General features: G+C 46.2%; 27 protein-coding genes and 1 long non-coding RNA gene across 85 annotated transcripts; 15 read left to right on the forward strand and 13 right to left on the reverse strand.

The window, feature by feature from the left end:
- Positions 1-13,071: 13,071 nt before the first annotated feature.
- Positions 13,072-16,424, forward strand: LOC108152964. The gene is made up of 2 exons (XM_017282668.2): positions 13,072-13,166; positions 15,519-16,424. The coding sequence occupies exon 2, from the start codon at positions 15,523-15,525 to the stop codon at positions 16,399-16,401; it is 879 nt and encodes a 292-aa protein (XP_017138157.1). The 5' UTR covers positions 13,072-13,166; positions 15,519-15,522; the 3' UTR covers positions 16,402-16,424.
- Positions 16,425-16,492: 68 nt separating this feature from the next.
- On the reverse strand, positions 16,493-17,707 carry LOC108152965. 2 transcript variants are annotated; one of them, XM_033387141.1, is made up of 3 exons: positions 17,312-17,707; positions 17,207-17,242; positions 16,493-17,128 (listed from the first exon to the last, which is right to left on the reverse strand). In XM_033387141.1, exons 1-3 carry the CDS (start codon positions 17,522-17,524, stop codon positions 16,592-16,594), a joined length of 786 nt encoding a protein of 261 aa, XP_033243032.1. In that variant the 5' UTR covers positions 17,525-17,707; the 3' UTR covers positions 16,493-16,591. The 2 variants fall into 2 exon arrangements, with proteins under 2 accessions (XP_033243032.1, XP_033243033.1); XM_033387142.1 differs by having other exon boundaries at positions 16,495-17,128; positions 17,308-17,398.
- An 8,177-nt stretch (positions 17,708-25,884) lies between these two features.
- On the reverse strand, positions 25,885-27,103 carry LOC117185886. Its single transcript, XM_033387536.1, has 3 exons — positions 26,706-27,103; positions 26,601-26,636; positions 25,885-26,522 (listed from the first exon to the last, which is right to left on the reverse strand). The coding sequence occupies exons 1-3, from the start codon at positions 26,916-26,918 to the stop codon at positions 25,986-25,988; spliced, it is 786 nt and encodes a 261-aa protein (XP_033243427.1). The 5' UTR covers positions 26,919-27,103; the 3' UTR covers positions 25,885-25,985.
- Positions 27,104-36,213: 9,110 nt separating this feature from the next.
- LOC108152963 lies at positions 36,214-38,082 on the forward strand. The gene is made up of 4 exons (XM_017282666.2): positions 36,214-36,386; positions 36,446-37,004; positions 37,071-37,420; positions 37,478-38,082. The coding sequence occupies exons 1-4, from the start codon at positions 36,320-36,322 to the stop codon at positions 37,858-37,860; spliced, it is 1,359 nt and encodes a 452-aa protein (XP_017138155.1). The 5' UTR covers positions 36,214-36,319; the 3' UTR covers positions 37,861-38,082.
- A 1,487-nt stretch (positions 38,083-39,569) lies between these two features.
- Positions 39,570-56,623, reverse strand: LOC108152426 (death-associated inhibitor of apoptosis 1). Of its 5 annotated transcripts, none has more exons than XM_017281748.2 (2): positions 56,540-56,623; positions 39,570-40,686 (listed from the first exon to the last, which is right to left on the reverse strand). In XM_017281748.2, the coding sequence occupies exons 1-2, from the start codon at positions 56,606-56,608 to the stop codon at positions 39,661-39,663; spliced, it is 1,095 nt and encodes a 364-aa protein (XP_017137237.1). In that variant the 5' UTR covers positions 56,609-56,623; the 3' UTR covers positions 39,570-39,660. The 5 variants fall into 5 exon arrangements, with proteins under 5 accessions (XP_017137237.1, XP_017137234.1, XP_017137232.1 ...); XM_017281745.2 differs by lacking the exon at positions 56,540-56,623 and adding an exon at positions 54,792-55,005 and having other exon boundaries at positions 39,570-41,102; XM_017281743.2 differs by lacking the exon at positions 56,540-56,623 and adding an exon at positions 47,293-47,679 and having other exon boundaries at positions 39,570-41,102.
- On the forward strand, positions 48,961-51,933 carry LOC117186221. Its single transcript, XR_004471355.1, has 2 exons — positions 48,961-51,567; positions 51,683-51,933. It is a non-coding gene; the product is annotated as an uncharacterized LOC117186221 (long non-coding RNA).
- Positions 56,624-57,754: 1,131 nt separating the features above from the next.
- On the forward strand, positions 57,755-90,330 carry LOC108151245 (protein phosphatase 1 regulatory subunit 12A). 19 transcript variants are annotated; one of them, XM_017279747.2, is made up of 21 exons: positions 57,755-57,949; positions 58,486-59,278; positions 66,373-66,485; positions 66,563-67,117; positions 67,194-67,279; positions 68,069-68,185; positions 68,475-68,565; positions 69,611-70,027; positions 70,711-70,818; positions 70,898-71,032; positions 71,348-71,549; positions 73,577-74,377; positions 75,504-75,648; positions 75,711-75,980; positions 76,849-76,946; positions 77,184-77,231; positions 84,043-84,191; positions 84,266-84,356; positions 85,074-85,160; positions 86,546-87,486; positions 88,930-89,009. In XM_017279747.2, the coding sequence occupies exons 2-20, from the start codon at positions 59,030-59,032 to the stop codon at positions 86,660-86,662; spliced, it is 3,879 nt and encodes a 1,292-aa protein (XP_017135236.1). In that variant the 5' UTR covers positions 57,755-57,949; positions 58,486-59,029; the 3' UTR covers positions 86,663-87,486; positions 88,930-89,009. The 19 variants fall into 19 exon arrangements, with proteins under 19 accessions (XP_017135236.1, XP_017135237.1, XP_033242919.1 ...); XM_017279748.2 differs by lacking the exon at positions 86,546-87,486 and having other exon boundaries at positions 88,930-90,330; XM_033387028.1 differs by lacking the exon at positions 85,074-85,160.
- A 949-nt stretch (positions 90,331-91,279) lies between these two features.
- On the forward strand, positions 91,280-92,456 carry LOC108151252. The gene is made up of 3 exons (XM_017279768.2): positions 91,280-91,483; positions 91,546-91,886; positions 91,947-92,456. The coding sequence occupies exons 1-3, from the start codon at positions 91,351-91,353 to the stop codon at positions 92,235-92,237; spliced, it is 765 nt and encodes a 254-aa protein (XP_017135257.1). The 5' UTR covers positions 91,280-91,350; the 3' UTR covers positions 92,238-92,456.
- On the reverse strand, positions 92,446-95,555 carry LOC108151251 (threonine aspartase 1). Its single transcript, XM_017279766.2, has 4 exons — positions 94,872-95,555; positions 94,399-94,794; positions 93,689-94,281; positions 92,446-93,579 (listed from the first exon to the last, which is right to left on the reverse strand). Exons 1-4 carry the CDS (start codon positions 94,897-94,899, stop codon positions 93,496-93,498), a joined length of 1,101 nt encoding a protein of 366 aa, XP_017135255.1. The 5' UTR covers positions 94,900-95,555; the 3' UTR covers positions 92,446-93,495.
- A 31-nt stretch (positions 95,556-95,586) lies between these two features.
- Positions 95,587-100,494, forward strand: LOC108151249 (H(+)/Cl(-) exchange transporter 3). The gene is made up of 10 exons (XM_017279764.1): positions 95,587-95,673; positions 96,036-96,372; positions 96,946-97,112; positions 97,170-97,373; positions 97,430-98,062; positions 98,120-98,337; positions 98,412-98,972; positions 99,034-99,197; positions 99,272-99,485; positions 99,550-100,494. The coding sequence occupies exons 1-10, from the start codon at positions 95,587-95,589 to the stop codon at positions 99,638-99,640; spliced, it is 2,676 nt and encodes an 891-aa protein (XP_017135253.1). The 3' UTR covers positions 99,641-100,494.
- Positions 100,036-102,345, reverse strand: LOC108151250. The gene is made up of 4 exons (XM_017279765.2): positions 101,217-102,345; positions 100,882-101,161; positions 100,628-100,821; positions 100,036-100,565 (listed from the first exon to the last, which is right to left on the reverse strand). The coding sequence occupies exons 1-4, from the start codon at positions 102,044-102,046 to the stop codon at positions 100,505-100,507; spliced, it is 1,365 nt and encodes a 454-aa protein (XP_017135254.1). The 5' UTR covers positions 102,047-102,345; the 3' UTR covers positions 100,036-100,504.
- A 113-nt stretch (positions 102,346-102,458) lies between these two features.
- LOC108153649 (ATP synthase subunit beta, mitochondrial) lies at positions 102,459-104,781 on the forward strand. Its single transcript, XM_017283755.2, has 3 exons — positions 102,459-102,582; positions 102,651-103,135; positions 103,197-104,781. The coding sequence occupies exons 1-3, from the start codon at positions 102,552-102,554 to the stop codon at positions 104,709-104,711; spliced, it is 2,031 nt and encodes a 676-aa protein (XP_017139244.1). The 5' UTR covers positions 102,459-102,551; the 3' UTR covers positions 104,712-104,781.
- Positions 104,782-104,852: 71 nt separating this feature from the next.
- On the forward strand, positions 104,853-108,094 carry LOC108152619 (isoleucine--tRNA ligase, mitochondrial). The gene is made up of 6 exons (XM_017282090.2): positions 104,853-105,065; positions 105,128-105,407; positions 105,466-105,670; positions 105,723-106,922; positions 106,981-107,326; positions 107,385-108,094. Exons 1-6 carry the CDS (start codon positions 104,898-104,900, stop codon positions 108,033-108,035), a joined length of 2,850 nt encoding a protein of 949 aa, XP_017137579.1. The 5' UTR covers positions 104,853-104,897; the 3' UTR covers positions 108,036-108,094.
- LOC108152621 (integrator complex subunit 9) lies at positions 108,046-110,282 on the reverse strand. Its single transcript, XM_017282091.2, has 3 exons — positions 110,173-110,282; positions 108,954-110,111; positions 108,046-108,894 (listed from the first exon to the last, which is right to left on the reverse strand). Exons 1-3 carry the CDS (start codon positions 110,179-110,181, stop codon positions 108,088-108,090), a joined length of 1,974 nt encoding a protein of 657 aa, XP_017137580.1. The 5' UTR covers positions 110,182-110,282; the 3' UTR covers positions 108,046-108,087.
- Positions 110,283-111,207: 925 nt separating this feature from the next.
- On the reverse strand, positions 111,208-117,083 carry LOC108151813 (zinc finger RNA-binding protein). Of its 3 annotated transcripts, XM_017280666.2 has the most exons (6): positions 116,988-117,082; positions 116,700-116,776; positions 115,085-116,583; positions 114,517-115,020; positions 112,261-112,466; positions 111,208-112,201 (listed from the first exon to the last, which is right to left on the reverse strand). In XM_017280666.2, exons 3-6 carry the CDS (start codon positions 116,547-116,549, stop codon positions 111,629-111,631), a joined length of 2,748 nt encoding a protein of 915 aa, XP_017136155.1. In that variant the 5' UTR covers positions 116,550-116,583; positions 116,700-116,776; positions 116,988-117,082; the 3' UTR covers positions 111,208-111,628. The 3 variants fall into 3 exon arrangements, with proteins under 3 accessions (XP_017136155.1, XP_033242233.1, XP_017136156.1); XM_033386342.1 differs by lacking the exon at positions 116,988-117,082 and having other exon boundaries at positions 116,700-116,790; XM_017280667.2 differs by lacking the exons at positions 111,208-112,201; positions 112,261-112,466 and adding an exon at positions 113,680-113,916 and having other exon boundaries at positions 116,988-117,083.
- A 50-nt stretch (positions 117,084-117,133) lies between these two features.
- LOC108151812 (tonsoku-like protein) lies at positions 117,134-121,808 on the forward strand. The gene is made up of 5 exons (XM_017280665.1): positions 117,134-117,508; positions 117,563-117,734; positions 117,797-120,307; positions 120,366-120,541; positions 120,614-121,808. Exons 1-5 carry the CDS (start codon positions 117,238-117,240, stop codon positions 121,696-121,698), a joined length of 4,215 nt encoding a protein of 1,404 aa, XP_017136154.1. The 5' UTR covers positions 117,134-117,237; the 3' UTR covers positions 121,699-121,808.
- A 257-nt stretch (positions 121,809-122,065) lies between these two features.
- LOC108151814 (probable medium-chain specific acyl-CoA dehydrogenase, mitochondrial) lies at positions 122,066-123,883 on the reverse strand. The gene is made up of 3 exons (XM_017280668.2): positions 123,747-123,883; positions 123,122-123,478; positions 122,066-123,061 (listed from the first exon to the last, which is right to left on the reverse strand). The coding sequence occupies exons 1-3, from the start codon at positions 123,762-123,764 to the stop codon at positions 122,177-122,179; spliced, it is 1,260 nt and encodes a 419-aa protein (XP_017136157.1). The 5' UTR covers positions 123,765-123,883; the 3' UTR covers positions 122,066-122,176.
- A 1,474-nt stretch (positions 123,884-125,357) lies between these two features.
- On the forward strand, positions 125,358-193,515 carry LOC108151974 (ankyrin-3). 30 transcript variants are annotated; one of them, XM_033387923.1, is made up of 26 exons: positions 125,358-125,738; positions 132,681-132,782; positions 132,846-133,298; positions 133,372-134,136; positions 134,639-134,842; positions 135,260-136,187; positions 136,337-136,468; positions 137,561-137,843; positions 137,899-138,305; positions 138,377-138,588; positions 140,484-140,688; positions 141,899-141,925; positions 144,226-144,385; positions 144,461-145,299; positions 145,370-147,952; positions 148,013-148,111; positions 148,184-148,264; positions 151,371-163,499; positions 165,264-166,631; positions 166,830-182,387; positions 185,309-185,374; positions 185,763-186,224; positions 186,415-186,738; positions 187,270-192,412; positions 192,496-192,523; positions 192,592-193,515. In XM_033387923.1, exons 1-24 carry the CDS (start codon positions 125,658-125,660, stop codon positions 192,315-192,317), a joined length of 42,516 nt encoding a protein of 14,171 aa, XP_033243814.1. In that variant the 5' UTR covers positions 125,358-125,657; the 3' UTR covers positions 192,318-192,412; positions 192,496-192,523; positions 192,592-193,515. The 30 variants fall into 30 exon arrangements, with proteins under 30 accessions (XP_033243814.1, XP_033243836.1, XP_033243807.1 ...); XM_033387916.1 differs by lacking the exon at positions 125,358-125,738 and adding an exon at positions 125,746-126,257; XM_033387920.1 differs by lacking the exon at positions 125,358-125,738 and adding an exon at positions 125,746-126,257 and having other exon boundaries at positions 151,503-163,499.
- Positions 149,445-185,379, forward strand: LOC108151976. Its single transcript, XM_017280941.2, has 3 exons — positions 149,445-149,753; positions 182,579-184,932; positions 185,309-185,379. The coding sequence occupies exon 2, from the start codon at positions 182,720-182,722 to the stop codon at positions 184,793-184,795; it is 2,076 nt and encodes a 691-aa protein (XP_017136430.1). The 5' UTR covers positions 149,445-149,753; positions 182,579-182,719; the 3' UTR covers positions 184,796-184,932; positions 185,309-185,379.
- Positions 193,516-198,519: 5,004 nt separating the features above from the next.
- LOC108153209 lies at positions 198,520-201,643 on the forward strand. Its single transcript, XM_017283031.2, has 3 exons — positions 198,520-199,074; positions 199,355-200,002; positions 200,080-201,643. Exons 2-3 carry the CDS (start codon positions 199,375-199,377, stop codon positions 201,132-201,134), a joined length of 1,683 nt encoding a protein of 560 aa, XP_017138520.1. The 5' UTR covers positions 198,520-199,074; positions 199,355-199,374; the 3' UTR covers positions 201,135-201,643.
- On the reverse strand, positions 201,537-205,059 carry LOC108165281 (peptidoglycan-recognition protein SD). The gene is made up of 2 exons (XM_017301316.2): positions 204,925-205,059; positions 201,537-202,353 (listed from the first exon to the last, which is right to left on the reverse strand). Exons 1-2 carry the CDS (start codon positions 205,057-205,059, stop codon positions 201,685-201,687), a joined length of 804 nt encoding a protein of 267 aa, XP_017156805.1. The 3' UTR covers positions 201,537-201,684.
- A 6,912-nt stretch (positions 205,060-211,971) lies between these two features.
- Positions 211,972-212,898, forward strand: LOC108153195 (transmembrane protein 70 homolog, mitochondrial). Its single transcript, XM_017283012.2, has 2 exons — positions 211,972-212,600; positions 212,667-212,898. The coding sequence occupies exons 1-2, from the start codon at positions 212,094-212,096 to the stop codon at positions 212,874-212,876; spliced, it is 717 nt and encodes a 238-aa protein (XP_017138501.1). The 5' UTR covers positions 211,972-212,093; the 3' UTR covers positions 212,877-212,898.
- Positions 212,886-214,315, reverse strand: LOC108153193. Its single transcript, XM_017283011.2, has 2 exons — positions 213,313-214,315; positions 212,886-213,250 (listed from the first exon to the last, which is right to left on the reverse strand). The coding sequence occupies exons 1-2, from the start codon at positions 214,198-214,200 to the stop codon at positions 213,038-213,040; spliced, it is 1,101 nt and encodes a 366-aa protein (XP_017138500.1). The 5' UTR covers positions 214,201-214,315; the 3' UTR covers positions 212,886-213,037.
- Positions 214,316-214,557: 242 nt separating this feature from the next.
- Positions 214,558-215,256, forward strand: LOC108152456 (ubiquitin-related modifier 1 homolog). Its single transcript, XM_017281820.2, has 5 exons — positions 214,558-214,653; positions 214,713-214,780; positions 214,843-214,924; positions 214,989-215,037; positions 215,092-215,256. The coding sequence occupies exons 1-5, from the start codon at positions 214,622-214,624 to the stop codon at positions 215,158-215,160; spliced, it is 300 nt and encodes a 99-aa protein (XP_017137309.1). The 5' UTR covers positions 214,558-214,621; the 3' UTR covers positions 215,161-215,256.
- Positions 215,257-215,449: 193 nt separating this feature from the next.
- Positions 215,450-267,990, reverse strand: LOC108152453 (pleckstrin homology domain-containing family G member 3). 3 transcript variants are annotated; one of them, XM_033386377.1, is made up of 17 exons: positions 267,558-267,990; positions 254,393-255,187; positions 254,048-254,323; positions 241,191-241,314; positions 239,281-240,153; positions 236,060-236,143; positions 235,646-235,769; positions 230,633-231,008; positions 229,684-230,325; positions 219,224-219,349; positions 218,576-219,165; positions 218,356-218,517; positions 217,538-218,270; positions 217,258-217,471; positions 217,079-217,195; positions 216,592-217,020; positions 215,450-216,288 (listed from the first exon to the last, which is right to left on the reverse strand). In XM_033386377.1, the coding sequence occupies exons 1-17, from the start codon at positions 267,723-267,725 to the stop codon at positions 216,083-216,085; spliced, it is 6,039 nt and encodes a 2,012-aa protein (XP_033242268.1). In that variant the 5' UTR covers positions 267,726-267,990; the 3' UTR covers positions 215,450-216,082. The 3 variants fall into 3 exon arrangements, with proteins under 3 accessions (XP_033242268.1, XP_017137304.1, XP_017137305.1); XM_017281815.2 differs by lacking the exon at positions 267,558-267,990 and adding an exon at positions 263,699-264,135; XM_017281816.2 differs by lacking the exons at positions 229,684-230,325; positions 230,633-231,008; positions 235,646-235,769; ... (4 more) ...; positions 254,393-255,187; positions 267,558-267,990 and adding an exon at positions 221,740-221,910.
- LOC108152454 (protein late bloomer-like) lies at positions 237,466-238,719 on the reverse strand. Of its 2 annotated transcripts, XM_017281817.2 has the most exons (3): positions 238,553-238,719; positions 238,266-238,439; positions 237,473-238,205 (listed from the first exon to the last, which is right to left on the reverse strand). In XM_017281817.2, the coding sequence occupies exons 1-3, from the start codon at positions 238,628-238,630 to the stop codon at positions 237,783-237,785; spliced, it is 675 nt and encodes a 224-aa protein (XP_017137306.1). In that variant the 5' UTR covers positions 238,631-238,719; the 3' UTR covers positions 237,473-237,782. The 2 variants fall into 2 exon arrangements, with proteins under 2 accessions (XP_017137307.1, XP_017137306.1); XM_017281818.2 differs by lacking the exon at positions 238,553-238,719 and having other exon boundaries at positions 237,466-238,174; positions 238,266-238,351.
- A 2,813-nt stretch (positions 267,991-270,803) lies between the features above and the next one.
- On the forward strand, positions 270,804-273,363 carry LOC108153697 (gamma-tubulin complex component 2 homolog). Its single transcript, XM_017283822.2, has 2 exons — positions 270,804-270,853; positions 270,909-273,363. The coding sequence occupies exon 2, from the start codon at positions 270,930-270,932 to the stop codon at positions 273,012-273,014; it is 2,085 nt and encodes a 694-aa protein (XP_017139311.1). The 5' UTR covers positions 270,804-270,853; positions 270,909-270,929; the 3' UTR covers positions 273,015-273,363.
- A 1,460-nt stretch (positions 273,364-274,823) lies between these two features.
- LOC108153530 (WD repeat-containing protein 63) lies at positions 274,824-278,743 on the reverse strand. The gene is made up of 6 exons (XM_017283592.2): positions 278,374-278,743; positions 277,646-278,310; positions 277,418-277,583; positions 276,069-277,354; positions 275,625-276,003; positions 274,824-275,566 (listed from the first exon to the last, which is right to left on the reverse strand). Exons 1-6 carry the CDS (start codon positions 278,619-278,621, stop codon positions 274,894-274,896), a joined length of 3,417 nt encoding a protein of 1,138 aa, XP_017139081.1. The 5' UTR covers positions 278,622-278,743; the 3' UTR covers positions 274,824-274,893.
- Between the last annotated feature and the right edge of the window lie 805 nt (positions 278,744-279,548).

The raw sequence follows: 279,548 nt of genomic DNA on the forward strand, positions 1-279,548 counted from the left end.
ATTTTGGTGAAAATTTCCTTTTGGTCCCCTTCACGCAGACGGCTCATTTTCGTGACGGTATCATCCACGTGTTTCACATCCCACAGTTCTTTGGAACTGACAAGCTTTTCGCCTTCCGCAGGAATGCTTGCCCCGACGAATGTAGATAACGAAGTCATCACGTCTTTAATCTCCCCAACATCAGAGTCTACTACTTTATCGGCTTCGGCATATCCAGAGTCCCCCGGCGTTCCGGCATCGTGTAACCCATTTACGGTAACATAGGCCTCGATCATTTTGAACCGTTCGACCTCTGGCAAACAGTCATTGGCGCAAATTAGATACTGCTCGAAGACGTTGGATGTGAACTTAACAGCATCGAAGAATTTCATGAATTGACCAAATCTTTGCTTGAGGTTCTGAAATTTAATAGCTCTTAAATCCAATCTAAAATTTATGTAGTTATAGAATGGCTTACCCTCTTGACCAAATGGCTCAGGCACTCATTACTTATATTGAGCTCGCCTAAAATCATCTCATATATATATGTACCAGGATCACCTTTAAACTAGTTCTTGCTGATACATCTCAAGTTCAATTGTGAACTGCTTTCTGTGCCTTCTATTTCAGATTAAGTTGGACACTTACTGGTAAAATATATTATAACAATGTTACACTTAAGCACTTGCACATTAAAGCAGAGTCAACCCTATCAATACCAAGATATTCGGATTGAGTTATTTCAGCTTCGTAAGGGTATTCGCAGATTAAACCGTAAAGAGGGACTTCTGCCGGCATCGAAAATGCTGACTCTTAAAACGGATGTGGCGAAGAAAAGAGAGAGAATACACTAAAAGGAGAACTGTATACAAGAATGTACGCTATGGTCGATTAATTCAACTAGTAGATACGATACCATTCCGTTGAAGTCAAATGTAAGTAACTAGAATTTTTTGATACTATGCACGGATTTATTTATGTAAATTTATCTGGCGTATGTATGTACATATGTATATACTTCAAAATCAAGTCAACATACTCCATTGAGTCCATCCAATACCTATTACGCTGAAAGAAGAGCGGCAACAATAATAAACCGAATTGAAGTGGCGAACATAAATATTTACATATGTATGTATGTACATATCCAGAGATTTGAGCTTCAAAAAGCTGCAGCGACAGCAATAGGAACACCAAATAGTTGTGCACACATAACATATGTACATATGCATGTATGGGTACATATGTACCCATATGTGTGCATGTATTTATAGATTTGTAATCGAGTCGATCCGAAAAATGATTGAAATCATAATATGTACACAACGAAAATTCATCTTATTTGTTCTCATTGCACAGACTAACCATTTCCAAGCAGATAAACCAATGTGTTTCTCATAAGGCTAATTGATAATTCCGTACTCAAACCATACTCAGTGACAAGTGTGCAATATATGACGATGGTAAATTATTACGAAATTATTAAGGACGAGTTGTCTAATAATTAACTTCTATTTGTCTTGCAAACAGAATCCATCCAGTCCCAAGTGGTCCCCCAAGTGTTGGGTGGGAGGCGAGGCTCGTCTGTGTGCATAATGTGGCAGCCAGGGCCGACGGCAGTCCTCATTTCAGAAAATGTTGGAAATTTCCTAATTGCTTTCGGCTTGGTGCGCCTTACTTTGCATATCTCTTAGTATGCATGTACGAGTATGCAAAGTGTGTCTTTGGGAATCGGTTTTACGCCCAATGTTTCTTTGCCGGGCCAAGACCACAAAATTTACTTTGTCTTTCCCATGCATTTCGAATTGATGGTTCTGACACACAATGAGTGTTGGACATCGAATGGTCCACAGAAGTAAACAGATTTGTGTTAATTTATATTTGTGCTGGCCAAACATTCAGCACTCGCTATGCATTTTCAGATGCCATACTTAGCATATGAGGACACTGCAAAATGTTTGTTTTTAGAGCATAAATTCCCATTATTGTAATGCGTTCAAATCCACAATAGTTCTACCTATTGTCTTAAAACGTTGATATGCAATGATACAAATAAGGGACAATTTATTATATCACAAAAAAAAAGGAAAGAATCATGCTCATGTGCGCGCTACGTGGTTCCTCGATTCTAAGCTCAGAACAGAAGTAGCATAAAATTGGTAAAGTTTAGTGTTACTAACTTTTCAAGTATATTTAAATTATTTCCGAATCGGGTGAAACAACGATGGTTGGGTGGGTACGAGTACGCGTAGTTGTTGAGTCCGGTCTCAAGGCGTCTGTATATGCCACAAGCGATGCTGGGGCATGCGTGTGCCTAGTATTCGTACTACTTGCAATTGATTTACTTTCGCTGTGAGGCAATTTGGCACGCTCATTTGGGCACACGATGCCTTCCAGGGCTTGGACAGTACACTCGTAATTAAGCGCCGGTGCGTCCCCGGAGTGTAGTTAATGCTGTTGGGGTAATAAATTTCGCTTTTGTCCGTGTTCCGATGTGTTTGCTCGGTTATTTACGACTGGATGCTGAATTTGTCAGGTGAGGAAAAGGGCCCAAACAGCAGCGATGTGTGCGGATTGGGAATTGAATTTGGCAAACACTTTGCTTTCGAAGCTAAAACACGAATTGGCTGCTACATGTCCTCGACTGGAGAACATACTCCTCGAACATAAATCTTCCCTTAACAGAAGATGATTCTTCAAAGTGATGTAGTTTGAACAGAGATACGGTTCGTGTGAGCAACACTTTGTCAGGCCTTCCCCTGCATCACATTCATAATTGAAATATGTACCCACCAGCTGGTGGATACGATGGCAGAGACCAATTCCCTTAGCGGGGCTAATTTACATTCTGGAGCCTGTTTCGACGGTCCTTTCTCGGTGCTTATTGTCGCGGTAATTTGGCAGCCTTAAAGCGACAATACGACAACTTGCACTTAGCACTCTTTCATTACGGAAGCGGCAGGGGGAGCGTCAGGGGGAGCGGTAGAGGACGACCATCAACAAGTTCCTCTTGTTTTCCGCTCCAAAGTGCATTTGCTATGTTGAACGGCGCACGGAGGAGCATGAGAACGCCAAAGCAGAGTGTGCCTCAATGGAGACGTTGCGCAACGGAAGATGCGACAAGAGCAAAACAGCCAGTGGCACCAGGCAGAAGGCAGGCATCGACATGTGGGGAAAAGGATATGCATGTACTCGTATACAGGAGCTGTCTAGCTGTCGACTTGTCCATCTTCTTGGTCGTTATCTCGTGAAATATGACAATCTACGCCGAAGCCGACATGGATGTGGAAATGGAAATGGAAGTGGAAGGAAGTCGAGCCGGAGCAATCCCTACTCAGGTACGCTCGCTTATGGACAGCATAATGGCAGATTCGAGTTGAGCGAAGTAAAGTCCTGAAGGGGAGGAGAGACAAGCTCATGCAAATATTCATGAAGAAAATATTAAAAATAAGTTACTAACTCTTACGCCCGGAACAAACGTTGGGTACAGAGAAGCAGAGGGTTCAGGTCTGGCTATCCCAGCCAGAGGTTGCCCACAAATGTTTGTTTTTGTGCAGCACCCACAAACACAGCTCCTCTGAGCACCACCACTAATGTCTGCAGGTAATTTTTGGAATTCGTCTAATGCCTCTGCTGTCCCCTGCATGACTGAAAGGAGTACGAATGCCAATCCAAGCACTGCTTAGATACACTCCGGGTCAGGGGCTTCTAATGACATGTTTCTTAATTGGCTGGGATTTCGCTGCAATTTATTCAATTACTGGAATGTCATTTAAGGCCAATTACGAGTTCTAGTGGCAGACAACATAGCATGAAAAACATTAGTCAAGTTCATTAATTTCAAAGAACCTTATCGAATCTCTTTACATTTATTGAGCCTTCATTTCAGCTATGGATTAGATCTGGATTCTCTCCTAGAAAATAGCTGTGCAGACTGCATAGAATCATTCACCGATCAATGAAACCATCAGCGTTACATAGTCGTCGTTCGATTTACATCTAAATTGTTTCCATTCATTATTTAGACATACATATTATTTGCATTGTACGTGACAGAAATCCCAAAAGCTCTTAATAGATCTCAATTTTTACAGGTTTCTTTGACTTCTGCGGACGTACATATACGCTTCTTCAATGTTTAATGTATAAACTATGTCGATTATCACTTTGCTGTAACTGTAACTCTGTAGTTTGCATGAAATATTGACGGAACAATATATTATATTCGCGGTTAGGGATCGATAACTTCCCTGTTTGATGTTGAGTATAAAAGGAGGCGGAGCGGAGCCGTTAAGAGCTGGCGGTTGAACGGGAGAAAATTCTATGAATGCAAAGTATTTTTATGGCTGCCATTGAAACGAAATGGCTTCTTATTTATCGGCTAAATGCCTTGAATTTCAATTAGGCGAACATCAATGATTCCTCAAAAGACAATAACTCGGTGGGAGCCTCTGGAGGCGGACGGCCGGAGGACATTCTGGGGCGTCGAGACCGGGACTGGCACAAATTCAAAAACTCATTCGCTCGAATTCGGTTAATTTGCCCATCTCCAAAGCGTGTCCGTGCACTCGCAGCGCATCCGGCGGAAACGCACACACAAACAGTCCCGACTTGAGACTAGGCCGGTGCCCGTGCCCGTGCCCGAGCCCGTGCCAGCCGCTTCGTAGCCGTTGCTTCATGCATGAGCACGCCAATGGTTTCGCTCCTCATTCGCTTTCGCTTACATTTCCGCTTCCTTCTTATGCGACGAGTCGATGTCGCCCAAGGGGAGTCCTTGGAGTCGGAAAAAGAAACATTTTCGATTCGATTTTTTGCCAATTGCCCGGGACCCTGTCCTGTCGGCGTATGACGAATATGCCGGGTACGTGCCACAGCCGCTGCTCATATGCACCATTGGAGCAGCGTCCCCTAGTCCGTCAGATGAATATTTGTTTTTGAACCGCATGCAGAGGAGGCTCCCTGTGCGATATTTGTTTTTCGCTTTTGCATATTTTGCGGGTAATTTGGGTAAAAGGATTTCTTCGCTCCGCTGTGGCGCCTCTCGCTTTGTGGCTTCGCTCCTCTCGTCTCGTCTCCTCTCCTCTCCAATGCTCTCCTTGCCACTCTACTATTCTCCTGCCACGAATACCCTGCGCCGGCAAATCGCTCACGTAAAATATTCATGCGTTTCCTTGGCGGTTTTGGCTCCCAAGTGCTTGCAATTCAATTACATTTCGATTGATTTTCGTGTTTTGGCCAGGACCCTGAAACCGGAATATCCAAGCCGTGGATCTTGGGTTCGATATGCAAGCAGCGTGTTTGAACAAGCATTTGGCCCAAGGGAGTTTTATTTGGTGGCCACATTCTGTCTGGGTCGTATTAGTGTGTTTGATTGCAATATGATATGCAGTATTTACTGCCATAGCATTTACCAAAAGACTTTCATAAGCGGACGACAGATCAGTGCAGGAAATTACCCTCCATGAATCATCATTCGTTTTGAAATAGTCAACATTTACTTAAGACAGCGATATAGAGGGGATACACTGATGTATTTCTATTAAAATACAGGGATCCCTTTCCATTAATCGGAAAACTGATTTTACTATTGCTTATGTTAAAGAATCAACTTAGTTAGTTTATTTCCACACTCTGCTCTTTTGTATACGCCTGGTATCCATCGCACAGCAAAGTCATTACGTTCAATCAGCAGTTTTATTGCCAGTGCGGAGACAGTGGAAACCGAACTCTGAAATCAGAGATACACAAAGGCAGTTAAACGGCAAGACACAGAGATACAGAGATACACAAATATATCCATGTCCATGAACAATATATGCGTAGTGACTCGTACTTACAATGGCCTTTCCTTTTGCCGACTGCTCCGTAGGAATAAAAAACGGGCAGCACGCCGAAAACAAATAAAATTATATGGAGAAACAACGAAATGAAAAACCAAGATGCCCCAAAGTATGGCCAAAGGCGAATCAAGGCTAAATCAATACAAGTCAAATGGAAAAAAGTGAATTTGCAGATCCGCCATCTCTAAAGGGAACGTCGTTATGCTGGTCGGATATGAAAAGGTTGCTCCTAGTCATCCTTCAGATCTTCAAGCATTTGTATGCTCCAAACTCGATACACCAATAGTATAGATTTATTTACCGAAACACCTCTTTCAATGGTTATTGATGTTTTTAATCAGTTTTCCTTTTCCTGCGAACGCAGTAAATTCCAATTGGAGAGATTTATTCGAGTGAATGATGACTCAATTATCCAAATGACATCGGCACACGTTTAATGGTTCTTTGGCAATAAATATGCGAATGCGAGGAGCAGTTCAAGGCCTTCATCGGCTTCCTCGCCTCTGGCATGGCAGGGTCTTTCGTGGGCCATTATCGACTAGACAAAGTGTGAAACAAAGTACACGGAATCAATTAAAATCTCCGAATCGCATCGCAAACACGCCCAAGGCACTGGGGCAAGAGCTGTCGGCACACAAAATACTCCCACGAGACTCATTCGCCTTCAGAGTGGCCTAATATCAAACTCAAACATACTCTGGAGCCGCAGTGAATCGGAGAGTTGAGTGGTTTTCCCATATATATGTAGATGTACGTGGGTGTCTTGTGTTACGTTACGAGTATGTGCAGGTGGAGATGGGTGCCGGAGGAGGAAGTTTACATCTAAGGTAACCTCAAAAACAGCTAGTATTGGTATGTGTTGGGATCAATACGCTTTAAACTGTGTGGAGGATATTTAAAAACGCTGCGATTCATTTGAAATTTCTCGTTATAACGTGTACAACAATGTATACGTAAGATGGCAAGACTTTTATGTAAAAGAACAACCATCCAATTTACAGACAGGTTCTGCGTAAACAATTGAAAAGTATGACTCTACTTTAAGTGGACTCGAATACTTCTCTCTAAACTTAATTTCAATTGGATTTTTAAGTAAATATTCGAGTACCAGTGCAATAGTAGTTAAAGCAAGTGCTTTTTCATTGCTGTTGCTTTGGCGTAACTCCGAAATGGGTATATAAATATTAAATTTAATTTTAGCTTAAAAATCTGCCATCTTTTCAGAATGCACAAACACAAGAACCCAGTACTCAAAGATTTTGTGTGTGTGTGGTGTATAGTGTGTGTGTGGGTACAAGTAAAAGTACTGTAGGACGCTCAAAACTCTTGTGATGGTGGAAACTGTCGCTGAAAGTGAGCTGCGGATGGCAGGCACAAAAAGGCTTCAAGGGGCAGATAAGCGGCTATAAGATTATTTTTACTGGCGACCCGTTGACCGTAAAAAAGAAGGCTAGACCCGTGGTAGCTCCTCTGCGGTCACTAACATTTACTCATGCGGACATCCTGGTCCCGGAGCTGCAGCTGCCCCTCCCGTCCTGCCACCAATTTGCTTTGTTGTCGCAGCCCGTCTGTCGCCTCGTGAACTCCGAACTCATCTTCCGTGCTCTGCCCTTTATGCTTTTCCCTTTTATTTTTTCAGAGTCTGGTGGCCGGAGCTTCTACAGCGGAGTTCGGCCCACCCGGCGATGATAAGAATGAGGCACTGCCCATAAAGTTTTACGCGCTCCTGAGGTTGCCGTCGGTATCGGTATCTTCTACAAGTCAAATATTTTATTGATCACTGGATATTAACGACTGATTGACACTTTCGAAGCACACCAAAGAAACAGCGGAAATGACTAAAATTTAACAGCTTATGGGCCCTTAAATGATACTCCTTCATGTGTGTACAAAAAGTCTCATCTTTTACATATGTTCTTACTTACATACATATACATAGTCGCAACAGAAGGGATTCAATCATAACTTTCGAACTTTGACACCAGTGCAGAGGCACTTCCGAAAGAATATCTGTTTGCATGTGGCCTGTTCTCCCCCCTTAAAACACATTTCTTACACATTTCTCTGCTGGCAGAGATGGCTCTTTCGTTACCTGTCCTTTCTAAAGTAACTCAATTATTCATAGATTGAGCAGAACCAGCAACTAAGACTCGTATATTCTACGAGTCTGTGGTAGCAGAGATTTATTATAATCTTATAAGTTATAGTTCAAGATATTTAAAATGTGCAAAGTTCTACTTAGCCATTATTTGATCAATGTGATTCCTTGTCAGCGGATAGCAACTTGGATCTCATTCGCTCCAGGCTTATGCCTTCTAGACGGACATCCATGGAAGCTGGCATGCTCGTCACATCCGCTGCCTTCTCCTTCGGGAGAGCGACGAATTTCATGTCTATGGTGTCGCCACTCAACGGATCATCTGAGGACTCGGCAATGCTGCACAATACAACGGCCAAGTCCCGCTTGCGTGTGGGTTTGGGTATATCTGGGCTCGGAGTTGTGATCAGTATCGGAATGGAGATAGGTGATTCAACCGCAAGTTGACCCGCCATCCTCGAGTGGTTTGCGTAAATCTTGTACTCATCCGACAGAAAGGCCTTACCCCGCTGTGTGTATTGCTTCAGCGTCTTTGCACGCATTCTTTTGCGCTCCTCGGGATCTTTGGTGGTCGCCCCAATGGCCACCATAGCTATGTGTCATTGGCTGTGCTGCAAATGGAAGCCGTCGCTCTGGCAACTGCTGACTACAGCCCAACTACATCTCCGATGTCCACCACGACCCGCCTGAGAGCACTCAAAGCCGCCGCAATCTTTGGAATACTCGGCGGCTCGAAGACGACGCGCGAGAGCGGAGTCAGCAGAATCTTGTACCGCGGATTGTGCTGCGCCGGCATCAGGGCACACAGCTGGGTGGCAGCAAGAAGACCGGCCTGCTTCAGGGTCAGATAAAGCTTTCCTTCCTTGAGGCGAGGCTGGCTATTGATCGGCCGCTGAAACGTGTAAGTGTAGACGTAAACGCTGCTGCCGCCACTGAAAACCAGGCGCCACATCTGATCCTCGCCGCTCTGCCTCACATGTCGCATCTTGGGGCCCAGCTCGAAGAGCACCTTGTTGGCAAAGTCAAGACTCTGGAGCTTCTCCAAGGACTGACCATTTCGAAAGTCGGGACAAATCACACTGAAGGTGTCACATAGCTTCCCAAAATCTAAACCGTTGACCCGTTCTTGGTGTCCCTTAGCCATGATGCACTGGAAGAAGCCGAAGAATTGTGCAAGTTATGAAATATGGAAATTTCCATCGACAAATACAAATATACACACAGATACACAGATGGCGATTAAACAACACGAAATTCGATTCCCCGCAGGGTGAGTTCTCTCGTCTATGCTGCCGATTCGCTGTCTGAGCAATTTCGATCCACACGAACTGTTTAGAGTATCAGTTGCATTGAAATATCGATACATCTAACGAGCTTTTATTGGAAACAATGATTTGACTCACAAAATTCAGTTTTTGCAGCTTCAGAAAAACGTGTGTGAAGTAGATGCCGCATTTTTAGACTTTATATTTCTAAGATCGGCCCGAAGGAAGGCCAGGCAAAAAAAGGGATCCAAAGAAAAACACTCAGGCGAGATTCCATCAAGTAAGTCTCAGATACAAAAAAAAAATACAATACACGTACATAGATATTTTTGTCAATATATGTAGTATATATCGTACATATACCTATGTATGTACATGCATTAACTTGGTGACAGGCAGTGTATTTAATGAGCTTTCTACGGCACGTGATTATTGGGCAAAGATGTACGTGTACAGTTCAGTAGCAAACTGTGACGACATCCTCCCTTGGTTGCGGACAGGTGCGGTGCATCAACCATACCGCATCCGCATGGGTGTACCAGCCTGTGTGACTTCCATCCACATATTCAAACTTGTTGTTTTTTGCTGCTTTTAGAGCACTTTACCCACAAGTTTCTGGCTGTTTTCGTATACAAGTATAAGTAGTCGTATGTCGCGCATGGTTACACGGGTATGTACTTCCATGTATTTATGTAAATTCATGCAGTCAGCTACTCGTACCTTTTTAAATTTTTAAATATATTTATGTGTACGCAGAACATTTGCTGGCAAGACCAGGCAAGACCGAACAGAGAGTGCTTCCTAGAGCAAACACACTGATTAACTCTGATTCAATTCTGTATACTGTTATTTTATTTTAGAGATCAATATATCGATTTAGGGATCACTTTTTATGGCTGGAGATTCTCTGGGCTCGCTGCTGGCCACAGATGGCTACCTCAAGGTCAATTTGATTGCGCAGACAATTGAGCAGGTCCATGACTCCATCGACGATGTCGTCCACAGTGAGGGGACGACACTCGGCTATCATCACTGCCAGGACGATGGGTATATAGACGTCCCTGCGGTTCGACTCCATTGAAAGTTATCTTTTTTAACTGAGCTGAGAATTTCTGGAAAATAAAACGGAGTGTTGTTTTCGGTTCGGAAAATACGATAAACTGAAAAGCTACGCCTGGATTCAACGCTTAGTTGACAAGCGGCGCCCAGGACACTTCCTTTTAACTTTCTCCGCCCGGAAAATGTACCCACGTGTTACTAGTTCTTCTGGTGAATGTAAGAACACCTGCATATACATACATATGTACGTATGTTTGTTGGGGAACAGAAACTGGTGTGTGGTAGTCTTAGGGTTTATGGAAAACTTAGAAAAAATATGTACATGTGTACATATGTATGTATGAATATTCCTGTATATTTTATTCTAAATATATACTCTTATTCTTATTGAATATTGAATTTTGATCAAGAAATTGATTGCTTTAAGGATCACTTTCTAATCCCAGAGTTACTCCGGGCTCGACGACAGTCACCAGAGGCCCCCTCAAAGTGCATTTTATCGCGCAAAGAGCTGAGCAGCTCCATAATTCCATCGACGATCTCGTCCAAAGAGATGGGACGACTGTGTGCGACCATCACGGCCAGGACGAGGGGTATGAAGACGTCTTTGCGGCTCGACTCCATTGAAATTTCTGCGTCTGATTTTAACTAAAAATTTCCAAGAAAAGAAAACCGAACGTTACTTTTGATTTGGATGATGCGAGAAACTGAAATGCTTCTATGCTCTGTGCTCATGCCAGGAATTTATGACATATTCCGTTGACAAGCGCCGGCAGGACCACTTCAATTGTAGTTTGTGTATACATTTTCGATGGAATGAGGCTTCCCCCAGCGAGCTATGGAAAAATTCAATTTGAAAAACTGTCAGTGTCACTTGTCAGTTGGTGGTCACACTCCCGACTCGCCTTCTACTATTGTGCTCTGCCTTTGGTTAAGAGTACATAACAAAATTCAAGTCACTTCTGCTCCTGTGTGGTGCATTTTTGGTATATCGATACGACGCGTCGTCAGTGGCAGTGGCAGTGGGAGTGGCAATATGGATGTGGAGATACATTTCATATGCAAATTGCTCGCAACTCAGAGACGGGCAAGACAATAACAAAGACATACCACACATATGCAAATAAGCAGTGGCAGTGGAAGTGGCCGTAGTGCCAGTAATGGCAGTGGAGCTGCCCCTCCAGGCAGAAAGAAAATGGAATCGTATCCATAAATCAGACAACATCAGAGTGCAGAGAGTTTTCGGTTTATTTCATTTCATCAGAATATTGTATAAACTGAATTGAACTGCAGAACCTTCCAGCAGGCTACTGCGTTCTAAGACTTGGTTTATTGTTATTTTTACAGTACGATATGCGTAGAAACCGATTACAAAAGTGGTCCGTAGAAAACGATTAAAAAGTGGTCCGTTTCTGATCCAATAGTTCAAGGGGGGGATCTTCTTTGCCATTCAACTCCTCATATTGCACAATGCCTCATATATTTGAGTGCAGCAGCTTTTCAGCAAACATTAAAGTGTCGGCTTTCATCGCTGTGTAAACATTAGAGGTCTGGTTAAAAACGCGCAAAATCAATTGAGTGAATTTGAATGCCACTCCGATAGAGTTTGAGTGCGATGACGTATATCTCAATACGTTATTGTTAGCATTTTGCGACTTTAGGGCTCGCGCACACTATAGCTGAAAGCGGAGCTGAAATCGGCGCTGAAATCGGAGCTGAAAGCTCAGCTGATCTGAGAGCTTTTTTCAGGCAGAATCAGCTTGCAGGTGCGTACATTGTCGGCTGATCTGATTGCTGAAAGCTAAAAGCCACTGCGAATTAATATTACATTTTTCAATTATTATTTATTTTGTATAATAATAAACATTGTGATGTCTTTCGAGCGTTTACTGTACTTGGGGACATAGTATATTATATTTATTATTAACATATGAAAATGGTAATAATACAACTTTTTTGCCCAATTTATCGCCTTCCAGAAATTATAAAAATAAAACTATTATTCAAATATTTTTAATAATCCCGCTTATTCCCCAGCGCTGGGTTAACCGTAATTTCGCTTAACAATGTTTTGCAGCCCATTTTCGATCACTAATGAACCAATACACTTGAACAAAATCAGCAATCAGCTTGCTGAAAAAACAAACATGCTTGATCGATCAAACTAAGCTGAGCTGATTTCAGCGAGCTTTTTCAGCTTTCAGCTCAGCTCAGTCTGCAATGTGCGCACTTGCACCAGTGCAGTGTGTTTGTTTTTTCAGAGCTTATAAATCAGCTATCAGCTCCGCTTTCAGCTATAGTGTGCGCGAGCCCTTAGGGAATGATTTCTAGAATACAACACGCAAATGCCTTGGATGTGTGTGTACATTCGAAATATACCCATATGCAATACAAATGTATTGTTGTCAGCATACATATACTTATGTATGCAGATATGTACCTATTTATCTCCTATAGCAATAATCGTTCTTCAACGCAGGGCATCTCATGTTGTGGGCGTCCAAGCCTTCAGCAATTCTTTCTTCTTAATATTTTTCCATTCGAACCTCAATATAATCATTTTCCCGCGCAAGAAACATAATTACACACTAATTATGTGCATGTTTGAGGTAAATCCTAGTTCTAGATAAAAGACTTACGAATTTGGAAAACTACTTATGACCGGTGGAGTCGGATAGATCGGCCAGAGCGTATGTAACATTCAAACAACTTCTCACGAATTGAATGAGTTAAATAAGGGACTGAGAGAACGCATTCGTTTGGACTTATGTATGTGTTGAATGGAGTGGATTTCGGGTGAGATCGCCTTCGGGTCTGGACTACTCGACATTCAGTCCATATTTCAGTTCTCTTGAAGTCGACGGATCGGAAGCATTAAAAGTCTCGGCTGTTATCGGTCACAGTGATTCATATAAATAGTTACAAGTATGTACATATCTACCTAGATATGTAAGTATGTAAATAAATACATAGAGAATATATCGGACATGAACAGTCCGACTCCACCGGCCACTGTTTCGAAATTCTTTGTTATTTTGTCTAGTACTAGGATTTATCTCAAATATGTACATATGTATGTATATGTGTGTGTAGACATGTTTCTTATGCGGGAAAATTATTATGTTAAGATATTGACGTAATACGGTTCTAATGGAAAAATATTGAGAAGAAAGAATAACTAAAGTCTTGGACGCCCACAACATGAGATTCCCTGCCTTGCAGAATGATTTTTCCTATGGGAGATGCATAGGTACATATGTACATATTTGGTGTTTAATCCCTTAGCCTTAATGACGGCCGATAAGCGTGCTGGCATCGAGTCTACTAATTTTTTAGTAGTTTCCTCCCCTATATTTTGCCATTCTTCCATTAAGGCTTGTTTTAGGTCGGCTTTTGTCCTTATAGCCCGCTTTCTAATGCGCCTATCCAATTCCTCCCACAAATGTTCAATTGGATTGAGGTCCGGGGACTGTGGTGGGTGTGGCAGAACATGGGCGGTATTGTAAGTAAGCCACATTTTGACTATATGGGCCGAATGCTTGGGGTCGTTGTCTTGCTGAAATGTGAAGGAATTTGGTAAATTTAGATTTTCGACACTTTTTTTTAGGTTATCCTTCAAAATATTCAGATAGATATTTTTGTCCATTATGCCGTCTATAAATACCAATTCACCCACACCAGCAGCAGACATGCAACCCCACACCATGACACTTCCACCACCATGCTTAACAGTTGGAGTTATGTTTTGATTGTCGAACTCGGTATTTGGCTTTCTCCACACTGTTTGGAATCTATTCGATCGGAAAATATTGAATTTACTTTCATTGGAAAATAGCACCTGTTGCCAGAAATCTTTGGGCTTAGTTATAAACTCCTTGGCGTAGTTCAGACGTTTTTTTTTATTAGTCTCCGAGATCAAAGGTTTTCGTCGAGCCACACGCGCATGGTAGTTGGCCTCGTGTAGTACTCGGCGTACCGTAATCGGGTGAACATCCGTCCCAATGTCTTTTTTTAGATCAGCAGCGATCTGTGTGGAGGATATGGTGGGGTTCAATTTCACTTTGCGAATGATTTGGCTGCATTCGCGGTTGCTTAAAACTTTTGGGCGACCTGTGTGTTTAGAGCTCTCCAAGTTTGAGGCTCCCTTAAAGCGTTGAACGATGCTCCTTATTGTGAAGCGGCTTCTTTCCATAATTTTGCCTATTTCCGCATACGATTTGCCTTGATTATGCAAGTGCAGGATTATTTTCCTCTGCGCTACGGTGGTTTCCTTTTGTTTCGGTGGCATATTGACAGCAAAAATCAAAACAAGCCCAATTTAAGCGCAACTTTAAATTTCCAAATGCTAATTTGCAAAATTTTAAATAACGGGATAACAAGGCTGCCATATTTCCAAAAAAATTAGTTTCCCAATCGGACATAATACTGAAAAATTAATGTATAAAGCCTAGTGTGCCAATAATTTTGTTCAACGAAATATACACTTTTTAAAGTTTTTTATTTAATACTAATGCTTAGTTTGAATTTTTGTAAACAAATTTAATATATATATATACTAAATACTATGATCTGGTTGGCTAAATTTATTTTTACCATATATCGTTATCGAAAGGGTCACACGGTGGCCAGAAAGTTTAAAAAGCTTACTGTGCCAAAAATTTAGTTCGTCACTGTACATATCTTCATAGATATGTACATATACATATGTATCAAATTAGCTGCTTTTTCGCAAAATGCTGACAACAACGTTTGTATGTATATGTACATACATTTTAGTGTTGGGTAAACATTGCTCATTTTGGTGAACATGTTCACTTGTTCCTTTTTAGTAAGTGAGTCAACTCACTCATATTGCTCACTTGCTCTCTTAGATTGCTCAGTTACTCACTTGCTCAGTTGCTCACTTGCTCAGTTGCTCAGTTGCTCACTTGCTCACTCAGTTGTTCACTATTCATGCACAGATGGTTCCAAATTTCAATATACTTTCGAATTAGCGACATACTGAATTTTTGAAAGAGTAAACAGCTTTGCCGGTAATACAAAAAGTGTGAAGTAAACGTAAATATGAGCAAAAGCTGCCAGATCGCAATATGCCCTTTGAGGAGCAAAATTGCGCCAAAAGTGAGTAGAGAACAAGTGAAAAGTCACTCATGAGCAACACAACACTAATACATTTGTATTGCACATGGGTATATTTCGATTGCACACACACACATCCAAAGCATTTACGTGTTTTATTCTGGAACTCATTCCCTAAAACAAGCCATTAAATTCCAGAACTATGTCGGCAGTTATTGGACCGAAATTCATCTTGGATTTTGAAAAGCTGAAGGAGGCATTCGCTGAGATTTGCCCGGACTTTCGTGAGGAGCCCAGCTATGAAGTGGCTAGTGCGGCTCGCCGCTTTGCCGAGCAAGTGATCTTTTCCTACAGCAAGCAGGCCAGTACAGCGAAGGCCGAGAAGAAGGACAAGACATGGATGATACTGTTGGACATGAAGAACGAAGAGGGAATTGAAATGAAAAATGAGGTGCACATACTGACGCACTTCCTTCGGGAGCCGCTGATGACCCAGCCAGTTCTGATGCGCAACCAGCTGCGGATCACATTCAAGCAAGCTAGTCTGCTGGCGGTGCACAAATACTGTCAGCTAGTGCCGCATCTGGTCAAGCGCGGGGAGACAGTGCTCACTCCACTGGCTGGAGCAGTGTTTGCCCAGGACGACATGCCGAAGCTGGCAGAGGCGCTCGGGGAGCCTCTCGCCGAAGTGGTCATGGCTGTCATCAGCAGCTGCCAGACGGACGGCTACTACTTGGAGCACAGTCGCTGTCATATCGCTATGGTGGCACTGGTAAAGACTGTCGCCGATTTCAAAATGCGTGCCTCGATTGTCAAGAAGACCATCAAAATGTACAAGCGTCACGGCAAGGAGTTCGACATGGAAAAATTCAAGGTCTGGAGTACATTTCAGCGCCGCTCTACTCCGGCCTCCAGTAGCAGCTCCACTGTCACAGACGGAGACGAGTACGATAAGTTGGCCGAGCAGGTTCTGACCTTCCAACTGAGCAGCAAGAACGAGGGGGAGCCAAACCAGACGAAAGTAAGACCCAAGCCTCCTATGAAATGTGCAGCCAACTTTAAGTTCCCCAAAACAAACTAAATGTGAAATTGCCATCATCTCTTAACTGGATTCAAGCAAATAAAGGAAATGGTTTCTTAACAAACCAATAAAAATAATAAAAAAAAAAATACCTTCCAGAGTATTTTCGTCATTTAAAATTAAAACGTAATTCTATACAGCGATTTGTTTTGGAAACAAGCATTCGAATAGAGAACATAATTGGTGTTTCTCATTGCTGTTTTGGCGGCAATAAGGGGCGTTTCGATTTCTTAACTACTTGCAACAGTCTGATGCGTTGACTCTCCACGTGGGTGATGAGTCCGACGGACAGCATAAACTCTTCCTTTGGACCCTCTTGTTTGACGGCGCTCTTCTCTATCTGGGGAATGCGCGTGCGGGCCAACGCTGCCTGTAGGTTGAGGCGGCTCTCCTTAACCACTGCGGTCGTGTAGGCATGCAGCGGCAATTTTGGGGTAGACATTGTAGTGTCGATGAAGTACTTCTGCATCAGGGCCTCCTCTGTCGGTCGCTTCCCGACATATTGCGGCGTGATCGCCACCTTTTCAGCCACCACGAGCGGCACGATAGCCCCACTGATAATATCGTTTACCACTTGATCGTTGGGTTTCAGATCATGCTCGGCAAATGCCAAACAGAAGCGATTTATGTCGTCCTGAAGGCGCATCAGCATATACTGGCACTCGGCATTAATCTCGCACAGTATGTCCTCAATTTCGTGCAAGTAGGTGTTCTTGATGACGGGATCCTGAAAGAACAAAAGCATAAGTTTGGTGTCCTTTGGTTTTGTAGAGCGGCAACAGGGGGCAGCTGTGTATGTACTTACGGCATCCATTTGCTCGTCGAAAACGCGTGAAATTGTCTGCAAAAGATCAGAAAATGGCGATTAGGAAACTGTGTACCTTCGTTTTGTCAAAATTCCCATACACACATGGTGCATCACCAGATGCGTCTTCATGGCCCGCTGGCAGTAGGCAATATCGCTGACCACTATATCGGGAAGCTTGTAGAATTTCCGAAGGTAATGTTCGAAGAAGCGCTGCGCGCTTGGTATCGAGTTGGCTTTGCGCATTTTGATTAGGAATGCTCTTATTATCTCATAGCGCTCTTTCGGCGAGAAGTCGTTGAAGTTAATTGACTCCATTTTTATTGTATAATTTCGTTTTCTTGATTAAATGCTACTTGTTTGTTTTCAGTGGGATGTGGATCACTTTGCCAGCTATAATTTTAGCGAACTTCAGCCGAACTGTCAATTATACCTCTTATAACAATTAACTAACAATATAGCGGTGAAAACGTAAACAAAAAATAGTTCACAAAGGAAGGAAAAAGAGGGTATGGACAATGGGCAAAACAGCCCAGAACACGCAAGGCATGCAAGGTAAAATCCACCCCATTTGCCTAATATGCCTTTCGGCTTTTTGTCTTCAAGGTATATTGAGAGGGTTCGCCGAGGTGCGGTTCCTGTGAACCTTAAAATATGCCTTGGATGTTTTTGCCTCTCTTCCATACCCCTGTGAACAGACCATTCGATATTACGCTCTCCCGAGCTCTCCCCCGCTCTCATTTTTTCGTCGCAAGAGAGGAGCAGCGGTACTATCGATATTTTTCACAGCGATCGATATTACTTAATTCAAAACTGATCGTTAGGTTTAAATTCAAATATTTAAATAAAATGCGTTAATTTTGTTGTTGCTATCAATGACACGAGCGCACCGGACCATACCGCCCCGTAATTAATGCAAGCCATTTACTACCAGAAGCACGCACAGCTGTCGACCCAGGTCCCAGTGTCATGATTGATAATATTGGTTGTGGCGCTGAGCTCTGCTTCACAGCAGCAGCGGTTTGGACCTGCCCAGCCATGTGTATAAATAAATTAATTACTATTTAATTATTCACATTTCGATCAATTACTGAATGGACATTCTGTGTCGATTTCAATTATGTTCTCCCACAAACACAGTTGCAAAAATAGAACGACAGTTAATTATTATGACTGATTTACCATTGAAACTGTTCCAAGAACATGTACATATACGCAAAATACTGCAGAAATAACAAACATTTCGAAAATTGTACATTTAGGTATGCACATCTGTACATATGTACAGACATTGATTCGTAGCATCACAATCCTGTCTTCACAACGCTTTGGTAAGAATCTGTCCGTCTCTCCCGTATTAGTTAACATGAATCGGTGCTCAGATTCTGAGGTAACTGCCAGACGTATCTGTGACGACTCTCAACTCTTGTGTTATCCTCCGGTTTTTCTTTTTCTTTTTCTTTGAATATCCTCGGGCAACTTTAAGTCCTTGTGGTCCCAGCCAGAAAACTTTTGACCGCAAATGGATCTGGGCCTGGCGCTGGAGCAGCATAATCCACAAACGCCTTTTGCGTTGAAAAGGCAACAGAATACGCACGAATCTCGAGCAGGAAAGGAAAGGAAAGGCAAAATGAAATGCAATCTGAAATCTCATCATAAGCCCTGCCTCGGCCAAATCCAGACTTCGTTTTCGTTTCGGTCAGTTGGAGACTAAAGAACAAACAACCACTAGGACCTGGATTACAGTGAGCGTTCTTTATATCGTACGGCCAGTGGGTGCCTGCCTCCAACGAGTATTTAGTTGATTTCTGGCATGAAAATTAGTTCAGTACAGGAGCCAGGCGCACATTCAGAACAGAACATTCTTTCGGTTCAACTTTGGTGTTGAACTTGCCGCACCTGTAAGGCTCTTCCGGATTCCGGATAAAATGTCTTGTTCTAAAGAAAATAAATTCACCCTCAATACCTTAATAAGTGTAAGATCTAATACTTGTTACTAGTACATTCATAAATTATCTTCATAATGGTTTTTTTTGTGTTCAAATGAATAATGGAAAAGGTCGCATGCAAGGTAATAATACAAGTACATACTAGTGTATAAAACAACAGTCAACATACTCCGACTTCAACGTAGCGGAGTGATACAACATATAGTAGAGAGGGTAACTGATGGTTTCGGGATGCCGAGCAATATTCATGTTGTTGGAGCTTCAAAGAAAGAATGAGGGAACAATAGAAAGTGCAGGACGAGCAATCCCTAGCAACGGTTAAGGAGGCACTTTCCTGGTACAGCAAAAAAGAACGAGAGAGAGACAGAGAGCAGAGCAGACCAAAAAGGACAATGGCACCTAATGGTCCGTTAGTGGTGCTGGAGTTGCTGGTGTTGCGTTGGTTCCGGCCGGTTGGCCGGCCTGGCCTGATCTGGTTGGCTAAATTTATTTTTACCATATATCGTTATCGAAAGGGTCACACGGTGGCCAGAAAGTTTAAAAAGCTTACTGTGCCAAAAATTTAGTTCGTCACTGTACATATCTTCATAGATATGTACATATACATATGTATCAAATTAGCTGCTTTTTCGCAAAATGCTGACAACAACGTTTGTATGTATATGTACATACATTTTAGTGTTGGGTAAACATTGCTCATTTTGGTGAACATGTTCACTTGTTCCTTTTTAGTAAGTGAGTCAACTCACTCATATTGCTCACTTGCTCTCTTAGATTGCTCAGTTACTCACTTGCTCACTTGCTCAGTTGCTCAGTTGCTCACTTGCTCACTCAGTTGTTCACTATTCATGCACAGATGGTTCCAAATTTCAATATACTTTCGAATTAGCGACATACTGAATTTTTGAAAGAGTAAACAGCTTTGCCGGTAATACAAAAAGTGTGAAGTAAACGTAAATATGAGCAAAAGCTGCCAGATCGCAATATGCCCTTTGAGGAGCAAAATTGCGCCAAAAGTGAGTAGAGAACAAGTGAAAAGTCACTCATGAGCAACACAACACTAATACATTTGTATTGCACATGGGTATATTTCGATTGCACACACACACATCCAAAGCATTTACGTGTTTTATTCTGGAACTCATTCCCTAAAACAAGCCATTAAATTCCAGAACTATGTCGGCAGTTATTGGACCGAAATTCATCTTGGATTTTGAAAAGCTGAAGGAGGCATTCGCTGAGATTTGCCCGGACTTTCGTGAGGAGCCCAGCTATGAAGTGGCTAGTGCGGCTCGCCGCTTTGCCGAGCAAGTGATCTTTTCCTACAGCAAGCAGGCCAGTACAGCGAAGGCCGAGAAGAAGGACAAGACATGGATGATACTGTTGGACATGAAGAACGAAGAGGGAATTGAAATGAAAAATGAGGTGCACATACTGACGCACTTCCTTCGGGAGCCGCTGATGACCCAGCCAGTTCTGATGCGCAACCAGCTGCGGATCACATTCAAGCAAGCTAGTCTGCTGGCGGTGCACAAATACTGTCAGCTAGTGCCGCATCTGGTCAAGCGCGGGGAGACAGTGCTCACTCCACTGGCTGGAGCAGTGTTTGCCCAGGACGACATGCCGAAGCTGGCAGAGGCGCTCGGGGAGCCTCTCGCCGAAGTGGTCATGGCTGTCATCAGCAGCTGCCAGACGGACGGCTACTACTTGGAGCACAGTCGCTGTCATATCGCTATGGTGGCACTGGTAAAGACTGTCGCCGATTTCAAAATGCGTGCCTCGATTGTCAAGAAGACCATCAAAATGTACAAGCGTCACGGCAAGGAGTTCGACATGGAAAAATTCAAGGTCTGGAGTACATTTCAGCGCCGCTCTACTCCGGCCTCCAGTAGCAGCTCCACTGTCACAGACGGAGACGAGTACGATAAGTTGGCCGAGCAGGTTCTGACCTTCCAACTGAGCAGCAAGAACGAGGGGGAGCCAAACCAGACGAAAGTAAGACCCAAGCCTCCTATGAAATGTGCAGCCAACTTTAAGTTCCCCAAAACAAACTAAATGTGAAATTGCCATCATCTCTTAACTGGATTCAAGCAAATAAAGGAAATGGTTTCTTAACAAACCCAAAATTCTAAATTTACTTCCTAACCAGACAACAATCTGGAAACCTATTCTATTACGCGAGTGCATGCCTTTTGATTTGTGTTAAAACATTATTTAACTTTTTATTTTTCGGCGTCGGCTTGTGCTTGTGCTTGTGTTTGTGTTGTTGCAGTGAGTGAGTACGCATTACATTGCATTGCAGTCCGCTCTCGTCTGGTAGCTTTTGTTGTTTTATCACTCTCTCGCTATCACCTCAACTTCAATAACTGTTCTTTCTCTCTCGCTCTTTAAACTTTCTGAGCAATAGCGCTCTCTGCTTAGTAGCTCTCGCTATAACCGCTCTCCACTCTGCTCTCTTTTTTTTTACCAATTCCGCTTTGAGCGTTGTCTGGCACATTGGTCTGATACCAATTTGTTTTGCAAATAGTAGTATATATATAAATAAATAATAAAATAAAATGGAATACGCTGTGGTCTGTGCCAAAAAAAGCTGTAAGAAGCAGATCACCCACGATCAGCCGAATGTCCCCTGCTGGCTCTGCGACAGCGTAGTGCACGCAAAATGCGCTGGATTTTCTGGCCTCGTGAGTGATGCTATAGCCAAACGTAATGGCTTGCATTACAGTTGCGAGGCATGCCGTGCGGTGGAGAAAGACATGGTGGCTTTCATGAGGCAGACGCGGAGTGGCTTTAAGGAGCTGACCGTTGGTTTTAAAAACCAATACGATCGGCTCCTAGCCATGGAGGCTCAGTTTAGCGGTTTAAAACTGCTGAATGAGTCTCCGAGGCGCAAAAAGGTCACTCCGCGGGATCTGCAATTGCCAACCGTCACTCAGCCGTGCGCCGCCGAAAAACTGACTCCGACCACTCCAAGTGTGCAGCAGTTGATCTCGTTTGCCACTCCAAGGGCAACGACAGCTGCTGGCGACGCAGATTCGGTAGCCGAATTCATCGCCTCGGAGAATGTGCAGCCAAGTACGTCTGCAGCGTCCGTGTCCGTGGTGTCCGCAAGTTCGCTAGTTGTCCCGTCTATACCGATCCCACCAGTAAATAGACGTTCCGGACCTCCGGATATTGCCACCACAGGTACTAGGCCTGTGGTGACTAAACCACTGGTGGGAGTCCCACCAAAACGACAAGTTTTTGTTTCACGGCTGGCCCCTGACCTCACATCTAATGATGTAATTGCTTTTATTCAAAGCAAAATAAAAGCCGTGGGTTTAAAGGTGGAGAAATTTAACTTCTCTTATGCCAGGGAGATAGCCTCGTTTAAGATAAGCATCTCCCCAACTCAATTTGACACCATTTGCTCCGCCAAATTTTGGCCGGAGCATTTGGTGATGAAGGAGTTTAAGGCTAAGAAGAAGAATAGGCCCCCCATATCCCTTCCAAACCTTTCCAGTGTGCCACCCTCAACCTCAACCTCAACTTCCTCTTCCTCAACTTCCCGTCTTGCTTCCACCTTTCCAAAAAACTAACTTCTCTTTTAGTAACCTATCAGAATGTAAGAGGCTTGCGTAGTAAGCTCAGCATTCTTTTCCGGGATAGTGTTGCATTTGCTTCCCACGTTATTGTGTTTACTGAAACCTGGTTAAAGCCGGACATTCTTAGTTCCGAGGTTTTGGCAGGTCGGTACACAACTTTTAGAAAGGACCGTTCGTCTCGACGGGCAGGGGGGGTTCTAATTGCAGTGGACTCTTACTTCACGTCGGAACACTTCACAGTCCAAGTTCAACAGGAACTGGAATTCCTGTGTGTAAAACTGATTCTTCCCGCTTTCGCTATATTCATTACTTGCTCGTATATCCCACCTTCTTCGGATATTTCAATTTATGAGCAGCACTTGTCCGCTTTAACCGCTGTTTCTTCCTCGCTATCTGATAAAGATCGTATGATAGTTCTTGGTGACTTCAACTTGCCAGGAACTGTTTGGTCTTCGGTAAACGAGTCTAGTATCCTAGTGCCCATGTCACGACATGACTTTGTTGACGGCTTGCTTGACCTATCCCTGTCTCAAGTCAACCATGTGAATAATTCCTTGGGTCGATTGCTTGATCTGTGCTTTGTATCGGATCCGACCATAGTGTTGTTAACCCGAGCCCTTCCGCTCACTATACCTGAAGACGCCTACCACCCTACTTTCGAGGTGTCGCTAGATATAGGACCAACTGTATTGGATCGGTCGAGTAGGCTGCCCGAACGTGTCCGCTGCTTTCGTAAAGCCGAGTTTGCGAAGCTTAATAACCTCATTAGGGATTTTGATTGGTCCGCATTGTACTTGTGCACTGATATCATAAAAGGCACAAACATTTTTTACAATGCTCTTGGCACATTTTTCGATTCTTGTGTCCCGCTTTCTTGTCCGATTAGATCTGGAAAACCCCCTTGGTTTACCAAAGAGTTATCCAGTCTAAAAAACTTAAAATCAAGACTTTATAAAAAATTTCAAGAAGTGGGTTCTCCTACTTCTCACTCTCGCTATGTATTAGCTCGGTCAAACTTTTCAGTTCTTAATGCTCAATGCTATAAGAACTACCTATCTCGATGCAGGATACGTTTTTCTCAGGACCCTAAACAGTTTTACAGCTTCGTAAACAGTAAGCGTAGAACGTCCGCACACCCATCCTCGCTATCATTTTGTAATACGTCGGCAAATAATGATCAGGCAATTGCCGATCTTTTTGCCCAATTCTTCCAAACCACCTATTCTGAGGAAAGCTACTCTGGTCATCCGTACCCATACGGTTTACCGAGGTCGAACGGCATTTTCAGTCCCTTGTTAAATGAATGTTCCCTACTTCATGATCTTCGACTAGTTAAGCCGGTGTTTTCACCGGGTCCAGACGGGGTTCCAGGTTGTGTACTCAGGTACTGCGCCGAGGCTCTGTGTGGACCTTTGCTTAAACTATTCACCCTATCCATTGATTCTTCTTGCTTCCCCCCGATCTGGAAGGAATCGTTTATAATTCCTCTCCATAAAAAAGGTAGCAAGTCTGATGCAAAAAATTATAGAGGTATAGCAAAGTTATCCGCTATTCCTAAAATGTTTGAGAGGGTTTTAACTCCGCACTTGCAACATCTCTGCAAGTCACTTATATCTCCAACTCAGCATGGATTTATAAGGCGGCGATCAACCACCACGAACTTGTTAGAGTTTACCTCTTTCATTATTAAAGGCTTTCAAGGTAACTTACAGACGGATGTTATTTACACCGACTTTAGTAAAGCATTCGACTCTGTAAACCATTCCCTTTTAGCGCATAAACTTGACCTTTTAGGGTTTCCGCCCAACCTCCTGAGATGGATTTCTAGCTATCTTTGTTCTAGGTCTCAAAGAGTCCTCTTCAAAAACTCCCTCTCTTTCCCAGTAAAGGTTTCTTCGGGAGTACCACAAGGCAGCCATCTAGGCCCCTTACTCTTCACACTCTTTATTAATGACTTACCTTCAGTATTAACATACTCTCGAGTACTTATGTATGCGGATGATGTTAAACTCTGTGTCCAGTACAAGGACATTTCATTTCATTCTCGCTTGCAATCCGATCTCAATAACTTTCAGTCATGGTGTTGTGCAAACTTGTTACACCTTAATGCCTCGAAATGCAAAGTTATGACATTTCATCGTTCTAGCCCTTTGTTGGCTCCTTACACCCTATTTGGTGGTTCTCTTGAGAGAATTACCCTGGTGGATGATCTGGGTGTTATGTTAGACCCCAAGTTAAAGTTTTCCGAACACATTTCTACCATGGTAAATAAGGCCATGAGCGTGCTTGGGTTTATAAAGAGGTGGTCAAAGGAATTTGACGACCCCTATGTAACAAAGACTCTCTATACCTCGCTTGTTCGTCCGATCTTAGAATACGGCTCCTGTGTATGGTGCCCTCAGTACAAAGTACACCAGGACCGTATAGAATCAGTACAGAAAAACTTTTTACTCTTTGCTCTGCGGGGCCTTAACTGGGATGCGGGTGTAAGACTCCCATCTTACTCTAGTAGACTACTATTAGTAAACCTCCCATCCTTAGTTAACCGTAGAAAAATGCTTGGTGTGATATTTATGCACAACTTGATCAGGGGTGACATAGACAGCCCTGATCTGTTGAGCCGCATAAACTTCACGATTCCTATTAGACTGACTAGAAATTTTATACCGTTGTTCCTTCCACTTTGTAGATCGAATTATTCCTTGCATGAACCGTTTAGGGTCTTATGCTCGGATTATAATTCCCTCTACCATATTATATCCACCACTAATTCTCTTCCTCTTATTAAATTATTAATCCTTACACACCTTTCTATTAATTAGTAACTGTAGTGGTATTTGTACTTTGATTGCATGCTTAGTTTCTTAGTAAATTTAGTACTAATTTTCCTCGAATGTTAGTCTAATAGCTATCTTTCTTGCATGTTCGCGTTTGGTTCGGCTACGCACCGCGCGTCATGCGGCAGCGCCCCTCGGTCGGTTGGGCGGGAGGAGGGCTGCGTTTTGCCTGGGATCCGCGCGTAACAGCCTTCTGCTGGTGTCACACGGGCCACTTGACGGTGCTGTAACTGCATCGCCTCTTGAAAGATGCAGTCATTGCATGTCAACGTCCACAAAAACCAATAAAAATAATAAAAAAAAAAAAATACCTTCCAGAGTATTTTCGTCATTTAAAATTAAAACGTAATTCTATACAGCGATTTGTTTTGGAAACAAGCATTCGAATAGAGAACATAATTGGTGTTTCTCATTGCTGTTTTGGCGGCAATAAGGGGCGTTTCGATTTCTTAACTACTTGCAACAGTCTGATGCGTTGACTCTCCACGTGGGTGATGAGTCCGACGGACAGCATAAACTCTTCCTTTGGACCCTCTTGTTTGACGGCGCTCTTCTCTATCTGGGGAATGCGCGTGCGGGCCAACGCTGCCTGTAGGTTGAGGCGGCTCTCCTTAACCACTGCGGTCGTGTAGGCATGCAGCGGCAATTTTGGGGTAGACATTGTAGTGTCGATGAAGTACTTCTGCATCAGGGCCTCCTCTGTCGGTCGCTTCCCGACATATTGCGGCGTGATCGCCACCTTTTCAGCCACCACGAGCGGCACGATAGCCCCACTGATAATATCGTTTACCACTTGATCGTTGGGTTTCAGATCATGCTCGGCAAATGCCAAACAGAAGCGATTTATGTCGTCCTGAAGGCGCATCAGCATATACTGGCACTCGGCATTAATCTCGCACAGTATGTCCTCAATTTCGTGCAAGTAGGTGTTCTTGATGACGGGATCCTGAAAGAACAAAAGCATAAGTTTGGTGTCCTTTGGTTTTGTAGAGCGGCAACAGGGGGCAGCTGTGTATGTACTTACGGCATCCATTTGCTCGTCGAAAACGCGTGAAATTGTCTGCAAAAGATCAGAAAATGGCGATTAGGAAACTGTGTACCTTCGTTTTGTCAAAATTCCCATACACACCTGGTGCATCACCAGATGCGTCTTCATGGCCCGCTGGCAGTAGGCAATATCGCTGACCACTATATCGGGAAGCTTGTAGAATTTCCGAAGGTAATGTTCGAAGAAGCGCTGCGCGCTTGGTATCGAGTTGGCTTTGCGCATTTTGATTAGGAATGCTCTTATTATCTCATAGCGCTCTTTCGGCGAGAAGTCGTTGAAGTTAATTGACTCCATTTTTATTGTATAATTTCGTTTTCTTGATTAAATGCTACTTGTTTGTTTTCAGTGGGATGTGGATCACTTTGCCAGCTATAATTTTAGCGAACTTCAGCCGAACTGTCAATTATAGCTCTTATAACAATTAACTAACAATATAGCGGTGAAAACGTAAACAAAAAATAGTTCACAAAGGAAGGAAAAAGAGGGTATGGACAATGGGCAAAACAGCCCAGAACACGCAAGGCATGCAAGGTAAAATCCACCCCATTTGCCTAATATGCCTTTCGGCTTTTTGTCTTCAAGGTATATTGAGAGGGTTCGCCGAGGTGCGGTTCCTGTGAACCTTAAAATATGCCTTGGATGTTTTTGCCTCTCTTCCATACCCCTGTGAACAGACCATTCGATATTACGCTCTCCCGAGCTCTCCCCCGCTCTCATTTTTTCGTCGCAAGAGAGGAGCAGCGGTACTATCGATATTTTTCACAGCGATCGATATTACTTAATTCAAAACTGATCGTTAGGTTTAAATTCAAATATTTAAATAAAATGCGTTAATTTTGTTGTTGCTATCAATGACACGAGCGCACCGGACCATACCGCCCCGTAATTAATGCAAGCCATTTACTACCAGAAGCACGCACAGCTGTCGACCCAGGTCCCAGTGTCATGATTGATAATATTGGTTGTGGCGCTGAGCTCTGCTTCACAGCAGCAGCGGTTTGGACCTGCCCAGCCATGTGTATAAATAAATTAATTACTATTTAATTATTCACATTTCGATCAATTACTGAATGGACATTCTGTGTCGATTTCAATTATGTTCTCCCACAAACACAGTTGCAAAAATAGAACGACAGTTAATTATTATGACTGATTTACCATTGAAACTGTTCCAAGAACATGTACATATACGCAAAATACTGCAGAAATAACAAACATTTCGAAAATTGTACATTTAGGTATGCACATCTGTACATATGTACAGACATTGATTCGTAGCATCACAATCCTGTCTTCACAACGCTTTGGTAAGAATCTGTCCGTCTCTCCCGTATTAGTTAACATGAATCGGTGCTCAGATTCTGAGGTAACTGCCAGACGTATCTGTGACGACTCTCAACTCTTGTGTTATCCTCCGGTTTTTCTTTTTCTTTTTCTTTGAATATCCTCGGGCAACTTTAAGTCTTTGTGGTCCCAGCCAGAAAACTTTTGACCGCAAATGGATCTGGGCCTGGCGCTGGAGCAGCATAATCCACAAACGCCTTTTGCGTTGAAAAGGCAACAGAATACGCACGAATCCAGACTTCGTTTTCGTTTCGGTCAGTTGGAGACTAAAGAACAAACAACCACTAGGACCTGGATTACAGTGAGCGTTCTTTATATCGTACGGCCAGTGGGTGCCTGCCTCCAACGAGTATTTAGTTGATTTCTGGCATGAAAATTAGTTCAGTACAGGAGCCAGGCGCACATTCAGAACAGAACATTCTTTCGGTTCAACTTTGGTGTTGAACTTGCCGCACCTGTAAGGCTCTTCCGGATTCCGGATAAAATGTCTTGTTCTAAAGAAAATAAATTCACCCTCAATACCTTAATAAGTGTAAGATCTAATACTTGTTACTAGTACATTCATAAATTATCTTCATAATGGTTTTTTTTGTGTTCAAATGAATAATGGAAAAGGTCGCATGCAAGGTAATAATACAAGTACATACTAGTGTATAAAACAACAGTCAACATACTCCGACTTCAACGTAGCGGAGTGATACAACATATAGTAGAGAGGGTAACTGATGGTTTCGGGATGCCGAGCAATATTCATGTTGTTGGAGCTTCAAAGAAAGAATGAGGGAACAATAGAAAGTGCAGGACGAGCAATCCCTAGCAACGGTTAAGGAGGCACTTTCCTGGTACAGCAAAAAAGAACGAGAGAGAGACAGAGAGCAGAGCAGACCAAAAAGGACAATGGCACCTAATGGTCCGTTAGTGGTGCTGGAGTTGCTGGTGTTGCGTTGGTTCCGGCCGGAACGGAACGGAACAGAACGGAACAGTCGCACGTGGGGCGACGAGAGTGTCCCTCATTTATCATTTACACACCAACGCACGTGAAAACAGTCCCAACACGGCAAGATGACGGCTCGGTCGTCGCTAAGGCTTCCATTTCATACCCCCCCCCCCCCGGCAGAAATTCCATTAGCGCCTCCTGCTGTAGGCCCTAGCCAGGCTTTCGGTCTCGGTTTCGGTTTCGGCTTCGGTTTTGGGTCCGTCCCCATCATTTGCATTGATTAAATCACTCTGCGGTCGGGCCGGCAAATGGCTTAAAAATGCGAACCAACTTTCCGCTCAATTGTTCGTGCGTCCGTTTTTATGCACTCCGACGATCCCGTCCTTTTTTTTCGCCCTGGGTATACAGAGTATTCATGTTGCCGTACAAATTGCCATTGTTTTTTTATTTCACATTTCCCCATTTCCAAAAACCCTAGGTAACCTTTGGCTGTTTCTGTGCGGCAGCCTGTGCTCCGCTCCAATATTTCCAATAAATTTCACTCTACAGCCTCGGGCTGTCAGCGTTGGGTTTCGGTTTTTGAATTGCCACTGATGAGGCGCTGAGGGGAGCGGAGGGGAGCGGAGCGAGAGCTGTGCGAGTACACGATTCCCACGAGAGCAGAGAAAATTTGTAATGTTTGTGCAATCAATGTTGTTGCCGCAACAGCCACGCTGCACACGCCCCCTTACTTGCCCCCATATCGATTTTCGGTGAAATTTGCTTTTCTTGTTTGAAATCGTTTCTATTCCAAAGTATAGCATTTTCATAGACGACACTTAAAGGGTACCACCAAAAGCAGGCCTTGTTTCCTGCGAAGGTTCCAACTTCGATACGATAGATCCTCTTTTGGCCAGAAAATTCGGAAATACTACTTCTTGTTTTACTTTAATCCAAGCTTAACGAACATTCTTTATTATGTGTGTGTGTGTGCTCTGAATATCATTAAATTCATCAATCAGTTCAGATACGCAATCGAATGCGAAAAACGTCTGGAAATTGAATACGATACGGACAGACCTAGAATGCATTCATTCCACTCCATTACCATATTGACTGCACAAGATTTCTTTTTTTTTTTTGAGAGAGGACAACACAGTAAAAAATGGTAAAACACAGCCAAATGAATCGTTTATGGTTTCATCACGCAATAAAAGTGGTGGCAGCAGGCAAAGGTGTGCATCCATAGCAGCTGTTAAATGGAAACAAGCAGATGAGATTAAAATATTCGGAATTTATAGAATTTTATGAGGTATACGATATTTAATAATTCTAAGTATGGTTTAAATATAAGAATATAGGGCTGTAGATCGAAGGCGGATACGAATTTCAAACACAACTGCCATCTTAGGATAACTGATAAAAACGTACCACATATCTAGCCGAAAGGTGGCAACGCCACGCCTGAAAATCAGAAATTAAATTTGTTATTAATGATAATTCTGGCAATCGCCAGCAGCGCAGATCTTCTACTATCTATCCAAAAGATCTCTACCTACTATACGGTATTTTATTAATTTTTAAATTTCTTGTTTCTAGAACTTATATGTATGTATATTCAGTATATTGGGTACAAATATCATATTTTACATATCATCATTTATCATCCCCAGCTTAAATTTTATTTGAAATTCGATTGGTTCGTGTTGTGGAAACCGTAAACCGTATCAGTATGTTTCGGATGTATTTCGAAAGAACTAGGTTCATAGCACAAAAACTTTAATTAAACAAGATTAAAGATCAAATTCCACTAATCAGGAGAGTAACGATTGTAAATGCAATAAAGTTTGATTTCAAAAGTTAAAGGCGTCTCTCACAGGTAAACAAAAGCACAAAGGGGCTGGCTGGCGAAACTTTCAATTTGTTTTCCTTGAGTTTTCCCCCAATAGTCCCAGGGACTATCCTTAAGCTAGGCATTGCCGTACGCCGTACGTGCACACAGGATGCTTACTTTTCTGCCTGATTTTTAAATGGCTAGAGAGAGAGAGAGCGCGGGGGGAAAGAGTTAGCCTGGAAAATGCCAGCATCTTTGATTAAAAGTTAAGAGCTTTAACAGCAACAGAACACCGTTTGCTCATCGCCTGACGCCTTTTCCTGATTTGTTTGCTTATTAGGGGTTTTCTTCCGGCTTGTTTGCACTGGCGATTGAGAGCCTCCTTGCCGGCCAAGTCGCTGCGTAAATATAAATTGGCTGGCGGTATTTTTAGCGCCACGGAATCACCGATAACAAAACATGACGATTTGCAAATGATGTCATAAATTTACAAACAACACGGCCAAGTGGTTGGTGGGTCCAGGATGCTGGATGCTGGGTTGTGGGGTGTGGTGGGGTGGGGTGAGTGTGAGGGGTGCCTTGTTTATGATAAATGTCGCCGTACGACGGATATCACATTCCCATCAACTGTCCTGCATTGTTGCCGTGCTACCCATAAGACCCACGAGGCTGGGCCTTGGCTGGCTGCCTTGGCTGGCTGCCTTGTCTGGCTGTGTGTGGCAAAAGCTCGCTGTAGATTTCTCTTTTGCTGTTAGAACGACATCCACACTACTGTTAGCCGAAGAATGTCTGGGGGGCCTCTGTTACGAGCAGGAGTTCGCCAAGGCAATCGTTTTGCTCCATCAACATCAACATCAACATCGTTAGCATTTTACCTGATTTCGGAGATTTGGGGTGACAGTACAAGTCAATTTTGATTTGAATTAATTAACAATCGTGACAATTAACGGACTAGCACATCATTATACCAAACGGTAGTTGTGGGGAATATCTGTATTTAGAACAGCGGTCGGGAAGGCCCCATCTGATGTGCATCGGATAGTGCGGTGTTGCTCTCACCTACACGTGGTTAACGGTGGTTGGCACCAATGCAATGTTCCGTTCTGCCTGCTGTTTACGCACACAGATGCAATGCAAGGCGTGCGAATGTGTGCCTGCCGATCACTGATTTAGAAGGTAGGAGACAGCGTTTCAGAGCTCAGAAATTCTCTCGATAGTTCTCTTTTGTGGCACATCTTTTCAGAATAGCATTCTTTGCACCCAATCCATTTATCAGCGGGTATGGAATTCATCCGCACATCCGTATTTATCTTTAAAAAGTGGTTCCAACTGAGGGTACCATCGTCTTCCTCTTCAGGTCTCCAGTCCATCATCATCGGTTTTAGTTTAACTTTTAAGCATTGTTCAGAATTCAAGTGGAGAAATGTCTAAGTCGTACGCAGCAGACGCAGCAGAACGCAGAAGGAGAGGGCTCGAGGAGCTCGAGGAGCTCGAAGGAAAGAAATACACCTGAGCAGTGCGGCAACTGCTGCAGGCGACTCGATAAAAAAGCCATCAACGTTCTGTTTGCCCCAGAAACAGCACCGAAATCTGCTCTGAAAACAGCAAAAGTAGCTGTAGTTCCATCCAATCCAATCCAATCCCCTCCACTCCACTCGCCCTCCCCCAACAATGGGCCCCAACACAGTGCAGAGTCCAACGAAATGGCAGCTCGAAACTTTGGACAAATTATCAACTGAATGTAGCAGAAACAACAATAATCTCGGCGACAATTTCAAGAGGCAGCCCGCAAAAAACGGGACTGGACGGGACGGGACGGGACGGGACGGGACGGCAAGCACTAACCAACTTTTATTCGGAGCTCCTTTATTCTGGTTATTGCTATTATTATTATTATTTGCATGGCATGGGGTAGGAGTCGGGATAGTACCCCCATTACAATTTCACCCTTTGCGGGGGAGAGAGAGAGAGTCCCTGAAAGTTGAGACCAACTTTGGGTTTTTCGTTTCGGTGAAACAGTCCTCGAACTCCACTCGGCCGGATTTCGACCCCGTTCAGAGTTGGACACTGGATAAATAGGGCTTTCCTTTGCTTCTGTTTTCCTTGCGGGAAACGCTTTGGCCTCGACTTTAAAAAATCCAAAAGCTTCAAATAATCCGTTCGTTTGGCTTTAAGAAATTTCCAGGACAACATCAAAGAAAGCGAAATGCCCCTTCTCCCCACTCCCTCCAAAACGGAGGACACACGGGACACGGATAACGCGCTCCAGGCGCACCGTCGGACCTCTTTCCGTCGAAGCCCTCGCTGCCACTTTGCCACCCAAGAAGAGACATTTTACGAATTTTCGCGGACTTTTCGTTGCCAAATATTTTCTTTGAGCAGGACAACGGATGCTCCAGATCCTTCTGATCTGTCCCTCCTTAGCAGGGTAGCAGGGTACACAAATTCCAATTAAATGGAACCCTTTTTCTGTTGTTCCTGTCACTTTCCGATTTACTTCTTTATGCTACCGACCAGCGCGACAAGAAAACCCATCGACTCCTGCCAATGCCTTAATCCAGAGACGGCGTTCGGTACAGTGGTAATGAGAGGTAAGACTGCTACGTATTGGATAGAATGGTTCTTAGAGGAGTTCTTAGGCAGTCCATAAAGACGGAAGTGGAAGCTTGTAAACTCCCATCAAATATGTAGATGATGTATATCTGTAATCGTACTAGCGAATGGCCAGAAAGGAGCAATATTGAAGCATCCTAGATCATAGCACATTGCGGGGAAATTTCGTAAACTAAGTAGTAATATTTAAGGAAAATCGATTCAAGTGTGCGGCTGTGATGATACTATTTTCGGAATGTGGCCCACTGGCTTAGTCGAGTGTAGTGCTTATTATCATTGGCGGACCACCCCCACGACAATATCGATTGGGTCGGTTCGTCCCTGCCCTGCTCTGCCTTGCCCGGCCCCAACACTCCGCTCCACTGAGATTAATTGAGCATAAATTTTCGATGCGCTTCGTTTCCGTGGCACTGCGTGAACTGCGAAAAAATCTCAGGGTGAACGGGTGGGCTGCGCAGGAAGCGTCCTTGAGCAATGTTTAATAGACTTTTAAGTCGATTTTTCGTGGCCCACAGAACGAAGGCCATGCTCGGACTGCGGCCGCAGCCACTGCCTCCATCAAGGACCCACGTCGCGAACGGCTGTCACCTGCCGGCAGTCGTAACCATTAATCATGATTACTTCGCACTGAAGTCGACAAACGGCCTACAGCCTGTTCACAATGGCCCGTAAATTCCGGTGCTATTACTCACATTAATAAGTAATTATTTGATTCGATGCCACACACACAACACACACACACACACACACACCACCTCATCGAAGGCGACTCTCGGGGTTGGTGGGGGGTGTGCGGAAGGCAGGTGGATGGATGGATGGACTGTGCTAAGTTCTGGCTCTGATGTGCGATGTGATTTGTGTCTTCTGATGGTTGCATTTCACACATCGACACGCATCGGGTCCGGCTCATTGATTCCTGGCTGGGTTACGTTACCATGACACGCCCGCAAATTAATTTACAATCCATTGAATGCAGGGAGGATGCTGCGATGATAGTGAACTGAATTCAATGATTGCACTTCTTTGTACTTCTTGAGTTTATGGAAAATCAGGGACTCCGAGGTCTTTGAGTTCCTGTTTCTTTAAGTATATAGAATACCAAGGGAAAGGCCATCCCCGGCTATAATATAGATATATAATAGAGAGATATTCTTTGTGTACACCACAAACTGTCCATTATGATGCGATCCCCATATTCCTATCCAAGGGAAATGGTCGGCCCATGTTTAAGGGAATTGATTTGCTTGATAAACAGAAACAACTTAATCCCCATTAGATGGTCCAAGAGGAACGAACCCCAGGAGGCAAAGGCAAAGGAACGAAAGCGCCAGCACAACGATTAAAACTTTTTGCGGTGGCTCTTCCATTCCTGCCCCGTGCCCCATGCCAAAGCCTTCTCCCACAGAGACCACGCACACCCACACACACACACATACACAGTTGGCCCAGGACGAGTCGAAACTTTCTGCTTTGCGGTTAATTCGTTTTTATTTTCAGTTGCGGCGATTGTTTAACCGAAAGCCTCAAAACCAACTGGCGCCAGACCCTGACCCCCGACTCACTCTCCTTTTCGGAGCTGCCACAACAAGTGACATGTCAATCAATGGTCCAGACAGAGGCCAGGACAACGCAGCGTGCTCTGTGTCGGATTGAGTGTGGTGTGCGTCCGCCGGCGCCGCCGCCGCCCGCCCGCAATCTGCCACCAGATGTGTCTACTTGCCGCCGAACAGACCCGGTTGAATTGGCCCCGTAGCCGGACAGCTGACAACCGCCCGAAGCTCTCGGTTGAAAGTTGTTGCTGGCCACCGGCTTTTCAGCTGGGATTCGATTGTATACCACACAAAGCGGGGTTGCTGGCTCCTTATTTAAGGTGCCACACAACAAAGCCACAGAAAAGAAAGTAAAAATGTAATAGAGTTGTACGCGTAGATAAAGTGGAGATATTTATTATCAACGGAAGCCATTGGGGAAATAGTTTTCACTCAAAAGTGCTCCTTGGCTCGCGGGAAGATGGTCAGCCATTGCTGCACCGGAAACCATCTCTGCCAGCCAGCTAAAAATATTCAGCTGCTGAAGGCTGCGGCGGAAGTGCGTAGACAAAGGCGTCTAGGGATAAACGTTTTGTGTGTGAGTGGAAAAATCCCTAAAGCGAGGCGAAACAACACACGTATCCGGCGAGGCCAGGCATTATCCTGGCCAGCATTCCGTGCGATTTGCTCAACCGTTTCTTGACGTGAGTCAACATAAGTGCGAAGCGACCTCTAGGGTCCAGGTAGGGGACAATGGACTCGCAGACTCATACATACAAATTGCACTTTGAGCGCACACAGGACGCATGCAACTGGGTCAACGTACGCAGGGCCGTGTCCCATGCCCCCGTGGGGCGAGATAGTGTCAGACACAGAAGTCCTGAGGCGCTTTGTTCTGAGCACTGGCGATAAGCATCTGCCGCGCTCCACTGTCCGAGCGTCCCTCTGAAGCGCTGCCATCCAGAAAAGGCGCTTAAAAGGCATGACTCCTCGGACACGGAACACCTAATGGCCCTCAGTACGAGTGGGTGTGAGAACGGGCTCTTAATTGCCAGGACTAGCACCAAAATACCACTTTCTTTAGTCATTAATGAAAGGTGCGAAAGTTTTGAGTGTCTCACCTTTTGATATTCCATAGGTATCCCATACCCTGTGAATACCCTCTCAGAGATGTCTTTTTGGAACTTTGAACAGACCTTAGACCCGCGACGGTTGCTCTGCCACACAGAACTCAATTGAAACGCGCTCAAAGCCTAGCTCAGCGGGAATGAGAATCGCTCAATTGGGGTCTAGATGATGGGGCATGGAGCGTGGGCGGGTGCTCCTCAATTGCCACGAAACGAGATACATTTTTGTACAGAATGCCGTATCGCTTTAATTCGGCGATGACTGCCGAGCAAACAGCACGGAAAATCTCTTCAAAGTCCAAACGTTTTCTAATTGAGTGTCAAGTTTAAAGATGATTAAAATAAGACTATTGCTGTTGCCGTTGCTGCCCTGCCTGCTCTTCATAGGTCCCCTCAGAGGTGAGTAGAAGCCACTCCACGACACATAAGAGCTGTACTACCCAAATATCATCCCACAGCCAGCTGTCCCATCTATCTGACCATCTCGCTGTCCGGCAAGGCCTTGCATGACTCTTGCCTGGAGGTCAACTGGGGTCCCGACTGTGCTGGGCCGCCCGAATGGATTGGCATCTATGGCCAGGATCCGACCATTTCCAACTTCCAGCCGGATCTGCGCATCAACGGCATTACCAATCGGACAGGCAAACTGTCGACACCCATAAAGTTGGGCAAGCTGCTGTTTCCTGGAGGATGGAATCGTCAGGATAGCAACGAGCTGCCGGCCACACGGTACCCCAGGGGCAAGTGCCTGCCGCATTATGTAGCCAGCTACAATGGCACGGAGCTGCTTACCGTCGAGTGTCTGAAGATACAGCCCAATTGGATGGCACAGATCAAGGATGGGGACCAGATGCCGCTCAAGAGCCTCTTCCTGCCGGGCAGCCATGCCTCGGGCGCCTTCATTGCCAGCTACAGCAAGACCAAGTCGCTGCTCGTCAAGGACTATCTGGTGGCGCAGCATTTCGATGTCTGGTCGCAGTTGGTCTTTGGCATACGTTATCTGGACTTTAGTGTGGGGTGAGTATTGGCTCGGAATTGAATTGAATTGAATTGATGAAAAGATCATTCTCTCCGTCTCCACAGCTACAAGTACATGGACAGCGACAACGATGCCGACAATTTCTGGATAGCCAACGAGAACATGTTCATCATTCCCTTGGCGGGTGTACTGCGCGACGTTCGTCACTTTGTGGAGCGTTCTGGAGAGCTGGTCATCCTGGACTTTAGCTCCTTCCCCATAGGATTCTACAAGCATCCGGAGATCTATAGCTCGCTCTTTCACCTGCTGCGGCAGGAGCTGGGCGAAGTGGCCTATCAGCGAAATATGACCCTGGATCAGCACTGCGCTAACCGTAACTTTAGGCAGCTCCTGTCGCTGGGCATACATGTGGTGATTTTGTTTCCCACCCAAGAACTACCCTATCCGGAGAATGGTAAGCTTTGGTAAAAATACCTTTGATGACTGACCTGTCGCTCTGCTCTCCACGCAGAATCGGGCCTCCTCTGCTCGCCATGGCAGCGCTTTAGCACCAGCTACATGAACATCTCCCAGACACTGGACTATATGCGACTGCTGTTCAGCAAGAAGCCTGATGGACCAGTCCAGGATGATGGCTGGATATTCACCGCCGTCAAGAGCATGGAGCAGACACTCAACACACACAAGCTGCAGACGGCCAAGGAGAGGGCGGCAGTCATCAATCCCAAGGTGAATCAGTGGCTGAAGGGCCCATGGGGCATGAATGCCAACGTCGTGGCCATGGATTACTTCAGCAACACGAATATCGTCGATTTGGCCATAGAAGTGAATGCCCACAAGGCCTTCCTGCTGGCCACCAAGAACAAGTTTATTAACTTGGAAATATTGCGTTAAAAACGCCGAAAGAACTAAAAACGAATTACAAATATCGTTAATATATCCTATATCGTATATTAAATTAACAGAAGTTGGCAGCCCCAAAAGTTCTGACCTATCGCCTAGCTAAGACACAATCCTCTTAGTGTGCATAAACTAATCGAAAAGCTTCTCTAATGCAAGAACCTTATTAGCAGAGCTTTAGCGAATACACGAACCGTCGTCTTTACCCGTTTCTTATTTGAATTCGAGTTTGAAATTGTACGGTCAACTGCCAATAGCCATTTGGCTATTAGTTTTCTCACGATATTCGTCTCTAGTCCCGACCTTCATGCGCTGCCTTTACTCCGTAATTAAAAACTGCACGCAATCTAAGGTCAGCGCTTGACTTTTGAGTCATTGAAAATTGAATGTAGATCACCAATTTACATAAACAACATATCGGCTGACAATAGCCATTTACGTCAGGATTTCAGTATGATGACTAGTGCAATGTCGATTCCAGCCAATTGACAAATGCCAAGTGTCGAAACATTTAACATTCTTAGCAGTTCCAGGAACGATGACTCAGACAAATGTCATGCAATTCATTCATTAACTTACTTAACAGCAATGCTATCGCTATCTGGCACGTGTGCAATCGGAATGATTGCATTTCCAATATCCACTATCCATTATGCATATGCATACGCTCGTACTCGTATCGAGGTGATGTAAACGTCAAGATGCAAGAAGCCATGTGACAACCGGACCCTCTCATTCGCACTTAACCTCCCCCCACCTGCTAGGCTAGTGCAAATGTCTCACCTTGGCTCATACGAAACCGGATCTGTCAGATCAGAACGTTCCATGCCGCAAGCAAACTAATTGAAGTTAACTGCAAATTTAACCAATGATGTGGAGATTGTGTGTGTGTGCTTTGCTCTCAACTCTCTCACTACGCGCCTCTTGGTTTGCACTTCTCACTCACTCTTTTGCAATTGCAGTTGAATGCACTTTGTGTGGGCGCGTGAGCGTTGATTAATGCCAGACGATATAATCCAATGACTGATAAGACAAGCTTTATTTTTCCACTGATCCAACAAAGCGTCCCTTATGCCCTTTGTTGTGGTCCGTAATTATTGCAACACCGAAATATTATTGTCGGACCGTACGCATTATATAAAATAAAAATTACTTGCTAACATGATTATAATCATGATAATTATCATTAAAGAATAAATAATAAATCATTATTTACGGTCTCTGCTCGAAACTAGAACTGAGCTCTCCTCGAAAATTATAAAGAATGCAGATCTCATAGGTGTTGTATCTCGACAATAAAATTACATCCAATTACTTCAATGAGTACTCCTTCTCTCGTGATCAAAGTTCTCCCCAAACGGTGTGCTCACCCGTGAGCCACTGGCTGCGTCATAGCCGATGATTCGTTCATGGGCGTGCCGTCCCACCAGCGGTGCCTTTGTAGTTTGGTTGCTTTGCCAATCACTCAATCACCCATCCACCCAACCATCCATCCACCTGTAGTGTGTGGGTAAGCAAGTACAAGCAACAGGTTGTTTTTTCATATGTTAGTTTTATTATAAATACGTAGTAGTGCATACGTAGATATATTGGCTGCACTCTTATCTATTATTATGTCCATATGCAGTGGATTTAGAGGAGCATTTCGAGTCCTAATCAAAATTGTATCTTTATCTGTAGCGATGGCAACGGCCAGCTGAAGGGAAGCCCCTGCAGCTGGCCGTTGCAACCGTTTATTGGGCCTTAATTTGCTACAATTTTGATTAATACTTGAGATCCGCCTAATGGTAGTTCTTAAGAAAAATATACACGCATCACATCGGAGAAGGGCTTCCGGCATAACGGGCACTTGGTCACGGACGAGGCGCACTTGGCGCAGGCCACCACATGGCCGCAGGGTAAAAACGCCGTGTTGTATTCTGCGGCATAACAGATCTTGCAGAGCTTCTCCTCGGGAATGACCGGCGAGCCGTTGGGCGCCGGTGCGGGACCTCCAGCCGTGCCGGGAATGGCCCCTGTTGCCGTGGTGGTACTGGCGCTCGACACGATCTTCTCGTATATGCGAGTGGCCGCCGATGGGCCCACATCGCCAAAAGGGGCCTCGACTGTCGCCGTCGCGGCTGGTGTCGTTGTAGTGGAGGAAGCTGCAGCTGGCGTCTCGGCTGCGCTTGTGCTGCTCTCTTCTTTCTCTGCGACTGGATCCGGCTTGGCAGCCACCGTGTCGATGTATCGCTGCCCCTTCATCAGTTTGACGAAGCGGCACTGGCTCAGCCAGAGAGCGTGCTGCTCCCAGGGCTCGTCGTTGTCGTCCCAGTCCTTGAGACCACCGCCGCAGCTGAAGCAGCGGACGCGGTCGCCGACGCCCGTGTAGAAGAAACCCGCCTCGGCGAGCTGCATTGGCTTCTGCTTCAGGATGCGCGGCCACTCCTCGAAGGTGCGCAGGCGCGTCGACTCCACGGCGTACTCGGGGTACTCGGGAAAATAATTTCCGCTGGCTACCTGCCGACACGACTCCGGATGGACATCCCCGTTGGCCTGGGTGGCCGCCGTCGAGGTGGCAATGGAGCTCATCAGCGGGGATACGGCGGTATTCGTGGCGATGGACTGGGCAATGTGCGACATGGGTATGCGGCCCTCGGCATAGGCGCTCTCGCGAAGCTCGACCGTCGATTCGTTGGCGCCACAAATGTCGTAGCTGATGGGGGGCAGGATGCGTTCGAGGGCCTCGCTGTTCAGCGGCACATTGTTGGTGGTGCGACGGCGCAGGAGCGGACAGTTGGGCGACCAGCGCAGGTGCTCAGGTACAGGTTGATCATCGAGATCCCAGCGCCCGATCTCCACCTCGCAGAAATAGCACTTGACCTTATCGTTATCGTTCGTATAGAACATGCCCGTTCGGGCCAACTGATGCTTGTCGAGCCACGCCAGAGGCCAATTGGCGAAGGTTTTCAGGCGCGCCTCCTCCCGATTGTACTCGTTCATGATGTTGTAGATGTTGTTCTTGAACAGCTGCGTAGCATTCGAATTGTTGTCCACCTGGTCGAGAACCGCTGTCAACTCGAGTGCAGCAGTCGGTCCATACATGTACCTCGGATTGGTTAATACATTTGCCATGTTGCTCTGTGTTTGCTGTTGCTTTTATCTACTCTGGATTGTTGTTGTTGTTGTTGTTGTTGTTGTGGGTGGAACAGATCCTTTGTTTCTCCTTCAATTACTTCCCTCTGCTGTGCTCGAAACTGTAATGAAAGAGCATACAAGAATGACGGTTAATATATATATTTTTTGCTATCAACTAAATAAAGACACCTTTCCTCTCCACCTGAGCCCCCCGTGGTCTGTAGTCCGCGCTGCTTGTGCGCCCAATCGGCGCCCCTACCAAGATACTACACACATTTGCAATCAACCAAAAAAATTCCTTTTTTTAAGTGCCACAAAAACAATTTTCATATCGCGTAAATTTTATCATTTTATACAGCTCAAAAACCGTTTTATCAACCTTATCACTTGATTTATTTATACCTTTTCGGAATGAATTGTCTGTATGTATATAGTTTTGAACACACTCGACAGACAGACAGACAGACAGACAGACAGAAGACACTGGAGTCCGCGAGCCTTGTGTGTATATGGAAAACTGAAAAACTGAAAGCTGAAACGCAGTTCAAGAAACTGGAGATGGATGCAGCATCAACGAACCTTAAGAGCCCTTAAGGGCAGGCCACCGGACGACACAGTAGTCGTCTCGCTCGCACGCACGCACGCACGCCACTGTTAAGCGCCGTCCGAAGGGTGGTTTTCCCTTTTGGGTAGGAAAAATCGCGACAAAAAATACGTCGAGGCATGGAGTACGCAACGTTACAACCGCCCGTGACAGCACTGCGCCGAAGCGATCACAGTCGGACGGACTGAATGGGTGGGCGGTTTAAAAGGGTGGCAGTGGCGCCTAGAAGCTGCGCGATAGCACGCTCAGTGGCTGACTCACTCGAACGTACTTCAGTTAATACTGGTATATACTGGTTGATTTCGACAACAAGTTGTTTACAAAGGCGGCACGGCACACGGCACCGCAGCTTAGGCGGATATGGTAATCGAGAGATAGCAGCCCACACAGATATGTATCGTAACCACAGTAAGAATCGTGGCAATTATAGTAATAGCAGGAAGACTATACTATCTCAGATCTGCCAGCAAATACAGTGATGGCTCCCTTAAGGGGAATTGAGTAAGAGAATGAAATCTATCGGAGTACTACTATATGGACATACATATGTACATATGCATAATCTTACATCAATAAGTAAAAAACATTCCACTGCGAATGGGAAAGGGGTAACCCCATACCATGGATCGACCATTAGCTGCTGCCGGAGGAAGGCCTGCTGCAAACTTCTTTAAGCTGCAATGTTTGGTGGTCTTTAAAGAGATTGTAAAGCCGTTTTTCGACATTTACACTCGGTACGAGTGCTTCGGCTTGGGGCATGGCACGAATGCGCTCCGTTCAAAGTCCAAATTTCAGCCACAAACCAGCCAAACCCGCCAAACAATTGTGCATCGTGGGGCACCCAGGGGGTGGTGGTGGTCGTGGTGGTCGTGGTGGTGCCATGCACTGCAGGCCTCTCTGACTGTGAGAAAGTTTTAATGGAATGCAGTCAAACCACTGTGGAGACGGCGCACTCTGCGGTAGAGAGGCGTGAAGTGGAGTGGGGTTTTGGGGGGGCTGGCATGGGGCTTGCCAGCATAAAGCGCAGCATAAGCCATGCAGCGGCCAGGCCAGAGAGTGCAAGCGAGACAGCACTGTGGTGTGCAGACGAAACCATCAATGGGAAAAACAACTAACAACGAGAACACACACACACACACTCACATGAACTAAAAGAGAGAGGAAGAGAGAGAGAGAGAGAGAGAAAGAGAGAGAGAGAGAGAGAGAAAGAGAGATGGAGAGCAGAGGGCGAAAAACAAATGCAATTGTAAATGTACAAATGCTGGTGACTTCTTGGGACCTCAGTTGAGGGGGAAATGGTGGAGTGGTGGAGTGGTGGACAGAGAGAGAGCTGGGAAGCTGGAGGCTACTGGTGGGCTGCTCTGTAGAGGCTCCAGAGATTGCACACTGCATTGTTCAAGTGGAGCAACAAAAGATGGAGAGCTTGAGATGCAGTTGCTGCTGTCGCTGTCTCTGTCTCTGTGTCTGTTCAATTACAAACCGTACATATTTGCCAGACGAGGCAAAGTGCGGTACAAAGTACAGGCCGTATTGCAATTACAGCTGCCTCTCTCTCGCCTTTCTCGCCGTTCGATGTTATTTGTTATTGTGGAATGCCAGACCCAGACCCAGACCCCAACCCCCCTCCCCCTTATTAACAATTGTAATTTAAACGCTCTTTGGAATTTCTCGCTTCTCTTTTTGCTTTTTTTATTTTTCCAGGAAATTCAGGCAAAAGTTGAAATCAGTGTTGCCGTAGCCCGGGAATTTGCATTCATTTAATACATCTGTATGTATGGGCACACACTTACCAGGGCGGGCGTGAAAATACAGGGCTGGAGCAGCGAACTTTTGCAACTACGAGTGTTTTGGATTTGAAACTGTTTTTGAAACCAATCCAAACCGAACGAACACGAACCAGCTACAAGTCAAGATCGAGACACATGGACCCGTGGAGCGCCTTCTCCCAGCACCAACCGAATGCACACTGACACAAGGCCTCCCTGGGCGCATGAATGGCATGGGAACAGAAAATCTCAGCCAAGAAATACCAAAGTGGAAAGACACAAGACAACAACATAGGAAAATCATAATCTAAGGCCAGGCCAGCCCAGGAGGCAAGGCAACAAACAGAGGAATAAAAGAGCTCAAAAGACAAGATCTACGAGGAGGAGGGAGGAGGGAGGGGGAGGAGGTGGAAGGAGGAGGAGAGACCCAAACCTAAAACGAGGCGGCAGCCCCGCAATGGAATGGAATGCAGTCGTGCAACTTTTCTACAAACTCCGCCGCATAAAAACGCTAAAGTTGGAGCTGCTTTTCGAGTTTTCTGATTGGAATAAACCAAAGCCAGTCTCTGTCTCTACCTCCGTCTCAGTCCAAGCTCTGGGCCTGGCTGGGCCTGGGTGATTGGAGTTTTTACTTGTTCTCGTTCTCCCTGTTGTTGTAAGTGAAGGTAACCGCAGAGGCTCAACCATGGAAAAGGTTGTGTGTTGTGTTGTGTTGTGTCTCTCTCTGTGTATGTACCATGGGAGCCCCTGAGCCAAAGCCGATACTGTGGGAAACTATTATAAACACTTTACCATTCTTTTTGTTGTTGTCTTCGAGATTGGAATGCGGTGATACCAGATACGACAACAACAACATGAGACGGAACAGAGCAGGACAGATATACATATATATATATGTATGTATGGCCAGAGAGACAGAAAGAAGATACCAGAGACCCATGCATGAATCGTCATCGTGCTCGAATCTCATGAAGAGAGAGAGGGAAGAGACCCTCAACAAAAAAAATAAAGCAGGAGGAGGGAGGCTACCTTCTTGGGTCGAATCTTTAGATACCCTTCCAGATCCATCCCTTTCTATAAAGCCGATCGTCCTACTATGTCAGCTGTAGGACTTGCCTATATCGACTAGGGTGTTCATGTTGATCAAGAATATTAATACTTTAAGAGACCAGAATCAGACATATTTCCTTCCCTGAGTGGCAAGCATCTTGTCAGTATAATAATACTATCTCGCAGAGCATCACGAGGCATCAACAAACATACACGACACACAAAGAACATTCTTGCATGATCTCCCTCTCTCTCTCTCTCTCTCTATCTCCACCTTCTTCTTATGCGAGTGCGAGTGCGTGTTTGTGTGTGTGTTTGTGTGTATGCTGTGGCCTTCCAAGAAATGCAGAACCACACAAAACGACCGCCGACGTCGCCAACGCTGTCGATAAAATATGGGATGCTGGGCTCTGGAGCTCATGATTCGCTTCTCTTTCCAACAAAGGGCAATATTGTAATCATAATAAATGCGCCTGAGCCGCTGCTGCAGAATGCATTAAGAGCGGCCTCATGCCGTCCCTGTCTGTCTGACGGTCTACCCTATTGAACATTGATCGATTGTCCAAAAACTAACGGCGGCTCAGTTCAAAGACCTCCCCGCCCGCCCGCCACCGCCAACCGTGCCAGCGTTGAAATAGGGAATGGGAATTGGAAAAGCCAGCCAAAGAAAGAAAACCCAAAGTCAAGTCGTGCTCGCCTTTATCATGGCAGCATCGCATCGCATCGCATCTCTTCCCTTACATCCAATCTATGAGACTTGGTATGTGGGTACGCTCTCATGGAAATTCCCGAGAGCGCATTAAATGCGCCTCGTTAGTGGAAATAATGGTTGAAAGGTCGTTTTTCACGCCGGACGAGACGAGACGAGACGAGAGGGGGCGAGACAAGGCAAGGCGAGGCTCAAAGGTCGGCAAGAGATGATTCAGCTGGAGAGCTCAGAAAATTCCGGGAATTCCAGAATGTAATTTTCTTCATCTTATGCTGCCCCCCTCCTTTCGCCTGTGTCCCTTTCAAGGGCCGCCCTGGTCCATTCCCATTCATGCTGATTGCCGTCGCGTCTGCTGGCGATAACAAATGAAAATAGGATGAAAGACAATACTTGTATCCCATTGTGTTCTGTTCTATTTCGGGAAAATTCAACTCCCACCATTTCCCCTACACGTGAGAGCTGTTGATTAAGCACGTCGCGTCGTTTTATTGGTGAAAAGCGTGGAAAATCCACTCCATATTCGTTCTTTCTTCAGTGCAGTGTGGGAGTAAGAATTACAGGGACCACCACCAGCGTTGTGTAGGTGTATTGCGGGATTAGGTGTGGGTGTGGGCACGGGTGCGGCGACAGACTGCAATGGAGACTGGCAATAATGGAAAAAGTTGCATCTCGACGAATCGCGACGTTGGCAGCGCAAAATATTGAGCTCGGCTCGGGCAAAGCTCAAGCTGAGGCGACTGACTTTCTCTTTGTTGTGTGTTGTTGCCTTCTCAGAAATGAACGCAAAAGTTCAAAGCAATGAAGCATAAAAGGCACAGCAAAAAGCATAGTGAACATTGGCAACAATGCACAACAATTTTGAGCTGGGCTGGAAGGACAGAAAGCAAACGGAACGGCAGAGGCACGGCACGGCACGGTCTTTGACCATGGTTTATGGATGGACTAGGGCTGCTCTTCTGCTTCTGTTTCTGCAGAGCGAAGCACGCATGAGTGCACCACTTCCGTTCAGAGCGGATGTGCCAGACAAAGAAGCTAATGCTTTGCTGGTGAGTGACAGAGAGGAGAAGAGCGGATAAGAGTGGAGTGGCGCAGGGCTGGGCTCGGATTATGTGACATGAGCGTGTGTGTGTGTGCGTAAAAGGAAGTGCATTACACATAGTGTATCGTGTATCGTAAAAAGTAAAGTGTGTACCCAGCAAGCTACGAGTCATACAACATCTGCTCCAGGGTGTACGATGATGCCATGATGATACTATTAGAAACAAACAATTCCAATTAACTTGGAACGGAAACGGGAGAGAAGTTCTCTGCGGACTCGTGTGTCATAGCCTGACCTTCTAGTCTGTTAAATTTGGGAGCAAACTGGTATATTATTTTGCATGGCTGTAGTCATCGTTTAATTATATAGACGAAACCGCCTATTGCGTATTCCAAAATTCGGATGAATACAAAATTGGTGCCATTGTGCCCGACAACAGCCATCAGACAATTGAGAATGTTGTTTTTAAACGAGCACTGAGGGGGGTTGCGAGGTTGTATAAAAAAATAGGGTTACCATATGGTTACCAGCCTAAAAATGCCGTGCAAACAGTCGTGTGTCACATTTTGTTGTGATGTTTACATTTTCACAATCAGAAAAATTGGCAACGCCCTGACGGTAAACAGAAATGGGTAATTTTGTAAATAATTTGCAGTGAAACAATATTGCAAGCATTTAGCAACTCTACGGTCGCCATCTTTTTATGAAACAGTCGCCTGCTGGTTGTGTTGAGTACGAGCGAACGGACACACAAAAACATATACACAAAAACATATGCACAAAAACCACCCGACAAAAATGAAGCAAACGTTTTTGCCACATATGACTAAAGATTTGAGCTGATATTTTTGTTTATTAATTTACACTGCTTTTTAGGTATATTTACTCATCACTAAATTCATTTACATATTCGACCTTTTCTTAACCACACCAAATCACATTCGACAATTTTGTCAAATGTACAACAGTTGTACGATAGCCGTGTGCTGGTGTGCGAGTTGTGGTTTTTTTTCTCGGGCGTGTTAGTGAACGTACAAGCAAATACTCGAAAATGTGTTTCAGCTTTTGGTCGTCTGATGTCAGAGCATTTTTGGGGTTAAATTCGGTTAAAATACACTAAATATACACAACTGCAGCTCACCTTGACAATTTTTCTCTTATATTGAAAAACTCAAGTTCCCCTAGTGATTTCCCTTTTGCTGTGAGATTCGGTGTCACAGAAAAAAGCATATACAGTGCTGTTTTCACAGTTATATTGATTTTCTCGTGAGCTAAATGATCGGAAAATAAAACGAACACTTTGACACGTACACGCTCTTTTCTTTTACAAGTTCCGTTTTTGTCAACAATTTCAATGCCAACTATCACAATGGAGTCCGAGAAATACTTTAGTTTTTGTACTTATTATTTGTTATTCTATGATTAAATGCAGAAGTTTATATCAACATCGAAGTGCCGCGGTCAGAATATCCATGTTTATCATTCGAGTAATTTTTGCCGAATGACAGCACCGAGTCGAGTCGAGTGGAGCCGAGTTGAGCCGAGCCGAGACGAGCGTGTTTTTGCGTTTCGCCGTCGAGTAAAAGCGAGACGACACAACTAACCGCACAGGGTAGATTTCTAAGAAGGTATGGTATGCATCAGAGTGAGCATAAGAGAGTATTAAACCATACCTTGATGTTGGTGTTTATTTTCCCATTCTGCGCTTCAGAACAGCTGCAAATTGGGAAAACCTTTATAAAATAAACCCCAACTTAATGCAAGAATACAATTAATTTATTTATGGTCTGCATTTGGACATTCTCTTCGCATTCGGCATATTCGTCAAAACAACATATGGAAACTTCCACTCCACCCTCGAATGACTGGCCATGACGATGAACTGCATCCATAATCGTGTTGGCGCAGGCTCGTACAACCCTCTACTACGGCTAGTATTAGTACGCAAGATGTACCGTACAACCGCCAGGACCAGCACTACGGTTATCCTTTTCCCACTAGCCAGAGCCCATTGGAACCGCCAGGATCATTGATTTTTTCGAGCTCCTGCCAGGGCATGCGCCGGGAACGGCTGTTGGCCGCGGCGCGTGTCAATGCACCATCGCTGCTGCAGTCACCCGGCCCTGCCCACAAACAATTCCTCCGGCACCTTCCAGAGGCAGACGCCTGCTCCTCTGCCTGGGCGGGACGGGATCGGGATGGAGAGGCGAGTGCGTCGACAGCAGCTGCGGTTTTTTGTGTATGCGCCTTTTTCACTCCGACCCTCACCTTTCCTCTGGCACTCTGTCTCTTTCTCTGCCTCGCTATCTCGCTTTAGCCTGTCTGGTCTTTTGTTGTTTCATTCGACAGCTGAAAATTCAGGGCAGTCTCTTATCACAACAGTATCTTTAAGCCAGGATGGGCCTAAAACTCCAAATGGAAAATTCTACAGAATTCTAGAAATTGTTACCAGCTACAAGACTCGAGAACCTTCCTCGGGGTAGCTTAAAAATCTATTAATTAGCTCTATATTTGCTCTATTTCTTACCCCATTAAGTCTTTCTGGGTAAATATTCAAAAAATCTGATCCCAAAACTGATACAGACCACCGCTTATCACCACGAACATTCTGGGGTTAATGAAGTGGGACATAAAAAGTTATAGAAGATCGATTTGACTACCCCCTGAACCATAAGCAGAATCACTCTTTTTATTTTTTATTTACTATTTACTATTAGAAATCAGTTTTACTTAAACTATGTTCTAATATCTATGATATTATATATATTTACAATGGATTAATACTTTTTTTAAGAGTTTAATAGTTAGATTTATATATATATTTTGATGAGATGATATCAAGAAAATTTGGAGACGTTCAAGTCTACGTGGAATTTAAGGGTAATTCAGCTGCTCCAGCTGCTTCGTTGGTATGCTTAAAATGCCTATCACTGTGCCAATATCAGTCAATGGTTTTTATTTTATCCCCAGTTTTGGGGATGTAAAGATCTCTTTCAAGCATTGTGGTCCGAACAAACCCCAGGGCACCTTCTAATTTTTTTAAGATGCGTCTCGCTGCACATCCTCAGACTTGAATGGAGTATGTCCATGTAGGAATTATCATTGCCTTGTACAACAAGACTTTGCTACGTAGGAGATGTTTACTTTTTGAGTTTTTAAGTTTATTTTGGCATTTGTAACTGGCATAACTGTAGTTCTGATGTGTGGTCCCTAGTGAAGTGAACACAGAGGTAGCAGTGGAATAATATTGCCATTGAAGGTTAAGTTTGGTAGGTGTTTACTTCTTAAATTGAAATATACGTTTACTGATTCGGTTTCGTTTATCGTAATGCCCATGTTTCCACGGATTCGAGGTCAAGTTTGAGTTGCTCAGCAACGACTTTTTAGCAGGATGATGAGAGCATGGCAGTATTATCAACAAAAGTAGCAACCAGGAAGTTACCTGGGTTGTCATTTAAATAGTGTATGCAAAATTGGACCAAGAGCGCTGTCTTTTGCGTTTTTATACCAGAAATCGGGTGTAATCATTATAACAATAAAAGTTCTTTCACTCAGGAATGATTTTATGACCGAATACCGGGGGACTGGTAAGAGGATCTTTGGTTTGTATAAAAGGTCCTTGTGCCAGACTTTGTCGAAAGTTTGTTTCACATCGAGAAACACCCCTGAACAATATTACTTGGTTTCATATGCGTTGGGAATGAGATGAACAGCTCTGTGATCTTGCTCCGGAGTCCCATGCTGTCTCCTTAACCAAAATTGATGCTGTGCAGCTTTCCGCCACCATTCTGCTCAAGAATATTCTTTCAAATGTCTTTGAGAGAACTGGCAGGGCTGCCGCTGGCTTGCCTGGCTTTAAAATCATCACAATCAGGCCATTGAGTGGGTAAGTGACCGATGCAAAGAATGGCCTAAAAGTTGCCTACTGAAACGAGAAACATAATTCCCTTGCCTGCAAGCAGTCTAGCAATGCGATTATCAATTAAGTGGTGCCCAGGAGATATTTTTTTGACAAGGACGTTAACTTCCGCTTGGACTTCAGCGGGAGAAACTGGCTTGGCTGGTAGCGACATCTCTAAGGGCGCTTCTAATTACCAGGAGACTGCTAGCGTGTGATCTTTAGGTGCGACATCGGCCTGCAAACTCTTCTGCTTTTTCAGAGTCTGATTCGACCCACGATCCGTTGTCACTCGTTAATGGAGAGCTGCACAGTGGGTGCCTCTTGATGAATTTCCAGAGATTAACTTGTCCACTTTCGGATGAATCGGCTCTTTTTAGCGTTTCTTAGCCTTCTCTTGATACGCAAAGATTTTCGATGGGAGGGTTAGGTGATGCAACAGGTCGGGTCGAGTGCACCTCGGATGCGCGTGTGTCTGCGAATAGAGCTGTTTTCCAGATAAGACTGTTAAGCTTGCGTATAGCTGAATCAATGTCTTCTGGCGACTTGATTTTCGCGGTAAGGCGAATGTGCAGGAGCTTCTATTTGATGGTGGACATAATCGACAGAGGATGAGTGTATTTCCATGAGAAGTAGTCGGCGAAAGATCAAAGTTCGTTTGAATGTCCAGAAATCTATGGGGAAATCCTCTACAAATAGCGAAGTCCAAGGCACTAGACAATCTAAAGCAATCGTGGCCAGGATGTTGGCCACACTTGAAACTATAAAATCTTGTATTTTGCGACCTCTGGGGCAGGTGAGAAGATTTCCGCACCATTGCTGGCTTGGCACACCAGTCCACCGCCGCAATTTATTTTGGGCTTTTGGACAGTAGATCGTAGACAGTAGAATAGAGTTTTTGTTTGTTGTTGTCACTGCAGTGGACAGTACTCAGCACTCAGAGCAGATCTCAAAACTACAAGTATTTTCCTTTAGCTGATACGCTTGTGTCTACTTTCCAGCTGCCCCTTAGTACATATTGAAAGATTAGAACAAATAATATTATTCAAATGGGAATAGGTTCCGCTGATATTGTAGGGTCTCTCCCACCATTGATCTTTGTTCCTATACTTCAATACTGATAAAGGTATCGTCTGTATGTGGGTACGGCAAACCATAAAACAACATTCGTTCCTATCGCATATACCCTGTAAAATTATGGGTGGAATTCAAAAAATCTATAAAATATAATTGAAAGAAATATTTCGAAGTATTTCGAAACCCGCAACTTCGACAATTCACTTTTAAAAGGGGATCTGTTATCGACTTGAAGAGTTCAGTCTTGTTGATAATTCTTGAGATACTGCATTGAAGTTTTACGTTCTCATATATGAGATGGTAATCAAACCGCAACAAATAATAGTATTAAATACTTGACGTTTCTCAAGAGAGCTGGAAATATCGCTTAGAGGTTTTGCACGGAGTAAATAGATTGATCGATTTATATACATAATACATTTTCTTTGTTTCATTATCAAGGTGAGAAGGAATATCAAGGAATTTGAACCGCCCATACACATATACAGACTATAAAAAAGACTCTACTAAATATTGTGTTTAATCAAAGGTTTTGCTATTTGCTATTTTTAATTAGAAACCCATGAAATGTCACAGTGGCCATATCTGGCGCGCTGACGGCATTGCAGTAATCAATTTCAAAGGAAATACCAGCACGTTCATCGGTGGGACTTGGGCGGATACAATAAGATTGCCCGGTTGAATCATGTATGGAAATCGGACTGGTGACAGCATGCGAAATTCGCATAGTGCACCTAGCAACGCAACCGAACCGCAGACGCGATGAACTTTTATGATTTTATAAATAAATGATGCTAAATTTACCAAGAAGATGTCGCGACGCATTTCAAAAATCTGCCCGTCTAGACGACTTTGACAGGTCTCCTCTGGAGGAGAGAGACCAAGTTGAATACGGAGTCCACAGTTCAACCGAAATCCGGCGGAGATGCAAATTTTATTTGTGGATGGAAAAATGCAGTGTTTCTTCGGCTGTTTTTCAGTTGCAAAAGATCATTTTGCTGACCACACACACACACACACACACACACACACACACACAGACAGGCGTGAGTCTTGAGCTACTCAACCAAACCACCAACCCCACCCCCACCATCACCCCCACCCGAGAACGCAGTTGTTGGACAAGTTTCAGTTGTAAATCCCTGGCTCAAGCCAAACGGCCTTGCAAGGCCTTTTAAAGTTGTTGCACTCGCCTTGTTCTTGTTGTTGCTGTTGCTGCAAGTGTTTATTGTAAGAATACACACCCATACATATGTATTTGAGTACTGCATTACAGATGCAGAGAGTACTAAAACTATGATAAAACGTTGTTACGACGCAGAGAAAACCGCCACGAGATTAAGGAAGATTATGCTTTTTTCAATAAATGTTTAATATTCCCATGGATCTAATCGATACACATACTATTCCTCATTGTATCAGTCTATGGAATCTATGGCCTGTGGATCTATTGCACAGGCAGTACAGGTACAAGAGTGTACAAACTTCGACATTAAAGATTGCTCACCAGGGCAGTGTTTGTATATATAATTTTCTCGATTGTTTGTTGCTAAGTTTGTGGTTTTTAATTGACAGCCGAATGCAGAGAGCCATAACCGGTTTGCTTTTGCTATATTTTTGCATTCTACTCTTGTGTACAGTGATCGGCAATTGGCAAAAAGGTGTCATAACAACAAGTTGGGCACGACTCCGATTCTCGATTAGATTGCCTATTACGACATCTGCGCTGCCCCTGCTCCCGCTTCTGCACCGCTGAGTGCGCATACCTGCCTTAATCAGGGCTATGAAGTGAATAGCATAGGAAATTGCCGTCGTGTGCCGGCAGCTGCAAGCCAATCCAAACCGATCTGATACCCGAAAAACAGGGCCAACATCTGCCGAGGCCGGCAGCCCCTTGTCTGTGTCCTTATTGTGTCCGCTTTCAGTGAAAGGATCTCGCGGCACATGACGTTGCCAGCTGGCAGCTGCCACTGCCACTGCCACTGCTTGGGACAGAAGATCCTTTGTCGTAGACTTGAGGCCACCGACAGGCGACGAGGGATGCACAAAACACGTCCCAATACAGGCACGAAAGATCCACGAAGGTGTGGATCCTGTGGATCTGCCTGGAGCACTCATCTAGTGATCTGTTCTGCCAACAGATTAAAAACAACATCTGTTGAGTGATATTTTGAGTGAGCATAGCAGCCTGATTGGAGAATATCTGACTCGCTCTCTCCCAGTGTGGCTTAGCAGATAAGTATATAAGTATATATTCTTGTAGATTGCAATCCTGTTAACCCTTGAAATGGCACTAACATCTTGAGAGTCCGTATGAATTGAAGTGACAAGATAGAAGACTCAAGTAATCAGGTATTTGATTAGAAAACAGCTGTCAATGAAACTCAGAATGAAATTTATTTGGGTTAATAAAATAGAACACCCCACATTTTCAAGCGATTACGACTGAAACAAGTAATTAAAAAATGAGGTCTTATGCTTCAAAAAAAAAACGATCATCTTTACTTCTTTCTGTGGGGTGGTCCACCCTAGAGAGGTTTTATTGTATTGTATAGCGTGGGCGTATGTTCCTGGTACATAAAGGTAGTATTCTAGACTAAGTCGACCACTCATTGATAAAACGAATGAAAGCTTGTGTCGGAAATGCCTTTGTATTTGTGCATGACAAATTCGTAGTAAAACATAATGACACATTTTATTATTTACTAACAGCAACACAAGTGTTTTCGGTTCTTTCTAGTGTTCTGTAAATAGTTCTTATCTTTTTTATTGTTTTTGAGCCGGCGCCAACTGGCAACACAGTCGAAACGAAATGTGTTTTTGTATATTTTTGCAACTCATGAAGAAATGACATGTTTTAAAACACTTGATGTATTGCAGATAAGACAATTAAACTGGGTAGCCCACGTATTTATATTTGCATTACAGTTTGAGAGCTACACCCTCTCTATGAAATATACCCTGCATTGCAGTTCCATTCCACAAAAGTGGGTTTACTTTTCGAAACTAAAATAGGAGTGAGGTAAGCAGCTGATTATATAGTCGAAAAGCAATCAATCTTTGAAACCTACGCATCAGGCTGTAAATGGAAATGGCATTGAGCGGTAATTAAAAATAGGAAAATTCTAGTGAAGCAAGTTCTGGGCGTGGGTGTATGGGGAATGGGTGGAGTGGGTGGCCGGGTAGTGTTTTCTGGTTGGTTTCGTCATGAATGAAATGCGCTGCAACGTCAGCATCATGGGGAAATATAAAAGCACGGAAAAACAATCTGAAATGTGTGGTAATCTCCTAGGAGTACATGAGTTAGAGCAGGATGGCTATATATACAGATATAGTGTATCCATAGGGGAGGGAGCATTCGAGATTGCACACGATTTCGAAATGCCTGGAAAATTCTAGAGGGAAAATAAGTGGAGTGGAGTGGAGTGGAGTGGAGTCGAGTGGAGTATGCATGCCATGAATGAAGAGAGTCGTTCAAAGTGGAGCCGGGTGTGGGGGAGGGAGACAGACAGAGGACTTTGGAACACCCTAACCCCGGGAGCATCGGAAAAGGTCCTGTGTGTGTGAATGACCCGTTCCCCAGGAAGTGCAACAGTCTATAGTCCCTATACATCATAATTTCTTATACATATGTACATATGTATTTATTCGATTTTTAGACTCACCAAAGACATTTTCAATAATTAATCCTAATAAAAAATATCATTGAAAATAATTATTTGAGTTTCTCGCACTCGTAATTTTTGGTTGTGATAGAGGCGGTTCCACAATGCTCTACTTTAGCAAAAAAAAAATTAATAAAATAGATAAGATAGTTTGCACTGCACTTTAAAAAATGTTTGTTTTTGTAGAGGAACGGAACGTTTCCTACTACCGACCGGTAAGTTGGGTTGTCACGCTGCGACTACGGCAGCAAAACTATATTCTATAGCCCCCGTCTAACCCACATTCCCATAGGTATGTACATATGCACATATTTGTTATTTTTTCATTTGTTTTTTGTTTTGCTTTGCTTTCTAGCGTTCCGTACACAGGCATTGGTGCGGGACGAATAGTCTTGCGCGCCAAAGCACTGCGCAATTTTTTCGGGGGGGTGGGTTCTAATAGAGAGCACTCGCAACACACGACTCTCTCTTTCTCTTTCTCTCTCATATTATCTATCTCTTTCAACTCTGGGAGGGGTGGTCTCACAAAACGAATTTTTGGCAGTTATATAAAACTGCATTTGCGGAGAATCTCAAGAAAAAATCGGTTACAAAACTTTCAAATTGTATTCCTGCATCCCTGGCAACAGAGCTGCCAGATGTCATAAATATACACTGTGTGTACACACTATTGGTGGCAACTTTCGTATTAATTTAATTTTTTTTATATTTATTTTTGACTTTATTATTATCTTCAAAATAAAAATAATGCACAAGATTTGTTTCTTTTAGCTAAAAGAATGCAATGTAATTTTCACGATTTTAAAAAACAAGCATCTCGTAACGTTTCCGTTACAAAAACCGATCGATACTTTTGTACGATATTTTCAAATATATTTTCAGATAAAGTGGTAATAGGCTAGGGACGCTGGAAGGACTACAAGAATAAATAGGTCAAGTAGTATATATGTATATATATATATATGTATAAATTTATGCATATGTAATATATACCTCTATATCTATACATCTACAAATATGGTATGAATAAAAATATAAAATTTAGTCCTTTTCTAAATTCTTTTTTTTTACATTTTTCCGCCTTTTGTACTTTTATCGACCAATTTAAAAACTCCATTTCTATTTTAAGAAAGTTCCGGAAAATTTAAATTGGAACAGGATATGCGGGTGTGACCACCCGGCTTGTAATTTGTGCCGATACTATCGATCGATTAAGCCAAACAGTTGCACACTCAAAATATAAGAATAACACTCAAATCCACATGCCACTCGCTAGATTGTTATTATAGTACCAATAGTACTAACGAACATAACTATTTCTTAGACTTGGATAATTCAAAATTATTCCGCCTATCGCACAAAAGTATCGATTTTGATATCACCCTAGACAGTGCTGCCGATTACCTTTTTTCCCGTCAGATCTGGCTCTTTTTGAAGACCAAATGCGGGAATAATTTGTGAATTGCGGGAGGCGGGAATTTTTGATTTTTTATAAATGTTTTGGCTTTTTTCAGCTTTCTTGATGTTGCCACCGGTTACATAAAAAGTGAGAAAATGTGGCCGGTTCTTAATTATTTGTTAACGATATTTGCCAATACCACGACTATTTTACCAGATAATTTATAAATTCTAAAACAGGTTGACTTTTCTCCGTCAACAAAATCTTGTGCGCTAAGAAAAATGGAATTACAAAATTGTGGATTACCTTAAAGTTGAAAATATTCAGAAATTGAATGCAAGTCATCGAGATCCCAGCGCCCGATCTCCACCTCGCAGAAATAGCACGTGACCTTATCGTTATCGTTCGTATAGAACATGCCGTTCGGGCCAACTGATTTTGGCGAAGGTTTTCAGGCGCGCTTCCTCCCGATTGTACTCGTTCATGATGTTGTAGATGTTGTTCTTGAACAGCTGCGTAGCATTCGTATTGTTGTCCACCTGGTCGAGAACCGCTGTCAACTCGAGTGCAGCAGTCGGTCCAGACAAGTACCTCGGATTGGTAAATACATTTGCCATGTTGCTCTCTGTTTGCTGTTGCTCTTATCTACTCCGGATTGTTGTTGTTGTTGTTGTTGTTGTGGGTGGAGCAGATCCTTTATTTCTCCTTCAATTACTCCTGTCTGCTGTGCTCGAAACTGTAATGAAAGAGCGTACAAGAATCACGAAAAATATATGTGTATATTTTTTGTACGTGTGTTAATATAAAAAGCTATCAACTAGTACGTTAATATTAAATTAACGAAATATGGTATACACGTGTTTTAGTCAAAGTACAATAAATGGGAGTACTTAAAAGTAGTTAGTCTTGAACAAAATTTATTCATCAATCGTATAAAACTATGTGGGCAGAGCTGAGAGCTCTACTATCAAAAACGACGAATATTTATAATAGATCTTGAATTCGTCAGTATATTTATGGTATATTTTTAAAATGTGACGGTATATTTTGGTATATTTCAGCGGAGAAAATCAGCTGATTTTTTTACATTTCATCGATTTCAGCTGAGAAAATCAGAAATATACCAAAATACCACTATCGATAAGTCCGATATCAACTGGTCACCTGCTTGCGTGTAAAAAAATTCATTACAATCATGGTATTTTTAATACTCTTCGAAATTTTTTAGGTCAAAATTTAACCGACGGTATATTTACGGAATATCGATATATATTGGTATATTTGATCGATTTCATCAATCTATTAAATTTAATTTTCAACGTTATATAGAAATCCAATAAAAGCGAGTGTTTAAATTAAGCCAGCCAATTAGAAAATAGATTCATTAATCGGATAAAACTATGTGGGCTTGGCTAAATGTTCTATATAGCTGAGAATTTTCCACGGAAGATTAAAAACGAGGAATATGTAAAATATAACTTGAATTCGTCAGTATATTTACGGTATATTTTTTAAATGAGAATATTTCTGAGGGTCGGACGGTATATTTTATCGATAGGTCCGCGGTCACACTGATTACAATTTTTTCTGCCGTGCCGTATTTTTCGTGCGGACAAGTTTGTCGAGCGAAAATATGCAAAATAAAGTGAAATACTTGTGCAGCGCACGAATGAAGCGCGCAAGCATAGCGCCCGCTAGCCAATAAGCCCGACCGACCATATAAGCCACCTCAAAGGGACCCGCCGCAAACAGGGGAAAGGTGCGTGCCCTGCGTTTCTCGTTTTTTTTTTTGGTGTGTGAAAAGTTTCTACTGCAATCCATTTTTCTCTACGTGCGTACGTGTTTGTGTGTGTGTGTGTGTGTCAGTGCTGAGTGAGTGAGTGCTGTTGTGCGGTGGAATGGGGAGCTGTAAAAATGCCTTTACATAATTACACACAAAACGAAGAGTTTTTTTCCGTGCTGTGCAACTAAAAATTATATACATTTTAAAGACAAATTTGCGTGCGTGAAAAAAAGAGCGGCTTCCATCTTTCGTTCTATTTACCCGCGACGTCAGCGTCGCGGCTGTTGAATTTATGTCAAATTGGTAACACACTCACACAGCCATGCTGAAAATACGGCAGTGTTGCATGCAGGCCCTATCCATGTGCACGTGTGTGTGTGTGTGTGTAGTTAAGCGAGTGTGAGAGCGGGAGAGAGCGCCCTGCGAATGATAAACAAAGTGAAAAAAGGAGGCGTTTTTTTTTGTTCATATTCAATTCTCACTTTCTTCTTGTATTTCTTTTACAAAATTAGAATTTCAAGATAGTGTGTTTTAAAGCAAATTCCACAAAAAGGTGCGTGATAAATGCAACAAACTGTAAGCCAGAGCGAGCGAACAGGCAACTACAACTGCATATGTGTGTCGTCGTCGTGTGTGTGAGAGAACGCGCGTAAGTGTGTGGTAGAGCGAGAGAGAGAGAGAGAGAGAACGAGTGTGTGTGCCGTGGAGTGGGAAAGAAGCACGATATAACGAAACGCCAAGAAGTTTGCCATCATCTCTCTCTCCATTCGCTGATAAAGCAGAGAGCAAATACACGCACGCACACACACACACACATAGTGACACACGAATCGAGTGGAAAATAGAAAAACAATAATCAGCAAAAGAGGAGCGGAAAGAAACAGTAAAGTGTAAAGATCAAAAATCGAAAGTGTCAAGAAAAAAAAAAAAAAAATACTCAAATTACTAGAGAAAACTAAGTACTAAAAAAACCGCAAGTAATCATCAATACACCGAACAATCCCTTGTGGAACACGTCTCGGAGTCCGCCCGACACAGCCAACCCCCAGCCGCATCATGTCCACCCTGGACGCGCGCAACAACTCGGCCATGATGAAGCGGGCCGAGCAGCTGAAGCGCTGGGAGGAGTCGGACACCAACCGGGCCGCGCCCACGCCCCGCCCCGGGCGCCGCATCAAATTCAGCTCCGGCTGTGTCTACCTTGCCGCCTGCCTCTCCGGCGAAAAGGATGAGGTGATGCAGCTGCTCGACCAGGGCGCCGACATCAATACTGCCAATGTGGACGGCCTAACGGCCTTGCATCAGGTGCGTTCTTATCCCCCATCGAATCCCTAAATTACATCAGACGCCTGCAAATGCCTGCATCACGCGATCACCCCCCGATGGGGATGTGAGGGGTGCGGGGGTGTGGCTGCAGGGTGCTGGCATTTCGAAACTTTTGCGTCCAACTGCCCCTCTGACGTTGCACAGTGGGCGGTGTTGCCCTACCCGGTGGTTAAATTGTTGCAAGGCGAAATATTTGTTTTTGTATTTGTATTGCCACAGCTTAGCATATGGCTATGCCTATGGTTTTATTTATAGCCGATAAACTAATATTGAGCGTAATTTAAGGGAAATCTTTCCAAGGTCACAAATCCCGATTAATTCTTAAGCGCTTCCCATACAGCTTTGCCCCACTGTGCCGTGCCATTCTCTAGTTGTAGTTATTATTGCGTATTTCGTGCTCTCTCTGCGGTTTCAACACCGCCACACAGCCACACAGCCACACAACCGCCGCAACAACCACTAAAACATTAACCAATACAACAAATACATAAATTCCTAATGCAAGCCGACGATTTACAAGTCGAATGAATACCCAAAAAAACCCAACAGCAACAGCAACAGCAGCAAACGGCACGGGCAACGGGCAACGGGCATTAAATAAGAAAATACTCAAAATGTTCTATTTTTAAATCGCAAGAAAATATACAATACCTCTTTCTGGCATCGCACCGGATCGCACAACACACATGAAAGCGAGTTTAAATATTGAAAGGAAAAACAAAAATTATTTTTCGCAAAATCATTTCCACATATTCGCTCATTTGTCTGGCGATTTGTTCTTGGCCAGAACAACAAAAAAAAACAAAAAAAAATACCAAAGAAAATGAATACTGAAATAATGAATTAAGATGCATTCTTAATTTGGTATTTATACCGAAACCCTTTCATATTTCAGTTCGATCGAGTGATCATCTCTTCTGTTTAAAGCCAGTTTCTGTATAATCTGTTATACTTTTCCCTTAATAAACTACTGGAAAATCAATAATATTGATAGAGGCCATGTTTCGTTGGGATCTTTTTGAGGACTACAGGAGAGAATTGCAGAGCGAAAACAAATCCATTTACCATCAGAAGATGATGATATTTCTCTTACTATATCGCTTGGATTTATAGAATCACAAGGAGGCCTACTTTGAATATTCCCCAGCTTATATATTTCCTTTTCGAAAGAAATACCATCATTAAAAGCTTAACCAAAGCTGACTCTCGAGATCTGCTGTTTGTCATCTTGCATGATTATCCCGCTTTCCCGCTTGTCCGTCCACTCGCATTTAGCACTCACTGTCTGCTCCAATTCTGTGGATAATTGATTTTAATTATGCTGCGCCTCCAAGTGCCAGTGCCAGCAGTGCCCGTGGCAGTGCCTGTCTCCCGCGAGAGTCAGTCGTAGATTTTCACCGTTTAACCGCGACGGCGCACTTGTTAACCAGATGCTAATTTCCACACACACACACACAAGGGGGGGGTTCACTGTAATTACAACTAAAAAATGATAATACTAGCAATTGGTGGCGCAGGAGGTGGAGGGCACGAGGGAGGGAGATTAGAACAGTGAAACGTTTTGAATTACCTGCCGGCTTCTCCAGTTGTGGGTTTTGCAAAAAACCGCAAAACAGAAACAGAATTTCACGATTGCATTTATTATAATAATTATCCCATCATTTGTAAGTCCCCCCCCCCCCCCCCCCCCCCCCCCCCTCTCTCTCTCTCTCTCCACTCAATCCCTCCCTCCTTGACTTCCTTTTGAAGGGCCCTTTGCCTTTGGGCCTTCATTCATTCATTCATTCATTCATTCATTCATAAGCTTTGACAGGCAAACAGCCACCACCTCCGAGAGCGCCACACACCTGGCACCTGCACCACATTTTCAATGGCAGGCGCTGGCCGACACGAGCTGCAGGTGGAGCTGCACAGTGGTACTCAAACATTTGTTTCAAAGCCCAATTATCAGACTTTTTTCTCGATCTCGATCTGAATAAGGAACACAATTTTCTCTGTCGCACTCCCGGATGAGCTTTTTCTCCCCCTTTAATCCTATCCGAACCATTTCAATGAAATTCCTTTCAGTTTTCGATGAAAGTCGACTTTGAAATACCTCAAACCGAAACCCATCGCAGGCGCGCATATTGGCCGAGAGATATTCACTCGGATACTTCCATTAAATGGTCTCGTATTTTCTCGATGTATCCGTGAAATGGGTACCACTGTGCACGGGTATTGCACCTTGGACCATGTCTAAACGATGATGACCGATGGAAGGAAAGATATAGGCAATGGAGGAGGGAGGCGGAACAGTGACCGTCGGCCGTGTTTTTGGTTGGCCTACAAAACGCCGCTACGCTATCGAAAAGAAATGGCCATAAAATTACACATGTTTATGAGTGTTCAGATATATACGTATATATATAAGGATAGTTCAAGGATAATTCGAGGTTTCTTTTGCATGAATTTCTCTCGATTTTCATGGTCTAAAATTATAATTAGAAATATATTTTGGAAATACGGTGGGGACACCGCAGCAGACTATATATTCAGTGTGAAAAGAACCGATATGTAGGAGTCCAGCTATAGCTGTATGAATCATGGACCCATTTCCAGCTGTGGCACATTCTTTGAGAATCGAATCGAATCGCCTTAAGGTTTTCCTTTGCCACTAAACCTGCCATTTGAAATGTGTTTAATTATCTCGTGCATTTCAGCCAATTAGCAATTGATTCTACTGATTTCTACAGTCTACAGAGAGAAGGGGAGGGGAAGGGGAAGGAGCGCATAAATTAAGAAATTATTCTGTCAAGATTCCTCTCAAATTGAGCCATAGATTTCAGGCAGCCAAATGAATGCATAATAATCATAACAATCGTTGATCCGTTGACATGACGATCGTGATCTGTGCATCGATGACCAGATCGAGATCTGGAGATCCTGTGCTGGCTAGAGGGGGTTGGCGAGGAGGGGGTGGGGCGGGAAAAGCTGCGTGAAAAAAAAAACTAAAAATAATATATATATATATATATATATTTCCAAGATAGATGTTTGAGGTTTTTGGTTTGGGGTTGATTTTTATGCGGTTTATTGTGTCTGTCGGCGGCTAACGCGCTTTATTGACGTGTTTTCTAACCTTGGCCCGGTTCTCTCGGACAGACGGATGGACGGACGGACGGACGAACGCTTCTGATGGGACGGACAGCTGTGGAAACGCACTGTTCAAACGGAGATAGCTACAGATACAGATACAGATACAGATAGAGATACACATGAAATATCCTCTCAAGAATTAACAGCGCAACGCGTGTGTATATAGAGTGGAAGATGATAGTTTTAGTTTTGTATTTCTGTATCTCTGTCTCTGTATCTGTATCTGTATCTGTATGGCTGCTTCGTTTTGTATCTTATGGATTTGTATATAAATGGTTGTAGCGGTCGGTCGGGGTCCGGCTACACTTGATTTGATTTATTTCTCGTTTCGTGTTTTACACCCAAAATAACAAACGATTCTAGAATGCCTGCCTGCCTGCCTGAATGCCTGAATGCCTGAATGCTGGCTAAAAATCTTTGCGAATGATCAAAAATGATGTGATGTCCGCAGTGCCTGCTCTCGGGGATTGCCTGTCTATCTCGGTGTATCTGTATCTTGTACTGTTTGCATTGCATAATACCATTTCAAGCAATAGAACAGCAGCCGCAGCCACAAGCCACAAGCCACAGAATGTATTTCATTTCTGTGTTACAAAACACAACAAAAGTGCTCTCTCTCTCTCTCTCTCTCTCTCTCTCTGTGGTCCGATTATTAGATATTTTTCAGCTACAGATACAGATGCAAATACATGAACGCATAAACAAATGTAAATGAAACGAAAACTATAGAAAAATACTATTATTTTTGCCAAAAACCATGACGACATGCGCCCTGAAATAGTCCAGAAGGCTTTTCATTTAGTTGAAAATGAAATTTTTGTATCTAATTTCCCCTAAGCGAAAGGATAATACGAATGCCACGCCTAGAGGGGTTTGGGATTTACTCAACGTTAAATGAAAGAACACATAAAACAAATCCAGCATAATTCTAGCCAGAATCTTGAATAAATATTTGAGGGACGTAACAGAAAACTGCATTAAGGGAAAGTGTACGATGTACAGGGATTATCAGTCTACAGTTTTCACACTTGAGGCTGTAATCTTGGGTAAATAAGTATCGGACGAGATAAGATTACGAATTTTGTCCCAAAAGTGAGACAAGTTCTCGCCGTTTAATCTATTAACAAATATTGAATATTGAATAAATAACAGCCAATAAATGGGAAATTTACTGACGGTGATCCGTGGATACGATCTGGGAGATATTTTCGGGGCCCGAACGCAATTGAAGATTTAGAAATTAGGAAATCGATTCGATATTTGTTTCTTTTTTGTGTATGTTCACCCAATCTCCCAATCCCATCGTTTGTTTATTCGACATTTTGTAATCGCTGGTGTTTCATTAGTTTTCACAAGTTTTCCATGCCAGTCTGTGCCATGCCAGATGTCTTCTGGGTCTCTCCCCACCTGGTGGCCTAAAACAGAAAGCCAGAAGGAAACGTTTCTGCCACTGACCAAAAAAAAAATATCCAAATAGGCCATTGAGGCAGGCAGAAGACGTTGGTTGTACAACGATTTGGCAAAAAAAAATTGTAGGGGCACCACTGACGATATATGAGATCTTTTCGTACCACAAGAAAAGCCAAAAGAAAAGCGGATTTGAAGGCTGAGAGAGAGAGAGAGATACAGCAAACGCCTCGAGATATATAGATTTCGAGATTCTACAGATACGTTTGTACATATGTATATATGGTTTTTGTGTGGATTCTTTTTTGCACTTTTATCTCTCGTGTGGCGTGGCGCTAATTCAAATTTGTAATTTATTGAACTCAAGCGGTTGGTCGTTTCGTCTATTTTAGAGCGTCCTACGATTGTATTATACATACATTTTTGGGCCACATACGGCCACAATACGGGGCAATGGGATAGGTCAATGGGTGGCAGGGAATGTCTTTGAATATATTCATTATTTATGGATTGTACGCTACTATATCTTTGATATATCCCCTCCCCATGCACCTAATCTTCCAGGAAGTCCTCTCCAAGGAATTAGTCCCAATCGGTGAGTTGTAGGACTAAGGATTGTGTGCAGGGCAGAGCCATGGGCGAAGGGTGAAATGGTGCTTGGCGCTTAGCAAATCGGCCTGCATAATGAGCCGCGTTAAGCCGTCTCAACAAGTCGCCGTTGCGCCTCGGCTTTGGCATACGCCGCGTATACGTAATGTGGCGGCGAGGTGAATAACATTTGGCGGCAGAAACGGGCAGTGGCAGTGGCAGCCGCTGAAAATGCCGCTCAATGGCGTGCCAAAACAAAAGGCTAAACTTAGCATGCAATTTTCGAGTACCCTGTAGGCCCGATGGGTATGCTGTGTCCATGGTGGCACATGCAACCACAGACGAGCAAATATTTGCAGTCCGGAGTGTGTGTTTGCTCTTCCACTTTGAATTCTTTTTGGACTCTCTTCACCTTCAAAAGGGTATTCCCCTGCCTTAAAGGGTATTCCCATTTCGCTATACAGATCTGTGCCTCTGCTACTTATTGTTGCTAGGCCTCTCTGGGCCTCCCAGCAGAAAATGTGATGTTGCCTGTTCAATGCGAAATGGAAATAGCCCCAGAATTTCGTTGTTGCTCCTCTGACATTAAGGCCCAAAGGGGAGCAGGGCGAAGTGGAGCCGCAACTGATGGAATAATAGCTCGTGTCAAAAAAAAAATATTTTGCATACCAAAAGTCATTGGACATTGGTCGTTCAACGGACGGATGGGATGGTCACGCGTGGGCGGTGGGCCCCCTCTTACCCCCCCCCCCCCCTCCCACCCCTACCCTATGCGACGATCAGCAGCGATGTTTGTCCGTCATTTTTCGGTTTATCAAAATTGTTCATAATTAATTAATTGGCTGAGTTCCAGATTTACAAATTGTTTGCTCGTCGTCGGCCCACCCGCTGTCTCTCTCTCTCTTGCTCTCTCGCTCTAGCTGTGTCCCTCTCCCTCCCGCTACTTACAGCTATTCTTCTTCCGTCTAGCTCTTTCTTTTTGTGGGTTTTTTAATGCGTTTTACTGCGAAATGGAAATTGCTTTTAAACGACGGCCAAAAAGTCACTTTGAAGCTCGCCCAAAAGAAGAATGTGAATTACCATATGCCACAGAATGAGGAGAAAGAAAGAGAGGGTTAGAGAGGGAGAGAAGATAGAAGAAGCTCGAAACGTAGGCTCTTATCAGAAAGCCAGCAAGCGGCGGGGAGGAGGGTGGTGGGGGGAATAGAGTTGGCGCTCTTTTCCTTTTCGTGTCGTTTCGTTTACTTTCTTTTCTGCTTTAAAGAATGCTTATCGGTATTCGTCGGGGGGCATTGGTTATGGGTCTGTGGTGGTCTGTGGACTGTGGAAGGGATTGAGAGGGGCGGGGAGGGCAAGAGGGAGATAGCGGCACGGCACGGTCCCAACGAAGCAACAATGCCGGCGGAGTCGCCGCCACACGATGATATCATCGTTGTGTCGCCGTCGTCGTCGTCGTTGTCGAAGATGTCTAGGCGGAGGCTTCAGCGGAAATCCGCATAAACACCCAAGAAACATTGTGGAGCGTCTGTGGGTGTCCCGTCTGTTTACTTTAGCGTTTTAGCAACAGATTAAGATAAACACAGGAATATAAAACATTTCACTAGATACACATTTTATTACTAAGGAAGTCCCTGGGGTGGAAAACCCGTAGAGAGTGCCCCAAAGGTTGATTCAACTCTTTATGCGATCGAATGTAAACGATTCGGGAGGAAATCCCTGGAAAATAATGGTAAAGAAACGAAGAGAATCAATGCCTGCTCCTGCTCTTTTCCCTTGCATATCCTTTTGTGGTGTGTGTTCTTTGTTCTGTTCCATCAATAAGTAATCATCAATGCGGGGGGAGTCATTCGAGTGCCGTCGCTCGGCCTCTGATTCACACGATCGATTGTATCTGACAAAGGCGTTTTCTTATCCGTTTTCTTATCCGTTTTATCCGTTTACAGGCCTGCATCGATGACAGTCTGCCCATGGTTGAGTTTCTGGTGAAGCGTGGTGCCGACATCAATCGTCAGGACAACGAGGGCTGGACACCGCTGCATGCCACCGCCTCCTGCGGGTGAGTGCCACAGAGACACGCCTACAAGCACCCAAGTGGCCCCTGCTTGACTCCTTCTAATCTTGTCTCTTCGGTAGATTTGTGAGCATCGCACGTTATCTGGTTGAGAACGGGGCCGATGTGGCCGCCGTTAACAGCGACGGGGACTTGGCCCTGGACCTGGCCATCGATGTGCCGCACACGGATATGATCGAGTACATGGAGAAGATAGTCCAGGAGCTGAACATCGATGTGGAGCAGGCGCGCAAGGCCGAGGAGGAGACGATGCTGAGCGACGCCGAGCGCTGGCTGACCAGCGATACCGCCGAGGTGGACAGGCCGCACCCGAAGACAGGGGCCACGGCGCTGCACGTGGCCGCCGCCAAGGGCTACACGAACGTGTTGAGCCTGCTGCTGGAGGGACGCGGCAATGTGGATCGTCAGGACAACGATGGCTGGACGCCGCTGCATGCCGCCGCGCACTGGGGCCAGCAGGAGACCTCCCGGATGCTGGTCGAGGCCCTGGCCGACATGGATATACGCAACTATGCGGGACAGTCCTGCATCGATGTGGCCGACCGTAAAATAGTCAAATTCCTGGAAGAACAGCGGGCCAAAAATCGCAACCAGCGGCGTCCATCTAGTCAAATCAGGTTGGTCCTTGATGCTATTTCCTGATGCTATTTTCGATTTGAATAATCAATGCAGAAATGGTCTTTCTTTTCGCAGAATCTCAGATGCGATTGAAAATCGTGTGGACAAGACGCCCACCAAACTGGTGCGCGTTGAAGTGAGAACTGATGCCACAAAGGATGGTGCGTACCCGTGCCACTGTGTACAGCTCAGTGGAGATTTGCCTAATAAACGAAAAGCTTTCTTTGATTTCTCGCACAACACAAAACAAACCCACACAACAATCAAATATGAAACAAACAACTTGCGTCCTGTACTTGGTCCTTTGTTTAGGCTCTCATGCGCGCTAAAAAACACACACACATTGTTCTGTTTTGTCGGAGCATTTATTGTAATCGTAAAACATTTGCCACTGCCTCTCCGTCTTTGTATAATTTGCAAATCATTTGCATTCAAGCATTTTACGATCATCTTCAGATCATCTTTCATCTTCCATAGCAATCCCGAATCTCTCTCTCTCTCTGTGTATGCCTGTATGTATGTTCTCTCTCTCTCTCTCTCTCTCCCTTTTTCTCTGTATTTTGTGTCTATTGTCTCTTGCTTGTAATTCACGCACACTGCAGCTGCCAGCAGTTCGAACTGCGCCCCCAGTAGTGAAGCTTCGCTTCCAATCGATAATGATAATGATGATATTGATGATGATGATGATGATGATGCTGTGGCCCACGAGAGCGATGCGGAAGAGCTGAGCGATTCCACGGAATCCTCGCACACCACAAGTCTATCTGGCGAGAGCGAAGGTAGTCGGCATTTGTTTTGCGTCTCGATTCAGGAATTCCCTCTCTCTCTCTATCTCTGTCTCTCCCTCCGTGCTAAGGCCCGCTTATGAGCTACTAATCTCCACCTTGTTGTGTGCCTGTTTGTATCGAATATTTGCAATGTCTAAAACATGTTTCCATTGCCTCTTTTAGCGGAGAACGTGAAGCCCAATCAACAGCAGATCCATGTCATCGAGCATCCAGTCGAGGAGGAGGCACCCTGGCGACGCAAGATGGCCCGCGCACCCAACGACAGTCCCACTAATAATCGTAAGTACTTGTTGGAGGACAGTGCGTTTCAAAGCATTAAGGAAAGAAGAACATAAAGAGATGGATCTCTTCTATACATAGAAGTACTCGTTAAATTCCATTCTTGAAATCAAAGAAAAGTTATCGATCGATTAGCATTCTATCGATCCATTCTTGATAGCGACTCGTTTTATCGGATGTAGATATTGATCGAATTATCTCTTTAGCATCTTTAAGCTCTGAAACGCACTCCAATATATATAGTACGACCTGTTCTGATTCGATCTCTCCCTCTCTCTCCTCCTTGTAGAAGTTCCTGATAGAGAGCTTAGCACCAATAGCTCGGAGAGCGCCAACGATGTCATATTGCGACGCACACAAAGCTTCGAGAATGATGAAAAGTGAGTTGTGAATAGAAGAACCCTAAGCTTTTGACAGAAATGCGTGCCACACAAACACACACACACACACACACACCACACATACCAAATACCTAATAGCACACATAACAGATTAACCTACATATATATATATACATATATATGTATATTCATTAATCTGCCAAAAGTATCGATTAATTGGTGGATTTAGTTGCAGTTTTTGTTTCACTTTTGCTGATTGCATTTATCGCTTATCATTCTGCCCCCTAACACACTCACACCCCCACACGCATAGTGCAAAAACACCCATACACTTGTGTTCGAAATCAAAATCAAAGCGTCAACTGATAACCAAACAGAACAAAATGATATGCGAGTTTTGGGCACGGTAACTGTTTAAATATACCGCAGTGCTCTCATGCGCTCGTTTTCTCTCTCTCTCTGGGGAAAAACACAGTGAGCCCACCCAGTCATGCTCTTTCTCCGAAGAAACAGTACCAGTCACTGCTCTGTTACTCTCTACCTCTGCAGAAAGCAGTAGACCACTCACTGCTCTCTCTCTCTCTCTCTGTCTATGCAGAAAAGAGTCGACCACCCACTGCTATCTCTCCCTTTCTCTATGAGTCATAGGCTCCCATTTGGGGGGAGGCCTTTTGTCCAGTTCCATTCCCATGAATCCGGAAACCAGTGCACTCCGGCAAAGTGAAGCAGAAACAGCAAAAAGATACCAAAAATAAGAATCGAACACCAAAAGCCACACGCAAACAAGAGAGAAAAAAGTTTTGTTTTTAGTTTTAAAATTTTGTTTTTGCTCTGTTGTTTTTTTTCTTTCTTTTTCTCCGCTCATTTATCGATAACAAACCGATCAAAATCGGAAACAAACTCACCAACGCACCGCCAAAAAACCAACAACAACAACAACTCATCATAAAAAAAACCGCTTATCCAAAATCTAACCTGCCCGCTGCCCGTCCGCCTGCCACCACCACCACACGCCTGCCACCGTCTGCACCATCGTCCAACGTCCAACGTCCAACGTACTATCTGCCGCTGCTGCTTGCCACAGATTCTATCAAAAGTACAATGAGCTGCGCGCCCGCATAAAGGCCAACTCCTGTCCCATTCTGCCAGCGACTGCGGCGTCACAGGCGGCTGCCGCCGCCGCCGCCGCTGCCTCTGCAGCTGCGAATAATTCCAATTCCAATAACAATAATAATCTAAGTAGCAATAACAACAATAAATTTAAAAACAATAACAACAACAAAAGCTCTCTGCTGCTGGGCTCAAGAGCAACAAATAACACTGCAACAACAACAACATCCAGTACTTTCAACAACACGCACAACAACACAACAACAAGCACACCACAAACAGCAGCAGCAGCAGCAGCAGCAGCTGCAGCAGCATCCACTGCTGCAACAACAAATCCATATTATAGCGTACAAAGATCGGCCTCACTCAAAGATAACTCAATGTATTACAGGTTTGTTCCGCACACACACACACACACAAACAAACAAACACACACTAACAAACACACACCCACACTGCTGTCCTGTAGCTGTCCACCCCGAAAACTAGATCAGATCTCACTTTGTGGAGAAACAATGGATCGATTTTATCCAGAAGATACAAATGTATAGAGAGAGAACTTTCATTTTATCATACATAGTTGTTGAAAATTATGCCTATCGATTATTGGGAGTATTACAGAGCTAAAAGATCTGATCTTGTACACTCTATAGGCTCCTAAAAAAGACAACATAATACTTAAATATGTTACTGATGAATACTCGTATAATAGTATTCTTGTTATTCCGAATATACCTGGTCTAGTTTATGGTGGACTGCTACTACTACTCCACTACAACAACAACTACTACTATACTACTATCACGCCTACTCATAGATAACTGCTAACCTTAATGTGTCGTAACTCCGTAACTGAACCTTTACCTTCGCTTAGCTACTTCGTTTTTTCGTTTTTCCGCCATAACCCAAGAACCGAATACCATTTTGCACCGAACTGTGTTTAACAATCTCTTATATTCAGCCACGCACCAATGTCGTCTACCTATACTCTTGATTGTGTTCTCTCTTATGCGCTGTGCAGCACTCTCTCTTATATGACATGCTCTCTTTTGTTTTGTCTATTTTTTGCGGCAGGAAACCGACCGTTACACACGTTGCCACGCCCACTGGCACAGCAGCCACAGCAAAGACAACGCTCCTCAGTTCACCGTCGACGAATGCACTGACCCCACCAATACGCAGGTTAATACTCGTATGATCTAAGCTCGTATACAACTCTTACACTACATATAAATATATACGATTCTTGTCGAACGATTAGCCAAGTTACAGCGAAAACTACTGCCCAGAGCAATAATGGCAGCTCTTCCACGGCCAGTGCCAGTGCCAGCGATGCGGAGACCGCCAAGCCACCGCCCAAGCAATCCACGGGCAATATAATTAAGAATTTCTTCAAGTAATACGAGAAACCTCACAAGAATAACTGTTTTGTGTGTTCGTTGAGTTGAGCCTAACCTCAAAAGATAGCCCTGCTGCTAAGCAAGATGGCTTTCGTCTTTCGTTAACCTCAAATGAAAGCTCTGCTAACCTCAAAAATATCTGTCACTGCCGTTAAGTGACGTCTAACCTCAAAAGCCAGCGCTGCTAACGCCTTTCCCCTTGATTTGTGTAGCATGATTTGTTCTTTCAGCTAGGATATGTTCTATAATTTATTACTTGAGAAATTCCAAATTATAGCATCTCTCTCACTCTTTCTCTCTCCTGCCATTAGATCTTTTGTACCGCCCGTGCGTGACGAAGAGAGCGAAACACAGCGCAAAGCGCATGCCAAGAGAGTCCGTGAGACGCGTCGCTCCACCCAGGGCGTTACCCTGGACGAGATCAAGAGTGCCGAGGAGTTGGTCAAGAAGAAGCACATGGGCATGGCCAACAACAACAATAATAACAACGATAGCATCAGCAGCACCGGCAGCGTAAGTACTCCCGTGTCCCAAGACCAAAAGACACACCACCCAATGCCACAGTACCACAATACCCTGGATCATTCACAAATCAGAGCTCAGAAATGAAACATCTACAAACATCCACACACCCGTCAACGCCAGAGATAACTAGCATCTTTCTCTATGTCCATAGAATCGCATACATTATCCCATTATCTGTAGGGAGAGCTCGTACAGAAGCATCCACACACACACACACACACATGCAGTCCACCCAAATCAATCAATCAAATGTCCAAATACACACCAAAAACTAAAAGAAGAAAGAAAAAAGAGTACAAAACTGCTTATGGTTATGGTGTCCCCCCTGTCCCCCTGTCCCCCGTTCTCTTTGTGTATCCTTTGTATCTTTTTATGTGTGTGTCTCTGTGTATGTTCATTCATATGTTGCACAAATACACGCTCTGGCAGTCAATCAATCAAAGTAACGAATCCTAGTTTAGCTGTGCATCTTTGGATGAACATACATCCCCATACTAGTCTGTATACTAAAATAGTTAAATTGTAGCTTAGCAAAAATCATCCTGAAAAACCGAATGCAACAGTTTTCGTGTGGTCGCTGAAAAGTATGCTATGAAAAAACGAGGGTAAAGATACACCAATAACTCCACTGGAAACGGCCTAAAGTCTGATGAAGTTCTGGGGAGAAAATGTATCAACTTAAAGGAGATTCTTGTTTCCTGCTTCCTAGAACTTCTCCATCTGGCTCTTACCGAACAGAAAAACTATGGAACATTGCAATATAATCCGCTTAATGATGTCAAATGATCTATCAATTGGTTGGCCGAATATATTCAAACGAAGTAGAGCCCTAAAGCAGCAACAAAAACAACCCTTATCGCTGAGATACTATGCACACGACATGTATTATGTTTTTGGACTCTCGGACATTCTGTTTTGCACTTTTCGCTTGTTCAATGGGAGCAGTGGACACATTTGGACGCTCTGTAGGCAAAATTGAATTGCCATTTAAAAGATATTGCAATGTTCCTTGGGTCTGACTATCTATGCACCAATATGCCTCATTGAAAAAGAGTAAATTGAGGTAGTAATCGGTACAGCAGGGTGTCCGTAAAGTGAGTTACAGGTGTACTTCTATATTGAGTGGCTAAACGGGCTGTGAACGCCTTACTGAATGTAGAAACCCATTAACCTTGACGGTTTCACACACGGCCCGGCCCGGCCCCCATTGGAAGCTGTTGCATTCTGTTGGTTGGTGTTGTTGTTTTGTTATTGTCTCACCAACACCCCCACCCCCCATCCACCGACCGTCGCCCCATCCTTAGGCTAGTTGTCATCACAATCAGATCAATCATCGATCAATCAGTGCTCATTTAGCGTACGTTGCCACCCATTCGATTAACCGCCAATCAAGTTGAGTTCTTTCTGCGTTTGTGCCTCTGCCACGCCCCGTTGCGCCTCGCCCGCAGTTTTTGTGCCCCCCGCCCGCCACAGCGTCAATCAAGAGCTGCCTCTCATCAATGTTGAGTATTCTTTTATAGCGCGTACCGTATTATATTATGATTTCCCCAAGCAACCATCATCAGCATTGCCAGCATCCAGCGCAGATCAGTGAACCATAGCCGGGAGTCGCCATTACTATTCGTATTTTCGTTATCGTTTACAATCGTTTTTTAAGTTATTTTCTACTGTGATGATGGGCCGCCTAGAGATCTGGTACGGCCCATACACACGTATTATCCTATGTATAGAATATGTTTTGTATGTCTATGGAATATGTTGATTATTTTTCATTTTGCATGTCCCATCTGCATGCATCCGTAGAGTAATCTCAATCCGGGCCACACTCTACGTATACGTAGCCGTATCCGTATCCGTAATCGTACGTTATGTATATATATATGTATCTATTTATTACCGATTTAGTAGCTATCCCTCCCCCGACCCCAAAAATCTTTTGATTTTTGTTTTCGAGCAAACAACATCGCCTTGGGACTATTGTTTTTTATTTGTTCCAAAACTAATATTATTAACAGAACGATACAAGCGATACAGCAGAAAATACATCATTCATCAGTGATGCAAGCCAGCAAGAGCCACAGCCGCCACCACCGCCCACCACGCCGCCGCCAGCCATAATCCCCACCAGCGACGAGACGGAGATCGAGACCATTCTGGCCCCCAGTCCAGTGCAAAGTGCAAACGACACCACTGCCAGCTTCACCCTCTCCGCGCCGTCGAGACGCTCTGTGGTGGTCGGCGACGACGGCGACGGCGACGGTGATGGCAAGGCCGGTGGCGATGCCGATGATCCGGAGGTAGTGGTCAGTGCCAGCTACACGATAGTCCCGCGGCGCGACAAGATCCCCGACAGCGCTGAGAGTGAGCCAGAGCAGGTGGAATCAAACAAACAAAAGACTGACGACCAGCAGGCGGAGAGCGAGGAGCAGAAGGCGAGGCCCACAGACCTGCCGCTGAGTGCGGCCCCGACTGAGGCCATCAAGTCGTCCTCCTCGACCACGCCCGGCTCGCTCGAGAGTCCAGTGCGCTTGCGGGACAAGCGTGGCCTGTCCGGCAGCAGCCAGGAGACGGATACCAAGTCGGACACCGCCTCGTCAGTGTCGGCGCATCCGGACTTTAATGCCCGCGACTCTCTGCTCAGTTTGTATGCGCGCCGCACGGCGGACGGCAGTGGAGGAGCATCAGCTGCAGCAGCAGCGGCAACAGCAACAGGTGGTGCTGGTACTGGCGCTGGTGGTGCCGGTGGGAGTTCCACATCAACATCGACAGCAGAACGGCGTCCGTCTTGGCGCCTCAAATTCGATGCCGGCTCCAAGGTATGCCCCACACAACCCAACCGAACCCTCTAACCGAAACCCAGAGTCCTACTTATATACAAGATATATATGTATATGTATTTGCCACAAAAGACTGTATCTCGCTCGGTTGTCTTTAATATTTTTGTTCGAGTCTAAGTGTAGCATGGATTTAGTATTGTAATAATTATGGTTTGCTAAACAATAGAAATACCCTTGCTAACGAATGGTTAAACCAAAGATGTGTAACGAGGAAAGCCAAAAAGCGCCAATGAGCTAAATTTGTTTCCCTGCTAAGGCAGTCCTCAAACCACACTAAATCTAATATATATAGATCATATAGAAACCAGATCGCAAGGGTATTCTGAACGTTTTTGCAGTAAACGTAGCTGTTGTGTATGCTTTATTTTTCGTAGGTCTTTACACGCCTGAAATGTTTGTTCTTAAGTACGTTTTCTCTTTAGTTTTAGTTTACGCATTTTGTATTTTTATATTCATGTACATGCTCGTATGTTTTCATTTTACACATAATTTCATAATCTATGCTTGCTTATAAAACAGCAAACAGCTTTACTTACGTCTTGTGTACCTATTATTTACTGTTTAGTCTCCAATCCAATCACATCTATTCAGCAATGAACTTTTCCACAACGTTGCAGCTAAAGGAAAGGCTTGAGCATTTGGCTGAGTTCTGCTTGCTATGTTTTGGTGTGTTCTTAAGGATGTAAATATTTTGCATGCCATTAAATTACTATAATCCAAATGGTGGTTCAAGGGAATACTGAAGCTGCTTTAGCTTAGGTTTTCTAATGGTTAAGGGCACTCGCTAACTGATGGAAACGGGGACTGCACCCCAAATGCAAATGGTGTCTGGATTAATCGTTGAATTATTATTGACTATTACTAAATGTATATTAAAGACACTAACTGCCGCTGCACACAAGCCACAAAGTAAACCCAACAAAAACATTTTCCAGCATAGCTTTTCTGTAAGACAAACCACACATTTTGCTCACAAAACAAACAAAACGAAACGAAACGAATATATTTAGAGAAAAACATTTCAAAACATACCTTAGATGCAGACTTTTGTAAATTATAAGACTGTGATCCTTCCGCATAATAATACTTGTGTCTTTACGTGCAGTTCAAGCTGGAGGACAACACCAGCGGCGGTACATATCCGCCCAACAACAGCACCATTATACCCAGCGCCCCGGCGGTGATGGCCGCCGCCAATCTATCGAACACAACTGGTATCCAGCGACGCATCAGCAGTGGTCCCAATGCCCGTGAGTATTATGATGAGTCCTCCTATGATTCCCCATTCAAATGGTCCCTATTTTGGTTTCAGTCAACGCTTCCAATCAGTCACTGAACTCTGTGGGCCGCCCCATCTCGGCGCCCAGCGAGAGCACAAACAACAGCAGCGCCTATGCCACGCCAGCAGTGCGCAAATATGAAACGACATCCACAGGAGCGGGAACGGGAGTGGGAGCGAGAGCGGGAGCAGCTGCTACTACGACAGCCACCACAACCGCCAATTCAGTGTCTGCAACCAGTGCCAATCATGCAGCAGGAACAGCGGCAACAACCAATGCCACATCCAGCCATGACGATAAGGGTAAGGCACGGCAGGGCACAGACTAAGGAGATTCAAGATTAAGGATAATGAGGAAATCAATGGCATGGGAACTTCAAGGGGAATATTGCAAATTCTCAACAATTTAATAGAAAATAGATATACGCAGATACATAGAATATGGCTAAGAGATCCACCAATAACGGGAGTCCTTTTTATATATGTATCTAGTTCGAACAGAATGCAAAACCCACTCTTGCGGGCTCGTTGAAAGATCTTTACACAATTATAGATTGAAACGCGAACAGGAAATATTACGTGGGACTCGCCACCTAGTGGCTTAAGGCATCAATCCAGTTAGAACTAAGAGTTTTGGTGCAATCCACCTGAAAATTCGGAAGACTTTTTCCAAAAACAAACGTGATGATGACTCCGGTCCAGCGGGCTCTAGTTTCGGTTTTTACGTTAAATTGTCAGGTAATGTATGACTAAAAAAAAACAAGTGCTCGACTTCAAAGCATTTATTGGACTGGTCGCAGCCAGAGATAGCAAAACTCCCCGACTCCACCGTCGAGCCGATCTTGAATGCGCAGAGAGCAGTACAAGAGCGCGGCGTGTGAGAGCAAAAGCTCTGCTCACAACATCGCACACGCTACGATAGGGTAATTACGATCGTCTGCTGCAACATATATTCTATACACATTAGGTCTTTGGGATACTACACTACTGGTGTTTTTGAAATTCAATTTATATGGGATATAAATTTGATCAACGAACTGGGGAGAACTGTTCAGCGTTAGATTCCATGCCTCTACCTGTTCCATCTAAGAAATCCATCTTGAACCTTCATAACACCCTTAGATTCCTGTTGTTAGACTTGAAAGTGAATTCCATTCTCTTCCACCAACAGAAAACGATAAGGAGAACGACAATCGCACACAGACCGTCATACAGAGACGCCGCAAGCCGAAGCGCAGATCGACCGGCGTGGTGCACCTTGATGTGGATGTAAGTATTGTTCAGCCATGCCCCATGCCCCCGCACAGATCACATCAGATCAGATCACAGATCGTACTCGTATGTGGCGTATCTGTACGCGTATTTCTGTACGTAATTGCCAGGCCATTTGTCAGACCAAATGAGCCGGCGCGCAGCGTGCCAACTATTTTTAGTGCAAATGCTAATTAGTCAAAAGATTAGGCGCATACTAAATAAGAAAATCTCTCTTTTGTTTTGCTGCTGCAGGAACTGGATCCCGAACGTCAGAACGAGGAGAAGGAAAAGGACAAGGAGGTGAGTGTTTTCTCTCTCTCTCGTGTCTCTCGATCTGAGAGTTTCCATAACTTTTCAACAACAACAACAACAACAGCAGCAGCAACTGGCAGAAAAGCAATTGAATTTTCACACCTTGCCAAGTAATTTAAATGTGTGTCAGGTGCTTGTTTCCGTGCTGTGTGCACCTGACACTCTTTTTTTTTGCTATTTTTTTTTTGTTTTTTGGGTCTTCTTTGTCCTCTGATGTGCTCCCACAATATTTTTTGGCTTTTGGCTGGCCAGCTGTGGCCCGTTCCGTCACACCTTGTCACATTTTTAGATCGTTCCCCGTTTGCCGCGTTTTGTCCTTCAAAGTAGCTCTGTACCCCCTTGCCGCCCCATCATTGCTGTCTGTTCCAATTAGCAGACGACCCAAAAACGAAATTATGATTTGCCATTAGAAAACGGTGCACGTGGCATTGTGGATGTGGATGATGCTGCCTCTGGCTGTAGCTGTAGCTGTAGCTGTGGGATGGATTCCGAACCGAGTCTGTGCACTCGTAAGTGCAAGGCTACTGCGAAATCCTTTCATGGCCGAGGCCAGAACTATTAGTGCGCGTCCAATTTGTGGCTAAAAATGCTGCAGCAGCAAAACCTGTTAACAATTTATCAGAGGCAAGTGTCAGAGCCGCCGTTTGCCGCCTATTATTCAATTCTCAGACAATTTCTGAGTGCATTTTGTCATTTATGAACAATATAAGCGTTTAAGTTTTGTGTTGTTCTAAATTATTGTTAATTGGTGGACAATTGTTTGGATTTTTCACACAATTTTTCTAAACGTTTATACGAATATAAATGATTTCTCTCATAAACATTTTCCACGAAACGAAAATTCGTTGAATGTTCAAGTAATTTGGGGTACAGATTGTTCCTTCTTTGGATTGGCTATTTATTTTCAAAGTCGATCGATGGAAAATTCTAACCGATAACTTTTAGAACTTTTTTAAATATAATATGAGATTCGGAGAATGTTTTATTTATTTAATTAAGAGTAATACCGTTTTCTTATCTGAAGCTTAAAAAAAAAGATTAGACCTAGCATATGAAATGAGTAGATTCTCCGCTTAAGCTTCAGCTTTGAAATGTTTTCGAAATAACTTCTTTATAGGTACCTTCTATATTTAATTCATGAATAGATCTTGAACAATTCGAAGTTTTTCCCACCGATACTACTCTTAATATTACTTAATCTCTACTACTACTCAGAAATTCTGATCTGATCGCAGAGTTTTCAGATTCTTCCTTATTTCAGTCTTGAATGAACACACTTCTCCTATAATTTTCATTCGCATGGATTTCCTATTAACTATTAAGTGAAACAAAATGTGAATTCGAGGAAACTTTAAAAAGGGACCTGAAACGTTTCCATTTTCCTAACTTTGGGTTGGTGTCCCTCTGTCCATTCGAGACACCATTTGTCAAGCCATCGGTGGCAGCCTCTTTGTCGCTGTCGCTGACGCTGATGCATGCTGCCTGTGTGTCACTTGCAGCTGATTGACGGTGTCAAGTGTTTGCATTATCTAATGTTCTTCTGTTCGTCTGACAAAAGTGCATCCTGGGGGAGAAAAACACTTTCACAATCGTTGCTCGTCGACATTTTTGCATTCTATGACAAATTGGGCAATTATCGAAGCACGACCCAAATGAAAGCCAAAACAAAAGGAAACCCACAAAAAAGAATCGGAATAATAATGAGAAATGAAGCAGACATTCAACAAATCGCTGACACACGTACATTGAACTTTGTTTTTGGCCAAAAGCGCATCACCGAGAGAGGCAGCAAGGGCGGAAAGGTGGAAGAGAGACAGATGTTCGAATATAACAACATGCAGTACATTTGTGTGCTAAATTTATAACAGTTTGCTTTTAATACCGTGCACTCGTATCGCATATGGAGGGCGTGCTGTGTCCGCTGAGAGCTGGTACATTATTATCACAGGAGTCTGGATTGCTCTTCGGTACGATATAGCCATACAGACTAGGCTATTGATCCTGATCGTGGTCGGAAACGCCTCCTTCTGGGTGTTACACTTTCACCACAAATCAAATATACCACTATATTCTTAGAGTATTGGGTATAAAAAGGTATTCCTGATCTACATCAGCGGTGGGCTGAATTCTATAATTTGGGAATATTCCAACAACAGCAAAAAGAACCCTTATCAGCGAAGAAAGACTCGAGCATTATGCACACGACATGTATTTGGTTTTTGCATTCATGGGAATGAGGGGTGGTTTTTGGACTCTCGACTCGGTGGCATCCATAGCTTTGAAACTCTTGCATTGGTCAAATATCACGATGATTACTGCCAGATGACAGTGTTCTTTAGTAGCCGCTTAGTCTGTGCCCATCAAAGGGTATCTTCTAGTCTTAACAGTCGACTTTTGCTCCTACTTGCTTGCATTTTCCGCCGTTGGCAGGCATTTGCTTCCTCATTCCCTCCTGGGAGGAGGCAGGGAACCGAGGCGATCGTCATTTGCTATTTATAGACCGAAATGCATTCAACGAAAGTTTAAACCGCTGGACTGCAGCAGAGAGGGGCATGAGCATGGGCATGCTTCTGGCCCAGTTATGATGGGGCAAGAGCTCCCCCAAGAACTCCCCAATGGGAAACGCGCTGCACTCTACCTCTAAATATAGAGATGGATCGAAATAGGCTTTACCTCTCTCCCCTCTCTCTCTGTCTCTGTCTCTGTCTCTCTTTTGGTGCATCTGTCATGTGTCAATGACTGTGCTTCGCCTTTTGGCCCAGTTCTTGGGGGCTGTACCGCCGACTCACCCCAGTTTTCCCTGTTGGCTGCTGCTTAGGCTCTGACCCCAGCATAGTTAACACTTTTACGTCTCGGACATTGGGCCAAATACGTGTGCGATTTACTAAATTTAGACCAGGTGAAAACTCGCACATTTTCCCCACACACGAGAAAATGCCGTGTGCGCAATTTCAAGTGAAAATCTCCTGCTCCTCGCATCTCTTTTCCCCCTAACAACTCTTTGTGGTGGCTTTTATTATTTTTTGCTTTCATATTTCACATTATTATAGTATTCTGATTATCCCCGTGTTGTTCTTTCCGGCTTTCCTCCACTCTGTCTCTCTTAGAGGCATCTCTTTGACGCATCGACTGCCTCTCTTTCGAATAGATTTGATTCTCTTTGGGGTTTATTTCTGATCGTGCGGCAAGTTCTCATTCGAATAAAACATTTCAAATCTCTTGTGAGCAGCACAGTTGAATTTTGTGCGGCTAGCACAGCGGATCATCAATCAGTTCAGCATCAGAATCAGCATCCAATACCGTCTCTAAACAAACCAGTCTAAACTTTAATGTAAATCCCAATTGAACACAAGAATTCAATACGTCAAGTGAATCGAGACAAAAAAGAACAATAACCACAAAAGCTGTCATCGAACGTGTCAAAGAAAAATCAATTGCAATACGCTTAGATCGTCTTACCCCTGGGATCAGATGGGACCAGATCCGAACAGATCAGTGGGGGGTCGGCAAATGGCAGAGCCAGAGCCAGAGTTAAAGTTGATTTGACTGCCGCCAGCCCCAACGCAAAGTTGGCTTTCAGTCGAATCGCCTTTTTGGGGGGACAACTGCGCATAATTTTTGGACATTTCAAGTTAATGCTCTCTTAAGGCGGCTCTCTCTTATTGGCTGCTGCCAATTTGGGCAGCTATTTTGATAAGTTTTTAATTTGATTTGGAAATATATATATATATATATTTTTTTTTTTTTATTTTTTTTTTTTTTTTTTTTTGTAAATGTTAAAGTTTAACAAGCGATAAGTCGCAAAGATTAGTGATAGTTAGATGCACAAAACGATCTCTAAAAAGATCCCCTTGAATCCCTTAAGAATTTTTAGGAAATATCTAAAGTATTCGATTGCGGGATCTTTTGACCTTTAAAAGGGAAATCTTTGGAAAACATTTACCATCTCTAATGAAGCTTTAATTGACAAAAAAAAAACTCCCTTCAGATAGAATAGCAGGTTTAGAAAACTTAGTAGATTAAAGAAACGATCCAATAGCACATATACAAATATTTATTACAAACTCCAACAATAATAGATCCAATTTTCGTTATTTATGGGTATTTCCACATCGTAATCCTCTAAATGTGCTCCCCCGACCCTCGATAATTTTTCATAGTCATGACACCACAGATATTTTACGAGTATGTTCCAAAAGATTCCGTTTTTTATGCGATATTAGCCACGTTAAATGTTTGAATCAACACGAAACAGCATCAGCAGAGGGAAATTATTGCAAAAGGCCAAACATTTAAGCGCTCGGGAAAAGCCGCTTCATTCATGGCCTGCCCGTCCTATAGATAGACCATAGACCATAGACCACCGGTGTCTACATATATATGTATATATATAGAGGTATATGGCATGGATATACTAGGAAACAGACACAGATCATCGTAAATTATATGCATTGGTAAATTGCTTGAAAAGAAAAACGTTTTCTGGTCATTTCGTTTTCATGTTTGTTGTTTTGTATCGCGTGGGTGTGGGGAGGATGAGGAGCATCAACTTAGAGAAACAAATAAATATCAGGCAGCACCCTGACTTCCCCCCATAGATCATGGCGTGTATGTGTTTTCGATACAGCTCAGAGAAACCCCAGAGAGAGACCCCTTGTACAGATCCGCCACAAAGAAAATTGTCAAAATTGATGTCTTGACGTCACGTAATGGTTTGTTAGTGCAGCACCAGCCCCAGCCCCAGAACCAGCCCCAGCCCCAGGAGAAACGATCTGTGGACGCACGGAGAAAACCACATGTCAATATTGCGTTCTCCATATTGAGAGATCGGATACGATTGCGAGTGTATACACCGATATACCGATACGCATACATATATCTTGATCTGTACATGAGTAAACACACACAAACGCTGTTTGTTTTTCCTCCTCCTTTTGTTTATACCAAATTCATGAACATTTTGTGCTCGCTTTGATTATAATCGTAATTGCCTTTTGTGCGCGAGGTCTAAAAATGGAACAAAGATCAATCGTAATCGAATTTCGAATGCTCTTAAGTGGCGGGGATTTCTTCAAGGGATTTATTTCGGAAAGATTTCCAAGAAAGACGTAGCACGATATTGTACGTTCTATCGATAATAGTATCGTTTATTCGCGATACAAATCGATTGGACTGCTCTTTTCACATCCTATTAAAAATCTTTGGCACTACACACCTTCTGTGCCCCGATGTGTTCTCTGGAAACGATTACTGAATAGCAGACATCGTCTGTGTTAGGGTATTCCGGTCATGTGGTTCTGGGCGGACTGTTTAAGCGTAATTGCAATTGTGTGTCGACGATTGATGTACGAACCGGGGCGGGAGATGTACTAATGGGGCATGTGCTTTCTTCTAGTGTCCGTCAGCGACATGTCCTTTCGATCGAGATCGCGCACACAGGCGCCACTCTCCAGTCACCGGCGCTCGCTCTCCTCCTCGAGAGTGGGCTCCTCCGGGGCGAGTGGCGTGGGCTCCGGCTCCAGCGCGTACAACTACAATGGCAGCAGCTACGGCAGCGGGGGCAGCAGCGGCCGTCCCCTGAGCACGGGCTACTTCCCCAGCAGCAGCGGCAGTGGGAGCTACCAGAGCCCCTACGCCAGCGTGTACAGCTCCCGGGAGAGCCTGTACGGAGGCGGGGCCGGACGCAGCTCCTCCGGGGGCTATTCAAGCTATGGGAACGGTAATCGATACGAGTACAGTGGTGGAGGCTCTGCTTCTGCGGCCAAGTACCTTCACCATCACCATCACCATCAGCAGCACAATCACTACCAGCATCAGGCTAATCCTCACCAGCTTCCGCATCCGACAGTCGCCGGCAGTGGGCCATCAGCTGCAGCTGCATCCCCATCTGCCTCCACCTCCTCCTCCACATGCCACGCCACCACCTCCATAGCGTCCACGCCCACTGCCAAACCTCACAGCAGCCGCTACAGCTATATGCCGTCGTCATCAGCTTCTGCAGCTTCTTCGGGCAGCCACTACCACATTGTCGTGAGCAAGCACAGCAACAGCTACGGTCACTCTAAATCCTCTGCTCTCTCCTCCTCTCTCTCCACCGCCTCCTCCTCGACGTCGTCCTCGAACGGTACAGCCAGCGGTGGGGGCTACGACAGTTCCCGGTACGGCTCCAGCGCCTACTCCTCTGGCGCGGGCTCGTCTGCGTACTCGAGCGACCGCTATGTCAGCCCCTACTCGAGCAGTTACGACAACGGCGTGACCACAGCCTCGCTCAGCTTCAAGTCCCCCGGGCTGAGTGCCTCGAACTCGTTCAAGGGCTCCCGCCTGATGAAGACCAAGTCCCTGTCCACTTCCAACAGCAGCCTCACTGCCTCCCCGTACAGCAGCAGCAGCACCCCGACGACCAGCAGCAGCGTGAGCCCAGCCGCCACAGTGGCGGCCATTGCGGCCACTCGCAGCAACTCCTTGCGGGAACAGGAGCGCAAGTCGCGCAATCGCACACGCTCCCGCAGCGCCGCTCAGCGATCCATTAGCGCCTCCTCCGAGAAGAGCGAGGGCTATGAAGTAAGCAAGGGTTTCCAGGTTCAAGGTTCAAGGTGTGCTCATACAAAGTGAGGCATTTCCGCTCTCCCGACAGCCCACTGAGAGCGCCGTCTGCCAATGATCACCTTGTGTTAATACACCTTGGCTTTTAGTTAAGCTTTTTCTACCCGCTGTTGTTGTTGTTGATAGTATTTGAAAATCTCAAAGAGCACACAATTCCATGTTGATCGGATCTAATACTGTTTTCCTTCACCTGCAGAGCGGCAGCGAACGCACCTCTCGCTCCCGACTGGGCAGCACAACGAGTACGGCCGCATCGAGCACGACCAGAAGCGAGTCGAAGGGCAGCAGCGACAAGTCGGAGAACGGCGATGGCATTGACTACAAGGCGCTCTGGGAAGCGGCCAAGTGAGTATTAAACTGTCTCTCCTTCTGTCTGGACGCCATCGTTGCTCACTGCGGCGTCCCACTTTCTCACACAGATTGGAGAACGATAAGCTGAAGCAAGTGCTCAAGCAGAAGGATGACGAGGTTGTGCAGACGCGCGCGACCCTCGAGAGATTCGCCAATGCCGTAAGTAGACACTGCCCTAACTTGCCACGCCCACACCAGCCTACTACTACTACTACTACTACTATTCCTCTCACTCGAAACTCTCGCCAAAAGAAAAGAAACGAAAGTCAAAAGCAAAGCAAAAGCATACTCTCAGCAGTAACCAACCAACAAAAACAACAAACACACATAAAACAACAGAAAGCTCTCTCTCTCCCTGTCAGCTCTGCCTATGCTCTTCTTCTGTCCCCGGGAGAGAGAGAGAGAGTAGTGCTCTCTCTCAGATCTATACATATCCATTCACTCAATAACCCAAACACTCTTACAAAAACACACATGCACAAGGTGTTTTGATATAAGGTGAGGCAGGCATTCCCGTGGGAATGTGCCACCTTGCACCAAATACGCCTTGCCCATGCACTACAAATTTAGCAGCCCCCCTCTTTCTCTCTCTCTATCTATCTATTTGCCTCGCTCTGCCTCGTCTCATGTCAAGCTTTTTGCTCGCGTTCTGTCTCTCTACATCGCATCTCTCCTTCGCTGCGATCTCTGTCCAACCAAACCACCAAAAGAACAACACCAAAACTGAACAAGAACTACAACTACAACAGTTACAATATTTGTACACCGTACTACAACAACAAAAACCACAAACAAACCAAAAAAAAACCAACAAAATTAGCATATATGCAAAAAAGCAAAAACAAAACAAAATCTTGTTTCATTTCACATTCGCAGACCACTAAAAACTCACTCTCTGAGATTGAGAAACGTGAACGAAGAGCTATGGAACGCAAGCTCTCCGAGTTGGAGGAAGAGCTCAAGGTAATTACAAACGAGTCCTTTGCTATCCGTAAGCCCTAGCGGCTGCCATTTCCGCTGCCACACTATTGTTGCTGTTTGAAATTGAAATTGAAATTGTGTTCTGAGAACAGGAGTCGAAATTATTGATTGCCATCCCTCCACTGTTCTTTGTTTCCCTTTCTTTTTGTTTCTGTTTCCGTTTCTGATTTTACCGTATTTTTTTGTTATTATTTATTTCCTTTTTTGGCCAAAAGTTTTGATTTTTGCTTTTCTTTATCGATATAACCCAGGGCTGCATGCAAACCGCGTTCCAATCTTATTTATTTTTGAATGCCCTTGCAGATATAACGAGTGTATTCAAAGCAAGTGATCCCTGTGATCGCTGACATGGGAAAATATCGAACCGATCTGCAAGGGTATTCTTTCTTCTCGTTGTGTTTGATTTTCTTGGTTTCTTGATTAACCCATTATTCTTTTAAGAAAATTGATTAATGCGAATTGTGCTTCTGTTCTTAAGATCAGAATCCGTAAATTTGGCTGATTCCTCCGATACCTACCATTCCCGCTACACCCCTCGCACCTCTCGTTGAAGCAATATGTGCATATTTTCATTAAAATACCTTTCGTTTCTTGCTTTCACCTTTTGGCCAGTTCTGCTATGTATACCATAGGACACCAAGTTACCTAGCCTAGTCCTCTCTGTGGTGGCACTGTTTCTTTCTGATTGATTTGATTTGAAATTGATTTACAATGCCTTATACCTTAAACTGCTGTACATTGAGCGATTGTTTTGATTTCTGTTGCCATTTGTTTGACCCTCCACCACTTCTCCACTGAAAATTGTCATCATTATCATTCCGGGTTATCTTTTTTTGTTTTTTGATTTCCAAATACTATTACAAATTGCAATTACATCAAATATCAGACATTTTCTCGAGTTCTCATCTACATCGATAGTAAACCATACTTCTCGAGATCTTCATAGCCATCAGACACTACTCTTCCGTCCATTATGTTTCACTCTCTCTCTCTCTCATCATCTCTTTCTCTCTCTCTATTCATCATTGTCATTGTCAGACTCTCATTCTCTCGATCATCATTGTCACCCTTTTATGATTTTTGGTCACTGTTTTCCCCACATGCGTTACACGTTATCCGTTACACGTTACCCGTTACCCGTTGACCGTTATACGTCTATCTCTCGCACTCTCTTAACCGTTATAAAGCAATGCGCTCTCTCTCATTCAAAAACAAAACAAAAAACAAACGCTCACTCAAATTTGTTTTTCTTTTCTCTCTCTCTCTTCCCACGCGCCTCATCGATCGATCGATTGTCTTTATCTTTTCTTGCGTCGCCGCTGTTGTTGTATGATTTCGTTTTGATTTTTTTGATTGGTGATTTTTAGCTGTTGCAGAAGCTAAAGACTGAGAACGACCGCCTGCGCGCCGAGAACCGTGCCCTCACGCGAGTCGTCTCAAAGCTGACCACGTCGGCCCAGAGCCAGCTGGCCAAGGCCAAATAGAGCCATATCGAAACGCATTTCAATCGCCTAAGCACACTCCCCCCCACCCCCACCAGAATCACACACTCACAAAAAAAAAACAACAACAAACAATCTCACAAACGCGCGAATATCGTTATCGTTTCTATATACATACACACACATATATATTGAATACTATATTTAACACATTTTGATGTCGTTTTGAATACTCTAATGATAAATAAGTATAATCCGAATATATCAGCACTTGTAACAATAATTAAGTGGAATTAGGTTACCTTTGAGCTCATCATGGGGATTGAGAACCGCTCACCTCCACAGATCCAGATACAGATACAGATAGAAACACCCACCTATCAATTATTCAAACCTTCGATGAACTCTATGGGTAGCGTAGCAAAAGTGTTTTATATACATATAGTAAAATCTTGTTCCCACGGCTTGTTTTGCTCTAGATCAAAAAATGTTTGCGAATTTATTATGTGTAATCAATATCAATATATCATATGTACTTATGGGAACCACAAACCACTTGAAATTGAACTTGAACGTGAACTGTAACCGCACTGATTAAGTAACGTAAATCAAAACCATCAAAACCGCCACTCGAATCATAGTAAAGCCCATTCAAAATTCAGCGAAGCCCAAAAACGCTCAATTGCTTGCCCAATGTGTCCCCCACCATCAGCATCAAAAACACACAGCATCAGCACCAGGCCCCGGTCCCGGTCCCGGTTCCGGTCCAAGGATCTGCTCTCTCACTCTCTCTCTCTGTCCAGCCGCACATCGGGGGGAGAACGGAAAGGTACAGCAGTGGTCTAGTGGATGCTGGAAGCTTTACGGTAAATCAGACCCTCCACCAGACCCTGACATGTGACATTTCTATGAGCCACCTGCGCCCAAATACTATTATCAGCTGGCTGTTGTTGTTTTGTTGTTATACACATACCACAAAAATAAATATACATAATAAAAAAAAGATATATATATATTTTATCTATAACTGTATTATCGAGTGTTTCAAAAACTTGTATCTGATTGGAGCCTGAATTTTTTTTATTAAAGCTGAAGTTGGATTGTAACCTAGGGAGGTGTATGGAAATAATAAGGGATTCACTTGGTTTAAATAAAGAAATGAATAAAGAAAAACTTTTAGACTGAAGCCCAAGCTTGATTTGAGCATTCGTTATCTGTCAATTTGGTTTGCCTTTTATACCCCACCTTTTGTTGGCGTCGCTGTACGTCGAATTGTTTTGTATCTTTAAAGATACATTTTTTCGAGCTGAGGCTGCTGAGGCGAATCGATTTAAAGGAGTAAAACGTATCGATTTATAAAATTTAATAATAATATAGATATATGCACCATTTGCGATCCAACTGAAGTTAAATACATACATATATAAATCATTAATCTCGATTAGAACTCTATATTGAATTGTGAAATTCGCTATTGAAAACATTTTGAAGCACTCTGAATGTATATATGCAATAAATATCTACTTAATAATCGTACTTTATTACACATACATACGAGTATACATATAGTATGTATGAAACACCATATTTAGTGTCTATATTCTAACTATTCTATGGAGGTTTTCCTCTTGTTGTTAATATTGTTACAAGTTTTCTATGCCAATTTGTTTATCCTTTTGTGTGTGTTCTCGAAACCAACAGCACAACATACCCATCGACCGATCTTGAGTTATGAAATAAACGAAACCTTTGCCCACTGTCGTTCTTATTCAACATAATGCTGTTTATTGTTTTCCATTCCGTCCCCATGGGACGGCATTATCCGCCCTATCTCCAGAATGTCAGGCATCCGCATCAGGCATCCGTATTCATGTGATTCATTCGACATTATATGATCGACCGATCTTCAATAGCTTATCATGGCACACGACACGCGTCACGAAGTCATGAAGAGCACACGAATCATTGATAGATTTCATAGAAACGGCTCGTACTATCGGAATTTCTATATAGTTTGTGGTTGCATGCATGTTGTCTCTGGTTCTCTCCTGATCAGGGCGTCCAGATGTGTCGATGTTTTTACGAGTAGGTAATTACTAATCGTTTGTTTGTTGTTTCTGTTGTTGTTGTTGCTGCTGCTGCTGCTGCGGCGGCATCATTCCCCTAACTAACGAAGCATGCCCCACGCACAATCACTCCCCGAACTTGTGCCTCCCCTCTGTGCTCAATGCTGTATCCATATCTTGTGCATATATACATATACCTCTTTCGTATCGTGTGTACTAATTTGATTCCACTTTGATCCACAGCAACTCGATGCATACAAGTCGGATAATCATCGCCTGAAGGAGGAGAACGCGGCGCTGATTAGAGTTATTAGCAAATTAAGTAAATGAAATGATGTCTCCCACTGTACCGCTGCATGGATGGAGGATAATCATCATCGTCATCTGTATCATTGAGAAACAACCCCATTTTTACGTTATTCACCAGCTGGAGACGGGCTAAGAGAAACTAAGAGAAGAAATTAAATGAATCAAAACGAAACGAACAGAACAGAAAAAAAAGAAACGAAACGAGAAGATAAGAGGAGAAGGAGAAGGAAAGGTGCGAAATTCGCTGTAAGGGGGAAATGTCAAAATTTTTGTTTATTAATTGTGTTAGATATTCAATCATAACGTGAAACCATGTTTCTACAATATCGTTGAGAATTGTTTCGTTCGTTTTATATAAAGAAAAATCTTATGTATTTGGTCAAATTTTATATACAAAGTAGTGAAAATTATTAATTAATAAAATTGCACAGATCAAGCCTAACTGTACGCAATGTAAATCAATTGTGTGAGGATCGAAAGAAAGCAAATTGCAAAAAGCGAAAATAACCTTTACATACAAACTGAGAACATATTCATCAAATGAGCCCTAGTTACAGATTAGTTTAACTACGTAATACATATACATACATACATATATAAATATATACATAAACATATATATTTTTTTTTTTCATATATAAATTATATATACACATTGCATATTATATATATTTAGAGCAACTGAATCATAAGTTCGACATTTGAATGTGTAATATCATCGAGCAACCACGAGAGAACCGAGGAAGAGTTGTTTTCGAAACCAGCCCACGCGTCAACGTACTAAGTGTAATCATTATCATCCGTATCATTCGTAATTGTGTTTAGTGTACCACCCGAAAACCCCCCATATTTTACACCATACCATTTTTATACCCACAACGCCCCCGCAATCTGAGGAGCGTACCGAATACAAGCTCCATGGCGCTCTTCTACAATATATAGTTACAGATACAGATACGAGAGCATATCAGGATATGCTGCCCTGCATATGCACTATTACTTCTACTATTCGATTACGTTAATTATTAGTTTCTCCCTCACTTTGAATCGTATTATATCGTACTATATTTTACCTTCGCTTATAACGAAACAAATGATCATACGCCCCTATGCATACATATTTCTGTTATTTATTAAATTCGCCTAAGAGATTTTTGTGTTACTCGTAAATGGAAACGATAAGCAAATGCATACATAAAAAAACATACAACAACAACAACAACAAAATATAAATTAATATAAATCGTGAATTGTGTAATATGTAAAATTGTGTGAGAAAATATTTAAGAAAATTTGATTCAAATACGAAACTTAATAAATGTGATCGCAAGCAAACTCTAAATATCTTTTGGAATGGTGTCTTATGATGTTATTTTGATTTTGCATACCCTAATACGTTTTGTTCTTCAGCAGATAACAATCTCTGTCGATTTCGTGAGAAATTCCACATATCTCTCATTCAAGGTTTACAATTTCTTTGATAACATACTCGGTAATAATTTAATTATTTGCTGATAAAACGTTGTCTGAAATGAGCCCCCGGGCAAATCTGTTTGCAGAGCATGCATTGGAAGAAATACCACAACCTTTTTTGGGTTGTATCAACTTTATCGTTGATCAAAGTCGAAAATTAAGGACTAAAGGTTAACTTTGTAACACTCATCAGAATAGGGTTTTATTCTTTCGGAATCACTATATCATTATAAATTCTGTAGCAATAATCGATCATAGAAGAATATTTACAAATAAATGTTGTTCACTGTCACTATTATACATATGATATCATCTCTTGGAAACAATTGGTCTGCATTCAAAAATATTTGGGGTACATTAGGAACCTATTATACCGATTCCTTTACTCTACCTTAACCGGGTATAAAAAAGACAATAGCAGTATACAGAGCTCTAAATACAAAATAAAAATGCGCTTAGATTACAAATTCTTGGATACACATTTTCAGTCCATGAGTCAGTCAAATGAACCATCCGTATCCGTACAGCTGTAGCTTTAAAGAACTCTAGCCTTGGTTAATTATATCGTGAAAAGCACATCCAGATACAAATGCTTGTTGTTTTTTTTTGCTGATATTTGGTGCCACGCCTCGGCAGAAAAAAGCTTCAATATTACTTTATGATGTTAGATTTACGGCTGGGACACAAGCCAAGCAAAATCTGGCAAATAGCATTATCACATGCAGGACCCATAAACGGTTGAAGGTTGATGCTGATCGTGAATTCCGCGAAGCTTCGAGCCTCCAGCTACTATATAAGGCACATCGTTTGGAGGCACCATATCAGTTTGACGCCAAACGTTGAGCAGCCCATCCCCAAACACATCCTTCATCCCGAAGAAAAATGCGAAATAACCTAGCATTTTCAGCCATTGCTGCCCTGCTTCTGGTTTCTGTGGCGGCACAGGAGTGTAACGAGTGTCAGAGCAGCAACGATGCCCTATGTTTGAGCACAACCGAATACAAAAATTGCATGAGTAAGTTCTATGAGGAATTCTGGTTGTCGTCGTAATATCTACAAAGCTCCGTTTTCGCCCAGATAATGTTGCAATTGGCGATACTGAGACATGTCCCACCGGCACCGTTTGCAGCAACACTGCGGAAGTCTGCGTGAAGAGTGAGTCTGTGGATGGTGTTAATATTCTGGACGTGTGTGGCGACTCAAGCGGTGGATCCAGTGAAGGAAACGGTGAAAACTGTGGTGTCTGCATTGGCAGCGGCAAGTTCGCTTGCGTCAGCAAGACCCAGTATGCCCGATGTGTTGACCAAAAGGTATCCACAACACCGTACGCATGCGGTACGGATGAGATCTGTATCACAGAGGCCCTCGGCACTTATGGAACCCTCTGTGTGCCCAGCTGTGCCCTCACTTTTATCGGTGTACGTATCCCGCTCTGATGATATACTTTGAGATATACTAAATCTTTGCTTCTTTCACAGTTGAGTGCATCAACTAGTACTTGCAGCAACGCCGATTATACGCCGCCGACCGTACCCACTGTTCCTACACAAACTGAGTTGGAGGCAGCCTGCGCACTTTCTGTGAAAACAACTACATTCTTCGACATAGATAATACCGCCGACACGACATGCAGTAGTTATATTTACTGCGAGAAACTTACAGAGTCCACATGGCTTGCCATCTTATACAGTTGCAAGTCCCCTACTCCATACTACAGCGTGGATGCCAATAAGTGCACCGCAACTAAACCGACCAGGTGTACTACATAGGTCCAGACTTAGTATAGAAACTATTTCTGTACAGTCGTTACTGCCAGTTCCCCCCTCTAAAAGATGCCCACAGGATCTACATATCTTGCTTATTTTATATATTTTACTGTACAATCTCCTACATCTTGTATAGCTCTGCTAAACGAACTATGAACTCTATACAATTGTGTATGTTCCCGAATGATACGAAATAAATACAAGAAAAAAGTAATTCATAAATATCCACTTTTGATTTGCAATACACATACATATAATGATCCATATTTGTCATTTGGCTTAGACTATTCGGGTTCTTACAACTAAACAAAAATATGTGTCTGTTGACTAAACTCCAGAAGCCATGTCCTGGTGCAGTAGTTAGCTTCAGCGGAAGGAACTCTATGATTTCGGGTGTACAATATATGTATAGCATAAGCTATTGAATTAATTAGAAGCCTCGAGATGTTCGGCAATATCTGCCTGGAAATACCATAACAAATTACGACAGACAAACGCAAAGCAATAAACGACGAAACCATTAAAAACTAGAAGACTGAGACTGTTTAAAACACGCTCACGTCATAATTAGGCGAATATACAAAATGGGTAAAGTAAAAGTAAAAGCAAAAGCATATACGAACTAATTATGTATTCATGTTGAGGACGAATCAAAGAAAAGATACTAGACCTTGATATTGTATAGGCATATTATTGTTTAAATGTCGTCGAAATTAATGGGTTAAGTTCTGTACATTGATGGCCGTAAACACTTGGACATAAACATTTGCACACATAAATAAGTACGTCAGCGGGTCTAAATATACATACGGATACAAACATACGAATATGATATTCCCACTCGAATCGCATGCCGCCTGCCTGATTTATCTGGCGCACAGTTGCGTTCAACGAGGGGAAATTTCAAATTTCAATATTCGAAAACTTATTTCATTGCGCACACACACAGGCACACGCACACACACACACACACACACAAACGCCTCTGCTTCTGCTCCCACAGATACGGCTTACAACCTACGAGCATATACAAATAAGTACAATGAAAAGTTTTTTTCTTAATTATTCTTAATATTTCATAGAGACAAAGGCAAAGCTGCTGCTGCTGCCTCTTTTTCTTGTGGTGCTGTTGCATTGGCAGCGATTGTCGCGGCAATTAAACATTAAATCAAATGAATTGCAGAATCCCGCAAAAATGACACTGAACGGCGGACAGGATGGGATGGGGCCGCCAGAGACACTGCGGCTGGCCAGCCCCCATCTAAATGCGCAAATGGAAATTATGGCCATTGACGACGCATGATCGGCCCGGGACGCTGTATGTGGGCAGTGGAGAGTGTACAAACTGCAAAAGTAGAAACACACACACAAACATACGTACGAAATTAGAAAATGATGGATAGTGGCTGCCTGCACTGGCCTGGCCTGGCATAGCATCGCATTGGCATACAAACCTTTGGCACTTTCTGCGTTGTCGCCATGTAGCCAACGCAAAACGATTGCGTCGTATGGCTCCACATCACCTCGCCGCTGCTCTGCTTCGGATAGTAGAGCAATGTCAAGGCGCCGGCATAGAGATCCTGCTGCTGTGGCAGCAGCGGAGAGTCGAGAAACTTTTGTGTGAACGTCTTGTGCAGACTCGTCACGGCGCACTCGCTGGTGAAGGCCCCGTTGCATATCTCTCTGGCTAGCAGCGTCTTCATCAGGTACTCCCCGTTGCCGGTCGTGCAGGTGGCTATCGCCAGATCGTCTGTGTCGGTGGCCCAACAGCCAGCACCATATGTTGCCGCCTGGCCAACCCGTCCTGGCACTTTCAGCAGTATTCCGCCGGAACTGCAGCCCGCTGCAGTGTTGCCGGAGCTATCGACGCACACGGCCCCCACGGTGTCCAGAGACGCTGCGAGCTCCACTTCGTTGCTCGCGTCGGGCACAGGGACGGGCTCCTCGGAGGCGGCCTTGTTGTTTCTGCTGCTCACAACCAAATCGTATTTACTCTTGTAATGATTGAACTGGAATTTCGCTTTCGATGAGATCATTAAGCTACTATCTGAATGGAAGTAGATAAATTCATTTAAATTAGTTAAGAGAAAGGTCCATTCATATTCAGATCTGACGGACTGAGGACTATACTATATACATATGTAGTGATATATTGGGTACAAACCATCCACCATTGCACATCCGACTTCGTCGGCATAGCGCTCCGCTCCGCTTCCAGCTAAGACCATGGGCGGTATGCGTTCCAGGAGCTGGGGATTCGACTGTGCCTCACAAATTCGGCGCGCCAGCTGAATGGGATTCTTCACTCGGCTGACATTTGTGCACGCTCCGAAGTTCAGGGTAGATCCGTTCATTATAGCGGCATCGCACTGCACAGAACCGTCCATGCAGAGATTGGAGCCGTAGCCGGCATTCGTGTAGCCGCAGTTCTCCAGTCGAATTATCGCCGCCTCGCACGCATCTACGGCTGATCCCCCATTCCGCAGAATGTCCGTGGCCCGGATACACGCCTCTTTAATCACCCGTTGGTATTTGGTCTCATCGATGCAGTTTCCAGCCCCTGAAACAATATGCGCCCATCAATCTTCTAGCTGTCTGCCAGCAGCTGCAGCTGCAGCCGCCAAAATTAGTACGAACCTGTGTGCACCGCTACGAAACCGGCCATGTTATTATTGCAATTGTTGTTGTGTTTTTGATGCGCCCAATGCAGTCCACACACGGGCGTAAACAATTTGAAATAGGGATGTTAAATATTCATTGATATCAATGATATGTATATGCTTCGCATATCGTCATCGATATTTTTGTGCGATAAATATATGTTCGATTGAAATTGTAAAGACCTAATGATGTATTTCAATTATATTCGCGGTATATTCTGCTGATTTTTTGTATTTTAAGGCACTAGCACATATTAAAATATGAGAAGAAGAAGATTTCTGGGGTAAGATATAGGTACCGTTTTCTCTCGATCTGGCAGCGTAGGATCGATAGACATCGCTACCAGCCGGCTGAGTATTTTTTGATAGTAAAATCGACGTTTCTCCATCTCTACTTTTTTGCAAATAAAATATTCGCACACAAAAAAAATATGCACTTGAACCACTGTAATGTATACTAAATAAAGAAATAAATACAAGTTTTGAGCAACAAAATACCCATGTAATCGAATGTACAGCCAAGCACAAGTGAAATGTGAAAAGAAAGTGATTTGTTAGTCGAATAACTGCTTGTGTGTTTGTATTGTGTGACGTGCGCTTGCTGCGCTGCTACTGCGCTGCACTACTGCAACGCTGAATACGCAACGAAATAGGAAAACCCGATACTATTATTCACACAACAGGCTGAGATAATGGAAAAGTTTCCACTGAAGGGCAGCAGGGAGGCTGCGGCAGAGGGAAACAGCTACATAACCGCCTACCAGACGGTAATGAAAAAGGTAAGCCCACGCATCAAGAATTGAGTGGAATGATAAGCCAGGTAGATTTCCCAATCAGCTACGTGCTACCTACATACATACATACGAACATACGAATATACGAACATACGTATTCATACGGTAGTTGCGACGCACACATATTTGGCATAAAGGGGCGGAAATGCTGCTGTTTTCGTGTCCGCGGCTGTGATTTCTGCCTCTGTATGTGTGTGCTGCTGAACGAACAACCAACAGTGTCTGCGTACTAATGGTAGCTTCCCGCACACTGGGTCGAACAAAGATCTTAATCTTATCAATATCCGAGCGTAAACAAAGAACCAGTATATCGTCTACATTCCGAAATTGCCGCTCTACATTTTCAGTCAAACGGTCACACAAGCACTGCCGGCGCGGAGGGCGAGGGAGATGCCAATTATCACGATCATCCGCTAGCGCCTCACACAAAACTAACCACCTCACTCACAGCGCCGGCCACAGACGACGAAGACATGATTGACATAACGCCGCGCTCCAGTCCAGGCGATGTCATCGGCGGCGGAGGCGGCAGCAGCAGCGGTGGCTACCACCGCGAGACTGCCACAGAGTCGGACACTGAAAGAGATTTCGAGCACGCGGGCAATCATCACAATCAGCGTACAATGCACCATCACCACCACCAGCATGTGCCAACTCACAGTGCCTTCGGCGACCCCATGGACGGTGAGTAGCCCGACATTCCTGATCTGATCCGAGCAAAGCGTTAACTTGTCATTGCGTAAAGCACCGTGTGACACCAATCGCTCCGCAGAGTGTAGTGCGGAGTGTTAATCAAGATCATGATCATATGAATACAGCAGACGGCCGGGCCGGGCCGGGTCGGGCCGGCGACGTCACCTCAATTCTGATGCCGTGGCACAGCTGTACCCGCTTGGCTGCCTCAGTGCTCGGCCGTATGGTCTTGTGGTTGTGTGGTTTGGTGGGGAATTCAATTAATACATGTGATGATGATTAGCATACAGACATTTATATGTGCAGTGCATCGTTGTGGGGTCGCGGTCGCCGATGTGAGTTCTGTCCGTCCAGCTGTCTGCCACCTATTGGCAGTTATTTATTTCGATGAAATTTATATGGTACATGATGACAATGCTAATTTATGGAAATATCAGTTTACCTACGCATCAATTAAGATGTTAACACGGCGCTAATAAGATCATTATTGTTAATATAACAAACTTCAGTTGCGCTCAAGTCAAGAAATTCAAACGAATGTATTTATTATGTCTATTGCTTTAGGAGCACTTTCGTTCTATGGCTCGTCGGATGTGCAAGATGACATACCTGGCATCGGACAGTATGAAGATTTCCACACCATTGACTGGCAGCGGGACATTGCACGCGACCGTATGCGACATCGCTACATAGTCAAGAAGCGACAGGATTCTGTGTGGGATCTCATCAAGGTAAGTCTATCTATCACCGGCACTATGTCTAAATAAACCAATTTCAACCTCCAACAGGGCTCCATTGATGCCGGCTCTGGGTGGCTGTGCGTTCTGCTCGTTGGTATTGCGGCCGGCTGCGTGGCGGGGATGGTGGATATAGGCGCCAGCTGGATGTCGGATCTGAAGCACGGCATTTGTCCGCCCGCCTTTTGGTTCAATCGCGAGCAATGCTGCTATCCGGCCAAGCAATCGGTGTTCGAGGAGGGCAACTGCTCTACGGTGAGTCCTCATTCTTGATTTATCCACACCGATTTCCTCAAACACTTCACTTTCAGTGGAAAACATGGCCGGAGATCTTTGGCCTGAGCCGCAATGGAACGGGGCCGTATATAATCTCGTACATCTGGTACGTGCTGTGGGCGTTGCTGTTTGCCTCGCTCAGCGCCTCTCTGGTGCGAATGTTTGCCCCGTATGCCTGCGGATCGGGTATACCGGAGATAAAGACCATCCTGTCGGGCTTCATCATACGCGGCTATTTGGGCAAATGGACCCTGCTGATCAAATCGGTGGGCCTGATGCTGTCGGTGTCCGCTGGCCTGACCCTGGGCAAGGAGGGACCCATGGTCCACATCGCTAGTTGCATCGGTAACATATTCTCGCATCTGTTCCCCAAGTACGGTCGCAACGAGGCCAAAAAGCGTGAGATTCTTTCGGCAGCTGCTGCGGCAGGGGTCTCTGTGGCCTTCGGGGCACCGATCGGAGGAGTTCTGTTCTCGCTGGAGGAGGTGTCCTACTACTTCCCCTTAAAGACGTTGTGGCGTTCCTTCTTCTGTGCGCTGATTGCCGCTTTCGTACTGCGTTCGCTGACTCCTTTCGGCAACGAGCATTCAGTGCTCTTCTTCGTGGAGTACAACAAGCCGTGGATCTTCTTCGAACTTATTCCCTTTGTGTTTCTGGGAATCATGGGAGTAGGTCAATTCTGGCTGCCATATTATTCCTCATTGTTAATCTGGTTTCACTTCTAGGGAGTGATTGGAACGTTCTTTATCAAGGCCAATTTGTGGTGGTGTCGCTACAGGAAGTTCAGCAAGTTGGGCCAGTATCCCGTCATGGAAGTGCTGTTTGTCACCCTGGTCACCGGCATCATCTGCTACCCGAATCCCTTCACGCGCATGAACATGAACGAGCTGATCTTTCTGTTGGTTAGCAAATGCTCCCCCGGTGATGTCACTAATCCCTTGTGGTGGGTATATCACTGAATGAATATTTCTGCATGCAAATGATTTCTCAATCGTTTCCAATTGTTTTCCCTTGCAGCGAGTACAAGCGCATGAACATTACCATGGGTAACAGTGTCATTGAGGTCACAGAGCCCGGACCCGGCGTCTACAGCTCCATATGGCTGCTCATGCTCACCTTTATACTTAAACTAGCCCTAACCATCTTCACGTTCGGCATGAAAGTGCCGGCGGGTCTCTTTATACCGTCCTTGCTGCTGGGCGCCATCATGGGCCGCATTGTAGGCATTGGGGTTGAGCAGTTTGCGTATAGCTATCCTAACATTTGGTTCTTCACGGGGGAGTGCGCGGACAGCAATCTCATTACACCCGGCCTGTATGCGGTGGTGGGCGCTGCAGCCGTGTTGGGCGGCGTCACACGCATGACGGTCTCCTTGGTGGTCATCATGTTCGAGCTGACGGGCGGCGTGCGGTACATTGTTCCGCTGATGGCAGCTGCCATGGCCTCCAAGTGGGTGGGCGATGCTTTGGGCAGACAGGGCATCTACGACGCGCACATTGCGCTCAACGGTTATCCGTTCCTCGACAGCAAGGAGGAGTTTGCGCATACCACGCTGGCCGCAGATGTAATGCAGCCCAAGTGAGTAATGCCTCAATGCTGGTAATCCAGTCCAATGGAATTAACCCAACTCTATTTTTAGACGCAATGAAACTCTTAATGTCATCACGCAAGACTCCATGACTGTGGACGATGTGGAGAACCTGCTGAAGGAGACCGAACACAACGGCTATCCAGTGGTGGTTTCCAGAGAGAATCAATATTTGGTTGGCTTTGTTTTGCGCAGGGATCTTAACTTGGCCATCGGTGAGTGCTGATCTTCTGCGTTTGTAGTAGAATACCCTGTATATAGCCTATAATAATATTCGTGATTCTTGTAGGAAATGCCAAACGTCTGATCGAGGGCATCAGCAGCAGTTCCATAGTATTATTCACCTCGACCACGCCAACCCAAAACCTGGGACCCCAACCTCTCAAGTTGAAAAAGATACTCGATATGGCGCCCATCACAGTGACAGATCAAACGCCGATGGAAACGGTAGTGGATATGTTCCGGAAGCTGGGCCTACGGCAGACCTTAGTCACACACAATGGGTGAGTGTTCTATTCTGGGATAATATAATATCAGTTAGTTCATGCTGTCCACATTCCATTGCAGTCGCTTGCTCGGTGTCATTACCAAGAAGGATGTGCTGCGTCATGTGAAACAAATGGATAACGAAGACCCCAACACGGTGCTCTTCAATTGAATTTATCAGCCAATCGGAAGCTGGGCGACCGCCGTCATCGTCGCCGTCGCAGCCGCTTCTAGTTATTACTATCGCAACACCCACAATATATGATATGTGCAAAGTGCAGATTGCAACCTAGGCTTAAGTGAAAAGTTGAAAGTGTGGATACGGAGTGGAAGGAGGTTGACTGGATTAGTAAATCGCATAGATCTGAGTAGCAAAGTTATGATAGAGTCGGACGTTCGCAAGTGGGAGATTTAGCAAAATTGTGTGCAGTTCTATTATATATTTATATAACCCGTATATCTCGTTAATTGTATGTTAATTGTATAATTTATTCTACGCTAGGGCAAGTGTTTCAATACAAGCAAAAGTATTCATCTATTGCCATTTTGTAATTATGTCATTCTCTCTGTGGCTCGTCTGCAACCCGATACTTTTCTTTGTCCTGTACCTTATTATTATATTTTTATATACAAAATGTATTTACCACAAGCCTGATAAAAAAGTGTACACTATTGAATGTTTGGCAATGTAGATCTTGTTGAGAATGTTTTACTTTGTGAATTTTATGAGAACTTTATTGCGCAGTTTTAACGCAGTTTACCCCCGAGATACCCAAAATAAGTCGATCTAACGCAATAGTTGTTATACTTTTGTTGCATTTTGCATTTTGTTCGAAATTCTAAACAGAGAAACTCTTGTTTATAAAAAAAAAGAAAAATACATAGTATATATATCTACACATGGTATTTGTTAGAGATCTGAGAAATTTTAAAATAAACTCGTGTAAATAGCAACCCTATGAGAAGATTAACCGTACACTAACTTAAGCAGTCATGCAAATACAAGCGATTATATCAAGACCGAAACATGAATCTTTCAATGCTCCACGTAGAATATCTGAAACTCGTCGCCATAGAGGCCCGTGATCAACCAGCACCTGTAAGAGAGTTTCAAATGCACTTAAAGGGCACCCGTGCGGATCAAAGTCATGCAACCAACCCATTGTCACTGCTCCGGATAAGGCTGCCTTTGCCGCGCAAGGCCCCCTTGACATGCGCATGCGCACCATCGCTGACCCTGTAGTATTCCAGAGCACCGTCGCTGGCGGGACAGTAGATGATGTTTCCATCACGGCTGCAGGCGACGCCGTTCTTGAAGGGCAATGGTATCTGCACAATCAACTGAGCCATGTCCTGCCAGAAAGGAGACATTGTTAACAGGAGAATGATATGAATTTGAGAGGACATAACCACCTCGTCCGCGTGTCGCATGTCATGGTAGAACGCCTGTCCGCTGAGGTCGCAGCTGAGCACGAATTGGTGGCCTGCCATTTCCGTCCTGAGCAGCGTGGAGACCATGAATCGATGTCTACGCAAGGCCAGCAGCTGTAGCTGTTTTTTCGCGGATGCGGCCTGGCGACCAGTGCTCCAGCAGCGGAAGGTGCCGCCATCGTTGGTGCCCACGACAAAATCATCTATTCCTAGAGCCACCATTGCCGTCAGCTCCGAGGTAACAGTGCCAGGCAGACAGTATCTGGCAAACGGGGTATGACTAGACGTGACTACCTAGACCTCTCATTATTACTTACTCCCAATCCAGGGTCATCTGCTTGCTGAGGTCCCACTGGCGAATGGATCCGTTGGCATAGCAGGCGAGCAGAAGCGTTTCCGTAACCCAGTCCAAGGCGACGGCTGCACCCTGCGTGGAGGACACGCTGTACATCTGTTGGATGTCCACATTGGCGTCACTGCCGCCCCCTCGAGCCTGCTCGTACAGCCAGACAAACAGCTCTCCGTCCATGGTGGATCCCGCGAACATGTGCTTGTTGAACGGATTCGTGCACAGGCTGCGCAGGCAGGACTTCAGCGGCAGCGTCTTGACCTCCGAGTAGATCACAAAGTTGCCATGGGACATTCGCTGGGGCACGAATAGCTTCAGCTGCTGGTCCACATGCTCGCACCAATCGTCGTGGGGGGCCACCGTTGTGACCACCAGTACGGGAGCATTGTTTGTGTGGACACACAGCCAAATCGCCAGCCCCTGCGAGTTCTCAATGCCGCCCATGACTATCTTCTGGTAGGTGTACACCTTCTGCTCTTCCTCCAGGGTTGCCTGGCTCATCGTCTGCTCATCCATCAGGGGCGTGGGGTGCATCAGTTCCTGCTCCACCATGGGACATATCTGGCGCAGCCACTTGGCCAGCGCCCGCTCGTCGTATTCGACAGCCTCGCTGCTGGCGACCCGTTGCTCTGTTTGGGTGGCCGCATGCTGCTTCTCCTGTGTCGCGGTGCCGGCATCTGCGCTTGGTGGCGGCGGATCCGTGCCCGTGCAGTTGTCCACCAGTGCGTACTGTTTTTCCAGAGGCAGCGTTGCCGGAAAATCGACGACGGGCGAGTTGTAGTGCGAGAGTACGTCCATTTTCAGCGAACACTAAAGAGCGAGTGTTGTGACTGAAACAACGGGCTGCCCCGTAGCCATGGCAACGGGCAACCCTAATGCTTGTGGAACTAGCAGTTTAAATGTCCGAAGCAATGTCCATTGTGGCGATCGGTCTTAGAAACCCCCTATTTAGGTTTCCCAATCACATGATAGCTATGCGAATGCAAATAAAACCAAATACTTCTGAGAATATCCATCTGTTTTCTCTTCATTCCACAACTGCGGATTAAAACTCTATCTCGCTCCTTTTCCAAACCGTTTTCTACATTCAAGTTCCAATAAAATGGACATCTTGTCAAAGCGGAATTTATCGGAATATTGGATTGAAACGTTCTTACTTCAAAGTAGGCTTTGCTTTGAGCCCAATTTCTATATGGCATGAGGAATAAGGAAAATTTTCATTTCATTTGAAAATCTGCTAAGCTAGCAGAAGCACTCCGAAAAATAAAGAAAAGAAAAATTAATTGAATACAATTGAATAAAAATGATGGCGTCTTGCGTACGATTGGCCACAGGTAAGAAAGAAAGCTTTTATTAAGTAAGTGCTGTAGATTCTGAATGTAATTGGAAAAACCCTGGGCAGTGTGTGCACGAACCGGCTTTCAAATTGGCCAGCGGAAGGGAGCTCTGGTGCTGGGCCATCCGATCGGCATAGTAAAGTCTCCTCTTCAGTTGCGTCGTCTTCATGTCGCTCGCATGCTCGCCTGCAAGGGCAACGACAAAGATGGCAAAGGCAAGAATGATGATTGCGATGATCCCTGCGAAGTGGAAGACAAGGGCGTCGATACCTGCGAGGAAACTCCGCCCAAAATTAAGGATCCCTGCGAGGTGGCCATGAAGGCGCTGCACGCCAAGGATTCGGAAGAAACTTGTGAGTCGGGTGACTCGCCACCAGAGAAAGGAAAGGGAGGTGCCGGCTCGGGCATAAAACTGGAACACAAGGGTCGCAAGGGCTACATTCACGCTGTCATTGGACCCGTCATCGATGTATACTTTCCCGAAGAGGTTCCTGACATACTCAACGCCATTGAAGTGGAGGATGCACCCATTGGGCGTCTGGTCCTGGAGGTAAGCCCTTGGTTGGCCTTGAATTTTCCTCTCATACTCTCTGTTCCCCCCTCTTGGCTAGGTCTTCCAACATCTGGGCAACAACATCGTACGCTGTGTCGCCATGGACGCCACAGAGGGCATCAAGCGTGGCCAGAAAGTCGTCGACACTGGCTATCCCATTCGCGTGGCGGTGGGCAAGGCCGTCCTGGGGCGCATCCTCAATGTGGTGGGCGATCCCATTGATGAACGTGGCGAAATCAAGAGCGAATACCACTCGTTCATCCACACCGAGGCGCCCGTGCTCACGGAGCTGAGCGTGAAGCCAGAGATCCTGGTAACCGGCATCAAGGTGATCGATCTCCTGGCCCCCTACGTCAAGGGAGGCAAGATCGGGTTGTTCGGAGGCGCCGGAGTGGGCAAGACGGTGCTCATCATGGAGCTGATCAACAACATTGCCAAGTCGCACGGCGGCTACTCCGTGTTTGTGGGTGCCGGAGAGCGTACTCGCGAGGGCAACGATCTTTACCACGAGATGATCGAGTCCAAGGTTATTTCCCTCGAGGAAGACACCTCCAAGGTGGTCCTTGTCTTTGGCCAGATGAACGAGCCCCCCGGCGCCCGCTCCCGTGTCGTGCTGACTGGCCTCACCATCGCCGAGTATTTCCGGGACATCGACGGACAGGATGTGCTGCTCTTCATTGACAACATCTTCCGCTTCACCCAAGCCGGGTCCGAGGTGTCGGCCCTGTTGGGGCGCATTCCATCTGCCGTGGGCTACCAGCCAACGCTCGGCACCGACATGGGCACCATGCAGGAGCGCATCACCAGCACCCGCAATGGATCCATTACCTCGGTACAGGCCGTCTATGTGCCCGCCGACGATCTGAGCGATCCTGCGCCGGCGGCCACCTTCACCCACTTGGATGCCACCACGGTGCTCTCACGTCCCATCGCCGAGCTGGGCATATATCCCGCTGTGGATCCTCTGGACTCGTCCTCTCGCATCCTCGATCCAGATGTGGTTGGGGAGGAGCACTACAACGTGGCCCGAGCTGTGCAGAAGACCCTTCAGGGGTACAAGTCGCTGCAGGACATAATTGCCATTCTCGGCATGGACGAACTCTCCGAGGAGGACAAGATTACCGTGGCACGTGCCCGCAAGATCCAGCGCTTCCTCTCCCAGCCGTTCCAGGTGGCCGAGGTGTTCACCGGCTCACCGGGAAAAGTGGTGTCCATCGAGAAGTGCGTGGACGGATTCAAGCGCCTGATCAACGGCGAGTACGATGACATTCCGGAGATAGCCTTCTACATGGTCGGCGATGCGGATGAAGTGCTGGCGAAGGCGAATAAATTGGCCGCCAGTATGGCAGCAGATGATCAGCCCCAGTCACAAAAGGGAGCCAAGAAGCCAGAGGCCAAAGACGACAAGGGCGAAAAGCACGAAAAGGCAGCCACCGGCAAAGATGTCGCCAAGAAGGAAGAAAAGCCGAAGGATGACAAGGCGGCAGCACCCAAGGGAGAGGCCAAAAAAGACGACCCTCCAAAATCCAAAGACCCAAAGGGAAAGGGGGATTCTCCCAAGGACAAGAAGTAACAACTTCCCAAACAACTATATAATAATCATTTTAAATGAAATAAACGTAAATGTAACGTAAAAAACAAAACAAGAACCATCTGTCTATCGTATAATACCAAAACAATCGATATTATCTATAGTCCATCTTTGGTTTTGCAGCCCTATTAAACAGCTGTTTCTGCCGGCTGCTTCTTCCGTTGCAAAATGTTGCGTGTTTTCAATTTTCGAGTTGGAATAACTCGATTATATTCTGTGAAAGCAGCCAAAAAAGATGTAAAGAAATATACAGACACGATTAATTTACCAAAGACAAAGTTCCCCAACCGTCTCAGTGCAGCCAAACGCGAGGAACAGGAGCGACAAGTGCTGGCTGTAAGTCTCTTCAAGATCCCATTACGAAGGGCCTTCTATTACATACAATATTGTTTCCTCAGGACAAGATAGCCGTTGCGTATGAATATCAGGAGCATCGACAACTGTGTGGGAAGAGGAAACCTACATTTGTGCTGCACGATGGACCGCCCTATGCCAACGGACAGCTGCACATGGGACACGCCGTCAACAAGATCCTCAAAGACATCACTCTGCGACAGCGGGTGACCCGTGGACAGAAGGTCAACTACATTCCTGGCTGGGACTGCCACGGTCTGCCCATTGAGCTGAAGGCGACAAGTGCAGCAGAGGGCCAGAGTGCTGCTGAAATACGACAGAAATGTATGCAAGTATTCTCTGGGACTCGCAGAATTGTTAACTAAGAGATTGGTTGTCACAGCACGCGCGTTTGCTCTGGAGGCCATTCAGTCACAGAAGGAAGAGTTCAGCAGCTGGGGGATATTGGCCAACTGGCAAAAAGACAACATTTACACGACCTTTCATCCAGAATTTATTGAAAATCAGATTCAAATGTTTCACAATCTTTATGAACGCGGCCTCGTTTATCGCGATTTGAAGCCGGTGTACTGGTCCCCGTCTTCCAGGTGAGTCCAGGTCCCTCTTATGTCTGGATGAGTGGCTTATGCTCTTTCTTAGAACAGCTTTGGCGGAGGCCGAGCTGGAGTACGATGCCAATCACATAAGTCCTTCAGTATATGTGCGCTTCGCCCTAAACCCCAGTGGACTGGAGGTTGAGACCAAAGGGTCGCAGACCTATGCACTTGTGTGGACCACCACGCCCTGGACTCTGCCCAGCAATCAAGCGATTTGCTTCAATGCCTCCCTCGAGTACGTTTTGGTCAGATTGTTGGATCGCAGCCCGAGTGAACTCTACCTCATGGCCTCCGCTCTCTTGTCAGCCTTTGAGGCCTCCACTCAGCTTAAATGCGAGGTGGTCCAGACGTTGCCTGGAAGCTCATTAGGCACGCTTACCTATAAGCATCCCATAGACAAGGAACAGACCCATCTGCCCTTCTTCGATGCCAGCCATGTACAGGACAGCAAGGGCACGGGTCTGGTTCACACCGCACCTGCGCACGGACCAGAGGACTTTCTGGTTAGCCTGGACAAGAAAATACCCGTTAAATGCATGGTGAACGAGGCAGGCGCTTATACAAAGGAAGCGCCCAGCTTTCTACGCGGACAATCTGTGCTGGAACAGGGTAATCCTCTCGTGCTGCAGCACATAGCAGAGGATGTTATACACTCTGCCAAACTAGAACATTCCTATCCCATTGACTGGCGGACCAAGCAACCAGTAATCATTCGGGCCAGCGAGCAGTGGTTCATCAATACAGATCGGCTGAAATCCCGCGCTGCCGCAGCGCTGGAGCAAGTAGATGTCTATCCACGTAACAATGCCGAGACGAGCAAAAGAGCAATGCTCACCCAACTGCAGAAGCGACCCTACTGGTGCATATCAAGACAGCGCGCTTGGGGCGTGCCCATACCTGTTCTCTACAGTCGGAAGAGTGGACAAGTGGTGCTCAATGCAGCACTAATAGAACACCTCTGCAGTCTGCTGCGCAGCCAAGGCTCCATGGACTTCTGGTGGTCCAGGTCATTGGAGGACCTGCTACCTCCTCAAATCGCAGCCGACCTCGGCTACGAAGTAAAGGATCTAGTCAAGGGCAGTGACATACTCGACATTTGGTTCGACTCGGGCAGCACTTGGTCTGCGGTGCTGAAGAAGGAACAGGTGGCGGATCTCTATCTGGAGGGATATGATCAGTTCACGGGCTGGTTTCAATCCTCGCTGCTGACGAGCATCGCTGCCCGCGACTGCGCTCCTTACAAGTGAGTGAAAATAGGAGCATAAAGTGGAGGGAACATCATTAATTGACATCTCTTAAAGGGCCCTCTTCGTTCATGGCTTCACAGTGGACGAGAAAGGGCACAAGATGTCCAAGTCACTGGGCAATGTAATTTCCCCAAAACAGATTACCAAGAAGTACGGGACAGACGCTCTACGTTGGTGGGTGGCCTCCCATGGAACCCAGCACACGTCCATTACGGTCAGCGACAAGTTGCTCAACAAGGCGGCTGAGAACCTTAGTAAGGTGCGCGGAACACTGCGTTATCTAAAGGGTGTGATCGGAGAAAAGCAGAGAGAAGGCCGAGAGGAGCTGGAGCAGCCAATTCTGGACGCTAGCTTTTTAAACAAGTATCTGTTGAGCAACTTGCTTGACTTCGAATCAGAGGTAAGCCCTGATGATCCTATAACGCCACAGGACGTATACTTTGGACTATTTTGTCTAGATCGAAAAACTCTACAACGCGTATGAGTACAATCGCGTGGTGGCCTGCATCCAGAACTTCATTGCCAATCAGGTGTCGTCCATTTATGTCCACCTAATCAAGGATCGCCTGTACTGCGGCGACGATCGGGAGCTGCTGGCCATTCGTCAGACGCTAACCCATTGCTATCGGCAGCTGTGCAAGAGCCTGTGGCCCATAGCTCCATTTTTGGTGGAGGAAAGCTGGAGCTATTATGACCCATCGGGCAGTGCCTTCCACGAGCAGATGGTCCAGGCCCAAAAAGACTGGCATGATCCCAAAGCCGTTAATGTCGTGAACGCAGCCCTCGATGTTAAGCGTCTGATCAACCAGCAGGCTGGAGATGTTAACAGCTGGCACCTGGCTGTTACCATCAAGAGTGGCAGCCAGCTGGAGCTGCTCCGTGAACTGCAACCCACTTTCGGGAAGCCCATGCGCAGCTCCGAGCTGTCTGAGATACTGCAGGTGGGCAGCGTTGCAGTCGTACAGACTGATCTGGACGAAGACCTGGACATTTCCTTGACAGCACTTGACGCACCGCTTTGTCCGCGGTGTCGTCGCTATAGTCTAGACGAAGATGCTGAGCAAGGGACGTGCCAGCGTTGCGCCCAGGTAATGGAATCGAAGAATTAGTGGCTCAATCTTGTTGTTAATAATTGTTGGAAGTAGATATGTATTTATGTTTCTAAAAACTTTGTAAGCATTTCATTATGGTGTCGCGCAGCTTGAGACGCGTCGTTGGCCTCCCTCCGCAGATAATGTGAGTTTCGTTGTCCTCGAACTTGATGATAGTGTCCTCTTTGACAAGTTGTATGCTTAAAGAACCGTCTGTGCGATCCAGTTTGATGTTGGTGAAGCCATCCTGAGTTAGACGCTTCATCACAGCCTCCACATCGATGCTGCCGTACTCGTACTTTACTTTCTGGAGCACATCCTCTTTAGTTGGCGCGGCAGCAGCCCCGGCGCTACTGCTGCTGGGCTCCTCCTGTATGTCGGCACATGGCTGGATGCAGTGCACCTTATCCTTGACTTGCAGCACGCCCGTTAGCGTTGAGAAGGTCACTCCGGCGGCCACCTCACGTGGAAATATCTTCTGCGACAGCTCATAGGTGAGGTAGATGCGGTCCAGCTTCCGCTTCAGTGGCAGCCTTAGAATCTCGCCACATTTGAAAGTTATAATCTTCTTATCAGGCTGTTCGATGAACAAATTCGGCGCCGACGGATGCGGTTTTGTGTACGCTTCTGGAATGACCAGAACATTCGGTTTCAGCTCCTTGATCAGCTTGTTGGCCTGCTGGTAGTTGAGGGCGGTGTCGATGGGACAGTAGAAGGCCTTCATGGCCAAGGGCTGGAACGGCGCTAATACTTGCAGGTAGGGAAAGTCGGGCTCCGTGAATATGATTGAGTTATTGGGATTGTTGCCCCACATTTCAATGAAGTGCACGGCATCGCCAAAACGCAGACTCGGATGTCCACAGAAGACCACGCAGGGCTGTGGAAAAATCCAGCATTATTAAATCAGCCCTTGACCAATCTGATCTCTAATCTCACCTGCCGAAAGTCCTTACTGAATCCCTCGGAGAACACGTGATTGTAGTGCTTCAACTTGTTGTTGCGGAGGTAGAATGCGTGGGGAAAGGGATCATCCGGGAGATAAACCTTATTCTGCTTGGCAGAGCTGAGCCACTCGGCCAGGATGTTCGAATAGGCCAGGGAGCTGTCCGCCACAGGGGATATAAAGAACATGGGCACATTGTTGAGGCCAGCGTTCTCCAGATTCTGGGTGAGGCACTCGAACAGATCATACACCACGCCCGACGGATAGCAGGGTATTAAGGCGGAGCCATTGTTTCTGATCGTCAGGGCAACGTTCATGCAAAGTTCGCCCAGTTTGGTGTCCGGATTGACTGTGGGTGCCTGCGTCAGTCCAGTCATAATAAGAACATCGGCATGCTTCAGAGCCGACTGATTGATGGGTCGCGGATGCGTCGTCAGCGTTGAGGATCCGCTAACGTAGCAAATTTTCTCATGAGCCGTGCTCAGAACCCAGTTGCTGGAGCCCAGACAGTAGCCAGAGCTGACGGGCGTGGCTATAAAGGCGCCCAGTATATCCAGCTTTTCGTCATAGCCCATTATGGTTACTTTCAAAAGACTGCCCTGAACATCTTTCAGGCTAAAAATTGTGCGCCATTTCTTTGCCCGGAAGGCCTCGCACAGAGGACTCGGCAGCAGATGGAGCTTCTCCTTCCAAAGGCGAGCCGTGCACGCCTTGGGGGATACTTCGATGTAGTCGACCAGTTCCTCGAGAAAAAACCGTCCGATCTGCAGCGTTGGCTCGGTGGCGTAGACTTTGCCCTTGAACCCAGTGTTCTCCGTGATGTACGGCAGAGCCAGCATATTTAGATAATTTGAGATAAGTATCACGTCCACCTCGCTGAAATCTAGCATTTTATCCATGGGCAGGTTGAACTCGGGTGTGGAGTCCACGAACACGCGGCCACAGCATTCCTTCAACTCGCCATCCAACTGTTGATCGTGGTCGCGGCCGGGAATGAAGTTGGGCAGGGTGGACCACTTCTGACTCTGGACAAACGGCAGGGGCAGGAAGTTCAGCACTGTCTGCTCGGTAAGGCCGCAGTCGAGCATTATCCGAAGGCCCTTGAAGGTGATGATGTAGCATGGCTTGGCCAGGTCGCCGCTTAGGCAGTACTGTGAAACAGAGAGTCATTTCCGCTGATAATGATGTTTTTCTGTATGCTGCATGACTTACCAAACGCATAGTTAAATAGCGCTAGTCGCAATGACGAGGGAATCCGATGGAACGGTGCAACTTGATTGTTTATACTTTTGCCAGGGATGGATAACACTTCAAATGTCGAACTGGTTCGAATCGTTGCAAAACGTAGGTTCACTTTTTTATACGTAACAAAGATAATGCGATTAACTTAATTTAACAAATAAGGAGCATTATCATACATACAATTCTGTACATAAATATATTAAATTTTTCACTTATTTCATTTTTGTTCTTTGGCATTCATGCAAAACCTTAGCAAATCTGAGGCATCCCCCATTTTGAAGATGCGAGACAACCGAAACAGCAGAATCGTAAAAAATTATCATATCTACCAAATTGTCGAGCCGCGATCCGATCGGATCAATATTATAGCCAGAATGAACAATTCCTTTTACAGTGCCTACGCTATCCCTTCCACGCGCCCTTTCTCTCTCTGTCACACTCTCTCTCTCTTACTCTTAATCGTGCAGTGTGCGCCACCCCGATGTTGTTAGAGGTCTTGGTTGCTCTCTTTCTACCCATGTTTTTTACCATCTCTCATGACAAGTGCGAGCAATATTCAGAGTGATCGTGGAGAGGTCTGCCTTTCTGCATTAACAAACAAATCAATTCGTGTCTTTTACGAGCAACGATATCAAAAGACTGAGAAATATTGAGAGAGAGAGGGAGCTTGCGGCAGTTATCTTCTCTGATACCAATTTTTTATATAAGTTAAATAAATCATCCCCCCCTCCCGGCTACCGCCTTAACCTAACCTAACCTAAATAAATCATAACTTCACATACATATTCATATGTATGCTGGCTGAGTACTGGGTATAAAAGTAGAGCCGCGGCCCTTGCTGCGACTCACAACGCTCCCGCTCGTTTCGATTTACACCAAAGGACTGCACAAAAGGAGTTCCTCCGCGGTTGAGTCGAAGAATGAAAGAAAGGTATCTTTGATTTTGATATAGCATCTTCTGGTTAAGCTACAGTCCCACATCGGACTAGTAAAACACTGGAATGGTATTATTATTATAGTATTTGATCATTATATGGTTTATTAAAATTTGTTTCGTTTTTTTTATGTTATATTGGAAACATGTGTGTGGCGGGTGGACACATGCGTGTCCACATCCAAACTGAATATTGCATTCACTCGCCTAAGTCTAGAAAAAATACAATTTGTATGCTCGGTAGATATTGTAAGTTGAGTTGGGGGCTACTGTTACTTCTATGGGGGGAATCTCTAATTGCCAATTGGGCAGCATGTTGGACATGTTTAGCTCCTGCCCAATAACGATGAGCCGCAATTGGTTGAATACTCATGGAGAGATAGAGTTAGTTTATAGTTAGGTGGCGCTATACGCGCGATTAAATTGAGAAAAAGTGTTATATTAGTAGCCGGGGTCTGTCTAAGTATAAATCCTAATGCCGCTTAGTGCAGCTCAAGCGGGCGAGCTACTGGCGCCGGCGCCGTCCTTCTTGGGCACCTTCTCATCGGACCCGGTCTCCTCGATCTCAGCAGCCTCGGCTTCGGTGCCGCATGCGCCTGCCTTGCCCGACGAGCGGCGACGCTTACGGTTGATGCGCCACGGGCGCACGGGAAACTTCATGGCTGGCAGCTGATCCATGCCGAGCACTTTAAAGATCTGCCGAAAGGCGATGAAGCGCAGGAATTGCTGGGCCGACACAGTGAGATCCTCGCGCTCTTGCTTGCTGAGAACCAGCAGCGCATCGGTCGGATCCTTCTCGCAGGGATCCAGCAGTCCCGGACCGTTAATCAGAAAGCCGGAAGACAATGCCTCCATAATGCGACGCATGCAGTCGCCAGGAGAGATTGGAAAAGCAGCCGATGAGATTACCTTCTCCACAAGCAGTTCCAAAGACCACTGCGGCAGCGCCTGCCACGAGGCCACGCGCTGGCAGAGATCCCGCAAAATGCGAATGACCATGACACACGATTGCAGGCCAGTGGCACGGGCCTGGAACCATTTGGCGTGCCGCAAGTCAGCCAGTGCCTGAAAATCACACAAACAATGTCAGTGCCGATGGATTATGTCTGGTCCATTGTACTTACCCGCAGACAAGGTTCGCGTGGTAGAAGATCCGTATCGCCAGCGTTGGCCGGATCGCCTTCCTCCTGCTTGACCGGAACCTCGGGCGGATTACCCTCCCGCAGCAAGGGCGATGTCAGGGTAATCTTCACAGAGACACTCTCATCGAGCACAATGACGGCTGCGTCGTCGGCATTTACCTCCACGCGATAGGTGATCTGCATGTCGCCTGGAATTGAGAGAGCAAGAGTGAACGTCAGCAAGGCGGCGGCGGCATGGGAGAAGGGCAATGTTCTAGATTCGGCTTGGAAAAAGAGACAAACATTGTGGGTGAAGGCAAAAGTTCCATGTGTGGGCCCGCAATATACACAACAATATACATTGTACAATGATAGATCAGAGTTGTTTAAATGGACGTGACGTGACGTGACGCATATGAAAAGCACGAATAATGTTTGTTTCTTCCCACGGTCCACGCATCCGCTCTGTTCCCAGCAAACAGACGTTTCGTTTCTTTCGTTCTTTGACGTTCGTTTGACTTGCGTGCTGGGATCGGGATCCATTTTGGGGGTCGGGTCAGGTCGGGTCGTGTCGAGTCTCGTAAACGGAATTGCAGAATCGACTCGGATGCATCCACCACTCGCTGCAATTCCACTTAGAGCGCGAGCAGTTGTACAATTGAATTGAATATTTTAATTTGAACTTTGAACTTTCGGGTTAGTTGGCAAAAAACATTGAGCGAAATTTTTCAGTTGGTTGCGGGTTTTGCTGGGAAACGTTGACCCGGCCCGCCGGCCGGCCAGCCAGTCAGCCGCTCTCTTGGAGGAGGAGTCAGCATTCTCCATTCACCACCGTACACGCAACACAAATTTCGGTCGCAATTTTTGTCTTTCTTTCTTTCTTTCTTTCACAATCAGTCTTGATACACACAAATCGGCTGCTTGGATGCAGATACAGATATAGTTTACATAAAATATATGCAGATACATAAGCATATTTGCTTGCTTTCGAGTGAGAGATGAGGCGGCAATTTTGGGCTCAAGCATTTGCAAATCTCAAAGCGCCTTTTGCTCAAATCTGTGTGTGGATCAATCGCATTGCTTCTTGGCTTCGTGTTGGGTTTTGTTCAACATTTTGATTGGTCAACATTCATTTGGCCAGCCAGCAAAGGACTTTATTTACACAAAGTTTGTATCTTGAATTTCCTCTGGCATCTGGAGAGGAGAGGAGAGGGGAGGGGAGCAGCAGCAGCCCGAGAGACCGGCTAAACTTTGTATAAATATACTCCTTTGGTTTGGTATTCGTTTGTTTTGATTTGATTTGATTTTTGGTTAAGTTTGATTGGGATTGATCCTCAATCAACGCCTCACAACAACTCATCTTCCTCTTGCGGGGACACGCGAGTACTCTGTGGTACTCTGTGTACTGCTTGTTACCGTAACGATCCGTTTATTGACTTTCCGGCTTGGCTTTCTAATCCACCACCAGCAGCAGCAGTAGTAGCCATATTCAGTAGCAGGAGGAGCAGGACAGCAAACGAGCAGAGCGACACACTGGGGGCAGAGCTGAGCGGAGGAGCTACAGACGGCTACAGAACTGAACGACAGTGAGTGACAGTCTCTAGGCTAAGCTTCTATGCTAAGGCTCGGCTCGGAACTCTTATCCTGCAGAGAGAGAAGCTGAAAACGGCAAATACGTTTGGTTTTTATTGTGTTGCTTAATGGTTGGCTGGATCGTTGGGCACCGTTTGGAGCGTGATCGGGCGACCGACCGGTCCATCGCACGCACCGCAACAGGGCTCAACACTAGTAGTAGAAGTAGTAGTAGTAGTAGTATTGTAGTTGTCCTAGTACATATCTTTTTTACACAATTTTTTGTAATTTCGCGTCGACTTTTTCCACACAAATTGCCCGTCGAACGTAACGAATAGCGAGTGTGACAGTGAGAACGGATTGACACTGCCATTTAGAGTGTGCATTCATTATTTTTGGTGGCATATCTTTTTAGCTTCCGCTTCCGGTTCAGCGGCCATATATATATTTTCATATTTTCATATTTTCATATTCTCATTGGCCATATTCACCTCAGTGAAATTGGCCAATCTACGAGTATAAACGGAAATAGCTTCGTTCACGGTTTTGCTTTTTGCTGTTTTCATCACTCAAGCCATTTCTCTGGAAAAAGTTCTCTTCGCCTCACAATAGGACAACAACCATTTCGATATATCGCTCCTACATCCGGCAACATCCTACAGAAGGACACTTCCATTCGGCACTTACCTGCCACATCCTTGAGTTTGTCTGGCAGCTTGGTGGCCACCCGCTGGAGGAGGCCCACCGTTGGCTTCTCCGCACAGAGTACGACCAGCTCGACGGCATTGTCGCCATGGAGCAGCAGACCCTTGGCCAAGTAGCCCACCCGCATGACGCCCTTCAGAATGCGCACCACATTGCCACCGCTGTCGGCGTCCTTGTGGAACGAGAATATCTGGTTATCGCGTCCGTCCTTCTCCGAGGGTTTGTCTGGTTTATCCTTCTTGGCAGCCGCGGCGGCCCCCTCGATCGGCTGATCAGTCAACGCATCCGACACGAGCTTGAGCGCACGCTCCGTGTGCGAGACGATGCGCTGGATTGTCTGCAACTCCTCCTCTTTGGGATAGATCTCGGCATGGCGCGCAATGGCATGACGATCGTCAGTGCTCTCGGGGCGACGCAAATTGCCGCCGGGCATCATGCCAAAATGCGGTGGTGGCCCGTTGCCGATGCGCCCAAAGCGTTGGGCACCTGCAAATAAAAATACAATTTCAAATTCAAATCTTTGAAGGTAAAGACTGGGCTATGGACTCACCTCCAAAGCTGCGCGACATCCAATTGTTGTAGTCGTACTCCTCGTTATACTGACGATTGCGCTGCTCCTCCCAGTAGTTGCCGCTTCCCTCGTGCTCGTCGCCACCGCCACCGCCGCGATGCGAGGACATGAGTGCACGCTGTGCCCTGGCCTCAGCCAGTCGACGCTGGCGTGGGGTCGGCTTGAAGTCCACAACCAGATCGGGCTGGACCTTGCGCTTGTACTGCAAGCGATGGCGGCGCCCTTTCATGTGCATCTCTTTGGCATTGGGGTCGTTGAACTTGCAGTCGCAGAGCTTGCAATTGAAGCTGAGAATCTTGTGCTCTTCGTCCTTGACCTCCTCGATGTATTCGCCGCCCACGGGCTTTATATTGTCTGTGTTCTCGCCACAAGAGTCGTCCTGATTGTCATCCAAGTTGTCAGCAGCGGCAGCATCAGCCGCCGCCGCATCGCTCTCGCTGGCACCTTCAGTCTTCGCCGGAGTGGCCGCTGCAGCGGCAGCTCCAGTTCCAGCCGCAGTTGCGGCCGCAGCTGGTCCTCCAGCAGCCGCCGGGACAAAGTTAATCTTGCCCAATTTCTTTGGCTCCTCGGAGGGTATGGGCTTGCCCAGCTTCTGGTGCAACTTCACTACCTTCTGGTGTTTCGCTCCGCGCACATGGGCGGCATAGGCATCTGTGCCCGTGCACGTGACGTCGCACAGCTCGCAGTGGTAGTTGTTGCCACGGTTCTGGGTGGTGCTCGTGGCACTGGCGGACATCTTGAGAGAGGCCTCGCGCTTCTTGTGCTTCTGTCCCTCCAGATGCTCGCGATACGTCTGCGGTCCGGCGCAGGAGATCTTGCACACCTCGCAATAGTGCAGTTGCTGGGGGCGTGGCGGTGCCTTTGGTCGCAGGCCGCGCAAGGCCGGTGGGCCCGGGATGGCGGGCCCCATCTTGCGCGGATACCAATTGTTGCCGCCATTCGGCTTATTCGGAGGACCGCCCTGGTGCTGTTGGTTCACGTACATGCTCGCCGCATTGTAGACGGCCGAGTCGTAGCCGCTGTAATTGTTACCTGGACCTCCAGGTGGAGCCGAGATCGGGGGCTTGGGTCCGCCGTTTGATTTGTCCATTTTGCCGCCCTTGGCGTTATTCTTGACGGGCGGTGCCGAGTAGTGAGTCTTGCTACCTGCTGCTGCTGGCCCGGTAGCGTTGTAGCTGGCCGGAGACTGCTGGTAGAATGTCTTGCTGCCGTCGTAGGACGTGGGGTTGCGGTAGTCGCCATAGCCACCGTAGTTGCCGCCACCCCCAGACCCAGAGCCAGACCCGGTTGCTGCATAGCCGCCGCCTTGGCCAGCAGCCGCAGCAGCGTTTTGGTAGGCCGCCGCATTTGCATAAGTGGCGTTGGTTACCGCCGGGTACGATACCTGTCCCGAATTGTACTGGGTGCTGCCATAGTTGAACCCGGCGTAGTTGTTGTTCGCCATTGTCAAACAGTTGCTGCCTGCTGCTGCTCTGGTCCTGCAATTACAGAAATCGAATTTGTTGCCAATCTCGATTGTGCCTCCGCACACACACAAACGCCCCCGTCGCCGATGGGTGGATGGTTGTGCTAGTTACATTTATTTCCTACTTACTTGCTATTCGACTGTCGATATTTATGCGGATTTATTCGGGAATTTATATGTGCTTCCGAATAATGGCCTGTTTATAGCTGGAAAAAGCAAACTGTTCTTAGTCACGTCATGTCAAGCAACCCCCACCATTTTTTTCCCCATGGCTATCGATTTTTTCGTGCAACCTTAGACGCACTTTTCGCGTGTGTAACTGACATGCAAGCATCCACACATGTGGATTGGATGTGAAACTGTGCAGGTAACACATTTTGCACATGATTTAAACACAATTTTCGTCATTTTAATTACCTCAATTCGCTTGGTGAAAAAATTCGTCTATCTATGCGCCGGTAGAAATGTGAGTGTTTCGATAGCATATATCGATTGCATCACCGCATTTAGGACTTGGTTGCCAGACTGATTTAATATGATCCAACTAGGGCTGCACAGATCCGTGGACCGGTGGCAGCATTTCGTTCGCGCCGAAAACAAAACAAGACCGGCAGAAATGATGTTGGATTGTGAAATATAAGAGTCTCTAGCTGCTTGTGTTTGTTTAATGGATGAAAAGCGCTACCTCAAGCGCAAGGAGAAGGCGCGCAGCGATGGAAATCGAGAGCAGGTGGCGGTCAGCTGTAATCAGCTCGGAGACTTCTACAACCAGCAGGGAAAGTACAATGAGGCGGTCGAGGAGTACAAGCAGGAGGCGTCCATCTATGCCAGCATGGGCAAAGAGCTGGAAACAGCCAAGGCCAAACGAATGGTGGGCGAGATGTTCACACTGCTGTGCGACTACGATGCGGCCAAGGACCACATCAACGACTACCTGAGTGAGTTTCGATTCAATGGAGAATGATCAGAGCACTCTACAACTTTCTTTACAGAGATTGCCAAGCGGCTGAAGAATCAGGTGGAGCAGCAGAGAGCGTATGCCACGTTGGGACGAGTCCACCTGCTGCATGGCCAGAGCTTGACGGACAGCTCGGCATCGGCAGCCATGGAGCAGCTGAAGTTGGCGGAGAAGAGCTTCCTGCGCAGTCTCTTGCTGATCAAAGAGTAAGTGAATGGAGTCTAGTGGAAGCGACAAATTAATTATACCCTCTTCCGGCTCTCTGTAGGCTTTCGGGTCAGATATCAAAATTGGAGCAGCTCGACATGCAAGCGCGGTGCTATCTGAACATTGGCGTGGTTAAAGAGCACATGGAGGCGTTCGAAGAGTCCATCGCGTACATTGACAAAGCAATCAAGATCAGCAAAACCCACGATTTGTTCGAACTGACCCACTTGTGCTACATTTCGATGAGCTTGCTCTACAACTGCAAAAAGAACGACGCATCGTCGGCTCTGCGCTTCTGCAATATGGCTCTGGAAATGGCCAAGCGGCTGCCCAACAAAGTCAAGAAAATCTGCGAAACGCTGATCACCAAATCTGAGATATTAATTAAGGCCGGCGACTTTGCCAGTGTCAAGCAGATCCTAACCAAGGCCTACAAAAAGAATACCCCGGATGAGAACGATCGGGCGAGCATTGAGCGCACGCTTCGGATTGTGGTAAAGATTTGCCAGACCCTGGATGAGCTGGTCCTAACAAGCTCGGTGGACTATGCCAAGCTGAAGAGCTTGTACGAGAAACTGGGCGATGGCTGCTGTCACTTGATGAACTACGAGAAGGCTCTGGTCTACTATCAGAAGATGTTGCAGAACGCAGAGATGAACCAGGAGACCGGCAAGAGTCTGGTGCCCATCTACGTGAGCCTCTATCAAACGTACAGGGACAATGGGCAGTACGACAAGGCTCTGGAGTATCTGTGGAAGGAGTTTGAAGTGAACCAGGACGTTCCGTCTGAGGCCTTCACCACCCTCTGCACCATTGCCGAGATATGTGAGCAGCAGTCGCACCCGTTCTGGACCGTACACGATGTGTACCAAAAGGCTCTGCGACAGGCAAACAAGGCCGGGGCCGCATCCACCAAACTGGAGAAGATTGCCCTGGTTCGGCTGAGGCGACTACAGCTGAAGCACAATATGGATGTACTCGTTGAAGTTCTAGAGGCGGAGGCCAAGGCCAAGGGCATTGATTTGGCCGAGGAAGCCAAGAGAGGGGAGGAAGATGAAGATGAGGAGGAGACAGCTGTGCAGCAAAATACGCCCGACTGGGACGACGACTTCGATCTCGACACACTAACCGACTCGGATGCCAGTGACATGGATGAGAGCGAGAAGGTGCGCCCGCAACGTGCCACTCGCGGCAGTCGTACGCTGGCGATCAAGAAGAACAACAAGGGGGAAACGCAGCTCCATCAGGCATGCATCGCTGGCAACCTGGAGCTGGTGCGGCGCCTTATAGACCAGGGCCACACTGTAAACGTGAGAGATCACGCTGGCTGGCTTCCCCTGCACGAGGCCTGCAACCACGGGCATCGGGATATTGTGGAACTGCTGCTGGACAAGGGAGCTGCCTCGGCCATCAATGACAAGGGTGGCACCAGCTGCGACGGCATCACTCCCCTCTACGATGCCTGCGCTAATGGGTATCTGGATGTGGCGGAGCTTCTGCTGGACCGTGGAGCAGATGCCACGGTGCGGACGGACTACAACGATACCTGCATTGTCGGACTGGACAAGTGGCGACAGTCGGCTCAGCTGGTGGAAGGGGAGCAGGCCCAGTATGCCGAATTGCGGGACCGTCTGCAGCGCACGCTCTCCAAGGTGGGAATTTGCAGCGAACAGAATGCTGGACCCTTGACAAACGCCAATGTGAAGGGAGCTAGCCAGGGGAGCGAAAGTGTATCGGAGGAAGATGAAGAGGAAGGTCTACGTGAGAGCCAGATGCGTTCCCTCAGTCACAATCGATCGGGTAGCGAATACGGAGCTAAGAAGTACGGCTCCAGTCCAGCCCAGCCCAGCGCCAGCAAGGAGTACCGCAGCGTAATGGCGCAGCTAAAGCGTCCGAATCGAATTAGTGATGAGGCACCCAGCAACAGCAGCAAAAGCAACCAGAAACGTACTGCTTTCCTGGACTCGGGCGAGGTAGATGCTGACTATTGGCTGATCGACGACGTGGGCCCAGAAAAGAAACGCAAGCGATTCAATTCGGGGAGCATCAGCACTCGTCCATCCAAGGAAAGTTTGCAGGATTCGGCATTGTCGCTGCAGACAAATTGGGAGGATGATCTGCAGGCCACACCCGAAGCCGATGCCAACTCCCAGAAGCGACAGAAGCAGATGAGAAAGCTCACGCTGTCACGCTCCTCCAGCATGAACAGCAACCACAGCAGCTCCGGCACCCGCAGGGTAAAGCAACAGACCACGCTGCTGGACAGCGGCTTCAGTCGGTTTCGTAGCGAGAGTCCGTTTGGCAGCGACTCCTCCCTCGATGGGGCCGCTTCGGTGATTAGTCTGCGCACCACAGAACCGGACTCCACCACGGGCACCACATCCATACAGCTGCTCATCTCCCCGTGCAAGTCGTCGCCCATTAAAGTTCAGGCCTCGCCTGTCCTGGCCACCACCGTTTCGTTCAAGGTAAAGATCCAGGATGAACTCTTGCTGGTTCCCGTCGAGCGCAAGAAGCTCCAGGACATCAACATGCGGTGGCTGGCCGAAGAGGCTGGAAGGCGATACAACAAGTAAGTGTTGAAGGGTGAATCCAATTCCTTACTAAGTTAGAGTCCCTGTTCTCCACAGATTGACTGGTCTCACACCCCTGCTGCGCCTCAAGACTGCCGATGGCTTTGCCTACGAGGAGACGGATGCCGTGAGCGTGGCTCTCGAGCAGAACATGCTGCTGGCCACGATTTTGGATTGGAAAATCTCACCGCTTTCCCAGCGCTACGAGGAGATGTGCCACCAACTGCAGAAGAGTAGGTTAAAGGAATAATCTCTTAACGGATGATAAATGGATGACCTAATGATGGGTGCACCTTTCTTTTCAGCTGTAGACAACAAGATCAAGCTTGTGCTGGAGCGTTCGCAGAACACGCTTATGCTGGAGCTATCCGGCCTCTGGCTGCGCCCCCGTCAAACGGAACCCGTATTTAAGGCGCTGCTGCATCAGGCACGTCTAACGGTGTTGGACCTGTCGCGCAACTTTATTGGCAATGAGGGTTGCCAGCAGTTGGGCAAGGCTTTGCCCACGCTGCTACAGCTCAAGGCGCTGAGACTGAAATGCAATGGTATTGGCTACCAGGGATTGGATGCGCTGCTTTGTGGCCAGGGTATGGAGAAACTCGAGCTTCTGGAAGAGCTACACCTGAGCGAGAACCCCCTGGGTGATGCCAGTGCCAGGACGCTGCACAAGTTTTGTGCCAGCCCCGCCGGTCGTGCCCTCACTTCGCTTCATCTGGCCCAGTGCGAGCTGACGGAACTGCAGGACTTTGATCTGGGATTCAGTCAACTGAGCTGCTTCGACATCAGCTTCAACCAGCTCAGCCAGCAGAGCGTGCGGAGGCTGGCGGATCAGCTAAACAGCTGCCGTTTGGAGCACTTGAACTTGAGCTACATCCGCTGGCCGCTCGACGAGGCAAGTGGGTTGGCTTTGGCTGATCGTCTGGTGTCCCTGCTCGAAGGCGGCACATGCGAGCGATTTGTTCGCGTGGAGCTCGCCGGCTGTGGGCTGACCGATGCCCATCTGTACAAGATTACCCAGCATCTGGCCAAGGCCAAGCAGCTGCAGTGGCTGGACATCAGCGACAACGGCAGACTGAGTGGCACCGCTTTGGGCTACATGCTGGACGATCTGCCCCAGCTCCGCTCGCTTCTGGCGGCTAATTGCACGATTCTTATGGACGACACCCGTCTGCATAAGCTGGAGCAGCACAAGCAGCTGCCCAGGCGCTTGGATCTGACGATCGATGAGAAAGTGTTCACCCTGCCCGGTGCATTGGAGACCCTTCAGTCCATTTGGCAGCTGCAATTTGGAGCCAAGGCCAAGATTCAGACCACATCCAAGGGTCGACGGAATGGTGAGCTTTACAAGGGGCTCCTCAGGCTCTGTGCGGATGAAAGCGAACTGGAATAACCGATTCTACTTATTATGTTATATGTTCTACCCCCCTCCTACTCGTACTATGTGCCATCCATATTTTTTATTGTTTGACAAATATTAATAGCGAATCTAAGTACACCTTATCGCAGAGTAAATAGGCCAAACGGCTCAACGGAAGAGGGGCAAACACACTCAGCAGCCCCCACAGGACTGATACGATATCAGCGGATGTCGGCAGTGACAGTGAATATAGTCCGAGCCCGATGAGCACGGGCGTGATCTTGATCTACTTGAAGCAAAGACTCGCAGACAAACCATCGACTCAAACGGCGGCCCCCGCGGGAACGAACGTGTAATGGTTTTCACTTTACACTATCGTTTAATCATCGAGTGTCGACGGTTTATGTAACTATAATTGTACTTTTATTTATCGAATTTGTGGATGAGGTATACAATGAGGATGACTGAGGTGAATGGGGGTGATTGGAAGTAGAGAAACTTCAACTTGGACTTAGGCTTTGCCCTTGGCCGCCTCGTACATGTTTCTGGAGATGATGAGGCGCTGGATCTGAGAGGTGCCCTCGTAGATCTGGTAGATCTTGGCATCGCGCATCAGCTTCTCCACGGGATACTCGCTGTTGAAGCCATTGCCGCCGAAGATCTGGACGGCATCGGAGGCGATCTTGTTGGCCATATCGGCGGCATGGCACTTGGCAATGGAAGCGTAATAGCTGTTGCGGCGGCCCTGGTCAATCTCCCAGGCGGACAGGCGCCACGCCAGACGCGAGGTCTCCACACCGATGGCCATATCCGCCAGCATGAACTGCACAGCCTGGTGGTAGGCGATCGGCACACCGAAGGTCTTGCGCTCCAGGGAATACTTGAGAGCCTCATCGAGGCAACGCTGGGCCAGACCGACAGCACCGGCGGCCACTGGAGGGCGAGTCTTGTCGAAGGTGCCCATAGCGATCTTGAAGCCGGCACCCTCGCCAATCAGCACGTTCTCCTTGGGCACGCGCACATCCTCGAAGGTGATGCCACGCGTGTCGGAGGCGCGCTGTCCCATGTTCAGCTCCTTGCGACCGGGCGTCAAGCCGGGAGAGTCGCGCTCGACAATGAAGCCGGTGAAGGCTTTGCTGGACGGGCATTTGGGATCGGGGTTGGTGCGGGCGAGCACGAAGTACCAGTTGGCCACACCGCCGTTGGTGATCCACATCTTCTGGCCGTTGATGATATACTCGTCGCCCTTCTTCTCGGCACGTGTCTTGATGCCATTCACATCGGAACCTGCTCCGGGCTCGGTCACACCATAGGCGGCCACCAGGGGCTCCTCGAGGAGGCGGCCCAGGTACTTCTTCTTCTGTTCCTTGTTGCCAGACAGGATCACAGGGGTTTGCTATAGAGAAAACCATGGATGTAGAGAAGCTGGAATTTCTGAGGATTTGTTCACACTTACACCCAGTCCGCTAGCCTCCAAGGCAGTCATGATGCCGGTGCAGCCGTAAGCCAGCTCCTCGGCCGTCAGACAGGTGGTGAAGACATCCAGATCTAGGCCGCCAATATCCGCGGGAATGTGGTTGTTCATCAGACCCAGCTCCCAGGCCTTCTTTATGATGGGCCACGGGTACTCGCCGGTCTTGTCGTATTGCGCTGCCACGGGGATGATCTCCTCGCGTGTGAACTTGCGGGCCATCTCCTGCAGCTGCAGCTGCTCCTCCGTAAGGGCAAAGGAGGTGCCATTGGGCGACACCTGGGACACGGCGGCATAGGACCGACTGTGGGCCACCAGCTGGCGCAGGGCTGGCGCTGCAATCTACAGGAGAGAGAGAGAGAGCACAAACAACGTTTGATAACCAGATTCCGATCCAATTCAAGTGCAAAAGCTGCTCCATAAAACGGTGCTATTAATAATCGCATAGGGGGGGCAAAGTACACGATGAACAGATAAGAGAAAAAAAATCTGTTCATGCAGACGATCAACAAATTTGCTGGCGTCATCGGATTATGAGAACTTTGCACCTCCTACGCTTTGGACTTTCCCTCTTGTAGGGATCGTGGAAAGTCTGCTCATCTGCTCTCACCTTATTGAGGAACGCCATTGGTCTATGCGGACTCTAATTCCGTACAAGTATATACAATTAATTAAGTTTTAACTAGGTCGCCTTTCTTCTGCTTGCTCACTCGTCGAGTTTTCGCCGCGGAATGAGGAATGATCCAAACGAGTTAGGCAAATGCGCCGGCGAGGCAATGGCAGCCAATTTGGACATTGGACTCTGTGCGACGCTGCGTTGGCAGAGAGGCAAAAGCTACACCAGACTCTCGACTCTGATGCCTAATGTCGATTCGATGGTTACGTACATACCCTGTACATATGTATGTGGTGGGCATTTGCACATATGTCTGGGCGATAAGACGAGATGTTTCGAAAATGGAATGCACTGTTTCTTTAGCTTTTTCAGAGGTTCCTCTACATGGGCTACATGCTACATTACATAGGGCTGGAAAGCTCACCTTAATGATACTTGAAAGTTATTTAAATGAATCTATAGCTCAAACGTATGCCTTTGATTGGTTTTAACTGAACATTCATTTCCAGTTTCAATGCCAAACAAGTTCGCTGACGAGATGTGACACACCCCCTTTTTGAAACAGCAAATGTACTCGAAATACCCTACGGCATAAGCTCAACAACATTTCGACGTAAGCTTCATTAAATGACGCAACGTGGGCCAAAGCTTTTAACAAACAGAACGCAACCTAACGCGAAAGTTTTGTGTGCAATACGTGTAAAAGATTGTACAAAAGGAATATTAGGCGTGTACCGAAAGTACATACTTTTTATATCCTACATATATTATATGCTGGCAAAGTCTCCTTATAAAAATATATATCATGATCGCGTTTTAAGTTTGTGTTTTGAGAAATGATTGTTTCAGGACCTATTTAATTAGTTAATTAATACTCTTATCATTGATCTTTAAAAATTATTCTGCTTTAAGATTTACTCATTCAACCAAGCGACTGTAGCTCTTAAAAAGACAGAATACAGTGTATAGTTCCCATTTATCTCATCTGATGAAAAGATCCTAACAAAGCCAGGTGTCTTATCAATGTTAACTTTAATCGAACCTTCCCTTAGTACATACTATGTATGTATAGGGAACACCTTTGTTGAAATTTGTAACAATCTCACCTGTTAAGTGACTCTAAATGTATACCATACTTTGGGGCTGACAAAAAATAGATTAAACATAAAAGATATTTTTGTTTATGCGTTAAAAATAACGTACTAGGGACGGGGACCCCTCCAGTGCTGTGTGGATGGAGCGGGAGGGTCCGTGACACACTTGGAGATGAAAGAAAACAGAGACGAAAGAATCGTCACAAATGGAAGTCCATTAAATCAGCATCACTGGGGCGGCAGGGAAGCACAGCATCATAGGCACAGCATCTCTTATCAGTTACGCGCATAAAACTGGGTCCGGTTAAAGCTTCTGGCAGCCCAGGACGAACCCCGAAAACGAGGAGGAGCGCCACTGGCCCGACTCACAGCCGAAGCCCGATTCGGGAGCCCAGGCGGTAGGAGGGAGAGAAGTCCCGTCGCATCTAAGCCACCACTGGGATCTGGCGGGGTCTGGTCTACGCTTGCCAGTCAGTCATTTGACATTGCTCCTGCGAGAAGGTTGTCCATGCTCCGAGCAAAAGTCCGCCATTGCTACCATCGCTCCGTCGCGTCCAAGTGCACAACGACTGTGGCTCGTCCGCCCTGCCCTCTGTGGGCTGTGTGTGTGTGTGCTTTTTTTTTATTTCCACTCCCACTCTGGGATACATGGTCTATGCCCCATCCTCCCTCGTAGAACAGTGAAAAATTAAAACAAGTGTTATCTAAGCTCTATAGCAGTGCAAATCCACAGGACTCCGACTCCGACTACAACTACGACTACGACTACAACTACGACCCCAGTTGAGCTATTGAAGGTCCCCTCGCAGACATGGCCCAATTCGTGACACACATCCAGCCGACGCTGATGGAGGCGTCGCAAGGTCATGTACCGCACCACCACGGACATCAGGTGGGTGTGCAGCACTCGTCGCATCTGCCCCACAGCGGGCACAACATGCCATCGCCGCCCACGCACAACCATCATCACCAGCATGGACACCACGGAGGAGGCGGTGGCGGAGGTCACCACCACAGCAGCTCTGCCTCCACCTCCTCCCATCCGCATCATCTACATAAACAGCAGTCATCAGCGCATCATACGAGTGGTCATGCTCCACATGCTGCTGCTGCTGCTGCTGCAACTGGTCATGCTCCACTGGCTCCTCATATTGGTCATACTGGACAACACAATAGTCATCCTGGTCACACGGGTCACACGGGCCATGGCCAGAGCCATGCCAAGACCCATCATAGCCCTCCATCCCAGCTGGCATCGCCGCCAGCGGAGCATCACCATGAGCACGCTGGCCACTACGAGTTCTATCAGCACCAGCATGAGTTGGCCTTTCATCACACTGAAAGCGGGGTTCCAGGACCCCACAAGCATCATGACAAGCACGAGCATTGCCCCACAGGACACCACAGTGCGGTAAGCTTACATCATTTGGCCAATTGTGGGTGCGGTGTGGTGTGGTGCGGGTGTGGGTGTGGGTGTCGTGTTGTGTTGTGTTGTGTGGTCACAAAGGGGAGAAGTCTTGGATCAACTTTTAATTATTAACATTTAAAAATTGATTAAATTTTGGTCCCATATTCCCATATGTTGAAGCAAAACTTTTTGCATTTCTAATTTGTATTTTCTTGGCTACCTTTTTGGCATCTGTAGATCCACCCCACCCCACAACAACGGCATCCCACCCCACTCCAGAGCCCTGAACAATGACGTAATAGTAATCCTTGGACTGGCTAAACAGAATGCGGCATGAGTCATCCGTCCAGCAAGTGCGCTTCCGTTTGTCCTTGCGAGGGGGCATTAACAGCTTCAGCTGACGCCTTTCTGTCGGCTGTGGTTCCAAGGCATCTTCATTATCATCACCGTAAAAAAACAGTCAAATATCCATTAGACTCCGTTGATATTAGAATCCTTGTGACCACCCCCCCCTGACCGTAGAGAACCGCTAACAGCGAAAAGCTCTTTTGATGTGTTTTCGGTTTGTTTGGTTTAAAAATAGCAGAACGTCCAAATGTTCTGTTCTCTTTTTTTTTGCACTCTTCGGTATGTTCTCTAGTCTCTAGTCTCTGGTCTTGTCTGTTCTGTTCCGTTCTATACGGTTCTGTTCTGTTCTGGGTTTATCGTCCGACGGGGCGCATTCGAAAATAATTCAGAAAACGACTCAAATCGCTCGTCGTGTGTTGATTTCGGTGCGGCTGCCGCGTGAGGCACTCTAGACAGAATATATATATATAGATATATCTGCGGGGCATATCAATTATTTATTGGCCTACAAGTTAATGTGCTGCTTCTGGAATGGAGACGCTAAAGAAACGCTTCCCGTCGCTGCAGAGTTTGGGCGTAAGTTTTGGGAGACACCTTGGCCCCTTTTTATGTAATGCTGGGGATCCATCCGTGAGGGGGTTGCCCTATAGATATAAATATAAATATTGTGACTGCCAAATTGGCCGACGACGAATCGTGCGAAGAATTTTACAATTTCATAATTTTGTGCGTGCTGTTGTTCTCCCTCCTCCCTCCTGCCCCCAGCCTGCTACCTCCTCTTTGCCTCCTCCCCAGTGCAGTGAACTGAACGCAGTGAAAATGGTTTCATTATCTGCGCCCCCGTCGTCATCCCATCCCACTTTCCCAGGTATTACCTGCCACATTTTGGCGTGCCCAATTTGGCTTGCGTTTTTTAAGGTCGTCAGAAATTATGGGCAATCAGCCCCCCGTCTATGTGGCTGGCAATTTACTTAAGGCATTGCCCCGAGCACATTCCTGGCGCGGCTATACTTTGAGGGGTCGGACGAGGGCCATTGAAATGTAATATCGCAGGCGACAGCCACACCGACAACGACATCGACGCCAACACAAACATTAACTAAAATACTGGGGAGCAAAGAAACCTTTTGGCAACGTCGAATTAGGGATACTCTGCCAAGAAAAACTAAGGATAAATCGGTAAAATATATATATATTTTTCGTTTTAAGAAGTTTCTCTTAGGGCATTGTTTTCAGTTCTTTAAATTCAATTCAATCAGATGTAGATTTGCCCCGTCAAAGTTCCTTCGGAAATGTTCCCAAAATAAGTATGTATTTGTTGTGGCTCCCTGTTCCTTCTGGGGTTGAATCGTTAGTCAATAAATATATTTAACCATACTACTATCGATTGTGCCAACCCTTACTGTGTCTAATAAATATCTATCCCACAAGACCTGGGGGTTGTTCAATCTTAAGCTGAAAATCGTGAAGAAGTGAAGAGCCCATCAGTTATGCTCCATTCGAATTGTTAATTAAACCCTTAGTCTATTATTAATAAGGAAACCCCGAAGTGACAATAACCAGCCCCTGAAAGAGTATAAACATCTTTGGATTGCCAGGTGACATGCGAACATGCCATTTGGCTTGGTTTGTGGGCTGTGCACACATCCATCCCCTGGATTCGAAGGGCTTTAAAGTGCGGCCGAAACCCCTTTGGCTGGCCAAAGCAAATAAGCCAATGTTTGGCCAAGCGATAAAGGCCAGCCTGCGGCTTCAGGGCGGAATCACGCAGGCACGCAGGCACACAGTGGAAACTCTTTAATTAAATTCAAAATGTGTCTCGCACCTTGCTCCATCCATCCAGTGGCTGGTCCACGTCCACCCACTACTATTTCCACCATTTAATTGCCTGCAACGTGATTCACACATACTCACACTCACACTATTTTCCGGCGTAATTTGTCCCGGTCACGATGCAATTTCAAATGCAATTTTATGCAATCGCTCGCCCGGGGTGGATTTGCTCGCAGTAAGGGTTCTGCGATCCAACCACCCCCGAGGGTGGGTTTCCCCTTCGCACTGCCTGTTCGCACTGCTGTCTAATTTGCCGGAGAACAATGAAATCCGACCAAAACTGAAGAAAAGAACTGAAATTGTGCCGTGCCTTGGCTTACTGGGCCCAACGTGACCGGGAATGCATACGCATCTGATTGGGATGTGGCCTCCAGATGCGGCCTCTCGGAGGGGTTGGGTGTGCGGTGTGATTTTCGAAAACGAGTCGACTTCGAAACGGGAAATACTACTCGTAAACAACATCCAGCCCGAGGCAGTGCGTCTGCGCGGCAGAGAATGGGAGTCCCTCCTCCTCTCTGGACGGAAGCCCTCGGCCCTCGGCCCTCGGCCCTTGGCCATCTGCCACCCCTCAACCAACTGTGGAGTGTGTTTGCTATCCGCCGGGCCCTTGTTTACGCTCAGTCAACAAAGTTCGGACTCCGGGGCAAGCGGAGCATAGCCAGGGGTGGTAGAACAGGGGACAGGGTCTGGGTGGGTCCACTGGATGATGTCTGTGTGCTTAGCTAATTAGTGTAATGTGTTAGCTGAGAATGTCGGTGGAATTTAATGCCTCGCCTGATAGGCTGCTCAGCGGGGCTGGTAATTGTGCAAGGAATGAGGGTAAGATTAATTTGGGTCTTGTTGGGATAGTTACACTTGCACCCATCCCATGGCTGGATAGGGACTTAAGGCCTTGTATAAACACACATGTTGTTTGCTCTACGAAAACTCTACAAAATGCGTGACATTCTTCTTAAATTACAAACACACCAACAATTTTCGGGAATCCTAAATAGATTAAGGATTCAATGGAAAACACACACTACTCATGATACCTACAAATACTAATGAATCATTCTTTTCGAATAAAACTGTATTTGTTAGATAGGGGTTTGAGTAAGTTTAAGTGACCCTCCCAGAATGGGATATAGGAATGACTTACAAATACTTTCCGTAATTTGAAAACTAGCCCGAGTCTCATATTTAAGCCCTCATGAGATTTTCTTCGTCTTCCCAGGATTACTTAAAGTTTCTTTTGAAACAATAAATCTAGTCCAGAACGCCCCATGATATGGCTTTATCCCGGCTCTCCCTTTAAAGCACGTGCGAGTTGCTTCCATGAGAACGTCAACAAAAACAACAGGCACGTGTCTCTTGGGGGTGAGTTGGGGTAGGGGTAGAGGTAGGGGTAGTTCTCCCGTTTCCGCTTCCACTTCCACCGTCACTTCAACTTCCAGGAATCAGCGGCAGCAGCAGCAGCGGCAGCAGCAGCAGCAGCAACCCCTGTCGCAAACGTATTCCAATTTCCAATTGGAAAGGGCGAGTGCGCAGGTCCTTCGAAATCCTGGCGTCGCCGACAGTTCCAGCCACGGCTTGGTAGGACTTTTCGCTAGTCGGACGCATCCAGTCTGGAGTTGAACATTGAAGAAAACGGCAGCAAAGTGCCAACTGCTCCTCAAAAAAACGTGAACCCCGAAGGGACTGTGTGTGTGAGACCAGTTAGGAATCCAATCAGACACGGACACAGATACAGATACAGATACACCACCATAGTCGCTGCGACAAATACACGGACACTGACGCACACACGGACATACACTCGTGCACATAATATAACACACCCTCGCACACCCTTGCACTCGTGTATATATTGCTTACATAAAGTCCAAGGAAAAATCGATAGGAGTGCATTTAAAATTCAAAGGAGTCCAGTGAAAACTCCGCGTGAGCTTTGCAAGTCTTTTTTTGTTTTTTTCTTGCACCGTGAAAAAAAATTATGACTAATCAGTGACGACATACTACGCGAGAGCCGCTTACACAATTTCTCTACACCTCCGAAAATCGTAGACGTGGAAAGGTTTTCTCATAAGCGGACACATTTTCCCAACTGGCAAAGATGGTCACTGAAAATGGAGCTCAGGTAATCCCTCAGAGAGTTTAATCCCATGTAATTTTCAGCGTCCGTAGACTTTTCGGACCAACTGTGCGACTGTGGGGGCAGCCATGTTGGCGTCCATTTTGCGCATTATCGATTTTTCGCTGTCTGGCTGAAAATCGGCTTGAATTCATCGAAAAATATGATAAATATGATGCCTAAGAGGAGCCTTGATGACTTTTTGAGACGCTAGAGGCCTGGGGTCTCAGTCCAAGTGGAGACTCAAGGTCTCGCACCCGTTTTGGGGCCACCAACTGCAAAAGTTTATTGATTTTTCCGACTTCCTTTTCTGATTTGTGGGCGTTTACGATCTTTGCTGGGACAATGGGCTAAAAATAGTTGATTGCTGTAGCCGTAGCTAGTTGGATAGTCGAATAGTCGAGTGGGGAGCGGAGCCAGGTGCTGGCTCACAGGAGCATTACAACCACCAGCACAAGCAGTGCGACATGGCTACGTGCGGAACTGGGTGTGGTGCGTGCGTGTGCCCGTAGTGTAAGGTAATGGAGATTTAGGTTAGCGCTGCTGATGACATGCGACATTCGTGGCGACGAGATGGGGAAAAATCCATACTATGAGTCATTTTTCTCTCATCTGCCACTCCGGTAACTGATTCTTTGTTGGTCCTTTAATGACATCCACTTAGACTGTGATTATGTTGCCACTTGGGGCACCATTTTGCCATACAAATTGAAAGCAAATCCACTTCAAGGAAACAACTCCTTTGGTTCAAGCACCCAATCTGCCCCGAGTGCGAGTGTGGAGCAGCTCGTTATACAATGGTGAGGCAAGCACCTTTGAACTTTTGCCCTCGCCCCTGGCTATCGCCAGAGTCTACATTTGCCCAAGTCTTCTAAAGAGCTCTGCCACAGCCCCTGCCCCTGCCCCTGCCCCAGCCCTGCCCGCTCCGGTTGGGTTGGGCAAACAGACACCAGGAAGCAGTCGTAGAAAATAACCTTCTTTTGAATTCGGTCTCCTACGAGTATGTATGCTCAGGGCATACGGAATGAGTCTGAAAGGCGGCTTTGGTTCGTTCCCCAACTTCCGCATTTGGCGGAGGAGGAGGACGAGCTAGGAGCAGAGTCGGGGAAATGGTCGAGCCCTCGCCTTTGAATTGCAACAGCTTCGAATGGAACGCAGGAAGGCAGGAAGGAAGCGGGTCTGGCGAGGTGTCTGCGCTGCGGCCACTACGTCGGCTTCGGCATCGGCATCGGCGTCGCGTCGGCTGAATGCCATCCAGTGCGAAAACTTCCAGTTGCAGTTCGAGAGCACCGTGCCATGACGTCACTTTCGATGTCGAATCCCTGGAAGCGGCGGGGCGTAAAGCCCTTCACAAAAGAAAACATAAACAAAACGCGGGTGCCGTGCGATAAAATCGACAGCTGAGTCCCCAACGGGTGGGTGGGTGTGCTGTTCGGACTGGAGGGTGGTGGCCATTAAGCCGAATTACACCTGCGCCCGACGTTGACCCCTCGCCTTGACCGCCGTCGTCTCGTAGTTGTTGGTTGAACTTGAGTCGGAAGCGAGTGCAGGGAGGGGCAGGTGAACGGTGAATGGTGCAGGTGCAAGTATTTTCCCGAGTCTAGTTCGGGGCACCCCGCTTAAAGTTGCGCAACGAAGGTTACGGGTACATGGCAACTATCAATAAAACTCTAAGTCCACTCGTTGATGGATACGCAGGTGGCACGAAACTGCTTTAAGGATATATGGATAGGCGATAGGTGGTTTCCATTCCGTTTCTGCTAAACGGAAACCACTGCCAAGATGGATGGGATTGTAGGTGATATGTTGCCTGGCTATAAATTCTTGCTGACCTTTTCCTGCAAGAATTAAGTCTTGTTTTTTTACGGAGTACTTGGCAGTGCCCCAAATAAGTTATTGTACCCGGTACTCGAAGAGTATAGGTATATATTATTTTTTGCGGTGGTAGTGTACATCGAGAAGGAATCGTTTCCGTTTTTTTGATCACCATCAACAGCCCTTGCCGGGTCTCGTTCTCCAACGTTGCCGCTCGCTTGTGTCTGCTTTCAACACATTTTAAAATTTTCTCTTCGTTGGTAGTAGTACAATAAATAGATTGTTCTGATCCTAAATTGGTTCTTTCATCATTACAGGGCGATGGCAACACATCCTTCCTGCGTGCTGCTCGCGCCGGAAATCTGGAGCGTGTCCTCGAGCATTTGAAGAACAACATTGACATCAACACCAGCAATGCGGTAATACCCTATGGAATACTTATCGGAGCTCCGTCACTAATCGATTTAATATTTGGTACTTAGAACGGCTTGAATGCCTTGCACTTGGCCTCCAAGGATGGCCACATACATGTCGTCTCGGAGCTGCTGCGGCGCGGAGCGATCGTGGACAGTGCCACCAAGAAGGGCAACACGGCGCTGCACATCGCCTCGCTGGCAGGACAGGAGGAGGTGGTGAAGCTGCTGCTGGAGCACAGTGCCTCCGTCAATGTGCAGTCGCAGAATGGATTCACGCCCCTCTACATGGCGGCTCAGGAGAACCACGATGCTGTGGTGCGCCTGCTGCTGTCCAACGGTGCCAACCAGAGCCTGGCCACCGAAGATGGCTTCACGCCGCTGGCCGTGGCCATGCAGCAGGGCCACGATAAGGTCGTTGCCGTGCTCCTCGAGAGTGATACCCGGGGAAAGGTGCGTCTGCCAGCTCTGCACATTGCAGCCAAGAAGGACGACGTGAAGGCGGCCTCCCTTCTCCTAGATGTGAGTATTATCGACCTTGGAAAACTAATTTGGGAGTTACTAATGCAGATTCCACTCTCGTCCAACATAATAGAATGACCACAATCCGGATGTGACTTCCAAGTCGGGATTCACCCCGCTGCACATTGCCTCGCACTACGGCAACCAGAACATAGCCAACCTGCTGATCCAGAAGGGCGCCGACGTCAACTACTCGGCCAAGCACAACATCAGTCCGCTGCACGTGGCTGCCAAGTGGGGCAAGACCAACATGGTCTCGCTCCTGCTGGAGAAGGGCGGCAACATCGAGGCGAAGACCCGCGACGGCCTCACTCCGCTCCACTGTGCCGCCCGCTCGGGCCACGAGCAGGTGGTGGACATGCTGCTGGAGCGCGGAGCGCCCATTAGCGCCAAGACCAAGAACGGCTTGGCTCCCCTCCACATGGCGGCCCAGGGCGAGCATGTGGATGCCGCCCGCATTCTGCTCTACCATCGCGCGCCCGTCGACGAGGTCACCGTTGACTATCTGACCGCTCTGCATGTGGCGGCCCACTGTGGCCATGTGCGCGTGGCCAAGCTCCTGCTGGACCGAAATGCCGACGCCAATGCCCGTGCCCTCAACGGGTTCACGCCACTGCACATTGCCTGCAAGAAGAACCGATTGAAGGTAGTGGAGCTGCTGCTCCGCCACGGTGCCAGCATTAGCGCCACCACGGAGAGCGGCCTGACCCCGTTGCACGTGGCCGCCTTCATGGGATGCATGAACATTGTCATCTATTTGCTGCAGCACGACGCCAGTCCGGATGTGCCCACTGTGCGTGGCGAGACGCCATTGCATCTGGCAGCGCGTGCAAATCAGGTGAGTTTTCCTCACACAAGAAACATAACCTTCAAATCCGCCGCGGAGCTGAAACTGGCAAGTGCCGGGTCGGGTCCCAAGGTCTCCTTCTTGTTCGTGTTTTCGTTGTCGCCGGTGGGGGCGCGGCGCCACGAGGCTTGGCATCAGCTGGTAGTGCGCGCGGGCGCATGTGCGGGTCGCAAACGGGACGAATGAAGGTCGAGGGCATAACCTCCAGGGGCAAATGGAGGTAATTGCGCAAGTATTCGATGCCCTCGTTGGTGTAGTAGCAGTAGTAGTAGTGACGCCAGTTGCACTGCTGCTTGACAATGTTGCGCGAGATGGTCTTGATGACATAGAACTGGATTCTGTTATCCTTTTCGGCCACCATGACGTTCTCCGTGCAGATGTACTCACAGATAGCGATACGATTTGCCGCAATTTCTCGCAAAATGCGCAAAATAAAAGTCCACTGGGTTGATGTGAAAATATTTGAATTCCATTTTGTCATTGCTCATTCCAGACCGACATCATTCGCATTCTCCTGCGCAATGGCGCCCAGGTGGATGCACGTGCTCGGGAGCAGCAGACTCCGCTGCACATTGCCAGTCGACTGGGCAACGTGGACATCGTAATGCTGCTGCTGCAGCACGGCGCTCAGGTGGATGCCACCACCAAGGACATGTACACGGCGCTCCACATCGCCGCCAAGGAGGGCCAGGACGAGGTAAAAGAATTGATTGCGAAAAAGATCACGGACCACATCGACACTGTCTATCTGATGCAACTGTTTTGGATTCGTCATCAGGAGTTTTTCATTTGATTTTAAGTTCTTATATTCCGTTACATTAGTATCGTTTTTATCTTTTTTATTGACTATTCTGAGTATTACGATTACTGTTGTCTCTTTCTTTTTCGTTGTTGTCTCTTTTTTTGAATAAATGTTGCCACCCTGCTTTTTTTGTAGTATGGTATTATTTGTCTTCCTTTATACACATATATTTTCGTAGAAACGGTCGCACTCGAAAGTTCATTGCACGTTCATTCGCCGTCGGCGATCATTTCTCTTTTAATTTTGGCACAGAATGTGGATATAATTGGTAACCGATTGGTAAAATGTACACTTTCATTCACAACGCTTCAGGTGGCAGCCGTGCTGATCGAGAACGGGGCTGCATTGAATGCCACCACAAAGAAGGGCTTCACGCCGCTGCACCTGACGGCCAAATATGGGCACATCAAGATGGCGCAGCTTCTGCTACAGAAGGAGGCTGATGTGGACGCCCAGGGAAAGAATGGAGTGACTCCGCTCCATGTGGCCTGCCACTACAACAACCAGCAGGTGGCGCTGCTGCTGCTCGAGAAGGGAGCCAGCCCCCATGCCACCGCCAAGAACGGACACACGCCGCTGCACATTGCGGCGCGCAAGAACCAGATGGACATTGCCACTACTCTGCTGGAGTACGGCGCCCAGGCCAATGCCGAGAGCAAGGCCGGGTTCACCCCGCTGCACCTGAGCAGCCAGGAGGGCCATGCCGAGATCTCCAACCTCTTGATCGAGCACAAGGGAGCCTTGAATCACCCGGCCAAGAATGGCCTTACCCCCATGCATCTGTGCGCCCAGGAAGACAACGTGAATGTGGCCGAGATTCTGCAGCGCAACGGCGCCAGCATCGACATGCCCACTAAGGCTGGGTTCACTCCCCTGCACGTCGCCTCCCACTTCGGCCAGGCCAACATGGTGCGCTTCCTGCTGCAGAATGGCGCCAACGTGGACGCGGCCACCTTGATTGGCTACACCCCTCTTCATCAGACCGCCCAGCAGGGCCATTGCCATATTGTCAACCTACTGCTGGAGCACAAGGCCAATCCAAATGCCCAGACTGTCAACGGACAGACGGCGCTGAACATTGCCCGAAAGCTGGGCTACATCAGTGTCCTGGACTCGCTCAAGTCCATCACCACAGAGGATGAGGCAAGTGCCGCTCCAGCCCAGACCGAGGAGAAGTACCGTGTTGTTGCTCCGGAGGCCATGCACGAGTCGTTTATGTCCGACTCCGAGGAAGAAGGCGGTACGTATCTCCTGCTATTTTTACACTTTGTTCCATCCGACACTTCCGCCATGCTAGTCCGCCAGCACATACAGACCACGACCACACCCAATGCCCATAGATTTATGCCTAGTCTTAAGTGAATCCCCCGCTTTCATGTGTGCCGTCAGGTCACACAAATTGGGAATTGGACGCGTGCTACGAGTACGGCATTGGCATTGACCACAGCCAGAGTCATCGCCCCCGGCCAGACACTCACGTCTACATGCCGTATTACCAGGGCGACACACTCTATGTCACCAGTAAGTGTCCACAGGGCTGGCAAGGCCTTGCCACTCTACTCGTAATCGTATTCGTATCTTACCCACTGGCCGTTATCAAGTGCACTAATTTGGCTGTAATTGGATACTGAGATTGACCACCAAAGTTAACCACTATAAATCGATATATACCCTTGTATACTATACTATACATATATAGCACTTGATATAGGGCTGAGCTGTATCAATGTATAAATTAATTCTTGCCGTTGTAAACCAAATGAGTCCAGAGACTCAACCACTTCCTCCCAATCCCCATTGTTTCCTTTGTGATTTCTATGTGTTTGGTTTGATTTGTTCAATATGAAATTCCATATCTTGTCCGATGAAGATTCATTATTATATGTATTTGTACCATTCGTCTGTCCGTTGGCACTACAAAAGAATATTCAATCGATCGTTATCGTTACCCAAAATGTATATATGTACATATATCTTAAACTACTCTCCCTATAAGATTGTATATTCTCTGATATCAAAGAACCGAATTATTAGAGAGACTTTTGATTTAAATGTCAGCGCTCAGATGCAGATAAATGTTCCCGTATTTGCTTGTACTCGTACCATGGCATGAAATATACCTACTACTACTCGTATATATGTACTTGTGTATCCCATGTATCCATCCTTTATCAAATCTATTGTATCAATGTATCAAAAATATGCTCCTGTTTAATGATCATGCTAGCTTTACATACTATATCATACATATATCAACTATTATTCTACCGATTATACAAATACAATGAAGCATGTCGATTATACAAAATTTGTAAACTAAAATCAAACTCATTTGCATTCTTCTACTTTCAATGCACCGCGCTCTCGCTCTTGCTCTCATTCCAAATCCAACTCAACAACAACAACAATAACAACAACAACAACAACAAAAACTACAACACCACAACTACACCACCAACTGCAACTACAACTACAACTACAATCAACGCTACTATATGGCCAATTGGACTGTCTTGTGCTTTATTAAAATAAAAACGATATGGAATGCAACCGAATCGCATCGAAAACGCAACTGCAACTGCAAACGAAATCGAAACCGTATCCAAAATCTAGGCGAAGATAATATGCTATCAGATCAACCATACCGTTATCTGACTGTTGATGAAATGAAATCCCTAGGCGACGACTCGCTGCCCATTGATGTGACCCGCGATGAGCGCATGGACTCCAACCGCATGACCCAGAGCGCTGAGTATGCCGGCGGTGTGCCGCCCACAATTGGGGAGGAGGTGATCAGTCCCCACAAGGCGCAGGTGTACGGCAACTCGCCCAAGGCCACCGTGGATGGTGTCTACATAGCCAACGGACATGGACACGATGAGCCACCGCACGTTGGGTGAGTGAATTATATTCATTTTAGAGATTTAGTGTCTAATAAGATTGTCTTGCAGCCGTAAACTGAGCTGGAAGAGCTTCCTGGTCTCCTTCCTGGTAGATGCACGAGGTGGAGCCATGCGCGGCTGTCGCCACAGCGGCGTTCGCATGATCATTCCATCGCGCTCCACCTGCCAGCCGACGCGGGTCACCTGTCGCTATGTAAAGCCACAGCGGACCATGCATCCGCCGCAGTTGATGGAGGGCGAGGCCCTGGCCAGTCGCGTGCTGGAGCTAGGTCCCTGCTCCACCAAGTTCATTGGGCCCGTGGTCATGGAGGTGCCGCATTTCGCCTCGCTACGTGGCAAGGAGCGCGAGATCATCATTCTGCGCTCGGACAATGGCGAGACCTGGCGCGAGCACTCCATCGACAACTCCGAGGAGATCATCCATGATGTCTTGCAACAGTGCTTCGAGCCAGAGGGTGAGTCTGGGTTGGGTGGGCAAGGCTTTAGCTTTTCCTCGACTATAACGTGGCTTCTTTCCTGTGCGCAGAAATCGCCCAGCTGGAGGAGCAGGCTGGCAATCATGTGTGCCGATTTGTCACCTACGACTTTCCCCAGTACTTTGCCGTCGTTTCGCGCATTCGCCAGGAAGTGCATGCCATCGGGCCCGAGGGCGGCATGGTCTCCAGCACAGTGGTGCCGCAGGTGCAGGCCGTCTTCCCACAGGGAGCCCTCACCAAGAAGATCAAAGTTGGCTTACAGGTAAACCTCTTTAAACCGCGCAAAGGCGTTGCGCCTGAGAAGCTACGAAAGATTAGCGTCAATCATGTGCCCAAGAAGAAGCGCTTCTCGCTCATCTGGTAAATCACAGAACAAAACCAAAACCAGGCCAAAACCAGGGCGAAATATATCTATACCAAATACGAATTACGAAATACGTTATCTGTCAGGCATATATAATCGTGCATTTAATCTACAACTTCCTTAAAATGAATATCAAAATCAAAATCAAACTCCAAAGAATGCAAAATACGTTTTCCAAAGTAGAAAATACGCATTTACTATAACCAAAGATACAATCCAATAGCCAGTAACCATCTATGTTAACCCGCCTCCTTAGTCCTGTGTAGAAGTATGGTAGATGGTATGCACCTGTACTTATTCGTAAACTGAATATTCGGCGCCATGCAAAGGCGATGCACAGTGAAGGACCTTCCTTTTATTGTGTAAATCCGGCAACTGTGAATGGCCTTTGCAGGCGAAATCTTTCTAAATCATTCTCCAAATGTTATTTATGTATGAAATATGTGCACTTTGTTTGAACTTATCGAAACACCTAAAAACTTGACGGCACTCAGCTTATGGAGCCATTGCGGAATCGGCTTCCGATTCCACTTGCTAACTAATCACAGATGCTAGATGCTATGCAGATAGTGACATACAATAATACCTATATACAACATACATATATATGAACCTATTGATTTTGATCATGGATCAAGAGCGACTTCTGTAATGCTCTCGTAAAGAAATTGTCCAAAAGAAATACATTGATATCGAAATCGAATTATTATGATACATTTACCAATATGCTATAACTACTATAAACTATTATTCATACATTATTTATGATCTATTTATGCATAAGATTATACCAGTTCTCTGAAATGCAGTACTACCCAATAAATTTAGTTCAACAAAAACTTTATGCCAATGAAAATGTTTTAATTACTTTTCATTTGATTCATTTTTCATTCAATTGCTTTTTCAAAACGAATACAAAAAAAAAACAAAACAAAAGATTATACATATCTTAAAAGCAAAAGCGAAATAGAGGTTTAAAGAATACTGAGATAGTTACAATTGGGTCCCGGTTCGAAGTGCCTAAACGAAGTTGTAACATTTTAGCCTTACGGCATCGTAAGCAAAAACCGATTTTACAATGGCCCCCACTCATGAGTTCGAACTTTTCGCACGTTTTATTTGCATTTTCTCTGTACCTACTCCTCTAATACTATATGTATGTATCTCTAATCTAAATTCTTCGTGAATATTCTTCCGTTTTAAGTTTCTGATTTCTGTATAAACTGTATAAAGCTCTTAAGTTCTGTTCTTTGAAATATTCTTGAGTTGTAGTCGAAGTTTTTTTGATGACTAAATTTATTGGGACATAAATGGGCTTGAACATTGTTATCGTTTGTAGTTAACTTATATCGTATTTTAACTGAAACATGCTGAAACAATTGCTCAATACCACCATGAATACGAAAAACGATATGCATAATACATCAAACTGAATAATCATTGTACAAACAACAACAAAACCAAACACACACGACCCACAGAAAAAGCCAAGGCGAGTGCTGGTCAAATCGAATCGAGAATGTTCACCCTTTTAGCCCCAGACTCATTTCATTTTATTTTAATAGTTTAATAGTATGTTAATTTCATGTTGTGTGACAAACCAGAGGCGCATATTTCGTATATACTTGGTTTTGTTATGGATTTTTGTTACCATTTTAAGTTCTGTTCATCTCATGTACATGGTACATACATATGCATATACGTACATATGCATATGCGTATGTGTGGCCGATGTGTGGAAATCGATTTTTGTCTATTGAGCCAATCCGAAATTCGTTACACTCTCGTTCTAGGCCCAGCCGGTCGATCCCGATCTAACCGCCAAGCTGCTGGGTCGTGGAGTGGCCGTATCGCCGATAGTGACGGTCGAGCCACGCCGCCGTAAGTTCCACAAGGCCATCACTCTCAGTATGCCGGCCCCGAAGGCCCACAGCCAGGGGATGATCAATCAGTATTCGGGCAACACGCCAACCCTGCGGCTGCTATGCTCCATCACAGGTAAGTTGTAGCTGTTACCGATTCGCCATCCGATCTTTTGTGTTGTTCGTAAAATGTGATCCAAGCAGTTATTCTAACTATTATGAGTATACCTACCCCCACTTACATTTACATTTACATTACGTTAGTTGATGTTTACGAGTACAGATCCTCCCCAACCTCAAACTTCCAACCTCCTACAACCTCCTTCTCTGTAACTCTCTCTCTCTATCTATATCTCAGGCCTTCATTTACTTCATTCCTGGTTATAATTTCTTGAGTGTATACTATATGCTTTGGTTGAGTTGATTTCGTATCTGCTTTCGTTGTTTATTTTAGTTGTCTATAACATTTAGAATACAAGTATCTCATGTGCTAATAAGTAGTACTCTATAAATACCATACATGTCATATACTACTACTTTAAATATCCAACCCAAGTACCTATGCCTTATGTTGTACAGAGAAAAATTGCCAACAAAAACAATATCAAAAAATGAACCAAAGATCTAGGGAGCATTTTCAGAGATGGCTCTGTGAATTCGGTCCAATTCGTTTGTATGTGTAGGTCTCTCCCATGTGATATCCATTGTGCTTGTGTCTGTGTGGTAGATGCTACAAGTTGTTCTCGGGTGTTCCGGCAGGGCCCCGCCACGCCATGTCTCGCCCCCGCCTCGCCTCGCATCGTATCGTATCGTATCGAGTAATCTCTTTGGATTTTAGCCCAGTTGTAGAGCATTCGTCATTCACCCTTGCATACAGACACGGATACGCTCATACATGTGCATCCACAACACCCACACACAAAACAGAAACACAACACACGACACGACACTACATGATACGAAGTACAGTTACAACAAAATACAACTCTTCCTGTGACACTTACTCCGCTCTAACCTCAATGTCATGTTCAGTGTGTCTACTCCCTCTCATTGTGCCTAACGGTGATTGTTCCGTTACTCTCTTACTCTTACTCTCTTTGTTACTCTTTGCGTTCGTTCGTTCGTTCGTTTCGGTTTTCCGTTTCAGTTTCAGTTTGTTTTCCTGATTTTCGATGATAATTTTAGTGTTGAGCAAAAGACAAATAAAAAACAAAACAAAACCCAAACAAACTTCAATTTCAATTCTTGATTGAAAACATATTTATGTAATTGTTCTATAATTTCGTACTAATGCGTCATTGCATATGTGTGCACGCATTCCGTTCTGTTTTCTCAATCCATTGAAGGTGTGTTTCGGAAAAGGTCTCTAAAAGGTAACTAAAACAATGGCTCAAATGTCACAAATACTAAAAATAAATAATACAAATTCAGAAATTCACAAACATGTATGAGGTTTCAAATTGAAACTGTTTAAAAACTATAAAATCGTTATTTGTTCATATTTAGTTGTTTCGTTCTATGCCAAACAAAAAAAAAAAAAAAAATACAATACATAATGATTAATTAACAATAACCATTACCGTTGCCATTATCACATGGTATGGTTGGTTGTGTTGCGAAAATAAGGCAAATAACAAAATCCAAGAAGAACTTTGACAAAAAATTTGAAAATTCTGCATATTTTATTTATGATAAATTCTCTTGTTAAAACCAACTATTGCAAATATTTCGAACATTTATTTTCCAACTTCTCTATGCTTTAAAAGACTTTCATTTTCATTGAACTTTTGTTTCCATTGAATTTCCATTATTCGGTTTTTGGTTGTACCTTTTTCTTTGAATTCAGAATTGATTTTCATTTAGTTGTTCTTTGCTTCAATTCGTGTCTCGCTGCCTCTTTGGGTTTACTACTGAAACGAGTACCAGAAGCTCAGGGTTATCTTTTGGGTACCGCTTTTGACCCCACTCCCATTGGCAGAGTTCTCTGGGCCAAGATTTTGCTTCCGGCTCTTCGAAGCAGCTTAGTTTTCCAATTTATCGTACTTTTTCGAACCTTAAGCTTGTGATGCAAACGTCTTTGCTGCCTTCTACTAACTATCTCTCTAACTACATATCTCTCCCTATAATATACCATAAAACGAACTACTAAGCGACTTTCTGAATGCACGCGGTTTATTGCTAAATATATACGATATACGATATACTACGATACCTAAATTGCACAATTTCATTCAAGACTTTTGTAGGTTTTTGTAAGCTAACTAAGACTAAATGCCAAATAAAGTTGCTCTTTGGGCCATTGAAACCGTACTAAAAGCCAGTTCTACTACCTTGATTTGTTGAGTTCTATTCTATTTGGTTTATGATTTGATTCTAACTCCATTCACACACATCACATATCTACATATCTACTTGTTAAGGCTTTCCAGCTTTACGTTTCATTTTGAAGAACCATTTCAGTTGGAATGTTGTGCACCTGATTGTTGTTTGGTTATTTGTTGTTATTCCTTGAGAGTTAAACGTTTATGTTGTTTGCTTTTATTTCGCGTTACACATAAAGCAGAATATTGTGTACATTAAATGTTTTCCAAACTAAATATGAATGATCAATTTCGAGTTTCGAATTTCGAATTTCTACTGTTTGTGGCACCAAAGAGAACTTTTCTGAAACAGAACAAGTATCAACTATTGAGGAAGAACCAAAAGTCAAGCTAATGCTAAGGCTATGGCAAGCAATAATAACGATATACGAGATATTTGAATATATGTAATATCGAAAAGTAGACGGTTACTTTTACTACATTCCTGAAGTCAGTTGAAGTTTCTAATCGTATGATTTCCTTGTTGATTTGTTCTTGATTTGGTTTCGTTTTGGGACTTTCGTTTGTTTTGAACACATTTACAAGAAGAAACACGTGACACGCTCACCTTTTTACCATTCAAGAGAAACCAAAGAAATATGTTTTTCCAAAGTATTAAGCATGTTGTTTCGAAACGGCTTCAAAGTAAGCGCAACAAGTACCCTAGTACTCGTACCTCTGTAAATGCTACAGCCCTACTAAACTAATCAAATAACCAAAATGCTTGAAATCAAAGTGCCACTCATCTAATCATACACTCCGCCACACCACACCACACCACGATACAGTCCACCCATCACCACACCACACCACATAACACTCAGTCAAAGATCACGTCATGCTATGCATTCCATATACCATATACATGCATATACTACGAGTACATCTTAAAAAAGAAGAAACTTACTTAATATTTCCATTACTTATCGCTAAATACTCGTAAAATTTTAATACTATACCATATTCTACTCGTACTATATACAATATACTATATACAATAATACTTTCCTATTCCATATAAATGCTTTGTAATTAACACACACACACACACACAATCGCAATTCTCTCTCTGAACAAGATTTTCAGTTAAATTTTATGGTTTCGTTTGTGAAATTAGTTCAACAATTTTGGAATTCAATATACAATATTCAATTCAATATTCAATCTGCTAATGAGACAAAAGTAGAGTTTTCAAAGAGTTTTTACATACAATATGTAGTCTATGCGTATACCCCATTTATGCTGTGTCTTTGGTAATTGTGTGCCCCATAACTGAACGTCTCCCATCTACCGTCTACCCCCTAACTCGTCAGGCGGACCGTCCCGTGCCCAATGGGAGGATGTCACTGGCTCCACGCCCCTGACCTTTGTCAACGACTGTGTCTCCTTCACGACTACCGTTTCGGCTCGCTTCTGGCTAATGGACTGCCGCAATATCTCCGATGCCACCAAGATGGCCACAGAGCTTTACAAGTAAGTGCGCTGGCAAGTGCCTCAGTGGATTGGTTTTCATCTATAATCTATCTATAATCTCCATTCTCCATTCAGGGAAGTCATTCATGTGCCCTTCATAGCCAAGTTTGTGGTGTTCGCCAAGAAGATTGAACCCTTCGAGGCCCGCCTGCGCGTCTTCTGCATGACCGATGACCGCGAGGACAAGACTTTGGAGAAGCACGAGCTCTACACGGAAGTGGCCAAGAGTCGCGACGTGGAAGTGCTGGAAGGCAAACCGCAGTACATTGAGATGGCCGGTAACCTGGTGCCCGTCACCAAGTCTGGCGACCAGCTGCAGCTTCAATTCAAGGCCTTCCGCGAGAACCGTCTGCCCTTCACGGTACGTGTGAAGGATCAGCATGCGGACATCGTAGGCCGAACCCTCTTCATGAAGGAGCCCAAGGTTGCCAAGGGCGAGCCTCCACAGCAGCCCATCTGCATACTGAACATCGTGCTGCCGGAGGCAGTGATACCTGATTCGACCACAGCCTTCTCAGACCGCGTCACCTCGGCCTACAGAACCTCCATGTTCAGCCTGAGCAAACACCAGAACGACCATTACATCGGCGACATTCGCATTGTAGATCTGTCCAATCTGTTGGGCAAGGACTGGATACAGCTGGCGCCAGAGATCGGAATCAACGCGGAGGAGATCGACGAGATCATCAACCAAAACACCGACAGCATAGCCAGGCAGGCTCAGAGCATGATCCGCCTGTACAAGGACAAGCCAAACTACGACATCCTGTCCCTGGAGACGGCGCTCAAGAACATCGGCCGAGATGACATCATGAAAAAGTGCAAGAGTGGAAGACTCTCGCATTCGCGCGAGTTCGACGAGACGGACATCATGAAGAACTCGGAATCCGTGGAAGAGCTGGTTCGCAGAGAAAGTAAGTAAAAGTACTATAGGACTCGCACTCCATGAGGCATTATAAGATAATCTTTTGCCGATAATTCCAGGCAAGCGAATCCAGCAGATCAACGAACGCGAGGAAGTCAAATACTCTGCCGAGGAGAAGGAGGTCGAGGAGTCTGAGTCCGACGAGGAGCAGGTCAAGCGGACTGTTGCCGAGAGGCGCGAGAAGATCGTCAAGCGCCTGTCCATGGAGCGTTCCATACCAGCCTCCACGCAAAAGAAGGAGATCACACGCGAAATAACCGAAATCAAGCGAAAGAGTCTCATCGAGGATAAGAAGGCCCATCACGAGTCCGAGATCCTGATGCAACTGCCCGCCGACAATGTGATCATCAAGACAGCGGCTGTCCCCGAACAAGTCATCAAGATGAAGATGGGCAAGATGGACTCGACAGAGGTGAGCAAGAGCGAGTTCGACAAGGAGCTGACGCACAAGTTCAAGTCATCCGGCCGCAGCTCTGAGGAGGAGGAACAGCCATCACCCGACACCGTAGACAAGATTGTTCAGGACATCAGTTCTGCCGAAAAAACGGAGAAGGATGCAGTCACCTTCAGTCGAGCCACGACCATCACCCGCCAGGAGGCCCGGGATATCACCGAGGATTTCCTGGAGATTGAGAAACGCAGCCAACTCCCAGCGACAACTTCCACAACAGCCACAGTGCACGAGAAGTTTGTCGAGGAGGTGAAGGAGAAGAAGACTAGCCCCATGGCCTCAGTGACGCCCGAAACTGTGAAGGAGGTCGAGCAAGTCATTAGTGAAGTTACTGAGATTGCCAGCAAGAAGGTGGAGAACATTATTAGCTCCTTTGAGAGCGTCAAAACGGAGGACAATGCCGTAATCCTGCCCAACCAGCCGGCGCCCGAGACAACGAAGGTCAGCGAGACCATTAAACATCTGCAGGACGCCAAGACAGTGGCCCAGGAGCAGGTCAAGACCGTGCAGGTCATCGAGAGCACAACTATCGAAGAGACAATCGCCGAATTCGAGGCGAAAAAGGTGAAGTACGACTTCCATGGCGGTGAGCCAAAAACCCAAATCCCCAAACTGGTGAGAAAGCCCAGCGAGGAGTCCATGAAGCCCACTGCGGCCCCACGTGCTGTGGCAGAAGTAGAGGGCGACCTGACTGCCGAGAGCAAGCCCGAGAAGCCCCTCTCCAAAATCCCAGTCAAAACTTCCGCTGCCGATGCCCAAAAGATTGGTGAGGTGGTGGACACACGAAAGGTGACCCACGACTTTCTGCAGGGCGAGAAGTTGGCCGCCGAGCCCAAGGCAGCGCCAGCAGCCAGCAAGATTCCCAAGGTGGAGCCAAGAAAATCAGTGGATAAGCTGGAGTCGAGAGTCTTGGACGATGTGGTGGCCTCTACCGCCAGCATTATGACAGCAGCAGGCCTGGGGGCAGAGGTGCCCAAAGACAAGTCCGCTGGACAGCCAGAAATTGCCTCCAAGGCAGAAACCCTCACCGAAAAGGTTTCTGAATTGATTGACACATTCCACAAGGTCGAGGAGAAGATTGTGAAGTCTGAGAAGCATTCAGAGATTGCCAGAAAAGTGGAGAAGACAGTCACGATTGAAGAAAAGCCCATCGCCCACGTGCGGCCTGAAGAGGACAAGGTGGCGGAAAAGATAGCCGAAGTAGTCGAAAAATTCCACAAGATCGAAGAGAAAATAGCTACCGCTGACACACGCAAGCTCACCCACGATTTCCTCAGCATGGAGCAGCAAAGCCAACTGCCGAGCATGCCAAAAGCCTCCGAGCCACCTCTCGAATCCAGCCTGACATCGACATCAACATCGGAGCCAGAGTCGGTGATCTCAGTAAAACCATCGCCGCCTGCGAGTAAGATACCTGTGGTGGAGCCCAGGAAGACACTGATCGAGGAAGCTGTAAGGCTCACGGAGCCACCCGTAAAGACTCTGATCGAGGAAGCTGTAAAACCCACTGTGGAGCAGCCTAAGGAGGTTCTGCATGAGCGCCAGCTAACCGCCGATTTCCTGAGCATGGAGCAGCAGACACAGCTACAGTCCCTACCGGCAAAAGCCCTGGTTGAGGAAGTTGTCAAGACCGCTGAGCAGCTGGTAGAGCAGCAAAAGGATAAGGAGTCGGAGGCATCGAAAGCCCTGATCGAGGAGGCAGTGAAACCAATTGAGAAGCTGACCAAGCAGAAGGAGCCACTGCACGAGCGTCAGTTAACCGCGGACTTCCTGAGCATGGAACAGCAGACGCAGCTGCATCCAGTAACCATTGAATCATCAGTAGTGCCAGAAAGTATCGATTCGAAGGTGCTGCCAGAAAAGCTGTCTAAAGGCGATGGCATTGAGTCGGCGGCACCGATCGGAGATGCTTCGCTCTTCCAAACACCCAAGCCGGAGTTCGCTTTCGTTGCCAAGAAGCCGGAAAATCTGCCGAGTGTGGTCCAGGAATTTTCTGAGTACGATACCTTTGACAAACGAGCCACCGTTCCATTGAGCGATTCAATCAGAGAGGAGGGTCTCAGTGCTCCCCTGTCCATGGAGCCACGAAAATCCCTGACCGATGCCGAGTTCTGCAAGTCTGTGGGCGAAACGATTAGCAAGAAGATGAGCGCAGGAGTCATTGAGATATCTGATCAGCTCAAGCAAATCGGTAGCGAAATTTTAATCCGAAATACATACGTTCCCTTATTCACATTCTTTACTTTTCCAGCGAGCGACATTCCAGACTCTCAGACTCCGCCGCCCACGCCCAGCGACACGAAGATCGATAAGCAGAACGAGGAGCCGGAGTTGATCAGCTTGGAGCGTGGTAAGTAATGGTGATGGTATACAGTGTTTGATCTGGATAATTTTTACCATTCTGATTTTGATCGGGCGACAGATTATCTCGGCGACACTGTGACCACTCTGCACACGACCACAGAGTCGACGTTTCAGCGCGTCTCTGCCATAACAAAAATAGGTAAGTTCGTCGTATGAAACGAGTGGATGGATCCCTGCTCCCCGCTCAATTCTCTATGCAATTTGTAATTGTTATGTAAACTTACTTTATATATTTTCCTATGTTTGCCTCTTTCGGTAAAATACTATAAATTGTAACGATGATTTACTGTACACCTTTTCGTTTTCATTTAAGATTGAATTTTCGTTTGAGTTTGTGCCACAATATGTAGTGTTTCTCTCAAACTGTTTTTTCGTTTCCTCCCGTTCAGTTCTACTCCCACTATTCTCTGTTCCCCAACATTTTCTATGTTTGTCTTGATTTGGGTCCAAAGGCTTTTTGTATGCAAAATACCATTCAACCATTAAACGATTGCGCTCCCAGACTACAATAGTTATCATAATTGTAATCGTATCTGTAAACGCGTATCTCTAAAGGCAAACTGCTAACTGCTAGTGTGTGTATCTTAATCAAAAAAGTCTGTAAGTGCGGCAGTAAACTTAAACTGAAAGAAGGGATCATCCCAGATCCCAGATATAACTCGAGACCGAAGCGTATTGAATGAACCTGACCACAACCTCTCCCAAATGCTTACTCTTAATATTGAGGCAATACTAGGCTGTACAACGGCTCACAGAGACTGGCTGCCAGGCACTAATCCAATTACGTGGAGCACTGCGCTACCACTGGCGAAAGGTCGCAGAGACATTGCTAATTGCTTGGGCTGGCGCCGCACGGTACACGGCACACGGCTTGTACGTAACATAACATTCAATGGCGGGCAATGTCAACGCCAGTCGATCGATAGCTCGATCCACAAATCGATTGTACTGTGCTTACCAAAGTTCTGGAATTTACTTGAATTTAATTTAGGGATAGCTCCTCAAGGGGTGTCTGGCGAAAGCCCACTAGCAATTAGCCCTAGCATCTGAAGGGATATGCAGTTAGTTCTAGTCACTTCTTTATATAATTGGTGGATGGTGGATAGGCAAGCCACCGATGGCGCTCTTATGTCATATGACCCCAGGGCCAGGGGCTAGGCTATGCACGGGGCCGGGGCTAGGAGCAAAGCAGACTGACGAAAGCCGAGCGGTGGCGTATAGTTAATTTAATTTGCTTTTGGAATTTTTGCTGTCTAGCAGTACAACGCCAGGCAGCCGTTTTGGGTAGATTTAGTCTCGAAATTGTATTTCTGAAGAACGCGCGAGGCGAGAGTGTAATTTTCACATTTTTTTTCCAAGAGATATACTGTTGTTTTTTTTGCGCTTCCTGTGCGTTTGTTTGATTTATAAATTGATGGATACAAAGTACCTATTCAATCGTGCAATCCTAAATCCAAGTAGCTCAATATTTTCGGCTTGAGTTGTTGTTTGTGGTTCATTCAATGTATAACAGATAAAGAAAATAATCTAATCGCAGAATAAATGGAATAATTAAAACTGAAACTATCCAAATAAACCCAAACCGAAACCGAACACTAAAGTAACCTTAAGTCTATCGTATTTTAATGGTAAGTTCTCATGTATAATAACAATCAATTTGAAAAGTTGCCCAGGAATTAGGATATATGTTCTCTAATCTGACGTTTTCTGATGGGTATCGTCTGATGATAGGTCTCGTCTCTCAGCACTCATGATACTCGTACAACAATTACGTTTGCAATTTTTGAACAACTATTTAAGCAATTGAGTTCAGTTTACGTTACATTCCAATATAACTAATTCGATTTGTGTTACCCTATGTAATTACCTTGTTAACTACTTATACTCGTACTCGTATTCGTATTCATCCGGCCTATGCTATGGATAAACCACAGCCTATAATCAATCTACTACTAATCTAATCTAAACATACTCGTACGTATAGCGTTTACAACAAGATTTTTTTCATTAAGATAAACACTTTTGGCATACTCTCGCGGATATCGGAAATCCAAAAAAAAATAAAATGATAGAATCGAACCAAATTAAAACCGTATTGGGATCCGCACTGTGAGCGCTGATCTCCATACGAGGCCTCCTCATCGAAGAACACTCCAATGAACCACCATGGCTTTCAGTTTGCAATGTTTATGTTTGATTTGATTTCAGCAAATAATTATATGTTCTGTTGCTTTCGTAATCTTTGGCAATCCCTAGTGAGGAGGCATACATGCATACTCGTACATATATCCATATAGTATATATGTTTAAAGATAATACTGTACTGTACTGTAACTGAATGCTAAGTCGAGTCACATCCAAACCTCACTGTAGCGTCTCTCTATATACATATACTTACATATATGGTACTCGTATTCTTTGTCCTTATTTGCGAATTACAACTACAATATCTACTATACTCGTATTAGCCACACCATAACCATTGAAATCGTTTGATTTGTATGCACCCAAAACCGAAACCGAAACCCAAACCCAAACCAGACCCCACCAACCCAGCGCGCTTCTTATGATGTACTCGTAATTGGTTCTAGTTTCTAGATCGCATTCTGTGTTCTGTATTCTGTATGTGACATATGATGTCGTGGTTCGTTCTCATTCCTGCAGTAGCAGTACTTGCCAATTTTGCCTTTTGATTTCACAGTGAACATGAACATTGCTTAAATACATTGCTTACCAAAAATGTGCAAACGTAATCAGCGAAGATTTTACTCGAATAATTGTTTAATATTTGTGCATTATGCAGCAGCTAAGCTCTGAAGTTGGAGAAGCATTTAGCATCCAATCTCAAGAATCCACGACCTCATATGCGGCATATCCGCTTAGATCGGTATCATCTGATCTTTTGATTTTGCTTTTCAAATACAATAACCTACTCGTACCATAAGCATAAGCATTATTTGCATGTTTGTGCCTGCTGCTGGGTTTTTGGCGTACAGCTTGTAGTCTAACTATATATATATGTACCTACGTATCTATATAGTATGTATTTCCGAAACTGTCAACTGCACTGTGTACATAATAGACTAACCCACCATATCTACATTATAGATATGGTTTGATTGATTGTATTCGGTGTTAACTGTCTTTATACTATTGCCATGTTTTCTACTCTACTTCTACTTCTAACCAAACCAAACAAAAAAACCAACATATTTCTGCCCTCACGGAACAAACGCCTCAAACAGAGCACTTCATTGTTCATAATGTAAAAACCGAAACATTTACAAGAACCGATGAACCTGAAAAGCTGCTTCCTAGTATGGCAGCCTCCCCCGATATCCACAAAATGTATTCACCAGACACTACCTCATTTCCAGAAATGAGCACAAGTAGTCAAACACCGAAGATGACAGCACCCACAACCACAACGACGACGACGACTGTGACAACGCAAATAGATCGCACAAAGGTAGATCTGACTGTGCCTGAGAAGGGACAGCGTCAGCAGAAGGATCAGGAGAATCAGGAGATAAAGGAGAAGCCACAGCCAGAGGATACAGTGATAGAAGCAGATACAGATAGATCTTCCAGTGATAGGGAGTACTTAGAGCAAATCATGGCCTGTGGCGACGTTAGACGCAAAATAGAGCGCTTGGAGAGCACCGCCAGCTCAGAGACAGAGACCGCCGAGTGTCAGCCGAGTGTGGCTCCCAAGTACATAGGCGACAATGTACCGGTGGTGAAGGAGGTGGTGCAGAGCATTGAGGAGAAGATCTGCGGTACAGTGGTGTCGGCTATACCCTTCACAGTGCAAAAGAGGCAGCCGCACGAAGAGGACAAGGAACCAGACGTGGCAGAGGTAGAGAAGCAAATACTTACGCCATCAGATTTGGCGCTCGAGCAATTGATTAAGTGGGAGCTGCCACCAGAGGTAGTGAAGCTGTCCCCCATCGAGGCCATGGCTTCTGGCCTGCAGGAGATTCAGGAAGAAGTTTGCGAGAAGGTTTGCAAGAAGAGGAAGGCCTTTGAGGTGGCCGAAGACTTAAGTGAAACGGAAAAGACTTTACCAGAACAGGAACTAGGCTTAGATAAAAAAGTAGAACAGGTACCTGGAAAGATTTTAACCGAGGCCATTGATCAGCACATAGACTTAGTAGGTAAGGAACCTTTGGAGGCACTGCCAAAGGTAAGGGAAGTAGTACAGGACATCGAACGCCGATATCCCACAGCGGTCTTAGAGGCCAGGCCATTTAGTCCCCGAAAAATAGGTGCCAAGGACTGTCAGGCTGATGTTATTTCTATAGAGCAGCAGATTTTAAGCGACACTGATATGGTTCTAGAAGGATTAGGCTCCAAGCGTATTCCCGAACAGAAGGTAGTTTCCCCTGTTTTTACCTTGGCCAAGACGAGCCCCAGTATTGAAAACCTCGAAGAAGTTTGTGAAAAGACATGCTCAAAGCTCACCATCTCAGTCATGGCAAAGGATTTCGTAAAGCAGCCAGAAATCGAACCCCTGCCAGCAGGGGACGATGTAAAATCAACAACAGCCAAGTTTCTCGAGCGGGAGGCTATCAGGTACGATGTGGGTGAGAGCATCAAGGAGTTCGAGGCCAAGAGTGTGGTACGGGAGTGTCTGACTGGGGTGGCAGAGAGTCAAATTAGATGGTTAACAGAATGTGATATTGCAGACTTTCCAGTAGAGGTGACTAAGGACACTAGACTTGTAGAATTCCCCAAAATTGCACACACCCTTGAACGATTGCATTCCATTTCCAAAAGCGACATCAAAGACACTAAAGAGTTCATGCACGCAGTTGGCGACTATGAGGATAAGCTGAGCGAAATAATTGTCCATGATGCTCAGTCACGAACTCAAACGGATAGTCAGAACTTAGAAAAAGAGACAACCGGTAGGTTTCCTATACACGATAAAATAGTCGAGCTTCAAACCCACCAGAACCTGGTCTTAAAGACCTCGGAAATGGCCCAAATGACTGACAATACAAAGAATAAGTTCCCATCTGATGCGAAACCAGCATCAGATACAATACTAGTAGAAAGCGACAGTGATGAAGAGCTTGACAAAGAAAAACTCAAAAAACTAAAGCATTTATCAACTATAGAGCCAGAATCCACTATAGAGGCAACTAAGAAATATATTTACTCTTCCAATTACGAAGAAACGGTTACTCAATCGAATGACTCCGTTAAGTTTCCTACTGCGAAAGATTCTTTTGGCGACAAATATGGCATAGAAGATGGGAGATCAACTGTCAAAACTGAGGGTAAGCCCCCAGCAATTCTTGAATCGATAGGCAACGCATACGACAGTATGATCTTTCAGTATGACATCCCAGTTCTTGAAAAAATTCCTTCAGCACCTCAAATGGAAATACCTGATCACGCAACACCGCATGAAATGGCATTAAGGTCAAGAACTGTTATTGAGTTCACGGAACAAAAAAGTTACTGCTCAACTCAAAAAAATATTACAAACATTGTCGCGCAAAAGTCCAACTTGATAACAAGTTCAATCACTGCCGAAAAACCTAAACTAACTGACTCGAAGGACGATAAACCCATTGACTTGAAAGACGATAAGGTCCCAACTAAACCCCATGATAAGCCCAAGTCCCCTCTTGACTCAGCTAAGTCTAGTCTCATAGTGTATTCAGCCGATGAAAGTGATGAGGACTATGTTGTTCCTAAACCCCAAGAAAAGTCACTCCCTTTGGTTGTTCCTTCTGTCGTTGCTGGAGATAAATCTCCGCTTAAACCTGAAGATACAAAAACACCAGTTGACTTGAAAGACGATAAGCTCCAACTGAAACACCAGGATAAACCCAAGTCCCCTCTGGATTCATTTAAGCCCAGTCATACGGTGTATTCAGGCGAAGAAAGCGATGAGGAATATGGTGTTCCTAGATCCTTAGAAAAGCCCGATAGTCAGCCAATTCCATCGGCTGTTCCTTCTGTAGTTGCTGGATATCAATCTCCTCTTAAAGACATCATTAAACAAGAAACGGTGACTGAGTTCAAGGCAGAAGAATTTGCAAGTTCTACTAAAACAACAAATGTCACTGTGGTCTCGAAGACTTCCGATTTGACCACAAGTTCATTCACTGACGACAAACCTAAACTAACTGACTTGAAGGACGATGAGCCCATTGACTTGAAAGACGATAAGCTCCCAGCTAAACCTGTGGATAAACCTAAGTCCCATCTTGATTCAGTTAAGCCCAGTCCTACGATGTATTTAGACGATAAAAACGATAAGGAATATGTTGTTCCTAGACCCCAAGAAAAGCCACTGCCGTCAGTTGTTCCTTCTGTCGGAGCTGGACATAAATCTCCGCTTAAACCTGAAGAGAAACCAGCACCAGTTGACTTGAAAGACGATAAGATCCCAGCTAAACCCGAAGACAACCCCAAGTCCCCTCTGGATTCAGTTAAGCCCAGTCCTCCGATGCATTCAGACTATGAAAGCGATGAGGAATATGGTGTTCCTAGACCCCAAGAAAAGCCCGCTAGTCAGCCAATTCCATCAGTTGTTCCATCTCTCGTTGCTGGAGATAAATCTCCGCTTAAAACTGAAGAGAAACCAGCACCAGTTGTCTTGAAAGACGATAAGATCCCAGCTAAGCCCGAAGACAAACCAACGTCCCCTCGGGATTCAGCTAAGCCCAGTCCTACGGTGTATTCAGACGAAGAAAGCGATGAGGAATATGGTGTGCCTAAACCCCAAGAAAAGCCCGCAAGTCTACCAACTCCATCGGCTGTTCCTTCTGTAGTTGCTGGAGATACATCTCCGCTTAAAGACATCCTTAAACAAATAACGTTAACTGAGTTCAAGGCAGAAGAATTTGCAAGTTTTACCAAAACAAATAATGCCACTGTGGTCTCGAAGACTTCTGATTTGATCACAAGTTCATTCACTGACGACAAACCCAAACTAATTGACTTGAAGGACGATAAGCCCATTGACTTGAAAGACGATAAGGTCCCAGCTAAACACCAGGATAAACCCAAGTCCCCTCTTGACTCAGTTAAGTCTAGTCTCAAAGTGTACTCAGGCGATGAAAGTGATGAGGAATATAGTGTTCCTAGACCCCAAAAAAAGCCCGCTAGTCAGCCAATTCCATCAGTTGTTCCATCTCTCGCTGCTGGACATAAATCTCCGCTTAAACCTGAAGATAAACCAGCACCAGCTGTCTTGAAAGACGATAAGATCCCAGCTAAGCCCGAAGACAAACCAACGTCCCCTCTGGATTCAGTTATGTCCAGTTCTACGGTGTATTCAGACGATGAAAGCGATGAGGAATATGGTGTTCCTAGACCCCAAGAAAAGCCCGCTAGTCAGCCAATTCCATCAGTTGTTCCATCTCTCGTTGCTGGAGATAAATCTCCGCTTAAAACTGAAGAGAAACCAGCATCATCTGACTTGAAAGAAGATAAGATCCCAGCTAAAGCCGAAGACAAACCCAAGTCCCCTCTGGATTCAGTTAAGCCCAGTCCTACGATGTATTCAGATGATGAAAGCGATGAAGAATTTGGTGAACGTAAACTCCAAGAAAAGCCACAACCTTCGTTTGTTTCTTCTGTAGTTTCTGGAGATAAATCTCTTCTTAAAGACATTCTTAAACTAGAAACGGTGACTGATTTCAAGGCAGAAGAATTTGCAAGTTCTATTAAAACAAATATTGCCACTGTGGTCTCGAAGACTTCCGACTTGATTACAAGTGCATTCACTGACGACAAACCTAAACTAACTGACTTGGAGGACGATAAGCCCATTGACTTGAAAGATGATAGGGTCCAAGCTAAGCACGAGGAAAAACCCAAGTCCCCTCCTGACTCAATTAAATCTAGTCTCATAGTGTACTCAGACGATGAAAGTGATAAAGAATATGGTGTTCTTAGACCCCAAGAAAAGCCCGCTAGTCAGCCAATTCCATCAGCTGATCCATACCTCGTTGCTGGAGATAAATCTCCGCTTAAACCTGAAGAGAAACCAACACCAGTTGTCTTGAAAGACGATAAGATCCCAGCAAAACCCGAAGACAAACCCAAGTCCCCTCTGGACTCAGTAAAAAGCGATGAGGAATATGGTGTTCCTAGACCCCAAGAAAAGCCCGCTAGTCAGCCAATTCCATCAGTTGTTTCATCCCTCGTTGCTGGAGATAAATCTCCGCTTAAACTTGAAGAGAAACCAGCACCAGTTGTCTTGAAAGACGATAAGATCCCAGCTCAACCCGAAGACAAACCCAAGTCCCCTCTGGACTCAGTAAAACCCAGTCGTACAGTGTATTCAGACGATGAAAGTGATGAGGACTATGTTGTTCCTAGACTCCAAGAAAAGGCACTCCCGTCGGTTGTTTCTTCTGTTCTTGCTGGTGATAAATCTCCGCTTAAAGACATCCTTAAACAAGAAGCGGTGACTGAGTTCAAGGCAGAAGAACTTGCAAGTGTTCACAAAACAACTATTGCAACTGTGGTCTCGAAGACTTCCGATTTGATTACTAGTTCATTCACTGACGACAAACCTAAACTAACTGACTTGGAGGACGATAAGTCCATTAACTTGAAAGACGATAGGTTCCAAGCTAAGCACGAGGATAAACCCAAGTCCCCTCTTGACTCAGTTAAGTCTAGTCTCATAGTGTATTCAGACGATGCAAGTGATGAAGAATATGGTGTTCCTAGACCCCAAGAAAAGCCCGGTAGTCAGCCAATTCCATCAGCTGATCCATATCTCGTTGCTGGAGATAAATCTCCGTTTAAACCTGAAGAGAAACCAACACCAGTTGTCGTGAAAGACGATAAGATCCCAGCAAAACCCGAAGACAAACCCAAGTCCCCTCTGGACTCAGTAAAAAGCGATCAGGAATATGTTGTTCCTAGACCCCAAGAAAAGCCCGCTAGTCAGCCAATTCCATCAGTTGTTCCATCTCTCGCTGCTGGACATAAATCTCCGCTTAAACCTGAAGATAAACCAGCACCAGCTGTCTTGAAAGACGATAAGATCCCAGCTAAGCCCGAAGACAAACCAACGTCCCCTCTGGATTCAGTTATGTCCAGTTCTACGGTGTATTCAGACGATGAAAGCGATGAGGAATATGGTGTTCCTAGACCCCAAGAAAAGCCCGCTAGTCAGCCAATTCCATCAGTTGTTCCATCTCTCGTTGCTGGAGATAAATCTCCGCTTAAAATTGAAGAGAAACCAGCACCAATTGTCTTGAAAGACGATAAGATCGCAGCAAAACCCGAAGACAAACCCAAGTCCCCTCTGGACTCAGTAAAAAGCGATGAGGAATATGGTATTCCTAGACCCCAAGAACAGCCCGCTAGTCAGCCAATTCCATCAGTTGTTCCATCTCTCGTTGCTGGAGATAAATCTCCGCTTAAAACTGAAGAGAAACCAGCATCAGCTGACTTGAAAGAAGATAAGATCCCAGCTAAAGCCGAAGACAAACCCAAGTCCCCTCTGGACTCAGTAAAACCCAGTCGTACAGTGTATTCAGACGATGAAAGTGATGAGGACTATGTTGTTCCTAGACTCCAAGAAAAGGCACTCCCGTCGGTTGTTTCTTCTGTTCTTGCTGGTGATAAATCTCCGCTTAAAGACATCCTTAAACTAGAAACGGTGACTGAGTTCAAGGCAGAAGAATTTGCAAGTTCTACTAAAACAAATATTGCCACTGTGGTCTCGAAGACTTCCGATTTGATTACTAGTTCATTCACTGACGACAAACCTAAACTAACTGACTTGGAGGACGATAAGTCCATTAACTTGAAAGACGATAGGGTCCAAGCTAAGCACGAGGATAAACCCAAGTCCCCTCTTGACTCAGTTAAGTCTAGTCTCATAGTGTATTCAGACGATGCAAGTGATGAAGAATATGGTGTTCCTAGACCCCAAGAAAAGCCCGGTAGTCAGCCCATTCCATCAGCTGATCCATATCTCGTTGCTGGAGATAAATCTCCGCTTAAACCTGAAGAGAAACCAGCACCAATTGTCTTGAAAGACGATAAGATCCCAGCAAAACCCGAAGACAAACCCAAGTCCCCTCTGGACTCAGTAAAAAGCGATGAGGAATATGGTGTTCCTAGACCCCAAGGAAAGCCCGCTAGTCAGCCAATTCCATCAGTTGTTCCATCTCTCGTTGCTGGAGATAAATCTCCGCTTAAAACTGAAGAGAAACCAGCATCAGGTGACTTGAAAGAAGATAAGATCCCAGCTAAAGCCGAAGACAAACCCAAGTCCCCTCTGGATTCAGTTAAGCTCAGTCCTACGATTTATTCAGATGATGAAAGCGATCAAGAATTTGTTGAACGTATACCCCAAGAACAGCCACTCCCTTCGTTTGTTTCTTCTGTAGTTTCTGGAGATAAATCTCCTCTTAAAGACATCTTTAAACTAGAAACGGTGACTGAGTTCAAGGCAGAAGAATTTGCAAGTTCTACTAAAAAAAATGTTGCCACTGTGGTCTCGAAGACTTCCGATTTGATTACAAGTTCATTCACTGACGAAAAACCTAAACTAACTGACTTGGAGGACGATAAGCCCATTGACTTGAAAGACGATAGGGTCCAAGCTAAACACGAGGATAAACCCAAGTTCCCTCTTGACTCAGTTAAGTCTAGTCTCATAGTGTATTCAGACGATGCAAGTGATGAAGAATATGGTGTTCCTAGATCTCAAGAAAAGCCCGCTAGTCAGCCAATTCCATCCGTTGTTCCATCCCTCGTTGCTGGAGATAAATCTCCGCTTAAACTTGAAGAGAAACCAGCACCAGTTGTCTTGAAAGACGATAAGATCCCAGCTCAACCCGAAGACAAACCCAAGTCCCCTCTGGACTTAGTAAAACCCAGTCGTACAGTGTATTCAGACGATGAAAGTGATGAGGACTATGTTGTTCCTAGACTCCAAGAAAAGGCACTCCCGTCGGTTGTTTCTTCTGTTCTTGCTGGTGATAAATCTCCGCTTAAAGACATCCTTAAACAAGAAACGGTGACTGAGTTCAAGGCAGAAGAATTTGCAAGTGTTCACAAAACAACTATTGCAACTGTGGTCTCGAAGACCTCCGATTTGATTACTAGTTCATTCACTGACGACAAACCTAAACTAACTGACTTGGAGGACGATAAGTCCATTAACTTGAAAGACGATAGGGTCCAAGCTAAGCACGAGGATAAACCCAAGTCCCCTCTTGACTCAGTTAAGTCTAGTCTCATAGTGTATTCAGACGATGCAAGTGATGAAGAATATGGTGTTCCTAAACCCCAAGAAAAGCCCGGTAGTCAGCCAATTCCATCAGCTGATCCATATCTCGTTGCTGGAGATAAATCTCCGCTTAAACCTGAAGAGAAACCAGCACCAATTGTCTTGAAAGACGATAAGATCCCAGCAAAACCCGAAGACAAACCCAAGTGCCCTCTGGACTCAGTAAAAAGCGATGAGGAATATGGTGTTCCTAGACCCCAAGAAAAGCCCGCTAGTCAGCCAATTCCATCGGTTGTTCCATCTCTCGTTGCTGGAGATAAATCTCCGCTTAAAACTGAAGAGAAACCAGCATCAGCTGACTTGAAAGAAGATAAGATCCCAGCTAAAGCCGAAGACAAACCCAAGTCCCCTCTGGATTCAGTTAAGCTCAGTCCTACGATTTATTCAGATGATGAAAGCGATCAAGAATTTGTTGAACGTATACCCCAAGAACAGCCACTCCCTTCGTTTGTTTCTTCTGTAGTTTCTGGAGATAAATCTCCTCTTAAAGACATCTTTAAACTAGAAACGGTGACTGAGTTCAAGGCAGAAGAATTTGCAAGTTCTACTAAAAAAAATATGGCCACTGTGGTCTCGAAGACTTCCGATTTGATTACAAGTTCATTCACTGACGAAAAACCTAAGCTAACTGACTTGGAGGACGATAAGCCCATTGACTTGAAAGACGATAGGGTCCAAGCTAAACACGAGGATAAACCCAAGTTCCCTCTTGACTCAGTTAAGTCTAGTCTCATAGTGTATTCAGACGCTGAAAGTGATGAAGAATATGGTGTTCCTAGATCTCAAGAAAAGCCCGCTAGTCAGCCAATTCCATCCGTTGTTCCATCCCTCGTTGCTGGAGATAAATCTCCGCTTAAACTTGAAGAGAAACCAGCACCAGTTGTCTTGAAAGACGATAAGATCCCAGCTCAACCCGAAGACAAACCCAAGTCCCCTCTGGACTCAGTAAAACCCAGTCGTACAGTGTATTCAGACGATGAAAGTGATGAGGACTATGTTGTTCCTAGACTCCAAGAAAAGGCACTCCCGTCGGTTGTTTCTTCTGTTCTTGCTGGTGATAAATCTCCGCTTAAAGACATCCTTAAACAAGAAACGGTGACTGAGTTCAAGGCAGAAGAATTTGCAAGTGTTCACAAAACAACTATTGCAACTGTGGTCTCGAAGACTTCCGATTTGATTACTAGTTCATTCACTGACGACAAACCTAAACTAACTGACTTGGAGGACGATAAGTCCATTAACTTGAAAGACGATAGGGTCCAAGCTAAGCACGAGGATAAACCCAAGTCCCCTCTTGACTCAGTTAAGTCTAGTCTCATAGTGTATTCAGACGATGCAAGTGATGAAGAATATGGTGTTCCTAAACCCCAAGAAAAGCCCGGTAGTCAGCCAATTCCATCAGCTGATCCATATCTCGTTGCTGGAGATAAATCTCCGCTTAAACCTGAAGAGAAACCAGCACCAATTGTCTTGAAGGACGATAAGATCCCAGCAAAACCCGAAGACAAACCCAAGTCCCCTCTGGACTCAGTAAAAAGCGATGAGGAATATGGTGTTCCTAGACCCCAAGAAAAGCCCGCTAGTCAGCCAATTCCATCGGTTGTTCCATCTCTCGTTGCTGGAGATAAATCTCCGCTTAAAACTGAAGAGAAACCAGCATCAGCTGACTTGAAAGAAGATAAGATCCCAGCTAAAGCCGAAGACAAACCCAAGTCCCCTCTGGATTCAGTTAAGCTCAGTCCTACGATTTATTCAGATGATGAAAGCGATCAAGAATTTGTTGAACGTATACCCCAAGAACAGCCACTCCCTTCGTTTGTTTCTTCTGTAGTTTCTGGAGATAAATCTCCTCTTAAAGACATCTTTAAACTAGAAACGGTGACTGAGTTCAAGGCAGAAGAATTTGCAAGTTCTACTAAAAAAAATATGGCCACTGTGGTCTCGAAGACTTCCGATTTGATTACAAGTTCATTCACTGACGAAAAACCTAAGCTAACTGACTTGGAGGACGATAAGCCCTTTGACTTGAAAGACGACAGGGTCCAAGCTAAACACGAGGATAAACCCAAGTTCCCTCTTGACTCAGTTAAGTCTAGTCTCATAGTGTATTCAGACGCTGAAAGTGACGAAGAATATGGTGTTCCTAGATCTCAAGAAAAGCCCGCTAGTCAGCCAATTCCATCAGTTGTTCCATCCCTCGTTGCTGGAGATAAATCTCCGCTTAAACTTGAAGAGAAACCAGCACCAGTTGTCTTGAAAGACGATAAGATCCCAGCTCAACCCGAAGACAAACCCAAGTCCCCTCTGGACTCAGTAAAACCCAGTCGTACAGTGTATTCAGACGATGAAAGTGATGAGGACTATGTTGTTCCTAGACTCCAAGAAAAGGCACTCCCGTCGGTTGTTTCTTCTGTTCTTGCTGGTGATAAATCTCCGCTTAAAGACATCCTTAAACAAGAAGCGGTGACTGAGTTCAAGGCAGAAGAATTTGCAAGTGTTACCAAAACAACTATTGCAACTGTGGTCTCGAAGACTTCCGATTTGATTACTAGTTCATTCACTGACGACAAACCTAAACTAACTGACTTGGAGGACGATAAGTCCATTAACTTGAAAGACGATAGGGTCCAAGCTAAGCACGAGGATAAACCCAAGTCCCCTCTTGACTCAGTTAAGTCTAGTCTCATAGCGTATTCACACGATGCAAGTGATGAAGAATATGGTGTTCCTAGACCCCAACAAAAGCCCGGTAGTCAGCCAATTCCATCAGCTGATCCATATCTCGTTGCTGGAGATAAATCTCCGCTTAAACCTGAAGAGAAACCAGCATCAGCTGACTTGAAAGAAGATAAGATCCCAGCTAAAGCCGAAGACAAACCCAAGTCCCCTCTGGATTCAGTTAAGCCCAGTCCTACGATGTATTCAGATGATGAAAGCGATCAAGAATTTGTTGAACGTATACCCCAAGAACAGCCACTCCCTTCGTTTGTTTCTTCTGTAGTTTCTAGAGATAAATCTCCTCTTAAAGACATCCTTAAACTAGAAACGGTGACTGAGTTCAAGGCAGAAGAATTTGCAAGTTCTACTAAAACAAATATTGCCACTGTGGTCTCGAAGACTTCCCATTTGATTACAAGTTCTTTCACTGACGACAAACCTAAACTAACTGACTTGGAGGACGATAAGCCCAATGACTTGAAAGATGATAGGGTCCAAGCTAAGCTAGAGGATAAACCCAAGTCCCCTCTTGACTCAATTAAATCTAGTCTCATAGTGTACTCAGACGATGAAAGTGATGAAGAATATGGTGTTCCTAGACCCCAAGAAAAGCCCGCTAGTCAGCCAATTCCATCAGCTGATCCATATCTCGTTGCTGGAGATAAATCTCCGCTTAAACCTGAAGAGAAACCAGCACCAATTGTCTTGAAAGACGATAAGATCCCAGCAAAACCCGAAGACAAACCCAAGTCCCCTCTGGACTCAGTAGAAAGCGATGAGGAATATGGTGTTCCTAGACCCCAAGAAAAGCCCGCTAGTCAGCCAATTCCATCAGTTGTTCCATATCTCGTTGCTGGAGATAAATCTCCGCTTAAAACTAAAGAGAAACCAGCATCAGCTGACTTCAAAGAAGATAAGATCTCAGCTAAAGCCGAAGACAAACCCAAGTCCCCTCTGGATTCAATTAAGCCCAGTTCTACGATGTATTCAGATGATGAAAGCGATGAAGAATTTGGTGATCGTAGACCCCAAGAAAAGCCACTACCTTCGTTTGTTTCTTCTGTAGTTTCTGGAGATAAATCTCCTCTTAAAGACATTCTTAAACTAGAAACGGTGACTGAGTTCAAGGCAGAAGAATTTGCTAGTTCTACTAAAACAAATATTGCCACTGTGGTCTCGAAGACTTCCGATTTGATTACAAGTTCATTCACTGACGACAAACCTAAACTAACTGACTTGGAGGACGATAAGCCCATTGACTTGAAAGACGATAGGGTCCAAGCTAAGCACGAGGATAAACCCAAGTCCCCTCTTGACTCAGTTAAGTCTAGTCTCATAGTGTATTCAGACGATGAAAGTGAAGAGGAATATGGTGTTCCTAGACCCCAAGAAAAGCCCGCTAGTCAGACAATTCCATCAGCTGATCCATATCTCGTTGCTGGAGATAAATCACCGCTTAAACCTGAGGAGAAGCCAGCACCAGTTGTCTTGAAAGACGATAAGATCCCAGCAAAACCCGAAGACAAACCCAAGTCCCCTCTGGACTTAGTAAAAGGCGATGAGGAATATGTTGTTCCTAGACCCCAAGAAAAGCCCGCTAGTCAGCCAATTCCATCAGTTGTTCCATCTCTCGTTACTGGAGATAAATCTCCGCTTAAAACTGAAGAGAAACCAGCATCAGCTGACTTCAAAGAAGATAAGATCCCAGCTAAAGCCGAAGACAAACCCAAGTCCCCTCTGGATTCAGTTAAGCCCAGTTCTACGATGTATTCAGATGATGAAAGCGATGAAGAATTTGGTGAACGTATACCCCAAGAACAGCCACTCCCTTCGTTTTTTTCTTCTGTAGTTTCTGGAGATAAATCTCCTCTTAAAGACATTCTTAAACTAGAAACGGTGACTGATTTCAAGGCAGAAGAATTTGTAAGTTCTACTAAAACAAATATTGCCACTGTGGTCTCGAAGACTTCCGATTTGATTACAAGTTCATTCACTGACGACAAACCTAAACTAACTGACTTGGAAGACGATAAGCCCATTGACTTGAAAGACGATAGGGTCCAAGCTAAGCACGAGGATAAACCCAAGTCCCCTCTTGACTCAGTTAAGTCTAGTCTCATAGTGTATTCAGACGATGAAAGTGAAGAGGAATATGGTGTTCCTAGACCCCAAGAAAAGCCCGCTAGTCAGCCAATTCCATCAGCTGATCCATATCTCGTTGCTGGAGATAAATCACCGCTTAAACCTGAGGAGAAGCCAGCACCAGTTGTCTTGAAAGACGATAAGATCCCAGCAAAACCCGAAGACAAACCCAAGTCCCCTCTGGACTTAGTAAAAGGCGATGAGGAATATGTTGTTCCTAGACCCCAAGAAAAGCCCGCTAGTCAGCCAATTCCATCAGTTGTTCCATCTCTCGTTACTGGAGATAAATCTCCGCTTAAAACTGAAGAGAAACCAGCATCAGCTGACTTCAAAGAAGATAAGATCCCAGCTAAAGCCGAAGACAAACCCAAGTCCCCTCTGGATTCAGTTAAGCCCAGTTCTACGATGTATTCAGATGATGAAAGCGATGAAGAATTTGGTGAACGTATACTCCAAGAACAGCTACTCCCTTCGTTTGTTTCTTCTGTAGTTTCTGGAGATAAATCTCCTCTTAAAGACATCCTTAAACTAGAAACGGTGACTGAGTTCAAGGCAGAAGAATTTGCAAGTTCTACTAAAACAAATATTGCCACTGTGGTCTCGAAGACTTCCGATTTGATTACAAGTTCATTCACTGACGACAAACCTAAACTAACTGACTTGGAGGACGATAAGCCCATTGACTTGAAAGACGATAGGGTCCAAGCTAAGCACGAGGATAAACCCAAGTCCCCTCTTGACTCAGTTAAGTCTAGTCTCATAGTGTATTCAGACGATGAAAGTGAAGAGGAATATGGTGTTCCTAGACCCCAAGAAAAGCCCGCTAGTCAGCCAATTCCATCAGCTGATCCATATCTCGTTGCTGGAGATAAATCTCCGCTTAAACCTGAGGAGAAGCCAGCACCAGTTGTCTTGAAAGACGATAAGATCCCAGCAAAACCCGAAGACAAACCCAAGTCCCCTCTGGACTCAGTAGAAAGCGATGAGGAATATGGTGTTCCTAGACCCCAAGAAAAGCCCGCTAGTCAGCCAATTCCATCAGTTGTTCCATATCTCGTTGCTGGAGATAAATCTCCGCTTAAAACTAAAGAGAAACCAGCATCAGCTGACTTCAAAGAAGATAAGATCTCAGCTAAAGCCGAAGACAAACCCAAGTCCCCTCTGGATTCAATTAAGCCCAGTTCTACGATGTATTCAGATGATGAAAGCGATGAAGAATTTGGTGAACGTATACCCCAAGAACAGCCACTCCCTTCGTTTTTTTCTTCTGTAGTTTCTGGAGATAAATCTCCTCTTAAAGACATTCTTAAACTAGAAACGGTGACTGATTTCAAGGCAGAAGAATTTGCAAGTTCTACTAAAACAAATATTGCCACTGTGGTCTCGAAGACTTCCGATTTGATTACAAGTTCATTCACTGACGACAAACCTAAACTAACTGACTTGGAAGACAATAAGCCCATTGACTTGAAAGACGATAGGGTCCAAGCTAAGCACGAGGATAAACCCAAGTCCCCTCTTGACTCAGTTAAGTCTAGTCGCATAGTGTATTCAGACGATGAAAGTGAAGAGGAATATGGTGTTCCTAGACCCCAAGAAAAGCCCGCTAGTCAGCCAATTCCATCAGCTGATCCATATCTCGTTGCTGGAGATAAATCACCGCTTAAACCTGAGGAGAAGCCAGCACCAGTTGTCTTGAAAGACGATAAGATCCCAGCAAAACCCGAAGACAAACCCAAGTCCCCTCTGGACTCAGTCAAAGGCGATGAGGAATATGGTGTTCCTAGACCCCAAGAAAAGCCCGCTAGTCAGCCAATTCCATCAGTTGTTCCATATCTCGTTGCTGGAGATAAATCTCCGCTTAAAACTAAAGAGAAACCAGCATCAGCTGACTTCAAAGAAGATAAGATCTCAGCTAAAGCCGAAGACAAACCCAAGTCCCCTCTGGATTCAATTAAGCCCAGTTCTACGATGTATTCAGATGATGAAAGCGATGAAGAATTTGGTGAACGTATACCCCAAGAACAGCCACTCCCTTCGTTTTTTTCTTCTGTAGTTTCTGGAGATAAATCTCCTCTTAAAGACATTCTTAAACTAGAAACGGTGACTGAGTTCAAGGCAGAAGAATTTGCAAGTTCTACTAAAACAAATATTGCCACTGTGGTCTCGAAGACTTCCGATTTGATTACAAGTTCATTCACTGACGACAAACCTAAACTAACTGACTTGGAGGACGATAAGCCCATTGACTTGAAAGACGATAGGGTCCAAGCTAAGCACGAGGATAAACCCAAGTCCCCTCTTGACTCAGTTAAGTCTAGTCTCATAGTGTATTCAGACGATGAAAGTGAAGAGGAATATGGTGTTCCTAGACCCCAAGAAAAGCCCGCTAGTCAGCCAATTCCATCAGCTGATCCATATCTCGTTGCTGGAGATAAATCTCCGCTTAAACCTGAGGAGAAGCCAGCACCAGTTGTCTTGAAAGACGATAAGATCCCAGCAAAACCCGAAGACAAACCCAAGTCCCCTCTGGACTCAGTAAAAAGCGATGAGGAATATGGTGTTCCTAGACCCCAAGAAAAGCCCGCTAGTCAGCCAATTCCATCAGTTGTTCCATCTCTCGTTGCTGGAGATAAATCTCCGCTTAAAACTGAAGAGAAACCAGCATCAGCTGACTTGAAAGAAGATAAGATCCCAGCTAAAGCCGAAGACAAACCCAAGTCCCCTCTGGGTTCAGTTAAGCCCAGTTATACGATGTATTCAGATGATGAAAGCGATGAAGAATTTGGTGAACGTATACTCCAAGAACAGCCACTCCCTTCGTTTGTTTCTTCTGTAGTTTCTGGAGATAAATCTCCTCTTAAAGACATTCTTAAACTAGAAACGGTGACTGATTTCCAGCCAGAAGAATTTGCAAGTTCTACTAAAACAAATATTGCCACTGTGGTCTCGAAGACTTCCGATTTGATTACAAGTTCATTCACTGACGACAAACTTAAACTAACTGACTTGGAGGACGATAAGCCCATTGACTTGAAAGACGATAGGGTCCAAGCTAAGCACGAGGATAAACCCAAGTCCCCTCTTGACTCAGTTAAGTCTAGTCTCATAGTGTATTCAGACGATGAAAGTGAAGAGGAATATGGTGTTCCTAGACCCCAAGAAAAGCCCGCTAGTCAGCCAATTCCATCAGCTGATCCATATCTCGTTGCTGGAGATAAATCTTCGCTTAAACCTAAGGAGAAGCCAGCACCAGTTGTCTTGAAAGACGATAAGATCCCAGCAAAACCCGAAGACAAACCCAAGTCCCCTCTGGACTCAGTAAAAAGCGATGAGGAATATGGCGTTCCTAGACCCCAAGAAAAGCCCGATAGTCAGCCAATTCCATCAGTTGTTCCATCTCTCGTTGCTGGAGATAAATCTCCGCTTAAAACTGAAGAGAAACCAGCATCAGCTGACTTGAAAAAAGATAAGATCCCAGCTAAAGCCGAAGACAAACCCAAGTGCCCTCTGGATTCAGTTAAGCCCAGTTCTACGATGTATTCAGATGATGAAAGTGATGAAGAATTTGGTGAACGTATACCCCAAGAACAGCCACTCCCTTCGTATGTTTCTTCTGTAGTTTCTGGAGATAAATCTCCTCTTAAAGACATTCTTAATTTAGAAACGGTGACTGATTTCAAGGCAGAAGAATTCGCAAGTTCTACTAAAACAAATATTGCCACTGTGGTCTCGAAGACTTCCGATTTGATTACAAGTTCATTCACTGACGACAAACCTAAACTAACTGACTTGGAGGACGATAAGTCCATTGAGTTGAAAGACGATAGGGTCCAAGCTAAGCACGAGGATAAACCCAAGTCCCCTCTTGACTCAGTTAAGTCTAGTCTCATAGTGTATTCAGACGATGAAAGTGAAGAGGAATATGGTGTTCCTAGACCCCAAGAAAAGCCCGCTAGTCAGCCAATTCCATCAGCTGATCCATATCTCGTTGCTGGAGATAAATCTCCGCTTAAACCTGAGGAGAAGCCAGCAGCAGTTGTCTTGAAAGACGATAAGATCCCAGCAAAACCCGAAGACAAACCCAAGTCCCCTCTGGACTCAGTAAAAAGCGATGAGGAATATGGCGTTCCTAGACCCCAAGAAAAGCCCGCTAGTCAGCCAATTCCATCAGTTCTTCCATATCTCGTTGCTGGAGATAAATCTCCGCTTAAAACTAAAGAGAAACCAGCATCAGCTGAGTTCAAAGAAGATAAGATCCCAGCTAAAGCCGAAGACAAACCCAAGTCCCCTCTGGATTCAATTAAGCCCAGTTCTACGATGTATTCAGATGATGAAAGCGATGAAGAATTTGGTGAACGTATACCCCAAGGACAGCCACTCCCTTCGTTTGTTTCTTCTGTAGTTTCTGGAGATAAATCTCCTCTTAAAGACATTCTTAAACTAGAAACGGTGACTGATTTCAAGGCAGAAGAATTTGCAAGTTCTACTAAAACAAATATTGCCACTGTGGTCTCGAAGACTTCCGATTTGATTACAAGTTCATTCACTGACGACAAACCTAAACTAACTGACTTGGAGGACGATAAGCCCATTGACTTGAAAGACGATAGGGTCCAAGTTAAGCACGAGGATAAACCCAAGTCCCCTCTTGACTCAGTTAAGTCTAGTCTCATAGTGTATTCAGACGATGAAAGTGAAGAGGAATATGGTGTTCCTAGACCCCAAGAAAAGCCCGCTAGTCAGCCAATTCCATCAGCTGATCCATATCTCGTTGCTGGAGATAAATCTCCGCTTAAACCTGAGGAGAAGCCAGCACCAGTTGTCTTGAAAGACGATAAGATCCCAGCAAAACCCGAAGACAAACCCAAGTCCCCTCTGGACTCAGTAAAAAGCGATGAGGAATATGGCGTTCCTAGACCCCAAGAAAAGCCCGATAGTCAGCCAATTCCATCAGTTGTTCCATCTCTCGTTGCTGGAGATAAATCTCCGCTTAAAACTGAAGAGAAACCAGCATCAGCTGACTTGAAAAAAGATAAGATCCCAGCTAAAGCCGAAGACAAACCCAAGTCCCCTCTGGATTCAGTTAAGCCCAGTTCTACGATGTATTCAGATGATGAAAGTGATGAAGAATTTGGTGAACGTATACCCCAAGAACAGCCACTCCCTTCGTATGTTTCTTCTGTAGTTTCTGGAGATAAATCTCCTCTTAAAGACATTCTTAAACTAGAAACGGTGACTGATTTCAAGGCAGAAGAATTCGCAAGTTCTACTAAAACAAATATTGCCACTGTGGTCTCGAAGACTTCCGATTTGATTACAAGTTCATTCACTGACGACAAACCTAAACTAACTGACTTGGAGGACGATAAGTCCATTGAGTTGAAAGACGATAGGGTCCAAGCTAAGCACGAGGATAAACCCAAGTCCCCTCTTGACTCAGTTAAGTCTAGTCTCATAGTGTATTCAGACGATGAAAGTGAAGAGGAATATGGTGTTCCTAGACCCCAAGAAAAGCCCGCTAGTCAGCCAATTCCATCAGCTGATCCATATCTCGTTGCTGGAGATAAATCTCCGCTTAAACCTGAGGAGAAGCCAGCACCAGTTGTCTTGAAAGACGATAAGATCCCAGCAAAACCCGAAGACAAACCCAAGTCCCCTCTGGACTCAGTAAAAAGCGATGAGGAATATGGCGTTCCTAGACCCCAAGAAAAGCCCGCTAGTCAGCCAATTCCATCAGTTGTTCCATATCTCGTTGCTGGAGATAAATCTCCGCTTAAAACTAAAGAGAAACCAGCATCAGCTGAGTTCAAAGAAGATAAGATCCCAGCTAAAGCCGAAGACAAACCCAAGTCCCCTCTGGATTCAATTAAGCCCAGTTCTACGATGTATTCAGATGATGAAAGCGATGAAGAATTTGGTGAACGTATACCCCAAGGACAGCCACTCCCTTCGTTTGTTTCTTCTGTAGTTTCTGGAGATAAATCTCCTCTTAAAGACATTCTTAAACTAGAAACGGTGACTGATTTCAAGGCAGAAGAATTTGCAAGTTCTACTAAAACAAATATTGCCACTGTGGTCTCGAAGACTTCCGATTTGATTACAAGTTCATTCACTGACGACAAACCTAAACTAACTGACTTGGAGGACGATAAGCCCATTGACTTGAAAGACGATAGGGTCCAAGTTAAGCACGAGGATAAACCCAAGTCCCCTCTTGACTCAGTTAAGTCTAGTCTCATAGTGTATTCAGACGATGAAAGTGAAGAGGAATATGGTGTTCCTAGACCCCAAGAAAAGCCCGCTAGTCAGCCAATTCCATCAGCTGATCCATATCTCGTTGCTGGAGATAAATCTCCGCTTAAACCTGAGGAGAAGCCAGCACCAGTTGTCTTGAAAGACGATAAGATCCCAGCAAAACCCGAAGACAAACCCAAGTCCCCTCTGGACTCAGTAAAAAGCGATGAGGAATATGGCGTTCCTAGACCCCAAGAAAAGCCTGCTAGTCAGCCAATTCCATCAGTTGTTCCATATCTCGTTGCTGGAGATAAATCTCCGCTTAAAACTGAAGAGAAACCAGCATCAGCTGACTTTAAAGAAGATAAGATCCCAGCTAAAGCCGAAGACAAACCCAAGTCCCCCCTGGATTCAGTTAAGTCCAGTTCTACGATGTATTCAGATGATGAAAGCGATGAAGAATTTGGTGAACGTATACTCCAAGAACAGCCACTCCCTTCGTTTGTTTCTTCTGTAGTTTCTGGAGATAAATCTCCTCTTAAAGACATTCTTAAACTAGAAACGGTGACTGATTTCAAGGCAGAAGAATTTGCAAGTTCTACTAAAACAAATATTGCCACTGTGGTCTCGAAGACTTCCGATTTGATTACAAGTTCATTCACTGACGACAAACCTAAACTAACTGACTTGGAGGACGATAAGCCCATTGACTTGAAAGACGATAGGGTCCAAGTTAAGCACGAGGATAAACCCAAGTCCCCTCTTGACTCAGTTAAGTCTAGTCTCATAGTGTATTCAGACGATGAAAGTGAAGAGGAATATGGTGTTCCTAGACCCCAAGAAAAGCCCGCTAGTCAGCCAATTCCATCAGCTGATCCATATCTCGTTGCTGGAGATAAATCTCCGCTTAAACCTGAGGAGAAGCCAGCACCAGTTGTCTTGAAAGACGATAAGATCCCAGCAAAACCCGAAGACAAACCCAAGTCCCCTCTGGACTCAGTAAAAAGCGATGAGGAATATGGCGTTCCTAGACCCCAAGAAAAGCCTGCTAGTCAGCCAATTCCATCAGTTGTTCCATATCTCGTTGCTGGAGATAAATCTCCGCTTAAAACTAAAGAGAAACCAGCATCAGCTGACTTCAAAGAAGATAAGATCCCAGCTAAAGCCGAAGACAAACCCAAGTCCCCTCTGGATTCAATTAAGCCCAGTTCTACGATGTATTCAGATGATGAAAGCGATGAAGAATTTGGTGAACGTATACCCCAAGGACAGCCACTCCCTTCGTTTGTTTCTTCTGTAGTTTCTGGAGATAAATCTCCTCTTAAAGACATTCTTAAACTAGAAACGGTGACTGATTTCAAGGCAGAAGAATTTGCAAGTTCTACTAAAACAAATATTGCCACTGTGGTCTCGAAGACTTCCGATTTGATTACAAGTTCATTCACTGACGACAAACCTAAACTAACTGACTTGGAGGACGATAAGCCCATTGACTTGAAAGACGATAGGGTCCAAGCTAAGCACGAGGATAAACCCAAGTCCCCTCTTGACTCAGTTAAGTCTAGTCTCATAGTGTATTCAGACGATGAAAGTGAAGAGGAATATGGTGTTCCTAGACCCCAAGAAAAGCCCGCTAGTCAGCCAATTCCATCAGCTGATCCATATCTCGTTGCTGGAGATAAATCTCCGCTTAAACCTGAGGAGAATCCAGCACCAGTTGTCTTGAACGACGATAAGATCCCAGCAAAACCCGAAGACAAACCCAAGTCCCCTCTGGACTCAGTAAAAAGCGATGAGGAATATGGCGTTCCTAGACCCCAAGAAAAGCCCGCTAGTCAGCCAATTCCATCAGTTGTTCCATCTCTCGTTGCTGGAGATAAATCTCCGCTTAAATCTGAAGAGAAACCAGCATCAGCTGACTTTAAAGAAGATAAGATCCCAGCTAAAGCCGAAGACAAACCCAAGTCCCCCCTGGATTCAGTTAAGTCCAGTTCTACGATGTATTCAGATGATGAAAGCGATGAAGAATTTGGTGAACGTATACTCCAAGAACAGCCACTCCCTTCGTTTGTTTCTTCTGTAGTTTCTGGAGATAAATCTCCTCTTAAAGACATCCTTAAACTAGAAACGGTGACTGAGTTCAAGGCAGTAGAATTTGCAAGTTCTACTAAAACAAATATTGCCACTGTGGTCTCGAAGACTTCCGATTTGATTACAAGTTCATTCACTGACGACAAACCTAAACTAACTGACTTGGAGGACGATAAGCCCATTGACTTGAAAGACGATAGGGTCCAAGCTAAGCACGAGGATAAACCCAAGTCCCCTCTTGACTCAGTTAAGTCTAGTCTCATAGTGTATTCAGACGATGAAAGTGAAGAGGAATATGGTGTTCCTAGACCCCAAGAAAAGCCCGCTAGTCAGCCAATTCCATCAGCTGATCCATATCTCGTTGCTGGAGATAAATCTCCGCTTAAACCTGAGGAGAAGCCAGCACCAGTTGTCTTGAAAGACGATAAGATCCCAGCAAAACCAGAAGACAAACCCAAGTCCCCTCTGGACTCAGTAAACAGCGATGAGGAATATGGCGTTCCTAGACCCCAAGAAGAGCCCGATAGTCTGCCAATTCCATCAGTTGTTCCATCTCTCGTTGCTGGAGATAAATCTCCGCTTAAAACTGAAGAGAAACCAGCATCAGCTGACTTTAAAGAAGATAAGATCCCAGCTAAAGCCGAAGACAAACCCAAGTCCCCCCTGGATTCAGTTAAGCCCAGTTCTACGATGTATTCAGATGATGAAAGCGATGAAGAATTTGGTGAACGTATACTCCCAGAACAGCCACTCCCTTCGTTTGTTTCTTCTGTAGTTTCTGGAGATAAATCTCCTCTTAAAGACATTCTTAAACTAGAAACGGTGACTAATTTCAAGGCAGAAGAATTTGCAAGTTCTACTACAACAAATATTGCCACTGTGGTCTCGAAGACTTCCGATTTGATTACAAGTTCATTCACTGACGACAAACCTAAACTAACTGACTTGGAGGACGATAAGCCCATTGACTTGAAAGACGATAGGGTCCAAGCTAAGCACGAGGATAAACCCAAGTCCCCTCTTGACTCAGTTAAGTCTAGTCTCATAGTGTATTCAGACGATGAAAGTGAAGAGGAATATGGTGTTCCTAGACCCCAAGAAAAGCCCGCTAGTCAGCCAATTCCATCAGCTGATCCATATCTCGTTGCTGGAGATAAATCTCCGCTTAAACCTGAGGAGAAGCCAGCACCAATTGTCTTGAAAGACGATAAGATCCCAGCAAAACCCGAAGACAAACCCAAGTCCCCTCTGGACTCAGTAAGAAGCGATGAGGAATATGGCGTTCCTAGACCAAAAGAAAAGCCCGCTAGTCAGCCAATTCCATTAGCTGATTCATATCTCGTTGCTGGAGATAAATTTCCGCTTAAACCTGAGGAGAAGCCAGCACCAGTTGTCTTGAAAGACGATAAGATCCCAGCCAAACCCGAAAACAAACCCAAGTCCCCTCTGGACTCAGTAAAAAGCGATGAGGAAAATGGTGTTCCTAGACCCCAAGAAAAGCCCGATAGTCAGCCAATTCCATCAGTTGTTCCATCTCTCGTTGCTGGAGCTAAATCTCCGCTTAAAACTAAAGAGAAACCAGCACCAGTTGTCTTGAAAGACGATGCTATCCCAGCAAAACCCGAAGACAAACCCAAGTCCCCTCTGGATTCAGTTAAGCCCAGTTCTACGATGTATTCAGATGATGAAAGCGATGAAGAATTTGGTGAACGTATACTCCAAGAACAGCTACTCCCTTCGTTTGTTTCTTCTGTAGTTTCTGGAGATAAATCTCCTCTTAAAGACATCCTTAAACTAGAAACGGTGACTGAGTTCAAGGCAGAAGAATTTGCAAGTTCTACTAAAACAAATATTGCCACTGTGGTCTCGAAGACTTCCGATTTGATTACAAGTTCATTCACTGACGACAAACCTAAACTAACTGACTTGGAGGACGATAAGCCCATTGACTTGAAAGACGATAGGGTCCAAGCTAAGCACGAGGATAAACCCAAGTCCCCTCTTGACTCAGTTAAGTCTAGTCTCATAGTGTATTCAGACGATGAAAGTGAAGAGGAATATGGTGTTCCTAGACCCCAAGAAAAGCCCGCTAGTCAGCCAATTCCATCAGCTGATCCATATCTCGTTGCTGGAGATAAATCTCCGCTTAAACCTGAGGAGAAGCCAGCACCAGTTGTCTTGAAAGACGATAAGATCCCAGCAAAACCCGAAGACAAACCCAAGTCCCCACTGGACTCAGTAAAAAACGATGAGGAATATGGTGTTCCTAGACCCCAAGAAAAGCCCGATAGTCAGCCAATTCGATCAGTTGTTCCATCTCTCGTTGCTGGAGCTAAATCTCCGCTTAAAACTAAAGAGAAACCAGCACCAGTTGTCTTGAAAGACGATGAGATCCCAGCAAAACCCGAAGACAAACCCAAATCCCCTCTGGATTCAGTTAAGCCCAGCCCTACGATGTATTCAGATGATGAAAGTGATGAAGAATTTGGTGATCGTAGACCCCAAGGAAAGCCACTACCTTCGTTTGTTTCTTCTGTAGTTTCTGGAGATAAATCTCCTCTTAAAGACATTCTTAATCTAGAAACGGTGACTGAGTTCAAGGCAGAAGAATTTGCAAGTTCTACTAAAACAAATATTGCCACTGTGGTCTCGAAGACTTCCGATTTGATTACAAGTTCATTCACTGACGACAAACCTAAACTATCTGACTTGGAGGACGATAAGCCCATTGACTTGAAAGACGATAGGGTCCAAGCTAAGCACGAGGATAAACCCAAGTCCCCTCTTGACTCAGTTAAGTCTAGTCTCATAGTGTATTCAGACGATGAAAGTGATGAAGAATATGGTGTTCCTAGACCCCAAGAAAAGCCCGCTAGTCAGCCAATTCCATCAGTTGTTCCATCTCTCCTGGCTGGAGATAAATCTCCGCTTCAAACTGATGAGAATTCAGCATCAGCTGACTTGAAAGAAGATAAGATCCCAGCTAAACCCGAAGACAAACCCAAGTCCCCTCTGGATTCAGCTAAGCCCAGCCCTACGATGTATTCAGATGATGAAAGTGATGAAGAATTTGGTGATCGTAGACCCCAAGGAAAGCCAATACCTTCGTTTGTTTCTTCTGTAGTTTCTGGAGATAAATCTCCTCATAAAGACATTCTTAATCTAGAAACGGTGACTGAGTTCAAGGCAGAAGAATTTGCTAGTTCTACTAAAACAAATATTGACACTGTGGTCTCGAAGACTTCCGAATTGATTACAAGTTCATTCACTGACGACAAACCTAAACTAACTGACTTGGAGGACGATAAGCCCATTGACTTGAAAGACGATAGGGTCCAAGCTAAGCACGAGGATAAACCCAAGTCCCCTTTTGACTCAGTTAAGTCTAGTCTCATAGTGTATTCAGACGATGAAAGTGAAGAGGAATATGGTGTTCCTAGACCCCAAGAAAAGCCCGCTAGTCAGCCAATTCCATCAGCTGATCCATATCTCGTTGCTGGAGATAAATCTCCGCTTAAACCTGAGGAGAAGCCAGCACCAGTTGTCTTGAAAGACGATAAGATCCCAGCAAAACACGAAGACAAACCCAAGTCCCCTCTGGACTCAGTAAAAAGCGATGAGGAATATGGTGTTCCTAGACCCCAAGAAAAGCCCGATAGTCAGCCAATTCCATCAGTTGTTCCATCTCTCGTTGCTGGAGCTAAATCTCCGCTTAAAACTAAAGAGAAACCAGCACCAGTTGTCTTGAAAGACGATGAGATCCCAGCAAAACCCGAAGACAAGCCCAAGTCCCCTCTGGATTCAGTTAAGCCCAGCCCTACGATGTATTCAGATGATGAAAGTGATGAAGAATTTGGTGATCGTAGACCCCAAGAAAAGCCACTACCTTCGTTTGTTTCTTCTGTAGTTTCTGGAGATAAATCTCCTCTTAAAGACATTATTAAACTAGACACGGTGACTGAGTTCAAGGCAGAAGAATTTGCTAGTTCTACTAAAACAAATATTGCCACTGTGGTCTCGAAGACTTCCGATTTGATTACAAGTTCATTCACTGACGACAAACCTAAACTAACTGACTTGGAGGACGATAAGCCCATTGACTTGAAAGACGATGGGGTCCAAGCTAAGCACGAGGATAAACCCAAGTCCCCTCATGACACAGTTAAGTCTAGTCTCATAGTGTATTCAGACGATGAAAGTGATGAAGAATATGGCGTTCCTAGACCCCAAGAAAAGCCCGCTAGTCAGCCATTTCCATCAGTTGTTCCATCTCTCCTGGCTGGAGATAAATCTCCGCTTCAAACTGATGAGAATTCAGCATCAGCTGACTTGAAAGAAGATAAGATCCCAGCTAAACCCGAAGACAAACCCAAGTCCCCTCTGGATTCAGCTAAGCCCAGCCCTAAGATGTATTCAGATGATGAAAGTGATGAAGAATTTGGTGATCGTAGACCCCAAGAAAAGCCACTACCTTCGTTTGTTTCTTCTGTAGTTTCTGGAGATAAATCTCCTCTTAAAGACATTCTTAAACTAGAAACGGTGACTGAGTTCAAGGCAGAAGAATTTGCTAGTTCTACTAAAACAAATATTGCCACTGTGGTCTCGAAGACTTCCGATTTGATTACAAGTTCATTCACTGACGACAAACCTAAACTAACTGACTTGGAGGACGATAAGCCCATTGACTTGAAAGACGATAGGGTCCAAGCTAAGCACGAGGATAAACCCAAGTCCCCTCTTGACACAGTTAAGTCAAGTCTCATAGTGTATTCAGACGATGAAAGTGATGAAGAATATGGTGTTCCTAGACCCCAAGAAAAGCCCGCTAGTCAGCCAATTCCATCAGTTGTTCCATCTCTCCTGGCTGGAGATAAATCTCCGCTTCAAACTGATGAGAATTCAGCATCAGCTGACTTGAAAGAAGATAAGATCCCAGCTAAACCCGAAGACAAACCCAAGTCCACTCTGGATTCAGTTAAGACCACTTCTACGATGTATTCAGATGATGAAAGCGATGAAGAATTTGATGATCGTAGACCGCAAGAAAAACCACTACCTTCATTTGTTTCTTCTGTAGTTTCTGGAGATAAATCTCCTCTTAAAGACATCATTAAACTAGAAACGGTGACTGAGTTCAAGGCAGAAGAATTAGCAAGTTTTACTAAAACAAATATTGCCACTGTGGTCTCGAAAACTTCCGATTTGATTACGAGTTCATTCACTGACGAAAAAATTAAACTAACTGACTTGGAGGACGATAAGCCCATTGACTTGAAAGACGATAGGGTCCAAGCTAAGCACGAGGATAAACCCAAGTCCCCTTTTGACTCAGTTAAGTCTAGTCTCATAGTGTATTCAGACGATGAAAGTGATGAAGAATATGGTGCTACTAGACCCCAAGAAAAGCCCGCTAGTCAGCCAATTCCATCAGCTGATCCATATATCGTTGCTGGAGATAAATCTTCTCTTAAACCTGAAGAGAAACCAGCATCAGTTGACTTGAAAGAAGATAAGATCCCAGCTAAACCCGAAGACAAACCAAAGTCCCCTCTGGATTCAGTTAAGCCCAGTCCTACGATGTATTCAGATGATGAAAGCGATGAAGAATTTGGTGATCGTAGACCCCAAGAAAAGCCACTACATTCGTTTGTTTCTCCTGTAGTTTCTGGAGATAAGTCTCCTCTTAAAGACATCGTTCATCTTAAAACGGTGACTGAGTTCAAGGCAGAAGAATTTGCAAGTTGTACTAAAACAAATATTGACACTGTGGTCTCGAAGACTTCCGAATTGATTACAAGTTCATTCACTGACGACAAACCTAAACTAACTGACTTGGAGGACGATAAGCCCATTGACTTGAAAGACGATAGGGTCCAAGCTAAGCACGAGGATAAACCCAAGTCCCCTCTTGACTCAGTTAAGTCTACTCTCATAGTGTATTCAGACGATGAAAGTGATGAGGAATATGGTGTTCCTAGACCCCAACAAATGCCCGCTAGTCAGCCAATTCCATCAGTTGTTCCGTATCTCGTTGCTGGAGATAAATCTCCTCTTAAACCTGAAGAGAAACCAGCACCAGTTGTCTTGAAAGAAGAAAAGATCTCAGCTAAGCCCGAAGACAAACCAACGTCCAATATGGATTCAGTTAAGGCCAGTTCTACGGTGTATTCAGACGATGAAAACGATGAGGAATATGGCGTTCCTAGACCGCAAGAAAAGCCACTCCCGTCGGGTGTTCCTTCTCTCGGTGCTGGAGATAAATCTCCGCTTAAACCTGAAGAGAAAGCAAAACCAGTTGACTTGAAGAACGATAAGGTCCCAGCTAAACCTGAGGATAAACCTAAGTCCCCCCTTGATTCAGCTAAGCTCAGTCTTACTGTGTATTCAGACGTTGAAAGCGATGAGGAATTTGGTGATCTTAGACCCCAAGAAAAGCCACTACCTTCGTTTGTTTCTTCTGTAGTTTCTGGAGATTATTCTCTTCCTAAAGACATCCTTAAACTAGAAACGGTGACTAAGTTCAAGGCAGAAGAATTTGCAAGTTCTACTAAAACAAATATTGCCACTGTGGTCTCGAAGACTTCCGATTTGATTACAAGTTCATTCACTGACGACAAACCTAAACTAACTGACTTGAAGGACGATAAGACCAATGACTTGAAAGACGATAGGGTCCCAGCTAAACACGAGGATAAATCCAAGTCCCCTCTTGACTCAGTTGTGTCTAGTCTCATAGTGTATTCAGACGATGAAAGTGATGAGGAATATGGTGTTCCTAAACCCAAAGAAAAGCTTGCTAGTCAGCCAATTCCATCAGTTGTTCCATCTCTTGCTGCTGGAGATAAATCTGCCCTTAAACCTGAAGTGAAGCCAACACTAGTTGTCTTGAAAGACGATAAGTTTCCAGCTAAACCCGAAGACAGACCCAAGTCCCCTCTGGATTTAGTGAAGCCCAGTCCTCCGATGTATTCAGACAATGAAAGTTTTGAGGAATATGGTGCACCCAAAACTCAAGAAAAGCTCGCCAGTCAGCCAATTCCGTCGGCTGTTCCTTCTGTCGTTGCTGGAGATAAATCTCTGCATGCTGAAAAAAAACTAGATCCAGTTTACTTTAAAGACACAATCAAAACTCAGTCATTTTCGGTACCTGTTCGTTCTTTTGAAGGGTCACACGAATCTCCATTAAAAGCAGTGGAGACACCAAAACTTTCGAATGATGAGACCATGGTCACGTCGTACTCCGATGAAAATAGATCCGTTCAGCAGATTGTGGAAGACACTTTGAGAGCAGGCGATGCTGAGGTACTAAAAATAGTAAACGAAACACTTAAGAGTGTTCAGGTCCACCGCCACTTGGGCCATGTGACGGAGCAGTTGGAATCAGAAGATGAGCGATCGGTGGAGCAGATTGTAGAAGAAACATTGAATAGTTCGAAGATAGATTCTTTAGGGCCTAGGGATGAAAAGTTGTGCCCTTGTAACATTGAGGAGGCCGAACCCAAAGAAGTTCGTCCAATAGCATATTTTGTTAACTTAGATGATGAGCAAAAATCGCCACTGCCCGCCAAGAAACCAGCCGTCAAAACGCAGCAGAAAAGGGTAGCTAGGTCGGAAACGGCAAAAGGGAAAATAGTGATAGATTCCAGTGCAAAATCAGCAGCAAGGAGTTCTCTGAGTAGGAGGACAGTGGGGGATAAAGAAAAACCAAAGTCCGATGAGAAAACTCAGTCTTTAACATCCTCAACGCAGACCAAACAGAAGAAGCCAATTAGTAAGCAAACCGTGACGCGGAAGACGTCTATCTCGGAAAAACCGAAAGCGCCAGCTAAATCCGAGCCGAGAAGGTCGGTGACGAGTTCCGTTTCGACCACAAGTTCAGCCTCTGCCACAAGCCGTGTGATTAGTGAGATACATTTCGAGCGGTCTGCCAGTCCCGCATCCAGTTCTATATTCTACGAGAGTCACCCGCAAGGCGAAGGCAGTCGCTCAACCACGCCGAGGCCTAGGGTGAAAACAGATGTCACACGAATACCCTACAATACCTCAATTCGATCGTTGAGCCCCTCGTCCAAGTCTACGAAGTCAGCTAGAGTAACAGCTGCCTCGTCAGTGAAACAGACAGCCACAAAACAAACCAAGACGACAACCAATCGATCTACCAAAGAGCTTACAGGAAGTACTGCTAAGAAGACCGACAGCAGAATTAGCAGTCAAGAGCACGTGGAGACGAAGCGAATGATAACCCCGACCCCCATTGCCACACACAGATATATGCAGCCCACTTTGTCTCACAATATCCGATATGGGTTGAGTGGCGATGCCGAGGGCCAGAGGGTCTCTCCGGCTCCGCCAAAGTCCCCAGCACCGCCGAAATCGCCGGCCCCGCCTCAGACCAAAAGTACGTACAGAACCCAGACAAGTATGACAAGTGCCTTGACAAAGTCCACATATTTGGAACGAAAACAGAAGAATTCTATCGTCGAGAAGGTGCAGCCCCAAGCGCATTCCCAGATCAAGAGAGGTTCTCAGAGCGACAGCAAGGAGTCGCTGAAGAACACCGGACGCCTATACAAGAGACAGACCTCCAAAGAAAACAAGCTAACAAACGTGATAGGTTCCCAGAGCCAAGCAACCAAAAGCATGAAGACACAATCAGCTAATTCAACCAAGACCATTGCCCACAGAACTTCCATAGAAACCGACAACAGGCATGCGGCGGCCAGCCTTCAGAAGAAGGCCCCCCCAGTCACTATACAGCGCAACAAAGTTCCGATTAGCGCGTCTTCCATGAAAAGGACTGCAGCAGCAAAGCTGCCTAGCAGAAGTGATGAAACCGTGAAGAAACCTCAGATAGACGTTAAGAAAACAGTCAGGCGTACGGTAGCCAGCAGCACAGCCGCCACCAGAACGGTGCAGAGCTCCATTGAGCCGAAGCTGCAGAAGAAGATGAAGGACAACATGAACGAATCAAGCTCGACCAGTGGCAGTACCAGTGCCAGCGGCTCTTCTAACAGCACCCGGCGCAGCGTGCGCTCGGTTACGGTCAGCCGGAAGACCGACAAAGAGATGGCCAACCTAAAGCTGTCGGAGAAAAAAAGGGAACCGTCGACATCGTCATCGACATCGACTTCGACTGTGCGCGTGCACAGGGAACCGACAGCGACAACCGCCGCTGTTAGCACCGTGCTTGTTGATGACGACTGTGAGGTGATAACCATACGTTCCATTAAATCAAGCGATAGTACAAAAAGTTCTACCTCATCATCCTCCGGTAGTGGCAGCAACAGTCGCAAGGTGCTAACCAGCGAGGTTTTCACTAAGACCTTCGGCCCCGACAGGCCCCTAGAGGTGGTCTACCGGCAGCCCGAGTTCGATGTAGATCACCACACCACCATGTCCATGCGGCCGCCCTCCACAAACGAGCAGCAGCGGTGCATAAACGAGTTTGATGTTAGCTTTATCGATACCACCGATTCCAGTCTTTCCGACTCCGTAGCACTGCCTATGTTCGGCGCTGGTGAACCGGAGCGCCTGCTGGCCGCCAGTCCCGGCTCTCCCAAGCCGACCCGTAGTCCCCTGGCCCTCGTCGAGGAGACGTTGCGCCGCCAGCAGCAGCACCTACACCATCAGCAGCAGCATCCGCAGCCCCATCACCACAGTGCAGTCGTGGCAGGGGCAGGGCCTGGGGCAGGACTAGGCGCCTCTGCCTTAGACCCTTCGCTGCAGCTGCATGTGGAGAGCGGCAGTATTGTTGTGGAGACTGAGGTGGAGAAGAGCAGCACATCCAAAGGTAAATATGGGAAGAAACTTGATGATAGGCATAGAGCACTTTGAACTTTGATCTTAAGAATAGCTTAGCTACGATACCCATCACACTCAGGGCCTAGATTCCGAATGCAACTTTTCTTATTGATATACTCGTACATACTATTTATGAAATGCTTTCACTTAATCTAACTTTAACTTGTTCTCCACAAATAGCAAACACAAAAACAAATAACTAACTAACCAACAAATCAAAGCCATAAAACACTATAAGCCCACCCAAAAAAAATAAATAAAAATAGATAAAAAAGAAAAAAACGAAACCCTACCCCTAAACGCAAACTTAAATCCAATAAAATGTCAAAGAAACTCCCAACTATATCCGTAACTGCCGATCATCACTCGTCGCACTCCGATGCATCATCATCATCGTCATCCCGTGACTCAGACAGCAATGACATGGACTATGGCCGGAATGGCGCTGGCGGCGTAACCGATGTCGAGGATTTCGACAGTCAGGCAGAGGTCCTAAAGCCCAGCTCCCGACGTGGCTCCGCAAATGCCCTAAACCCTAAGCCAAAACAGCAAAAGGCCAACCCATTCGACAACGATGTGACCGATGTGGAGGACTATGACACCGAGTCGGAGGACGAAGAGAAGAGCGTCGCCTACCCAGAGCTAAAACTTTCGCTGAGGGAGTTCTTACAGCAAGGCCTACAGAACCAGGAAGCCCTCGACCAGGATGGCAAGGAGAGATGCGAAATAAAAGACGGGGACTTCGTGCAAGCACAAAACCTCAATGGCCTGGCCGACTATCTGACCGACTGTGAAGACTACGACACCGACTCCGAGGTGGACTACGGCTGCGAGAAGTCCGTTTGTGTGGACCTGGACAACGCCGTGGGCGATTTGGGACGCGTTAACATAGCCGATGGCGAAAAGAACCAGGATGACTCCGATGAGTACGAGGATGTGTCCGTGATCAGCGACATTAGTGACTTGGCCTCGGCCATGTCCGACTGCACCGGCATCGGTGTTCGCGGCATGTCCGAGGACGAGGTGCTTGAGGTCTCTGATAGCGGCAACGAAGAAGTCTGCCAGATCGCCTGCTCGGGCAGTGAGTCGGACTCGGAGCAAGGGGCAGCCGGAGGTCAGAGTGTAAGTGAAAGCAGCTATCCCATCGATGTGGCCTTCTTCAGCGTCAGTGGACAGCCGCGTCGCAACTCCAAGTCCACGTTGCCCATGCCTGGGCAGAAGCAATTTCTGCAACTGGCGACTAGGAACGAAGAGGTGCTCACCGACGTTGAGGGCATCGATGACTCGGCGGCGGAGGACAGTTTTGACAATGAGGAGGGCGACGAGCAGCCCATACCACGTGCCGTCATCCTAGCTTCTGGCGATGATGGCACCTGTCTCACCGACATCGAGGACATGTGGTGCGAGGACACTTCGCTGGCCAGCACAGTGCCTGAAGTTATTGCAGTCTCGCCCGAGGCTTTGCCGTTGCCGCATCGTGAGGTCGTGGAGCTGAAGGAGGACAAGAACGGAGACACGATCACAAATGTCATGCCCATGGACAGCAACTACGAGTTTGGCATCTACAACCACCAGAAAGATACCGTCCACACCGACTCCGAGGACTACTCGTGCGCCGAAGATTGGAGTCTGAGTCACTCAGTCGCTGAAGAGGCTGCTGTGGGTGGGCCAGGTCTGATCGAAAATGAGGTCATCGTTTCTAATGAGCTGATGAAACAGCAGCAGAACAAACGCCTGGAGGTCCACTCTAACGCCGAGTCCGTGACCGATGTGGAGGAGATATTTGTGCCCGGTACGAATCGTCGCAAGAAGTTGAAGACACGCACCCTGAGCAAAGGCAAGAACAAACTGCTGGATGTGGCCAAGACCAAGGAGGAGGGCATCACCGATGTCGAGGACATGGACCTGAGTGAGTGCGGTCTGCCCCCTGGAGTAAGGCGCGTAGACCAACTGAAGCACCAGGCCAAGGGTTCGAAAAACTCCGATGCCGAGGATATATCCACCGACGATGTATCTGATATCTCTGATGGTTCCGATCCACCACCGCCCCCACCGACAACTGAGAGGGCGTGCAACAAGAGCAAGCTCCAGCCGCTCCACTTGCGCCTGCTCAAGGAGGATGTGGTGAGCCAGCAGAACACCGACACCGAGGACGTTCAGCTGCCTTCGGATGCCGAGGATGCCCTTGAGGATCCTCCAGTCATCCTCGTGGCAAACAGCGATAGCAAGGAGCTGAACGACATGCTGAATGAGAGCTACACCGTGGTGCACGAGAAGAGTGGCCGCAGGTTCAACAGCGAGTCCGAGAAGCTGCACATAAAAGGCATGATTCGTGATGCCCATACCGACGTTGAGTATGTTGAGTCCGACGAGTCAGCCGCTAGAGGAGGCAACTAGTGTCTTCTCCGTGCCCTGGTCTGCTCCGAAACGATTCGGTCCCAGCTGTTGCTAAAAAGCATCTCAACAATAGTTCATAAGTGTTCATTGATACGAAAGTCCTACTGACAAACCCAACACATACACTCAAGCATTTTGTAAGTAAAGCCAACAAATACCAAGCATTTTCGTTAAAAACTTATAGCCACACTCAAAGCAGCAAAAAGCCTAATCCCAACTCGCATTGCCACCATCCTTCGCCCCCAATCTCTGTGCCCCGTGTCATACTAACTGTTACTGTTACTAACAACTACTAATCAACGTTCAACTAACATTTACACTGTTTTTCCTAGTGCTAACAGAAACGTTCTTTGGAATCCGTTTTTTGTTTATGAACTTGCCTTATCAGTTGTGTGTAAATCATTCCATTATCATTTCGTTTGTAGCGTAAATTAATGTAGCCCTTAGGTCACTTTTGTGTTTCCTGCCACACAGCCCGTTGAATGTATCTAATCGTTGTCCTGTCTGTTCCAGAAACCCTTCAGGAGAAATTAATCGACACATCCATTCTGGATACCGAAACGAGCTCACAGAAAATCGGTAAGTCCTCCCAAACTATTTCATGTATAGTATATATGTCGAATAAACTCGTATTTGTGTTGTTTGCAAACATTCCATAACGCTTCATTAAGTAATTAAATCTTATTAGTTTACAAAATGCAATTAAAGCTCATTGAGACAACCAATTGACCAGCCACGACTCAGTGCTAAAGATTCACCAACCAAATCACCGCCATCTCGTATCTCCATCTGCTATCACACCACGCTAACCTTAAACCGCACTTAACATCGTATCGTATCCACTCGCTTCTCATGCGCTTCATGATTTCCCAGCTTGCTTTTCCGATCTCATTCGATCTGTATCTCTATCTCTATCTGTCCAATCTATCTACCTATCTACCAATGAATCTGTGCAATTGTCTTGCAGGTGATGTTAAAGTTGGTGGTGGTGGAGGTGCAGGTGGAGGTGATAATGATGATGATGTTGCAGATCTTGTGGCACGCATTCGCGAGGAAGCTACTATCCTGGTGGATAGCGTGCTCGAAGAAAGCGTTGAGATCATTGAGAGTCACGGCATTGGCCACCAGCACCAGGCCAATGGCCACGAGTTCGTTAAGCAGGAAAACAACTCGGAGAGTGACAACTATGCCATCACATGCGACGACATTGACGGCGTTGATGTCATCAAATCGCCCACAATCGAGTCCATGTCGGGCAAGTCATTCGATGATAACATGAGCTTCACCGACGAGCACATACATTTACCCTTGCATGTCCAAAACATAACCGCCACGACCACGACCACAGTAACCACTCAATACCAACAGCAACAAGCGCAGCCTCAGTCGCACTCCCAAGCTGCTGCCACAACTTCATCAACGGCAAAAGGTAAAATACATACTATCCCGTCTAGAGTCTTAGAGCTTTGCGCTAGTCATACGATAGAATACTAGAAGATAGGCTCGTTTCTGGCATTAGGCGAACTATAACCCATTGTGTTGCTTAGTCCGTTGGCTATAACCGTTCTCCCGTATTGTTTGCTCCCATTACCGTTGCCATGTGTCATGTCACCATCCAGTACCCGAACCAATGCCAGTTACAGAACCAGAACCAGTACCAGTACCTGTAGTGTCTAGTCAAGATCGAACCGAAGATGAATCGGAGACGCGCACGAGACGCATCGAGCGAAAGATCGAGAAGCTATCCACTGACATGGACGATGTGAGTGCGAAGTTCGACGAGGCCTTCGAGTCGGCTGTGCACGAGGACGAGATCAGTGCCCTGCAGGGCGACTTTTCCAAGCTCAGCTGGGACGACAGCGTGTCGCCCACGACCAACACAATGGCCGATATGGCCCACAACCAGATAACACCCGACAATGACATTCAAGAGCTGACCGCAGGTATCATAAGCAAATGCGAATAACCTATGCTTTCATATTGTATAGTATTTTGTATAGTACTCGTATTGCCATTGCTGATTCGTACAGAGCATAGAGACATACCTATGTATGTACCCCTTATGTGTGCGTATGAAGTGGTGTCCAAGTGGCGGCCAATAATGACTTTTTGTTCAAGTTGAGCTCTAATTGCATTTATCCTATTCAGTTGTTGTTTTAGTTTGTACTCATGTTAACTCATGGAAATATGCATGTCGAACCTATCATCCTCACTCTATCTTTACCCCCATCTCTATAAACCTATCTATCTATCTATCAATCTATCTACTCGTATCTTATGCTAACCAATCAACATATACATATTTATCGTACTCCTCGAATGCATTTACCTCTGTTAATCACCCTGTTCTGTTTCCTGTTTCCTATTTCTATCCTCTATAATCGTATGATTGTGTTTACTCTTTCTCATCTTTTGTTCTCGACTTTCACAACACTTTTAAAACTGCTTTTGTTTTCACACCTATTGTTTTGTAGAAGCAGGCGGCGATTTACCAATCTCAAGTGAAACCACTCCCGTACCACCGTCGGCTGTCGTGGCAGCCACAGTCGCCACAGACAAAGAAACAGCTGATGAGCCGGCGGTAGAATCCAGTTTATTTACTGCCACCAGCCACGACACACCCACACCAAAGCCACGAGTTCTTAAAGCCAGCTCCCCCGTCTCCGAAGGCACCGGCACTGATAGCACCACCACCACTATTCCCAGCCAAGTGCAGAAATCCGACATACCGATCGATATAAGTTTTGATGCCGCTGCACCAGTTCCGAAACCCCGTGCCCCCATCAAGCACACGGAACCGTTTGAGAATCTGGCCGCCCTGGCCGAACAGTCCGATAGCATTAGCCTACGCAGCTTCGAGTTTACGGAGGACCTGTCCAAGACGGACGAGCCCTCCACGGAGCTGTCGATCCGATCCCAGCTGCGTGATGTGGTCACAACCACAACTGCTACCACCACTGCCTCAGAGGATCACACGGAGAGCTTCGAGCCGACGAGCGAGATATCAGTGGATGATGCTGACACTGAGAAGTCAGAGGCTGCCGAGAAGACCACCAGCTTTTATATAGGCGAATCAAGTCGCAATGTCATCACCAAGACCACAACGAAGTCAGCGGGTGCAACACCTCAGGACGAAGAGGCCGCTACGGATATAGGCATTGACGCCAAGGACATTTCGCTGATGAAGGAGGTGTCCGTAGACTCGGACGAGGCCAACGATATTTTTAAGGAGTACGTGACGATGAAGCGTGATGATGCTGAGGCCGTGGATAGCAAGATAGTCAGACAGGGCTCCGAGACTAGAAACGATATTTTGGAGTTTGAGAATGCCGACAAGGAGAAGGCTGGCGAGCCAATTCTCACCAAGGTGACAACGGAGGAGAGCCTAACCACGTCCACCGGCTCCAGTGGTCGGGCTATCATAGAGGTAGCGCCTTCAAGCAGCGAAGACCCCGATGAGTCCGGCAAGGAAATTCCCGAAATAGTGAATACAATATCCTCCACAGACCGATTTGAACTGCCGCTGGAGAAGAGTGAATGGGAGACATCGGAGAAGGAAATCCCCAATGCGGGCAAACCGAAGGTGGTGCACTCGCCACAGCAACCACAAGCTACCGCCGGAAAAGATATCGTTGATGAATCACCGGCCAGTGAAGCCATTCGCGAAACACAGGACTCTTCTGATTTGGCGAAGGGTGATCTAAAAAGCGACGTAAAATTGATGGAAGAATCCCCAGCCGGTTTCGAATTCGATACAATGACGCACTCCTTTGCCACCGGTGCTGAGAGCGAAGATATTTCGTCTTTTATCGGGATACCAGACATGCAAACGTCAACATTGGACAACACCCAGCCCCCCGAGGGTCTATTCGATACAACAATCAGGGAGACCCTGAACAAGCAGGCAGCAATGGCGCACTATGCTCAAGACGTGTTCAGCCGAGTGGAGAGGCGTGATGATCATGGATCACTGGGATTCGTGTCCACCGGCACCGCCGAAGAACTAAGCTCGATGGAGGAGCATATGGCGAGAGAGGAGCAAGCCTCTCTTGGGTTTATATCTACGGAGACAGCAGAGGACTTCAGCTCCATGGAGGACTACTACACGGAAAAGTTAACCACTGCCAGCTTGGTTGCGGAGGAGATTGCTGCCGACAAGTCCATCACCACCAGCACCTTTGAGGAGATGACATCGGACCAGTCTATCAGGCCGGTCGATGTGGTGGTTCATCGGCTGAAGACCGAGTTATCGCCGGACTCCACCAACCGCTGGTCCATACCCGACGTAGACAATTCTAGCTCCAGTGAGAGCTACCAAAAGAGCTTCGACAAAACCCAGAGCCGACCTCTATCCTCTGACATGGACATCCTACTGACCGCCACTGGCACCGGAACCTCCAGCGAATACCAGACTGCTCGCGATTCCACCTGTCGCGAGGCAACCGAGTACGTGAGCGCAGTCAGCACTCTGAACAGCAGCAGTGGTCAGACCATTAGCTCCCACGAGAGCATGCGCAGCTTCGACTCGCAGTCGGAGACTTCAGCCAATCTGGCGAGTATCGATGTTTCTGAGTTGTCGGAGACATTGGTGGCCTCCTCAGCCGAGGTAGATCCCTTTGAGTCGGAGGAAATGTCTCGCCTGCGTGACCTGCGGGCCGATGATGATGACAGCGATGAGAGCGTCGAACTGCCAGGGTCCTCGTATCCGACTAACGAGCAGCAGAGCTTGATGAAGAGATCCCAGGAGATGATTTTCAAGCCCAAGACAGAGGCGGATGAACAGCCGGTCGAGGCAATTCAAATCGAAGAGTATCCCAAGCCCAAAGAGGCCGAACGCACCTGGGGCCTAGCCTATCCAATGGAGGACAGCAAGGCCGATAGTCCGCGGGAGAGCGAGAGGGCCGAGGACATATTGCTGTATCACGGCGACCCCAGGCGATCTATCGACGAATCCAAGCTGGCATCAAGCCTGGACGAAGGCAGCATTCTCTCGGTCAGCATTTCCAGTACGTCTAACATTGACACCGTTGTTGAGAACTTTGATGACATTATCGGATCGGCAGGCTCGTCGTCACTCACTGGCATCGAGGGCTTCCAGTATGGGCACGATGAACCAATGCCATCTGCCTCCGTGCCGGAGGATGGCACATTCATGCTGGAGATGGAAAGCAAAGAGCAATCTCCGCAGGACTCGAATGCCAGTACGCCACCCGGCGGAGAGTCAAAGAGACGCGGCCACAAGCGCAACGAGAGCATCTCCGGGGATGCCCTGAAGAACCTGGACAAGGAAGTTGCCTTGCTGGGCGAGGGCAAGGAGTCGGAGAGTGAGTCGGATACAGATCCGTACGAGTCAGAGTATGCGCGCCAATTCCGCTCGCCCAAGGAGCGCAAGAGCAAGAAAAAGAAGCAGGCAGCTGCTGAGATGGACCACAGTGCGGAGCTGGAGAAGCGTCCGTTTACCCCGTCCCAGCTGGTGGCAGAGATAATAGTGGAGGACGCGACCGAGGAGTTGGAGGCCGAGGCCGCCATGATTGAGGAGCGTCGTCCCTCACAGAATATGCAGGACTACTCTAAAATACCCGACATCATGGTAACGGAGGAGTTAAAGTCTCCAATTTTAGAAGAGGAGACCGACGACTTCCCCGAGAAGTCCCTGTACAAAGTTCGCACCGAGGAGGAGCTTCATAAGGCAAGCGATACCTCTATGTACGAGAAGGCCAAGGCCGAAGAGAAGGAGCAGGACTTCCAGAGGCGAGTACAGGAACAGTACAGACAGAAACTGGAGGAGCTAAAGCGTGCCGAAGTCGGTGCGGAGTACGATGATCGCAAAGCCCCCGATTCGCCAGACTCCTTTGAAATGGTCGAGCAGCCGGACATATCGGACGAGTTCGTCATCATTGAGGAGGTGGCCAAGGAGGCCAACGAAGTGGATCTCGGCGGCAAGAGCATAAAGATAGCCCCTATCAAGTACGAGCAGAAACACGACTCTGACGTTGAGAAGATCATCATCAAGTCGGCCCCCGCCGACCCCAAGCTGGGATCTCAGCTGTACAAGGATGATCTCAACTTTGAGTTCGAGGAGAGCCCGCCCACGGGCGCCAGCAGCAGCAGCGATCAACAGGAGGAGAGCGACTCCAGCGACACGGCGGCAGCCAACAAGCGGTGGGTGGAGATGCAGTTGACGGACAACCAGCTGCGATATCCCTACGACCTCACTGGCGCCGTGTTGGAGGATATCAAGGAGGAAGATGGGGAGTTCGAGGTCGGCAGTAGTCGCATCAGCAGCTTTAAGGACTCGTTCTCGAGCACACCCGAATACGATGTGATGGCCGCGCGACGGTACCACTCCCGCGGCGAGCACGACGATGTGTCCATGAGCAGTCTGCAGGAGTTCGAGTCCCTGGAGCAGGCCATTTCGTTGGAGAACCGCAACCGAACCCACCAGGGCTCCACGGACTCGAGCAACGGCAGCTTCACACGTCGCTACGTGGTCCGACACAGCGGAAGTGGAACTGCGCCCGGCGACGATGTGTCTATATCCAGTCTAAAGGAGTTCGAGGGCCTGGAGAATGCCTGCATTGAAGCCCATCTCATTGAGATCAAGGCCAGGGAAGAGGCTGCACTACTCTCACGATCCGACGAGTCGAACAAATCGAATGGAAGCGACAAAGGAGCCGCTGGCAACGTTGTGGTAACCAAGGTGACCCGCACAGTTACCCGCACCGAAGTGGTGCCCTCCGGCCAAGCGGAAAACATTGAAGCGCTGCTAAAGCAGAAGCTGGAGCTGGAGGAGGGTGACACTAAGCAGGGATCCGCGTCGGTGAAGATGGCCGACCTAACCGGCACTGAGTTTGAGAACAAGTCTAAGATCGATAGTCAGGACTCCGAAAAGGACAGCATCGATAGTATGGAGATCAGCAAGAGTCACGACATGATGACCAGCAGCATTGAAAGCTTCGACATCTCAAAGGACGCCACCACGCGATCCGACATTGATTCCCTGGAGATTGATAAGCGCCACTCGCGCCAGGAGAGCATCGAGTCGTTCGGTGACGAGCAGCTCGACCTCATGACCAAGTTTGTCAGCGGCGGAGGAGTCACACTGGGAGATGGTCTGACGACCACCACCACAACTACCACTACTAGCACCGATGCTGATGGGCATGAGCACACCGTAACGCGGGTGATAACGACCACAACGACTGTAGGCGGCGGTGTTCAGGAACTGCCTCTGGATGAGAGCGGCATGTCGAAGGACGTGTCCATCGACTCCCTCAATCTCTGCGTGGAGCTGACGACCAGCTCTGCTGGCACCACGGCGACGTATCAGACAAGCGCAGGCAACTCGCAAATGTCTGGAAGCATCACGAGCTGTGCCTCCAGTACGCTAATGGAGGACTCGTTCCCTGGTGTGGGTGCCATGTCGTCGTCGCAAATGTCTGCTAGTTTCTGGTCGCACGACGAGTCCACGGTGGTCGAGGATGAGGGCGACCAAGTGAAGAAGCAGCAACAAGGCCAGTAAGGCCAGTGGCGCAGGATGGGAGAGAGAGAATACTCGTACATACCTAGACGTATATGAAAATGGGGCTTGAACAGAGACATAGAATATTTGGCTAGGTAAGCATCCCGAGGCCAGGCTTCGCGGCTTTATGTTCTTTGATTTCCTTCTGATTTTTTCCTATACTTGGTCTTCGATATAGAAGCAGAGCTCAACTATGAAAGAGAAAAGTAATACTCGCCGCCCCATACCAGCATTCCATATATTAAACTTCATTTTTCTCCTTCTGATCTTACAGACAAGGCGCACGTCTAGAGGAAACACCGATGAATTACTCTCTGGAAGGGCAGCAGTAGCATCTTCACCAGCTCTGAACATCACCGATTTCAAATCACAGACTTAAGACCGAAAATCGAAAAGCAGAATAAATAATTAGACAATTTGACATTTTCCATCTATACACACATTTTTAATGATATTGAACTGCATACCCGAGTTTTTAAATGCAAATATATATATTTTATATATTTATAAAAACTATAAAATCGCGAACATGAATATGAATATGTCAGGCACTAGCTGTTTAACGCATTTTCTTATTGGCTTTAATACTTAAAAATTAAATAAAAGCGAATGCTTTGTGCTACAGCGTCGTAATGGAATACACCTTTGCTTTTAATTTGATGTAGTTATTACGAGTATCTATGTATATGAACGAAGGATATTATTAAATGAATCGCTTATTATTGTAGTTTAATTTAAGCAATTATACAAGCGCATGTGTAAACGGGGACGTAATCAAATAGTAGTCAAAGCCTGGAAAGTGAAATGCTTTTAAAGTCTCATTTTTTTACAAGAACCAAGCAAATTTTGACGCTTGCATATTTTAACATTGAAATATACCTAAATATACAATTTGAGAAACCATACATAGATCAAATTTAAATCACATGTACGAACAATATATGGAGATTATTCACTTGAAGCTACCACTTAAAACAGCCCACGACGTGTATCGCTAATTTTCGTAATGCACATCTTGCGTGTATTCGTCAAAATACCTACTTATTGAAAGGATTTAAACGTTTTGGCATCACCACTGCAATGGGATATAAATAAAATAATATTTGTGTTAAAAACATACGAGAAATATTAAAAAAAGAACATTATTGTATTGTAAACCACACGCGTACGAATAACCAAATAAAATGCTTAATAAAAATTGCTGTTGGCTGTTATAAAATATCATGGGAAAGTATCTCGATCGGGAATATTCACCATATCATGAGAGGCGTTGCCCACCAAGAAGAAGCGGAGCTATAGTGGTTTAACGTTATTGTCCTTGATGCCATTTTCAGGCTGAGCGTTCATAGCCACTTCATCATGGCCCTAAATAGTGAAGAAAACTTTATAACTGGGACAAATTTATCCTTGATCCTTCATTGGGACTCCATCAAATGTTTGATGGATAATGTATAATGCATAATGTTCTCGCCGGCTATGTACCTGACGGCGAATATGGCATCGAATATATAGGAGCGCCCGCTCTCGTCTAGGTGGGAGAAGAGCACGTTCTTGGCAATGGCTTAGGAGAGGAAATTCATTGTCTTTTAGTGCCTTGGCATCACATTCACATAGTTGCTGGCATCCTCCTTGCTGACAGGCTACGCGGGGATGCCGCCGAGCCTGGCCAGCTGTTTTTGACATTGGTGACTTGTGTAGTGTCATTCAGTCTGACTTGTTCCTGCAAAAGCAGACGCACACTCGAAAAAAAGAGATATCTTGAGTATCACGGCATATCGCCCTCATTATCTAACGGTTTTATAAGGATTTTATCTTCAATATACATATGTGAATCGGAATAATCATTTTATATACCCGATACTAAAAAATGAGTATGTATATTAGATTTGTGGTGAAAGTGGATGTGTGTAACACTTAGAAGGAACCGTTTCCGAACTCATAATGTACACATATTCTTGATCAGCATCAATAGCCGAGTCGATTGAGCCATGTCTGTCTGTTCGTCCGTCCGTCTGTCCGTCCCTATTAGCGCCTAGTGCTCAAAGACTAAAAGAACTAGAGCAACGACATTTTACACCCGGACTTCTGTGATATGTCACTGTTACAAGTATATTTCAAAACTTTGCCCCGCCCACTTCCGCCCCCACAAAGGGCGAAAGTCTGTGGCATCCCCGATTTCAAAGATACTAGAAAACCAAAAACGCAGAATCGTAGAAGATGACTTTTTCCTCTAGAGTGCATAATCTGAACCAGATCGTACATTTATTATGTCCAGAATCAAGAAAACAATTTCATTCTCTCTTGCTCTGTCTTTCTCTAACACACAGGTTTTATGGTCGGCTTTGCCTATTGCAAAATGTGAGTTCACGGATCTCAGAGACTATAAAAGCTATAGCAACAAAATTTTGTATCCACACTCCTGCGATATCGGACCTTGACAAGTTAGCTTCAAAATTTCAACACACCCCCTTGCGCCCCCGCAAAGGACGAAAATCTGGGGCATCCACAAATCTCAGAGACTATTAAGGCTAGAGTAACCAAATTTGGTATCCACACTCCTGTTAGATCTCACTATTAAACGTATATTTCAAAATTTCGTTAGCCCTCTTTTTTTTATTCAATTTTTTCAGTTTTATTTTAAGCGAAAACAATACAAATAAAAAATAATAATAAAACAATCAGAATCTAAAATAATGATTACTCATTAAAAATCAAAAATAATCATTATTCAATAAAAATCAAAAATAATAATTATATCATAAATGTTTTGATCCAAAAATAATAATTATTCAATAATAATATACCCAATACTCAAAATAAGTGGTGAAAATGGATGTGTGTAACGTCCAGAAGGATGCGTTTCCGACCCCATTAAGGATATACATATATTCTTGATCAGCATAAATAGCTGAGTCAATAGAGCCATGTCTGCCTGTCCGTCTCTTCGTTCGTCCCGATGAGTGCCTAGATTTCAATGATCACAGCTAGAACAACCAAATTTTGTATCCAAGCTCCTGTGATATCACACTGTTACAAGTATATTTGAAAATTTCCCTCGTCCCGTTCGGCCCCCACAAAAGTAAAAAATTACAATTTTGAAGATACGAAAAAGCTAAAAACTCAGAACTATACAGAATCACTATTTCTATAAGATTGCTTAGTGTACATAAGATACGATTATTATAGCCAGAAGAAACAAATGAAACTTCAGTGGCCACTTACCAAACAGTAGATAGATGTGCCAGTTCATACATAAACATGTCGCAAACGAACTTTCTGGATCAGGTCTTTCTTTCAGGTCTTCGGCTCTGGCGTTCGTCTACCACCGCGTCATTATGAGCCAGCCAGCCCAGCAACGCTTGTCATGAGTTAGTATTTTACTGTATGTACATACATACATACATATGTAGTAAAGTATAGTTATAGAAATTTTGTCTTGTTTTTGTTGCCTTTCTCTTGAGGGTCAATCGTATTTTATTGTATTGGTATCATAGGTTATAGGTTTTGCGGTTACTGGAATTTGTGGAAAATTTAATATTTTGTTTGAATCACCCGCAGAGGAGGTACAGACGGCGAGCGGTCAGGATAGGCGGAGACACAAGGAAAAGCGCCATGGCAACTCTAATTGCGGTCAGGTTTGTTAACAAATCCAGCGATTTGTCTTTACTACCGCATAAAAGACACCCGAAACCGTATAAAATTCTCCTCCGTCTTTTCTCTTTACTTAACAAAAATAATTATTGCGATAGCTTTCACCAGCTCGGCGCTCAAATTCGTCAGGTTTCATCATGTGCTTTCAATAGGCTTAACTTTTTAAACAAATTTAAATAAATAAATTAAATAACATTAATGTCTTGGGAAAAAAGGATATTATGAAATGGATGAAATCCTTGTAACAAAATAAGCTATTTTCACACATATATGATATTCTTTTATCGGAAATGGGTAATAAATAAGCAGGAAAAATATGATTATGGGTTGAAACCTTATTTTTTAACAATCCAATAAAAAGTAGTCCTTAAAATTAACCAATCTTGTAGAAAATTCATTCTTCATACGAATAAAATTATATGTTCAGCCGAATATACATATGTACACATCGGGGATTATGATTTCAGATCTTGAACAGAGATTAGTTAGTCCATTGTAGACCATAGGGTACTTGAATACATACAAGAATATTATGAAGCTTGAAGAATTTTAGAGCAGTTTAGGTGGTAGTTTTGTTCTTATGTAATTAGTCAGATAGATCTATAAGAAGAATTTTCAACACTTATATTTCGCCGTTTAACTCAAGATTGAATATATGTTTTTTAATGTTGGTTCAAGTTTGTTAAGGTGAACTCAGTTCGTTCACAGTGAACATTCCTGAAAGACCAATAACTAGGGCTGCAATATATGTACTGTTTTGTATATTTTGACTTTGAAATTGAGTTGAAAGTATATTTACGGTATATAATGGTATGTTTTATCAATTTCATCAATCTATTAAATAAGCATACATATGCTTGTCACTCATTTACTTTCAAACAATTTCGCATCAAACAAACGCATCCAGTCGATAGTATTGATGGCCGAACAGCTTTCTTCGAATCGGTTATTGGCTTTTTTTTTGCTCTCTTCAAATCGGTGTATGCTCTCTCTTTCAATTTTTTTGATGTTCATATTCGTTCAGGTATATCGTACATTAACGGAAACGGTTTTGGTAACTGAAACGGTTTTGAAACGGAAAAACGACGGATTTTTCTTTTGAACCAATGAAAATCGTCAAAAATGTTTGTCAAACCGATATTTTTCTAAGAAAAATGGACTTAAAACATGATGCTGCAGAAACATGCTTACGTGACCACTTAATTTTTTTACCGTTTTCAACATGTATGGATCAGACTTAAGTGCCGCGTATTTCGCGAAAATGTTTGTATTTGCAGGCTTCAACGAATGCAGAAACTAGTAAGTTTCTGTTTTAAAGCTATTAACGATATTTTGCAGTTCGGTCTTCTTACAGAGGCTAAGTATAGGTATTGATCTTTATACGTATATACAGGAAACTAATTATATGAATGAATGGTCTAAGTTATTACTAATCTTTCAACTAAGCTTTGAAAACAGAATTTTAATGTTAATTAAAATAAATCGGGTATAAAGCAATACTCTTAGTGGGTAGTTGACCAGCAACAATGACGAAACATTCCAGACAAACTTTCATTTATTTGTTTAAACCTTGTTTAAGAAGAAATTCGATGGAAGGGAGTAATTAAAATTAGCATATCTTGTAGAAAATGTATCTATCAATCGGGTAAAACTATGTGTTCAGGTATGAAAGCCCTAGCTAGCTATTAATATAAAATCGAATATAAAAATGGAGGAATTGGTTTCCAATCCTTGACGGGGAATTCATTGTAAACGGTTCTTTAATATTCCACCGAAAATTATGAAAATGAATGAATCATTTGAGTGCAGTTCAGGCAAAAGATATGGTGGTTTTTATAAGTTCAGAGGAAAGATGGTAATATTTTCCGCCATTTACATCAAGTTGTTGAACTGTTTAAATAGGTGGGTCTTAAGTGGGCTAAGTTCGTTTTTGTCATCGGTATATATTTTGGTATATTTCTAAAGGGCCAATAAGTATATTTTATCGCTAAGTTGCCGTCACACTGATTTTCTTGTCATCATGTCTAGCTCACACACCTTGCTAATTTCTTAGTATTTTCTAGTATATATGAACTCTTGGCCAATGCTCCAATGTATAAATCGTGTAGGAATGCCATTTAGAGCCATATCCCAGTCCACTTCGAATATTCATTCGTGTCAAGCATCGAATTCCTGAACATTTACCCCAAAATCTCACTTTTTTCAAGGAAAATGCTTTTAATAATTACATAAAAATGTAGTAAATATGTAGCAATTGTGTAGTTAGCGCGTAGTTACTATGTAAGGAACTTAATTTCATGGAAATTGACGTTGACCGTTTTCGCTTAAACCGCATTTTATAAAAAATCCCAAAAAGATGAAAACTTAGATTTAACCAGTCTTGTAGAAAATAAAATTTTGAGCTCAGAGCTGAGGGTCCTAGCTACCTAGTAATATTCAACCGAATATCAAAAACGAGGAGAATGTTGCAACTTAAATACAAATAATTCGTCAGTATATTTACGGTTTATTTATATTTCCGTATATTCCTGAGGGTCAGGCCGTATATTTGATCAATAGGTCACACTGCGTTCCAGCTGGTGGGGCTCGTATTGGGGGAAAAAGCAACATCACATCACCGAGAAAAAATAGGGAAAAATGTGGTTTTCGGGCAAGTAGGTGCTAGGAGGTGAGCAGGGAAGTGGAAAATCGAATGAAAATTCGTTGAAACGCACAAACCCGATATGAAATAGCTGAAATTGCTTTCGTATTTCGTATTGGTACGAGTATCGTCGCACCAAGAAGCAAAACCAGCGACAGAGACACAGACACAGACACAGAGGCATAGGCAGTGGCTGAGTGGAAGCAAGAAGTCGAGGCAGATGACCGATGCAGAAGTAAAATCTACGTGCAAATTCGACAAACAGAGCTAAGATAGCAGTTGGGGCAGATATATTGCCGCAAACAGTTCTAATTATACAACAGCCGTAGTGTGTTCCACGACCCCCCCCCCACCCCCTCCCGAAGAACGAAACTGGTTATACACACAGCAACGACGACGGACGACGAAGGAACGGGAGCAGCAGCAGCAGCAGCGAAAGGCAGTTCGGCGCAGCGGAGAGTGAGGGTGAGTAAAAATCGATTTGTTGCACAAAACGCCACACAAACACACGACCATACTCTGCATTCGGGGTGCGAGTGGGCGACGGCGGTGTCGGTGGCAGTGGCAGCAGCCGAGTGAGGTGGGGCAGTGGCGATGGTGACAGCTTCTGGTGGTGCGACTTCTGGGTCGACCTGGGCGAGCAGGCGTTCGCCAGATTGCCCAAATCTGTTCCACTGCAAATCTCCGGATGTGCGGCCCAACAAAAAAATCGAATCCAGCTCAAAATGATTTATTTCGATTCCAGGCACTCGCGACTGCTGTTCGATGGACAAAATCAAATCAAAGGTTATTGGCGTGCTGCGCGAACGCGACGGAGGCACGAATGTCAATCGAAGCGGCGGCGGTGTCGGCATCGGCATCTCCAATGGCAACGCCAATGGCGGCAGCGGCGTTGGCAGTCATCAGGTGGGCGTGGGCGTGGCCGCTGCAATTGGGGTCACGCAGGACAATGGCAATGGCAATGGCAACGAAGGCAACGCCCCTGGACCAGAGCGAAGCGATGGACATGCGAACAGCAGTGCACTGGCACCTGGCACCACCGGAGTGGGTGGGGCGGCACGCACATCGGTGCTGTCGCGACCCCAGACATCGAAAATCAGCGCTCTCGACCTGGCCGGCATATTGAACACTCGGCGGCGCTTAGAGTGGACCAAGGAGTGGCTGCGCAAGAACCAGGCCGAGTTCCTAAGCAAGGAGAATCTGCTGAACGAGCTGCAGTCGCGCAAGGACGAGTGCTATCACTTGAATTACTTCCTCGCCATAACCGAGAGCCAATTCCGCTACCTAGTGCAGAAGCTGGAGCCGATCATCAGTCAGTATGCGCCACAGCGGAAGAAGAAATCGTTCAGCGCCGAGGAGCGTCTGGCCATAACGCTCAAGTATTTGGCAACGGGTAAGCGGATCGATTCAGTCTTAAGGCAACTGCACCTCAATAAAATGGTATAATATGTTTCTTTTCGCTTCGAACAGGTGAAGTGCATTCTTGTCGAAACTACTGCTTCCGTGCCTCGAAATTTGTGATAAACGAAATGATTGCCAATATCTGTCTGGGCTTCTACGAGCACCTCAAGGACCAATACGTGACACTACCAAAGACTGATGAGCAGTGGCGCAATGCGGCCACGGACATGGAGCGCAAGCACAGCCTACCCCAGTGCGTGGGTAACCTCTTCATGCGCAGCATTCAGCTGCAGAGCAATGTGGCCAGCAGTACCACTAATGGTGACGACCGCAAGCGGGCCACCGTCATCTTCACGGGCATCGTGGATGCCGACAACAATTTCCAGTATGCGAAGGTGGAGCGAGCGGCAAACAGTCGCCCCAACGATATATACAACCAGACCACTGCCGTGGAGCTGATCGAGCACAAGATGCACGCCCTGGAGGCGCAGTCAAAGCATCGTAATGGCTACTACTTTGTCGGGGACTCGGTGCTGCCAGCCACCTCATACTTGGTCACCACACGGAACTGGCCAAGGGACCGGGCAGTGCTCGACGCTCTCGAGCAGGTCAATGCTCACGCGGACCAGACCATGCGGATTCTCTGCAACATGTTCCCCATTTTGGCGCAGCCTCTGCGCGTTAGCGACAAGCATATCCGCGAAGTGGTTCTCGGGTGCGTGGCGCTGTACAATTTCCTGCGCAAGTCGGACGACTCTTTCCGCCGCAACAGCGACAGCATCGTGCAGCAGAAGCGCGGCGCGGAGCAGCAGCAGCTGGCGTATGCGGACAGCGAGGAGATCGACGATGACTGCATCATGCTGGCCACCGAGGAGGAGTTGCGTGAGCGGGCCGAGTTCACGCCCAGCGTTGGCCTGACCACCTGTTTCCAGACCCTGTGCGCGCAGCGTGGCGAGACGGCCGAGGGCCTGGCCAAGCGGGAATGGCTGCTACAGCTGCCACTGTCCAGTGGCGAACAAAACGGGACTGCGAATGAGAACGAGAATGAGAATGAGAATGGGAACGTGAGCGGGAGTGCTGCCAATACCAACGGAAGCGGCAGCGAGAACGGGAGTTTATATTAGAGCAATTTACCTAAGTACTAAGTTTACGAATTTTGTATAGTTCCTTGTTTTATATTTTGTAATCTATACTCTGTAACTGCATCGGCCAAAAAGTCGTCGACTATTGTTTACCTCTTGTTTAGCGCATTCTTCTTCTGCATACCATACGATTACCATTACGATTACCTGCGCTGTTCTACCTTCGTTCGTTCGTTGGTTCGTTCGTTCTGTGCTTCTCCTAGGGTCTGTATAGTTAGCTTAGTTTCTTATGGAAGTTCAGGTTCAGTGAATGACGCTATGTGATGTCTCAAATCTCTATTGTGGCCCAGTGCTCCTGGGGAGCTTAGCAATGCGGCAACAACCAGATTGTCGCGCGAACAGCGGTGTGAAAGTCGAAATTCGATTAAATAAAACGGAAACAGATCAAGAAAATTAAAATTTTAGTATTCGTATTTAAGCAAGCAACAAATTATACATAATTATATTTACAATAAATGTGTAAGGAATGGTCTTTACGTGTCTAAATCTAAGCCCCATCCCGTCCCTATCGCATCTGCTTATCGTTTTCGTTTCAGATCTCGCTCCAGTGGGGCCACTGCTGCACCAGGGTGTACAATGCATCCCCGGGACTCTTTGTGGCGCTAACCTGGCGGTGCCCCAGCAGCTGATAGCCCTCCGCCAGCTGGCCCTGCCCAACAGCCTGCTCTAGAAGAGACTTTCCAGCCTCCAGGGCCGCGTCGCTTGGCGGCTGCTCGTCGAAGTTGCCCATGAACGCGATGCCCAAGGAACCCTCATTGTTGGCACCGGCAAATGCTCCCCGCAGACTGGGGCTTCGACCCTCGTAGACGCGTCCATTGCCGCCGATCAAATAGTGGTAGCCTATGTCGGAGAACCTCTGCCTCGTCATCTGGTACTGCTGCAGATTGCGCATCAGGTTCGCACAGCCCTGATCGTCACTGCAGCCGCCTCCGCCCGTGTGGGCGATCACGGCTCGGGCCAGAGGTGTCTCCATGCTGTCAATATCCCCACTAGCTGGCCGAGCATTCCATTCGGCTCTCGTCACCACCGGGACATCGGCAGCGACGGCTGTGAGCGCCACAGCAAGCAGCACGAACCACGTTGCGATCATTCTGGCACCGTGTCTGTTGATCAACTGGGAGTGATCTGGGCCTAGAGCCGCTCTTATTGGTCGCTGATAAACCGCGTGGCCCTTGGGCGATAGCTTTTTCCCCCCGACAAGCTACATTCATACATATGTACATATATGAACAACACGGTTCGAGGTGATTTTTCTGAGCGTTGTTTGTAAATGACTTCCCCGAGAGGGCTAGCCAAAGAGTCTGCTTAGATACTCGTATGCCATGACGCATGTCAAAGATGTGACAGGTGCGATCCGTACAGCTACCATCCATATGGGTCGAGGGGATTTTTTGGTCATCGATGTTTTTCAACTGACTCCCATAGAGGGTTGTGCAAAGACTTTGAACGTATTTTAATTACCACCAAGTCTAGGATAAACGAAAATAAACATTATTCCAGAATATAGTGAGTACCTTCGCATTAGCGCCATCGCCCATTTCCATTCCACTTGCATAGTCGTATGGGTGTTTTCGAAACTCTTAGAGCAACCCCTGATCAAGTGACTATCGCTGTAAGCGTGCTTGTCGCTGATAAATTACTGGGGCTGTGTGGATCACACTTGAAAGTGGGCTAGCCAGGGTGAATCCCCACCGACTAAAGTCCCACCACCTCCTCTAACTCTTCCGGTCGGCCTTCGCTCTATTCCAGTTCATACGAAGAAAAACCTCAACTTGACACAGATGTTCCATGCAGTAATTTAATTAAAAAACTTTCGTAATTAAATGCAAAGATAGCAAAAAATTGAGCAAATTGCGAGGAATTATCCAGCGCCTCTGGATGGAAGGAGTCGAGGAGCAAGGACCCTGAATTGAAATCGTAAACGTGACAACGAAAATGCAAGTAAGCGCCCTCAATTAAAAGCCAAAATGACTATAAAGCGCCATAAAAAAAGGGGGCAAAGGCAAAACCGCAACAGCAAAAAAAAACCAAAAGCGAAACCAGAGTAAAACTCTCCTACGCCTGGCAGGAAAACGCGCTGGAAAATGGCAGAGAACCAGAAGAACTACAGCTGGGGGGACTGGAATTAACTTAACTTGAATTTAAGCGAGTTTCAACTACCAGGAGAGGGATTTATCCCATCCCCCTCTCCTATTGGGCTTGTTGGAATGGTTATTCGAACTGATGCCCCAGGTCCTGAACGAAACTAGGCTAATGCCAACCAATTCCTCCTCCCACCCACCGAGGCGGGACAAACATATTTTTTTCTGTCCCGCATCTGGCTGGTGTCCTGTGTCCTGTGTTCTGGGGATGCTCCCACTCACCAGTCACCAAGGCAGCACCAAGGCAGCACCAAGGCAGCACCAGGCAGCGGCGCCAGGCTGGCTCATTTGCTAAATTGTCAGATTTATTTCGCTAATTGCTGCTCATCCGTTTAATTAAAATTAAAAGAACTTGCACAAGTTAGGGCGAAAGTTTTTATGCGAATTCTCTGGAATCTCGCATTGGGCACGTTTAGAGCTCCTCGTCCTCGCACACCTCTCTCGGAGCACCTCCCATTGTTGTTACTACAATGCCATCTATTAAATTGCTGTGCAAAGTTGGCGAGCGCCGAGCACCTGGCAACAAGCAACTTGCCACCAAAAAGATGGTGATGATGATGTTGCGGAAGGCTGAAGGCGGCAGGCGCCCCGGGTAGGCTTTCAACTCTGGACAGGCAACAAATTAAACTGCAAGTCTTGCAGGCTCCGTTAAAGCTGTCACATTTCCCAAAAGGTGTCAATCGGGCCAGCCCAAAAGTTGCGGCGAACAAGGAAGCATGGAAGCAACAACTATTTGCAACTACAGGGCCGGGGACTAGGACTGGGACGGGGAGGGAAGGGGCTTGAGGACTCCCACAACTACAATTTGCACGCAATGCTGCACCATCTGGTGTGGCACCTCCTCCTCCAGTGGCGCCAGCAGCACGAACCGGAAAGAGCAAAAGTTGCCTGCAACCACACTGTGGATTCGGATTTGGGCAACTTTTGCAGTGCGGATTGCGGATTGACACCCACCGCATGCCACGCCCGGCGCCCCGCGCCCTGTGCCTCACGCCCCACGCCCAATCCAAGGGAGAGTGTCGATTGGAGGGCGACATTTTTATGACAACTTGCTTAAATTTCATAACAGAACTCCTGCAGAAAAGGAAAACTTATTTCGTTTACGAGTCGGAAAACTTGTCTGTGTGTGTGCCGAGGGCTAGGGGCCGGCCGTCGATGTCGATGTCGATGTCGCTAATGAATAAAGTTCGCTTGTGAATATCCACGGCAAGCACTTGCTCGGGACTCGGGGTTTCATCGTAAAGCGGCTGGAGATACGACCCCGGCCAGATGCATCTGCATCTCACGGGGGAAGATAGCACGCATCGGTGTATGTACCCCACAAGTCCGATCTTAGCCGAGTTCTGGCACTTTCTCGATTGCGGCCTTGAGAGACCCCACCACTTGCAGTGCTTAAATCTGCAGTACTGTACTTTTGCTGATTCGATTCTAGTGCAATCCGAAGAAAAAATCTGTTTTTTTTTTTTAATTTTACTGACTTTTGTGGTGTTTTTTATTCAGGGCAAAAGCTGTATGATTCTCTGACGTTGCACTTTGGAGCACCCCCATTGGGGGCAAAGGAAGCTGCTGTACTATTTTTAATATGGAACGAAAAGTATGCGCAACAATATAGCGCAATATTAAAGTCAAACGATGTGCGTAACAGCAAGCTCATCATCATCATGATCGTCATCATCATGCTGCCCTGGCAGGCACATCGACGTTTTCGAGCGTCCTGCATTGGCATCAGCTCCTGCGGCAGCTCCAGCTTCGGCTCCTGCTGACATCTTGTCAGAAATTTTCATGCTGCTGTAAGCTGTTTTCATGCACATTTTGGGCACTTGTGCTCGGCACAAACACTTCAATTTGGCTTCAAGGATGCGTGCATGCGGGCAGGACCCATGAATGGAGACAGGGCCATGGCCATGGCTAGGGCCAAATCCAGCTGCAGACGAAACAGAGCCGGAGTCAGTGAAAAATCAAGCAGCAAGCCAGGGGAAGTGGAAGTGGAAAAGGAAGGGGGAGTGGGGAAGTGGGGAAGTGAAAGCACCCAGTCAAAGTGCCGGAAGGAAGTGCGCTGTGACGTTGCAGGGGGATATGACGCTGCTCCTGCGAGGATACACTCGTGCTTCCACTCGCATGCTATGCTGGGGATATGGCGTCAAACAACATGCAACTCTTTAACTATAACTTTTGATATATGCCGAGGAAATATTGTGGGAGTGCACTCAATCGTGGTTGCCCAGGCATCAGCAGGGGCATCAGCACCAGCACCAGCAGCAGCAGAAGCTTCCCATCCGAAGGATCGGGAGCCCCATCAACTACTTAGCGTCAAAACGCTTAAAGTTGAATTTGTAACGCTTCAAGTATGGCAGCGGCACAAAGCCAATGGAGTGTATGCAAGGGAGACAGCCCTCAGCCAGCCGTAGGAGTCCCGCAGAGAGAGAGACAGTGAGAGAGAGAGAGAGAGACAAGGCATGAGACCTGTCTAATGCCAGTTTACTCATCTATTTTTATTAAATCGCCACGGATACACACTCCCACAAGCCCACACGTGGAGAGCGTGGATGCTCTGTTGCATCGCTGGTATACGCCGACAAATGTAAAGTTACGTATACGCAGCAGCAGAAAGAGAGAGAGAGAGAGCTGGTTCTGCACAAAGTGCCACAGCAAGGAAGGAATTCATCGCTTACATAAATCATTATTATTGTGGGCTCGAGCTGAAATGTTTTCTGTAGGCTCTGGACCGAAATCTAAAGCTATTCCGAAGCCTACAGCTTCTAGAGCCAATTTTTGCATTCTACTAGTTTAAGCCAAAGTCGACTTCTATTGCGCGTATGTTCGCGACCCCATGTTTATTGCTATCATTATGAAAGCTACAACGCGATGAACCCCATCTTTTGTACTAAATATAGATATGCTATCGAATTGCAAAAAAAAAGTGAGGAAAATCTTCTTTTTCTACCTTTTTTGTACATCGAAAGCGAAAATGCGCATATTCGGCTATCGTTCATGTTTTCAGCAGTCCAACAGATTCATATGTATATGGAATGAGTGGACGTGGACCTGTAGAAAATACAATACGTACAAATACAATGAACAAATATTTTCCTTGAGAATGAGAAAGAGAAAGCACCTGAGCATTTTAAAACTCGGAAAATGCTTGCTCTGTTATTGATATATTTATATTTACAAAAAGGTTTCTACCTAAAATTACTTTACAGATTGTTGCAAACTGTTTCAGACGCTTGCAGCATCCTTGCAGCAGTTAGTGTATGGCAACTGACTTTAGACACTTGGTTGTTACAGCTGCAGAGGCAGCTGTTCAGGCAGCCACTCCCACTCCCATTCTTACTCCCATTCCCTCCACATACAAGCTTATATTCGGGGGTTTAATTTTGATTTAAACGCTGGCAGACAGCTGGTAGCCAAGTGCGTGCTGGAGCAGAAGCACAGACATGCTCGGACTCGCTCGGACACGACAGCCGGGGATCGACACGAGGGGGTTTCACTTTGGGCTTCATTGAAATTTAAGTTGCACTTGCCGCTGCATCCAGGCACAGCGGGGAGCCGAGAGCCCAGAACCCAGAACCCAGAACCCAGAACCCAGAGCCCACGATACTCGGGACGGGGGCTAATGAAGGGCACTCGCTCAAAGGCAGTCTCCGTCTCCTCCACGCAGATCGAAGGGCCCCGTCAGCCATTTAATTTTCATTAGATTAAGGTAACCATCGTACACTCCACAACATCCCATCTAGGAATGGGGGACACCAACAGACATCTACGTGCACTTGTCTGTTCCTAGCTGGATCTGGTGCCGCTCCGCTTCTTCTGCTGCTCCTGGGCTTCCATCTGCTACTATTGCTGTTTGCTTTCCTTCTCGTAAATGTTAAAGTTGCAACTTGTAGCCTCAAAATAACCACAAAGTAAACACCAGAGTGGCAGTGGCAGTGGTAGTGGTAGTGGCAGTGGCAGTGGCAGTGGCAGTGGCAGTGGCAGTGGCACTGCTGGAGTGGCTGTGGCAGTGGCGCTAAGGAGTGGAGTGGAGAACGAAGCACAGAGTACGGGCTGCTGTCGGGCAAAGAGGTATTTGAATAGCCGGCCAAAGACATTGCGTACACTGTTACGGGCACCACTCCGGACAAGGACATTGTACGTGCGGGGGGCCCGGACACGCTTCAGTGTCCTTGTCGATGTCTTTGGCGGAGCAGCAGCAGCAGCAGCATCAGCTTCAGGCTGGGGCTCGTGTCCTGGGCGGTCCAAAATAAATAAGTGTGTAATTTAATATTTAAGGCTTTGTCAGTAATTATTTCTGCACAGATGGCGAAACTTTTGCTTTGTCGTCGCCTTGGATACATGTCCATCCGGAGGGGAAGATGGTGGTGCGAGAGGTGGCACCGAGTGCAAGTCTCTGGGATCTGGTCCTTGCGAGAATATGCACCGCAGCGGATGCTAGGCAACTGCTCAAAAGGGCCTCGTCTACGCTGCTCCCATAACTCAGGGATCGCATCGGTGGCCATAAAATTGACCCACTTGCTTCACATTTGTCTTTATTAAATGGGAAATTACGAGCTGGCACTTGAAGGAGCCAACGAGTACGCGTTCGCGTACGCGTACGCGTATAAATTATAAACCAATTTAATAACCCGCACCAGGACCGAGACCAGGACCAGGACCACCACCAGGCCAAAATGTGCTCGAAATGAACTACCAATTTGCGGAGTACTTACTCCGCATCGCAGCGGACCATTATAATGGCTTCGGGGGAGCGTGAACATGAATTATGCTGGGAATTGGGTGAAATTCCTGGTGGGGTTGCCGCCCACCTGTGGGAGCCCCTCCTCCCTCCACCACCGACACTTTTCCTTTATATCCACCGATACATACATATGTATACGCACTGTGTATGCATTCCTGGACCTCGGTCGGGTCTGAATATGCGCATAGTTTAAGCTTGTAATTATTCCAGCATTTAGTTCAGCATTTAGCCACGCCCCTTTCTGTCCCCCACGGTTGGAACTGCCATACGCATCTCTCCCACCCTAGAACCCCTGAATTTCAAATGATTTATTGCACGTCTCGTATCTCGTGGCCACACTGATACGAGCAATACAAATTCTACAATTACGGAGTCAAAGTTATATCGTATTACTGCCCCCTAAATCCAACAGCTCCCCAGTTCCCCAGCTCCCCAGCTCTTCCGTCTGATGATTTTGCAAGCTGCCAAGGTTTTTCCCTTTGTCACTTTTCTGTTACGAAGATAGGATTAAGGGGAAGAGGAGTGACGACTCGTTAGCATATTAATTGTAAAGCGGATGGGTCCTAATTGCATTTGAGGCGGAGCGGGTCGAATCATAGTCCACTACCACTCCCCACTCCCACTCTGATCGCAGGCAATATATGTAATAATGGAAATGTAACCTTAAAAAGTTCCAGGGATCATAAAATTCGCAATTCGAAGCCACAGTTCCATTCGTATCAATCCATTACTTTATGCAAACTTCTCTCTGTTTTAAAGCTTTCTTTTTCTGAGTTGGACGAGCTGGAAGGCCTGCCAGCTCCCAGCTCTTCTTGGACTCCTTGGGCTTCGCTTCTTCGCTTCAAAAACTCCTTTAAATGGGCAAGGCTTCTTCAGATCCATTTGGAGTTCGCTTGGAGGTTCCCCCTTCCCTTGTAGATATGCATTTACTTCTCTTTCGTCCCAGCACTTTTTGGATTTGCGGGCGGATAGTCGGGCTTTTGGGGATAAAACGAGAGTTAGATCAGATCAGGTCAGATTATTATTATAGCCAAAAGGAACAAATGAAATTGCAGTGGTTACGAAACGCCTTCCATGCGCTTGATTACTCATTGTCTGTCTCTCTCACACACACTATTCGTCGTGCAGTGTGCGCCCTCTTACGGAGAGGGGCCATACTGACTGAGTATCGGGTATAAATGTAGATTCGCGGAAGTGCTATGGATTTGCCTGCCAGATTTTGGTCAAGAAGCAATGCTGCAGCGATCGAAATGGGTTTAGCTAGTCTAAAAGTGTTTCCACCCATTGATCCAACTGTAGTTTTTAAATTTTATATAAAATTAATCATAAATTAATATAGTTTTAGCCATTTTTACACCCTGTAGCGGATAGGTGCACTCAGCAAGGTGCGTCCGTCTGTCGGCCGCCTTTTTGAAATAGTAGGCGAAATGGGGATTAATTGAGTGACGAATCGAGCCAGCTGCCTTTCCCCTGCCTGTGCGCAGTTATGTTCATACGAGTATAAGTTGTGGCAGGTTCGAGCCGAATCGCAGTGGAACGCATGTGGAAAGGACTCAAACACTTCGAACCAGCTGCCTTTCCCCTGCGTATGCACAGTTATGTTCGTATAAGTTGTGGCAGATTCGAGCAGAATCGCAGTGTGACTTCCATTTCCACTCAAGGACCTCGAACCAGCTGCCTCTCCCCTGCGTATGCAGAGTTATGTTCGTATAAGTTGTGGCCGGTTCGAGCAGAATCGCAGTGGAACGTATGCACTAATGCTCGAACAGAACACAAGTTCCAAGCGAAATGAGGGGAAATCCAGCTCAAATTCAGTTGAGTGTATCTTTTCGAGTCATTTCGTTCAGCCTTTCATCGACCCGTCCCGTTTGTTGGGTCATTCATTCATTCATTCATTCATAAATATTAATAATTGTAGTGCATAATTTAATAAATAAATAAAACCATTACAGCATTCAGCACCATACAAACAAATCAGGAAAATTATATTTTTAACCAACTTCATCAACTTCAATAAAAATACCATTAATCAGCGATTCTGTACATTTTGTGTGTCCTGTGTGGCTATTTTTCAACTGTTTTAAGGTCAATAAGATTGTGATACGACTCTTAGGAGTGCTCCAAATATTCCTCGTATATGGCTGTGCTTTGGATGGAGGAGGGCGCCAAAAAAAGAGTCGCCGCCAAAGCACAAAAATAAATTGATATCACAGCGAATTTGAATGAGCCATATGCAATATAATATGCTGCTCCCTCTCCCAGAATCCATGTCTCCTGTCTATTCCATCCTATCCAGCGATTTTCTGTACTGTGCGCGGCTACTCTTTTTTTTCTTTTGCCATGAATTATTTTGCCGAGTGCATGGGAAATTTTTTGGCCAAACAATTGGCAAGCAGCAACAACTAGCATGGATAGCATAGGTTTGGGGCACGGGGGTTGGTGGATGGTGGATGGGGCATGAATATGATGCATGAAATAACAATAATGAAATGACAACAAAAGGCGGGGATAACAAAAGGATTGCCCGATGGGGCGAGGGAGGTGCAGAGGAGAGGCAGACGGACATGTCAGCTAGTTGAGCTGTGACCGAGTCAGGCATCAGGAATGGACATGAACGGACAGGCCAGCCTGCGCGGAGCAATTCAAAATCAAATGTGACTTTTTGGTCACTTTGAAAATTGTTGATTAGTAACGCCTGAATGCAGATGCAGCCCAATCAAATTCGACGCTGCATTAAAGCGCTGTCAAGATCTGGCCCCGAAAGGAAGGGGGGTGGGGTGGGGGGGCTCAGGAGGAGGATATGGCAGTGCAGTAGCTGCTAGTGCAGTTCATCCAGGCGTGCACGTGGCACATCAATTGGGGCGGTCGACTAAAAAAGAGTGGCCCTTCCAACCATAGCCTCCATTGGCAATTTCATTTAAACAATTAAAGCAACATAAATTAAAAATGTGGTCACAACCAAAAGCGACAAATTGCATGTGCACCCTTGTCGTATACGTAACTAGAGCCACACTTTACCACGCACCCCACCCCCATATGTATGTACATATACAATGAATGTTATGTGTGCGTGTATGTATGTTTAATATATGTGTGCTGTATATTTTGACCACATTCAATAGCATCCTGTGACACGCCCGCCCGCCATCAATTGCCATTAATTCAAGCATATTAATTCGTACTCGAATCTACGTACATTCGCGTTTTGACACTGTTTTTGTACGGCACCGCAGCGTGGGCGACGGCATGTCACAGCATCGCTTATTGTTAATCAATTACAATATGCGGGGAAGAGCATTACATAAAAAGCTGGCACTCCGTGAACAGATACGATAGATTATGTGCCATGAGAGCACTGCCCACAGACGCAAAGAAAGGATTTCCGAAGCTCCAGTCATTAAATAATTACTATAAGAATACAACCTTCAAAAGATTATTTTATAACTTTTTTGTTTAATTTTTAAAAATTATTTGTAATATTTGGTGAACAGATTACCATGTAAATTCGTCTAACAAACAGTCACTAGAATCACTAGGTCACTAGAGTCACTAGGACTGCTGGTGATAGGTGGGATGGGATTAGTCCCGCCGTGGCCGGGAGCCGTCGCTCCCATAGTATTGGGCATGCCCAGAATGTCAGCTGGTTATCACCCATTTGCATGGATGGAGTAGTCTCTGTCCGACAGTTGTTTCTTAGGTCGTGCGGCAGTGCGGGGAACAGGGTATCGGCGGTGTCACTTCCACCCAAGGCGTTCTAGCCACTCGCGCGCGCCCTCCCAGCCCTCCAGCAAAGCCAGAATTTGAAATTTTTGCCTACTTTCATACATATATATATTTTTTGTTTTCCAACACTGATTTGGTCTTTCAATTCAAAAACTCGTTATTGAGTAGGTTCGCGCGTTCGAGGAACGACGCGTTTGCGGTATTCCGACAGCACGGGCACTCTAATTGCAGCCACAGCTGTTTCTGTGTTATTTAACGTGTTTTATTTATTTTATAGTGGGCAAAACGTAGTGTTACGTTTAATTAAAAACCCTATAGGGACACATAAAGTTGCACAAAATGTTCTCGCTTCGTGCAGCGCTGCCCCGTGGCAAAAATTTTGTTGTGGCCTTTGGAAATGCTGCACGCCACATTCCCCTTGCGCCGAGCTGCAGGTTCGGTGGATCCGCGTGGACAGCAGTGCCGCTCCAGCAAGAGAAACAATATAAGCAACAGAATCTACAGTGCAGACGGCTGGCGGATCAGGCTGCCGGAAAGGGCGCTGAGACCGAACTGCAGCGAGTCTACTACGGCACGCTGGCTCCCCGCATGAAATTGGTCAAGTTCTTCTCGCTGAGCACAAGCCTAGCCGGCATTGCCGCACAGCCCATTCTGCTGGAGCAGGGCATGAAGATTGGCGGCACCGGCATGGCTGTGTTCCTCTGCACCATTGGCGGCTTCTTCACGTTCGTGACGCCGCTGCTGCTGCATTTTATCACGAAGAAATATGTTACCGAGCTGCATTACAACCCCGCTACCGAGGAGTATACCGCCACAACGATTTCGCTCCTGCTGCAAAAAATCAAGGTGAGTTGATCCCATTGTAGGGGTGGGGTCTCTAAGTGCTCAAAGTCGTAATTTCTCCCATTGCAGACGAAATTCCGGCCCAGCGACGTGACTGTACCTGAAGTGCCTGGCATGTTCACCTCGTTTCTGGTCAACAAGCGGCCTCTATTCATTGACCCGGCACTGTTCGAGGATCCCGAGCACTATGTGCGGATCATGGGCTACGACAAGCCCATCGACTTTAAGCTGGATCAGAGTCCCGGCTCCGAGAAGCAGACGAAGAGCCAAAAACAGTAATAAAATCGATTATTCTTTCATAGTTTTATTACAGATTTGAGATAAAACGAAACAACAAATGCTTCAGTGCGTGGCAGGTATATACTGCGAAATTCTCAAAAAAAGTATTTAAAAAAAATTTGGTATAAAAAATATGTTAATGAGTAGAACATCAGGACATCTCAGTTGTAACGAATACCGAACAAGAATGCCATATCGTCTGGGGTCATGCAATTGCGATCGCGGCACTTGATGAGCGTGCAAATAATGCGGTTAAAAATTCTCAGATAGTTGGACTTCTGGCTTTTGGATACCGTTTCGAAGATATTCAATCCCGGCACCAAGTAAAATGGTAACCGGTTTTTAAAAAGGCTCCAAATCATACGTACGGTCATCTGTGTGAGGAAAGAGATCTAGCAAAGTCACCACCAATAATATGCTTGTTCTAAACACTTACACGGATAAGTATTCGTCCGGGAGATTGGTTCCATGTGATATACTTCCATTCGGCGCAGTTCAGAAAAATGCTCTTGATCATGTAGCTGACCAGAGAATTCATATGATGGGCACTGCGAATGGCCTTCATCAGGCGCATAGTGTTCTTCAGGTTTTTCTTTTTTTCCAACTTCATGCGCTCCCAGTACGGAGCGCAGACGATGAAGGTCAGTGAATCCTTCCGAGCATTCCTGCCACGGATGCTACGAGGAACAGCGAACCAGGTGCGATTCTCATGTTGATGGTTGGGCAATTCCTGGGGCCATTCGCTGGCTTGGAATTCAAACGCTGGCACAAAGTCAAAGTAGATTTTGCGCTTGCGATCGCCGCGACAGGTTGCCATTATGGTGTGAGCCACGCCGTAGCCGAGGGCAATGTACTTCAGGGCATACACGCGGCCATTCTGGCAGCGAATGTGCTGCAACTCTTGCATTACCGCGCATATGTTCTGGCGGAACCAGGCCTGCAGCTTATCGCGACTAATGTAGTCGAAGCCCGAACGCCGATCGACCAGGTGGGTGGGTGCGTTTCTGCCACTGACGCGTAGACGTACATAGCCTGGGTGGCCTGCCTTGGGGACTGGCTGCAAGGTGCAGTTCAGATCCATTTTGGTTAACAAGTCAAATTCATCTGGCAAATAAATTTTTGATCCGTCCAGACAGCTGCCAGTCAACGAAAGGCCTCTGAAAGCGCGTCTAAAAGCGAGATCGCGGCCTGAAATGGCACGAAGAAATACATTCTGGATTGTTTCGGCGTCTTTATTGAAGCTTTGACGCTGCGAAGACTGAATTGAAATGTTCTTAAGAACAAATTCGATGCCCTCGCCAAAAGTTAAATCGTTTGAGCCCATTGCGAAACAAAAAATTAATGCCGCCCTTTTCGTGGGAAGAACGCAATTACAAAAATGTTTATTGAAGCCGCTGAAAAGCTATCACTCTGCGCTTAAAAAATACTGCAAAACAGTATTATTTTAAGATCGTCCATATGTTAACAATTGAATCAGTGTGACCGTACTGTATACAGTATACTGTATGGTTAGTGGCTGAGCTTTGCAACACTGTTTTGCAGTATTTTTTAAGTTGCGTTATGAACTCACCCTTTGACCAATGCACCAATGTATAAATATTTATTCAATAAATTCAAAAATTCAAGTCAATATAAATAAAATAAAATGTAACTTGAATTCGTCAGTATATTTACGGTATATTTTTTAAATGACACGGTATATCTTAACGATTAAGCCGCGGTCACACTGATTCAATTGTTAACATATGGACGATCTTAAAATAATATTAGAATTCAGGTAATATTTATCTTCTGGTGGTCTTTGACACTTCATGCCAACAACCCACATTCCCTTAGCGCCGGAGCGGAGCTACTATTTGGCAACATCAAGCGCCGGCAGCTCTCCCTGGACGGCCATCAAAAATGTCAGTATGCTGCATCTTGGATGCGGAGCAAGTGTGTCCTAAAGTGCGGTTCTTTGTTCCAGGGACCATTGCCAATCTGCTGAAGTGGATGCATGCCAACATATTAACGGAGCGACCCGAACTCTTCCTGCAAGGTGACACGGTGTAAGTGGCGAGGGCTATGCCAACGAATATCTCCGTCTAATGGATTGTCTTGTACTCTGTTTAGGCGACCCGGCATTTTGGTTCTGATAAACGACACTGACTGGGAGCTACTGGTGAGCTATAGCCATTACTTGGTGTGACCCGGTATTAAGAAATTGCATTTTCAGGGCGAACTGGACTACGAGCTGCAAGCAAACGACAATGTGCTCTTTATATCGACGCTGCACGGCGGCTAGCAGACTTCGGTCTCATTTCAGTTGTTTCTTATATAAGCCAAAAGTTTATTTTTTTAAATGCAAGCTTTATAAATAGAAAAAAGAATCAAACCTAAATCAGAATTACGTCCCTTTACCAAAATTGGCAAAGGCCCACACGATGGTTCGGGGTAGTAAAGTCTTCTTCATCTCAAGTTCGTTTAAACTCGCCGCTCGCATATTTATATGCGAAAGCCCGAAAAAAAGCACTTGGGAATTATAAGGCAGCGCGCGGAGGAAAGCATTTTCTTGGGAAGGAAATTTGTGGCAATTGTTTTACATTTCAAGCAACGTTTATTGAATTTAAGTTTTTGCTTATTGCATATAGTTATTTATAAGATAGATCTATGAATATTTTTTTGTTTAATATATTCTAATGGTAGGCACTTAGTTTTACATTACATACTAACTGTACGTAATGAAGTTCGTCGATCTCGATATGTAGGGGGGATGGGGGCAGTCGGTACTCCACGCCCATGGCTCCGCCTCCGCCTCCGCTCCGCTCCCCTGATCTGTTTCTGTTCTGTGTCTGTTTTGTGAATGTGTGCAACTTTTCGATTGTGTGGGGCGGATACCTAGAGCTATGAAATATGTATTTCGACATTGACACATTGAATTCAATAATTTCAATTAGTTTCCGAAACGAGAATAATGAATGCACCCAGAGGCAAATCAAATGCGGAATAGGGATTAATTATGACAAATTAACACAACTAAAATGTATAATGTAATAAATAATAAATAACATAAAAAAAAATGAAGTAAAAATTATAATGATTATGGTAACTCGTATCGTATCGTATCGTATCGTATATTATAACTGGATCCGATGAAACCGTTCCGTTCTTCTGCTAAAGCTATAAATCGTTCTTCTGTATGCCTAGGGCCTGGCCTGGCCGAGAACCTATTTACTGCTCTCCGGGGCAGCGGATTCGGCCGCATGCGCATACGACTTGTAGCGCCGCAGGATCACCGTCGAGGCGCTCGCAGTGGATGCCGTTGCCGATGCGGTGGATGTGGACCAGCTGCCCCTGTTGCCTGTGCCGGCCAACTGCTCGGCCGCGTGCTCCTGGTCCGGTGTGCCGCACATGTCTGAGACAATGCCGCTCTCTGGATGGGGGATACGGGGAAAGTGTGAGAACATGTTGGATCATTCAGTCGAAAGGGTCGAGACGTGTGGGCGGGAGGGGAGACACAAACAACATGCAGCACGGAGAGTGGTGGTCGGGATGCGGAATACACAGATTACGTGTTAGGTTTGGTGTGGTGTGGTGTGGTGTGTGGGGATTATATACAGTTTTGTTTCTAGTAATACTGAAGGACTTCTAGTTATATACAGGGGCCAACAAAAACAACAACAACTAAAAGCAACAGGATGCGCTTAGAAGAAATAGCACAATTCAAGCTCAATACCCATGGACAGCTGGCTGACGATTGTCGTCGATCGCTTGGGATGACGTTTGCTTCCGTGTCCGTGCTGTTCGTTGCCCGACGAGCTGTTTCTGCCTTCGGAGGCAGGCTCTTGGCTCTTGTGACTGCCAATGCCACTGCCGCTGCCGCTGCCACTGCCACAGCCCTTGCTCAGCTTTAGGGCCTGCGTCTCATTGATCAGTTCCAGTGTGGCATTACTGTGGCTGCTGCTGCTGTTGTGGCTGCCTGGCAGTTTGCCAAAGTGCAGGCTGTGCCGGCCGCTCTCGTGCGCCCCATGGCCCGACGAGGATCCGCCGCTGATGGAGGAGCCACTGGTGGTGCTAGTGCCGCTGGACAGGGAGCTCTCCGATATCAGCGAGTTAGGACGCCGCATGCTGCCCTTGCCGGGCTCCGAGTGACGCAACTTCGGTGCTGCGTAGAAAACGGATTACCAATCGATCCCGCATTGAGGCATGCTCCTGCTACTCACTTTTGTTTAGCTGTGTCAGGGGTATGGACCGATCGCTGATCTGGTTGTTGCTCGGACGTATGTCCAGGCAGGGCTTGCTGCCAATGCCCATCGAAGACATCTCCGCCAGACGAATTTCTGTGAGAAAGAAAATGTTAGATATGCCAGGACTGGACGTGTGGTTCGTGGCTGATGCCCACCTCTGTTTCGTTTCGCCTGCTTCCAGAGCAGCTTGGAGATCTCCTCGGTCCAGGCGTTCTTGATGTCCTCCGACATGCATTGCAGCATATAGGTGTCGTCCGGCTTTCGCTTCCGGAACCATATCTCGAACTTGGTCGCCGAATCGCCCGTGTGCGCCGTCAGGCCAATATCCGAAGTCTTGATGCTGTTCTTGTAGATGTAGATGTCCAGATTCTGGAAGCAAAACATATCCATTGAATGAAGAGGTTGCTTCCTGGAGACTAGGCCGTATCTACTCACCTTGTGGTCTGGGAAGCGGCGCGCCTTGCTGAAAAGCACCAGCTCCTCGAAGAGGAACACCTGGCGCAGCGTCTTCTTGCCACCGCGTCCCTGCCAGACGAGAAACTCATTCTGGCGCAGCAGGCGGCCCTGCTCCTTGACGTTCACGTCACAGTCCCGCAGCGAGTCCATGGCCAGCAGATCGTTGCCGTGGCGCAGCTGGAACTTGACCATCTCCTCGGCACGCTGCAGCTCCTCGACGTCGGCGGCGATCTCCTGCAGAGCCGCGCCCTCCACACTCCGGCAGGCCTTCACCAGCTGCTGCAGAAGCAGCGCGTACTTGCCCATGCGCTGCACCGGCTTCAGCAGGTACGAGGCCAAGTCCAGCTTGTCCTGCAGTTGGAGCTGCTTGGGCTTGAAGAAGGAGCTACCGTACTCGCTCAGCAGCGTGTCGCTCTTGGGCTTGTTCTTGTTGTACAGTGCGTACAGGTAGAACTTGGACTCCATCTCAAGGAAGGCGGCGCCCACCTTTAGCGGATTACGCTCGTACCGCTCCAGTTCGCCCAGGAAATGCGAGTTGTGGAACTCGAAGATCTTCTCGATGTTGCCGAAGATCACGTTCCGCTGGCCACGCAGCGGCTGCGGTATGTCCTCGCGCAGCAGCTCGTCAATGTAGTTCTCGATCACGTAGTACAGGGAGCGCACGTAGTCGCGTTCGGTACCAATCATTTCGCGCATGATCAATAGAAGCGTTCTGCGGAGGAGGAGGATGAGGAGGAGGAAGAGATATGCGAGAGATCAGTGACAGCTCTAAAATGGATAAAGAGTTTCTTTCTTACTTTTGTATTTTGGGGTCCAGGCAGCTGAGCTCCTCCAGCTTGGGCAGTTCCAGACTGGAGCCATGGCACTGCAGATGGGCGTTCGCCTCCATGGGCGAGTGCATGTCCATGTAGCGCTTCGGAGGTCGCTCAAAGCACTCATCCTCGAGCAGCTCGTCGTGACTGAAAAAAGAGTCCAGGGATGAGCAAGCGTACGGGGTATAGACCCTCTAGCACTCACCTCTTCTCGTTGAGACTCTGGCAGGAGCAGATACGTGCCAGCTTCGGATTGCGCTCGCAATTGTCGCAGACGCCCACTCCGGAGTCGGCAATCTTCGACTGCTGCTCCTCGCCATCGCCATCGGCGTCATTATCGCAATCGTTGTCCTGCTCCTCCTCGTCCGGCTCGTCCATGTCCTCCAGGTGGCGGCTCTCGCGCCAACAGCTGCAGTTGCCGCCCGGCATGCCCTCAAAGGAGCTGCCGCTTCCCGAACTGCAGCGATAGCTTCCGCGCTTGCCACCCGACGGCGCCGGCGTGCTGCTGGCCGCAGGCAGAGTGTTGCTCTTCCTCATGGCCGGCCAGTGCTTCTCCAGCAGGGGCGTGGCGCCCAACTGCTCGGCCAGGCGCTGCAGCTCCTCGTGGGCGGCCACCTCGCGCTGGTGCTGGGTGAGCAGGTGCAGCAGTCGGGCGGCTGCCTCGAACCGCTCGTGCGTGAGCTCCAACTTCTGGGCGAACTGATCCAAGGCTGTCTTCAGGCTGGCGGCGCTCTCGCTGAGAACCGACACCTTGATGGCCGCCGCATGCAGGTCGCGTCCCTTGGCCAGATGTTTCTGTGGAATGAGGCGTCAGTCTCTCGGCATTTTCTACCACCATTCTCCTGCCACTCACCATCGCTATGAAGTAGTACTTCTCGAACTCCTGCTCCTGGGCCTTCAGTTGGGTCTCGTTCTCCCACTGGAGCTGTGAAAACTTTTGCAGATTCTCCGCTCCGTCGCTGTTCAGCCAGGAGGTGACCTTAAAATGGACGATTAAACGAGATTTGGATCAGTGGGTAAAGCCTTCAACTTCAACATGTCGTCCATGCCAAAGTCAACGCCAACGCCAACGCCCACGCTAGGCCAAGGTTCCCCTCCTCTCCCCTCTCCCCTCCCCATCTCGATACCCAATCCCTGATACCCAATCCCCCAATTCCAGAGAGATGAAAAGTGAAACTCATCGAAATGATCGACGAGACGCTCTAATTAGCCTCCACTTTACAAATTAAAATCCAATCGAACACAAATCAAATAAAACGACTCAACTATGGGTATTTTAAGGCCGGCCTCCCAAAGGTATTGAAAACGACAGACCGCCAGCCCCAAGCCCCCACCAACAAAGGCCCATCCACGGGTAGAGACGGAGGCGCAGACGGAGACGGAGACGGAGACAACAACAGCCACGGGGCAATGGCAATCGACGATCTCACATTGATAATTTTGTAGCTTTAACCAATTTTTAATCACCTGCTGCGTCCAATTGAATTGATACAATCGACGATGCCGATGATGATGATGATGATGATGATGATGATGATGCCACGGAACTACCAAGCTGCTGGGCTGCTGCTGGGTGGGTTACTAACTAACCAGCCTCCAGCCAGAGACAGTTCCAGTCTCAGTCCCAGTCCCAGTCCCAGCTCTGGGTCGACACGCGTGTGCACTGGCGGCGCATTCACTTTCCGTTTTTGGGTTGACTCTGTTTCTGTTTCTGTCGATCTTTGGTTTCCAGATAATGGTACCCCAAACCTCTTTTGGTGTGCGCGTCCTAACCAATGAATGAAAATACGAGTACGAGTACGAGTACGAGTACCAGTACCAGTACGAGTACGAGTGCGAGTAGTGCCTGCTACCAAGTGGGAGTGGGAGCAGAGCGGTAACTGGAGCAGGGGCCGGCCGAACAGCTGCTCCAGTTTCACAGTTGCCGCACAATCATCCACTGACGGAGACTGAGACTGAGATGGAGATGGAGACGGAGACAGAAGCGAAGACGCGGACTCTTCATGCTCATCAGATATGGCAGGCACGGGTTTTAGAAGCACAAACACACATATAGGAGTACTCCTCGTCTATGCCACATACAGGGTGATGCAATCAATCGATTTCCCAATAAAAGCACTCGAGTTGATGTCTTAATTGATTTTGTTCTCTAATTAATCTAATTGCCACTCTGAAAGCATTTGTCCATGGAGCACTGATAATTGCCTTGTACGAGTTCGATCCGATCCCCCAGATATATGGTGCGTTTATCCATCTGCTTTTCTAAAGCATTTTGAGATACTTTTCCAATCAACACATTATCGATATTGACCTGCGACAGAAACGGGACATCTGATAGATCAGGGCACTGTCACCAGAGATATGTATGGCCTCGAGAGATAGACTCTTGTATGCCCTGCTAGGATAGGCTAGATAGGATCCATCAAAAATAGCTCCATATAATCCCAGAATATATGTTTGGTCTAAGTGCAATAACGCCTTGTGTTACTCTGTAAGAATCTGTAGTTTTGCTAAAGGAATAATTATGGGGATATGGAGAATATATCCTTGAAATAAATTTATTTTTCTGGAATCGAATGGTTTCGAATTGAATGGAACAATGGATGGAATACCACCTATTGTACGAGTACTAAAGAAAACAAGCCTAATCGATGATGTCATGGGCAATTTCTGAAAGGCACACATCATTCTATCTAACAAACTATAAGCCATTTGATTTATCTAATAGTAACACGAGTGTGTATTAGGAGTGGCCATTGATTTATATATTTTAGTACTGAGTCAACTGTTTAAAAATTGCATAAAAGAAAGCAAAACATAGAACCACACTCCCAATCGATGATTTCATTGGATAAAGCTGGCAAAAAGACAATTGAAACACAGCTGTGACTGGAATACGACACGACTTGGACACGCTTGGGTCCATTGGGGGGGGGGATTTCCATTGGATCTGCATCACCCTGTATGCAGAGACACAGTGGAGCCGGGTAGGACCGCACTGGACCGGCTTGCACAAAGTGTTTACATTGAAAAAAATGCTCGGGTTTGGCCTTTTTGGCTTTGAGGCTGAGGCTGAGGCTGCTGCTGCCATTTGAAAGATTGTTTCTCAACGATTGCCGCACACACAGCCAAGGCAGGCCATAAATTAATTAATTGATTTAGTAAAACTCTGCCCCAATGGATTTTCACCGCTGACCGACCGACCGACCGAATGATAAGCCCCAGCCGGCAGAGGGTGGAGGCGTGGGGGCGTTGGGGCTGATCAATGAACTGTGAACTATTAATAGTAGCGTCCTCCGATAGATAGCTAAAGCAATCGTTTGATTTCTCGATTGATTTGATCGATTGATTGAACGCCGGATGACTCACATAGCTGGCAATTTCGTTGGCCAATTTACTGGCGCTTGGTGCACATTCACTTGCCGGCGCCGACGCTTTTGGAGCTACAGTTGAAGTTGGAGAGGCAATCATGGGGCGATTGTTGCGGATGGAGCCCGATAAGCGCGACCAGATCTGCGGCAACATGCCAGAGACAGTTCAGAATAGTGACTGGAAGTGGAAAAGCTGATGCTTGGCGATTGCTCCCCCTCCATCAATCATCCATACCACACACACCAAACACCAAACACCACACACCACACACCACACACAGATACAATAAGTCTGTTTGGATGTGTACATAAAATGAGGCATTTTCAAATTGAATTTTCCCGTCCCCATCGGCGGCACTCAATGAAATTCAATAAAATCCAAACAATTAGCAAACGTAAACAAAAGCGAATGCATGGATCGGTTCGGAACGGAACGGAACGGATCGGATCGGCACGGCACGAGACGGTCACCAACTGTCGGCTGTATGTGTGTGTGTATAAACGAAGTTGGAGAGTCGAAGAGTCGGAGACGCTGATGACGAGATGTCGCCCATATCGTCAGAGTCTTGAATTTGCTTTGTGCTAAGTAAATAGGCAAATGTCATCCATCTATCTGTCTATCGCTGAACCGCTGCGGCAGGCAATCTCCAGGCAATAACTCCAGCAGCTTCTTGTTCGCGCTCTGCCCCGCGATAAGCTCTGCTTGCACTATTATTTCAACGGCGGATGTGGTGCTCTGCTCTGCTGCACCACTGATAACCGATTGCTGCTGCCGGGTTGACTGCACTCTGCTCTCTGCTCTCCCTGTCCCTCCCCCTCACACTCTCTGCCACATTGTAGGAGGCGTTTCTTCCTTGGGAGCGTTTCCTGGGAGCTCATTCTGCTGATCTTAGAATCTGTTTCCAGTGTTCTCTGGACGATCGATCGGCCACTTCTTAGGCTTGGCATAAAACGCAAATTTAACGTGACAGTTTTACAAGTTGATCGCATGAGCCATAAAACACATGCAACACCTACAACGGCCACAGCCACAGCCACAGTCGCAGTCGCAGTCGCAGGCAACGCCTTGGGAGCATGCGTGGCTTCCAGTGGTGGCCAGAGCGGCGTCTGCATTGCAACTCCTGCTTCGGCGGCTTCGGCGGCTTCGGCGGCTGCTGGTGGTTGCTGTCGTGTAATTTACACAAATGTCGCGCATTTATCTCATGGCCATAAACATTTTTTAAGCCACAATATCGAATTTATTTTGACACTTAACAAAGTTGTCGCCGATGTTGAAGTTGTGGTTGTAGTTGTAGTTGTCGGTGTCGCTGTAGCTGTAGCTGAAGCGAAGCTGTTCTTGTGGCTGATATCATAGACAAAAACAACAACAACAAGAGGTCCGAGTATTGGTATTTGCACATACCCTTTTTTCGAAGGAGTCACTTGGCCATCCTCTTTCAAGAGATCATAGGAGAGTGCCTCTTCTTTAAGCAGTAAACACATGTGTTTTGTATTCGTAAATATATGTATGTGCGTATATCGACCGTTTCTAAATACTTTTATCGTTTCATTATTGTCCCTTCAGCCCCTCTTCGCTTCGACAACGATTTCCGTTCTCGTAGAGATACCATTTAAAAGAATCTTTATCATATGTTTTCCGTTTAAGCCCCCAAGGCAGAACATGTCTGATCGTCATTATCGTCTAGATGCTCTTGGTTCCACCAATCAATTGAATAGAGTATCTTCCATTCGATTAGCCTTGGGCAATATTCATTTGGTGTGCCTCTTGGCTTGGTATTCCAGGGATTCTGTTTCTGTTTCTGTTTCTATTTCTTGTATTGGGTAATTTATTTGGAAGTACATCTTAAATGATATGCTCTCTTGCCATTTGGCTGTCTCATTTCTTGTTGGCTAATTTGTTCTCTATGTTCCGACTGTCGTTCTTTTGGCTCTGGATCGGGCTCTGGCTGGTTCCTTCATGCATATCGGAGGCAGCTTATCTCTGGCTTTTAAGTACTTCTCTTTGGCCGTGTACTTTAACGACTGGGCGTCGTGTGGTTTTGCATTTGGATTTATGGCAGCATGCTGGAAATTATAGCAGCGATAACTGGCTCAGAGATCAGAGAGGAATCGCAGCAATTGAGGAATGCTGTGTGTGTGTGTTTGTCGGATGTCTGTGCGCCAAGTGAGACATTAAACATGAATGCCGCACATTAATGGACTGGGGACTGGGAGCTGTGGACTGGCACTCCTCCGAGAGGAGGGAGAAAGAACTTCCAATTGAATGATGTTTTTCTCATCCCTGTTTCCCTCGTAAATATGATTTATTTCAATTTTTATAGCTGTCCCAAGTCCAAGCCGACTATAATCCCTTGTGGGTCGCACACCCCACTGTGAAGGCAGTGGCACGCATGGCTGCCTGCCCCTCCATTCCCGAATAATAAAGCAATTTCGTTCAACTATTTTACGGCAAAAGGCGATTACAATTTTACTTATTTTTCACTTTCCAAACCAAACGAAACCAAACCAAACCAAACCAAACCGAACCGAGCCCCAATCCTCCCCAGCACCAGCACCAGCACCAGCACCAACTGGGAGAGAGGTCTCTCTCCACTGCGGCACGCACAGAGTCATAAATTGTGGCCACAAAAGGCCAAGACGTTAATGTGGTGACAATATTGCATGCAACCGAGACTTGGAGTCTCGCTCGTACTCGTTGCTGCCGCTGCTACTAGTGCTAGTGCTGCAGAAAAGCCGCTTTGCCGCCACAGCAAGTGCATCATCAGGCATGGGGTCTAGAGCTGTGTGGCAGGGGCATGGCCTGGGGTGGCAGTGAATGCAGCTTATCGTCGATCAGGCGACGGGCAACGCTGTCCAGCAACAGCCACAGTGCACCAGCCCCAGCCCCAGCCCCTGCCCCAACACACTCCACTGCCATGGAGCGGACGTGACGACGCTCAAAAAATGATGACAGCTGTTGATGAAGTTGACGATTTCTAAAAATGCGTGTAAAATTAGTGTTAAAAAACATGTCAAACTCAATGTGACAGTTACATTTTGACATGACAACGCGACAACAATTATACTTTTGTCTGGTCTGCCATCCAGTAATACCAGAGGAGGACCAGTGCCAGTCCCCCGCTGCCCCAGCCAGATACTTAGTTCAAGTCCAAGAGCAGGACCCTGGCCTCTGTGTTAATTCAATAAATACTCATACTCGTAGCTGCATGGACATTCTAAGTAAGCGACGATTGCCATCGGCGATGGCTGCCATGCTAAGCGTATGATTAACGTCCGTTTTGATGACACAGCCAGCTCCACAGGCAGCACCACTCGAGTCGACTCCATTCGAGGGAAGGAGCAGGAGCCGGAGCAGGAGCTGGAGCAGGAGCTGGGGCTGGGGCTGCATTGTTTGCTTGCGTGGAACATTTGCATGCAACAATCGGGTTGCAACCGGTTAAAGATTGGCGGCACTTGCGGCCAAGCATGTTGTACATTTCATAGTCCGCAGAGATGACAGCCGCCACGAGGGAATCGCACACGGAATCACGCACGAGGCCCGGCACGAAGGAGAGAGAGAGAGAGAGAGCCATGCTCTTGGAAAAACTTTAAATCCTTCTTTAGAGGGGCACAGAATATTATTGTTTTCCCATTTTATATCCATAATAATCCTTTAAATTACCTTTAATTTCTTGCTTTTCAAGCTTGCAAAAAGTTTCCTCATTAGCAGAAATTATAGATTCTCGCTGCATGGAGTTCGGACCGGACTGGACTGGACCGGACCGGACCGGACCGGCATTTATCTAAGCGTCAATTCGCTAATCGACAGTAATGTGACGGTTAAGTATTTAACAGACCGATAAATCCAGCATTAATGAATTAGAACGTGACAGAGCAGAGCACAAACACTGTGCAGTGCAACTCTGTTTTATGGACAGTGTTGCCATGTATCTGCGATTTATGGTCAAGGCATTCGCCAGCCAGAGTCGGCCTCATGCATCCATGCATCCATATATCTCGTTAGTTCGTTAGTTTAACCACACTCATTGATGTGAGATTTAAGAGGCTAATCGGCAGTTTAACAGCCCCAAACCGAGTGTCAGGATCATTGCCCAAAAGAGAGCTGGTTCCGTCCGTAATTGTTGCACCGTTTTGAGTGTTCCTCCTGGGCTGCTGGGGCTGCTGGGGCTGCTGCTGCTGCCATTCCCCATCTCTAGTGTGCAACAAAAACTTATTATGCCTCCGAGGGCTAATACATGCAGTTATTATTAATGCCACTGAGGATGGGGTTCGCTGTTCGGGCTACACGGGCTGTTCGGGGTCCAGGGTCCAGGGTCCAGGGTTCGGGGTATGTCGACACTAAATAAGCCTTCATTTTTCATGGCTCTCGCCTGACCGAATTCTATGCGGCAGCGGCAGCGGCAGCGGCAGCCTGTTCTTGAATGGCGCAGCTGCAGTTGGGAAAAACTGTAGTTATGCCGGGGCTGCCACCGCATTCCACGGCCTAAGACTGGTAGACGGGGTTCAAATGTCAGGGGCCATAAATAAGCCAAGCCAAACAGGCGGCCGAAAGGCCTTCCGCGACACCGATGCGCTGTGGATGCTGCCCCCTGCCCCATGCCCCATGCCCCATGCCCCATGCCCCTGCAGATGGACTTGCAGAAGCCAGATCGCTCCTTTTAGCGCGATTGCAATTCAAGGCGCGAAACAATTAAACATAGTTTTCATTGCACAAAGCCCGCCGACGACATTGCGCAAATTAATTTGAGCAAACACACACATAGACAGAGCACACACAAATGTCTCAAAGAAAGCGCGCTAAACAAATCCAATTTCACCGACAGACGACAGACGACAGACACGGCAAATGTTTATCCATCTGTCTATGGGTCTTTGAAGGAGGGGTAGCTGTGGCTGCAGCCCGGCTCTCGGCTCTCGGCTCTCTTTCACCGGCAAAACACCCAGGGCTACCACCAACCACTCATGGCCATATTTGTGGAGCAATCCCACCTTCATCTCCCTCTTTCTCCTGCCAACAGCATGCGCTCTCAGCTCTAATGCAGCCCGATCAACAATTTAGATATAATATCGCATATCGCATCATAATGTCGTCGTCGTAGTCGTCGTCGTCATCATCATCATTATCATCATCGTGGATGTGGATGTGCTAGTGGTTGTGGTTGTGGGCAACAAAATGGCGACACCAGTGGCACCACTGCCACCACAGTGGCAACAACCACCACCACCACCACCACGGCGGCGGCATCTTTTTTCGCACCTTGTTTGAATGCGCACGCCTAATGGACGACAGCGACATTAGTTAGTCCGCCGACGGATGGCGAGGAGCGGGGGGGGGCCTGCCCGAGAGGATGGGGTTGCAAGACTTGGTTTTCGTGATCCAGTTATTTTTTTTGTATCTTTGGCCGAGAGATTATAGATTTAATTAAAAAGAAACAAAGAAAGGCACATTCGAGGCCAGCCTCAAATACACTTTCGTTGGATTTCATTGGCGAAAGAGAAACTGCCAAGAATTTCAGATCATCTTTTGAACACTTAAGATCACATCTTAATAATGTCAACTTTCTCATGAAATTCATTAGCAAGTCTTGCACAACAGAAGGAGAAACATGCGTAGATTGTAGATTGGCGGGGGATAATAGCCAGATATTTAGCTATGCCAAAAAAAAGTATAGTATCTATTACACTAATGCTCGGACACACAAGCGAATACTTCAGAAGAGAATGCCCAAGAATTGCAGATAATCGTTTTCTTCAAATTCAAAAACCTCTGCTATAAATCATCATTTTCAATGCTTCTCAAACATTATTCTTAGCAGAAATATATATAATATTAAAAGAGTCCAGTAGACGAACTCCACTTGCTTTAGGTATACCCCAAGCGGATGCTCAAACAGTTAGAGTATCGCTTGGGGAGGGGAGGCTGGGAAAAGACAAAAGCCAACACAAAACGATCTGCACAAAATTGGTAGCTGTCAACGCCTTTTTTAATTGAAAGCGTGTTGGTGTTAAATACTCGTAAGTATCTCTTAGTATGATTTTTGCGCCGATCGCGATATGACAACGCTGGACAGACAGACAGACAGACAGACAGACAGACATACACTTGGAGCGAGCGACAGTCTGTCTGTCTATCAGACGGGAGTGACAGACAGATGGATGGACAGGCGATTGGCGATTGGCGACTGAGACTGGTCGGGGCTTATCGGTGAACTACTTTTTGAAATGGAAATGGAAATGAATGAAATGAGCCAACGAGTCATGCGAATGCGAATACAAAAATTATTTGAATTCAATGGGCAGGCAGCAGGCAGCAGGCTAACTGCCGGCAAATCGATTGAACGCCAAAGAGAGGAAAAATATCAAAAATTTAATTTCTTTAACCTTGCTTTCACTTTTCTCATTAACTTTTCGTCGGCAATTAAAATTCAATTTTTGCAACAAAAATCAACTCAGATAAATGGCCGCACATTTCTCAAGCGGATCGGATTGGATCGCCGAGCGGATTGGCGGTGCGCGGGGGAGCGTGTGAAAAAGGCCAAATGGCCAGCAGCAGCAGAAGCCAACAGCCAACAGCCAAGAGCCAAGAGCCAACATTCGAGAGCCAAGAGCCAAGATATGTATGAGAAAACGCTAACAAGGCGATGCCAATTTTTAAATGCCAATTTCCGCAAATTATTAAATGAAATTGAGGATTCCAAAGAGCTAGTAGTATGTGGTATCTGCCACATCTTTGGGGGAGCTATGGGACCATATATGGTAGCTGCGTGTCGTGTAGCTGCAATTTGACATACTTTTGTTAACCAGCAAACTGCAACTGCAACTGCGGCAGCAGCAGCCGCCGCCGCATCGGCTGTGTGGCATCAACAATCATAGTAATAATGGAAACAAAAAAAAAAATAAGAAGAAAAAACACACTTAATAGTATCGCGAAAGTATGACGAATATGTAAACGCATCGGAGGCAACCCGGCAACAGCTAATCCCGCAACAAATTATTGTGATTAATCAGCGAAATTGCATTAGCCAGGACGTCGACGTCGACGTCGAAGTCTCTCTATTTATCTCTCATGGAGGGCGTTGCTGCAACTGTCACTGGTCGCTGATTAAGCGCCTGGGATCCATGGATACCTCCAGTGCTCTCCGAGTGGAGGCTGGGAGCCGCCGTTGTGGGTGCGTGCGTGCGCAATTATGCTTCAGGGCACGACGGTATCCAAAGGCAGAGAGACACTCATTAACAAATCAATTAAAGTGCCAGGAAATGGCAGCGACAAGCCACAAGAGATGTTGCTCTGGCAGATGCTCCACCAAAGCTCCAATCCCCCCATCTGCTGGCTGGCAGGCAGGGGCTTATCTAACGGCTCCATTTGGCCGCTGACTGGCGGCAGCCCCATCTCTCAATCTCAATCTTTCAGCCCGATCCTAAAACTAATGCGAAAGTGGCTTTGGCTTTGGCTTTGGCTTCGGCTTCGGCCTCGAGGAGTGGACACTGAGCGGATGCGCGTAATAAATTAATAAAGCCAGCATTAAATGCAATGCATATTCAATTAACAATGTCAGAGAGACAGAGGGAGAGACTGCGCTGCGTATCTGGCAGATACATTTGGCATTTCGCTGCGCATGCCGCCGCACATTTCCTGTCCGAATCTCAATCTGAATCCGTATCCCCAGAGCTCATTAAACCGCGTACAAAGTTGCTCCTGGCTGCTGGCTGCTGGCTACTGGCTACTGGCTATTGCTGGGGAGAAACCGTCTTTATAGATATTGTAAATCGTTCGACGAACTTAGGGAACACTTTACGATCCACAGTGGATTCTCTTTTACATTGGGAATGTGGCAATGTGGGAATTCATAAAATATCTCCACACTCCGTCCGGGAGGAGTGGGAGACTCCCATCTGGCAGACATTGCAAGATTATTGATGTCTTATATTCGCTCGTACTTACCTCATTCATCTCGTCCTCCATGGCCCGCTGCCTCGTCAGCTGCCGCAGGCGCTCGCGTCTCTGCTCGGTCAACTGCTCCAGTCGCTGGGCGGCGCGATCCACCTCGTTGAAGAGGAGCGTCACCTTGCGCAGCTTGCAGGCGGCATCCGCATTGAGCACCGTCATCGGTGACCCCACCGGCACCCCTCGCAGCGGTGCGGTGGCGGCACTCGCCGGGCCAGAGGTGATGCCTCTGGCCAGCTCCTGGAGGCGGGAGAGCTGCGAGGCCCCCAGCTTGCGGAGGCTGTGCAGCTGCGAGTCCATCAGGGCACGACTCAGGGCCCGGTGCTGGCCGTACAGCTGGCGGCGCGTCGGCAGGCCCTGCAGATCGGCGGCGCGTATATCGCTGAGGGCGCTCACCAGATGCCCGCCGGCGGCCGAGCACTGCCTCTGGAACGCCTCCAGCTGGGCGAAGAACTCGCGCCACTTGCCCGCGTCGTGATGGGGCTGCTGCTGCTGCTGCTGCTGCTGCTGCTGCTGTTGCTGGCCGGACAAGGCAGGGAGCGACGGGAGCAGGCCACTGGGTAGCTGTGATGGCGCAACACTTGTCGTGACTTGGTCGACGCTAATGAATTTAACCAAATGCGATGGCGATGCCGGCTCCTGTTGGGGTCAGAGTCAGAGCAAAACAAAAAAAGATTGAAACAAAACAAAAAAAAAAACACACACAGCGGAATCGTTGTCATTAGTGGATTTGGCCGGGGAGTTCTGTTTATTTTGTCTGGCGGTGGCCGGGCCTGGCCGGGCCTGGACTTGGCTTGGCTTGGCCTGGTCATGTAGATCGGGTTAATTGGCTCGGACTGGGCTTCGGACTTGCGACTCTTTTTGGGGCGTGAACCCGAACTCCAGTTCGAACTCCAATGATTTTTGTATATTTTGTGCAATCTGAAAGGTCAAACTCTAAACTTACCGGGTGATCATTGTTGTTGTTTATGTTGTTGCTGCTGGTGTTTGTGTTGTTGTTGCTGTTTCTGTTTGAGGGGGTGGAGTTCTGCTGTTGTTGCTTCTGTTGGTGCTGCTCGTTGCACAATTGCAGCAAATTCGTATCGCTGGAAACGACCAAAATTTCACAATTGCCAATCTGCTTGCTTAAGAGCCTGAGACTTTGGCAAATTAATTCGATTACGCATAAATGTTGCGATTTCTCGATGGCAATTAAAATGGTAAATGTTTGCTGGGCGGGTTGTTGTTGTTGTTGTTGTTGTCGCTGCGACTGCTGCTCCGTACTTTTATGGCCATTGATTGTTGCGGTTGTTCCTGGTGTTTGGTGGGCAGGAGGCGGTGTGCTGCAAATGTGCCAAGAAAACGGGCAATGAATGAGTTGTGGCGAGAAGTGCACGGTACACGGTACACGGTCAAGTCGCATAAATAACAACGAAAATGTGGTTTCGTTGTCGATCGGAGCTGCCCACTCGCTGCTCCACGCGCGGAACTAGTTCACGCGCATCGATTTGATATCGGAACCGAAATCGGACTGCGATCATTGCCGGATTAATAGAAGGGGAACCCAATTAGATTTTGCTTTATTTTGTAAAGATAAAATCCCTATTAAAAGTGTTTCTTTGGTATTAGAGGCTTTCGAACACTTTGATTGTCATAAAATCATATTCTTTGGAATTCCTGGAATCTGGTAAGATTCTTTGAAGCCCATTCTGGTTCTGTTTAGTGCCCTAATCCACCGTTGTCAGTGCGGCCACAAGATATTACTTTATTTGTTAACATTTTATATTTATTTATAATAAACTCATTTCCGAAAGCACATCCTTCCCTTGCATGCTCTATTTAGTTTACTATAATTGGCTCGAGAAATTTCTGGTTTCTGGTCTCACAATTTTACAGCTAAATTTGCTAATGGTAAGCGCTAAATTATATTTCCCCCTCGTATTATTATTGGCTTGCTCTGTAATTTCTCTGTTACGGTATATTTCCAGAGCTGCATTTCCATTAGGGGGGGGGGAGACCTTGAGAACTAGTTCACATGTGAACGCGGCACAAGCAGCTCTCGAACTGTGATTAAGGCAATGGGGTGGCATGTGGCGGTGCTCTAGGCCGGGCTTTAAAGAGCAAGCGGCAGCAGAACACACAAACTTGGCAACGCCCAAAACAAGTTCAACTTAATTGGCAATAAGCGGCCTCTGCACTTGGCTGAGTGTCTGGTCTGCCACTGCCACTGCAACTGTGCTTCGGAATCTGAGGCGCACTCAAAGTCCGCAAAGCACTTTACCTTTCAGTAAATCAGCGAAGGAAAACCACGTAACTATGACAAGTTGGTAGCCACTTTTAATCAGCGTAAATAAAAATTGAAAATTGCTGCTAATGGCAGCTGTTCGGTGGAGGAGGGGAGCCCGTAGCCCGTAGCCCGAAGCCCGTAGCTCGAAGCGGAGCAGTGTCTTAACACTTTAGCCAAAGTTTGTCTTCGAGCCGCAGGCAGAGCCACAGACAGACATTCCTGATGATCCGCTGCCAGAACGGACTGTAACTGTAAACGCATGCCGGGGCCAGGTTCTCACATATTTGCCACTCGCTGTTGCTGCCACGGTGGCTGTTGCACTCACAGTCCACCCCCGTTGCTGTTGCTGTTGCAAATTGCACGCAATGCTCGGAGGGAGATCCCAGAGATCCAGCAGAGATGTGGCGTGCTCCAAGCCACCGCCGGCTTAATGATGCCGCCGCACACTGCACGGATTGGCTATAAAGAGCGGTTGGCATTTCAATTTCAAAGCAGCCTACTATGTATGTATATTCATGCTGCCATCAGCACTGCGGTAATTACTCCAAAACGAACAGGGAATACACTTTCTAACTTTGAAGAGCCCCAGGCTACGATAGCACAGAATGGGAATAGGAAATATTTCATTAGTAGCTCAAACAAAGACCACAATCCCAGACAACGAGCCATATTGATAGGTATTTATGCTTCTCACAGATTTGTGTAATATTTTTAATGATCCTAAGGATATCAAATGTCTAAAATAATCCACGAATAATCCTCATTTATTAGTCTCTTCTTGGGATATGCTTACAAATCCATACATTTTCCCGGAAAAACCTTTTCCAAGATTTTTGTGCGCCCCAAAAACTGTTTAGCCCCTGCCCCCCGGCCTCACCTTCTCCCTCACATACAGGTACATGCATACATATGCAGGTAATTATAATTTGAGACCTTTTGCTGATTTGTTTTTCCGATCCATTTGGGGTTTCCTATTTGGCACACTACTCTCTTCGGCTGAGTAGGGCAGCCAAGACGACGCACTAAAATATGAGGAGCAGCACACACACACACACACACGCAGTCCTGGGCCCAGGTCGAGCGTGTGTAACCCGAGCTTTTCTTTTATATTCGTATTATGCGCGGGCATGCATATTTATACCTTATAGCCGTAGACGTACTCATAGACGTAGTCATAGCCGAAGATTCCAAGAAATGCAGAGCCCCACACACACACCACGAACTCTGTCCATAAAAACAAATTTAATTGCAAGCTGTCACACACATGGCCCCCCAGCCCCTCAGTCTCTTGAAGATGGAGTCGGAGCTAAAGCCAGACCCCGAGTAAGAGTTTGTGGTGTTGGGGTCAGACCCGCTTTTTGCCCAGGCCCATCATATGCTTAGGCAGACAAATGATGTAAGTTTTTGGATAACCATCTATTGCCCATCTCTCTGGTGCCTCTCTCCCCCTCTCTCTTTGTCTCTCTGTCTCTGTTGACACTGCGAGGCCCAGGCCTGGCCTCACTTTGGCTCACTTGGTGAAAACTTTACAAATATTAAATATTTGCGTGAGCAATTCCATCCGTCCAACTGTCTGTACATCTGTCTGACATTTGGATTTGGACAGGCAGCTAATGAATACCTTACACATGTCGGCAAACAAACGCAAATAATGTCAATGGCTGCAGCAGCCCCAAGACTCTCAAGTGGCTCTTCCTCTGCCTCTGCCTCGGCATGTCCTGTCCAGCTCTCAAGCTCCAACTCGTCATGCGTCAGACTGAGAGACTGGCTGATACTGAATGTTGAATGCTGATGATGATGATGAGGCGGCTGCTGCTGCTGCTGGTGTGCCAGTTTTCAGCGCAAACTCCACTTCCAGACTACCAATCTCTGTATGTTTGTCAAAGAGTTTTCTACACGATTTGGCCGCGTTTTAACCACCAATTGGCATTGAAGCAATTAACATTAACATGCAGCTGGAGCTGGAACTGAAAACTGAAAACTGGAACGGGAATCGCGATGAGTGTTCTCTTATGTCGATTTAGATTTCACAGATTTTCTGATATTTCCAGGAATCGTGTGGCCGCCTGGAACCTTTCGAGCATTCAGCACAAAAAGCAGCAGCAACAACAAAAAATATAAAAGTTCACATCATAAATCTTAAAGTGTCACGAATCTGTCTGAAAAAAATCATTCATTTGCCCTGCAGTATGCCGTCTTTCTCACTCTTTCTCTGCTCCTCCCCCACTCTCTCTCTCTCTCTCTCACACCACAAAGGGAAGCCGCACACAGACGACGTGCCATGGAGTCGGCCCCCCGAGCCCACCAGCCCCCCCCCCCCCGGCAACAGCAACTGTAGCCGCCTGAGTGGAATTCTAATTTACACTAGACAGCAGGAGGAAAAACTCTGTTCCTGAGAACTGTTTTACTGCTTTTCGATTGATTTTTCCCAGGGGGTTTTGACCCCCTTTGATGGGAGTCTGATGCATTTGGGGGGTTTCCATCGAAAGAGATCTGTGAGAGAGTTTTGAGTTTTCTTCCAGATATGTGCCTAGAATTTCTTAATCGATCAATCGATTCGATAATCAATCTGCCTTCCCACGCACAAGACATGTATTTGGTTTTTGCAATTCTTGGGCATTCGCTGGTGAATCTCGAGCGGAGGTATGAAGTCTATTCAAAACTCTATCTAAAATCTTGTTTCACGATGAACTCCTTCTCGTATAATCTTCATTTTCTAACAATCTCTCTTTTCTCAATGTTTTTCTCATGATCTTCATCCAATTACATCCATAAATTACAGGCTCATTAATGTCTAAGGGGTTTCCTTTCTCAAATATCCCATGAAACATGATCCTCAATAATATCTTGAGAGCCGTTTCCTTCCCACACGAACACCTGAGCACAGGAAATATCTCCTAATTAAGTTTCATTGACTTTCGCCTGGGAATCTGTGAAACTGGGAATCAATTGAGTTAAAAAAGGCATTCAAATATCTATTGGCAGATCTAGGACAGATACTGGATACCGCAAACTATGCTGGACAGTGCCCTCCTTCCGCCTATCGAGTTTTAGCCAAGACTTTTGTTCTATTTTCTAAGGCCAGAAGAGCCCAGAAGAGTTCTCGGTTCTCGGTTCTCCGTCCTCGGTTCTCAGCCACAATGCAAGTGCTGTTCGATGTTGTTGCCGCATGTTTCCTTTTAGCCAAAGTGGCAAATTGACTGACATGCATTCGGTCTGACCATCCAACCCTCCAACCATCCAACCATCCGACCATCCGACCATCGATGGAATGGAGTGGAGTGGAGGAAACGTCCGACAGTCCAACGGTCTTAAAGGCTTAACTGCTTCGTTCCCAGCGCCACTCGGGGTCTGTCTGTCTGCCTGACTTGGTGTTGCATTTGCACATTTGCATATCTGCTCGTAAATATGGATGGGCCGTCTCGTGTGAGAGAGCTCTCCTCTGGCTGCCGAGGTCTCTGCAATGTCTATGAACTTTTTGCCAGACAAATTGAAATGCCTGATTCTCCAATTCTGATTCTGGTTCTGGGTTCTGGGCTCTCTCTATCTCTCTCTCTTTTTGGGCCCATTCCCATGCGTTACTTTGACATTAAACCGATGAGGCTTTGATTGTAATTCTGATTCAGATTCAGATATAGATAGTATGGTTATGGATCCCCTGCCCCCTCCCCCCTACCCCCTTAGAACACTTACTTGCGCTCTGGTATGGTGCTGTAGTAGAGAAGCAGTGTGGCAAGCTCATAGCAATTGAGGCCGGCGGACGCCACACAGGCCGCATCCACGCTCACAAGTGGGTCGCCTTTGAGGGTGCGTGTGCCTGCAAAAGAACAGATGGGGAAAATGAGAATCATAAGCGATCAGAAAATGCAGCTCCATCTCTCAATTGGTTCGCCCTGGGTGGTCGATAATGTGCGAATTAATTGAAAAGCCCGTACCCTCTCAGTGGGTATGCACTTTTCCGCCAGCGGCAAATTGCCTTTTTCTTTGCGGGTGGGGTGTGGGATGGGGGCGATTCCAATTTATAAGCAAATTTCGTTTAGTTTTCAGTGAAAGTCTAGAATTAAATGGAAAGTTTTGTCACCTGTGGAACAGGGGATGGGCACTCACCTGGCAGATAGACGCCGCTGGTCAGCAGTTTCTCGGGCAGCTCCCCGATGGAGCTGGGCGGCAGCAGCTCTGTTTCGCAGGTCTCTGGAAAAACCAAACCAAAGCGAGGAAAACGGGTGAGAAAACACATGAGAAATATGGATGGATGGATGGATGGATGGATGGATGGGGGGACCACGTATATGGGTTAATTGGGTTTTAAACGCTCGTCGACGAAAACCTTGAAAACTCGTTCAGGATCTGCGCCGTTTGCATAATAATGTCATTTGATTAATTTCGTTGCTGCCACTGGGGCAGGCAGCATGAAGCCCACAGCCTACAGCCTTCTACAGCTCCTGCGCCTGCTAGGAGGGGGGCGTGGTCTGCACCCCAAAAAACAGGTCCATCATAATTCATTTTCGGTGTCCACCGACTTTCCCATGCGACAAAAATATTTCCATATGATAAATGCGGCACATTTCAGCGTCTGCGAAAATTCTGCTGCACACCATCGCTCTGAACCTCTATCGGGGGCCACCTGTTGGTGCCACTGCCACAGAGAGCGAAACCGAAACCGTAACCGTATCCGGGGGCGGGAGTCTCTCACAAGGAGGGGGGGTGGTGGGGGGGGGGGGCGACTGGGCATTGTAATTCGATATCCCGACCACAGAGACCTGCAGCAGCCCCCGCACTTTTGCGGCTGATTTATGCCCGCTCGCAAATTGCACCCACACCCAACATACCACTAGTCGGCAGTTCGGGGTTGAACTCCAGTTGCATTCCAGTGCACACTGGTGCCAGACATTGCCATTCATCGGTATGAATATGATACGAGAAATAGCTGCAATATCTATGGATGCTAGGGAGACCTTTGCAAGCTGTTCACTAAGTGTTCGGGTGCTAGTCTTTCCTCTACCATTTTATGGGTAGAAATGCATATGAAAGGCCTCTAAAGAAGTCTGAGATCTCTCAACAATAATTAGAGCTTCTTCATTATGGCTGTACTTATTGCTGGATGGCTCCGACACTGTTCTGGGAACTATGAGTCTCTAATTTATGGCGAGGAAACCAACTGAAGGATTGAAGATTGAATAATGGAATCCTCAAGCAGGATCGATTCAATATACTCGTACCTCAAGCACTATAGGGTTAAACACTTGGGTGTGGGGCTAACAGAGTTAATGAGTGATTGCAAGCGAAGGAAGGAACGTCCACTGAGGCAGGAAAGCATCGAGAGACCCAGAGCGAGAGAGAGAGAGAGCCGTTTAGTGTAGATGAGTAATGGAATGGCTATGGATTCCGTTGGAGAGCACATTGGATGTCCCACTCTACCCCCAGAGTAAATCATAGTCGGTATCTCCCTCTCTATCTCCTCTAGTATTTCATAGTCTTCAAAATCAACCTGAACATAGAAGGAACTTTCATCAATATCCCACATTTTTCGTCCCATTTTGTACCACTGTCTGGGCCCGTGGGGGCACACTGCTTTGGTTTCTCATTTAATTTTCATATTTTAGGCTTTTGACAAATTAAAAGGCATTTGCACCGGTGTCGCTGTGTCTGTCGCTGTGGCTGCCCCTGCGGCTAACCAGAGTCTCGCCGGATGCCGTGGGCGGCTGTGGTTGTGGTTGTGGTTGTGGCTGCCGGTTTCATTACGGTGGACATATGGGCATTTTGGGCAGCACTCTCTAGAGCCTAGAGCCTAGAGCCTAGAGCCTCTAGTCTACAGTCTAGAGTCTAGAGTCTAGACCCAGAAGCTTCTGCGGCTGACGTTGCCTCTTTCCACATCCACGCGGATCAACTCGTAAAGGAACTTCAGTCGAAAGTGCAGGTACATTGTCACGATGATCAAAATGAATGTGTAATTATAGGCGTTGCACAGGACGAAGATGATCCAGCCGGGAAACATGGCACCCAAACAGCCCCGCTCGTAGATGTTTTCGGGGGCCACGGTCTTGTTGTGATAGCAGGACTCCGGGCAGGGTATCCGTGGATAATTGTAGTCCACGGGCCCCAGCATGCCGCAGCACTTGTACATCTGTTCGGTGTCGCCCAGCTGATTGGTCCTGAACATGTAGACCACGGCGTAGATGTCGTAGAGGTCGTGAAACAGATAGCTTCCGAGCACTAGGGGGGCTACACCGACAACAATTAATATGCCCAACCACTGAAGAGGAGGCGGAGCATTCATTGAGTTCATTGGGGGAGAGAGAGTCTCGTAACTCACCAATTGAGTGGCATTAAACTTGACCTTGTACACCATAATGCTATCGGTGATGAGCAGGATCAGGCTTAACAGCTGCAGGAACACCATGATCACGAGGCAAGGAAGGTAGCTAAACTTCACGGGTATACTCTGTATGATGTATATGTTCTCTCGTGCATCCTCCAGGTAAATGATCTGCCCACCGGTCAGGGATTCAGGGATTCAGGGATTCGGAGATTCGGGGATGTATTTGGAATGAGGCCAGAGATCAAAGATCACACTGAAGACTGAAGAAGACTGAAGCTTACCACAATGACTATATTTATGATAATGCAGGCCCAGTAGTAGTGTCGCGGCAAACACTCAAATCCGCTGTTCCAAGGCATAACAAATGTGGCGAAGCCCCTTCCAATTCCCTGCCTATAGTTTCTATAGACATCTTTGACTTTGAGAGAACAGGATACTGGATATTGGATACTGGATATTGGGTATTGGATATTGAATATTGGAGTTCCAAGTCCAAGATATTAAGTTTTCAAAGACTTCACTCTCTCTCCCTCTCTGTTTCAGAATTTGGGGCAGCCAGAGCTTTATCTTGAGACGATCGCCTGGCGTTTAATTGAATTAAATGTCCGGGGCAGCATTTATGAACAGAAAATATATCAAATTAGCGCTAAATTTGTGGCGCTATCTGACTTCAAAGCGCCCCGTTCGGAATGGGCACAAATTTGGCTGGATCTCGGCTGGAGCTGGCTTTTGGCTGTGGGGCGTTTAATTGAATAGTTCGGGCAGCATTTGCATACGATATTGCAGTCCGAGCGAACGGTCCTCGGACGAGGGGTTCGAGAGTAAAACAAATAAGACAAATCACGCCCAGAAATGGCCGGCGATAAGCCACGAACTGGATTCGAGTCGCGGTGTCTGTTGCAAGCGGGCAAACAGATATCTGGCTGAGCAATTTCTGTTGCTGTTGGCTATTTTTTCATGGCAAAACGTTGCGCATGCGTAATGCAATATTACGTATACGTATACGTACCCAAAGATCGTTCAGCTGCTCTTCCGCTGCCTCCGCCGCCGCCGCCGCCGCCACCATCGCTGGGCTCCTCATCGCTATCGATATGCGGAAAAGAGTTGCCCAAACAAAACAGCGGCAGTGCCGGGGATGTGGATGATGCCTCACTCTTGTCGCTGTTGCCGCTGCGGCTGCTGTTGCTGCTCCTCTTCTTTGTCTCGCTGCTGTTGCTGTTGCTGTTGCTGTTGCCACCTCCGCCTGAATTCTGTTTAATATTATTGTTGAGCAGCTCCTCGCCGGCACTCGAGCTGGAACTGGAGCTGCTGCTGTTGCTGCTCCTATCGCTGACATTGCTGTTCCCCGACGAGGTGGAGTTCATGCTGTCCTGTCTGTTGGTCAGACGCCGCAGCATGTAGCGGTTGTTGAACAGTTTGTTTTTGGTAATCAAATCGCTGCGCCTCAGCGCGCACTTGGGTGAACCGGCAATGCTGCTCGGGTTCCCCCCATTCGTGTTCCCATTATTATTGTTGTTGTTGTTGTTGTTGTTGGCCTCATCCAGTGGCAGATCCTCGCCCAGTGGTTGGGGTTGGGGCATCTGCATCTGCATCTGCAGCTCGTTCAGTGACACGCGCTCAATGCTGCGCTCCACGCTCACCAGCAGATTCTGCAGCAGCTGCGGCAGCTCGCCGCCGTCTGTTGTGGCCATCATCATTGATGCCGCCGCCGTCGTGGACATCTCCAGTTGGAGCAGGCTCAGTGGCAGTGCCAGGGGATTCGTATGGTCGATGCAATATCTCTGGACGCTCTCCACGTTCGGGGAGGAGCGCCAAACAGCATAGAGCCGTAGTGTGGCCTCAACGTCTTCGTCGTCGTCGCTTTTGTCGCTTGTTGGTGCTTCTGCAACGAGAGAAGGGGGCAAGAAAGGAGTCCACCGATTAGTTGTGTGGCTGTGGCAAGAGCAAGAGTGGGTAAATGAATGTGTTTCGATCTAATCGGGGCTTGTAGTGCTGCGGATAAGAGTTGGTCAAAGCTAAATGCCACTGGAAGGTGGCTTTTTTGGTTGCGAAAACACAAAGTTGGAAGATTTCTAGAGTGGAAAGTGATCTATATTTCCTTCTGTGGATCTTGTGGCAGTGCCAGGTTCCCTTAAGCATCGAAAATACATTGAATATGGTCTAAATTTGCTAGATATTTGAAGAATATAACTTTAATCCTGAAATATTTTACTTTTTTCTATTTAAGACTGGAATTTTCTTAGTATTTTGCTCCGCATTCCTCCAAAATCTATAATTTCAAGGGATTTGTACTTGATTACCATGGATCTATTGCTTATGATGCAAGGAAGATAAAATCTAAAGGAGAATCAAAGTTTACCATCTCTAAAGGGCGTTGAGCTTTCCTTTTCGGTTTATAGTTCGAATTATTCCTATCATGAGGCTATTTATGCCTGGATTATAGATTCTTGTACCATCCTATACTATTAATTACCTTCCTTTTCTTAAAATACTAATACTAACATTCCTTTCCTATAGTTAGTAATCATTTTTGTAATATAGATGCATTTTAGTGCTCATTTTACTCGATCATTAGACCAACATCTTTTCTGAATGTAGTCGACAGGCTCGGGTGTTCGACATGCGGCAGCGCCCCTCGGCCAGGCGGACAATCTTCAGGTTAGCGTTGCTAGGGTCACTTATTGATCCATCTCTAAAGATACTCTCTAATGAAGTAAACCTCGCTCTGCACTCCACAGAAAACAAAGAACAAAAAAAAAAGGTAGGAGAGCTACAAAAGGCATTCCCTAAACATTCTAATCCATGCATGGCCTCAAATTGAACCCAAGATGATTAGGGGGTTCCCTCCATTGGTTAAGTATAGTCGTACGGGCTGGGGATACTGGGGCTCCAAGGGTCACTAGGGATCGACCCACTTACCCAATTTGATGCACAGATAGAGCTCTGCGGGACGAAGTGCGTGCGCGATCTCAGCGTCGCTCAAATGCAGCACCAGCGCTCCATTGGGTGTTGCCAAAGGCCAGCCGGCGTGCCATAACCAGGACTGCAAGACGGATAAACATAAACGGATGATAAACGGTGATTGAAGGAGGTAGAGGGGCAGGGGCAGTGGCAGTGGCAGGGGCTGAGAGATTGAGTAACGAAATCATTTGCAAATTTTTATTATTACAGCGATTACATGTTTTGGGGAGCACAGGAGAGCCGAGAGTTTGAGTCTGAAAATTATGCAGGCCACAACACCCGCAAGTGTTAAGCTGCAGAAAAGGAAACCAAAGCCGTGGAAAAATTGGGGGAAAAATGCGCGAGGCTTAGACTCACTGACTGTCTGTCAGAGCCAGGGTCTCCCCGATACATACGTATATATATATTTGTCTGTGGGGGTCTCAGTCTGCGGCCCGGGTATCAGAGATGTGGCCACAACTTTGTGGCATGGCCCGGGCAGGACCAGACCAGACCAGACCAGACCAGACCCCAAAAACCCGAACACGGCAATAGGCGATGGAAAATTATAGATAAATCATGCAAGTCAAACTTTTTTCCTTTTTTTTTTTTCTTTTCTTTTTTTTTTTTTGGCAATTTCTGCTAATTTTTGGTTATTACCCTTTCAGCGTTTCAGCCAGAAAAAAAGGCAGCAAAAGCAGAAAAACGCAGATTTCACCCCTACGGGAATGTGAAATCGAATTTTGAGACTCGGACCTCAGAGAGGGAGCTCCCCCCCCCCCCCAACCAGCGATCCCTGTGCCACTATTAATTGTTGCAAAGCGAAAATGTTGCCATCGCATTTTGGTTGCTAATTTGCCAGATAGATTTCCTTTTGCATTTGATTTTTCGATTCGCAAAAAAAAGGCAAAAAACAAAACAAAGCAAAAAAAAGGTGCGCGCTGCGCACTGGCTGCTTGATTTATGGCTTGGATTTCTGCTTGATTTTATTGGTAACAAAGCGTTTTTGGGCTTTTGTTGCACATGCCACAGACCAGAGAGACCACAGCGAGACACAGACCCCACAGAGACAGCAGAGATACAGAGCAGCAGCGGCAGCGGCAGCAGCTGGGCCAGGAGGAGGAGCAGAGCGGGGAGCGGACACAGTGAAGCATAAATCAATTGTTGTCGCACGAGAGACAGAGAGAGAGAGAGAGAGGGAGAGGAGGGTGCCGTGCCGTGCCCCATGAAGAGGGTCCGTCGCTATCCATCGATATCCATTCAAACAGAAAATGATCAATTTTGTCATTTGATCAAAGCCGCAGAAACGATCGAATCGATCGCAACGATCGCAACGCATCGTTTACAATCGATTGAACAAAATGATCATCGCCGATCAACCGAACGAAAAACCACACAACGACAGTCCGCACTTCCTCTGGAGAAGGCTCCACAGTCGCCACGCCACGCCACTTCACTCCACTCCTCTCCTCTCCTGCCCTGTGGCGCAGTGGGTCTTTTTTTTCGGGTAGGTATACATATCGTATCGCTGTCGCCACATGCTAAAATAATGATTTTTCGTAACATTTTCTGCTTGATTGCCGCTCTGCCACATGCAATAGCAGCTTCGAGAGCTCCCTGCTCTCTGCAAAGTCTCCAATCTGTGATCCAAAGGGGGTTCTAAATCATTGGAATCGGTTACGTTTCAGTTTCATCGTCATTGACCCAAATGCGCGCGTCGCTCGGACGCCGCTTGTCATTGTCATCGTAAGCGTTCTCGTTGTCGTTCTCGTTCTCGTTCTCGTTGTCTGGGATGATGATGGTGTTGCCTACAATGGAACCAACCCCGAAGCAGGGGCACAGGCACAGGCACAGTATCTGGCCCCAAGCCTCCAGCTCCACTCAGCAGTCGTCTCGCTGATCGATCGCTCGATGTTACGTTTTCGATTTTCTGCTCTGAATTTCTGCTTCATTCAATGTCAAGTCGCATATATTTTCAAATTCCTCAGAGATACTCTAACATTGGGTTTGAAAATGAGAACGAGCACGAACAGAGCAAGAAGTGGGCATGATAATCGATAGTATTATCGATTACAAGATATTAACATGGTAGTTTTTTAAGCAAACTGCCTCCTTGAGCGATCCTTTCGTTACAGTTCAAAGGAGAAAAGTTATTAGATCGATTATTATCTATAATATTATCGATTACGAAAGATAGAGCGGACATTTTCCCTTAGCCCCAAGGTTGAAAAGGGTTTCAATCGATTAACGAATAAAAAGAAGCAGAAATATTTGTTAGGGATTATCGATTAGAAAGCGATTATTTCTTGCTCTTATCTACGAAACGAAATATGATGCACTACCATTACAACTCGAAGTGGATATCTTTCAATAAATCATTTCTAAATACTTCTATAATCTAATATAATCGATCTTCAATCAGATAGCAACAAGAAGACTACTCAGATATCAATGAAATAATTCCAAATTCTCTTATTTCTCGAAGATATGCCTAACATCTTTAAATATCTTTGAGCCATGAAATATCTGCATCATTTTCAAGCATATTCCCATTGAAATGTTTACTGTTTATAGACAGAATATACTATTTCCTAAGAACATGAAATAAATATCTCAAAACCCCAAAAAAAAGGAAACGCAAAAAACCACAAAAAAAAGTAAAGCAAATCCAAAGAGATTTCGCAGAATTCTAGCAATCCAATAAAAAAAATAGAGGGTATGAAAGCCATCACCATCAGCCGTATCCAAAAGATACAAAAGTATCTTTTTGTTCTTGTTACCGCATTCTGATCGGTTTTTTGGTCGTTGTTGTGTCATTTTCGGTTTTTGTATACAATTTGTTGTGGGGCGACAAATTTCCGTTCCATTGGCGGCTTTTGGCCTTTCGGCTTTCGGCTTTTGAGTGCTTTTGAGTGCCGAATGCCTTGCCCCTCGTTGGAGGCCATAAATCTGCCGGGGGTTCGGCTTTTTTTTTTTGCTGGCGAGGATTTGTCTGGGGATCCTGGATGGATCAGAGCGCGTATATCATTCCATCATTCATACGCGTTTTTTTTTATGTGTAGCCCATTCCCACGCCTTTGATGTTGAAAACTAAATTACCGACCAGCACAAAAACGCCATCAACAGGCAGCGGCAGCGACGGACTCAAGGGGACTCAAGCGGATCGACAGGCGGACGGACGGGCGGACTGGCGGACGGGGGCTGTGTGTATGAGTAATCAAGCCGACATGGATTGGTCTCTGGCATTAGCATATATGCAGATATACTCGCACATATATGTATATACATATATCTGAAGAAACAGAAACAGAAACAGCAACAGAAAACACATATCCCGGCGCGTGTGGCGCCCCAGCCTATGCCAATTATTCAATGCGGGTGCAGCCAACAGTCGTACACGGATTCGGATTTGGATTCGGATTCGGATTCGACTCGAAGTTTGGTGGCAGGGGGGGGTGGGGTAGGCATCGTTGGGGACCACCGTGGTGTGGAGCCAGAGAATTACGCATGCAAAAGGCGCACACAGGGCGTTGCACAAAGCGAAAAAAAAGGGGCACCACACGGACACGCGGACACCCACCGGCACTTGGCTTGTTTTGCTTAATAATTTATAGTAGAAACGCATAAAAAAAAGAAGCAGACAACTTGTTGGCCGCTGGCCGCTGGCCACTGGCCTCCCTCCCGGCTACCTTCCTTTTGGTGGCACTTTGGTGGCAACAGCTCCGCACTGGGCATTCGTTTCGCTTATTGGCAATCGCTTCAGCAGAGTGTTTCTCTTAATTTCTCAGCTCTAACAATAATTAATTTGTTGGGAAAAAAAAGGGCCACACCTGAGCCCAAGAGAGCGCCCCCTCCGGCAGTGGGTAATTATTATCCGCGAGGGGGTACACGGCAGAGGCAGAGGCATGCCGCCGCGACCTCGGCCTTTGGGAGGTCTCTTGCCGCAAAAGGGAGAAACCGTTTGCCGTTTGCCGTTTTCCGTTTATTTCTTTTTGGCCAAATCGTTTGCGATGGCCAACAATTGATTTCGCAGGTTACTTCATTCATCTTGCATTTTAATCTGTTGCCAAATTGTTTGTTATGTGTTTTGTGTTGTTTTGTTTCATTCAGGGTTCCATTCATTAAGTTATTAAGTAAACGTGGAAATCGGATAACATTCTTCGAAAGAGCCATTAAGCCTTGAAGCACCTGATGAATCATTTCCGATGGAGTTTCTGCACAAACGGAGTTCCACGTATCTTGTTGTTGAGGAACTCTCCAAGCTGGTTTAAGAACTCATTTAGAGGACCTTTCAAATATCCTTTCGCTTTGGGAAACAGCACAAACAGAGAGCTACCGATGATCACTTTCAGGATATCACAGCTCATCCCTTCGCAGCTAAGCCGCACTGGGAGAGAGCTATGAAAACATTTGAGGGATTTTTCATGGTTGTGATGAATAATTTGAATAGTTTTAGGGAACAAATAGTGATCATGTACATCCCATTGATTCATTTAGGATGTAGTTCTAGAAGTCCTTGAAAAATATTCATAGATTGCTGAATGAATGAAAATACGAGTATTCATACAACAATACAACATGCAAGGAAATATCTTTTGGGTTTCTTGAGGTGTTTTTGTCTCAATTTATTCCAGCTCCAAAAAGGCTGAACGCCCCTTCCAATAAGAAGCTCACAGATCACAGATTGTTCTTCTTTAGAACATCTTCCTGGAGAACTGCCTGCTCCAATTCTACTACAATTCCATCTTTTATCAATTAACACTCCATAGAATCCACGGAATCGCCGCATTTCTATTTATAATCCATCGTTAAATCCATCTTCCGGCACCATTTACCCTGCAAAATCAACAAGAAATTCTGCAATTGCAACTGCCACATTCTGCAGGGCAGAGAAAAGTGAAGATATTCCCCTGGAAAAAAGCTTTGAACTTTTGCACTAACAAAGCGGTTCACATTTTTTGTTTTTGGTTTTTGTTTTTTTGTTATTTATTGCGACGTCACATTTCCGCTTGATCTGCCACAGAGAGCGGCCATCAAACGGCGTGGCATGTCATCGGCACCACCATCATCTATGCCACATGTCCATGTCCGTGCCCCTGCCCATGCCACAGCCATTCGATGTGGCCACACCTACAAATTGTTTGTGTTTCTTGGGTGTGTGTGTGTGTGTGTGTGTGTGTGCGGCGGGGGCGAAAGAGAGCTCCATATATCGTATATATACGATATACATATATGTATGTATGTTTGTGGCATGCACCATATGCATATGGCAGAATTTTTGCACTGTTTTGCGATCACAGCAAAAGCAGATGGACAGAGAGAGCGAGAGGGAGACGGAGAGGGTGAGATGGAGCTGCTCCAAAAATAGATCAGGTCTAGGCTGTCATGCATGCTGCACGGCCGGAATGTGCCACAACAGCAGAACGTTCTGCAAATGTTCTTGGAACGTCTGCCTGCCCTGCCCCATGGCTGCCCCCCGCTTGGAAGCAGGGGCCCCCCCTTGCAAATTGTTTTTTTTTTCATTTTTTTTTTTGCATCCCCACTTTGGGGCACAGGAAGTGCCTCATTGGGTGTTGAAATCCTATAGGGCGCATCCAGAATAATCAGCGATCTGATGCCTGTCACATTTAGAGGCAACCAGAAGTGCCTTAAGATAACAAAAGACCATTCCGTTTCGATTTCGTGTGGCAACATCAAAGGCAAGCACAGCAGAAAAAGAAGACAAAAACTGTTGCAAGTTACATCAGCAGAAGACACACAGAGTGAGAGGAAGAGAGAGATGGGGGGGCAGCCTCTCAATTACGAGAGCAATTGTCGATCGAGTAACAGCAAAAACCGGTACCACAACCGATGTTCTTCTGGAGACTTGAGAGCATGGGGCAAGGGGAGAGCTCTGCCTCTGCTCTAGAGCTCTGCGGCCACTTTCCACGTTCCGTTCACAGCTGATCATGAACTTCGTTTCGTTTCGGGAGGGGGTGCTGGCTGACTGGCTGGCTGGCTGGCTGGCTGGCTGGCTGCAAAAATCAGCTGAAAACGAGTTTCTTATGGCATAATAACAGAAAAACGACGCCACAACAATGATTGAAGATCTGATCTGATGTGCTGTTGAGTGTTTTGGCTCTGCTCTTCTCTAGCTGTAGCTGTATCTCTGTATCTGTATCTCTATAGATGTAGTATCTGTGTGTCTTTCTATCTGTAGCTGTAGCTGTAGCTCTGTATCTTTCTCTACGGTGTATCTGCAATTGAAAAAGTTGTTAGCCACATCAATTCCAAAAACGTCCATAAACTTGTTAATGCATCCGATAAAAGGAACAAAAACACACACACCAATAACCGTAGAACATTTCCCCTTGCAAAAGGGCATTCCCCACCCCCAACTCCCAACTCCCACCCCCACCCCCCCTTATATTTCAAAGGAAATTTCCAATAAGGAAGTAAAAAGCGAAAAAACGAGTAGCCAATATTCGTTTCTTTCTTTTGATTGTTTTTCGGTGAAAATTCTAGGAAATACTTTTCAGCTGAGAGAGAAAAACCACGAAATGTAATTCTGTTCTTGCAGAAAGAAAGAAAGAAAAACCTGGTGGTGGGGAGCGGGGGTTGAGGGGGGGGGGGGTGTTCTCTGGCAGGGAGGACTCTTCCACAACAAATCGAAATAAACTTTATGCACGTAAATTTTTAATGAGCCCAGCACGAAGTCAATTTCAATGCTAATCCGGCGGCCAAACAGAGCCTGGGTCTTGGTCTTGGACTTGGACATCGTTCGTGGACATTCAGGAGTCGGAGGCGACCACCACAGAGGGCCAGACGATGACTTCTCTATCCCTGCTGTCCCTGCTATCCATGCTGCCCCTGCTGCCCCTGCTGCCCCTGCTGCCCCTGCTGCTTACTGTTGCTGTTGCTGTTGCTGTTGCTGGCACATGTGCCCTTAAGCCACAAATCACGAAGGTGGCGCAATCTGACATCCTACTCAGAGGTGGCCCTCAGGCCTCAGGTGTGTTTTGTTGCTGTTTGTGCTGTGGCCAAAGAGATATCTCTAGAGTTACGCTTGAACTTGACAAATGCACAAATAACGTGATGCCGAAACGAAATCCTGGCTGGCTGGCTGGCTGGCTGGCTCTCTGGCTCTCTGACTGGCTCGCTAGCAAACGCGAACTTCAAAACTGGTAGATAATTTATTATTGAACCATTTATTAGAGCGTGTCGCAATAGTCGTCGTCGTCGAGAGTCGTGGCGGGGAGTTGTTGTTGCAGCTGTGTGCTGCAGCAGCAAAGTCCACACAATTGTCGCTTCGGTCGCTTTGGTCGCTTTGGTGCGCTAGGGCTTGTCAGTCATTCGGTTTTGACGGCTTCGTTTGTTGGCTGCACAATATTTATAGCGTAAAAAGATACTATTTGGTTTGCTCGAAGCGTTCCAGGCAGTCGATTCCCACGTCCACATCCACGTCCACGTCTGGGCTCTGGCTATGGCTATGGCTCTGCCTTTTGTCTTTGTCTACCTGTTGGCATTGCAGGAAGCATTCACCTCCCGTTGAAGCACACACGCACACACCGTACACACAGACAGATGCGCAGCTATAGATACACAGATACTTAGATACTTGTAGCCAAAGAAAGCAAAGACAATGTACATCATAATAATGAGGATAATCACGATGATGAGCAGACAACAAGAGCCACAGACACAGACGCAGACACACAGACAACAAAAATAAGGAACAACAACAAAAAAGTATTTCTATGTGTGTGCGAGTGTCTGCGGATTCGGTGTCTGCCACTTGACGAGCGAATGCCTGCCCCTGCCCCTGCCCCTGCCCCATTCCCATTCCCAATCCCCAGTTCCCGTCGAAACGGCGACTCATCGCCTGCGGGGCATGCGGCTTTTGTGCCTGGCTTAATTACTAAGCGAATCACACACGCGCCTGAATAATTCAAGGCTATCTTCTGGATGCGCTGTATCTATTGCCAGCTGCAGTATCCGCAGTGTATCGGAGGTGCAACGGCAGTCCCTATGAAACTTAATCCCTGGACGGGGAGGGGCGTTTATGACTAAGTATTTTATAATCAAGTGGCAAAAGTATCTGTATCTGTAGCTGCTTCTGCGCTAATGTATCTGTATCTTTAACTGCTTAGTTCTTTAGCTGGGCTGGCATTACGCAGCAAATTGTTGGAGTTTTTTTTGTTCCTGGACAGCGCCAGACGACACTTTGAGGAATGTTTCTCGCTTACAGAACTACTATCCATAAGATGCATTCTCATGACTGGCTTTAATGGAAAAATGTAATGCGAGACTGCAGATACAAAAATTCCTCAAGGAATCTGTGTGATAATCATTAAAAAATAATCCAAAATTATGAAAAATATCTGAAACTCAGTAAAAGTAAAAGATAATAGATTTTCAATTTCTCTTATTGTGAGATACTTTTGTGGGAACTCAATCTGTGGACCATCCTTAAATGTTTTTAATGAAAACTGAAGTATATTTTGAATATTTCATTTTATTATGAAATTCCGACAAAAGAATTCTTTTCATATTTCTAGGAATGATGAAACGAAACCCATAAGATCCCAAAAATACGCAGGAGCTTGAGCTTACGCCTTGAATTTTGAGTGTTATTTGGGAAACATTAAGTACAAAATACAAGTATATTGGATAAAATATAAGAGGCTTCTACGAATATTTCTATTGAAACACTTAAGGAATACAAAAATAACTTCAAGAACCTTTCATACCAATTCCACCTTCAAAAGATCGTTTTGTATCTGACAGTATTACTAAACTTGCAACCCATTAAGCCATAAAATCGTACCCAAATGTCAAAGTTATCTTCTTGAATGGCCAATACATACATATCTGTCACAATAAAAAACAACTGAAACCAATCTACAAGTCATCTTTTTTGTCAGCATAATAAAACCATTTAAAGTATGAGTTTATTCACGAATGCTCTTCGGAATACTCCAACTCCACACCACAGTCCACTCATTTGTGAATCCAGTCACATATCATCATCCGTTCGCGTATCCTGAAAGACAACTTCCTTCCCCAGCGATCGTGTGCCGTGCTGTGCCCAAGGAGTATGATGATGTGATATGTGATGGCCATTTGGTCATTCAAACACGTGTTCGAATGTGCCGAATGCACTCACGGAATGAATGGAGTTGCGAGTGCATTTTTACAAGTTATTTTATGCAAGCCATAAATATGCACTTTACACTTTTGCACAGACACACATACATACGGACATTTCTCTATCCTCCAATGCCCCATGTCTCTGGAGTCTCTGCCTCTATGCCTCTCTGTCTTTGTGGGGGGAAAAAACAAACAGCAAATGCCTTTGCCAGATGCTCTTAGTTAGACCAACACAAATATGTATGTATCTTTCTATCTATCTATCTATCTAGCTATCCCATAGAGCGCGGCACCGAGAGAGAAAGAGCACCCAAGCGGTGTCCGTAGTCCCCCTGGAGGGGCGCTCTTGCTGTTGCTGTTGCTGTTGCATACAAATTATGTACAAACATGTTTTGCAGAAATGTTCAATTCATTATCGCTAACAAATGCCGATCATGTTGTGTGTTCAAAAGCAAACACACAACAGTTCAAAGCACTTTTCTGCAAATTATTGCAAACACAGATACTACACAGATCGAAGGAGCACACTGACTCCAATGGACAGCGATTGATGGACACACTCCACACTCCACACTGGACACAGACAACGTTCAACTCGGAAGCCCATTGGCCAATGGCCAGGCCATCGCCTAATCGTAATTGCTGTTCCACTAAGTGATATGCCGTGTTCCTACTCCGACGAAACGAAACGAAAAAAATACCAAATACAAAACAGAATTAAAGTTCACTCCGAAAATCTGTTTTTCAGTCGCAGACTGTACTAAACTGTACCACTCTCTGTTCTCCCTTTATTCCCCTTTTCCACTTAATACACAATTTCCGCTTCCAGAACAAAAAAAAAAAGGGGGCAACGGCAACCCTTCTGCGTTTGCGGCTGCCGCTGCGTCTGCGCAGAAACCGAATTAAATTACAGAACGTGCCCCGTTTGGAAATCGCAGCTATGGAGTTCCATTGAGGAGCAGCAGCAGCGGCAGCAGCACCATGCAACAAATTAAAAGGCAATTAACATGCAAAGAGAGGCCAGAGAGGCAGCTGCAACAAATTGCAATCGCTGTGGCAGGTCAAACGCACAAGCACACACACAATAACAAAAACCGACATTTACGACTCCTCCAAATCAGCTGCAAATGTGGCTGGCTGGCTGATTGATTCAAATATACTCAAGCAGCAAGTAGGTCACGCAGCAGCAGCAGCAGCCTCCCACAGATGTGCCACACAGTGCGTATGCGTTACGACAAACAAAATTATTATAAATTACACTTTAGACACACGAATTTACGGGGTCGGCCACTTGGCCACTCGGCCGCTGATAAGCAGCGTTAAGAACCAATTTTTTATGGTCATGACTAGAGTCTTAGAACGGTGGGGAGGGGGCACAGAGACAACCCACACTTGTACTTGCACACGGTCTTTGGATTTTGTTTTTTTTTTTTTTGTCATTGACTTAAACACGAAGCCCCTTCCCTTTTTTGTTTTTTTTTTTTTCTTTTCTGTGTGTGGCAGCACCTCGAGAGTGGTCGAGAGTAGATTCTAACAAAACCGCGTGGGCCTGACCCGAAGGACGCTTCCGCTGGCCTTTGTGCCCGCTCAATGTGTGTCTGTGTGTGTGTGTGTGTGTGTAATAAGTATGCAAATTGCCAATCGAGTGGAAAACAATTGATTTTTAATGAATTCTGAGGTCAGGGTCGTCGTCGTTGTCGGCGCTCCACACTCGACAATTATTGGCCATAAATACGGTTACGTTAATAAACTTTGGAATGAAAGATCGTTAGATCGTTAGATCTTTGGATTGTGGCCAGATCTCAGATGTATGTACATATCTATGTGTATGTATGTATATGTATTACCTCCAACTAGTGGTGCTGCAATAAAAAGGGAATCCAATACGGAATCCGTTGATTTATGTCTTGGTTGCTCGTTAATTTTCTATATAAAAATAGATGCACTTTTCTTTTGATTTGTATTTTACGATTATTCCTTTTTTTTCTTTTTCTTTAGTTAGTACAAAAAAATAACAAAAAAAACATTCGAAGGCACTCGGTTTTTATTATAACGTTTTTTCTAGGCACGAGATGTTATGTTATATTCCATTCATCACTTGGGATATTCAATTTATTTGCATTTTTATATCTCCGCGAATTTCTTGGGGCCGCTTTGAAAACTACGAATACACGAAGATACTCTGAGCGCTGAACGGTTGCACGTTTATTGTGTTGCACGCGTTGCAAGGCTCTGCTATCGGGCTCGGTTCGGTTCGGAATCGGGGAACGATTTTTGCTTTCTGCCGCACACACGACTGCGCGTCGCAAAGGCCGTTTCAACTTTGGGGCGGCAAGGCCGTTTTCAAATCCGCCCGCCTTCGAAAGTTGCTGGCGCTTGCAAATGTTGCTCGGCAACATTGCTCGCGTGTTGCTGGGGGACAAAACAGGGTATGGACGACAGGCATACGGCACAGAAAATTCAACGCCTGTTGGCTAAAGTCCACCCCAATTCGTAACATACTTTGGTTTTTAACAGTGCTTGTAAACAATCAGAGCATATTACTGATCAAACCACCGTGAGGTGAGGTGCGTGGGCTCTTGATATGTTGCTGGGCCTGTTTTGCCTGTTGTCCATACCTTTCCATAGTCACCAAAGTTCGGTTACGAAGAGAGAGTGAGAAAGAGAGAGAGAGAGAGCGAAGTCGAGGCTCGAGTCCGCACGACCAGTTCCGTCAAGCCAAATGTTGCTGAATATCCGACTCATGTTCTTAAGGCACCTAAAGCAGTGAGAAACGGAAGAGAGCGCGGAAATACACGAGCAACGAAGACGACGAAATGGCATAAAAACCCATGAGAGTACGCATAACAGCGGCTGTTAGCAGTTAACATTACAAGTTCTAGCACTGTTAGTGCATTTCGACTTATTTTAACAGAGGCAGTTACCCGTCGAAATACGTATAAATTTGAAAATTCTCTGCTTTTGGATAAGGAAAAACCTTTTAAGACTAAGAACTATATACCATTGACAAACATTAGCCATTACAGATTTTAATTATAGATATATTGAGCACTTTTGGGGTATTTTATGGGCTTGAGATGCTATTTTGTATCGTTTAAGCTTAGATACTATTAAAATATTCATGTATTCTCATGCCGCAAGATTATCCCTAGTAGATAGATCCTCTATACAAGGTGAAAAACACCTAAAACATCTGAATCCTACTCGCCGGATTGATCGATTGTGCATTCAATTGTAAGTATCTAAAGATCAATGGAGAAACAGATTAAAAGATACTTCTATGATTCTGTGACAATTTCAAGGAATTTGATTCAATTCCAAAGTATTTTATAGGACTAAAATTCCAAGCCACAAGGAAAATCGCATTCCAAGAATTAATTTGGGCCTCGAGAGGCGCACTTAAAGGGTTCCCGTTCCCCACCATCCCATCTGCATCTCCATCTGCTGTTCCTTTCTGTAATCCAACATTCCAATTTATAGAAGAAAAACCAACCCAAAGCCCAAAATCAAAGTAAATTTAACTGCGATTTAAAGAACTTCATTGCCAGGGCAGAAAATTACTCCCGACTCTTTGGCCAATTCCGCAGTCTGGTCGTAAATGATATATCTTTTACTCGGATTTCCACACAGATTGCTCTCTAGGACCCCGTCTAGGAGCCCCTCTCCGTCCCCTGGGAGATTCTTTACGACAATTGACGACCACTTACCTCGCCAATTTGATGAGCGGCGCGCAGTGTTGTGGCAATTTGTGCAAATTTGCATAGGAAACGCTGCTCGAAGCGGTCCAGGCAGCCATCGAAGGAGCAGTCGAGCCGCTCACGTGCCTGCTGGATTAATATTGCACGCGTGCGTGCCCAGTAGACGGGATAAATGTGCGACAGATGGCTGTCAATCAGCTGGGCCAGCATGGCGTCCACATCCACCTCCAGCTCCAGCTCCACCTTCGAATCCACATCCACATCCTCGTTCTCCTTAGCCTGCAACTGGGGAGGGGGAAGGAAACGGGGTTAAGAAAAAGGGCCCCAAAATTTACTTGCGACTGGCCTACGTACCTCAGCAACGTCAGCGACAGGGGCAGGGGCAGGGGCAGCGCCAGCCAGGTGGGGTATGGGATGCATTTCCACTTGGTGGACCGCCTGCTGCTGCTGCTGCTGCGCCTCGAGACTACAGTCAATGGTTTGGGTGTCCGCATACGCTGTGGAGGAGGCATCATCCGAGCAACAGTCCCCCTCCTCCTCATCCTCATCCTCCTCCTCTTCTGCCACATCTATGGCTGTTGCTGTGGCAGCTTCATTCCTGATCATTATTATCGTGGTAGTAGTCGTAGTCTTTGGCTGTGGCTGTGGCTGTGGCTGCGGCTGCTGCTGCTGACCCGTTAAGCGTTGCCTGCATTTCTTGAGATATTCGCGAACCCGCGATGTGCCGCGGTTCAAAGTTGCCACAGCATTGCTGCTGTTGCTGCTGCTTGTTGCAGTTGTTGCAGGGTATTGACAGCACACATAATTAGCATTTGTTGCCACCACTGGATCCGGATCCTCGACAGCCTCCTCCTTCTCCTCGTCGTCGTCGTCCTCTTCCTCATTGCGGGCTATGGGCGCTGGCCTGTTGGCCTCGTTCCTCGTGTTGGCCATTCCCTCCTCTCTCCGCCTTACCTCCTTCTGGGGCACACTCGTGGCTCCCACTGGGACATCGATTTGCGTGTCATTCAACACCAAGATCTCGCCCAAGTCCTCCCTTGTCTGTTTCACCTCCTCCTCCTTTTCTGCTAATTTGGGGCTTTCGGTGGTCCCAGCTCCTCCTCCCCTCTCCGAAGGTGGCGGCCCTGCCTCAATGTTCGTGTCGTCGGCCTGCAAATAGAATCGAATCGGAATTAAAAACAGACTCTACACCAAAGACACGTGTGAAATGAAGTTCAGAGTGCGCCCAAAAGGGTACACGGAACACGGTACACGGCACGGGAACACTAGGGTGTGTCTATCTGCCAGATACACAATTGCCGCATTTCAAATGGGCCAAAGTTCTTTGGCGCTGGCTTGGGCTTGGGCTTGTGGCACCACATGCAATGCTGCCTGCCCCGTGCCACCAAAGAGCCGCATTAAACACAATTCATTCGGTTGTCCAGGGCAACCCAGTCGTGGCGCGGGTGGGGTTGGGTGTCCAACAGAGGGGTGACAGTGGGCTGATACTAGGGCACAGTGGGGTAAACGTTTCTTCGAGAAGATGGTTTTAGGACAACAGAATGGTATCCCAACAGATAGATCTTAAAGTATGAATCCGGTAACAAGCTAAAGTCCATCCATTCCGATTACAAACTCAACTTTTTATTGAGTCCTTCCAACCCTAGGAAAAGGAAGTAAATAAATGTCCCAAAAAGGGATTTTGAAAGTATTTTCTTGATACTCAATCCATTTTCGATCATCATTCCATCACCCCCCTCGATTCCAAAAGAAATTCTTTATGTTTTTCTTAGACATATCCTTGATTTTTGAGCTCCTTCAGTCCTCGTTGGTATTTTGTGTTCACAATTTCCTGCACTTTCCCATGAAATACAGTGCCACACGGTGCAACCATGGGGTGGACTGTGCTACGCCTTGTTGCATGTTCAGAAGTTAAACAGAAATCAATTGGGGACAGCATTGATCCACAAGACAAGACTCGACTCGACTCGAAAGGGATGGGGCATGGGGCAGTGGCAGTGGCAGTGGCAGGGGCAACTGCATTGCATGACAATCAAATGAAACGTCAAACGTTCGTTACTGTTGCAGTTGCAGTGGCGGGTTGCTGCCGATGTTGTTGCTGCCACAGTTGTCGTTGTCGTTGTCTTTCTCGATTGTCGATTGTCATAGGTCAAGTGTAGCACAGTAGAATTCACTTTCTTTCAGATACACACACACACACACACTTAAAAAGAAAGAAAAAAAACACACACACACACACAGGCTTAGAGACGCCGCAAATTTGCAGTGAAAGTGGACGGGGCGCCTCCTTGGTGCCCCCAAAAACTTTGACCATATCACACACACACACACTGCGGCACTGTGGCGGGGCATAACAATGCCGTGGGGCATGTTAAATTTTGTCGTTTTGGTAAATACTTTTGCCCTGACAATGCCACATTGTGCGGCACCGAACAAATGAATTTACCATTTGAGTTTTTCCCCGTTTTCTCACCTATCGACGCCCACGCCACGCTGGCAACTAAATTCCGGTCCTCAACACTACTAGCTCTGCGAGTTCTGCAAGTCCTGCAAGTCCTGTCCTCGAAGGTGGTTCAGCCTCGGCCGCCAGGTGTCGCCCTCGGACGGGCGCATGCGCATGCGCATCGCCCAGATACAGATACACGCACTGTGGTGCGGCGCGGCGCGACGCGACGACCCGCAGAGATACTGAGATTTCCAAAAGATTTCCAGAGCGCTTATAAATTTCCACAATTTGTTCGGGCGACGGCTGACTTTGAAGTGCCGTCCGCCGATGCCACCGCCAATAAATACCCATAAATATATCATCAATATTTTCGTGCCGTTTTTGGGCCGCCGCCTGCACTGGGAGAAAAAGAACGGGGCAGGCATCGGGCAATGCCCGATGGAGATTCCCTCCCGATTTGAATTGGTTCTCATTCGTGAAAAAGTAGTGCAATTATGCATTAAATCGAAACCCATTCATTATTTTCACTCTTTCATGGGGCCATGCACTGAGAAAAACGGTGGGTAAGCTGCAGTTGGACAGCGTTTCTGTGGCTCCTGAATCCTAAATCAGTTTATGGACTTGTATCTTTTGCGGAGATTGCCAAAAAGGAGGCTACTCCGCCAGAGGGTACACACTGCACGACGAAGTGTGTGAGCGAGAAAGAGGGGCCGATCTGATCCAGATTCGGCTGGCTTTCTCTATGATTCTGCACACGAGAGAGCGCAAGAACAGGAGGCTGTAATATTCTTTCTATTTTCTTGCAGTGTAGTGCATGATTCTGGCTTGGCGCATTCCAACGATTGGCTGGCTGCTGCTGCGCTTGCTGTCTGCCACTCGATCCAATGACCATGGCAATGGCACTGGCACTGGCACCGGCAATGCCACGCACTCCACACGATGAACAGTTGGCAGCAGCAAGGGGTGTGGAAAGAGCACGGGGCAAATGCAATTTGCTGTCATGCCAAAGTCTTGACCAAGTGCCTGGACACTGCTCATCAATTAATTGCTCTCTGGTCTCCGGTCGCTGGTCGCTGGTCGCTGGTCACTGGCTCAAATCTGGTCTCTGCTGCCGCCTGGGGGCGTTGGCTGTTGGTGCGTGAGGAGTCTTGGGCAGTGGGTCGTCGGTCTGCTGCTGCTGCTTCTGCTGCTGCTGCTGCTAGCCCGCTGTTCAAATTATGGCCGCGCCATCAAAAGGAAATCGAAAATGTTGCACTAGTTGTTCGGGCAGAGCGACAAGCCATTAAAGGAAGGTCGAAACCAAAGCGCAACCTTGGGGCAATCCGATTTGGACCACTCTTCCACTTCATCGTCTGGGCAGACCACTCTCTCACGCATCTACGGTTTCACCTAACGCCACAGCAGTGACCCACATCCACATCGGACATCATCCCATACCATTCCAATCCCATCGCATTCAATCCACTCGTAAATCACAGAAGAAGCGGCAGAAAACAAGATTGGAAATTAATTTTTATGCATCTCTTGTCACATTTGTGTTAATCAAAACATTATGACTGCGTTTTCTTTTATTAATTGGACAACCACCTCCGTCTCCATCTCTAGGCAGGCAGGGAACAGATCCAGCAGCAGCACCAACAGCAGAAGCATACATTACCTGAGGAGCAACACCTGTGCCTGTGCCTGTGCCAGTGCCTGTGCCAGTGGCTCTGCCTTGCTGCCCACCAAACAAATTAAATTTATTGCGTGTGATTTTGATAGCAGAGAGAAAGAGAGAGACAGTCGAAAGACAGGCCACAGAGATACACACAGAAATATTGCGTCAGTAACTAATTTGTTAGACGGCGGTACGAGTATAACGGGGCGCCAGATCCCCCAACACCAGCTCCAAAACCAACTCCAAGACCAAGTGCACCTCCATCCGAAGATCTGAAGCGGGGGAGGATCTGTCCACGTAGGTAGTGAAAATTGCGTTTGCCACAGACACAGCCACAGCCACAGATACAGACTTCTTTGAGAGAGTGTGACCATAGAGAAGGCTCCCCATCTGTGTGCAGAAGAGCCCCACCATGCCACCAAGAAATGCGTGTGTGCGGCACGGCACTGCACGGCGTGGCGTGGGTGGCTGCTGCAACTGCTCCCAAATTAAGTGACAGCCCAGCCACGAAATTGAAAATGACTGTGAATGCGTGTCGTTAATGGGTTTGATGGTGGCATGGCCTAACCCCTGCACCATAGACCATGGACCATGGACCATGGACCACGGACCACGGACCATCCATCGAAAGAGAAACTGTTTTTTGGGGGGGACTTGCAGCGGCAGCAACGGGAAAAGCCATTTGCATACACGAAAAATGTTGGAGAAAAATAGCAAAACATAAACGAAATTATAATTGAACAAGACGGAAAAATGAATTCTCATTTGCTAAAGCGATTAAGGCGATTAAAGCGATTACATTTTACAGATGTACGAGGGACGAGAGACGGCGACGAGAGAGGGCGACGAGAGACGAGAGACGGAGACGAGAGACGAGTAGTTTTTGGTAGAGAAAACAAATTTTAATCAAAAAGATACTCTTCATTGAAGGGAGGGAGAGAATGAGAAGGACTTAAGACTACGGATCGGTTAGGTCATCCATGAAGAGAGTGTCGCGCCACTTGCGACGCTTCGCCTTGAGCTCCCCATCGGTCCTCTCCTCCTGCCGCTCCTGGAAGTCCGCCCAACTAATCTGAGCATCGAACAGACCGCGGTGGGGCTGCAGCGTCGGCCCCTGGAGCCCCTGAAGCCCCGGCAGGGTCTGGGGCCTGGGCACGTGGGGGATGCCCGAAATCCCCTCCATGGTTCGTCGCTTCCAGAATGCCTTCACCAGCGGCAGCGGTGGACGGTCTGGGCTGCAGCTGTTCCTCACTTGAAGGCCAAAGCGGGGTCCGCAGGCGGAGGCGTTCGATGCTGAGAGGAGGACCCTCCGGACGGGTAGTCCTGCGAGTGAGCGGCAGTTGTTTGACATTCTCCCCGATTCGAATGGGTCTTTAGATTCAAGTTTTCTTTTGTTTCGAGGACATCGAAAATTTAGCCAAAAAAAAAAAATTGTTTTGAATAGTTTTGTGTTATATATTTTTGTGCTCCTTTTTTAGTTTTTGTGTGTTTTCTTTGAGTTGTTCAGTTTAAGTGAAGTACATTCATATATTGAGATTTTGGGAATATTCTGAGGTGCTTTCTCCGACTCATTTGATGCCAGTTTCGAGAAAATAAAGTTATTGCTTTTACGGAACTATCGGCGATCTTCGTGCTTTAGTGGAATAGAAATTCCGCACCGAAAGAATTGTTTTTTTACTTCCGGCTAGTATTTTCGCACTGTACTGTACTTTTAGTGTGACCGTCTACGTTCTTTTAAGCGAATCACTGAGTCCATTTTGCTTTTATGAACTGAAAGGAAAATGCAAACCCCCAAATCCTTAATTGAAAAGCTTCTTCTGCAAAGTTCAGTCTGGAAGTCGCTGTGAAATGGAAACTACTACGAATTTTCTCAAGAATTCCCTGATATTATAAGGTGTAAGCTATGGATTCTGTCTATTGTAATTTCCATCTCAGAAACTCTTACTATTGTTGTGCAACAATTCACCATTCCGAAGGCAGTTTAAATATGACAGGCACTGTAGTTTGACCTTGGGGGTAGCCACAGATTTAGCTTGGACTCTGATTTTCAGAATTTTCAGAAATTTAAGGAAGAGAAGGAAGACTTAAGGAAGACTTTTACGAGACCTGTTTCGCGCGGGTGCTTTTTGTTTGTTTTTTTTTTTTCGATTAGCAAATGTTTCCTGTGACTCCTGGGGTTGCATGATGCATGGACCGTTCGTTATTCAATCACTTGGATATCAGTAGGGGTACTCCAGTTGTTGGCATTCGACTGCGTTGACAGTTGCATTTCCCGCCCATTAACGAAATGCGATAGTGCCGGCAATAACCAAAGGAAAAATACTCGAGATTTCGGTGTGGTAGGTACGAGAAAAAACAAAAAAAACAAACTGAAAGCCAATGTCGATAGTGATGTTGCAGTTGCAACAGTTGCTGCCACTGCCGCTGCCGCTGCTGCTGTTGCAGACATGGTAAAAAGTTGTCCATTGATGGGGAGACCTGCAGCATGGAGCCGGAGCCGGAGACGGAGACGGAGCCTGGCACCTTTTGGACCACCAAACGAGCGAGCGCCAACGGACGACTGTCGGATGAGTGTCTGCTGCTGCCGCTGCTGCCCCGCATTTCAGATACATTTTGATAATAACAGTCCCCACCACCATTGGGAGGTGGGGAAGGAGATGCAATAATTCAACGTAAAGTGTTAAAATGTCGATATTAATTGTAGACTAACTAACTTTAGTGGCAGCGACTACTACCAGTGCCAGTGCCAGTGCCAGTACCAGTACGAGGCAGTAGTAGTCCAAGTACCCCCCTATCGGTCCGCATTTAAATAAATTGCGATTATGGTGGCAAATGTGGCAGCCCCGAACCTCTGGGGATCCCCTTGAGTGTGGCACTTGGTGGTGCCTCCTCTGGTGGCTTGGTGGTTTGTGCCGCTAATAATATTTATCAGTGGCTCTCATTTGTTGCCCCGGACACTGGAGAGCAAGGAGGACACGAGGAGGCGCAATCGATGGCCAATAAACCGCAAAAAACCGAGAAAAAAAAACCAAAACCAAATCGATGGCTAATTGCGCTGCCTGTTGCCTGTTGCCTGTTGCTCCCTGTTGCCTGCTGCTCCCTGTTGCCTGTTAACTTGGCCAGTAGCTGGTTTCTTGGCCACTTGGATGGTCTGGAGGCTCGTTGGGATCGCAGTGTGCATCCGCTCGTCAGTTTTCGTTTTCGGTTTTCGGTTTTCCACATTGTTTTGTGTGGCACATGCATATTTATTTATTTATTTATTTATTTATCTCCGTAGTAGCTCTGGAAATCATGCAAAACAAACAGCAAAAAATGCTGCGACATGCAACAAAATCACACGACGACGAGCGGCTTTCAAATCGAATCTCCCCCAAAAAAAAGCTGTTAAATGCAGTTGAAGAGCGATTTTAACAGCCGCCCCCCCTCCCTTCGAGTCGACCACGCACCAAACAGCAGAGAAAATGTAAAGGAAAATGCAATGGAGAGTCACAGAGAGAGACACAGAGACAGAGGGACACACAAAAAGGAGCGACAGAGATAGATTCATGGAAAATCTATTTAATATTTTCCCGCGCGCACTCACGCACGACGTGGGAATTTTCGTTCGAGACTTTGAGTCTTTAGAGTCGTCCCTCGTCTCCGTCTTCGTCTCTGTCTCTGTCTCCATCTCCATCTTCATCTGTGGACTGCGTTTTGCTTTTTGCGAGATGGATGGATGTATCTTGAAGTTTGGCATGCAAAAACGACCGAAACATTGAACCTTTCATAGGCTTGGGTAAGAGATATCCGTAGATATCCACAGCTGATATCGGGAAATGGGTTTCTCGCTATCCGAATGATCTGATCTTTGAACCCAAAAGGAAGGAAGGAAGGAGGTAAAACGGAACACCAGGGAATGGATGTGGCAAGAGGAACTTTTTAAAACTGAGAGGATATGGATCATCGTCTGTGGCATTAATAGCCACATGTGCACCATTTGATCCCACCAATCCAATCCAATACTTGTTGAGGCCACTCCAGCAACTGTTTTGGCTTTGAATTGCAGCTCCTTGCTCTGTGGCCTGTATAGCTGTTTCTTTTTTGGCCTTCAATAAACAGAAACAGAAGAGATATGCTCGAACCTGATGTCCAAAGCCCCTCAATATGCCGGACGAGTACTCCACAAGCAACAATATCAAAATATAATAACAACAAACAAACAAGCAACACTAGAAGAAACACTCACAGAATATTCGAAATTTTTTTTTTTTTTTTGGCTTCCGCGATGTCCGCGAAACAAAAGAAAACTTTAATCTAAAGACCCATTCGAATCGGGGAGAATGTCAAACAACTGCCGCTCACTCGCAGGACTACCCGTCCGGAGGGTCCTCCTCTCAGCGTCGAACGCCTCCGCCTGCGGACCCCGCTTTGGCCTTCAAGTGAGGAACAGCTGCAGCCCAGACCGTCCACCGCTGCCGCTGGTGAAGGCATTCTGGAAGCGACGAACCATGGAGGGGATTTCGGGCATCCCCCACGTGCCCAGGCCCCAGACCCTGCCGGGGCTTCAGGGGCTCCAGGGGCCGACGCTGCAGCCCCACCGCGGTCTGTTCGATGCTCAGATTAGTTGGGCGGACTTCCAGGAGCGGCAGGAGGAGAGGACCGATGGGGAGCTCAAGGCGAAGCGTCGCAAGTGGCGCGACACTCTCTTCATGGATGACCTAACCGATCCGTAGTCTTAAGTCCTTCTCATTCTCTCCCTCCCTTCAATGAAGAGTATCTTTTTGATTAAAAATTGTTTTCTCTACCAAAAACTACTCGTCTCTCGTCGCCGTCTCTCGTCCCTCGTACATCTGTAAAATGTAATCGCTTTAATCGCCTTAATCGATTTAGCAAATGAGAATTCATTTTTCCGTCTTGTTCAATTATAATTTCGTTTATGTTTTGCTATTTTTCTCCAACATTTTTCGTGTATGCAAATGGCTTTTCTCGTTGCTGCCGCTGCCGTCCCCCAAAAAGAGTTTCTCTTCCGATTCATAGCCGTGCTGCGGCGAGTAGAACTGGTGGAGAAAAATCCTCTTTGCATTAAATATAATTAGGATACAAGAACTACAATAGATGGCCCAAGAGTGCAACTTCCTTTCTGGGTTGTGCCAACAGGAAGTGCGCTCCACATAAATCTGTGGAGCCTGAAACACCCCACATTAAATGCGAGGGGAAGCTGTTCCGCAGAAACCTGTTGCCTGACAATAAATTCCCAAAACCGAAAAACCAAAAAACTTTCCCCGACTTTGGATCTCAAACTTCCTTCCTTCCCTTAGCGAAATATGGAATGCTGCAACGTTTAATCACAAATCAACTTTCACGCCCCCCAACAAAAATATGAACTCCCCCTTGGATCTCTTTTTGAGCGCTCACTTAAAGGTAAAGCCTTTAAGCTTTAGGCCACATTAATCCACAATTACTTTTGTGGCCAAGAGAGGAGAAAAATGACTCAATTTAAATCAATAAAAACAAAAGGGCGCAAGGGAAAACGTGTGCCCCCAATGGTTGCAAGGGAGAGGCTGAAGAAAAAACCCACCGTCCGAATGGCCGCATATTCGTACGACGAATGCCAGATCAATGTCGAATGCTGCTGCGTATTGTAGTGGAGGCGACGAGCGTATTGCCTCATGAATATTTTCCAGATTACATAAGCCATGGCCTCCTCCTTGAAGATCGATGCAGCGGGGCAGACTACTCCTCCGCCGTCTCCTCCCTAAAGATCGAGGGGCAGCACTAGCGGCGTCCGATGCACATGCAAATTATATGCGTGCCAGGAAACTGCCGGCGGTGGTGGTGCCGCCAATCCATCGATGCATCGACATCCGAAAGACAGAGAGAGAGAGAGAGAGAGATGCTGGAGGACTGGCGAATTGGCGGATGGAGAGTCCCCCTTTTTCGAATGCGTTGCGTTTATTGTTTTCATAAATAAGGAAAATCTCTTCGAAAATTTGTCGGTTTACATTATTATTATTATTATTATTACGAGTATTACGATTCCTCCTCTGCTCTGCTCCTCTGCTGCTCTGCTCCTCTGCTCTGTGGCTGCAACAACAAAAGACTCACGAGAGAGACTGAGATTCACTTCATTTTTCACTTTGAACAAAACGAAAATCCACAAAAAAAAAACAACACCAACAAAATCGGGGGAAGGCACATACAAAAGGAAGGCACTGTGTCTCTCCCTGCTGTCTCGTGGTTTGGGCTTTTGGTTGATTTTTGTGTATTATTTTTAATATTTATTTACATTTTGTTTGCATTTTGTTTCATTTTTTTTTATATTTTTTTTTGCATAACGCGCACAGGTCACGACGGAAATCGTTGGCTGGCAATTTATCAATACATAGTTGTACTCCACTGTACTCTGGCACTCCACTGCACCGCACCGCACTGTACTGTACTGCCGATGGGGGCCTAAAGGTACCAGCCAGATTCAGATTCAGAGTTGGACTTTCGAGAGGTCCCAGACGAGGTCCAGAGACAGTCCAGAGCGGGCGCCCAAGAAATCCAAAAACAAACTGAAAAAAAAGCGCGCACAAAATTTCGTTCAGTTTTTCCGTTGGATTTTCCTTTCAGTTTTTTTTTTTTTCTTTTTTACTTAGGCCTGCGTTTGCGGCAAGCGCTTTGTGGCAACTAAATTGAAATGAGTTTCAGCGTATGGGCGAGGGTGTAACTCACAGACACAGCTACAGCTACAGATACAGATACAGATACACCTATGCAACACAGAGAGAGAGAGAGACCCATCCCATTCCCATTTCCACGTCACAGCCATTTGCAGGCTTCAATGATTTTTCCTCCATGCGTGCGAAACGCTTTGAATGAATGGCGATATTTGGCTCCCACTTCCCCCCGCCTACCAGCCCCCACCGCTCTTCTGTGACTCAACGAACGCTTCGATTGAATGGACTTGGACGGCCCGGTACGGCAGGGTACGCTCTCGTGGATCATCATCGATGGCAACAGCAAACACCACACCCACAATTATCGCTTGATTTTGTAGGATATCAACGCTTGGACATACGGTTTGTGGCAAAAACCACTTCAAAAAGATATGTAACTCTTAATTCCTTAAATTCCTTAAGAGTCTTTAAGAGTCTTTAAGAAAAAGAACGACCATTCGCAAAACAGAACTCAACTTTTTTTCTCATTTAAAGTGTTTCTGTTTCTCGCAAGTTCTGTTTTAATTTAAAGTTGGAAAACTAGCAGAACTCTTACTATAGATCGAAATAGATTTTGGAGAAAATCTAGCGAAATACTCATCAAAATTGGGCAAATAATCGATAAGAAAGAAAGAAAAAACTCTTCGCCAAATGATCTGGTCTTTATTTTGAGGTAGGAACATACGTAATCCTTTAGAGCAGACTTTACTCTCAAAGGGCACATCACTCTTCGACTTTTTATGAACAAAAAATTTCCTGTACTGTTTTCGTTAGTCGGTTGTTTGACGTGTCGTGTCGTGTCGTGGGGAGGTCTGTTTTATGCACACTTTGCCATTGCTATTGTTGCTATTGTGTGTGCCGTTTCCCAGTCCCCCCAAGTCCCCCACAAATTGTGGAATATAAAGCATTGAGACATCTGTGCAACAAACTTCTGCCTTGAACTTGGTGGCATGTTCTCTCATTTATGGTACCACATACATACATACATACATACGAGTATGTTTTATGGATATATGGTATATGGCGTTGCGTTCCTCGTAGTTTTTGCTACTTTGTCGGTGGCTCAGTTTATGCTTTTCGTACAGGCATTTGTTTACGGCTACTTCAAACTTCCACACAGACACTGAAACAGGGTTCAGAAAAAGCGCTAACGAGGGAAGACCATCGGGGGAGCTATGGGGGTCCTTTCGAAGAGGTTTCGATAATCGGGAACATGCGATCCGTTGAGTGTTGTTTATTCTGCTTTCAGTTTCATAAATCTGGAAGTTTGAGTGGGAACCTGAGAATAAACATTTGTCCAGGGGATAAACAATAGCACTGGGAGGAACAGACAGCCAAACAGACTGCCAGACAGACATCCAAAGAGTGCCATAAATATAAACATTAAGTGCCCTCCTTCCTCTTCCTCTCCCTCTCCCCCCCACCCTCTCGCCATATTTTCATTTGTAATAAGAACATTATGACCGGTACTGTTCTGTTTCGTGGGGCAATAAATAAATACATTTGTGATTAAGACTATTAATATTTCCGCTTGCCAGCGAATCAATTAAAATCAATTAATTTACTAGATTAATGCACAACCCATGCACATGAGTGAATCATGCCACAGTCGTGTTTGTGATTAATATCGGAACCCATTCGTGAGGGCTTTAATTGAGGGTCAACGAGGGGGTTGGCTCAAGAGGGTTAAGAGCTGGCTCTCTGGAGCGGTACACTCACCGTTCTTCAAGGGAGAACCTCTGCTCTGCTCACTTCTTGGGTTGGTAATTCTTTATTTCTAATCTGGCAATCAAGGATTAGTGATCGCTTCATTGAGGAATCATTAGGAAATATATTATGTTTTGATGTGCAACAAATACTTTCAGGGCTAAGCCCCTGCCATTTGTGGCGTGGCAGTAGATTGGCTCATATCTGTTGACTGTATTAGAAAACTCTTTGATATGCACTGGGCATACACCGTATTCCCCCGTCATTACCCTTCCCTTGCCCGCGCTACGTGCCCTGGCAGCCCAAGATCCGCATAGCAATACACAAAAATTTCGAAATCGCACAACAAATAATTGCCAAAAATCAACGGAAGAGTCAACTTTCATAAAAATTGATTTGCTCCTCCCTCCTCCCCACCTCCACCCAACCGACCGGCTGTTGGTGGGAATTGATTACAGGGCTGCAAAATGTGGCTAAATGGTAAATGTTTTCCAAACTGACAGCCATAATCGCTCAACGCCAACTAGTTTGAAAGAGGGATGAAGGGTGCTAGAAGCAGAACCAAGCCTATGTCTCCCTCAGGTCGATGGACACACCTTCCCGGCTAGAGGGGTGTTTATGGGGTGGTTTTGGATGTGCCGTAGCATAAGCGGAAACGGAACAAAGCCTCAGACATACCCCACATTCCATCCTGCGGATTTGGGGCTGATGGGGCTTTTGGCGTCTGATGGAGAAATTATCGCGAGTCACGCAAATGCAAAAGTTTTCTAACCCTTCTGGTGGCTTTGGCTGTGGCTTTGGCGGCGCCCCCGATTACCAGGAAATACAAAATTAGCCAAGAATTGCGGCAAAAGCCACCGAAATTATTGCCTTTAATTGAATTTGCAGGCAGACACTGAAACACTGAATGATTTTTAATTGAATTCCGGCTAAAAATGTTCCCTAAAATCTAAAGAATAAGGGGATGACGTGACCCAATTGGGACCCCCAATTGGAACCGCCCTAGGAAACCCGCCACGCAATACTCACGCGACTGCGGCGACGCGCCAGGCGCTTTTTAATCCACTTGAGCGCCCCCTGGCGACGGCGCGTAAAGGACATGCTGCAGGGCTGCCAGATGTGGAGGATGAGCAGCAGAAGGCGGTGCAGCCAGACTCCGACCTGCTGGCGCGTGGGCAGCGGCAGCTCGTCGAACATTAAGCGAACGAATACACTACTCGACCGAAGGGGGGGGCGGGGGCACCGCAGAAGGCAATTAACATAACACTTTTTATTGGAGGGAACAGAACTTCTCCTGGGAATCGGCAGCGAAAATATTTACTGCGGAATTTCACTTTTCACAAGATCCACTTTCGAGCTGGCTAGGGGGGCGGGGAGGCGTGTGTTCCCTGCTGCCGGTACGCGGACGTTGTGTCTTCAGTTGCGTTTGCGTTTGTTGGTTGTTTGAATGAGAATGCGGCCGCGTTTGTCGCCGCTGCTACGGCGAAGGCGACGACGGTGATGGCGGCGCTAGTAACACGGGGAGAGACACAAAGAGAGAGAGAGAGAGACTCACGTCGAGGCCGGCACTGAGGCTCAAGCTGAGACTGAGACTGAGAGTGCTGCACTTGCGATTGTCACCCAATGATACTCCATTGATACCCTGTCAGGAGCTATTATGATTCTGAAGAGGGGTTGCAAGTATGCGATATACATATGTGTGTAGATATGTTTTGTGTTATATATTCTTACCACAGCTCTGCCAAAGCAGATAAAAATTGTATCACACCTGCCTTACGGACCATTAATCAGCAAGGGTATCAAGTCCATCGGCTTGGGTAACCTTTTTTGTCTTCTGTCGCCCGAGCGCTTTGTTTACACATAATTTTTGTGGCTAGCGTGCGTGTGGTTGACTGCAAAACTACATAAATAATGCAATAAACCGAACAAAAAACCGAAACTGAAAAATCGAAGCACAAAACGGGGCTTTTTTTGCAGTCAAAGCACATCGCGCACTTTAACGCCGGCCCGGCTTGGCCCTCCTGCTCGCCGCGCCCTCTCCATCACGTTCACTGACGCTGCCGCTGCAAACGTCGCTGCCCAAAAACTCTAGCCTAGCTGTGCACTAAATTTGATTGTCGGCAGCGTCAAACAGTAACGGCATCTACTAGCAGCAGTGGCCGTGGGGCGCGGCAGCGGCAGCGGCAGAAAGCGATAGCAAAAGCAATAGTCGGTGAAGGCGAAGGTGTTGGTACTCGTATAGTACTCGCACAGTGGTCGCTGAAAGAGAAAAAATATGTTGGGTTTGGGGTTGACAATAGGTTAAATCATTTAAAGATTATAAGATTATATTATATGTTTGTTCCGAATTTTCATCAATCCATTCCACTCTCAATTAAATCAATCCCACTGTGCCTTGAACATGCATGTGGGTGAGCGAAGAAGAGCAAGTGCAAGCGCCGTTATTCTACTGTAAAGCAAATGCTCTTGCTTTTATTAAAGAGAAGGAGAGGAAGCAGAGACAAAAGCCCACGTCGGATTAATGTTGTTGTTGGTGTTGCCGCCTGTCAGCGTTGTTATTTACTCGCTCGCGTTGCCAATGCAATTTGTTGCTTCTTTCGTTGCTGCTTCTGTTACTGCTGTGTTACGGTTATTTATTTATTTATGTTAATGTTTCTGCTGCCGACGACGGCGTCGCTGCAGCTGCAGAAGCTGACGCTGCATTTGCATTGTTTAGAATGAGAACGAGAAAACGAGAGAGAACCAGCAGAAACAGCGGCTAACACGACAAGTAAAACTCACGCGACAAAAGCCCATAAATAAAGAGAGAGACGTCTAACTTCGGTAGCAAAGCTTTCGATACCCTTCTACATGCATAGAATGTTTACATATGTACATACATATGTACATACATACATATATGGTAGCTGTAGGATAAGTTCCGATCTTGCGGGTTACGAATTATGTCTTATTATTTTACCAAATTATTATTTTTACCAAAATGCTTCAAGGCTTCGCCAACATCTGATCAAAATAATACCTCAGACAGGAAAGGGTATAAAAAGTGCTCACATATGGTAGCTGATTCCCTGTACGGTATTTTCGTATATGAGTTCTCCTATGATACACTGAGAAAACGAGAAAGTTGTCGGAGAGCTCGCTTGCAATTTCGAGATCTTTCCCATTGCAGAGAAATTGATGAAAAATTCTCAGCACGTTCGTTCAGCTACATATGTATGTACATATGTACATATTTTTCCCTTTGATGGACTGCTAGCTGTTCGGCTGATCCCCCTCCAGGTCCCATATTCATTTGTGGCACCTGTGAAGCAGATGTCGCCAATCAGTACGATGGGATACTCATGAATTCTGATGCTCATTCATGGAAAACAAAGGTAAGGTACGTCAAACCTTCTGCCTGGCACGGCTGGTGGGGGAAATAAGAAATATAGTCACCATATTCGTAAGCTGGTAATCGGAATCACTAGGAACAATGAATGAGAATCAGTACCGTACCACTACTATCGCAGTAAATTGAGACCATTGAGAACTTAATATCAATGAGGACTTGGGATATCTACATATGTATGTACATATGTATGTACATACGCAGATCATTGCCTCAGAGAAATCTTGAATGGGATAAAATACATATATGTATGTATGGTCTTCTTGCTCTTTGGTTTTGTTTTTTTCGCTTAATCTTAATCTCCATTTCATTTACGAGATTCGCGCTTTACACGGTTCTTTGCTCTTCTATCCTTATCTCAGCAAGAACAACAACAATGCCCAAACTCTCCCTCTCAGGAAATGCTAAAGGGAATTGCGAACGGGATACTTGCTGTGTAGTTTCTGGTTTTTTATACCCGATACTCAAAATGAGTATTGGTGGTGGTGAAAATGGATGTGTGTAACGTCCAGAAGGAATCTTTTCCGACCCCATAAATTATATATATTCTTGATCAGCATCAATAGCCGAGTCGATTGAGACCTGTCTGTCTGTCCCTATCAGCGCCTAGTGCTCAAAGACTATAAGAGCTAGAGCAACGACATTTTATATCCGGACTTCTGTGATATGATACTGTTACAGGAATATTTAAAAACTTCGCCCCACCCACTTCCGCCCCCACAAAAGGCGAAAATCTGTGGAATCCACAATATTGAAGATACGAGAAAATCATAGATAATGACCATATCTATCTATATACTGACTAAGTATCGGGTATAAATGTAGAGTTGACTTAAAGATGCCCTTATTTTCAATACATCTGAAATTCAGATTCTGAATGTAAGGATCTGTGTAGCTTTTCTATAAATATCATTCTACTTTTTGTAGTAAAAATGAAGTAAGTTTTCATTATATCCCTGACTTGTATATCACTATCTAACGCCAGACGATAGACCTACGTTTATATATTTATAATGGATTCCGTCGATCTGAATAAAAGCATTAAGGAGACCGTACGTCAGGTCCTCAGCAAAGAGGAGCTGGAGAAGGAGGGGCGAAAGATCCATGAGGTGAGGAGCCTTCCCAAGTCGGATGCGTGGACCTTTGAGAGTGTGGGTGGCCTCTTTATGCCCACACAGGACATTTCCAAGATGCCACTGGATCGCCAGGAGCAGCTGCTGATACGCAACCTCATCTACGCCTTCTCGGGCGTACCCTCGTCGCACATAAGGCCGGAAGCGACCTTCAGCCAGATCGCAACGATGCAGCAATCGGGCCTGCCCAATGTGCGCTTTAAGATCGATGAGGGGTTCAACAGTACCCTTAGAACGCTGGGCAACTATTTGCTGCCCTTGGTCAGCCACTTCATCGGTGTCCAGAACTTCATTGAGACCACTAACATGACTCCAAGGAGCGGACGCACCAGTCTGGCCCTGGCCGCCGCCATGAACGACAAAATGCAGCAGTACTACGACCTCCAGGCGACGATGGAGACGGAGATGCAGGAACGGAAGCTCTTTTTAAAGGATCTGGTGCGGCAGCTTCGTCCCTGGGTCGGCATCATGAAGGTGTTTAGCTCGATGGTCACCAGAGCCCGCGGCAAGAAAACCAGCGCCCAGATTCTCAGCGATATGAATAAGATCTATGAGAAGCTGAGGCCAAGCGATCTGGAGCTGAAGGAGCTTATCGAAAATATCCTGAACTCCGTCAGCAGCGTCTACATGAAGATCGTACAACTGTGGACCCAAAAAGGCATCATCTACGACTTGCAGCACGAGTTCTTTGTAGAGGACTCGGAGCGCTCCAATTCCATGAGCAGCACCCTCCTGGCCCCGGAACAGTGCTGTCACGCCTACTGGGAGAATCGCTACACCCTGCTGCCGGAGCGCCTGCCAGATTTCCTGAACCCCCTGGCTGCGGAGATATTCCATGCCGGCAAGTACCTCAACATCCTGCGGCAGTGCAACGTGAAGATGACGCTGATGCAGACTCCACTCAACTACAATCCCAAGGAACAGAGCCATGTGGAGATCATTCGGAGCAGCTACGAACTGCCGGGCAAGAAGCTGCTGGATCACCTGAAAACGGAGCACCACCTGGAGCGGCATCTGGACAATCTGCACGGCTACTTCCTGCTTCAGAACCAGGAATTCGCGGAGGCACTGCTGGCCAACTACCAGAAGCATATGCAGAGAGGCGTGGACCGCATGATTCCGGAGACGCTGCAGAGTCTGCTCATGGAGACGCTGCAGATAATCGACGATCCTTTCAAGGACCTGATGCGCTGCCAGCTAAAGGACCGCGATGTGGCCTCCCAGCTGCAGAAGCTGGTGAGCCGCGAACATGGAGAGGTGGACAAAACCGAGGGGAACACCAGCAACACCACCAGCGACGACGATGGAGATCCTTTCGGTAGGTTCACTCTCTACGGCTACGAGGCCTTTGCCCTACGCTACGAGCCCAAGTGGCCGCTCAGCTTCGTCCTTCACTCGGAGCCCCTGCAGAAAATACAACTTCTGCAGCGCGTTATCTTGCTTCTGCGCTACGTGCAGCGTCAGTTGCAGGCCCTGTGGCAAGCCCCGCCCGAGGGCACTACCCCCATCTCGCAAAGCAGTCGCTCCGAAGCCCTGCGCCAAAGCATGCTGGGCATCATGATCAACCTGGAGCAGTACATCACCCAGGACATTGCGGAGCCGCGCTGGGAGATGCTCACCGTAGTGGCGGACAAGGCCCAGCACATCGACGATCTGCTCGAGCGGCTCTCCATCACCCTGGAGGAATGTCTGCGCCTGGGCCTCCTCTCGGGAGCCATTGCCTTTGTGCGCTCCCTATTCACGCTCGGCCAGGTGTGCCTCAACTTCAGCAGCTTCGCCGAGACCCCGCTCTGTGACGAGCAGGCCTTCGACGACGGCGTGGCCGAGTACGAAACTGAGTTTGGCAGCCTCCTGAAAAGCATCCTGGATCTGGTGCGGGAGCTGGCCAACTCCGCCAGCAGCACCGCAGATGATGAGCGTGAGTCCTGTCAGCAGTTGCTGCTACGCCTGGAGGACTACAACTAGCGTTTTGTTTCTCGTTCCCAATTTATTTACATTTCGTTTAATGTTTTCTTTACGGACCACAGAAGCATGTCACACCAGCACTCCATGATCTATTGGTCAATCACCACACCAGCCCTTGCTAAATTAGCAGTGCAACCAAATTTGTAATGTGCGCCCAAACCCAAGCCCAAAACCCATTGCAAACGAAATCGAACCTTAGGCACCCTACGATGTTCACACTAAATTCTCTCAATTGTTCGGCTATTATGATCTCACTTTTGGTCTCATACAAAAACCTGTGTCAATTTTTAGACTGCCTGTAATTTCAATAAATTTCCGTAAATATAAATATCCGTAGATTTAGTATCTGCCTAAAACCACCGATATATATATATAAATGTTAGCAAGTGGTATTTATAATTTATTTTATATACAGTTTGTAGAGGCTGCTAGGATTTTCCTGAGTTTAAGAGGGAAGATAATGATTACTGTACGGCTGTTTCTGCCGACTTTGGCTATAACTTTCGACTCCCCCCTTTGATTCTCCAAATTAGTATAACATGTATTCCAAAATATATTTCTTTATGAATTTGGGTTTAGAACTTAGAAACTCGAAGCATTTAATCTACATGATCTTTAGCTACAGTTTAGAGCAAAGGAGCCCCCATATTCTAAGGGGTCCAGCAGAGTCCTAGTGTAAACACAGCACAATACTCGGCACCTGCAATGCGAGTGCACTTTTGGATCGCTTTTGGCCCCATTGTTCGCCGGCTGCCGCTCACAATGGGCGTGAATAATCGATATATGTGTGGTGTGGTGTGTGGTTAATTCCTGGGCAGTCGCGGCGCACACCGGCGGCTGCTTATGCCTCGTCACGGTGGGGGCACGGCAAGTAGGGGGCGCGTGCAACGAAATGCAGCGATTTGCATAGGATCGTAAATAATTTTAAATGGCGGTAAACAGATTTTGATGCAGTCTCCGCGGCACTGCCTGCCGACTGTCTGTCTGCCTGCCAATTTGAATTCAAAGGCCAATTGTTATGTAAATGCACCTTGCCTCAGTTGCAGACGCACGCAATGCGAGGCAAGCCGAGCTGCATGAAATTTGTAATAATAAATAAAAGGAAAAATGTGAAATGCGAAATGCGAAATGCGAACCAACGTACCATCGAGAGAGTCTGTCCAGAAATCACTTAATACTTATCGCTTTAAGGACAACAGGTGGTCCAGGTCCAGGTCCAGGTCCAGGTCTCGGTCCCGAGCCCCAGCCACAGCCGCGGCTATAGCCAAGACCGATGATGATGCAACAGTTTGTGGCCAATAATAATGCACTCGAAATTATGGTAAAGTTCAGATACATTGCTTCCGAAATGTATATGATTATCTGCTTGCGAAAATGATGGACTGCCCGCAGTCCATTTGCCTTTTACTCCACTTGTACGGATACTCCAATCCACTCCCCACCCCTCCCCCACCCGATCAGAGTATTAGCCAGAGAGCCAGGCTACACTTATGTGTCTGGTGGTACGATGACCAGTCGTGGGAAATCCACCAGCGAATGCGCCACCGCTGATGATGGGGTACATGAATGGGGGGCAGGTTCATTAAACCCATGGCACGCCCTGCAGATGACTTCATTTGTGTGTTGCGGCTAGAAATGCCATAAACTTGAACCCTCCTCAGCCAGCAGTTGGGTTATAAAGCGGAAGCGCGGCTTCAGGGTTCACTAGGCCCCCGAATTTTACGAGACTTTTGGCAAAACAAACAAAAGGCAATCAAGCGAGACGGCAGGGGTGAACCCCTGAAGGGTTCAGTAGTTGGCTAAGTGAAGGTTAACTAAGAGAACATTTATTAACATTTTGGAATAATTATAATACTTCTGGTAAGCGAAAGGAAGATCGTTACACATCCTCCGATTGATGACTTTTCGATAGAGTATCCGTGTTGGACAGCATTGCCGCAATAGTATCCGATGGAATATCACTTGGACGTCCAAGTGGTTCATCACTCGGAGGCCCCGAGTCCGGGCGCGTGGTGTACAGGAACTCATAGCCAAAGTTGCACTCGTAGATCTCCATGTTCTTGACCTTCTCCTGGTACCAGAGCAGCCGATCAGTGTTGCCGCCCAGGGCCTGATCGAGCAGCTTGCGACGCTGACGGCCCCGCTCCAGGAACTCTATGTAGTCGATGGGCTTGAATTCGTTGAACATGTTAAGGATCTCGAAGGAGTTCTCGCACACCCGCTCATACGTGTCGGCCATCTCCATTTCGCGCTTGATGCGCTCCTGGATCATCTCGCTGCGCTGCATGTCTGGCACTTCGGCGGGCAGGATGCGGGAACGGATCGTGTTGATCTCGCTGTCCAGCGTGGATAGAAGCTTCACATGCGACTCCTTCTTGGCTGCCTCGTAGCTTAGTTGCTCCTTCTGCAGGGCCGTCTCGCGGGCCAGCTTCTCGGGATCCATCTGTTTGCGCGACATCAGGATGGTCATCATGCGGTTGAGATTCAGCTCGTCCCAGAGGACAGCCATGCGCTCGTTGTAGGCCAATCCCTGGGTTGGTTTGCTGCTGTCACTGCAGGGGGATTCAGTTGAGGGGCAAAGGACATTATGGACCATTATGTCGTACTTACGCGTTTTCCTCTTCACCTTCCGCCTGTCGTTTGCGGGTGTTCAGCTGCTCCTCCCGCTCGATGCGCTCCATCTCCTTGCGCGTCTCCTCCTCGGCCTCGCGCTTCGCCTCGATGATGTCCTTGTTGAGCTCGTAGTACTTCTGCTCCCACGCCTGTATTCCAGTCTTGCGACGTTCCTCCTTGAGCACATAGTTCATCAGCTTCTGCAGCTCGTTGTCCAGGGGCACATCGAAGCTGTGCGGCAGCTTCACCATCCGAATGCTGCTGTTGTAGTCCCCGATGCCGAGGATCTTGTAGGGCAGCGAGGGTCGGTGCTCGGTGATGCCAGTGATAATGCCGCCGCCCAGGATCTCGATCAGACAGGCATCATCGTCGCGAGCTTGGGGATTGTTTCGCTTTTGTAAAACCCTCGCAATAAACCCCTCGAGAAAGAGATCAGCTTACCCAGAATATCCCACGCCTCGAGTATCCCATCGATGCGGGTTATATAGAGGACGGCGGGACGATTCTCGCTCCAGGCAACGGCTGTGAGATCGCAGGGTCGCTTCCGCCAGAAGATCGCCGAATGGGGATAGTCCTCCTTCCACAAGGCGAACACATTGCGCCCGATGGAGACGAAGAGCTCCGGATAAAAGGGATTCTTGCGGACAGACACCACGGGACCATCATGCACCATCGCAAATTGCACCGAACAGTTGACAATCTCCTTGGGATCGGAGTCCGCGTACATGCCCAGCCATTCGACGCGACTAATGTGCCCATAGAACGTGGACAGGATCATGGTCTGCCTTAGGGTTGGCGGATTCTTGGGCACCAGCGTAGTGGGATAATTGGCTGGGCTCTCCATGATCATCTTGGGCGGTGGAGTGCGAATCGAGAACACCGAGCTGTCCGCTATGATCCCCGTCAGTGGTTCATTGAAGTACAGATTGTAGGTGGGCTTCACCATCTGCGACTTGATGGCCGACTCGCTCTGGGTCAGCTCCTTGGGCAGCAGACGTGTCCGCATTTTGTCCTTCTCCTGCTTGGAGCTCGGCTCCAGATTCCAGAAGCTGACGGTGCCATCAAAGGCGCAGGTAACGAAGAACTTGTGCTGAACGCGTGTGTCCGGATCGGTGTACACCTTGCCAAAGTTGTTCATATAAAACTGATTGCCCAGCCAATAGAATCCAGTGATGGCGCCCTTGGGAGAGTTCTCCAGCGGCGAGATGGTGGCCGGGGCAACTATCACATCCTCGTCCAGATCAATGGTCCAATTGAGAAAGTCCCCGATCATTGTGCGGTATTTGGCCTGGGCGGCCGACAGGTATTCCTCCTCATCCAAGCGTTCACAGCGTCCCTGCAGATCCCATATGACCACCTGTCCGTTCTTGCAGCCGCCCAGCAGTAGATCCCCATTGAAGGGACAGAAGGCCAGTGCCGTCGTCTCGATTGGCGCCTCAAACTCCAGCTTGTAGTTCAGATTATCCGCAAAGCTCCACAGCAGCACGGGATTCGGCTGGAGGACCGCCTGCTGCACCCAGTCCTCCTGATTCGTGGCCAGCTTGACGGTGGCCGGTGTGCTGAAAGCATACGACACAGCGATCAATCCGGAGAGGCGCGGGTACCAGTCGTGGCCAGCCACAAAGCGCTTGTTGCTCTTCGAAATGTTGGCAAAGCAGATGAACTCCTGAAGGTACTGATTGGTGTACTGCACCACCTGCTTGTTCGATATGAGCATATAGTCATCGCTAAAAAGCAGAAGACGATTCTATAGATGGATAAAGAAGAGAGATCTGTGAGGATTTACCCACCGATAGCTGTCGATTTGGTTGAAGTCGAGTGTGTTGAGCAGCAGCTTGATTTGATCGGACATTTCGGGTGGCGGCTTCACCGGCACCTCCTGATCTTCTACAGGGCTTATGGGCTTCGGCAGCTTACCCTCTTCCTCCTCCACATCGGTGTCGTCCAGCTCGAGATCTGGTGGCAGCACAGAGATTATCAAATCGAAGTTAAAGAGAGATGAAAAGAGATGCACTTGCCGCTTTCATCGATCTCGTAGAGATACTGCGACCAGGCATTCGAGGGAAATGTGGGATTCGTCTGCTGCTCGCGATGGATGAGCGCCGGGGCGGACTGAACGGCGACGGTAATCCGACGACGGGTGACATTTTCGAACTTGATATTCTCGTTGGGCAGCAGCTCGATGACGCCGTCGCGCACATCTCGCGCCATGCGGTAGTCGAAGGCCACGTGCTTGGGCTCCTGGATGGGGTACACGCTCTGGATCTCGACGTCGATGGGCTCGTCCTTGAAGTGCTCCACCAGGACGATCATCTCGTTCTCGGTGCCCTGGCTAACCCAGCGGCGGGGCTTCTTGCGCAGGCGCCGCTGCATCCGCCAGCGCTCAAAGGCCTCCATGTTCTGAATGATGCCCATGGCCGTCTTGGTATCCTTGGGGCTGGAAAAGAAGATGAAGGGATCGCCCTCCGGTGGGTCCTCCACGGACTCGGTGAGTAAGGGACAGAAGCCGATCAGCACGTAGTTTTCCTGGTTGAAGTTCTTGAACAGCTTCATCAGATCCATCACGTTCTCCAGCTCCTCGAACAGAATGTCCCGCAGATCCTTGTACTTAACCTGCTTCCAGGGGAACTCCTGCGTGACATTGACACCCACTTCAATATTCATGCTCTTCTGAACGTTCTCTCTGCGAAAAGGAAGGGATTGAGTGAGCGGATGGGGTGAGCGCATTAATCATCTTTCGACTCACGAGACCATGACCTTCTGGCAGCTGGGCAGCGAGAGGAGCGTGCGCCAGGACTCGTGGATATTGTACAGCTGGCGTAGATCGCCCACCACGTCCTCATCGGAATCGGGCTCTATGAACTTCTTGAGATAGGGCGCTTTGGGCTTTGCCGTGAGGGGCGCCTCCAGTATGCTCCCCGGTGCACCCCCCTCCGGCTCCGGGGGTGTCATGCCCCCCTCTATATCCACTTCGGTTCCAGAACCAGTCTCCATTATCAAATGCTGTCGAAAGTGCTCGTTCACACCGATTTGTTTTTGGCTCCAATGTTTTCTCTACTGACAAATATAAACTGAAAACCCAGATACTGTTATGGCAATACGATGTGTACTACTGGGGCATGCGCAGGGTAGGCGGTGTGTCTACACTGAGAGAAAATTTTTTGAAATTTGACACAAGCTGGAAAAGAGGTAATTTTGCTTAGAAATTGGATCATAGCAGGATTTGCAGGGGGACTTTCATTCTACCATTTTTAGTTTCCGTATAGTCAGAATAAAGAACAAAAGTGTTCCTGTGACTGCCTTTCTTACCCTCTCCCAGTGCGGCTTAGCAATTAAGGGTGGGTTTTTATATCAGACATGTACCCAAGGAGAGCGCATCCCTCCTTCTATCTTTCTTTGCGCTTCAGGAAAGCTTCCTAGTTGGACTCCTGGCAAGTCCCAATATTGTATATTCGAAAGCTTTGCTTGTCTCATTGTAGATTCTCCAGTTTTATATGTCCTTCGAGTAAAGATGTACCAGCAGAGCGAAGGATGGAAAGGGGACTTTTGCTTAGGTTTTAAAGTTTATTTTTCTAAACTTTGTACATATATTTTTTCCTCAGTGTCATTTCTCCGGTTAAGGTTTTGTTGAATTTCTCTCCATGACGATCCCCTCCCTCCCCCCCCCCTTGCCCACCTTGGCCCCCTTGGCTCCGTGGCAACCGTGCCTTGAACGCACAAAAACAGAATTAAGTTGAAACATTTTCACTCATTTACATGCATCCGAATGGCCGACTCCGACTCCTGGCCAATTTTTCCGCAACAATTTTGAGTGGGTGATTGCCTTGTTGTGGAGCTGTCTGTTGGAGCTGGAGCTGGAGCTGCAGCTCCGGACTTCGACTTCGCCTTCGCCTCTGAAGCTGTGGCTGTGGCTGAGGCTGA

This window comes from Drosophila miranda, chromosome XR (assembly GCF_003369915.1).
Source record: "Drosophila miranda strain MSH22 chromosome XR, D.miranda_PacBio2.1, whole genome shotgun sequence".
In the NCBI taxonomy this organism is placed as follows: domain Eukaryota; kingdom Metazoa; phylum Arthropoda; class Insecta; order Diptera; family Drosophilidae; genus Drosophila; species Drosophila miranda.

Excerpts from the sequence above, each read along its gene's own strand:
- LOC108152964 (XM_017282668.2), top strand. The coding sequence starts at position 15,523 with ATGTCGGCAGTTATTGGACCGAAATTCATCTTGGATTTTGAAAAGCTG.
- LOC108152965 (XM_033387141.1), bottom strand. The coding sequence starts at position 17,524 with ATGGAGTCAATTAACTTCAACGACTTCTCGCCGAAAGAGCGCTATGAG. Across the intron at positions 17,243-17,311 it reads CGCATCTGGTGATGCACCAT|ACAATTTCACGCGTTTTCGA; the intron begins GTGTGTATGGGA and ends GATCTTTTGCAG. Across the intron at positions 17,129-17,206 it reads TCGACGAGCAAATGGATGCC|GATCCCGTCATCAAGAACAC; the intron begins GTAAGTACATAC and ends TTGTTCTTTCAG.
- LOC117185886 (XM_033387536.1), bottom strand. The coding sequence starts at position 26,918 with ATGGAGTCAATTAACTTCAACGACTTCTCGCCGAAAGAGCGCTATGAG. Across the intron at positions 26,637-26,705 it reads CGCATCTGGTGATGCACCAG|ACAATTTCACGCGTTTTCGA; the intron begins GTGTGTATGGGA and ends GATCTTTTGCAG. Across the intron at positions 26,523-26,600 it reads TCGACGAGCAAATGGATGCC|GATCCCGTCATCAAGAACAC; the intron begins GTAAGTACATAC and ends TTGTTCTTTCAG.
- LOC108152963 (XM_017282666.2), top strand. The coding sequence starts at position 36,320 with ATGATTAAAATAAGACTATTGCTGTTGCCGTTGCTGCCCTGCCTGCTC. Across the intron at positions 36,387-36,445 it reads CTTCATAGGTCCCCTCAGAG|CCAGCTGTCCCATCTATCTG; the intron begins GTGAGTAGAAGC and ends ATCATCCCACAG. Across the intron at positions 37,005-37,070 it reads TATCTGGACTTTAGTGTGGG|CTACAAGTACATGGACAGCG; the intron begins GTGAGTATTGGC and ends CCGTCTCCACAG.
- LOC108152426 (XM_017281745.2), bottom strand. The coding sequence starts at position 40,980 with ATGGCAAATGTATTAACCAATCCGAGGTACATGTATGGACCGACTGCT.
- LOC108151245 (XM_017279747.2), top strand. The coding sequence starts at position 59,030 with ATGTCCACCCTGGACGCGCGCAACAACTCGGCCATGATGAAGCGGGCC. Across the intron at positions 68,186-68,474 it reads CGACAGTCCCACTAATAATC|AAGTTCCTGATAGAGAGCTT; the intron begins GTAAGTACTTGT and ends TCCTCCTTGTAG. Across the intron at positions 68,566-69,610 it reads AGCTTCGAGAATGATGAAAA|ATTCTATCAAAAGTACAATG; the intron begins GTGAGTTGTGAA and ends TGCTTGCCACAG.
- LOC108151252 (XM_017279768.2), top strand. The coding sequence starts at position 91,351 with ATGCGAAATAACCTAGCATTTTCAGCCATTGCTGCCCTGCTTCTGGTT. Across the intron at positions 91,484-91,545 it reads CGAATACAAAAATTGCATGA|ATAATGTTGCAATTGGCGAT; the intron begins GTAAGTTCTATG and ends GTTTTCGCCCAG. Across the intron at positions 91,887-91,946 it reads GTGCCCTCACTTTTATCGGT|TTGAGTGCATCAACTAGTAC; the intron begins GTACGTATCCCG and ends CTTCTTTCACAG.
- LOC108151251 (XM_017279766.2), bottom strand. The coding sequence starts at position 94,899 with ATGGCCGGTTTCGTAGCGGTGCACACAG. Across the intron at positions 94,795-94,871 it reads TTTCGTAGCGGTGCACACAG|GGGCTGGAAACTGCATCGAT; the intron begins GTTCGTACTAAT and ends ATATTGTTTCAG. Across the intron at positions 93,580-93,688 it reads CAACGCAGAAAGTGCCAAAG|TTTGTACACTCTCCACTGCC; the intron begins GTTTGTATGCCA and ends CTACTTTTGCAG.
- LOC108151249 (XM_017279764.1), top strand. The coding sequence starts at position 95,587 with ATGGAAAAGTTTCCACTGAAGGGCAGCAGGGAGGCTGCGGCAGAGGGA. Across the intron at positions 98,338-98,411 it reads GATGTCACTAATCCCTTGTG|CGAGTACAAGCGCATGAACA; the intron begins GTGGGTATATCA and ends TTTCCCTTGCAG. Across the intron at positions 99,486-99,549 it reads ACCTTAGTCACACACAATGG|TCGCTTGCTCGGTGTCATTA; the intron begins GTGAGTGTTCTA and ends ATTCCATTGCAG.
- LOC108151250 (XM_017279765.2), bottom strand. The coding sequence starts at position 102,046 with ATGGACGTACTCTCGCACTACAACTCGCCCGTCGTCGATTTTCCGGCA. Across the intron at positions 101,162-101,216 it reads CAGATGACCCTGGATTGGGA|ATACTGTCTGCCTGGCACTG; the intron begins GTAAGTAATAAT and ends CCCGTTTGCCAG. Across the intron at positions 100,566-100,627 it reads ATCCGGAGCAGTGACAATGG|GTGCTGGTTGATCACGGGCC; the intron begins GTTGGTTGCATG and ends ACTCTCTTACAG.
- LOC108153649 (XM_017283755.2), top strand. The coding sequence starts at position 102,552 with ATGATGGCGTCTTGCGTACGATTGGCCACAG. Across the intron at positions 102,583-102,650 it reads TTGCGTACGATTGGCCACAG|TGTGTGCACGAACCGGCTTT; the intron begins GTAAGAAAGAAA and ends AACCCTGGGCAG. Across the intron at positions 103,136-103,196 it reads TTGGGCGTCTGGTCCTGGAG|GTCTTCCAACATCTGGGCAA; the intron begins GTAAGCCCTTGG and ends CCTCTTGGCTAG.
- LOC108152619 (XM_017282090.2), top strand. The coding sequence starts at position 104,898 with ATGTTGCGTGTTTTCAATTTTCGAGTTGGAATAACTCGATTATATTCT. Across the intron at positions 105,671-105,722 it reads TACTGGTCCCCGTCTTCCAG|AACAGCTTTGGCGGAGGCCG; the intron begins GTGAGTCCAGGT and ends GCTCTTTCTTAG. Across the intron at positions 107,327-107,384 it reads TGCTTGACTTCGAATCAGAG|ATCGAAAAACTCTACAACGC; the intron begins GTAAGCCCTGAT and ends TATTTTGTCTAG.
- LOC108152621 (XM_017282091.2), bottom strand. Across the intron at positions 108,895-108,953 it reads TCAGTAAGGACTTTCGGCAG|CCCTGCGTGGTCTTCTGTGG; the intron begins GTGAGATTAGAG and ends ATTTTTCCACAG.
- LOC108151813 (XM_017280666.2), bottom strand. The coding sequence starts at position 116,549 with ATGGCGAACAACAACTACGCCGGGTTCAACTATGGCAGCACCCAGTAC. Across the intron at positions 115,021-115,084 it reads GATGTCGCGCAGCTTTGGAG|GTGCCCAACGCTTTGGGCGC; the intron begins GTGAGTCCATAG and ends TTTTATTTGCAG. Across the intron at positions 112,467-114,516 it reads CAAACTCAAGGATGTGGCAG|GCGACATGCAGATCACCTAT; the intron begins GTAAGTGCCGAA and ends TCTCAATTCCAG.
- LOC108151812 (XM_017280665.1), top strand. The coding sequence starts at position 117,238 with ATGGATGAAAAGCGCTACCTCAAGCGCAAGGAGAAGGCGCGCAGCGAT. Across the intron at positions 117,509-117,562 it reads CCACATCAACGACTACCTGA|AGATTGCCAAGCGGCTGAAG; the intron begins GTGAGTTTCGAT and ends CTTTCTTTACAG. Across the intron at positions 120,308-120,365 it reads GCTGGAAGGCGATACAACAA|ATTGACTGGTCTCACACCCC; the intron begins GTAAGTGTTGAA and ends TGTTCTCCACAG.
- LOC108151814 (XM_017280668.2), bottom strand. Across the intron at positions 123,062-123,121 it reads TGGAGGCTAGCGGACTGGGT|CAAACCCCTGTGATCCTGTC; the intron begins GTAAGTGTGAAC and ends TTTTCTCTATAG.
- LOC108151974 (XM_033387916.1), top strand. The coding sequence starts at position 125,784 with ATGCCATCGCCGCCCACGCACAACCATCATCACCAGCATGGACACCAC. Across the intron at positions 126,258-132,680 it reads CCACAGGACACCACAGTGCG|GGCGATGGCAACACATCCTT; the intron begins GTAAGCTTACAT and ends TCATCATTACAG. Across the intron at positions 141,926-144,225 it reads TCGGAAAAGGTCTCTAAAAG|GCGGACCGTCCCGTGCCCAA; the intron begins GTAACTAAAACA and ends CTAACTCGTCAG.
- LOC108151976 (XM_017280941.2), top strand. The coding sequence starts at position 182,720 with ATGTCAAAGAAACTCCCAACTATATCCGTAACTGCCGATCATCACTCG.
- LOC108153209 (XM_017283031.2), top strand. The coding sequence starts at position 199,375 with ATGGACAAAATCAAATCAAAGGTTATTGGCGTGCTGCGCGAACGCGAC. Across the intron at positions 200,003-200,079 it reads GCTCAAGTATTTGGCAACGG|GTGAAGTGCATTCTTGTCGA; the intron begins GTAAGCGGATCG and ends CGCTTCGAACAG.
- LOC108165281 (XM_017301316.2), bottom strand. The coding sequence starts at position 205,059 with ATGTCAGCAGGAGCCGAAGCTGGAGCTGCCGCAGGAGCTGATGCCAAT. Across the intron at positions 202,354-204,924 it reads AGCTTGCTGTTACGCACATC|CTTGTCGGGGGGAAAAAGCT; the intron begins GTTTGACTTTAA and ends GTATGAATGTAG.
- LOC108153195 (XM_017283012.2), top strand. The coding sequence starts at position 212,094 with ATGTTCTCGCTTCGTGCAGCGCTGCCCCGTGGCAAAAATTTTGTTGTG. Across the intron at positions 212,601-212,666 it reads TCCTGCTGCAAAAAATCAAG|ACGAAATTCCGGCCCAGCGA; the intron begins GTGAGTTGATCC and ends CTCCCATTGCAG.
- LOC108153193 (XM_017283011.2), bottom strand. The coding sequence starts at position 214,200 with ATGGGCTCAAACGATTTAACTTTTGGCGAGGGCATCGAATTTGTTCTT. Across the intron at positions 213,251-213,312 it reads CCGGACGAATACTTATCCGT|ATGACCGTACGTATGATTTG; the intron begins GTAAGTGTTTAG and ends TTCCTCACACAG.
- LOC108152456 (XM_017281820.2), top strand. The coding sequence starts at position 214,622 with ATGGACGATCTTAAAATAATATTAGAATTCAG. Across the intron at positions 214,654-214,712 it reads AAAATAATATTAGAATTCAG|CGCCGGAGCGGAGCTACTAT; the intron begins GTAATATTTATC and ends ACATTCCCTTAG. Across the intron at positions 215,038-215,091 it reads ACACTGACTGGGAGCTACTG|GGCGAACTGGACTACGAGCT; the intron begins GTGAGCTATAGC and ends TTGCATTTTCAG.
- LOC108152454 (XM_017281817.2), bottom strand. The coding sequence starts at position 238,630 with ATGCCTTGGAACAGCGGATTTGAGTGTTTGCCGCGACACTACTACTGG. Across the intron at positions 238,440-238,552 it reads TCATAAATATAGTCATTGTG|ATCATTTACCTGGAGGATGC; the intron begins GTAAGCTTCAGT and ends ACCGGTGGGCAG. Across the intron at positions 238,206-238,265 it reads AGTTTAATGCCACTCAATTG|TGGTTGGGCATATTAATTGT; the intron begins GTGAGTTACGAG and ends CCTCCTCTTCAG.
- LOC108152453 (XM_033386377.1), bottom strand. The coding sequence starts at position 267,725 with ATGTTCGACGAGCTGCCGCTGCCCACGCGCCAGCAGGTCGGAGTCTGG. Across the intron at positions 230,326-230,632 it reads ACAACAACAATGATCACCCG|GAGCCGGCATCGCCATCGCA; the intron begins GTAAGTTTAGAG and ends TGACCCCAACAG. Across the intron at positions 216,289-216,591 it reads CGTCAGCCAGCTGTCCATGG|AGAGCGGCATTGTCTCAGAC; the intron begins GTATTGAGCTTG and ends TCCCCCATCCAG.
- LOC108153697 (XM_017283822.2), top strand. The coding sequence starts at position 270,930 with ATGGATTCCGTCGATCTGAATAAAAGCATTAAGGAGACCGTACGTCAG.
- LOC108153530 (XM_017283592.2), bottom strand. The coding sequence starts at position 278,621 with ATGGAGACTGGTTCTGGAACCGAAGTGGATATAGAGGGGGGCATGACA. Across the intron at positions 276,004-276,068 it reads CGAGGCGTGGGATATTCTGG|CTCGCGACGATGATGCCTGT; the intron begins GTAAGCTGATCT and ends ACAATCCCCAAG. Across the intron at positions 275,567-275,624 it reads GAAGGTGAAGAGGAAAACGC|TGACAGCAGCAAACCAACCC; the intron begins GTAAGTACGACA and ends ATCCCCCTGCAG.